The sequence below is a fragment of the Mesoplodon bidens genome (assembly GCF_964165515.1).
Source record: "Mesoplodon bidens genome assembly, contig: HAP1_SCAFFOLD_129, whole genome shotgun sequence".
Lineage (NCBI taxonomy): Eukaryota > Metazoa > Chordata > Mammalia > Artiodactyla > Ziphiidae > Mesoplodon > Mesoplodon bidens.
This window is the reverse complement of record NW_027671294.1, coordinates 756,764-1,045,121: the sequence shown is the minus strand read 5'-3', so window position 1 is coordinate 1,045,121 and position 288,358 is coordinate 756,764. Positions and strand designations below refer to the sequence as shown.

Below are 288,358 nucleotides of genomic sequence, written 5' to 3'. Positions count from 1 at the left end.
GGCGTTCCACAGCTTTGAAACAGCCTCAGGAACGCGGTTCTTGGCAGGGTTTCGTTCCCTGCGTGTCTGCCACGTTGAGAAAAACTAAGCTGCCCTGAAAGAAACCAGCGGGGCTCCAATTCGGTTTGGGGACTCCTGCTCGACGTCTCTCTAAGTGATGCGGAAACGGGACTTTAGGTCTAGCCCGAAATAATGTAGAGAGTAACCCCGAGCATTGCTAGACATTTGGAACATCCAAGTCACCTAGGCCTGCTGAGGGCATTAGGAGGTTTATGCCGTTCACCACATGCAGCACACACTGCATCCAAAAGTTTCATCGCAGAAGGCCGAATTGTGTTCCAAGGGTCTCCCTTGGATTGTCAGAGAAGATAGGTGTATGTGCTGGGTGATCCAGTTGGTAATTGAGAAGCCTGGAAAAAGGCAGTCTTTTCCCCATTTGAAAGGTCGACAGTGGCGGCCTCAAGTCTGACGGAAAGACACTGCCGTTACCCGTCTTCTATTCACCTCTAGGAATGCCTCAGTGAAGAAAGTGAGTTTTCTCCTACGAATCCAGGTGGTCTCCAGTGCCTTGCTAGGAGCTCATCCCACGCTTGCCCTAGCTAAAGTGCAAAGTAAACGTGACCCCTAGCCTCAAGGTAAGCACGAGTGTTTCCTCTCAGCCAAGTTTTGTGTGCAGCCACCTCCATGAACCCTGACTCCATAGAGTGCTTTAACTCCTCTGCGGCTTTGCGTAGGCCTAAGAGAGTCGCCTGTGAGTTCCCTTCTGAGGGAGAGCATGTGCGCTGTGAGTTCCCTTTTTGTTTTCCAAGCCACACAACACAGGACAGACTGCTGGGCTCAACTCTTTCTACGCAGAGGGAAGGGCAATGAACTGCTTCTCGCTTGCAGAGCTTGATGTCTACAGCTGTAAGGCAGCCCCGGGACAACGTTTTGGCCAGTATGATATTCAGCGTGGCTATCCCTGTGTGGAGGCCCTCCGAACGGCACTGAAAGAATCCCTGAGCCTAAAGTGCATCCTGGCAACGCTTAACCTGTCATCTCACTATTGTGACGCAAGGTACACTGCAGGTGCAGCCTGACAGAAAGTACAGAAAACCCGCTACAACTGTGAGGCATTTGGACGATCCAAGGTCCCCTATGCCTGACTAAGTCATTAAGCGGGTGCTGCTCTTCGTGGCACGAAAAACACCCCCCGTCCAACGAAGTGTGTTCATAGAAAGGCCCAGTGTTGTTGAAAGTCTCCGGGTGTCAGTCAGAGAGTGCTGGTAAATGCGCCGTGGGGTCAAGTTGGCACTGGGAGAATGTGGGAGAAGCCCGACATTCCCCCTTTGGAAAGCCACTGCGTTGCAGCTTCCAAGCCGCCTGAAAACCACACCACCAGGATACTATTCACTCCACCGATGCCTCTGAGGAGCAGTGAGTTTTTCCAAAAGAAACCAGGTGCTTGCGATTCCTTCCGGGGAGCTCCCCCCCAGGAGCATACTGTAGCTAAGGTGCCCACTAACTGTGACCTCTAGTCTCGAGGTAAGGTGCACATTTTCCCATTCCCAGAGATAGGGGCGCCCCGGTTTTCAGGAGGTCTTAGTCAATGGACGGCTTTAGCTTTAGTATGCCTCACAGCGCTCAAGACTCTCACGTGGGCACTTCTTTCCAAGGAAGTACACTGTGTACCCAAAGCCTTCTGAGCGCCATCAAGGGATACACAGCTCTGGGCACATCCCTCCCTATGCAGTTGGAAGGGCCGGGAACTAAGGTGTCCTCTATGGCTGGCGTTCCACAGCTTTGAAACAGCCTCAGGAACGCAGTTCTTGGCAGGGTTTCATTCCCTGCGTGTCTGCCACGTTGAGAAAAACTAAGCTGCCCTGAAAGAAACCACCGGGGCTCCAATTCGGTTTGGGGACTCCTGCTCGACGTCTCTCTAAGTGATGCGGAAACGGGACTTTAGGTCTAGCCCGAAATAATGTAGAGAGTAACCCCGAGCATTGCTAGACATTTGGAACATCCAAGTCACCTAGGCCTGCTGAGGGCATTAGGAGGTTTATGCCGTTCACCACATGCAGCACACACTGCATCCAAAAGTTTCATCGCAGAAGGCCGAATTGTGTTCCAAGGGTCTCCCTTGGATTGTCAGAGAAGATAGGTGTATGTGCTGGGTGATCCAGTTGGTAATTGAGAAGCCTGGAAAAAGGCAGTCTTTTCCCCATTTGAAAGGTCGACAGTGGCGGCCTCAAGTCTGACGGAAAGACACTGCCGTTACCCGTCTTCTATTCACCTCTAGGAATGCCTCAGTGAAGAAAGTGAGTTTTCTCCTACGAATCCAGGTGGTCTCCAGTGCCTTGCTAGGAGCTCATCCCACGCTTGCCATAGCTAAAGTGCAAAGTAAACGTGACCCCTAGCCTCAAGGTAAGCACGAGTGTTTCCTCTCAGCCAAGTTTTGTGTGCAGCCACCTCCATGAACCCTGACTCCATAGAGTGCTTTAACTCCTCTGCGGCTTTGCGTAGGCCTAAGAGAGTCGCCTGTGAGTTCCCTTCTGAGGGAGAGCATGTGCGCTGTGAGTTCCCTTTTTGTTTTCCAAGCCACACAACACAGGACAGACTGCTGGGCTCAACTCTTTCTACGCAGAGGGAAGGGCAATGAACTGCTTCTCGCTTGCAGAGCTTGATGTCTACAGCTGTAAGGCAGCCCCGGGAAAACGTTTTGGCCAGTATGATATTCAGCTAGGCTATCCCTGTGTGGAGGCCCTCCGAACGGCACTGAAAGAATCCCTGAGCCTAAAGTGCATCCTGGCATCGCTTAACCTGTCATCTCACTATTGTGACGCAAGGTACACTGCAGGTGCAGCCTGACAGAAAGTACAGAAAACCCGCTACAACTGTGAGGCATTTGGACGATCCAAGGTCCCCTATGCCTGACTAAGTCATTAAGCGGGTGCTGCTCTTCGTGACACGAAAAACACCCACCGTCCAACGAAGTGTGTTCATAGAAAGGCCCAGTGTTGTTGAAAGTCTCCGGGTGTCAGTCAGAGAGTGCTGGTAAATGCGCCATGGGGTCAAGTTGGCACTGGGAGAATGTGGGAGAAGCCCGACTTTCCCCCTTTGGAAAGCCACTGCGTTGCAGCTTCCAAGCCGCCTGAAAACCACACCACCAGGATACTATTCACTCCACCGATGCCTCTGAGGAGCAGTGAGTTTTTCCAAAAGAAACCAGGTGCTTGCGATTCCTTCCGGGGAGCTCCCCCCCAGGAGCATACTGTAGCTAAGGTGCCCACTAACTGTGACCTCTAGTCTCGAGGTAAGGTGCACATTTTCCCATTCCCAGAGATAGGGGCGCCCCGGTTTTCAGGAGGTCTTAGTCAATGGACGGCTTTAGCTTTAGTATGCCTCACAGTGCTCAAGACTCTCACGTGGGCACTTCTTTCCAAGGAAGTACACTGTGTACCCAAAGCCTTCTGAGCACCATCAAGGGATACACAGCTCTGGGCACATCCCTCCCTATGCAGTTGGAAGGGCCGGGAACTAAGGTGTCCTCTATGGCTGGCGTTCCACAGCTTTGAAACAGCCTCAGGAACGCGGTTCTTGGCAGGGTTTCGTTCCCCGCGTGTCTGCCACGTTGAGAAAAACTAAGCTGCCCTGAAGGAAACCAGCGGGGCTCCAATTCGGTTTGGGGACTCCTGCTCGACGTCTCTCTAAGTGATGCGGAAACGGGACTTTAGGTCTAGCCCGAAATAATGTAGAGAGTAACCACGAGCATTGCTAGACATTTGGAACATCCAAAGTCACCTAGGCCTGCTGAGGGCATTAGGAGGTTTATGGCGTTCACCACATGCAGCAAACACTGCATCCAAAAGTTTCATCGCAGAAGGCCGAATTGTGTTCCAAGGGTCTCCTTTGGATTGACAGAGAAGATAGGTGTATGTGCTGGGTGATCCAGTTGGTAATTGAGAAGCCTGGAAAAAGGCAGTGTTTTCCCCATTTGAAAGGTCGACAGTGGCGGCCTCAAGGCTGACGGAAAGACACTGCCGTTACCTGTCTTCTAGTCACCTCTAAGAATGCCTCAGTGAAGAAAGTGAGTTTTCTCCTACGAATCCAGGTGGTCTCCAGTGCCTTGCTAGGAGCTCATCCCACACTTGCCCTAGCTAAAGTGCAAAGTAAACGTGACCCCTAGCCTCAAGGTAAGCACGAGTGTTTCCTCTCAGCCAAGTTTTGTGTGCAGCCACCTCCATGAACCCTGACTCCATAGAGTGCTTTAACTCCTCTGCGGCTTTGCGTAGGACTAAGAGAGTCGCCTGTGAGTTCCCTTCTGAGGGAGAGCATGTGCGCTATGAGTTCCCTTTTTGTTTTCCAAGCCACAAAACACAGGACAGACTGCTGGGGTCAACTCTTTCTACGCAGAGGGAAGGGCAATGAACTGCTTCTCGCTTGCAGAGCTTGATGTCTACAGCTGTAAGGCAGCCCCGGGACAGCGTTTTGGCCAGTATGATATTCAGCGTGGCTATCCCTGTGTGGAGGCCCTCCGAACGGCACTGAAAGAATCCCTGAGACTAAAGTGCATCCTGGCAACGCTTAACCTGTCATCTCACTATTGTGACGCAAGGTACACTGCAGGTGCAGCCTGACAGAAAGTACAGAAAACCCGCTACAACTGTGAGGCATTTGGACGATCCAAGGTCCCCTATGCCTGACTAAGTCATTAAGCGGGTGCTGCTCTTCGTGGCACGAAAAACACCCCCCGTCCAACGAAGTGTGTTCATAGAAAGGCCCAGTGTTGTTGAAAATCTCCGGGTGTCAGTCAGAGAGTGCTGGTAAATGCGCCGTGGGGTCAAGTTGGCACTGGGAGAATGTGGGAGAAGCCCGACTTTCCCCCTTTGGAAAGCCACTGCGTTGCAGTTTCCAAGCCGCCTGAAAACCACACCACCAGGATACTATACACTCCACCGATGCCTCTGAGGAGCAGTGAGTTTTTCCAAAAGAAACCAGGTGGGCTTCCCTGGTGGCGCAGTGGTTGAGAGTCCGCCTGCCGATGCAGGGGACACGGGTTCGTGCCCCAGTCCGGGAAGATCCCACATGCCGCGGAGCGGCTGGGCCCGTGAGCCATGGCTGCTGAGCCTGCGCGTCCGGAGCCTGTGCTTCGCAACGGGAGAGACCACAACAATGAGAGGCCCACATACCGCAAAAAAAAAAAAAAAAAAAAAAAAAAAAAAAAAAAAAAAAAAAAAAGAAACCAGGTGCTTGCGATTCCTTCCGGGGAGCTCCCCCCCAGGAGCATACTGTAGCTAAGGTGCCCACTAACTGTGACCTCTAGTCTCAAGGTAAGGTGCACATTTTCCCATTCCATAGATAGGGGCGCCCCGGTTTTCAGGAGGTCTTAGTCAATGGACGGCTTTAGCTTTAGTATGCCTCACAGCGCTCAAGACTCTCACGTGGGCACTTCTTTCCAAGGAAGTACACTGTGTACCCAAAGCCTTCTGAGCGCCATCAAGGGTTACACAGCTCTGGGCACATCCCTCCCTATGCAGTTGGAAGGGCCGGGAACTAAGGTGTCCTCTATGGCTGGCGTTCCACAGCTTTGAAACAGCCTCAGGAACGCGGTTCTTGGCAGGGTTTCGTTCCCTGCGTGTCTGCCACGTTGAGAAAAACTAAGCTGCCCTGAAAGAAACCAGCGGGGCTCCAATTCGGTTTGGGGACTCCTGCCCGACCTCTCTCTAAGTGATGCGGAAACGGGACTTTAGGTCTAGCCCGAAATAATGTAGAGAGTAACCCCGAGCATTGCTAGACATTTGGAACATCCAAAGTCACCTAGGCCTGCTGAGGGCATTAGGTTTATGCCGTTCACCACATGCAGCACACACTGCATCCAAAAGTTTCATCACAGAAGGCCGAATTGTGTTCCAAGGGTCTCCCTTGGATTGTCAGAGAAGATAGGTGTATGTGCTGGGTGATCCAGTTGGTAATTGAGAAGCCTGGAAAAAGGCAGTCTTTTCCCCATTTGAAAGGTCGACAGTGGCGGCCTCAAGGCTGATGGAAAGACACTGCCGTTACCCGTCTTCTAGTCACCTCTAGGAATGCCTCAGTGAAGAAATTGAGTTTTCTCCTACGAATCCAGGTGGTCTCCAGTGCCTTGCTAGGAGCTCATCCCACGCTTGCCCTAGCTAAATTGCAAAGTAAACGTGACCCCTAGCCTCAAGGTAAGCACGAGTGTTTCCTCTCAGCCAAGTTTTGTGTGCAGCCCCCTCCATGAACCCTGACTCCATAGAGTGCTTTAACTCCTCTGCGGCTTTGCGTAGGCCTAAGAGAGTCGCCTGTGAGATCCCTTCTGAGGGAGAGCATGTGCGCTGTGAGTTCCCTTTTTGTTTTCCAAGCCACACAACACAGGACAGACTGCTGGGGTCAACTCTTTCTACGCAGAGGGAAGGGCAATGAACTGCTTCTCGCTTGCAGAGCTTGATGTCTACAGCTGTAAGGCAGCCCCGGGACAACGTTTTGGCCAGTATGATATTCAGCGTGGCTCTCCCTGTGTGGAGGCCCTCCGAACGGCACTGAAAGAATCCCTGAGCCTAAAGTGCATCCTGGCAACGCTTAACCTGTCATCTCACTATTGTGACGCAAGGTACACTGCAGGTGCAGCCTGACAGAAAGTACAGAAAACCCGCTACAACTGTGAGGCATTTGGACGATCCAAGGTCCCCTATGCCTGACTAAGTCATTAAGCGGGTGCTGCTCTTCGTGGCACGAAAAACACCCCCCGTCCAACGAAGTGTGTTCATAGAAAGGCCCAGTGTTGTTGAAAGTCTCCGGGTGTCAGTCAGAGAGTGCTGGTAAATGCGCCGTGGGTTCAAGTTGGCACTGGGAGAATGTGGGAAAAGCTCGACTTTCCCCCTTTGGAAAGCCACTGCGTTGCAGCTTCCAAGCCGCCTGAAAACCACACCACCAGGATACTATTCACTCCACCGATGCCTCTGAGGAGCAGTGAGATTTTCCAAAAGAAACCAGGTGCTTGCGATTCCTTCCGGGGAGCTCCCCCCCAGGAGCATACTGTAGCTAAGGTGCCCACTAACTGTGACCTCTAGTCTCGAGGTAAGGAGCACATTTTCCCATTCCCAGAGATAGGGGCGCCCCGGTTTTCAGGAGGTCTTTGTCAATAGACGGCTTTAGCTTTAGTATGCCTCACAGCGCTCAAGACTCTTACGTGGGCACTTCTTTCCAAGGAAGTACACTGTGTACCCAAAGCCTTCTGAGCGCCATCAAGGGATACACAGCTCTGGGCACATCCCTCCCTATGCAGTTGGAAGGGCCGGGAACTAAGGTGTCCTCTATGGCTGGCGTTCCACAGCTTTGAAACCGCCGCAGGAACGCGGTTTTTGGCAGGGTTTCGTTCCCTGCGTGTCTGCCACGTTGAGAAAAACTAAGCTGCCCTGAAAGAAACCAGCGGGGCTCCAATTCGGTTTGGGTCTCCTGCTCGACGTCTCTCTAAGTGATGCGGAAACGGGACTTTAGGTCTAGCCCGAAATAATGTAGAGAGTAACCCCGAGCATTGCTAGACATTTGGAACATCCAAAGTCACCTAGGCCTACTGAGGGCATTAGGAGGTTTATGCCGTTCACCACATGCAGCACACACTGCATCCAAAAGTTTCATCGCAGAAGGCCGAATTGTGTTCCAAGGGTCTCCCTTGGATTGTCAGAGAAGATAGGTGTATGTGCTGGGTGATCCAGTTGGTAATTGAGAAGCCTGGAAAAAGGCAGTCTTTTCCCCATTTGAAAGGTCGACAGTGGCGGCCTCTAGGCTGACGGAAAGACACTGCCGTTACCCGTCTTCTAGTCACCTCTAGGAATGCCTCAGTGAAGAAAGTGAGTTTTCTCCTACGAATCCAGGTGGTCTCCAGTGCCTTGCTAGGAGCTCATCCCACGCTTGCCCTAGCTAAAGTGCAAAGTAAACGTGACCCCTAGCCTCAAGGTAAGCACGAGTGTTTCCTCTCAGCCAAGTTTTGTGTGCAGCCACCTCCATGAACCCTGACTCCATAGAGTGCTTTAACTCCTCTGCGGCTTTGCGTAGGCCTAAGAGAGTCGCCTGTGAGTTCCCTTCTGAGGGAGAGCATGTGCGCTGTGAGTTCCCTTTTTGTTTTCCAAGCCACACAACACAGGACAGATTGCTGGGGTCCACTCTTTCTACGCAGAGGGAAGGGCAATGAACTGCTTCTCGCTTGCAGACCTTGATGTCTACAGCTGTAAGGCAGCCCCGGGACAACGTTTTGGCCAGTATGATATTCAGCGTGGCTATCCCTGTGTGGAGGCCCTCCGAACGGCACTGAAAGAATCCCTGAGCCTAAAGTGCATCCTGGCAACGCTTAACCTGTCATCTCACTATTGTGACGCAAGGTACACTGCAGGTGCAGCCTGACAGAAAGTACAGAAAACCCGCTACAACTGTGAGGCATTTGGACGATCCAAGGTCCCCTATGCCTGACTAAGTCATTAAGCGGGTGCTGCTCTTCGTGGCACGAAAAACACCCCCCGTCCAACGAAGTGTGTTCATAGAAAGGCCCAGTGTTGTTGAAAGTCTCCGGGTGTCAGTCAGAGAGTGCTGGTAAATGCGCCGTGGGGTCAAGTTGGCACTGGGAGAATGTGGGTGAAGCCCGACTTTCCCCCTTTGGAAAGCCACTGCGTTGCAGCTTCCAAGCCGCCTGAAAACCACACCACCAGGATACTATTCACTCCACAGATGCCTCTGAGGAGCAGTGAGTTTTTCCAAAAGAAACCAGGTGCTTGCGATTCCTTCCGGGGAGCTCCCCCCCAGGAGCATACTGTAGCTAAGGTGCCCACTAACTGTGACCTCTAGTCTCAAGGTAAGGTGCACATTTTCCCATTCCCAGAGATAGGGGCACCCCGGTTTTCAGGAGGTCTTAGTCAATGGACGGCTTTAGCTTTAGTATGCCTCACAGCGCTCAAGACTCACACGTGGGCACTTCTTTCCAAGGAAGTACACTGTGTACCCAAAGCCTTCTGAGCGCCATCAAGGGATACACAGCTCTGGGCACATCCCTCCCTATGCAGTTGGAAGGGCCGGGAACTAAGGTGTCCTCTATGGCTGGCGTTCCACAGCTTTGAAACAGCCTCAGGAACGCGGTTCTTCGCAGGGTTTCGTTCCCTGCGTGTCTGCCACGTTGAGAAAAACTAAGCTGCCCTGAAAGAAACCACCGGGGCTCCAATTCGGTTTGGGGACTCCTGCTCGATGTCTCTCTAAGTGATGCGGAAACGGGACTTTAGGTCTAGCCCGAAATAATGTAGAGAGTAACCCCGAGCATTGCTAGACATTTGAACATCCAAAGTCACCTAGGCCTGCTGAGGGCATTAGGAGGTTTATGCCGTTCACCACATGCAGCACACACTGCATCCAAAAGTTTCATCGCAGAAGGCCGAATTGTGTTCCAAGGGTCTCCCTTGGATTGTCAGAGAAGATAGGTGTATGTGCTGTGTAATCCAGTTGGTAATTGAGAAGCCTGGAAAAAGTCAGTCTTTTCCCCATTTGAAAGGTCGACAGTGGCGGCCTCAAGTCTGACGGAAAGACACTGCCGTTACCCGTCTTCTAGTCACCTCTAGGAATGCCTCAGTGAAGAAAGTGAGTTTTCTCCTACGAATCCAGGTGGTCTCCAGTGCCTTGCTAGGAGCTCATCCCACGCTTGCCCTGGCTAAAGTGCAAAGTAAACGTGACCCCTAGCCTCAAGGAAAGCACGAGTGTTTCCTCTCAGCCAAGTTTTGTGTGCAGCCACCTCCATGAACCCTGACTCCATAGAGTGCTTTAACTCCTCTGCGGCTTTGCGTAGGCCTAAGAGAGTCGCCTGTGAGTTCCCATCTGAGGGAGAGCATGTGCGCTGTGAGTTCCCTTTTTGTTTTCCAAGCCACACAACACAGGACAGACTGCTGGGGTCAACTCTTTCTACACAGAGGGAAGGGCAATGAACTGCTTCTCGCTTGCAGAGCTTGATGTCTACAGCTGTAAGGCAACCCCGGGACAACGTTTCGGCCAGTATGACATTCAGCGTGGCTCTCCCTGTGTGGAGGCCCTCCGAACGGCACTGAAAGAATCCCTGAGCCTAAAGTGCATCCTGGCAACGCTTAACCTGTCATCTCACTATTGTGACGCAAGGTACACTGCAGGTGCAGCCTGACAGAAAGTACAGAAAACCCGCTACAACTGTGAGGCATTTGGACGATCCAAGGTCCCCTATGCCTGACTAAGTCATTAAGCGGGTGCTGCTCTTCGTGGCACGAAAAACACCCCCCGTCCAACGAAGTGTGTTCATAGAAAGGCCCAGTGTTGTTGAAAGTCTCCGGGTGTCAGTCAGAGAGTGCTGGTAAATGCGCCGTGGGGTCAAGTTGGCACTGGGAGAATGTGGGAGAAGCCCGACTTTCCCCCTTTGGAAAGCCACTGCGTTGCAGCTTCCAAGCCGCCTGAAAACCACACCACCAGGATACTATTCACTCCACAGCTGCCTCTGAGGAGCAGTGAGTTTTTCCAAAAGAAACCAGGTGCTTGCGATTCCTTCCGTGGAGCTCCCCACCAGGAGCATACTGTAGCTAAGGTGCCCACTAACTGTGACCTCTAGTCTCGAGGTAAGGTGCACATTTTCCCATTCCCAGAGATAGGGGCGCCCCGGTTTTCAGGAGGTCTTAGTCAATGGACGGCTACAGCTTTAGTATGCCTCACAGCGCTCAAGACTCTCACGTGGGCACTTCTTTCCAAGGAAGTACACTGTGTACCCAAAGCCTTCTGAGCGCCATCAAGGGATGCACAGCTCTGGGCACATCCCTCCCTATGCAGTTGGAAGGGCCGGGAACTAAGGTGTCCTCTATGGCTGGCGTTCCACAGCTTTGAAACAGCCTCAGGAACGCGGTTCTTGGCAGGGTTTCGTTCCCTGCGTGTCTGCCACGTTGAGAAAAACTAAGCTGCCCTGAAAGAAACCACCGGGGCTCCAATTCGGTTTGGGGACACCTGCTCGACGTCTCTCTAAGTGATGCGGAAACGGGACTATAGGTCTAGCCCGAAATAATGTAGAGAGTAACCCCGAGCATTGCTAGACATTTGAACATCCAAAGTCACCTAGGCCTGCTGAGGGCATAAGGAGGTTTATGCCGTTCACCACATGCAGCACACACTGCATCCAAAAGTTTCATCGCAGAAGGCCGAATTGTGTTCCAAGGGTCTCCCTTGGATTGTCAGAGAAGATAGGTGTATGTGCTGGGTGATCCAGTTGGTAATTGAGAAGCCTGGAAAAAGGCATTCTTTTCCCCATTTGAAAGGTCGACAGTGGCGGCCTCAAGGCTGACGGAAAGACACTGCCATTACCCGTCTTCTAGTCACCTCTAGGAATGCCTCAGTGAAGAAAGTGAGTTTTCTCCTACGAATCCAGGTGGTCTCCAGTGCCTTGCTAGGAGCTCATCCCACGCTTGCCCTAGCTAAAGTGCAAAGTAAACGTGACCCCTAGCCTCAAGGTAAGCACGAGTGTTTCCTCTCAGCCAAGTTTTGTGTGCAGCCACCTCCATGAACCCTGACTCCATAGAGTGCTTTAACTCCTCTGCAGCTTTGCGTAGGCCTAAGAGAGTCGCCTGTGAGTTCACTTCTGAGGGAGAGCACGTGCGCTGTGAGTTCCCTTTTTGTTTTCCAAGCCACACAACACAGGACAGACTGCTGGGGTCAACTCTTTCTACGCAGAGGGAAGGGCAATGAACTGCTTCTCGCTTGCAGAGCTTGATGTCTACAGCTGTAAGGCAGCCCCGGGACAACGTTTCGGCCAGTATGACATTCAGCGTGGCTCTCCCTGTGTGGAGGCCCTCCGAACGGCACTGAAAGAATCCCTGAGCCTAAAGAGCATCCTGGCAACGCTTAACCTGTCATCTCACTATTGTGACGCAAGGTACACTGCAGGTGCAGCCTGACAGAAAGTACAGAAAACCCGCTACAACTGTGAGGCATTTGGACGATCCAAGGTCCCCTATGCCTGACTAAGTCATTAAGCGGGTGCTGCTCTTCGTGGCACGAAAAACACCCCCCGTCCAACGAAGTGTGTTCATAGAAAGGCCCAGTGTTGTTGAAAGTCTCCGGGTGTCAGTCAGAGAGTGCTGGTAAATGTGCCGTTGGGTCAAGTTGGCACTGGGAGAATGTGGGAGAAGCCCGACTTTCCCCCTTTGGAAAGCCACTGCGTTGCAGCTTCCAAGACGCCTGAAAACCACACCACCAGGATACTATTCACTCCACCGATGCCTCTGAGGAGCAGTGAGATTTTCCAAAAGACACCAGATGCTTGCGATTCCTTCCGGGGAGCTCCCCCCCAGGAGCATACAGTAGCTAAGGTGCCCACTAACTGTGACCTCTAGTCTCGAGGTAAGGAGCACATTTTCCCATTCCCAGAGATAGGGGCGCCCCGGTTTTCAGGAGGTCTTTGTCAATGGACGGCTTTAGCTTTAGTATGCCTCACAGCGCTCAAGACTCTCACGTGGGCACTTCTTTCCAAGGAAGTACACTGTGTACCCAAAGCCTTCTGAGCGCCATCAAGGGATACACAGCTCTGGGCACATCCCTCCCTATGCAGTTGGAAGGGCCGGGAACTAAGGTGTCCTCTATGGCTGGCGTTCCACAGCTTTGAAACGGCCTCAGGAACGCGGTTCTTGGCAGGGTTTCGTTCCCTGCGTGTCTGCCACGTTGAGAAAAACTAAGCTGCCCTGAAAGAAACCAGCGGGGCTCCAATTCGGTTTGGGGACTCCTGCTCGACGTCTCTCTAAGTGATGCGGAAACGGGACTTTAGGTCTAGCCCGAAATAATGTAGAGAGTAACCCCGAGCATTGCTAGACATTTGGAACATCCAAAGTCACCTAGGCCTGCTGAGGGCATTAGGAGGTTTATGCCGTTCACCACATGCAGCACACACTGCATCCAAAAGTTTCATCGCAGAAGGCCGAATTGTGTTCCAAGGGTCTCCCTTGGATTGTCAGAGAAGATAGGTGTATGTGCTGGGTGATCCAGTTGGTAATTGAGAAGCCTGGAAAAAGGCAGTCTTTTCCCCATTTGAAAGGTCGACAGTGGCGGCCTCAAGGCTGACGGAAAGACACTGCCGTTACCCGTCTTCTAGTCACCTCTAGGAATGCCTCAGTGAAGAAAGTGAGTTTTCTCCTACGAATCCAGGTGGTCTCCAGTGCCTTGCTAGGAGCTCATCCCACGCTTGCCCTAGCTAAAGTGCAAAGTAAACGTGACCCCTAGCCTCAAGGAAAGCACGAGTGTTTCCTCTCAGCCAAGTTTAGTGTGCAGCCACCTCCATGAACCCTGACTCCATAGAGTGATTTAACTCCTCTGCGGCTTTGCGTAGGCCTAAGAGAGTCGCCTGTGAGTTCCCTTCTGAGGGAGAGCATGTGCGCTGTGAGTTCCCTTTTTGTTTTCCAAGCCACACAACACAGGACAGACTGCTGGGCTCAACTCTTTCTACGCAGAGGGAAGGGCAATGAACTGCTTCTCGCTTGCAGAGCTTGATGTCTACAGCTGTAAGGCAGCCCCGGGACAACGTTTCGGCCGTATGATATTCAGCGTGGCTATTCCTGTGTGGAGGCCCTCCGAACGGCACTGAAAGAATCCCTGAGCCTAAAGTGCATCCTGGCAACGCTTAACCTGTCATCTCACTATTGTGACGCAAGGTACACTGCAGGTGCAGCCTGACAGAAAGTACAGAAAACCCGCTACAACTGTGAGGAATTTGGACGATCCAAGGTCCCCTATGCCTGACTAAGTCATTAAGCGGGTGCTGCTTTTCGTGGCACGAAAAACACACCCCGTCCAACGAAGTGTGTTCATAGAAAGGCCCAGTGTTGTTGAAAGTCTCCGGGTGTCAGTCAGAGAGTGCTGGTAAATGCACCGTGGGGTCAAGTTGGCACTGGGAGAATGTGGGAGAAGCCCGACTTTCCCCCTTTGGAAAGCCACTGCGTTGCAGCTTCCAAGCCGCCTGAAAACCACACCACCAGGATACTATTCACTCCACAGATGCCTCTGAGGAGCAGTGAGTTTTTCCAAAAGAAACCAGGTGCTTGCGATACCTTCCGGGGAGCTCCCCCCCAGGAGCATACTGTAGCTAAGGTGCCCACTAACTGTGACCTCTAGTCTCGAGGTAAGGTGCACATTTTCCCATTCCCAGAGATAGGGGCGCCCCGGTTTTCAGGAGGTCTTAGTCAATGGACGGCTTTAGCTTTAGTATGCCTCACAGCGCTCAAGACTCTCACGTGGGCACTTCTTTCCAAGGAAGTACACTGTGTACCCAAAGCCTTCTGAGCACCATCAAGGGATACACAGCTCTGGGCACATCCCTCCCTATGCAGTTGGAAGGGCCGGGAACTAAGGTGTCCTCTATGGCTGGCGTTCCACAGCTTTGAAACAGCCTCAGGAACGCGGTTCTTGGCAGGGTTTCATTCCCTGCGTGTCTGCCACGTTGAGAAAAACTAAGCTGCCCTGAAAGAAACCACCGGGGCTCCAATTCGGTTTGGGTCTCCTGCTCGACGTCTCTCTAAGTGATGCGGAAACGGGACTTTATGTCTAGCCCGAAATAATGTAGAGAGTAACCCTGAGCATTGCTAGACATTTGGAACATCCAAAGTCACCTAGGCCTGCTGAGGGCATTAGGAGCTTTATGCCGTTCACCACATGCAGCACACACTGCATCCAAAAGTTTCATCGCAGAACGCCGAATTGTGTTCCAAGGGTCTCCCTTGGATTGTCAGAGAAGATAGGTGTATGTGCTGGGTGATCCAGTTGGTAATTGAGAAGCCTGGAAAAAGGCAGTCTTTTCCCCATTTGAAAGGTCGACAGTGGCGGCCTCAAGGCTGACGGAAAGACACTGCTGTTACCCGTCTTCTAGTCACCTCTAGGAATGCCTCAGTGAAGAAAGTGAGTTTTCTCCTACGAATCCAGGTGGTCTCCAGTGCCTTGCTAGGAGCTCATCCCACGCTTGCCCTAGCTAAAGTGCAAAGTAAACGTGAACCCTAACCTCAAGGTAAGCACGAGTGTTTCCTCTCAGCCAAGTTTTGTGTGCAGCCACCTCCATGAACCCTGACTCCATAGAGTGCTTTAACTCCTCTGCGGCTTTGCGTAGGCCTAAGAGAGTCGCCTGTGAGTTCCCTTCTGAGGGAGAGCATGTGCGCTGTGAGTTCCCTTTTTGTTTTCCAAGCCACACAACACAGGACAGACTGCTGGGGTCAAATCTTTCTACGCAGAGGGAAGGGCAATGAACTGCTTCTCGCTTGCAGAGCTTGATGTCTACAGCTGTAAGGCAGCCCCGGGACAACGTTTCGGCCAGTATGATATTCAGCGTGGCTATCCCTGTGTGGAGGCCCTCCGAACGGCACTGAAAGAATCCCTGAGCCTAAAGTGCATCCTGGCAACGCTTAACCTGTCATCTCACTATGGTGACGCAAGGTACACTGCAGGTGCAGCCTGACAGAAAGTACAGAAAACCCGCTACAACTGTGAGGCATTTGGACGATCCAAGGTCCCCTATGCCTGACTAAGTCATTAAGCGGGTGCTGCTCTTCGTGGCACGAAAAACACCCCCCGTCCAAAGAAGTGTGTTCATAGAAAGGCCCAGTGTTTTTGAAAGTCTCCGGGTGTCAGTCAGAGAGTGCTGGTAAATGCGCCGTGGGGTCAAGTTGGCACTGGGAGAATGTGGGAGAAGCCCGACTTTCCCCCTTTGGAAAGCCACTGCGTTGCAGCTTCCAAGCCGCCTGAAAACCACACCACCAGGATACTATTCACTCCACCGATGCCTCTGAGGAGCAGTGAGTTTTTCCAAAAGAAACCAGGTGCTTGCGATTCCTTCCGGGGAGCTCCCCCCCAGGAGCATACTGTAGCTAAGGTGCCCACTAACTGTGACCTCTAGTCTCGAGGTAAGGTGCACATTTTCCCATTCCCAGAGATAGGGGCGCCCCGGTTTTCAGGAGGTCTTAGTCAATGGACGGCTTTAGCTTTAGTATGCCTCACAGTGCTCAAGACTCTCACGTGGGCACTTCTTTCCAAGGAAGTACACTGTGTACCCAAAGCCTTCTGAGCGCCATCAAGGGATACACAGCTCTGGGCACATCCCTCCCTATGCAGTTGGAAGGGCCGGGAACTAAGGTGTCCTCTATGGCTGGCGTTCCACAGCTTTGAAACAGCCTCAGGAACGCGGTTCTTGGCAGGGTTTCGTTCCCTGCGTGTCTGCCACGTTGAGAAAAACTAAGCTGCCCTGAAGGAAACCAGCGGGGCTCCAATTCGGTTTGGGGACTCCTGCTCGACGTCTCTCTAAGTGATGCGGAAACGGGACTTTAGGTCTAGCCCGAAATAATGTAGAGAGTAACCCCGAGCATTGCTAGACATTTGGAACATCCAAAGTCACCTAGGCCTACTGAGGGCATTAGGAGGTTTATGCCGTTCACCACATGCAGCACACACTGCATCCAAAAGTTTCATCGCAGAAGGCCGAATTGTGTTCCAAGGGTCTCCCTTGGAATGTCAGAGAAGATAGGTGTATGTGCTGGGTGATCCAGTTGGTAATTGAGAAGCCTGGAAAAAGGCAGTCTTTTCCCCATTTGAAAGGTCGACAGTGGCGGCCTCAAGGCTGACGGAAAGACACTGCCGTTACCCGTCTTCTAGTCACCTCTAGGAATGCCTCAGTGAAGAAAGTGAGTTTTCTCCTACGAATCCAGGTGGTCTCCAGTGCCTTGCTAGGAGCTCATCCCACGCTTGCCCTAGCTAAAGTGCAAAGTAAACGTGACCCCTAGCCTCAAGGTAAGCACGAGTGTTTCCTCTCAGCCAAGTTTTGTGTGCAGCCACCTCCATGAACCCGGACTCCATAGAGTGCTTTAACTCCTCTGCGGCTTTGCGTAGGCCTAAGAGAGTCGCCTGTGAGTTCCCTTCTGAGGGAGAGCATGTGCGCTGTGAGTTCCCTTTTTGTTTTCCAAGCCACACAACACAGGACAGATTGCTGGGGTCAACTCTTTCTACGCAGAGGTAAGGGCAATGAACTGCTTCTCGCTTGCAGAGCTTGATGTCTACAGCTGTAAGGCAGCCCCGGGACAACGTTTTGGCCAGTATGATATTCAGCGTGGCTCTCCCTGTGTGAAGGCCCTCCGAACGGCACTGAAAGAATCCCTGAGCCTAAAGTGCATCCTGGCAACGCTTAACCTGTCATCTCACTATTGTGACGCAAGGTACACTGCAGGTGCAGCCTGACAGAAAGTACAGAAAACCCGCTACAACTGTGAGGCATTTGGACGATCCAAGGTCCCCTATGCCTGACTAAGTCATTAAGCGGGTGCTGCTCTTCGTGGCACGAAAAACACCCCCCGTCCAACGAAGTGTGTTCATAGAAAGGCCCAGTGTTGTTGAAAGTCTCCGGGTGTCAGTCAGAGAGTGCTGGTAAATGCGCCGTGGGGTCAAGTTGGCACTGGGAGAATGTGGGAGAAGCCCGACATTCCCCCTTTGGAAAGCCACTGCGTTGCAGCTTCCAAGCCGCCTGAAAACCACACCACCAGGATACTATTCACTCCACCGATGCCTCTGAGGAGCAGTGAGTTTTTCCAAAAGAAACCAGGTGCTTGCGATTCCTTCCGGGGAGCTCCCCCCCAGGAGCATACTGTAGCTAAGGTGCCCACTAACTGTGACCTCTAGTCTCGAGGTAAGGTGCACATTTTCCCATTCCCAGAGATAGGGGCGCCCCGGTTTTCAGGAGGTCTTAGTCAATGGACGGCTTTAGCTTTAGTATGCCTCACAGCGCTCAAGACTCTCACGTGGGCACTTCTTTCCAAGGAAGTACACTGTGTACCCAAAGCCTTCTGAGCGCCATCAAGGGATACACAGCTCTGGGCACATCCCTCCCTATGCAGTTGGAAGGGCCGGGAACTAAGGTGTCCTCTATGGCTGGCGTTCCACAGCTTTGAAACAGCCTCAGGAACGCGGTTCTTGGCAGGGTTTCGTTCCCTGCGTGTCTGCCACGTTGAGAAAAACTAAGCTGCCCTGAAAGAAACCAGCGGGGCTCTAATTCGGTTTGGGGACTCCTGCTCGACGTCTCTCTAAGTGATGCGGAAACGGGACTTTAGGTCTAGCCCGAAATAATGTAGAGAGTAACCCCGAGCATTGCTAGACATTTGGAACATCCATGTCACCTAGGCCTGCTGAGGGCATTAGGAGGTTTATGCCGTTCACCACATGCAGCACACACTGCATCCAAAAGTTTCATCACAGAAGGCCGAATTGTGTTCCAAGGGTCTCCCTTGGATTGTCAGAGAAGATAGGTGTATGTGCTGGGTGATCCAGTTGGTAATTGAGAAGCCTGGAAAAAGGCAGTCTTTTCCCCATTTGAAAGGTCGACAGTGGCGGCCTCAAGTCTGATGGAAAGACACTGCCGTTACCCGTCTTCTATTCACCTCTAGGAATGCCTCAGTGAAGAAAGTGAGTTTTCTCCTACGAATCCAGGTGGTCTCCAGTGCCTTGCTAGGAGCTCATCCCACGCTTGCCCTAGCTAAAGTGCAAAGTAAACGTGACCCCTAGCCTCAAGGTAAGCACGAGTGTTTCCTCTCAGCCAAGTTTTGTGTGCAGCCACCTCCATGAACCCTGACTCCATAGAGTGCTTTAACTCCTCTGCGGCTTTGCGTAGGCCTAAGAGAGTCGCCTGTGAGTTCCCTTCTGAGGGAGAGCATGTGCGCTGTGAGTTCCCTTTTTGTTTTCCAAGCCACACAACACAGGACAGACTGCTGGGCTCAACTCTTTCTACGCAGAGGGAAGGGCAATGAACTGCTTCTCGCTTGCAGAGCTTGATGTCTACAGCTGTAAGGCAGCCCCGGGACAACGTTTTGGCCAGTATGATATTCAGCTAGGCTATCCCTGTGTGGAGGCCCTCCGAACGGCACTGAAAGAATCCCTGAGCCTAAAGTGCATCCTGGCAACGCTTAACCTGTCATCTCACTATTGTGACGCAAGGTACACTGCAGGTGCAGCCTGACAGAAAGTACAGAAAACCTGCTACAACTGTGAGGCATTTGGACGATCCAAGGTCCCCTATGCCTGACTAAGTCATTAAGCGGGTGCTGCTCTTCGTGGCACGAAAAACACCCCCCGTCCAACGAAGTGTGTTCATAGAAAGGCCCAGTGTTGTTGAAAGTCTCCGGGTGTCAGTCAGAGAGTGCTGGTAAATGCGCCGTGGGGTCAAGTTGGCACTGGGAGAATGTGGGAGAAGCCCGACATTCCCCCTTTGGAAAGCCACTGCGTTGCAGCTTCCAAGCCGCCTGAAAACCACACCACCAGGATACTATTCACTCCACCGATGCCTCTGAGGAGCAGTGAGTTTTTCCAAAAGAAACCAGGTGCTTGCGATTCCTTCCGGGGAGCTCCCCCCCAGGAGCATACTGTAGCTAAGGTGCCCACTAACTGTGACCTCTAGTCTCGAGGTAAGGTGCACATTTTCCCATTCCCAGAGATAGGGGCGCCCCGGTTTTCAGGAGGTCTTAGTCAATGGACGGCTTTAGCTTTAGTATGCCTCACAGCGCTCAAGACTCTCACGTGGGCACTTCTTTCCAAGGAAGTACACTGTGTACCCAAAGCCTTCTGAGCGCCATCAAGGGATACACAGCTCTGGGCACATCCCTCCCTATGCAGTTGGAAGGGCCGGGAACTAAGGTGTCCTCTATGGCTGGCGTTCCACAGCTTTGAAACCGCCTCAGGAACGCGGTTCTTGGCAGGGTTTCGTTCCCTGCGTGTCTGCCACGTTGAGAAAAACTAAGCTGCCCTGAAAGAAACCACCGGGGCTCCAATTCGGTTTGGGGACTCCTGTTCGACGTCTCGCTAAGTGATGCGGAAACGGGACTTTAGTTCTAGCCCGAAATAATGTAGAGAGTAACCCCGAGCATTGCTAGACATTTGGAACATCCAAAGTCACCTAGGCCTGCTGAGGGCATTAGGAGATTTATGCCGTTCACCACATGCAGCACACACTGCATCCAAAAGTTTCATCGCAGAAGGCCGAATTGTGTTCCAAGGGTCTCCCTTGGATTGTCAGAGAAGATAGGTGTATGTGCTGGGTGATCCAGTTGTTAATTGAGAAGCCTGGAAAAAGGCAGTCTTTTCCCCATTTGAAAGGTCGACAGTGGCGGCCTCAAGGCTGACGGAAAGACACTGCCGTTACCCGTCTTCTAGTCACCTCTAGGAATGCCTCAGTGAAGAAAGTGAGTTTTCTCCTACGAATCCACGTGGTCTCCAGTGCCTTGCTAGGAGCTCATCCCACGCTTGCCCTAGCTAAAGTGCAAAGTAAACGTGACCCCTAGCCTCAAGGTAAGCACGAGTGTTTCCTCTCAGCCAAGTTTTGTGTGCAGCCACCTCCATGAACCCTGACTCCATAGAGTGCTTTAACTCCTCTGCGGCTTTGCGTAGGCCTAAGAGAGTCGCCTGGGAGTTCCCTTCTGAGGGAGAGCATGTGCGCTGTGAGTCCCCTTTTCGTTTTCCAAGCCACACAACACAGGACAGACAGCTGGCGTCAACTCTTCCTACGCAGAGCGAAGGGCAATGAACTGCTTCTCACTTGCAGAGCTTGATGTCTACAGCTATAAGGCAGCCCCTGGACAACGTTTTGGCCACTGTGACATTCAGCGTGGCTCTCCCTGTGTGGAGGCCCTCCGAACGGCACTGAAAGAATCCCTGAGCCTAAAGTGCATCCTGGCAACGCTTAACCTGTCATCTTACTATTGTGACACAAGGTACACTGCAGGTGCAGCCTGACAGAAGGTACAGAAAACCCGCTACAACTGTGAGGCATTTGGACGATGCAAGGTCCCCTATGCCTGACTAAGTCATTAAGCGGGTGCTGCTCTTCGTGGTACGCAAAACACCCCACGTCCAACGAAGTGGGTTCATAGAAAGGCCCAGTGTTGTTGAAAGTATCCGGGTGTCAGTCAGAGAGTGCTGGTAAATGCGACATGGGGCCAAGTTGGCACTGGGAGAACGTGGGAGAAGCCCGACTATCCCCCTTTGGAAAGCCACTCCGTTGCAGCTTCCAAGCAGCCTGAAAACCACACCACCAGGATACTATTCACTCCGCAGATGCCTCTGATGGGCAGTGAGTTTTTCCAAAAGAAACCAGGTGCTTGCGATTCCTTCCAGGGAGCTCAACCCCAGGATCACACTGTAGCTAATGTGCCCACTAACTGTGACCTCTAGTCTCGAGGTGAGGTGCACATTTTCCCATTCCCAGAGATAGGGGCGTCCCGGTTTTCAGGAGGTCTTAGTCAATGGACGGCTTTACCTTTAGTATGCCTCACAGCGCTCAAGACTCTCACGTGGGCACTTCTTTCCAAGGAAGTACACTGTGTACCCAAAGCCTTCTGAGCGCATTCAAGGGATACACAGCTCTGAGCACATCCCTCCCTATGCAGTTGGAAGGGCCGGGAACTAAGGTGTCCACTATGGCTGGCGTTCCACAGCTTTGAAACAGCCTCAGGAACGCGGTTCTTGGCAGGGTTTCGTTCCCTGCGTGTCTGCCACGTTGAGAAAATCTAAGCTGCCCTGAAAGAAACCAGCGGGGCTCCAATTCGGTTTGGGGACTCCTGCTCGACGTCTCTCTAAGTGATGCGGAAACGGGACTTTAGGTCATGCCCGAAATAATGTAGAGAGTAACCCCGAGCATTGCTAGACATTTGGAACATCCAAAGTCACCTAGGCCTGCTGAGGGCATTAGGAGGTTTATGCCGTTCACCACATGCAGCACACACTGCATCCAAAAGTTTCATCGCAGAAGGCCGAATTGTGTTCCAAGGGTCTCCCTTGGATTTTCAGAGAAGATAGGTGTATGTGCTGGGTGATCCAGTTGGTAATTGAGAAGCCTGGAAAAAGGCAGTCTTTTCCCCATTTGAAAGGTCGACAGTGGCGGCCTCAAGGCTGACGGAAAGACACTGCCGTTACCCGTCTTCTAGTCACCTCAAGGAATGCCTCAGTGAAGAAAGTGAGTTTTCTCCTATGAATCCAGGTTGTCTCCATTGCCTTGCTAAGAGCTCATCCCACGCTTGCCCTAGCTAAAGTGCAAAGTAAACGTGACCCCTAGCCTCAAGGTAAGCACGAGTGTTTCCTCTCAGCCAAGTTTTTTTTTTTTTTTTTTTTTTGGTACGCGGGCCTCTAACTGTTGTGGCGTCTCCCCTTGCGGAGCACAGGCTCCGGATGCGCAGGCTCAGCGGCCATGGCTCACGGGCCCAGCCGCTCCGCGGCATATGGGATCCTCCCGGACCGGGGCACGAACCCGTATCCCCTGCATCGGCAGGCGGACTCTCAACCACTGCGCCACCAGGGAGGCCCTCAGCCAAGTTTTGTGAGCAGCCACCTCCATGAACCCTGACTCCACAGAGTGCTTTAACTCCTCTGCGGCTTTGCGTAGGCCTAAGAGAGTCGCCTGTGAGTTCCCTTCTGAGGGAGAGCACATGCACTGAGAGTCCCCTTTTTGTTTTCCAAGCCACACAACACAGGACAGACTGCTGGGCTCAACTCTTTCTACGCAGAGGGAAGGGCAATGAACTGCTTCTCTCTTGCAGAGCTTGATGTCTACAGCTGTAAGGCAGCCCCGGGACAACGTTTTGGCCTGTATGACATTCAGCGTGGCTATCCCTGTGTGGAGGCCCTCCGAACGGCACTGAAAGAATCCCTGAGCCAAAAGTGCATCCTGGCAACGCTTAACCTGTCATCTCACTATTGTGACGCAAGGTACACTTCAGGTGCAGCCTGACAGAAAGTACAGAAAACCCGCTACAACTGTGAGGCATTTGGACGATCCAAGGTCCCCGATGCCAGACTAAGTCATTAAGCGGGTGCTGCTCTTCGTGGTACGCAAAACACACCTCGTCCAACGAAGTGGGATCATAGAAAGGCCCAGTGTTGTTGAAAGTCTCCGGGTGTCCTTCAGAGAGTGCTGGTAAATGCGCCATTGGGCCAAGGTGGCACTGGGAGTACGTGGGAGAAGCCCGACTTTCCCCCTTTGGAAAGCCACTCCGTTGCAGCTTCCAAGCCGCCTGAAAACCACACCACCAGGATACTATTCACTCCACAGATGCCTCTGAGGAGCAGTGAGTTTTTCCAAAAGAAACCAGGTGCTTGCGATTCCTTCCCGGGAGCTCACCCCCAGGAGCACAGTGTAGTGAAGGTGCCCACTAACTGTGACCTGCAGTCTCGAGGTAAGTTGCACATTTTCCCATTCCCAGAGAAACGGGTGCCCCGGTTTTCAGGAGGTCTTAGTCAATGGACAGCTTTAGCTTTAGTATGCCTCACAGCGCTCAAGACTCTCACGTGGGCACTTCTTTCCAAGGAAGTACACTGTGTACCCAAAGCCTTCTGAGCGCCATCAAGGGATACACAGCTCTGGGCACATCCCTCCCTATGCAGTTGGAAGGGCCGGGAACTAAGGTGTCCTCTATGGCTGGCGTTCCACAGCTTTGAAACAGCCTCAGAAACGCGGTTCTTGGCAGGGTTTCGTTCCCTGCGTGTCTGCCACGTTGAGAAAAACTAAGCTGCCCTGAAAGAAACCACTGGGGCTCCAATTCGGTTTGGGGACTCCTGCTCGACGTCTCTCTAAGTGATGCGGAAACGGGACTTTAGGTCTAGCCCGAAATAATGTAGAGAGTAACCCCGAGCATTGCTAGACATTTGGAACATCCAAAGTCACCTAGGCCTACTGAGGGCATTAGGAGGTTTATGCCGTTCACCACATGCAGCACACACTGCATCCAAAAGTTTCATCGCAGAAGGCCGAATTGTGTTCCAAGGGTCTCCCCTGGAATGTTAGAGATGATGGATACATGTGCTGGGTTATCCAGTTTTTAATCGAGAAGCCTGGTAAAAGGCAGTGTTTTCCCCATTTTAAAAGTAGATAGTGAGACTTCCGGGTAAGATGGTGGAAGAGTAAGAGGTGGAGATCACCTTCCTCCCCACGGATACATCAGAAATACAGCTACACGTGGAACAACTCCTACAGAACACCTACTGAACGCTGGCCGAAGACCCCAGACATCCCAAAAGGCAAGAAACTCCCCACATACCTGGGTTGGGCAAAGCGGAGAGATCCCCACACAGAGGATCGGTGCTGAGCAGCGCTCGCTGCCCCGAGAGGTTGTCTGCTCGCCCACCGGGGCGCGCAGTGCTGGAAGCTGAGGCTCGGGCTTCGCTCAGAGCGCGGGGAGAGGACTGGGGCTGGCGGCGAGAACTCAGCCTGAAGGGGGCTAATGTGCCACAGCTAGCCGGGAGGGAGTCTGGGAGAACTCTGGAGCTGCTGAAGAAGCAAGAGACTTTTTCTTCCCTCTTGGTTTCCTGGTGCGTGAGCAGTGGGGATTCAGAGCGCTGCTTGAAGGGGCTCCACAGACGGGCGCGAGTCGCGACTGAAAGCGCGGAGCCCAGTGACGGGCGTGGGACCCTGGGGCTGCTGCTGCCGCTGCCAAGAAGCCTGTGTGCGAGCGCAGGTCACTGCCTACACTGTCTTTCCGGGAGCCTGTGCAGCCCGCCACTGCCGGGGTAACGGGATCCAGGGGCGGCTTCACTGGGAGAACGCACGGCGCGCCTCGGTCTGGTGCAACGCCACGCCGACCTCTGCCGCTGCAGGCTCGCCCCGAACTCCGTGCCCCTCCCTCCCGCCCGGCCTGAGTGAGCCAGTGTCCCCGAAGAGGCTGCTCCTTTAACCCTGTCCTGTCTGAGCAAAGAACAGATGCCCTCCAGCGACCTACACGCAGAGGCGTGGCCAAATCCAAACCTGAGACCCAGGAGCTGTGAGAACAAAGAAGAGAAAGGGAAACCTCTCCCAGCAGCCTCAGAAGCAGCGGATTAAAACTCCACAATCAACTTGATGTACCCTGCATCTGTGGAATACATGAATAGACAACACATCATCCCAAATTGAGGAGCCTGGAGTCAGTGCTGTGCCTCTGAGGTGGGAGAGCCAACTTCAGGAAACTGGTCCACAAGAGACCTCCCAGCTCCACATAATATCAAACGGCAAAAATCATCCAGAGATCTCCATCTCAACACCAGCACCCAGCTTCACTCATCGACCAGTAAGCTAAAGTGCTGGACACCCTAAGGCAAGCAACTAGAAAGACAGGAACACAACGCCACTCATTAGCAGAGAGGTGGCCTAAAATCATAAAAAGTCCGCAGACACCCCAAAACACTCCACCAGACCTGGACCTGCCCACCAGAAAGACAAGATCCAGCCTCATCCACCAGAACACAGGCACTAGTCCCCTCCACTAAGAAGCCTACACAACCCACTAAACCAACCTTAGCCACTGGGGACAGACATCAAAAACAACGGGAACTACGAACCTGCAGCCTGCAAAAAGGAGACCACAAACACAGTAACATAAGCAAAATGAGAAGAGAGAAAAACACACAGCAGGAGAAGGAGCAAGATAAAAACCCACCAGCTCTAACAAATGAAGATGTAATAGGCAGTCTACCTGAAAAAGAATTCAGAATAATGATAGTAAAGATGATCCAAGATTCTATTTCCCAGATCCAAAATCTTGGAAATAGAATAGACAAAATGCAAGAAACAGTGAACAAGTACCTAGAAGAACTAAAGATGAATCAAGCATCGATTAAAAACACAATACATGAAATGAAAAATACTCTAGATGGGATCAATAGCAGAATAACTAAGGCAGAAGAACGGATAAGTGAGGTGGAAGATAAAATAGTGGAAATACCTGCTGCAGAGCAAAATAAAGAAAAAAGAATGAAAAGAACAGAGGACAGTCTCAGAGACCTCTGGGACAACATTAAACGCACCAACATTCGAATTATAGGGGTTCCAGAAGAAGAAGAGTAAAAGAAAGGGACTGAGAAAATATTGGAAGAGATTATAGTTGAAAACTTCCCTAATATGTGAAAGGAAATAGTTAATCAGGTCCAGGAGGCACAGAGAGTCCTATACAGAATAAATCCAAGGAGAAATACGCCAAGACACATATTAATCAAACTGTCAAAAATTAAACACAAAGAAATCATATTAAAAGCAGCAAGGCAAAAACAACAAGAAACACACAAGGGAATCCCCATCAGGTTAACAGCTGATCTCTCAGCAGAAACTCTACAAGCCAGAAGGGAGTGGCAGGACATAATTAAAGTGATGAAGGAGAAAAACCTGCAACCAAAATTACTCTACCCAGCGAGGATCTCATTCAGATTTGATGGAGAAATTAAAACGTTTACAGACAAGCAAAAGCTGAGAGAGTTCAGCACCACCAAACCAGCTTTACAACAAATGCTAAAGGAACTTCTCTAGGCAAGAAACACAACAGAAGGAAAAGACCTACAATAATGAACCCAAAACAAATAAGAAAATGGGAACAGGAACATACATATCGATAATTACCTTAAATGTAAATGGACTAAATGCTCCCACCAAAAGACACAGATTGGCTGAATGTATACAAAAACAAGACCCATATATATGCTGTCTACAAGAGACCCACTTCAGACCTAGAGACACATACAGACTGAAAGTTAGGGGATGGAAAAAGATATTCCATGCAAATGGAAACCAAAAGAAAGCTGGAGTAGCAATTCTCATATCAGACAAAATAGACTTTAAAATAAAGACTACTAGAAGAGACAAAGAAGGACACTACATAATCATCAAGGGATCGATCCAAGAAGAAGATATAACAATTGTAAATATTTATGCACCCAACATAGGAGCGCCTCAATACATAAGGCAAATACTAACAGCCATAAAAGGAGAAATCGACAGTAACACACTCATAGTAGGGGACTTTAACACCCCACTTTCACCACTGGACAGATCATCCAAAATGAAAATAAATAAGGAAACAAAAGCTTTAAATGATACATTAAACAAGATGGAATTAATTGCTATTTATAGGACATTCCATCCAAAAACAACGGAATACTCATTTTTCTCAAGTGCTCATTGAACATTCTCCAGGATAGATCATATCTTGGGTCACAAATCAAGCCTTGGTAAATTTAAGGAAATTAAAATTGTATCAAGTATCTTTTCCGAACACAATGCTATGAGACTAGATATCAATTACAGGAAAAGAGCTGTAAAAAATACAAACACATGGAGGCTAAACAATACACTACTTAATAACGAAGTGATCACTGAAGAAATCAAAGAGGAAATTAAAAAATACCTAGAAAGAAATGACCATGGAGACACGACGACCCAAAACCTATGGGATGCAGCAAAAGCAGTTCTAAGGGGGAAGTTTAGGGCAATACAATCCCACCTTAAGAAACAGGAAACATCTCGCATAAACAACCTAACCTTGCACCTAAAGCAATTAGAGAAAGAAGAACAAAAACATCCCAAAGTTAGCAGAAGGAAAGAAATCATAAAAATCAGATCAGAAATAAATGAAAAAGAAATGAAGGAAACGATAGCAAAGATCAATAAAACTAAAAGCTGGTTCCTTGAGAAGATAAACAAAATTGATAAACCATTAGCCAGACTCATCAAGAAAAAAAGGGAGAAGACTCAAATCAATAGAATTAGAAATGAAAAAGGAGAAGTAACAACTGACACTGCAGAAATACAAAAGATCATGAGATATTACTATAAGCAACTCTATGCCAATAAAATGGACAACCTGGAAGAAATGGACAAATTCTTAGAAATGCACAACCTGCCAAGACCGAATCAGGAAGAAATAGAAAATATGAACAGACCACTCACAAGCACTGAAATTGAAACTGTGATAAAAAATCTTCCAACAAACAAAAGCCCAGGACCAGATGGCTTCACAGGCGAATTCTATCAGGCATTTAGAGAAGAGCTAACACCTATCCTTCTCAAAGTCTTCCAACATATAGCAGAGGGAGGAGCACTCCCAAACTCATTCTACGAGGCCACCATCACCTTGGTACCAAAACCAGACAAGTATGTCACAAAGAAAGAAAACTACAGGCCAATATCACTGATGAACATAGATGCAAAAATCCTCAACAAAATACTAGCAAACAGAATCCAACAGCACATTCAAAGGATCATACACCGTGATCAAGTGGGGTTTATTCCAGGAATGCAAGGATTACTCAATATATGCAAATCAATCAACGTCATACACCATATTAACAAATTGAAGGAGAAAAACCATATGATCATCTCAATAGATGCAGAGAAAGCTTTCGACAAAATTCAACACCCATTTATGATAAAATCCCTGCAGAAAGTAGGCATACAGGGAACTTTCCTCAACATAATAAAGGCCATATATGACAAACCCACAGCCAGCATCGTCCTCAATGGTGAAAAACTGAAACCATTTCCACCAAGATCAGGAACAAGACAAGGTTGCCCACTCTCACCACTCTTATTCAACCTAGTTTTGGAAGTTTTGGCTACAGCAATCAGAGAAGAAAAGGAAATAAAAGGAATCCAAATTGGAAAAGAAGAAGTAAAGCTGTCACTGTTTGCAGATGACATGATACTATACATAGAGAATCCTAAAGATGCTACCAGAAAACTACTAGAGTTAATCAATGAATTTGGTAAAGTTGCAGGATACAAAATTAATGCACAGAAATCTCTGGCATTCCTATATACTAATGATGAAAAATCTGAAAGTGAAATCAAGGAAACACTCCCATTTACCATTGCAACAAAAAGAATAAAATATCTAGGAATTAGCCTACCTAAGGAGACAAAAGACCTGTATGCAGAAAATTATAAGACACTGATGAAAGAAATTAAAGATGATACAAATAGATGGAGAGATGTACCATGTCCTTGGATTGGAAGAATCAACATTGTGACAATGACTCTACTACCCAAAGCAATCTACAGATTCAATGCAATCCCTATCAAACTACCACTGGCATTTTTCACAGAACTAGAACAAAAAAATTCACAATTTGTATGGAAACACAAAAGACCCCGAATAGCCAAAGCAATTTTGAGAATGAAAAATGGACCTGGAGGAATCAGGCTCCCTGACTTCAGACTATACTACAAAGCTACAGTAATCAAGACAGTATGGTACTGGCACAAATACAGAAAGATAGATCAATGGAACAGGATAGAAAGCCCAGAGTTAAACCCACGGACATATGGTCACCTTATCTTTGATAAAGGAGGCAGGAATGTACAGTGGAGAAAAGACAGTCTCTTCAATAAGTGGTTGTGGGAAAACTGGATAGGGACATGTAAAAGTATGAGATTCGATCACTCCCTAACACCATACACAAAAATAAGCTCAAAATGGATTAAAGACCTAAATGTAAGGCCAGACACTATCAAACTCTTAGGGGAAAACATAGGCAGAACACTCTATGACATAAATCACAGCAAGATCATTTTTGACCCACCTAGAGAAATGGAAATAAAGACAAAAATAAACAAATGGGACCTAATGAAACTTCAAAGCTTTTGCACAGCAAAGGAAACCATAAACAAGACCAAAAGACAACCCTCAGAATGGGAGAAAATATTTGCAAATGAAGCAACTGACAAAGGATTAATCTCCAAAATTTATAAGCAGCTCCTGCAGCTCAATAGCAAAAAACAAACAACCCAATCCAAAAATGGGCAGAAGACCTAAATAGACATTTCTCCGCAGAAGATATACAGACTGCCAACAAACACATGAAAGGATGCTCAACATCTTTACTCATTAGAGAAATGCAAATCAAAACTACAATGAGATATCATCTCACACCAGTCAGAATGGCCATCATCAAAAAATCTAGAAACAATAAATGCTGGAGAGGGTGTGGAAAAAAGGGAACACTCTTGCACTGCTGGTGGGAAAGTGAATTGGTACAGCCGCTATGGAGAACGGTATGGAGGTTCCTTAAAAAACTACAAAAAGAACTACCATATGACCCAGCAATCCCACTACTGGGCATATACCCTGAGAAAACCATAATTCAAAAAGAGACATGTACCAAAATGTTCATAGCAGCCCTATTTACAATAGCCCGGAGCTGGAAACAAACTAAATGTCCATCATCGGATGAATGGATAAAGAAGATGTGGCACATATATACAATGGAATATTACTCAGCCATAAAATGAAATGAAATTGAGCTATTTGTAATGAGGTGGATAGACCTAGAGTCTGTCATACAAAGTGAAGTAAGTCAGAAAGAGAAAGACAAATACTGTATGCTAACACATATATATGGAATTTAAGAAAACAAAATGTCATGAAGAACATAGGGGTAAGACAGGAATAAAGACACAGACCTACTAGAGAATGGACTTGAGGATATGGGGAGGGGGAAGGGTAAGCTGTGACAAAGTGAAAGAGCGGCATGGACATATATACACTACCAAACGTAAGGTAGATAGCTGGTGGGAAGCAGCCGCATAGCACAGGGAGATCAGCTCGGTGCTTTGCGACCGCCTGGAGGGGTGGGATAGGGAGGGTGGGAGGGAGATGCAAAAGGGAGGGAATATGGAAACATATGTATATGTATAACTGATTAAACTTGTTATTAAAAAAAAAAGTAGATAGTGGCGGCCTCAAGACTGACTGAAAGACATTGCTGTTGCCAGTCTTCCAGTCACCTCTAGGAATGCCTCAGTGAAGAAAGTGAGTTTTCTCCTATGAATCCAGGTGGTCTCCAGTGCCTTGCTAGGAGCTCATCCCATGATTGCCCTAACCAAAGTGTGAAGTAAACGTGACCCCTAACCACAAGGTAAGCACGAGGGTTTCCTCTCAGCAAAGGTTTGTGTGCAGCCATCTCCACGAACCCTGACTTCATAGAGTGCTTTAAATCCTCTACGGCCTGCCATTGGCCTAATATAGTCAAGTATGCATTCCCTCCTGAGGGTGAGATTGTGTGCTGGGAGTCCACTTTTTGTATTCCGATGAACAAAACACAGAACAGAGGGTTGGGGTCAGCTCTTTCTACACAGAGGGAAGGGCAATGAACTGTTTCTCGCTTGCAGAGCTTGATTTCTACAGCTGTAAGGCATCGCCAGGACAACGTTTTTGCCAGTATTACATTCAACATGGCTCTCCCTCTGTGGAGGCCCTCAGAACGGCACTGAAAGAATCCCTGAGCCTAAAGCACATCCTGGCAACTCTTACCTGTCATCTCTCTATTGTGACACAAGGTCCACCCTAGGTCCACCCGATCAGAAAATACAGAATACCCGGCAACATTGTTTGGCATTTGGACGATCGAAATCACCTAGGCATGATAAGTCATTAAGCGGGTAATTCTATTCATGGCGTATAAAACACCCCGCGTCCAACGATGTGTGATCATTCATTAGCCCAGTGTGGCTGAAAGTCTCCAGTAGTCAGTCAGACATTGCTGGTAAATGTGCTGAGGGGTCAAGTTGGAAAATGGAGAATGTGGAAGAAGCCTTTGGAAAGCAACTATGTTGCTGCTTACAAGCCTCCTGAAAACCACACCACCAGGATGGTGTTCACTCCACAGATGCCTCTGAGGAGCAGTGACGTTTTCCAAAAGAAAGCAGGTGCTTGGGATTCCTTCCTGGGAGCTCACCATTTTTGGCCAACCAAGCAAGCGGGAAATGAGAATCAGCACTACAAGGTATTCTCACTTCCCTCCGATCAAAAGGGAATTCTGAGAGTATTATACAAACCAGAAAGGCAAGACAGGCTGTGGGGAACAGGGAGCTTTGTTATGCTAAATTGAGGAATGTATATGGCCAAGAGCCACTCTGAAAAAGGGCTTGGTGTTTCATAAAACATTTACAAAACAGAGCTACAAAGCCTAGGGCACTTCCACTCATGGGCGTATATATTGGGCAAATTAAAAATCAAGAGGACACAGCCACCCCAAAGTTTACGACTGCTCTGTTTACAAGAACCTTGACTTCGGTACACCTTTAATATCACAGGAAAGAGAAAAATGGATAGAGAAGTTGTGGTACTTATGTACGATGGAATATCCCTGAGCCATGCAAGTAATGTCTTAAGGACAGTAGCAGCATAATGAATGCATTTAGGTACGATGATTCTAAGTGAAATAAGTCACACAGAAAAAGAAACTTATCCTAAGATATCACTTATAAAGGGAAACTAAACAGGGCTACACATGAACTGAATTAGAAAACAAAACAGAGTCTCACATTTAGAAAACACTCTTATGCCTGCTTAAGGGGAAAGGTGAGGTGGGTTGATGAATAAAACGAGAGTTTGATATTAGCACAGGTATTGTACCATAAAATAAATATGTAATACACAAGACCTCCTCCTTGCTCAGTGAACTGGACTCAACACCCCGTATTCACTGCAGACGAATGTATCTGACTAGTAAGAATCTTAAAACATATGTATTGATATGTCTCCATAAGGGAATCAAGTGAGTCTGGAGTGGCATAAACACGGCAGTGTAAATCAGCTCAACCCCATTATAAAAATAAATTTCAAACGCAATACACAGAAACCGCGAAATTCTTACAAATTTCGTTCAGGTGTTCTGATACAACCTTGATTGACTGCATCTACACCCACAGCTGGATGCGATATAAGGCTGGACACTTGGGGCTGAGAGGATTGGTGAGGTTGGGTGAGCAAATGCAGACCTCTGAAAGCAATAATGTATGACACCCATTCCATGGGTCCTAACTCTCCAGGTTTAAGGGAATGTTACTACAGCAAAAACATGCAAGGGAAACCCAGAGGATGGGACACCATGTGATCGGGAAAGTTTTCTAAAACGCACCTCATTTTTCCTGTCCTGGTGCTCAGGTTCGCCATTCCAGCCACTTTACTATCAATCTCCCCACTCGCAGAGTCAGCGCATATAAACTCCTGGTTCCCACAGTTTGCAATTTGTGCAGAGAATGAATGGGAAGGGGGGAACCAATGAGAGACCAGCTGTAGGCACTTGGATGTGCACATGTCACCCTAAATTCCCATCCGGAAGAAGTATTAATCAAAGGCTCAGCCTGCCGCCCTGGAACCAGAATAGGGCCTGCAGTAATCCTGGGGTTTTTCGGACAGCTCACAAAAAAGCGAGTTTGAAAATGGAGCTGAGCGGTACAGCAATTCACAAACCTGCAGTGATTTACGGTACAACTATCACAGAAAAATCTGTTGAGGGAAGGCAACGAGGAGGACTTGAATGCGAGGTAGAATTGCAGGAAACAGATTTCAAGAGGTAGAATGGATTCACCTTTAAAGCACATGAAAAGCGGCAGAACTTCGACAAGGATGCACTTGGCCAAAAAGGGCATAAGCATTCCTTCCTGAATATATTCAGGAAAAAACGCATATGCCCTTTTTGGCCAACCAAGCAAGCAGGCAATGAAAATCTGCATTATAAATTACTCTCACTTCCCACCGGTAAGAAGGGAATTCCGAGAGAATTCTAAAAACCAGAAAGGCAAGACAGGCTGTGGGGAACAGGGAGCTTTGTTTTGCTAAAGGGAAGGATGTATATTGCCAAGATCCTCTCTGGAGAGTGCATGGTGTTTCCTAAAATATCTAAAAAACAGAGCTAGAGAGCCTAGGGCACTTCCACTCATGGGCGTATATCTTGGGCAAATTGAAAATCAAGAGGACACAGCCACCCCAAAGTTTACGACTGCTCTGCTTACAAGAATCTTGATTTCGGTACATATTTATTATCCCAGGAAAGAGAAAAATTTATAGAGAATTTGTGGTACTTATGTACGATGGAATATCCCTGAGCCATGAAATCAATGTCATAAGGCCAGTAACAGCATAATGAATGGACATAGGTACGATGATTCTAAGTGAAATAAGTCACACGGAAAAAAAATTATCCTAAAAGATATCACTTATAGAGGGAATCTAAACAAGGCTACACATGAACTGAATTAGAAAACAGAACAAAGTCTCACATTTAGAAAACACTCTTATGCCTGCTTAAGGGGAAAGGTGAGGTGGGGTGATGAAGAAAACCAGAGTTGTTTATTAGCACATGTACTCTACCATAAACCAAATATGTAATAGACAAGACCTATTCCTTGCTCAGTGAACTGGACTCAACACCCCCTATTCACCGCAGATGAATATATCTGACTAGTAAGAATATTAAAACATATGTATTGATATGTCTCCATAAGGGAATCAAGTGTGTCTAGAGTGGCATAAACACGGCAGTGTAAATCAGCTCAACCCCATTATAAAAATAAATTTCAAACACAATACACAGAAACAGCGAAATTCTTACAAACTTCGTTCAGGGGCTCTGATGCAACCTGGATTGACCCCATCTACAACCACAGCTGGATGAGACATAAGGCTGGACACTTGGGGCTGAGACGATTGGTGAGGTTGGGTGAGCAAATACAGACCTCTGAAAGCAATAATGTATGCCACCCATTCCATGGGTCCTAACTCTCCAGGTTTAAGGGAATGTTACTACAGCAAAAAAATGCATGGGAAACCCAGAGAATGGGACACCATGTGATCGGGAAAGGTTTCTAAAACACACCTCATTTTTCCTGTCCTAGTGCTCGGGTTCGCCATTCCAGCCACTTTACTATCAATCTCCCAACTTACAGAGTCAGTGCCTATAACCTCCTGTTTCCCACAGTTTGCAATTTGTGCAGAGGATGAATGGGAAGAGGGGGAACCAATGAGAGACTAGCTGTAGGCACTTCGACGGGCACATGTCACCCTAATTTCCCATCAGGAAGAAGAATTAATCAAAGGCTCAGCCTGCTGCCCCGGAACCACAATAGGTTCTGAAGCAATCCTGCGGTTTTGTGGCCAGATCACAAAAAAGCGAGTCTGAAAATGGAGCTCAGTGTCACAGCAATTCAAAAACCTGCAGAGATTTACAGGACCACTATCATAAAAAATATGTTGGGGGAAGACAATGAGGAGGACTTGAAAGCGAGGCAGAATTGCAGGAAACAGATTTCAAGAGGTAGATTGGAATCACGTTTAAAGCACATGAAAAGCAGAAGAATTTCGACAAGGATGCACTTGGCCAAAAACAGCGTATGCGTTTTTTCCTGAATATATTCAGTAAGAAACGCATACGCCCTTTTTGGCCAACCAAGCAAGTGGGAAATGAAAATCTGCACTACAAAGTATTCTCACTTCCCACGGTCAAAAGGGAATTCCGAGAGAATTCTAAAAACCAGAAAGGCAAGACAGGCTGTGGGGATCAAGGAGCTGTCTTGTGCTAAAGGGAGGGATGTATATTGCAAAGAGCCACTCTGGAGAAGTGCATGGTGTTTCCTAAAACATCTAAAAAACAGAGCTACAGAGCCTAGGGCACTTCCACTCATGAGCGTGTATCTTGGGCAAACTGAATATCAAGAGGACACAGCCACCCCAAAATTTACGACTGCTCTGCTTACAAGAACCTTGACTTCTATACAACTTTATTATCCCAGGAAAGAGAAAAATGGATAGAGATGTTGTGGTACATACATACGATGGAATATCCCTGAGCCATGAAATAAATGTCATAAGGCCAGTAGCAGCATAATGAATGGATTTAGGTACGATGGTTCTAAGTGAAATATGTCACACAGAAAAAGAAACTTATCCTAAGATATCACTTATAAAGGGAAACTAAACAGGGCTACACATGAACTGAATTAGAAAACAGAACAGAGTCTCACTTTTAGAAAACACTCTTATGCCTGCTAAGGGGAAAGTGAGGTGGGGAGATGAATAAAACCAGAGTTTGATATTAGCACGTGTACCGTACCACAGACGAAATATTTAATAGACAAGACCTACACCTTGCTCAGTGAACTGGACTCAACCACCCCTATTCACAGCAGACGAATATATCTGACTAGTAAGAATCTTAAAACCTATGTATTGAAATGTGTCGGTAAGGGAATCAAGTGTGTCTAGAGTGGCATAAACATGGCAGTGTAAATCAGCTCAACCCCATTATAAAAATAAATTTCAAACGCAATACACAGAAACCACGAAATTCTTACAAATTTCGTTCAGGGGTCCTGAAGCAACATGGATTGACCGCATATACACCCACTGCTGGATGAGACATAAGGCTGGACACTTGGGGCTGAGAGAACTGGTGAGGTTGGGTGAGCCAATGCAGACCTCTGAAAGCAATAATGTATGACACCCATTCCATGGGTCCTAACTCTCCACGTTTAAGGGAATGTTACTACAGCAAAAACATGCATGGGAAACCCAGAGGATGGGACACCATGTGATCGGGAAAGGTTTCTAAAACGCACCTCATTTTTCCTGTCCTGGTGCTCGGGTTCGCCATTCCAGCCACTTTACTATCAATCTCCCCACTCGCAGAGTCAGCGCATATAAACTCCTGTTTCCCACAGTCTGCAATTTGTGCAGAGGATGAATGGGAAGAGGGGGAACCAATGAGAGACTAGCTGTAGGCACTTGGATGTGCACATGTCACCCTAAATTCCCGTCAGGAAGAAGTATTAATCAAAGACTCAGCCTGCCACCCTGGAAACAGAATAGGCCCTGGAGTAATCCTGCGTTTTTTCGGACAGCTCACAAAACACGAGTTTGAAAAATGGAGCTCAGTGGCACAGAAATTCACAAAGCTGCAGAGTTTTACGGGACAACTATCGTAGAAAAATCTGTTGAGGGAAGACAACGAGGAGGACTTTAAAGCGAGGTAGAATTGCAAGAAACAGATTTCAAGAGGTAGTTTGGATTCACCTTTAAAGCACATGAAAAGTGGCAGAACTTCGACAAGGATGCACTTGGCCAAAAACGGCGTATGCATTCCTTCCTGAATATATTCAGAAAAACACGCATACACCCTTTTTGGCCAACCAAGCAAGTGGGCAGTGAAAATCTGTATTATAAATTATTCACACTTCCCACCGGTCAGAAGGGAATTCCGAGAGAATTCTAAAAACCAGAAAGGCAAGGCAGGCTGTGGGGAACAGGGAGCTTTGTTATGCAAAATCGAGGGATGTATATTGCCATGAGCCACTCTGAAAAAGGGCATGGTGTTTCATAAAACATCTCAAAAACAGAGCTACAGAGCCTAGGTCACTTCCACTCATGGGCGTATTTCTTGGGCAAATTGAAAATCAAGAGGACACAGCCACTCCAAAGTTTTCGACTGCTCTGCTTACAAGAACCTTGACTTCGGTACACATTTATTATCACAGGAAAGGGAAAAATTGATAGAGAAGTTGTGGTACTTACGTACGGTGGAATATCCCTGAGCCGTGAAATCAATGTCATAAGGCCAGTAACAGCATAATGAATGGATTTAGGTACGATGGTTCTAAGTGAAATATGTCACACAGAAAAAGAAACTTATCCTAAGATATCACTTACAAAGGGAATCTAAACAGGGCTACACATGAACTGAATTAGAAAACAGAACAGAGTCTCACATTTAGAAAACACTCTTATGCCTTATTAAGGGGAAAGGTGAGGTGAGGTGATTAATAAAACCAGAGTTTGATATTAGCACAGTTACCGTACCACAGATGAAATATGTAATAGACAAGACCTAATTCTTGCTCAGTGAACTGGACTCAACACCCCCTATTCACCATAGATGAATATATCTGACTAGTAAGAATATTAAAACATATGTATTGATATGTCTCCGTAAGTGAATCAAGTGTGTCTAGAGTGGCATAAACACGGCAGTGTAAATCAGCTCAACCCCATTAAAAAAATATATTTCGAACACAATACACAGAAACAGCGAAATTCTTACAAACTTCATTCAGGGGCTCTGATGCAACCTGGATTGACGCCATCTACACCCACAGCTGGATGAGACATAAGGCTGGACACGTGGGGCTGAGAGGATTGGTGAGGTTGCCTGAGCAAATGCAGACCTCTGAAAGCAATAATGTATGCCACCCATTCCATGGGTCCTAACTCTCCAGGTTTAAGGGAATGTTACTACAACAAAAACATGCATGGGAAACCCAGAGGATGCTACACCGTGTGATTGGGAAAGGTTTCTAAAACGCACCTCATTTTTCCTGTCCTGGTGCTCGGGTTCACCATTCCAGCCACTTTACTATCAATCTCCCCACTTGCAGGGTCAGCACCTATAACCTCCTTTTTCCCACAGTTTGCAATTTGTGTAGAGAATGAATGGGAAGAGGGGGAACCAATGAGAGACTAGCTCTAGGCACTTGGACTGGCACATATCTCCCGAATTTCCCAACTGGAAGAAGTATTAATCAAAGGCTCAGCCTGCCACCCCAGTTCTAGAATAGGGCCTGGAACAATCCTGCGGTTTTGTGGCCAGCTCACAAAAATCGAGTTTGAAAATGGAGCTCAGCGGCACAGCATTTCACACACCTGCAGAGTTTTACCGGATAACTATCTTTGAAAAATCTGTTAAGGGAAGGCAACAAGGAGGACTTGAAAGCAAGGCAGAATTGCAGGAAACAGATTTCAGGAAGTAGATTGGAATCGCCTTTAAAGCACATGAAAAGTGGCAGAACTTCGACAAGGATGCAAAAAGGGCAAAAGGGCATATGCTTTTCTTCCTGAAGCATACGGCCTTTTTGGCCAACCAAGCAAGTGGGCAATGAAAATCCACACTACAAAGTATTCTCACTTCCCACTGGTCAAAAAGGAATTCCGAGAGAATTCTAAAAACCAGAAAGGCAAGACAGGCTGTGGGGAACAGGGAGCTTTCTTATGTTAAAGGGAGGCATGTATATTGCCAAGAGCCATTCTGGAGAAGTCCATGGTGTTTCCTAAAATGCCGCAGTCCAGCTCCAGTCGTCCAGGGCTATCCGAGGGATGGTTTGCGTCAGTGAAGGAAATAATTCTATTACACTTCTTAAAGTTTCAGCATTGCATGTTTCTCTTTCTCAAGTCTTTATTCTTCATTCTTCTATTGTTTACAATCACAGGTTTATATATTGTAGTTGATTACATTACCAGGTACATGGCCAAACAATCTTAGCACAATCAAACCTCAAAATATTCTATAAAGATTTAAAAAAATATATCCCCCGGTTTCTAGATGTCCTATTAAAATATTTCCCCAAATTCCCATTAATCACAGGTTATTTCTTAGTAACCAAGCCAAGCAGTTATATGATTATTTTAATTGTAAAAGTTGGAGCTACTTGTTCTTATTTCTCTTCTTGCATGGACAACCTTTTACAATGGTTCCACTTAAATATTTACAGTATACCCTCAAGCACTTTATCGTTGTTTCCTTCAACTGAGACAGTGTTTTCTCCCTATCAGAGCAACCAATTCTGCTCTAGTCATTTGCTTTTCTATAATTAATCTTCCTTTATAATAGAACCATAAATTTCCTATGTCATCAGGAACTTCGGCCCATTGCTATAACTCCAAACTAGAGGGTGTTTTTCATAAAAACATCCCCTTAGTTCCAGGCTCTTAATTCTTTACCCATTTCCCCGGGGCTTAATGGATACTTCCCATTCTATGGTAGTTTCAGGAGGGGGAGTCCTAGAGGAATTTTTCTTTCACGAGGAGTAACATCCCCCCCAAATTGCCCCTGTATGTAAATTTATTATCATAAAACATAACAACGGAGCTGTAGTCCACCTTCATGGCACGGCACTGCCTTGCAGTTTCGCCTTCCTTTGCTCATGACTTTGTCATGGTGCAATGGCTCCAGGATGGCTTCCGACATCTCCCTCTTTTTTATTTTTTAAAAGTGCAGTATGTAGCTCCACAGAAAGTTGTTTGATGCTTTTAATAATTATTCTGACAATGAGTGGAAGTAATAATATCAAAATTAGTACAACCACTGCAATGATTCCTCCATTAATGAGCATTGAGAATAAGGTTTTATGTGACACAAGTGACTTAATACTTTCAAAAAAATTCTGAGCAGTCTGTGCCAGATATAAGTCTAAGTTTGTATTTCCTATGTCATGAATCTCTGTTGTAATTTAGTAAGGTCTAAACTAACATCTGTTTGGTTCCAAACACCCATAATATGAGTCTGAATTTGTTCCCAAGAATATAGTGATTCATTCACTTATAGAGGAGTAACACAAATCCATCTATATTTTTTATGACACCTCAAAGCTAATCTTACTTTGAGCGCTGTTAATTCCTGCCCTATGTGTAAAATTGCTTCTTCTAAGGCATCCACCTTTGCTTCTAACTTTCTGTCTATAACTTCCTGAGTAGCCAGGGCTAAAGATACATTTTTTGAAAGCTCATTTACATGTTGAGCTGTGTGTACTTGTTGAGCTAAGGAACTTATTGAAAGAGAAAATGATGCTATTACAGCTATAAATGTAGATATTCCTAGAATTAAAGCAACAACAAATCTCTTTGAACATAATAAAACTTCAGTTTCATGCAAAACTTGTAAGCCATAATCATCATACCAGGCAGAGGAGAATTTTACAGGCAACGTAATGTATGGTGGTCATTTAAGAATCATTAAAACTCGTACATTCATAGAGGGATTTATACAACTTGTCAAAATACAATCATAGCAATGTGTCCAAAAAGTAGAATCAGAAGTATTATGATAAATATTTAGATCCACATATTTTGGGGCTACCAAGAATACATAAGGTGCTGACACACAAGCCTGCATAGAATAAATGCCCATATTTTTAGGTCTATGAAGAATAACTGGCGATGGTGCAGCAATAGCTTTCCAAAGCTGGGTCTGTTCATAATACATATTATCTTGAGCCATAGTTAGGATAGGAGGCACCCATCCTCCAGTGTGCCATCTATTAACACACATAGAAGCAGAAATGAATGAATTATTCCAATCATAACGTGCATGATGTTGTAAATAAGATCTATAATCCTTAGATGGATCCAGATTACTCCAATCATGCACATTTTTTGTGGTATCCTGTATGGGAATATCAATTCTTGAAGAATATATACAATAATTCCATGTAGGAAATCCTGTATTGGTATCTACAGCATCCCAGTTACTATCCAATTGGTCTTCCGGAGATGGTAATATAGATGATTGTACTCCTCTATGAATACCATAAGGAGGATTACAAGGAGGAAATTTTAAAGGATGAGAGGAAGGTTGATTATAAGTTGGATCTTCTCCGGGTGCTAGATAAATCAAAGACCAAAGAAGTCTCTTATTAGATTGACTCGAAGGAGAAGCAGTAAGCTGTCCTTTAAGAAAAACTGGTATACATCCATCTTTACGAGAGGCTACAGAATTATTAATTGATGGAAATACAAAACATATAAGATGGAACCCTGATTTTCCATGAAAAGTAAAATTATTATTTGTTTTAAATTTATTATATGGATAGGAGCTTATGGCTCCTCCCATTAACCTGGGCATAGTAGTAGATACTGGTATATCCTCATTATCCCAGGCTACAGTTTATAAAATTGGTGGATCAGGGAGATAAGTCCAATAAGATTTACCCAAAGCACTTCCCCTAGTTACCTGGCAGGCCAATATAGCAAACATAGCAACAAAAAGATTTCCAGGTGTTAAGGTAGCTCCCTGGTCTGTTACCACTTTCTTGGCATCGTCAGCAATTCGTTTAATCTGACCCCAAGTTGGTGGATTCGAAGTTCTCGTAGAGATGGCTTGTCTCTTGTGAGGTCTTGGGCGTGGACGCGGCAGACAAAGAATTGGTTTCTCTCCAATGGTGAGGTTTTGTATCTGCTGCAGCAGCAGTTCTTTAGCTGATGGTGATTCATCAGCTGACGTCTCTGGCTGTGGTGGCTTCTGCCTGACTGGAAAGTGGTAAGGCAGGGGCGGAGGGCCCGACATGTCTGATGAGATGGTCAGGCACCCACAACGGCGAGTCAGCATCCTTTGGAAATACACAAGCATACCCTCTGCTGCTGGTTAGTAAAATATCAGGTCCTTTCCATTGACCAGTGAGTAGATCCTTCCATTTCACCCTAGGTTTAGGTTTATTAATATCGGGATTCCAATTCCTCATCATGGCAGTATTACCTTGTGATTCAGTATTCAAATTATTTAATACAAATAGTGCGTGTTGAAGAATGCGATATGGAGAACTGTACTTGAATTCCCCTTGCTGTATTTTTGTAATTTGAACTTTTAAAGTATGATGGGCTCTTTCCACTATTGCTTGACCCTGAGTATTATAGGGGATTCCCGTAGAATGGGAAATATTAAAATTTTCACAAAAGTCTTTACAAGCCTTTGAAACATAGGCAGGAGCATTACCAGTTTTAGAGCCTTTGGAATGCCTAGAAAGGCAAAACAGAAAAATAAGTGTTGCATAACATCCTTAAAAGCTTCTCTGGTTCTTGCTGAGGCAAGAATTACATGAGAATAGGTATCCACTGAAACATGTACATAAGATAGCTTTCCAAAAGTTGGCACATGAGTTACATCCATTTGCCATAACACATTAGGTAATAATCCTCTAGGGTTGACCCCCATGGGCAAACTGGATGAATAACTTGGACAATGTGGACAATTTTTAACTATAGATCTGGCTATCTCCCGAGGCAGTTGAAATTGATATCGCAGAGCTGTGGAATTTTGATGATGCAAATTATGTGAAGCTAGTGCCTCCTCAATATGAGGGAAAGCTACAGTTCATGTCAAAAGGTCAGCTTGGCGATTACCTTCACATATGCTTCCAGGCAAGTTAGAATGTGACCTTACATGACCGACATAATAAGGTAAAGAACGTGCCCAAACTTGTTTTTGTAAACAATTTAAAAGATCAAAAATTGTAGTTTTATGCTCTGGCAAAACTGCAGTTTCCATATGAGGAAATAGCTTAACCACATACTGTGAGTCTGAATATAAATGGAAAGTCTGGTTCTGCAGCTCAGCGAAAGCATGTATTACTGCAATTAATTCTGCTTTTTGAGCAGAAGTTTCCTGAGTTTGAATTACCTTTGGAACATTATTAATAAGTAAAGCAGCTTTTCCATTAGATGATCCATCTGTAAAAACTAAAGCTGCATCTTCTATTGGCTGATTAACATAGCATTTAGGAAATATAACTGGATGTGTAGCAAAAAATTGTAATAGTGGATGTTTTGGCAAATGAAACAAAATTTGTCCAGTATAAGAACTAAGAGCTATTTGCCAGTCTTCATCATTCTTTAATAAAATTTGTAGTTGATCTTTATTATAAGGGATAATTATATTAGTTACATCCTTTCCAAACAATTCCTTACTTCTTTTTCGTCCTTTAGCTATTAAAGTTGCTGTTAACATAGGATAGGAACTAACTATTTTCTTTGAAGTAGCTGGTAAATGGATCCATTCCAAAGGTCTTTCCTGCCAAAGTATACCCGTAGGTGTGACTGGAGTGTGCAAGATTAGCAAACACCATTCTTTTGTGTAATCTATTCTTTGTAAGAAGCAGTTGTTTAAAGCAGATTCAATAGACTGTAAAGCATTTTCTGCTTCAGGAGTCATATTTCTAGATGACTGAAATTCCTTGTAAAATGTTAAATAAAGGCTTCAATTCTGCTGTAGTTATTTTTTATTTATTTATTTTTTTGAGGGAAGAGAATAGAAATTTTTTCTATTTGAAAAAATATGATGACACGTTAGACAATGTTTGACTAAACTTAATAGCTTTCCTTAAGTTAAATGCCGGGTTAACTTCCACTGTTTACATTCCCAGAGACTAGGGAATAAACAAAGCAAAAAGATTTTTGGTACCACAATTTTGTGTTAATTTCATAAAGATTTCTAACAGATTTTTTAAAAATAAATTTTAAAACAAAAGTCTTGTCTTTAGCTTATTCTCCCTGCATGCTTGCACTTTAGTAAGTTGATAAATGATATTTAAACTCAATAGTTATGATTAATTCTGTCCCACAATTTTTAAAAGCACCGGGGATTGTGTGCGTGTGCATGCACACACCTTTACAACCAGTAAAATAAAGTTATTGATAAAAAAAAATATTATCATTTAGACTGTTGAATAAAATCACATATGATAGAGAGGCCAGCTGTTGGTAGGTTTAAAAGTAACCCTAGGTGATGAATTCATGCAGCAGTGTTGCGGGTCTCTCTTTAGATGAAGCACTTAGAAGTATAACCAAGCATGGCTCTAATTTCATATCTGAGACCTGTTTTATTTAGAGTACTTTGGCTCTATGTGTTTTTTTTATTAGTTTCTGCTTTATAACAAAGTGAATAAGTCATACATATACATCTGTTCCCACATCCCTTCCCTCTTGCGTCTCCCTCCCTCCCACCCTCCCTATCCCAACCCTCCAGGCAGTCACAAAGAACCGAGTTGATCTCCCTGTGCTATGCGGCCACTTCCCACTATCTATCTACCTTACGTTTGGTACTGTATATATGTCCATGCCTCTCTTTCACTTTGTCATAGCTTACCCTTCCCCCTCCCCATATCCTCAAGTCCATTCTCAAGTAGGTCTGTGTCTTTATTCCTGCTTTACCCCTAGGTTCTTCATGACATTTTTTTCTTAAATTCCATATATATGTGTTAGCATACGGTATTTGTCTTTCTCTTTCTGACTTACTTCACTCTGTATGACAGACTCTAGGTCCATCCACCTCAATACAACTAACTCAATTTTGTTTCTTTTTATGGCTGAGTAATATTCCATTGTATATATGTGCCACATCTTCTTTATCCATTCATCCGATGATGGACACTTAGGTTGTTTCCAGCTCTGGGCTATTGTGAATAGAGCTGCAATGAACATTTTGGTACATGTCTCTTTTTGAATTATGGTTTTTTCAGGGTATATGCCCAGTAGTGGGATTGCTGGGTCATGTGGTAGTTTTATTTGTAGTTTTTTAAGGAACCTCCATACTGTTCCCCATAGTGGCTGTACCAATTCACATTCCCACCAGCAGTGCAAGAGTGTTCCCTTTTCTCCACACCCTCTCCAGCATTTATTGTTTCTAGATTTCTTGATGATGGCCATTCTGACTGGTGTGAGATGATATCTCATTGTAGTTTTGATTTGCATTTCTCTAATGATTAATGATGTTGAGCATTCTTTCATGTGTTTGTTGGCAGTCTGTATATCTTCTGTGGAGAAATGTCTATTTAGGTCTTCTGCCCATTTTTGGATTGGGTTGTTTGTTTTTTTGCTATTGAGCTGCAGGAGCTGCTTATAAATTTTGGAGATTAATCCTTTGTCAGTTGCTTCATTTGCAAATATTTTCTCCCATTCTGAGGGTTGTCTTTTGGTCTTGTTTATGGTTTCCTTTGCTGTGCAAAAGCTTTGAAGTTTCATTAGGTGCCATTTGTTTATCTTTGTTTTTATTTGCATTTCTCTAAGAGGTGGGTCCAAAAGGATTTTGCTGTGCTTTATGTCATAGAGTGTTCAGCCTATGTTTTCCTCTAAGAGTTTGATAGTGTCTGGCCTTACATTTAGGTCTTTAATCGATTTTGGGCTTATTTTTGTGCATGGTGTTAGGGAATGATCTAATCTCATACTTTTACATGTCCCTGTCCAGTTTTCCCAGCACCACTTATTGAACAGACTGTCCTTTCTCCACTGTACATTCCTGCCTCCTTTATCAAAGATAAGTTGACCATATGTGCGTGGGGTTATCTCTGGGCTTTCTATCCTGTTCCATGGATCTATCTTTCTGTTTTTGTGCCAGTACCACACTGTCTTGATTACTGTAGCTATGTAGTATAGTCTGAAGACAGGGAGCCTGATTCCTCCAGCTCCGTTTTTCGTTCTCAAGATTCCTTTGGCTATTCGGGGTCTTTTGTGTTTCCAAACAAATTTTGAAATTTTTTGTCCTAGTTCTGTGAAAAATGCCAGTGGTAGTTTGATAGGGATTGCATTGAATCTGTAGATTGCTTTGGGGAATAGAGTCATTTTCACAATATTGTTTCTTCCAATCCAGGAGCATGGTATATCTCTCCATCTATTTGTATCATCTTTAATTTCTTTCATCAGTGTCTTATAATTTTCTGCATACAGGTCTTTTGTCTCCTTAGGTAGGCTTATTCCTAGATATTTTATTCTTTTTGTTGCAATGGTAAATGGGAGTGTTTCCTTGATTTCACGTTCAGAGTTTTCATCATTAGTATATAGGAATGCCAGAGATTTCTGTGCATTAATTTTGTATCCTGCTACTTTACCAAATTCATTGATTAGCTCTAGTAGTTTTCTGGTAGCATCTTTAGGATTCTCTATGTATAGTATCATGTCATCTGCAAACAGTGACAGCTTTACTTCTTCTTTTCTGATTTGGATTCCATTTATTTCCTTTTCTTCTCTGATTGCTGTGTCTAAAATTTCCAAAACTATGTTGAATAAGAGTGGTTAGAGTGGGCAACCTTGTCTTGTTCCTGATCTTAGTGGAAATGGTTTCAGTTTTTCACCCTTGAGGACGATGCTGGCTGTGGGTTTGTTATATATTGCCTTTAATATATTGAGGAAATTTCCCTCTATGCCTACTTTCTGCAGGGTTTTTATCATCAAAGGGTGTTGAATTTTGTTGAAAGCTTTCTCTGCATCTATTGAGATGATCATATGGTTTTTCTCCTTCAATTTGTTAATATGGTATATCATGTTGATTGATTTGCGTATATTGAAGAATACTTGCATTCCTGGAATAAACCCCACTTGATCATGGTGTATGATCCTTTGAATGTGCTGTTGGATTCTGTTTGCTAGTATTTTGTGGAGGATTTTTGCATCTATGTTCATCAGTGATATTGGCCTGTAGTTTTCTTTCTTTGTGACATCCTTGTCTGGTTTTGGTACCAAGGTGATGGTGGCCTCGTAGAATGAGTTTGGGAGTGCTCCTCCCTCTGCTATACGTTGGAAGAGTTTGAGAAGGATAGGTGTTAGCTCTTCTCTAAATGCTTGATAGAATTCGCCTGTGAAGCCATCTGGTCCTGGGCTTTTGTTTGTTGGAAGATTTTTTATCACAGTTTCAATTTCAGTGCTTGTGACTGGTCTGTTCATATTTTCTATTTCTTCCTGATTTAGTCTTGGCAGGTTGTGCATTTCTAAGAATTTGTCCATCTCTTCCAGGTTGTCCATTTTATTGGCATAGAATTGCTTATAGTAATCTCTCATGATCTTTTGTATTTCTTCAGTGTCAGTTGTTACTTCTTCTTTTTCATTTCTATTTCTATTGATTTGAGTCTTCTCCCTTTTTTTATTGATGAGTCTGGCTAATGGTTTATCAATTTTGTTTATCTTCTCAAAGAACCAGCTTTTAGTTTTATTGATCTTTGCTATCGTTTCCTTCATTTCTTTTTCATTTATTTCTGATCTGATCTTTATGATTTCTTTCCTTCTGCTAATTTTGGGGGTTTTTTGTTCTTCTTTCTCTAATTGCTTTAGGTGCAGGGTTAGGTTGTTTACTCGAGATGTTTCCTGTTTCTTAAGGTGGGATTGTATTGCTATAAACTTCCCCCTTAGAACTGCTTTTGCTGCGTCCCATAGGTTTTGGGTCGTCGTGTCTCCATTGTCATTGGTTTCTAGGTATTTTTTTTATATTCTCTTTGATTTCTTCAGTGATCACTTCGTTACTAAGTAGTGTATTGTTTAGCCTCCATGTGTTTGTATTTTTTGCAGCTCTTTTCCTGTAATTGATGTTTAGTCTCATAGCATTGTGGTCGGAAAAGATACTTGATACAATTTCAGTTTTTTTAAATTAACCAAGGCTTGATTTGTGAACCAAGATATGATCTATCGTGGAGAATGTTCCATGAGCACTTGAGAAAAATGTGTATTCTGTTGTTTTTGGACGGAATGTCCTATAAATATCAATTAAGTCCATCTTGTTTAATGTATCATTTAAAGCTTGTGTTTCCTTATTTATTTTCATTTTGGATAATCTGTCCATTGGTGAAAGTGGATTGTCAAAGTCCCCTACTATGAGTGTGTTACTGTCGATTTCCCCTTTTATGGCTGTTAGTATTTGCCTTATGTATTGAAGTGCTCCTATGTTGGGTGCAGAAATATTTACAATTGTTATATCTTCTTCTTGGATTGATCCCTTTATCATTATGTAGTGTCCTTCTTTGTCTCTTCTAATAGTCTTTATTTTAAAGTCTATTTTGTCTGATATAAGAATTGCTACTCTAGTTTTCTTTTGATTTCCATTTGCATGGAATATCTTTTTCCATCCCCTTACTTTCAATCTGTATGTGTCTCTAGGTCTGAAGTGGGTCTCTTGTAGACAGCATATATATGGGTGTTGTTTAGGTATCCATTCAGCCAATCTGTGTCTTTTGGTGGGAGCATTGAGTCCACTTACATTTAAGGTAATTATCGATATGTATGTTCCTATTCCCATTTTCTTAATTGTTTTGGGTTCGTTATTGTAAGTCTTTTCCTTCTGTTGTGTTTCTTGCCTAGAGAAGTTCCTTTAGCATTTGTTGTAAAGCTGGTTTGGTGGAGCTGAACTCTCTCAGCTTTTGCTTGTCTGTAAACATTTTAATTTCTCCATCAAATCTGAATGAGATCCTTGCTGGTTAGAGTAATCTTGGTTGCAGGTTTTTCTCCTTCATCACTTTAATTATGTCCTGCCACTCCCTTCTGGCTTGTAGAGTTTCTGCTGAGAGATCAGCTGTTATCCTGATGGGGATTCCCTTGTGTGTTATTTGTTGTTTTTCCCTTGCTGCTTTTAATATGATTTCTTTGTGTTTAATTTTTGACAGTTTGATTAATATGTGTCTTGGCGTATTTCTCCTTGGATTTATTCTGTATGGGACTCCCTGTGCCTCCTGGACTTGATTAACTATTTCCTTTCTTATATTAGGGAAGTCTTCAACTATAATCTCTTCCAATATTTTCTCAGTCCCTTTCTTTTTCTCTTCTTCTTCTGGAACCCCTATAATTCGAATGTTGGTGCGTTTAATGTTGTCCCAGAGGTCTCTGAGACTGTCCTCTGTTCTTTTCATTCTTTTTTCTTTATTTTGCTCTGCAGCAGTTATTTCCACTATTTTATCTTCCACCTCACTTATCCATTCTTCTGCCTCAGTTATTCTGCTATTGATCCCATCTAGAGTATTTTTCATTTCATTTATTGTGTTTTTAATCGATGCTTGATTCATCTTTAGTTCTGCTAGGTCCTTGTTAACTGTTTCTTGCATTTTGTCTATTCTATTTCCAAGATTTTGGATCTTCGAAATAGAATCTTGGATCATCTTTACTATCATTATTCTGAATTCTTTTTCAGGTAGACTGCCTATTTCCTCTTCATTTGTTAGGTCTGGTGGGTTTTTATCTTGTTCCTTCTCCTGCTGTGTGTTTTTCTGTCTTCTCATTTTGCTTATGTTACTGTGTTTGTGGTCTCCTTTTTGCAGGCTGCAGGTTCATAGTTCCCATTGTTTTTGGTGTTTGTCCCCAGTGGCTAAGGTTGGTTTAGTGGGTTGTGTAGGCTTCCTGGTGGAGGGGACTAGTGCCTGTGTTCTGGTGGATGAGGCTGGATCTTGTCTTTCTGGTGGACAGGTCCACGTCTGGTGGTGTATTTTGGGGTGTCTGTAGACTTTTTATGATTTTAGGCCACCTCTCTGCTAATGGGTGGCGTTGTGTTCCTGTCTTGCTAGTTGCTTGGCCTAGGGTGTCCAGCACTCTAGCTTGCTGGTCGTTGAGTGAAGCTGGGTGCTGGTGTTGAGATGGAGATCTCTGGAAGATTTTCGCCATTTCATATTATGTGGAGCTGGGAGGTCTCTTGTGGACCAGTGTCCTGAAGTTGGCTCTCCCACCTCAGAGGCACAGCACTGACTCCTGGCTCCTTAATTTGGGATGATTCGTGTCTATTCGTGTATTCCACAGATGCAGGGTACATCAAGTTGGTTTTGGAGCTTTAATCCACTGCTTCTGAAGCTGCTGGGAGAGATTTCCCTTTCTCTTCTTTGTTCTCACAGCTCCCGGGGCTCAGCTTTGGATTTGGCCCCACCTCTCCATGTAGGTCACCGGAGGGCGTCTGTTCTTCACTCAGACAGGACAGGGTTAAAGGAGCAGCCACTTTGGGGACTCTGGCTCACTCACGCTGGGGGGAGGGAGGGGCACGGAGTGTGGGTGGAGCCTGCAGCAGCAGAGGCCAGCGTGATGTTGCACCAGCCTGAGGTGCACAGTGCGTTCTCCCAGGGAAGCCGTCCCTGTATCCTGGGACCCCCGCAGTGACGGGCTGCACAGGTTCCCTGGAAGGGGGGCGTGGACAGTGACCTGTGCTCACACACAGGCCTCGTGGCAGCAGCAGCAGCCCCAGCATCCCACGCCCGTCTCTGTGGTCCGTGCTTTCAGCCGTGGCTCGCAGCAGTCTCTGGAGCTCCTCCAAGCAGCACTCTTAATCCCCTCTCCTCGTGCACCAGGAAACCAAGAGGGAAGAAAAAGTCTCTTGCCTCTTCGGCAGGTCCAAACTTTTTCCCGGACTCCCTCCTGGCTAGCCGTGGCACATTAGCCCCTTCAGGCTGTGTTCATGCCGCCAACCCCAGTCCTCCCCCTGTGCTCCAACTGAAGCCCGAGCCTCAGCTCCGGTGCCGCCCACCCCGGCAGGCGAGCAGACAAGCCTCTCAGGCTGGTGAGTTCCAGTTGGCACTGATCCTCTGTGCAGGAATCTCTCCGCTTTGCCCTACCCAGGTACGTGTGGAGTTTCTTGCCTTTTGGGAGGTCTGAGGTCTTCTGCCAGCGTACAGTAGGTGTTCTGTAGGAGTTGTTCCATGTGTAGCTGTATTTCTGGTGTATCTGTGGGGAGGAAGGTGATCTCCGTGTCTTACTCTTCTGCCATCTTCCCCGGAAGTCCCTGCTGTAGTTATTTTTAAATAAGGTCTAATCCAATTAATATCTCCCAATAGTTTTTGATAGTCTTTTAATGTTCGTAAATTATCATTCTGAAGTTTTAATGGTTGATGTGTCACAGTTTGTGTATGTATTATTCTCCCTAAATAATTCATAGGTGGTTCAGTTTGAATCTTTTCTGGAGCTATTTGGAGTCCATTTTTTTGTAATGCCTCTGTTAAATGCTGTAAGACTTCTTGTAAATATCCTCTATCTGAATGGGCCAACAATATATCATCCATATAGTGTATCATATATACTTCCAGATTATTAATTCTTATTTCTGTTATAGCCTTATCCACAAATTTTTGACCTAAGGTTTGGACTATTTTTCATTCCCTGAGGTAATACCTTCCATTGATATCTTTGATAAGGTTGTTTAAAGTTAGTAGAGGGTACACTAAAAGAAAATCTTTTTCTATCTTGAGGGTCCAAAGGAATAGTAAAAAAGCAATCTTGTATATCTATAATAATTATATTATAATTTATTGGAACAGCAATAGGAGAGGGCAATCAAGGCTGTAAAGCTCCCATATATTCCATAGTATTATTAATTGCCCTTAGATCTTGTAAGAGTCTCCATTTTCCTGATTTTTTCTTTATTACAAAAATTGGTGTATTCCATGGCCTGTTAGAACTTTCAATATGTCCTGCTTCTAATTGCTGTTGTACCAATTGTCTTGCTGCTCACAGTTTTCCCATAGTTAATGGCCATTGTTCTACCCATACAGGAAGATCTGATTTCCAAGAAATGGGGTCAGCAGCTTGAGCAATGGCCATATTTATAAATTTGGATAACCCAAACCTTGCCTAAATTTATGTTGTGTAGTTAGTATGGGCAACATATCACCTTGTTGTTCCTTACCTATTCCCTTATTGGGATCATATCTCATATTTAACATTTGAGAAGTAACCTTTTCATCTGGGCTATATAATAGCATTCCCGTTTTTGCTAATATATCTCTTCCCCAAAGGGTAAATGGCAAAGAAGGTATTATATAAGGACAAAATGTACCTGATTGACCTTCCTCATTGGTCCAATGCAATATTTGCAAACTTTTTTGCTACAGATAGAGCTTTTCCCCAAACCTGTAAGCTCATTATGCATACTTTTAGTTGGCCAGGCTGGAGGCCAATCCTTACCAGCCACACAGGACACATCTGCTCCAGTATCCAATAATCCTATAATCTTTTTTCCATTAACCCTTAGTGCTTTTGTAGGTCTAGACTGGGTAATTTCCTGTACCCAAAAAGCCATATCACTAGATCCAAAACCTCCTTCATTTCTAGGTTCATCAATTACAGATTGTCTCGTTTGATAATATGGGAGCAAAAGCAATTGAGCTATTCTTTGACCTTTAAATATTTGTTGCGTTTTTGTAGGGGGAGCCACCATAATTTGTAGTTCTCCTGTATAGTCAGAATCTATAACGCCTGGCAAAACTGTTAATCCTGCAAGAGATGATGAACTTCTTCCCAATATGAGACCCAATACACCTTCTGGCAATGGCCCTCTGATTCCAGTAGGAATTTTTATTGGATGAGCATCAGGAGTTAATATTGTTGAGGTGGTGGAACACAAGTCCAATCCTGCACTGCCTGGGGTTGCTCTGAAGAGTTCTGAGATGGAACGAAAGGAAGGAAGAGGTTCAGATGTTGAGATGTATTTATTTGTGTTGCCCCTATCACTTTTGGGGCCTGGGGCAGGCCCCCCTGGAATTTTCCCGAATTCCCTGTCAGAATTAGGTGGTAAAAGTTGTCCATTCTTATGAAATTTAGATCTACATTCTTTTGCCCAATGATAACCCTTCTGACACTGTGGACATAAAGTCTTTGGAAGATTGACTTTTGAATTTATAGGTGAAGGAACGGATAGTGGAGGCATGTTAGGTGTTTCTTGTTGGTTATCTGCATTCTTATAAGGACATGCTCTACTAAAATGACCTGGCTTACCACAGGCATAACAATAATTTCTGGGAGTACCCCCAGCCATAATGACAGGAGCTCCTTTTTTCTTTATTATATTTTGTACATATTGTGGATACATTTCCCCTTTTAATGCAGCTGCTATAGCAACACCCTGTATAAAGGCAGGTCCTACGTATGCACATTGTTTAATAAAATCAGTTATATTTCCACTTTTCCTAATAAGTCTCAATAATGCTTGACAGGTACTGTTTGCATTTTCAAATGCCAATTGCTTAAAAAACATATCAGCTGCCTCTTGATTGGTAATTACTCTCTGTACTGCCTGTGTTAATCTTGACACAAAGTCTTCATATGCTTCATCAGCCCTTTGCTTAATTTCCCCCAAGGTAGTTGCTTTCCCAGCCACCAAAGGAAGAGATTTCCAGGCATTAACAGCACAACTAGTGACCTGCATCAAGACTTCCTTATCTAGGTACATTTGACTTTGTGCAGTATCATAATCTCCCTCACCTATTAACATATCCAACAAGATATCAGCTTTCCTTTGTCTTTAATTAATTGCAGTTTGTTTTTTAGCTAAGTCTTCATATTCTGTTTTCCACAACAGATATTGCCCACCCGAGAGACAGACTCGAGCCACTTGGACCCAATCATATGGTGTCATCCATCTGTTAGCAAGAGCATCTAGCAAAGTGAGTGTATAGGGAGCTAGTGGTCCATCATCAGCACATGCAGCCTTTAATTCTTTGAGAATCTTATTAGGCAGAGGTTCCCATGTCACCCCATCATCAAAGGCTCCTTCAAAACCTACAGGGAAACAAGCAGCAAATTCTGGATCATCAGAGACCTGCATTCTTCTGGAATGCATTTTTGGCTTAACATTAAATGTATTTTTAATCATTTTGTTAGTTGGAGGAGGTGGAGGTGGTCTCAAAGGCATCTCTGGTTTATAATCTGTAATGCAGGAAAACTAATTTTTGTCAAAGGTGTTTTTCTCTCAGAATTAATAACAGGAAAATCTCAAGGATTTGGCTCTCTATGATAAGCAGCAGCAGCCTCCTCCAGGTCTTTTTGATCCTGAGGGGACAACTCATCATCATCATCATCTATTTCACATTTTTCAAATGTAGCTGCCAATACTTTCTTAGGAGGTGATTTTGGAGGTATTAAGGGAGTACTTTCATCTGGAGTTCCCATATAAGGTATTGTCTGTCTTTCTTGTACTGTATCTCTAATGAGATTCCATAGAGCAAAAGTATCTACAGGAACTTTTTCAGGACCATGAAGTGAATAATATGTTTTAAATTGATCCCCTACCTTAGCCCATGTATCCAAATTAACTGTACCTTCCTCTGGGAACCATGGACATTGTTCTTGAATAAAGTTTAAAAAGTTATCTAATTGACTAGTAGTTACCTTAATAACTATCCCAGGTATCATATGTTTAATAATATCAATAAATAATTTTCTCTCTTTAGATTCCTTATGACCCATAGTTAACTTACATTTAATATTACTTATTAGATTATCCACCCTTCACTTACCTTGCCTATACTCTGCAAGGGGGTCTGCAGCACCCTAGGTGGAAGCCTAGCTATCCCAAACTCACTCTATTTACACTTAGCCTTCAGGTCCCTGTTCGGGTGCCACTTGCCGGAGTCCAGCTCCAGCGAGTCCAGGGATACCCAAGGGATGGATAGCGTCAGTGAAGGAAATAAATCTATTACACTTCTTAAAGTATCAGCATTGCATGTTTCTCTTTCTCAAGTCTTTATTCTTCATTCTTCTTCTATTGTTTACAATCACAGGTTTATATATTGTAGTTGATTACATTACCAGGTACGTGGCCAAACAATCTTAGCACAATCAAACCTCAAAATATTCTATAAAGATTTTTTTTAAAAAATCCCCTAATTTCTAGATGTCCTATTAAAATATTTCCCCAAATTCCCATTAATCACAGGTTATTTCTTAGTAACCAAGCCAAGCAGTTATATGATTATTTTAATTGTAAAATTTGGAGCTACTTGTTCTTATTTCTCTTCTTGCATGGACAACCTTTTACAATGGTTCCGTGTAAATATTTACAATATACCCTGCATGCCCTTTCTCGTTGTTTCCTTCAAATGAGACAGTGTTTTCTCCCTATCAGAGCAACCAATTCTGCTCTAGTCATTTGCTTTTCTATAATTAATCTTCCTTTATAATAGAACCATAAATTTCCTATGTCATCAGGAACTCCGGCCCATGGCAATAACTCCATACTAGAGGGTGTTTTTCATAAAAATATCCCCATAGTTCCAGGATCTTAATTCTTTACCCATTTCCTCAGGGCTTTAGTGGGTACTTCCCATTCTATGATAGTTTCAGGAGGGGGAGTCCTAGAGGAATTTTTCTTTCACGTGGAGTAAAATACACCCAAAATTGCCCCTGTATGTAAATTTATTATCATAAAACATAACAACGGAACTGTAGTCCACCTTCCTTGTACGGCGCTGCCTTGCAGTTTACCCTTCTGTTGCTCATGACTTTGTCATGGTACAGTGGCTCTAGGATGGCTTCTGACACTAAAACATCTAAAAAACAGAGCTACAGAGGCTAAGGCACTTCCACTCATGGGCGTATATCTTGGGCAAATTGAAAATCAAAAAGACACAGCCACCCCAAAGTTTACGACTGCTCTGTTTACAAGAACCTTGACTTCGGTACACCTTTAATATCCCAGGAAAGAGAGAAATGGATAGAGAAGTTGTGGTACTTATGTACAATGGAATATCCCTGAGCCATGAAATCAATATCATAAGGCCAGTAGCAGCATAATGAATGGATTTAGGTACGATGATTCTAAGTGAAATAAGTCACACAGAAAAAGAAACTTATCCTAAGATATCACTTATAAAGGGAATCTAAATAGGGCTACACATGAACTGAATTAGAAAACAGAACAGAGTCTCACATTTAGAAAACACTCTTATGCCTGCTTAGGGGGAAAAGTGAGGTGAGGTGATGAATAAAACCAGAGTTTGATATTAGCACATGTACCGTACCACAGATGAAATATGTAATAGACAAGTCTTACTCCTTGCTCAGTGAACTGGACTCAACACCCCCTATTCACCGCAGAAGAATATATCTCACTAGTAAGAGTCTTAAAACCTATGTATTGATATGTCCCCATAAGGGAATCAAGTGTGTCTAGAGTGGCATAAACACGGCAGTGTAAATCAACTCAACCCCATTATAAAAATAAATTTCAAACACAATACACAGAAACAGCGAAATTCTTACAAACTTCGCACAGGGGCTCTGATGCAACCTGGATTGACTCCATCTAAACCCAGAGCAGGATGAGAAAAAAGGCTGGACACTTGGGGCTGAGAGGATTGGTGAGGCTGGGTGAGCAAATGCAGTACTCTGAAAGCAATAATGTATGCCACCCATTCCATGGGTCCTAAGTCTGCAAGATTAAGGAAATGTTACTACAGCAAAAACAGCCATGGGAAACCCAGAGGATAGGACAGAGTGTGATCGGGAAAGGTTTCTAAAACGCACCTCATTTTTCCAGTACTGGTGCTCGGGTATGCCATTCCAGCCGCTTTACTATAAATCTCCTCACTTTCAGAGTCAGCGCCTATAACATCCTGTTTCCCACAGTTTGCAATTTGTGCAGAGGATGAATGGGAAGAGGGGGAACCAATGAGAGACTAGCTGTAGGAATTTGGACGGGCACATTTCACCCTAATTTCCCGTCAGGAAGAATTAATCAAAGGCTCAGCCTGCTGCTCCGTAAACAGAATAGGGCCTGGAGCAATCCTGTGGTTTTCCGGCCACTTCACAAAAAAAGCAAGTTTGAAAATGGAGCTCAGTGGCACAGCAATTCACAAACATGCAGAGTTTTACAGGACAACTATCATAGAAAAATCCAAAAACAGATGGAGGGAAGGCAACGAGGAGGACTTGAAAGCGAGGCAGAATTGCAGGAAACAGATTTCAAGAGATAGATTGGAATCACCTTTAAAACACATGAAAAGCGGCAGTACTTCGACAAGGATGCACTTGGCCAAAAAGGGCGTATGCGTTTTTTCCTGAATATATTCAGGAAGAAATGCATACGCCCTTTTTGGTGAACCAAGCAAGCGGGCAATGAAAATCCTCACTACAATGTATTCTCACTACCCACCGGTCAAAAGGGAATTCCGAGAGAATTCTAAAAACGAGAAAGGTAAGACAGGTTGTGGGGAACAGGGAGCTTTCTTATGCTAAAGGGAGGGATGTATATTGCCAAGAGCCACTCTGGAGAAGTGCATGGTGTTTCCTAAAACATCTAGAAAACAGAGCTACAGAGCCTGGGGCACTTCCACTCATGGGCGTATAACTTGGGCAAATTGAAAATCAACAGGACACAGCCGCCCCAAAGATTACGACTGCTCTGCTTACAATAACCTTGATTTCGGTACACCTTTAATATCCCAGGAAAGAGAAAAATGGATAAAGAAGTTGTGATACTTACGTACGATGGAATATCCCTGAGCCATTAAATGAATGTCATAAGGCCAGTAGCAGCATAATGAATAGATTTAGGTATGATGATTCTAAGTGAAATAAGTCACACAGAAAAAGAAACTTATCCTAAGATATCACTTATAAAGGGAATCTAAACAAGGCTACACATGAACTGAATTAGAAAACAGAACAGAGTCTCACATTTAGAAAACACACTTATGCCTTCTTAAGGGGAAAGGTGAGGTGAGGTGATGAATAAAACCAGAGTTTGATATTAGCACAGGTACTGTACCATAAACTAAATATGTAATAGATGAGACCTACTCCTTGCTCAGTAAACTGGACTCAACACCCCCTATTCACAGCAGACGAATATACCTGACTATTAAGAATCTTAAAACCTATGTATTCATATGTCTCCATAAGGGAATCAAGTGTGTCTAGAGTGGCATAAACACGGCAGTGTAAATCAGCTCAACCCCATTATAAAAATAAATTTCAAAAACAATACACAGAAACAGCAAAATTATTTCAAACATCGTTCAGGGGCTCTGATGCAACCTGGATTGACCCCATCTACAACCACAGCTGGAAGAGACATAAGGCTCGACACTTGGGGCTGAGAGGATTGGTGAGGTTGGGTGAGCAAATGCAGTCCTCTGAAAGCAGTAATGTATGCCACCCATTCCATGGTTCCTAACTCTCCAGGTTTAAGGGAATGTTACTACAGCAAAAACATGCAAGGGAAACCCAGAGGATGGGACACCATGTGATTGAGAAAGGGTTCTAAAACGCACCTCATTTTTCCTGTCCTGGTTCTCGGGTTCACCATTCCAGCCACTTTACTATCAATCTGCCCACTTGCAGAGTCAGCGCCTATAATGTCCTGTTTCCACAGTTTGCAATTTGTGCAGAGGATGAATGGGAAGAGGGGGAACCAATGAGAGACTAGCTGTAGGCACTTGGACGGGCACATGTCACCCTAATTTTCCATCAGGAAGAAGTATTAATCAAATGCTCAGCCTGCCACCCTGGACCCAGAATAGGTCCTGAAGCAGTCGTGTGGTTTTGTGGTGAGCTCAAAAAAAAGCGAGTTTGAAAATGGAGCTCAGCGGCACAACAATTCACAAACATGCAGAGTTTTACAGGACAACTATGATAGAAAAATCTGTTGAGGGAAGGCAACGAGGAGGACTTGAAAGCGAGGCAGAATTGCAGGAAACAGATTTCAAGAGGTAGATTGGAATCACCTTTAAAACACATGAAAAGCGGCAGTACTTCGACAAGGATGCACTTGGCCAAAAAGGGCGTATGCGTTTTTTCCTGAATATATTCAGGAAGAAATGCATACGCCCTTTTTGGTGAACCAAGCAAGCGGGCAATGAAAATCCTCACTACAATGTATTCTCACTATCCACCGGTCAAAAGGGAATTCCGAGAGAATTCTAAAAACCAGAAAGGTAAGACAGGCTGTGGGGAACAGGGAGCTTTCTTATGCTAAAGGAAAGGATGTATATTGCCAAGAGCCACTCTGGAGAAGTGCATGGTGTTTCCTAAAACATCTAAAAAACAGAGCTACAGAGTCTAGGGCACTTCCACTCATGGGCGTATATTTTTCGAAAATTGAAAATCAACAGGACACAGCCACCCCAAAGTTTTCGACTGCTTTGCTTGCAAGAACCTTGACTTCGGTACATCTTTATTATCCGAGGAAAGAGAAAAATGGATAGAGAAGTTGTGTTACTTGTGTACGATGGAATATCCCTGAGCCATTAAATCAATGTCATAAGGCCAGTAGCGGTATAATGAATGGATTTAGGTACGATGATTCTAAGTGAAATAAGTCACACAGAAAAAGAAACTTATCCTAAGATATCACTTAAAAAGGGAAGCTAAACTGGGCTACACATGAACTGAATTAGAAAACAGAACAGAGTCTCACCTTTAGAAAACACTCTTATGCCTCCTTAAGGGGAAAGGTGAGGTGGGGTGATGAATAAAACCAAAGTTTGATATTAGCACAGGTACCGTATCACAGACAATATATGTAATATACAAGCCGTACGCCTTGCTCAGTGAACTGGACTCAACACCCCCTATTCACCACAGATGAATATATCTGACTAGTAAGAATCTTAAAACTTATGTATTGATATGTCTCCATAAGGGAATCAGATGTGTGTAGAGTTGCATAAACACGTCTGTGTAAGTCAGCTCCACCTCATCATAAAAATAAATTTCAAACACAATAAACAGAAACAGTGAAATTCTTACAAAATTCATTCAGGGGCTCTGATGCAACCTGGATTGATCCCATCTACACCCACAGCTGGATGAGACATAAGGCTGGACACTTGGGGCTGAGAGGATTGGTGAGGTTGGCTGAGCAAATGCAGACCTCTGAAAGCAATAATGTATGCCACCCATTGCATGGGTCCTAACTCTATAGGTTTAAGGGAATGTTACTATAGCAAAAACATGCATGGGAAACCCAGAGGATGGGACACCCTGTGATCGGGAAAGGTTTCTAAAACGCACCTCACTTTTCCTCTCTTAGTGCTCGGGTTCACCATTCCAGCCGCTTTACTCTCAATCTCCCCAATTGCAGAGTCAGCACCTATAACCTCCTGTTTCCCACAGTTTGCAATTTGTGCAGAGGATGAATGGGAAGAGGGGGAACCAATGAGAGATTAGCTGTAGGCACTTCGACAGGCACATGTAACCCTAATTTCCCGTCAGGAAGAAGAATTAATCAAAGGCTCAGCCTGCCATCCCTGAACAAGAATAGGGCCTGAAGCAATCCTGCAGTTTTGCGCCCAGCTCACAAAAAAGCGAGTTTGAAAATGGAGCTCAGTGGCACAGCAATTCACAAACCTGTAGAGTTTTACAGGACAACTATCATCGAAAAATCGGTTGAGGGAAAGCAACGAAGGGGACTTGAATGGAGGTAGAATTGCAGGAAACAGATTTCATGATTTAGATTGGAATCGCCTTTACAGCACATAAAAATTGGCAGAACCTCGACAAGGATGCACTTGGCCAAAAAGGGCATATGCGTTTTTTCCTGAATATATTCAGGAAGTAACGCATATGCCCCTTTTGGCCAACCAAGCAAGGGGGCAATGAAAATCCCCACTACAATGTATTCTTACTTCCCACTGGTCGAAAGGGAATTCCGAGAGAATTCTAAAAACCAGAAAGGCAAGACAGGCTGTGGGGAACAGGGAGCTTTCTTATGCTAAAAGCAGGGATGTATATTGCCAAGAGCCACTCTGGAGAAGTGCATGGTGTTTCCTAGGACGTCTAAAAAACAGAGCTACAGAGCCTAGGGCACTTCCACTCATGGGCGTATATCTTGGGCAAATTGAAAATCAACAGGACACAGCCACCCCAAAGTTTACGACTGCTCTGTTTACAAGAACCTTGACTTCGGTACACCTTTAATATCCCAGGAAAGACAAAAATGGATAGAGAAGTTGTGGTAATTATGTAAAATGGAATATCCCTGAGCCATGAAATCAATGTCATAAGGCCAGTAGCATCATAATGAATGGATTTATGTACAATGATTCTAAGTGAATTAAGTCACACAGAAAAAGAAACTTATCCTAAGATATCACTTATAAAGGGAATCTAAACTGGGCTACACATGAACTGAATTAGAAAACAGAACAGAGTCTCACATTTAGAAAACACTCTTATGCCTGCTTAGGGGGAAAGGTGTGGTGGGGTGATGAATAAAACCAGAGTTTGATATTAGCACATGTTCCATACCACCGACAAAATATGTAGTAGACAAGACCTACTCCTTACTCCCTGTACTGGACTCAACACCCCCTATTCACCGCAGATGAATATATCTGACTATTAAGAAGCTTAAAACTTATGTATTGATATGTCTCTTTAAGGGAATCAAGTGTGTCTAGTGTTGCATAAACACGTCAGTGTAAATCAGCTCCACCTCATTATAAAAATAAATTTCAAACACAAAACACAGAAACAGTGAAATTCTTACAAACTTCGTTCAGGGGCTCTGATGCAACCTGGATTGACCCCATCTACACCCACAGCTGGATGAGACATAAAGCTGGACACTTGGGGCTGAGAGTATTTGTGAGGTTGGGTGAGCAAATGCAGACACTGTAAAGCAATAATGCTTGCCACCCACTCCATGGTTCCCAACTCTCCAGGTTTAAGGGAATGTTACTACAGCGAAAACATGCATGGGAATTACAGAGGATGGGGCACCGTGTGATCGGGAAATGCTTCTAAAATGCACCTCATTTTTCCTGTCCTGGTGCTCGGGTTCACCATTCCAGCCACTTTACTATCAATCTCCCCACTTGCAGAGTCAACGCCTTTAACCTCCTGTTTTGCACAGTTTGCAATTTGTGCAGAGGATGAAAGTGATTGGGGGGGAATCAATGAAGACTAGCTGTAGGCACTTGGACGGGCACAAGTCACCCTGATTTCCCATCAGGAAGAAAAATTAATCAAAGGCTCAGCCTGCAGTCCCAGAAGCAGAATAGGACCTGAAGCATTTCTGCGTTTTCGTGGCCAGCTCACAAAAAAGCGAGTTGTAAAGTGGAGCTCAGGAGCACAGCAGTTCACAAACATGCAGAGCATTACAGGACAACTATCATAGAAAAATCTGTTGAGGGAAGGCAACGAGGAGGACTTGAAAGCGAGGCAGAATTACAGGAAACAGATTTCAAGAGGTAGATGGGAATCGCCTTTAAAGCACATGAAAGGCGGCAGAACTTCGACAATGATGCACTTGGCCAAAAAGGGTGTATGCGTTCCTGAAAAAACGCATACACCCTTTTTGGCCAACCAAGCTATCGGCCAATAAAAATCCGCACTACAAGGAAGTCTCATTTCCCATCGGTCAAAAGGGAATTCTAAAAAGGTCTAAAAACCAGAAAGGCAAGACAGGCCTTGGGGAACAGGGAGCTTAGTTTTGCTAATGGGAGGGATGTAAATTGCCAATAGCCACTCTGGAGAAGTCCATGGTGTTTCCTAAAACATCTAAAAAAGAGAGCTACAGAGCCTAGGGCATTTCTACTCATGGGCGTATATCTTGGGAAAATTGAAAATCAACAAGACACAGCCACCCCAAAGCTTACGACTGTTCTGTTTAGAAGAACCTTGACTTTGGTACACCTTTAATATCCCAGGAAAGAGAGAAATGGATAGAGAAGTTCTGGTACTTACGTATGATGGAATATCCCTGCACATTGAAATCAATGTTATAAGGCCAGTAGCAGCATAATGAATGGATTTAGGTACGATGATTCTAAGTGAAATAAGTCACACTGAAAAAGAAACTTATCTTAAGATATCACTTATAAAGTGAATGTAAACATGGCTACACATGAACTGAATTAGAAAACTGAATAGAGTTTCACATTTAGAAAACACTCTTATGCCTGCTTAAGGGGAAAGGTGAGGTGGGGTGATGAATAAAACCAGAGTTTGATATTAGCACAGGTACCGTACAACAGATGAAATATGTAGTAGACAAGACCTCCTCCTTGCTCTGTGAACTGGACTCAACACCCCCTTCCACAGCAGACGAATATATCTGACTAGTAAGAATCTTAAAACCTATGTATTGATATGTCTCCGTAAGGGAATCAAGTGTGTCTAGAGTGGCATAAACATGACAGTGTAAATCAGCTCAACCCCATTTTAAAATAAATTGCAAAAACAATACAAATAAACAGCAAAATTCTTACAAACTTCATTCAGGGTCTCTGATGCAACCTGGATTGACCAACTGAAGTTGTTCTCTTCTAGACACCACATATATGGATCTTTTTTTTTGCATCCATTCAGCAAGCCTGTGTCTTTTTTTTTTTTTTTTTTTTTTATTATTTTTTAATTTATTTATTTATTTATTTTTGCTGTGTTGGTTCTTTGTTTCTGCGCGAGGGCTTTCTCCAGTTGTGGCAAGTGAGGGCCACTCTTCATCGCGGTGCGCAGGCCTCTCACTATCGCGGCCTCTCCCGTTGTGGAGTACAGGCTCCAGACGCGCAGGCTCAGTAGTTGTGGCTCACGGGCCCAGTCGCTCCGCGGCATGCGGGATCTTCCCAGAACAGGGCTCGAACCCGTGTCCCCTGCATTAGCAGGCAGACTCCAAACCACTGCGCCACCAGGGAAGCCCAAGCCTGTGTCTTTTAGTTGGAGCATTTAATCCATTTTCATTTAAGGTAGTTATTGATATGTATGTTCCTATTACCATTTTCTTAATTGTCTTGGGTTTATTTTTGTAGGTCTTTTCCTTCGCTTGTATTTCCTGCCTAGAGAACTTCCTTTAGCATTTGTTCTAAAGCTGGTTTGGTGGCGCTGAATTCTCTTTGCTTTTGCTTGTCTGTAAAAGTTTTAATTTCTCCATTGAATCTGAATGAGATCCTTGCTGGGTCGAGCAATCTTAGTCGTAGGTTTTTCTCTTTCTTCACTTTAAATATGTCCTGGCACTCCCTTCTGGCTTGCAGAGTTTTCTGCTGTAAGATCAGCTGTTAACCCTATGGGATTCTCTTGTATGTTATTTGTTGTTTTTCCCTTGCTGCTTTTAATATTTTTTCTTTATATTTAATTTTTGATAGTTTGATTAATATGTGTCTAGGTGTGTTTATCTTTGGATTTATCCTCTATGGGACTCTCTGTGGTTACTGGAGTTGATTGACTATTTCCTTTCCCATGTTAGGGAAGTTTTCAACTATAATCTCTTCCATATTTCTCAGTCCAGTCACTTTCTTTTTCTCTTCTTCTTCTGGGACACCTACAATTCGATTTTTGGTGCATTTATTGTTGTCCCAGAGGTCTCCGAAACTATCCTCAATTCTTTTCATTCTGTTTTCTTTATTCTGCTCTGAGATAGTTATTTCCACTATTTTATCTTCCAGGTCACTTATCCATTCCTCTGCCTTAGTTATTCTGCTATTGATTCCTTCTAGATAATTTTTTATTTCATTTCCTGTGTTGTTCATGATTGTTTGTTTGCTCTTTAGTTCTTCTAGGTCCTTGTTAAACATTTCTTGTATTTTCTCCATTTCTCCATTATTTCCAAAATTTTGGAACATCTTTACTATCATTACTCTGAATTTTTTTCAGGTAGAATGCTTATTCCCTCTTCATTTGTTTGGTCTGGTTGGTTTTTACCTTGCTCCTTCATCTGCTGTGTATTTCTCTGTCTTCTCTTTTGCTTAACTTACTGTGTTTGGGCTCTCCTTTTTGCAGGCTGCAGGTTCGTAGTTCCCGTTGTTTCTGGTTTCTGCCTCCAGGGGCTAAGGTTGGTTCAGTGGGTTTGGTAGGCTTCCTGGTGGAGGGGACTGGTGCCTATGTCTGGTGGATGAGGCTGGATCTTGTCTTTCTGGTGGGCAGGACTGCATCCAGTGGTGTGTTTTGGGGTGTCTGACCTTATGATTTTAGACCGTCTCTCTGCTAATGTGTGGGGTTGTGTTCCTGTCTTGCTTTTTGTTTGGCATAGGGGGTCCCACAATTTAGCTTGCTGGTCATTGAATGGAGCTGGGTCTTAGCGTTGAGATGGAGATCTCTGGGAGAGCTTTTGCCATTTGATATTATGTGGAGCCTGGAGGTCTCTGGTGGACCAAGGTCCTCAACTGAGCTCTCCCACCTCAGAGGCACAGGCCTGAACCTGGCTGGAGCACCAAGACCCTGTCAACCACATGGCTCAGAAGAAAAGGGAGAAAGAAAGAAAGAAAGAAAGAAAGAAAGAAAGAAAGAAAGAAAGAAAGAAAGAAAGAAAGAAAGAAAAAATAAATAAAATAAAGTTATTATTAAAAGTAAAAAAATTAAAAAGTAATTTAAAAAGAAAGAAAGAAGAGAGCAACCGAAGCAAAAAACAAATCCATCAATGATAACAAGCGCTAAAAACTATACTAAAAAAAAAAAAGTACAGACAGAACTGTCGGGCAAATGGTAAAAGCAAAGCTGTACAGCAAAATCACACAAAGTCCACTGCCTCAATTTTGGGCTGATTCATTTTCTATTCATGTATTCCAGAGATGCATGGTACATCAAGTTGATTGTGGAGATTTAATCCGCTGCTCCTTAAGCTTCTGGGTGAAATTTCCCTTTCTCTTTGTTAACATAGTTCCTGGGGTTCAGCTTTGGATTTGGCCCAGCCTCTGCGTGTAGGTCACCTGAGGGTGTCTTTTTTTTTGCTCAGACAGGACGGGGTTAAAGTAGCAGCTGATTAGAGGATCTGGCTCCCTCAGGTCGGTGGGAGGGAGGGGTATGGAATGTGGGGCGAGCCTGCAGCTGCAGAGGCAAGCATGACGTTTCACCAGCCTGAGGCTCCATGTGTTCTCCGAGGGAAGTTGTCCCTTGATCACGGGACCCTGACAGTGGTGGGTTGCACAGGCTCCTGGCAGGGGAGGTGTGGATAGTGACCTGTGCTTGTACAGAGGGTTTACGGTGGCCGCAGTAGCAGCCTTAGCATCTCATGCCCATCTCTGGTGTCTGAGCTGATAGCCACAGCTCGTGCCCATCTCTGAAGCTGGTTTAGGAAGTGCTCTGAATCCCCTCTCCTCGCACACCCTGAAACAATGGTCTCTTGCCAATTAGGCAGTTCCAGACTTTTTCCTGGACTCCCTCCAGGCTAGCTGTGGTGCTTAGCCCCTTTAGGCTGTGTTCAAGCTTCCAACCCCAGACCTCTCCCTGGGGTCTGGACTCCGAACCCTGAGCCTCAGCTCCAAGCCCCCACCCACCCCGGCAGTTGAGGAGAGAAGCCTCTCATGCTGGTGAGTGCTGGTCGGCAGGTCACCTGTGTGCGGGAATCTCTCTGCTTTGCCCTCTGCACTCCTATTGCTGGGTTCTCCTCTGTGGCTCCAAAACCACCCCCCATCTCCACCAGTGACGGGGCTTCTAGTGTGTGGAAACCTTTCCTCCTTCACAGCTGCCTCCCACTGGTGCAGGTCCCATCCCTATTCTTTTGTCTCTGGTTTTTCTTTTTTCTTTTGCCCTACCCAGGTACGTGGGGGAATTTCTTGCCTTTTGGGAAGTCTGAGGTCTTCTGCAGTGTTCAGTATGTGTTCTGTAGGAGCTGTTCCACATGTAGATATATTTCTGATGCATTTGTGGGGAGGAAAGTGATCTCCACGTCTTACTCCTCCGTCATCTTACCAACATATCTCTCGCTGTTGGTACTTTGATAGGGATTGCAATGAATCTGTAGATTGCTTTGGGTAGTATAGTCATTTTCACAATGTTGATCCTTCCAATTCAAGACGGGAATTCCATATGTTTTTATCAACTTTGATTTCTTTCATCAGTGTCTTATAGTTTTCTGCATACAGGTTTTTTTCCTCCTTAAGTAGGTTTATTCCTAGGTCCTTTATACTTTTTGTTTCAATGGTGAATGGGAGTGTTACCGTAATTTCTCTTTCTGAGTTTTCATTGTTATTATAGGAATGCAAGAGATTTCTGTGCATTAATTTTGTATCCTGCTACTTTACCAAATTCATTGATTAGCTCTAGTAGTTTTCTGCTAGCACCTTTAGGATTTTCTATGTATAATATCATGTCATCTGCAAACAGTGACAGTGTTACTTCTTCTTTTCCAGTTTGGATTCCTTTTATTTCTTTTTCTTCTCTGTTTGCCATGGCTTAAACTTCCAAAACTATGTTGAATAATAGTAGTGAATTGGGCACCCTTGTCTTGTTCCTGGTCTTAGAAAAAATGCTATCAGTTTTTCACCATTGAGAAATCATTCTCATTTGTCTGTGGGTTTGTCATATATGGCTTTTATTATGTTGAGGTAGATTCCCTATATGCCCACTTTCTGGAGAGTTTTTATCATAAATCAGTGTTGAATTTTGTCAAAAGCTTTCTCTGCATCTATTGAGATTATCACATGGTTTTTATCCTTCAATTTGTTAATATAGTGTATCACATTGATTGATTTGTGTATATTGAAGATTCCTTGCATTCCTGTGATAAACCCTCTTGATCATGGTGTATGACCCTTTTAATGTTCTGTTCGATTCTGTTTGCTAGTATTTTGTTGAGGATTTTTGCATGTATATTCATCAGTGATATTGGCCTGTAATTTTCTTTTTTTGTGACATCTTTGTCTGGTGTTGGTATCAGGGTGATGGTGTCCTTGTAGAATGATTTCGCGAGCGTTCCTCCCTCTGCTACATTTTGGAAGAGTTTGCGAAGGACAGGCACTAGCTCTTCTCTAAATGTTTGATAGAATTCTCCTGTGAAACCATGTGGCCCTGGGCTTTTGTTTCTTGGAAGATTTTTTTTCAGATAAAATAGACTTTATTTATTTATTTTATTAGTTTCTGCTTTATAACAAAGTGAATCAGTCATACATATACATCTGTTCCCACATCCTTTCCCTCTTGCATCTCCCTCCCTCCCACCCTCCCTATCCCACGCTTCCAGGCGGTCACAAAGCACTGAGCTGATCTCCCTGTGCTATGCGCCTGCTTCCCACTATCTATCTACCTTACGTTTGGTACTGTATATATGTCCATGCCTCTCTTTCGCTTTGTCACAGCTTACCCTTCTCTCTCACCATATCCTCAAGTCCATTCTCAAGTAGGTCTGTGTCTTTATTCCTGTTAACCACAGTTTCAATTTCAGTGTTTGTGATTGGTCTGTTCATATTTTCTGTTTCTTCCTGGTTTAGTCTTGGAAGGTTGTACTTTTCTAAGAATTTGTCCATGTGTTCCAGGTTGTCCATTTTATTGGCATGTAGTTGCTTGTAGTAGTCTCAAATGATCCTTCATATTTCTGCAGTGTCTTTTCCTTTTTCGCTTCTAATTCTGTTGATATGAGTCTTCTCCCTTTTTTTCTTGATGAGTCTGGCTAATGGTTTATCAATTTTGTTTATCTTCTCAAAGAACCAGCTTTTAGTTTTATTGATTTTTGCTATTGTTTCCTTCATTTCTTTTTCATTTATTTCTGATCTGATTTTTATGATTTCTTTCCTTCTGCGAACATTGGTTTTTTTTTCCTTATTCTTTCTCTAATTGCTTTAGGTGTAAGGTTAGGTTGTTTATTTGAGATGTTTCTTGTTTCTTAAGGTAGGATGGTATTGCTATAGACTTCCCTCTTTGAACTGCTTTTGCTGCATCCCATAGGTTTTGGGTCATCATGTTTTCATTGTCATTTGTTTCTAGGTATTTTTTGCTTTCCTCTTTGATTTCTTCAGTGATCTATTGGTTGTTTAGTAGCATACTGTTTAGCCTCCATGTGTTTGTAATTTTTGCCTTTTTATTTTCCCTGTAATTGATATCTAGTCTCATAGCATTGTGGTCAGAAAAGATGCTTGATGTCATTTCAATTTTCTTAAATTTACTGAGGCTTGATTTGACCCAAGATGTGATCTGTCCTGGAGAATGTTCCATGTGCACTTGAGAAGAAATTGTATTTTGTTGTTTTTCAATGGAATGTCCTATAAATATCAATTAAGTCCATCTGGTCTATTGTGTCATTTAAAGTTTGTGTTTCCTTATTTATTTTCCATTGGTATAAGTGGTGTGTTAAATTCCTCTACTATTATTGAAAAGCTTTTGTCTGAGTCCTTGGTCTTGATGATATTGCCCATGTATTTGGAAGTACTTCAAAACCAGCTCCCCTTTGCATAGTTTCTGCTTAGGAAAAGTCAGGTGGGTGGGGTCCTCCCAGCCTTGACTGCAGTGCTGTGCTCCTGGTTCTCTGGCTCAGGCACTAGCCACCCCTCTGTCACACTCTCTACTGAGTTTTACTAACGAAAGCAGTCTGAGGTCTGGGTTTCCATTTCTTTAGTAAAAACTTCCCACGATTGATGATGATTCCCACAAGATGTCTTTGACAGCATCTGGATAGAGTTGGGGGGAGGGGTACTTTTTCTTTTCTTTTTTTCCCAGGATAAAATGGACAAGTTCCATGCTGGGCACAGGATCTGGTTCAAAGTTTGTACCATATGTCCACAGTTTTTCTTTTCTTTCACTGTGTAGGGGCCATCTCAGTTTCCATTTCTGTTTTCTCCTCTGTCTCTGAAAAATAGTGATTAGTAAGATCCATTTGTCATCCATTTTCCTTGGTAATTGGCTGTGTGTGTGTGTGTCTGCTTTTACCCATCCTCCTATTCCCTCTCCAGCCAGGCAGGAGGCTGGGACGGTACCAGATGGCATTCTGGGCGCCTCTGATCTGCAGGCAATGTGTTCTATCCCTTTTAAAGGTCCTCCTGCTTTATCCGCCTGTTATTTAAATAACTCCTTTTCGCTCCACTTTCTGTTTCTGCTGCTACAACTCCACATCCCATGGCCAATTCTAGAGGGGATCTAGGGTTAAATTCTCGGGTTACCTACTTCTTTTTTTTCTGGAAACTGTCTTATTTATAGATGTTTCATCTTGTATATAGAAAGTCTCAATGAATCCACTAAAAAACTATCAGAACTAATAAACAGGTTCTGCAATACGACCATGGTAAAAGATCAATATTCAAAAATCAATTGTATTTCGGTAAACTAGCAAGGAATGGGAAATATCGCTGAGCCCAGTGCTCCAGGTTCTGCTGGGTGGCTGGTGTAATTGCCAGATGTTGGGGTCAGACAGAGTTGAGGCGATGTTCCAGCTCTGCTGCTTTCTAATATTACTTCAAGTGGGTTAATTTACCTTGAATAGTCCCTTCATCTATAAAATGGGAATTGGTATGGGAAATAAGTTAGCTTATGTTACTTCTCATAGCATGTCACCAAGAAATGCTGTTATTTCCAAATTCAAAACATATCCATGTTCTTCTTGAGAAGATCCCTCTAGTTGAACCCTGAAGAACAGTTTGAAGGGACCTAGAGTGAATATGGATGCATCAGTTTTGGGGCTATAGCAGTTGTTAGGTGACTGCTGACATTTAGGTGATTTCTATTCATTTAGATTTTCTTTAATTTTTTAAAAACAGAGTTTTCTAGCTTTCAGTGTAAAAGGCTTGAGTTTCTTTTATTAAATTTATTTTGAGGAATTTTATTCTCTTCTTGCCATTGTAAGTGAGATTGCCATTTTAAATCTCATTTATGAGCTATTCATTGCTAGTTTACAGGAATACAAATGATTTTTGAATATTGATTGCAGAACTTATTATTTCTGATAGCTGTTTAGTGGATTCATTTACTTCTTATATACAAGACCCAACTGTCTATAAATTAGTTTTACTCCCTCTTTTCCAATCTGCATGCCTTTCCTTCCTCCCTTCTTTCTTTCCTTCCTTCCTTCCTTCCTTCTTTCCTTCCTTCCTTCCTTTTTTCCCTCCTTCCTAAATGCCATGGTTAGAACCTCCAGTACAATGTTGAACAGAGGTGGTGAAAATGGACATCCTTATTTTGTTCCTGTTCATAGAAGGAAAGCTTTCAATCATCTTTCTCCATTAAGTATCATGTTAACTATTGGTTTTAAGTAGATCCCTTTATTAGGTGGAGGAAGTTTTCTTCTATCCCTAGTTTGTTGTGTATATTTATCATGAAAGCGTAACGGATTTTATCAAATGTTTTTTCTGTGTCTATTAAAATGATAATATGGTTTTTATTCTTTATTTTATTATTATGGTGGGTTACTACATTGGTTGTTTTTCAGATATTCAACCAACCCTGCATTCCTGGGAGAAATCCCACTTGACTATTGTCTATAACATTTTTTATTCATTGCTGTATTTGGTTTACTCCACAAAGCTCTCTGCTGCTTTCTACTCTGGTCTGTCTCTGGTTTCTACTCTTGCTTCCTTAGAGTCCTTTTCTCTTTTGAAAAGTAGAGCAGTCAGAGAAATCTTCTTAAAACATGTTAGATTATTGCTCAAAATCCTGTAGTGAATCCCTCACTTGGAGTGAAAGGAAGGCCTTTAGAGTGCTTACCAGGCTCTACATGAATAGTTCCCTGTTACTGCTCACCCCAGCTCCTGCTCCTCTCCTCTCATCTGTTTTGGCTCCAGCAGCCCTGGCCAACTTGCTCTTCCTTGAACAGGTCAGGCCTATTGTCATTTTACAGGGTCTGGACATGCTTCCCTCTGATATTCATATAGCAACTTTCTTCCCTCCTTCATGCCTTTGCTCAGAATTTCCCTTCTCCATGAAGCCTACTGTAGCCAAACTTGCAAGCCAGCCCTGTGCATCTTATCTCTTTACCTTGTTCTTACTTTTCTTTTTTTCCCCTCATAGCACTGACCACATTTTAGAATGCTCATTTAATGTATTCCTCAAAAATACTGATTACCTATTAACTATTTCTTTCACCCTAACCCTTTTGAGTGCAAGAACCTTTGGTTTATCAGTTTATCCCAGCACATAGTAAGTGCTCAATAAATATTTGTTGAATGAATAGACAGTGTATATAAAGCTCCTAGGGCCTGATATTTGGAAAATGTTGAACAAATATTCGATGGTGTTCTGTTTTCAAATACTATTAAATGGTGGGGGTAGAATAAGGCAAAGCAAAATGTTTTCTCTTTTCTGGAGTTTGCAGGCTGAAAGAGGAGACAGACATTCATAAAATAATCATGAAATGAGTGAAGAATTACAAACTAAATTGAGCAGTTAAAAAGGGTGGGTTGCAAAGGATGAACACACCAATTAGAGGGCCTGGACCTAGGCTAGGGGTCACAGAAGTCTTTCCTAAGGAAGTGACACCTGAGTTAGGATGTGAAGGAGGAGGGGAAGGTCTAGAGCATTTTAGGCTGTGTCATTAGCAAGGACAAAGGGCAAGTTATGGGAACATGTTCCAAAGCTTGGAAAAAGGCCAGAGGGGCAGAACCACAGAGAGTAAGAGGGTTGTATGAAACTAGGCTGGAGCAGGTGACAGGAGCCAGCCTTTGTAGGGTCTCCTAGACCATGTTTTAGGAGTTGGATTTTTATCCAAGAGTGAAAGGTGGCATGGGAGTGGCAATGTGAGGTTTCCTTAATCAGATGTTCTTGGGAAGATCACTCTAGTTGCAGCTGAAAGAACAGTTTGAAGGGGTCCTAGAGTTGATATGAACAGATTCATTCTGGAGTTTCACAGTAGTTAGGTGAGAGATATTTGGGTGATTTAAATTTATTCCATTAACTTATGCTCAACTATATTTTCTTTTTCCTTTTAATGTTTGAATTTTATTTTATTTTTTTATATAGCAGGTTCTTATTAGTCATCAATTTTATACACATCAGTGTATACATGTCAATCCCAATCTCCCAATTCATCCCAACCCCACCCCCACCCCCACCCCCCTGCCGCTTTCCCCACTTAGTGTCCATACGTTTGTTCTCTACATCTGTGTCTCAATTTCTGCCCTGCAAACCGGTTCATCTGTACCATTTTTCTAGGTTCCACATATATGCGTTATATACGATATTTGTTTTTCTGACTTACTTCACTGTGTATGACAGCCTCTAGATCCATCCACGTCTCAATAATGACCCAATTTTGTTCCTTTTTATGGCTGAGCATTATTCCATTGTATATATGTACCACATCTTCTTTATCCATTCGTCTGTTGATGGGCATTTAGGTTGCTTCCATGACCTGGCTATTTTAAATAGTGCTGCAATGAACATTGGAGTGCATGTGTATTTTTGAATTATGGTTTTCTCTGGGTATATGCCCAGTAGTGGGATTGCTGGATCATATGGTAATTCTATTTTTACTTTTTTAAGGAACCTCCATACTGTTCTCCATAGTGGCTGCATCAATTTAAATTCCCACCAACAGTGCAAGAGGGTTCCCTTTTCTCCATACCCTCTCCAGCATTTGTTGTTTGTAGATTTCCTGATGATGCCCATTCTAACTGTTGTGAGGTGATACCTCATTGTAGTTTTGATTTGCATTTCTCTAATAATTAGTGATGTTGAGCAGCTTTTCATGTGCTTCTTGCCTATCTGTATGTCTTCTTTGGAGAAATGTCTATTTAGGTCTTCTGTCCATTTTTGGATTGGGTTGTTTGTTTTTTTAATATTGAGCTGCATGAGCTGTTTATATATTTTGGAGATTAATCCTTTGTCTATTGATTCCTTTGCAAATATTTTCTCCCATTCTGAGGGTTGTCTTTTCATCTTGCTTATGTTTTCCTTTGCTGTGCAAAAGCTTTTAAGTTTCATTAGGTCCCATTTGTTTATTTTTGTTTTTATTTCCATTACTCTAGGAGGTGGATCAGAAAAGATCTTGCTGTGATTTATGTCAAAGAGTGTTCTTCCTGTGTTTTCCTCTGAGAGCTTTATAGTGTCTGGTCTTACATTTAGGTCCCTAATCCATTTTGAATTTATTTTTGTGTATGGTGTTAGGGAGTGTTCTAATTTCATTCTTTTACATGTAGCTGTCCAGTTTTCCCAGCACCACTTATTGAAGAGACTATCTTTTCTCCATTGTATATCCTTGCCTCCTTTGTCATAGATTAGTTGACCATAGGTGCGTGGGTTTACCTCTGGGCTTTCTATCTTGTTCCATTGATCTATGTTTCTGTTTTTGTGCCAGTACCATATTGTCTTGATTACTGTAGCTTTGTAGTACAGTCTGAAGTCAGGGAGTCTGATTCCTCCAGCTGCGTTTTTTTCCCTCAAGACTGCTTTGGTTATTCGGGGTCTTTTGTGTCTCCATACAAATTTTAAGATCTTTTGTTCTAGTTCTCTAAAAATTGCCATTGGTAATTTGATAGGGATTGCATTGAATCTGTAGATTGCTTTCAGTAGTATAGTCATTTTCACAATATTGATTCTTCCAATCCAAGAACATGGTATATCTCTCCATCTGTTGGTATCATCTTTAATTTCTTTCATCATTGTCTAATAGTTTTCTGCATACAGGTCATTTGTCTCCTAGTAGGTTTATTCCTAGGTCTTTTATTCTTTTTGTTGCAATGGTAAATGGGAGTGTTGTCTTAATTTCTCTTTCAGATTTTTCATCATTAGTGTATAGGAATGCAAGAGATTTCTGTGCATTAATTTGTATCATGCAACTTTACCAAATTCATTGATTAGCTCTAGTAGTTTTCTGGTGGCATCTTTAGGATTCTCTATGTATAGTTTCAGGTCATCTGCAAACAGTGACAGTTTTACTTCTTCTTTTCCAGTTTGTATTCTTTTTATTTGTTTTTCTTCTATGATTGTTGTGGCTAGGACTTCCAAAACTACTTTGAATAATAGTGGTGAGAGTGGACATTCTTGTCTTGTTCCTGATCTTACAAGAAATGCTTTCAGTTTTTCACCATTGAGAATGATGTTTGCTGTGGGTTTGTCGTATATGGCCTTTATCATGTTAAGGTAGGTTCCCTCCATGCCCACTTTCTGGAGAGTTTTTATCATAAATCGGTGTTGAATTTTGTCAAAAGCTTTTTCTGCATCTATTGAGATGATCAGATGGTTTTTATTCTTCAGTTTGTTAATCTGGTATGTCATATTGATTGATTTGCATATATTGAAGAATCCTTGCATCTCTGGGATAAATCCCACTTGATTATGGTGTGTGATCCTTTTAATGTGTTATTGGATTCTGTTTGCTAGTATTTTGTTGAGGATTTTTGCACGTATATTCATCAGTGATATTGGTCTGTAATTTTCTTTTTTTGTAGTATCTTTGTCTGGTTTTGGTATCAGGGTGATGGTGGCCTCATATAATGAGTTTGGGAGCATTCCTCCCTCTGCAATTTTGTGGCAGAGTTTGGGAAGGATGGGTGTTAGCTCTTCTCTAAATATTTGATAGAATTCACCTGTGAAGCCATCTGGTCCTGGACTTTTATTTGTTGGAAGATTTTTCATCACTGCTTCAATTTCATTACTTGTGATTGGTCTGTTCATGTTTTCTGTTTCTTCCTGGTTCAGTCTTGAAAGGTTTTACCTTTCTAAGAATTTGTCCATTTCTTCCAGGTTGTCCATTTTATTGGCATATTGTTTCTTATAGTAGTCTCTTAGGATGCTTTGTATTTCTGCAGTGTCTCTTGTAACTTCTCCTTTTGCATTTCTAATTTTGTTGAATTGAGTCTTCTCCCTCTTTTTCTTGATAAGTCTGGCTAATTGTTTATCAATTTTTTTATCTTCTCAAAGAACCAGCTTTTAGTTTTATTGATCTTTGCTATTGTTTTCTCTGTTTCTATTTCATTTATTTCTACTCTGATCTTTATGATTTCTTTCCTTCTGATAACTTTGGGTTTTGTTTGTTCTTCTTTCTCTAGTTCCTTTTGTTGTAAGGTTAGATTGCTTATTTGAGATTTTTCTTGTTTCTTGAGGTAGGCTTGTATAGTTATAAACTTCCCTCTTAGAACTGCTTTTGTTGCATCCCATAGGTTTTGGATCATCGTGTTTTCATTGTCATTTGTGTCTACATATTGTTTGTTTTCCTCTGATTTCCTCAGTGATCTCTTGCTTTTTAGTAACGTATTGTTTAACCTCCATGTGTTTGTGTTTTTTACACTTTTCCCGCAGTAATTCATTTCTAATCTCACAACGTTGTGGTCAGAAAAGATGCTGGATATGATTTCAATTTTCTTAAGTTTACTGAGGCTTGATTCATGACCCAAGATGTGATCTATCCTGGAAAATGTTCCGTGTGCACTTGAGGAGAAAGTGTAGTCTGCTGTTTTTGGATGGAATGTCCTATAAATATGAATTAAATCTATCTGGCTATTGTGTCATTTAAAGCTTTTGTTTCCTTATTAATTTTCTGTTTGGATGATGTGTGCATTGGTGTAAGTGATGTCTTAAAGTCCCCCACTATTATTGTGTTACTGTCAATTTCCTCTTTTATAGCTGTTAGCAGTTTCCTATGTATTGAGGTGTTCCTATGTTGGGTGCATATATGTTTATAATTGTTATATCTTCTTCTTGGATTGATCCCTTGATCATTACATAGTGTCCTTCCTTGTCTCTTGTAACATTCTTTATTTTAAAGTCTCTTTTACCTGATATGAGTATTGCTTTCTTTTGATTTCCATTTTCATGGACTATCTTTTCCATCCCCTCACTTTCAGTCTATATGTGTCCCTAGGTCTGAAGTGGGTCTCTTCTAGACACCACATATATGGGTCTTGTTTTTGTATCCATTCAGCAAGCCTGTGTTTTTTGGTTGGAGCATGTAATCCATTCACGTTTCAGGTAATTATCGATATGTATGTTCCTATGACCATTTTCTTAATTGTTTTGGGGTTGTTTTTGTAGGTCCTTTCTTCTCTTGTGTTTCCCACTTTGAAATGTTCCTTTAGCATTTGTTGTAGAGCTGGTTTGGTGGTGCTGACTTCTCTTAGCTTTTGCTTGTCTGTAACGCTTTTGATTTCTTCATCGAATCTGAATGTGACCCTTGCTGGGTAGAGTAATCTTGGTTGTAGTGTCTTCCCTTTCATCACTTTAAGTATATCATGCCACTCCCTTCTGGCTTGTGGAGTTTCTGCTGAGAAATCAGCTGTTAATCTTATGGGAGTTCTTTGTATGTTATTTGTTGTTTTTCCCTTGCTGCTTTCAATAATTTGTCTTTGTCTTTAATTTTGCCAATTTGATTACTATGTGTCTCAGCGTGTTTCTCCTTGGGTTTATCCTGTATGGGACTGTCTGTGCTGCCTGGACTTGGGTGGCTCTTTCCTTTCCAATGTTAGGGAAGTTTTCAACTCTAATCTCTTCAAATACTTTCTTGCGTCCTTTTTCTCTCTCTTCTCCTTCTGGGACCCCCTATAATGTGAATGTTGTTACGTTAACAGCCAGAGGTCTCTTAGGCTGTCTTCATTTCTTTTCATTCTTTTTTCTTTATTCTGTTTCACAGCATTGAATTCCACCATTCTGTCTTCCAGGTCACTTATCCGTTCTTCCACCTCAATTATTCTGCTATTGATTCCTTCTACTGTAGTTTTCATTTCATTTATTGTATTGTTCATCTCTGTTTGTTTGTTCTTTAATTCGTCCAGATCTTTGTTAAACATTTCTTGTATCTTCTCAGTCTTTGCGTCCATTCTTTTTCCAAGGTCCTGGATCATCTTCACTATCGTGATTCTGAATTCTTTTTCTGGAAGGTTGCGTATCTCCACTTCATTTAGTTGTTTTTCTGGGGCTTTATCTTGTTCCTTCATCTGATACGTAGCCCTCTGCCTTTTCTTCTTGTCTGTCTTTCAGTGAATGTGGTTTTTGTTCCACAGACTGCCGGATTGTAGTTCTTCTTGCTTCTCTCCCATCTTTGGCTAATGTGACACTTACCATGTATTTTCTGCTGTATCATGTCACTGTTTGGATTCATGTTTATTTATTATGTTATCATACTATTAGCTACCTTCTAGAGGGTTGAGATCTGGGAGTCCCCTTGAATCTTCCTCGCAACATCAATGAGTAACTGAGCCAGATTGATACTGTCCTCTAAACCAGTTATTCTCAAAGGTTAATATGCATATGAATTATCTGCTAGAATAAATGTACTGATTCAGCAGGCCAGAGATGGGGCTTGAGAGTCTGCATTTCTATTTGGCTCTCAGGAAATATGAAGGTGCAGGTGGGAGACCCATGCTTTGAGTAGCAAGACTCTAAACTTCTCTTTAACCCCTCTCTCTTCCTTCTTCCTCTTTGTCACTCTTTTGGCTGGGGACCCTGTTACCTCAGATCCTCCTAACTGACCTGCCTGAAGCCTGTTCTTCCCCACCACCAGTGTATCCCTTATAAAACTATTATCTACCAGAGCCCTACCTCCACGGTGAACTCGCCCAAACAAAGGTGCCATGCAAATCGTAAATGCAGAGTTGCCCTAAGACCTGACCTGTGACCTAAGGACCTGGCTAGGTATTTTGCTTGGGACATCCCCATTCTTCCTTTTCCTGCTTCTGTGGTTTCCTTCTTCTCTGCTAACCTCCTCTGATGAACTCAATATGGCTACTCTGCTTTTCCCCAAAGTACTGATATTCATTTTCTCCCAACCCAAGCCAGGAGCTCTGCACTGTGGCTCACAGATTTTCCACACTGGCTTGGGCTTCCAGCAACACCTTCAACGTGCCCTTTCTTAAATCCACTGTTGCCCTGCTGTTAGGGAACCGTTGGCCAAAACTGCCCGCCTTAGCCAGGCATGATGGTAACCACTTGCATGAATTGTTTCCCAGCAAGAGACAACTTTGTCTCCTTGGACATTTATTTCCAAGTGTTAGACAAGAAGGGGTCCCCTTCTCGGGGCCTTGGAAGAGGTCCTCCTTCCTGCAACAGCACTATGTCGTGTTACAAAAGAGCGTAGCTGAGGAAGCTGAAAGTTGATTAGAGGAAATCATGGTTGGGAAGGAGAAATGATGTAGTCTATCGGTGAAAACTAGCCTTGCCTTCTTTACGACTGCCCTGCAGTTGTTTGGTCTCACAGAGCTGGGGGTCATCCCAGACATGGGTTTGCATCAGTGAGTTTCAGGCCACTGCTTTGCAGGATTCCCTCGTGGGTTATGGGAAGCAGTAAGGTTTCAAGTGCCTACTTTCTGTTTTAGTTTATTTTTATTCATTCCTTTGTTATTATTATTATTATTTTTACTGTCAGCTCTATTGCTCAATAGTAAATAATGTATTGCAAAGAGAATTGTCCGTTATCAACTGGGCAGAGACCAGGGCAAAGAAAGTACCGAGAGAGATTCTGGAGAACAATGGATGTGGAGGAAGCAAAGATGGGAAGTGAGATTCCTGGGTTTGGGGCCCCAGTTCTGCTCACATGTCTATATAATCTTGGAAGGGTGATCTAGCCTCTTTGGCCTGTTCCCCCAGTTCTCAGAAGGGTGCTGGGGACATATCACTGTTTAACAGGCCTTAAGCACAAGTTAGTAGGGCTGTGCGGAATACTTCTCTTCTTTAATGAAAAAAAGGACACATTCTCCCTCCCACAGTGTTCTCAGTGCCATGAAGTTTTCCTCTGCCCTGTAAGTGGGTCTTTGTGTGACCTTCCCAGGCTCAGGGAGTAGACTGAAGGGTCACTAAGACCTGAGCCAAATGCATTTTCATTCTGTATGCTTCCCCTCACTGCAAAGACTGTCAAATTCCTTCATGGAAGAAAACAGTGAATTTGGAAGGAAAATGCAATGTAACCATTTTTTACCCTAAGGAACCAGCTTTGCTTTCCAATGTGTGAATGTTTTCTAGTGTGTTCCCAGGGCCGTGAGTGTTTCAAGAAGTTTGCAGTGCACTGCTGTACTCACTCAACCTCCAAGTCTCACCCCCTCCCAACCCATTCTCCAGAGTCCCCAGGGTTTCCACGTATAAATCAAGGGACTGCAAGAGCTCTGGCTGGAAGGAGCACAGCGTGAGGAAGTTGGTGGAAGGTGGGAGGCAAGAGTGGGAGGGGAAGAGACTTTCAGCAGAGAAAGGGACTCTTGAGACCCATTTGTAAGACAGACACTTCACTCAGCGTGATTTCTACATTTGTGCCCCTTTAATGGTCAGCAGTAGAATCAATGGAGTGCCTGCTACCTGGTTAATATTGGGGCAGTTAGGTGGCAGCAATGAGCCGTCCAGCTATGGGATCCATGGGCTGACAAAAAGACCATTGAACATTGACTTTTCCACTTTTCTTTCTCTTTCCCCAGGGCAGCCACTGAAGTTCTGGCAGCATTGCTGAAATCCAGTAAGTGCCTCTTTTGAAACGTGGTTATTTCTTTCCCCTCTGAGTTCAGTGAAAGATGCTCTTCTGTCTCCATGGCTCATTTTCAACCTGGACAGCAGTAGAACCATTCCTGGATCTTTGGGGTGAGATGGAGGATATTACAGCAGTTCTAACTCGGGGCTGCAAAGAGAGAGTTAATCTCTCTCTCTGTGGAGGTGCCATTCATAATGCTGCCAAGACAACTGACTCTAACTGGAGTATGTTGTCTACTGCAGACCCGAGGAACTCTCCAGCTCCTTCTAATTGGACCAGCAGCTTTTAAGGACTGTTGGAATAAACTGCAGGTTCCAGTGGGATTGTCCTATGGAAGAAAGGTTTATGACAGTGGGTGGGAAGCATGATTCTTGCCTTTGATTCACAACTCAGCTAGTGACTATATTCTTGGGCAGATGGGGTGTTGGAATCACTTGGAGAGTGTAGATGCTGATAACAAATTTATATTAAAAAAATGGCTCTTTCCTTAGTTACTTGAGTGATTGCAAAAGAATAGCTCTGGGAGTCTGAATAATTTGAGAATTGTTTTTGTTTGTTTGCCTTGTAGCTCTGGTCTAATTACATTGGGAGTCAATTTCATGTGTGCAATATAGTAGAAGGCACCATGCACTTGGGAGTGAAGAAGTTTCAGCTTAATGTTTTTATTTTTTTCCCCTCCTTACCTCTTCATCTATTTTAATTTGGCATCTTGGAAACCAGCTGCTTCAATTGTGATATTTGTTCCTTTATAGGGAGCCCGAGGCATGTGGGTAATAGGTGAACTTTAATAAAACTTACAAATAAATAAATGAAAATCAAAACACCTTCTCCCCCAACCACATATCTCTGTCAACTCTAAGTGCAGAGAAAGAGTCACATCACATAGTGCTTCCCTTTGTAGACTGAAAAAATAATTGAAGCTTGAATTCATTTGGTTTGTTGGAACTTGGTACAGTACACAAGTCTATCCACAGCTGCCTGACCTGCAGGGAGAGTGAAGGTGGTTAGAGCAGGTTGGGGAATGAAGAGTGAGGGGTTAGGAAGCCCTCGAGATAGGAGCGGGGGAGAAAGTGTTACCTGCGGGTTATGGGGAGAGAACGGTTCATTCTCCATACTGAACTTGACTCAGGTTTGGCATCTGGGTTTTCATTATTTACCTGCTCACTCTGTCTGCTCACCTGATTATAACACCAGGTGTTCGAGGAAGCAAGGTGGGGAAGTTCTTGGATTGCAGGAGGTAAAGATGCTGAGAACGGCTGGGTAAGCCAGCAGGCGAGTGCTGTGCCTTAGGAAAGTAGCTTTCTCCTGGATCCTCCCTGCCCAGCTTTGGCAGTAGAGGCCTGATGTTTCATGGGGACAGAGCCCTGCTAGTGTTATCAAATGCAGGGGGTGGGGGTCCCGCTGCTTGCTGCTTACAAAATCAATTACATACTCGCAAATGTTGGTAGAAAGGAAAGATGCCTTTAATCAGAATGCTGGCAATCTGGGGAGATGGTTGACTCAGCCTCCCCCCAAAACCACTTCTGAAGATTCGTCCATGATACTTTTAAAGGGAAGGAGGGAAGTAATCTCAGTTAGTCATTGAGATAGGGGGTCAGAATCATCACCATCCCTCACTGTGTGCAGGCTTGTAGACTTCTGGTGATCTTCCTCTAAGATGTTACCTTGTTCATGCAGTTCGGTCACACCGTCCGTTCAGATCTGGTCATCTGTTAATTACTTATTCTTCATTTCTACTTCTTTGATCTGTGGAAAGAACCAATGAGTTAGGCAAGGTATTGTGTGATTAAAAAATTTGAAAGGTGTACTTGGGCCGGAGATTGTAGAGAATTGGGGTGCCTGATTTAAAATTAGTTAAATGGTGCAAACGAACTTATTTACAAAAGTGATATAGAGTCACAGATGTAGAAGACAAACTTATGGTTACCAGGAGCGAAAGGGTTGGGGAGGGATAAATTGGGAGATTGGGACTGACATATACAAACTACTATATATAAAATAGATAACTAATAAGGACATACTGTATAGCACAGGGAACTCAGTAATCTGTAATGACCTATATGGGAAAAGAATCTAAAAAAGTGTGGATATATGTGTATGTATAACTGATTCACTTTGCTGTACACCTGAAACTAACAACATTGTAAATCAACTGTATTCCAATAAAAATACAAAAAAAAAAAGTTAGTTACAATCTAGCTTTGCTAAAGTGAGGAGAAAGTGGCTTCCTGCTGAGAGCAGTTTCCTGCAAAGAGCTGTTTACACTAGCTGAGAAAGGCTGACTTATTTTTCTACCCATACACACACACCCCTGAAGCTCAGAGTTGAGTGTCCTGATACACCATGTGTAAAAATCTGAATGTAGTCACATGACAGTTATTAACTATTTCTGTGTAAAACATGATGCATGGGCCCAGGAGAAACCAATAGCCAGTGCAAATACCGTCTGATTCAGGCTTAGAGCCTTAAGTGGGTTTCCAACGTGCTAGTTGTGCTTAGCAAATGGAGTAGTACACTGCACTAGGGGCTCAGTTTTAGAGTTTCTAACTTCTACTCTCCCTCCAGAGCTCAGCTCAGACCTCATTCCCTCTGAAAACACTTTCCCTGGCTACCAAGACCAGGCTGGATGCCCCTCCTCTATGCTCCCATAGGCTTTCCCAACACAACATTGATTATGCTGCATTGAATTTGCTGTTGCCCATCTCTCCCAGCAGATTGCAAACTTTTGAGGGCAAGGGTCATCTTTGCTGATTGTTGTATTACTTGCATCAGCACAATAAGAAACCTAAAATAAATATTTGTGTACTAAATGTTTAAGTGAATGAATGAGTTATAATATCTACATGTATAAAAAAAGGCAATACCGCCCCCTACTACCCTGTACTACTGAATCCAACGACCCATACATAGAACCAATGATATTAGTTCAAATCTCTGTTTAACTATACAAATGGACTGTCAGGGAAATGATAGCCTGCCATCCTCCACATATAAACCAAGTTTTATTGTCGCATTGTCTGCTGAGCTGTCCACATAGACTTTTGTCTGAGTCTCAGGTTCATCCTAACACGACAGAGCTGGATGAGAACTTCTCTTAAGGTCTTTCTACCACTAAATACTCAGCCTTCATGTCTATCAAGGTTTCTCAACCTTAACACCCTTGCATTTTGAACTGGATAATTCTTAGTTGTTGAGGCCTGTCCTGTGCATTTTGGAATGTTTAGCAGCATCCCTGGCCTTTTCTCACCAGGTGACATTGCCAGTTATAATGACTAAGATTTGTCTCTAGACACTAATAATTGTGCCCTGGGATGTGAAAATTGCCTCCTTCTGAGAATCACTGTTGCATATTTGATCACACATTAGCTGAAGCTCATTCAGGGTTTCAGATGATCCCTCCCAAATACTTTTATTGGTATTTCATAGAAATGCTCTTCTTGCATAATTGATCTTAAATTCCCGAGTACTGGTGTCATTCCTGTGGGTTCACATGAAGTAAGAATACGATGGCAGAAAGTCTTTATGAACATGCAGAAGTTACTTGGGAGGGAGGAGGTTCTAGAGATCTAGAGGATCTTAGAACAAGGACAGCAGAAATTTCCATTGCAGGGCTTCCCTGGTGGCGCAGTGGTTGAGAGTCCGCCTGCCAATGCCGGGGACACGGGTTCGTGCCTCGGTCCGGGAAGATCCCACATGCCGCGGGGCGGCTTGGCCTGCGAGCCACGGCCGCTAAGCCTGCATGTCCAGAGCCTGTGCTCCTCAACAGGAGAGGCCTGCGAACCGCAAAAAAAAAAAAAGAGAAAAAAAAAGAAAGTTCCTTTGCAAGTGCCAACTCCCATGTGTGGGTAGGATTCTGAGATCATATTTGAGCTCAGCAGGCAAGAGGGCTGTTTTTTCTTTTTTAAGTTTATTTTTTATTGAAGTATAGTTGATGTACAGTATTATACAAGTCACAGGTATACAATATAGTGATTCACAATTTTTAAAGGTTATACTCCATTTATAGTTATTATGAAATATTGGCTATATTCCCTGTGTTGTACAATATATCTTTGTAGATTATTTTATACCTAAAAGTTTGTACCTCTTAATCTCATACACCTATACTGCCCCTCCCCACTTCCCTCTCCCTACTGGTAACCACTAATTTGTTCTCTATATCTGTGAGTCTGCTTCTTTGTTTTTATATTCACTAGTTTGTTATACATATTTTTTAGATTCCACATATAAGTGATAGGATACAGTATTTGTCTTTCTCTGTCTGACTTATTCATTTAGCATGATGCCCTCCAAGTCCATACAAGTTGCTGCGAATGGCAAATTTTCATTCTTTTTTATGGCTGCATAGTATTCCATTGTATATGTGTATACCACATCTTCTTTATCCATTCATCTGTTGATGGACACTTAGGTTGCTTCTATATCTTGGCAATCATAAATAATGCTGCTATGAACATTGGGATGCATGTATCTTTTTGAATTAGTGTTTTGTTTTCTTTTTGGATATACACCAGGAGTGGAATGGCTAGGTCATATGGTAGTTGTATTTTTAGCTTTTTGAGAAACCTCCATAGTGTTTTCCACAGTGGCTGCACCAGTTCCCACAAACAATGTAGGAAGGTTCAAGAGTGCTGTGTTTAAATAGCAAAGTCTTCCATGGATTTGGGGAGGAGCAGTTGCCATCTTTGTTCTACCAGCCTAACCAAAGTATTGTGTGGCATGTAAGGTCTGGGTATGGATGGTACCACTGCACTTAGGCTGGGGTTGCTGTGGGGGGGATGAGTGTCATGGAATTCTCTAGTTGCTTCAAATGCCTTCATGCATAAGTAAGACTTTACATTGAATGTCTGTCAATTTACATCCCAGATGAGTTTGTGTCCACTGAACCTAAATGCAGGAAGTCAGTTTCTGTCTAAAATTCAAACCCTCACCATCTGGCACTGATATCTGGGAATATTTATGTGAACCTTTATCTCCTGAAAGCAAACTCATTTTAGCTGGTGATGATTTTGGCCTTGATACTTATCAGTATAAAAGTGGGCCATTTTAGTATATCTCTATAATTGCGTTACAAAAGGAGAACATTCCCCAGTTAAAATAGAGCCAGAAGGACATATCTACTACCCTGGGGGCAGTAAACATGGGTGGGCTTGTGAATCTTAGGTCAACAAGACCCTATGACGTAGTGGGTGGTGGGAGGCAACCCTCACCAGTAACGGGGAGAGCAGGGCTGAGGGATCTGGGAGCCTTGGAGCTGCCCACCATAACAGAAAGAAAGGGAAAGAGCACCAGGTTGCATAAGAACAATTTTGTTATTTTGTCTCAGCCCTTTCTTCCATCAAGTAGCTATTGCATGAGAAGCCAATGTAGGAAAGGTAGATGGCGGACAGAGAGAAACGAACCAAAAGACAGCTCTCATCTCTTTCCTTTTCCGAGGAACAACATGCAAAATAAAGCCTTGGAAGTCCTAGGCCTCTTTTCCAATTATTTCCGAAATTTAGGATACTAAAAATTAAAGTCATTGCTCATTCAAGGGTCCTTTTTGTATGTATGTGGGCTAGAACGGTCTAATCCAGATTCCATACTTTTATTGTATCAGTTCCCCTGTCTCTACCTACGCATGTGCAAACACTAAATTTTCCTGTATTGAAAGCTTTGTCCTTTTATGCTTTACCCTGCACAAAAACATTTAGCTTTTTATTACCAAAACTTAATAAGGCTTTGAGTAATAAATAATGCTTCCATTGCAGGCAGTTTTTTCTCTAATTAACAAAAATAAGACATGGTCCTTTGCCCCTGTCCCTTTTTTTAAAAAAAAAATTATTTCTTTATTGAAGTATAGTTGATTTACAATATGTTAATTTCTGGTGTACAACAAAGTGACTCAGTTATACACATATATACATTCTTTTATTTATTCCTTTCCATTATCGTTTATCCCAGGATATTGAATATAGTTCCCTGTGTAATGCAGTAGGACCTTATTGTTTATCTATCATATATGTAATAATCTGCATCTACTAACCCCAAACTCCCAGTCCATCCCTCCCCCAATGCCCCCTCCTCCTTGGTAACAATGTCTGTTCTCTATATCTGTGAGTCTGTTTTTGTTTCATATTTCATTTTATTTTATTTTTAAACCAAGTTTATGTCTAGTTTATATATATACTTTTAAAATTTTTATTGGACTGTCGTTGATTTACAATGTTGTGTTAGTTTCTGCTGTACAGCAAAGTGAATCAGTTACACGTACACATATATCCATTCTCTTTTAGATTCTTTTCCCATAGAGGTCATTACAGAGTATCGAGTTGAGTTCCCTGTGCTGTACAGCATTTGTGTCATATTTTAGGTTCCACATATAAGTGATCTCATATGGTATCTGTCTTTCTCTTTCTGACTCATTTCACTTAGTATGATAATCTCTAAGTCCACCCATGTGACCATCTCCCTTTTTCTATCTGCATCCACTCTGCCTTTCTTTCTTTTGTCTGTGTCTCTACCTGGACTTCTGTGTCTCTTTTTCCTTTTTTTTCCCGTCATCTTCTTCTCCTTTCTCATTGGCCTCCCCACCTCTCCCTTTTTCTTTCTGCTCCCTAACACCCTTTTGTGAGCATTAGGTATAAATGCAGTTTGGAGAAGTGGTGGCCTGGCAGTGGTGCTTGGAATGAGCGTGCACTGTGGGATTCTGCCTGATGTGTACTGGCTCCAGGGATGAATCTTCACGTAACGCCTTGGTAGTAACCTTGCTGCCCAGCTTTAAAGGTCACATTCTCGCAACAAGGAAAGACCTGAAGCACTTTCTGGTTCAGGCCCTACATCTTAGTAAGAGGATGATGGGTCTAGTTCAGACCACTCTCCAACTTCAGCATTAGCATTCAGAGGAGTCTGGGAGTTTGCATAAGTTGGGGCAATGGGGATGGTGCAGGGAATGGGAAAGTGAGTTAGTAAAGGGAGGGAGACAGAGAAGAATGAAGGGAGGGAGAGATGCAAGGGAGCTCGTGGGAAGTTTGGCAGGGAGAGGAGATTCTCTGGTGTCTTCCTCGGTGAGCTCCGCCTGGCTGGCTCACGGGGTCAGTGCAGCCTGTTGCTGGCGGGGGTATAGGAAGGAGGGGACTTCTGGCGCCTAGAGTCCTGATCATGGCCAGACACCTCAAGCTCTCAACGGTCCTCTACTATGGCCTGGCAATCAGCAGTGTAGGGACTGGAGGACTTGGTGGCCAGATAGTTGCTCTACAGCAAAATGTCAGAGAAGGGGCCATGTTTGAAAAGCCCCAACTGAGGCTTTTGTAGGAATTCTAGGAGCTCTGAGGAGTTCTCAGAATGGCATCAGTGTTTTAGGATGGTTGGCAGTGTGATTCCTTTGAACTTCTGACATACACCAGTAGCCGTAGGGTGGCACAGACTTCACAGGGCTCACATGTACAATCTGTGTTCCCACGGGACCTGGAATCTGTCCTCCTGGCTTCCCAGGCTGCCTGGACAAGCCTGGTGCCCCAGGGTTCTGCCCACGGAGTGTTTCCCCTTCAGTTTCCAGAGGAGGGCCATGGAGTCAGACCATCAGAGCTGGAAAAGACCTTCGAGGTTGTTTAGTGCAGTGGTGTTCAAACATTTTTTTCTTTGAGTAGAGAACTCAGAGCCCTGTCTGTCCGTTTCCCAATGATTCTCCCCTAAGGTGGCCTCTGAGACACGTTCACAAAACTATAGGGCTCCCTGAGAACCCAGAAAACTACTAATCTTTCTAACAATTGAAATATATTTGACACTTAACATTGTGTACATGTAGCACATTCTCGTCATAGATGTACATTCTAGACTTGCTACATCTATGTTGCTATATCGCTATTAGAGCAGTAATTTGCACCTCTGTCACATCACATAATTATCATTTCTTTGTAGTGGTTGGAATAATTAAGATCTAGTCTCTTAGTGAGTTTGATGACTACAATACGAATTGTTGTCTAGATCCCAGAAAACGGTTGGTCTTATCCACCCCTCTCCGCATTTTCACACAGGGAAACTGAGGACCAGAGAGAGGGAGTGACCCACCCAGATCTCTGAGACTTAGAAGGTTTCTTGTCCAGCTAACACTGGTTCTTTCTTTTGTCTCAGCACAAATGTCTCTGTCAAGGGTATTGACAACCCCCCATCTCTGCCCAGGGTTAGGTTTCCAATTAAACCTTTTCACTATATTTATACTAACTCTAAATATACTAACTATAACTAAGAACTAACTATACTGTAATCAGTGAGTCCTATATTTCTGCATATGTGTTTGTGTGTATGCATTTTTGTGTACGTATGCACGTATTTTCCCTGCAGGGTCTACCTCCATGGGCACTGGGATCCCTATCATAGCCCGCACTCCTCACACTGTGCTGTACCCAGAGAACCTCTAACACACTAATGTTAACTAAAGAAGGATTCCAGTTTCGTGACTTAAGCCTCATACATTTGTTTCCAATATGCCTTAATGAAGAGGCCAGCCCAATTCCTGTCCCCAGAAAGAATCAAACTGTGGTGTGATTATAGACCCAACGTCCTTTCTGCCATCATAACTTCTGGAGAAGCAAGTCCTATATTTCTGTGATGATCCAGAAATCTGCTTCAAGTACTATTGCTAGATTTTTGCATTTGTCACACTGGATGGACTGCTGTGATCGACTCTGTATGAATGAAGACTAGCAAACTACATCCGTCACACGGTGGGATTGAAATGACATCGCACACGTGTACCATTTATCGACTGCTTAGCGTGTCAACCACTGTATATACCACTGCATGTACATGCCTAGTAAGGGGGTATCTTCATCACCATTTCACAGGTGTAGGAACTGAGGCCTGGAGAGGTTGGGCTACAGAGCTTACCTGCTGTAGACACTGGGACCTGAGCTCTGTGCACACCAAGGAGAGATGAACAAGGGTAGGTTTATTTAGCCCAAAGAAGATAAGATCAAAATCTGAAAGGAAGCTAAATAAATACATCCTAAGTATTAGAGGGATATGTGTGTGTGTGTGTGTGTGTGTGTGTGTGTGTGTGTGTGTGTGTGTGTGTGGTGGGAGCATCTATCATTTAGTTTAGGAAAGAGCATCACACGGTCCATCCCATACAAGCATCTGAAGGGGACCCAGTGAGAGGTGCCAACACACCAACATGGCTGTGCAAAGGGCCAGAGCTTCTGCTGTGAGGCTGAGCATCAGGCGAGGCTGATGAATGACGGGGTGAGTGAGAGAAGAAGGGAACAGGGCCGGGAAGGATTACAGCTGCTAGTTCCCTTTCCCTGCTGGCTTTATCAGGCCCCCGAGTTGGGGGTGGGTGCTGATCGTCCCTGGCCACAGACCGCAGCTCATGTACTTCCTTTACCTGCCATGTGGTGGTGCTGTTCTTCTAGTTATCTTGGCCGCGCCAGTCCAATATTTATTTTCGGTGAGTAATTTATTTATCAGGAGGTTATTTTAATCTAATTTGGGCCATATTTGGTATTCCACACTATCTGTGCTTCCCAGCGTTGGCAGCTTGCATGTCTTGAAGGAAATTAGCTGAAGATGGTCCCGGAGGCATTCGCTCAGTCATTATTTAAGGGAGCTGGGAGGAGGCAGGGTGAGCGGAGCCCAAGCCCGGTGTTGGAAAAGTTGCTGGAGTTTGTTGCACTCCCAGTGAGGTTAGCGGGGTTGAGAGGGACTTACCGAGGGTAGGGAGCATCTCGCATCTCGCGCAGCTTTTTTGAGGGCTGCCTCTGGTAGAGAGCAGAGAATCTTGCAGTTACTTTTCCCCATCTCCCCTGATCCCTTGTGATAACCTGTTACCTTCTTCACCTTTGCTGCCAAGGCCAAAGGCACGACTTAAGGAAGATGCCCATCTGCCTTCCCATGGTTCACAAGCATCCCACATCCCATTTGATAATATGTTTCATGAACTGTTCTCTGCGATCCCTCAAGGAAGAGGGCAGGAAGGTGGGGAGTGATAAGAGAATTATTGTTTATGAGAGTACCTTCAGGGAATAATCATCATAAGTATTAATTACAGAGCCCTGGCACTTGCCAGGCACGTTATATTCCCATTTTACATACAAGGAAGTTGTAGTTAGGAGAGGTTAATCATTTTTTCCCCAAGATCCCATGAATGGTAAGTGGAGAGCTGAAATTCAAACTCCGTTGTGACTGTCTTCAAAGCAGAAAATCTTCCTGTTTCAAGGATGAGTCTCACCGTCCACATGGAGTCAGGAAACCTGGACTTGGCTGATGGGCATGGGACCTGAAATTATTTCTTTGTCATTGTACTTGACTTCAGTTTGGTTTTCCAAAAATGGGAGGGCTGTACAAGTTGAGTGGTTTGAGGGTGCTTTAGTAGAAGAAACTTTTTTTTTTTTTTAAGAAATCTTCTGAGGAGATGACACATCTAAAGCAGATAAAACGGGAGCAGAAGTGGGAGATCCCAGTGAATCACAGCCTGGCCTTTCCCTTTTCACCTCTTCTTTCCCTGGCTCGTGATTGATGCTGAGAAACTTCCATGGAAGTTCCTCAGGGCTCGAAAGAATCAAGTTTGAAAACCTCTGAAATAAATATTCTCATGGGACACTTTCAGAGCTCAGTAAATTGTCAGAGATTATAATTTAAAGATGGGCTGATTCATCCTTTAGGAGGTTTGGAACACATGCTCGTTTTTACTGTGTGGTGGTCCTAAGGAAGAGGTAGTCAAGTTTGACTCAGAGAGAGAGGCGAAATTGTTATCTTCATCCTTGAGCCTTAGTCAAGTAACTTTTGAGTCTCTTGGGATTAAAACACCTAATTAAACAATTAAACTGGACCTAATTAAATGAGAAGGGTCAGTTTTCGGTGGAAATGACAATGGTTGTTAGTATAGGCAAGATGGTGAACTACCTTCCCGAGATGGCCAGGATGTTCCCAGACACCCACACGGGGTCTAACAGAACTGTGGATGGTGGTGGTGTGTTTTCCTTGCCTGACATAAACTGTTTTCTGCAAAAAACATTGTTGTAATAAGGTTGCAGCCAATCCTGGTTCTCACAACTAAGCAGGCTGCTGTGTTTCAACCAGGCTATCCTGTTTTCTGGTTCTAAAGACCTGGTTCTATCTCTAGGGCTTTCCCTCTGACCTGATTATCTATCTGCCTGTAAGTTTGGGCCATGATGTTGCTTTGACAACAGTGTGAATGTGTTAAAGGAAGCTCAGGCTCCTGTTTGAATGTCGTATGTGTTTGCTAAAGGCTCAAACTTCTTACTCTCTAGAAGGTTGATCCACACACACTTACGTACTTTGTTTTCATTCTGGGGAATCAGGGGTTAACATCCAGGATTGCTGAGCTCTAAATGTTCTGGATTTCAGAATTTGTGTCACCCTGGCATAATGAGTGACTGGCTATGGATTGACAAAGATAAGGTATCACAAAGATTGAAAGAGATAGACAAAAAGATAAACATCTCAGAGCTCTGAAAGTGCACAGTAGCTTCCTCATCCCATTCAGGATTGACTGTACAATTATTTCTTTATGTCAGGATGTAAGTCAGATGCTTCCAACAGACTTCTAATAATAGCAGTTTGCAGAGCACTTTTTCATATATTATCTCATTTAATGCTCACCGTAGTCCCGCAAGACAGGTAAATATTTAACTCTTCTAGAGCAGCAGTTCTCAGCGTGAGTGATTTTGTCCCAAGGGAACATTTAACAAGGTCTGGAGACATTTTTCATTGCTACATTGGCAGGGGGTGTGGGCACTCCTGGCATCATGTGGGTAGAGGGCAGGATGCTGCGAAATATCTTACAATGCACAGGGCAGCTGCCCCCGACCCTACGACCTAATATTCAGCCTCAGATGTCCATAGTTCTAGGCTGGGAAACTGTTCTGTACAAAACATTGAGGTTCAGAGAGGTTGGCTGACTTGCCCAAGATTGCATGATGTGTACTTGGCACAGTGGGACTGAAATCCATTCTTTCATTTCACTACCAGAGGGTTTCAAATCTTTTATTTTTATTTTAAAGAAATAAATTATAGGCATTAAACATGAAATGAAAACCTTGGCAGAGCCATTGCATGTAAACAGCTGATGGTGGAGCTGTTCTGGTGGCAGCAGGGGTCAGAGACCCCGCTCAGCCTCTTCCTCAGCCCCTCCCCCAAATCCCAGGGACACCCAGGCTGCCTGGCAACTGCTACACGCATACAAGGAGACCCAGAGAACATTAGGCCCCTGTTGGCATCCACAGATCTTCTGGATTTCCCTGAGCTGTTCCATTTTTCTGAGTAGAGGATGACAGCATCTGAGTGTGTGTTTTAGTGAGAAGTGTTGGGCAGTGGAGGGGAGGCATGGGGGTCAAGTAGGAGGCTGCTGCGGGCGCATTCCAGGCGGTAGGGAAGGGGCACTCGGAGGACCACGGGGGATAGGAGTGGAGTTCAAACAAGGAAGCGCAAGGCTCACTCTTGCTTCAGGACTTTTCAGTGCTGTGCTGCCGTATGACATCAGGCCAAAGGACAGCAGGTCAGGAGTACAGAGGCTGAGCTGTTTACCTTGCTCTGTGCATGCTCAAGGCCTGGAAGCATAATGCAGTGTGAACCAATTTGCACGTGATGTTTGCACGTGCAGATTTGTTTTCCTGTAGTCCACACTGCTTGTCTGTACTCTGGCCAGAAGCAGGCAACGCCACTGACGGACAGGTGTCTCCCTCGTCCATTGACAGAGAAAGGCAGGCGGGGAAGTGCTCTGTCTTTCTTCTTCCAGGTCTAAATCCTGGCTTTCTTCTTTAAGTGTTGCCTTCTGATGAGTAAACAGTGGAAATGGCAAAATGAAACTAGGAGGAAGGTTCTCTACAATAACCCAGAAGGGACTGGGGCTCGTCTTAGGGCTTAGCAGGTGCTTCTTTCCCTATGAAGAATCTAGACTCAAAAGAAAATTCTGGATGGATAGGAAAACTCCTGGGAAATTTTAGGTCCAGGCAAAGATGATCATTCCTAAGGGCTTTCTTGCAGAGATGTCAAAAACAAATAACAAAAAGGAGAGTGAGAAAATCTGACCAACATATCTGCCCGCCCCACCTGATTTTGCACAACCTGCTGTGATGAATGTCAAAGCAGTGGGGGTCCCGCATTCTGATCTCTGCCCTACTGCTCTCCCCTCACTTTCTTCACCTGGCTTTAGCTTCCAGACTTTTTGTTATTTGCACTCACCAAATTTGGGCTTTTCTACTTGCTCCGCTCTCCAGATTTCTAGAATTTTCTGTCCCCGGATCTCTGCAACCTGATTCTTTCCTACATTCCGGTTTCAGTGCTAATGCCCCCTCCTCAAAGAGTTGCCCCAGCCACCCAGTCTAAAGTAGCAGCCCCACCAGTCCCTCTAGAATCATTCTTTGATTTTCACTGTAGCACTCGTAATTGTCTGAAGTTACCTAATTTGTGTGTGTGTGTGTGTGTGCATCTATTTGGATCTGAGAGTCTCCCCAGCTCCCCCATGGGAATGCAAGCCCCTAAGAGTAGAGACTTTGTGCATCTCATTTCCTGCTCTAATATCCCCAGTGCCTACAATACTGCCTGGCACATACTAGCACATAGTAGTTGTTAAGTGTGTTTGTTGAAAGAGTGAATGGTGGTTCCTGGAGTTTAGGGGGTATGAGTATGGTTTTAGCTGATAATTCACCACATACCTAGACACAGCAAGATCTGGCTTTCAGGGCAAACTGTCTCTGCTTATTCCCATACGCTGAGCAAACCTCTCAAGCGATCATTTCTTGCTGGGAACAAGCTCCTTTTAGAGAATTTTCCAACTAAATATTGAAAAATTAATCCTACTTCCTCAAATCTAGGATGTCATTGACTATAAGATGCTCCAATTTTTATGTGCCATGAAGAGCGAAAAAATGCTGCCAGTTGTCATTGAAACATCATCATTGGTAGGAAGCATCTTAATTTTGGAAATGCTAAAATGTGAAAAAATATATGCCTTAGAATTGATAAAGTACAAGGTGAGATTGATTCATCATATGGGATACAGGGAAGTGGCAGGCCGTTCTGGTCTGGAGTATGTCCCTATTTGTTAGTGGTCCCTTCCCCTGTAGCACTGCAGCCTAATACCTTGGACATTGTACTCTCCAAGGACCAGAGGAAGAGCTGGGTGTGTGGAGGAAGAGGCAGATATGGCTTCTGAGGCTTTCTCAAGAGTGGAGAAACTTCTATGGCTTGGGAATGTATCTGTGGAAAGGTATTAGAAGCAGTTGGTGATTCAAAAAAACCCAACCAGCAGTAGGCAAGTCTAGATTGAAAACAATGCTATGAAGGATGGTTTCTCAGCCTTCTTAGCCACTCTTTCTGAAGCTTAGGAAAAGCATCTTTCATTTTCAAAAGGCAGTCAATGGGAAAACAAGATTTGCTTGAAACCCAAATTTCCTTTAGAGCCAAGTTTACTGAAAAGTATCTATTTTACAAAGAGAAAAAAATAACTGCAAGCTAATTCCCTATCATTATTCTTATTTGAGCTAATGATAATGGAGTGTAATTTCCATTACTGCTGACATTAAGATTAGTTATGTTTCGGTACATACAGCGCGGCTTCTCCCTTGTGAGGAGCGTCGAAGCAGCTGCCGGGGAGGCTGAGAGCGACTCCGCCTCGGCAGCCCTGCAGCCACATACTGGGCCTGACTTCCCGGCTGGCCTCAGGGGTCCCTGCCGGGCGTCAGGAGGGGTCCTGAACATCTCCTCCAGGGAGCCGAGGCACCATCGGCTGTTAATTTGGCTCTTTATTTATTTATTTTTAAATTAATTTATTAATTTATTTATTTTTGGCTGCGTTGGGTCTTCGTTTCTGTGCGAGGGCTTTCTCTAGCTGCGGCAAGTGGGGGCCACTCTTCATCGCGGTGCGCGGGCCTCTCACTATCGCGGCCTCTCTTGTTGCGGAGCACAGGCTCCAGACGCGCAGGCTCAGTAGTTGTGGCTCACAGGCTCCAGACGCGCAGGCTCAGTAGCTGTGGCGCACGGGCTTAGTTGCTCTGCGGCATGTGGGATCTTCCCAGACCAGGGCTTGAACCCGTGTCCCCTGAACTGGCAGGCGGATTCTCAACCACTGCGCCACCAGGGAAGCCCTTGACTCTTTAAACCTTCTTGAGTCTCCTATTAAAAATCAACTTTCGCCACAATTTAGGGGCCTGGGAGGGAGCAGAGAAGACGGAGGAGGGCGACGGAGGGCGACTGGCCAGAGGGACGCTGCCAGGTTCCATTTGGCTGAAAGCCACGCCCCTCAAGCACCTCAGCTGTTCCGCTCCTCAAGAAGCTGGTTCTCCTGGTAACCCTTAAAGGTCTTTATCTGAATGCAAAACAGTGTAATCTGTACAAACCGGCACTGGGGATAATGATGTGGGATGTCAGCTTTGGAGGCAGATGGGGGATTCCATTTGAATTCTCCACATGCCATTTATAAGCTCTCAGGACTTGAATAAGTTATTTAACTTCTCTCAGCCTCTGTGTCTTCATTTGTAAGAGGAGGCAAATAATGCTTATCTTCGAGCATTTCCATGAGATAAATGAGATGATCATGTAAAATGATTAGCCCAATGCTGAGCACATAGGAAACATTCAGTAAATAAATACTCAGTAATTGTAACTGGTGTTACAGTGGCAAAACAGGCAGCTTATTGTTCATGTAATATGATTTAGAAGTCTTGGTAAAAGCCTGCTTTGTCCAGAAACATCTTCTAAATGGACTCCCTGAAAAGAGCACTGTTGCAGAGGCCAGTGGATTGTTTGCTGTAGTTAAGGTCACCATTATCTTGGGTTGTAGTAATGTCTCCAAAGGGGGATTTCTAGGGTGGGATATTATACAGTGCGAGTGCTGTGGCTCCAGGTGGGTATTTGCATGTGGAGTCCTGATGAAGATCAGGCAGTGTTTGTGATATAATTGCTCAGTTGGGGGATCCAGTGAGGAGAGGGTTTGGAGGCAAGCCTTGGGGAGGGGTGTTTGATAAGCCCAGCTGAGTGGTCTTCTCTTTTGAGAAGGGGGCCACAGTCTTGAAAAGGGCTAGCTGAATTGTCAGTAGTTCATATGAATGAATTCTCATGAAGTTCCTGAAACAGAAGGAAATAAATCTGTTTAATAAAACTACTTAATCTTCCTGGGCAAGAATTTCTTCGGATAGTAATGGCCTACTATGCTATGTGGCTGAAGATGATTTCTGTTCTTAAGAATGATGAGAGCCTCGAATTCTTGTATTTATTCTTACTCGTGTATGTGCTTATCAAAAGCAAGTGTGAGTTATTAAACACTTAACCATTATCAATCAAGAGGATCTTACAGCACTACCCAGTCTTCTAAAAAAGCTTTAGTGTAATGGGACCCAACTCGGGTAAAGTTGGTCAGAGAGGGGAACTGAAAAGTTCTACATTATGGACATTGTCTGTAAGGGCTCCTGGGATAATGTGGGGGAATGGTCCTCGGTATGTATGTTTGGGGTGTCTAAGGACAGATAGGCAGCTGTGTAAGATGTGTGGGCATTTGGGGTGAGAAGTTGATTCCATTACATGGGGTTTGAAGGACTGTGGTTCTAAATTTTACTTATTTTGAAACTTCTCCTTGGGCTATTCTCACTAGTGAAGTGAATTTGAAGTTTGAATGTCATCCTTATGGGGAAGGGATTATCATTTATTGAGCACATACTTGATGCCAGCTGCTACACTATGCAGTCATTCCTTATAATGGACTTGTAAGGGTGATGCTTTAGTTATCTCTCTTTTATCTTGCTTTAATATTTGCAGATGATGGAAATGTAGTCCAGGATGGCTTAGTAACTTAAACAAGGTTACACAGCTGATAAATGATAGAGCCAAAATGCAGATCAACAACTATGTGATCCTAGTGCTCCTATTCTTGTGTGAGGCTGTCCGAAGGAATCTGTTCATGTCCTGAGCATTTGGCAGTTTGTTGTCCAAAATTACAGAGGAGGAGTTGGAACAGTAAATAGATGATGCTTATCATGTTGATGATGGCAATTATAATAAGCGACAGGTATTGAGTGCTTATTACGTTCCAGGCATCAAGCTTAATTTTCTCAACAGTTCCACAAGGAAGGGACTGTTATCAGTTTTGTTTGTTTGTTTGTTTTTTAGATAAAGACTTAGTGACAAGAGCTGTGAAGTAACATGCTCAAGGTCACACAGCTAGAAAGCAGTGGAGGTCACAGCCATGTGCAAGGACTCCAGAAAGAAAGCTGACAGCCGAAGTCTCTGCCCAGCAAGGCAGTGAAGGGTACACGATGATAGTAAAGATGAGTTTGGAGGTCTGCACTAATTTGTATGTCTCATTCCTAGAGCTGTGGTTGTGAAAGCATCCAGCTCATTCCTCTGCTACAGGTACCCACTTTTCCTCCACTTAAACTATCTCTTTACTCTAAAAGGCGTGATGAAATTCTCAGATATGGGAAACAAAGAGCAGTCATGGAAATTTCCTCTGGCTTTGCCCAATAAAAGTGGCAGAGCGTTGGGTTGCTTGCAGGTATTATAATCTGGGTCACCAAGCACTTCTCCACCAACCTGTCATGGGGCTGGAAATTCCCCATGAGAAATCCAGTCTTTGAGTCTTGAAGGTGTCTGGGCTTTCCTGTTAAAAGACAAACATCTTTATAGAGATGATCATGCTCCCAAATACCTTCAGGGGCAAGGTAGGTAATTCACTTTCGAAAGGGATGGGGTAAGGTGAATTGGTTGCTATGACAACCCGGGGACTTCTTGCCCTGCCCACAGGCATTTACAACATGGCATGGCCTATAGACTACGGACTTCCTGTCAAAGGGTAACCTGTCTTTTTTCTACTTGATTGTCAAAGTTCATTGCAGAGGATGAGGAGAATAAAAACTACAGAAAAGTCTAAGTCTACTCTAAAAAAACCGAAAGCAAATAGAATCATCAATCTTTTCCTCCCTCATAAGTACTATTGATATCTTGGTATATTCCCTTCCTTTTTTTATTCTTTCTTCCTGAATGTAAAAATCTGCTGCATCAGTGGGGTCTGCACTAAAGAAAACATTGGAACCTCTGTGAAGAAATACGTGGGGTAAAAATAAGGAGAGCGCGAGGTCACATTTTAGACTGAGAATTAACTACAAATAAGACTTCAGGAGGATAAAATCTGGAAAGGTAGGTAGAAAGAGTAGAACTTAAGAGGATAAATTGGAGGTGAGGACAAGGATGCAGATTTGCCACCAGAAAACTGGCCAGATAAGAACTTCAGCAGGAGGCTGCCAGGGAGGGGCTGATGGAGACAAGGGGGCATGGAGAGTGCCTTTGGATGGGGAAGGGGGTGGAGGTGAGCTGTTAAATTAAAGGTCCTCAGAAGTCCTCTCTGTCCATTCCACCCCATCCTCCAACCAGTTTAACATAAACCAATCTGTTTCGGAAATTAAAAAAAAAAATTAAGGAACAGGAACTCTTTTTCCAAGGAAATCTTAGGAAGAAGCCATTTCCATAAACAGACTAAAGTACAGCTGGTCTGGGGATCTTCTCTGGCCTCCAAACCCTGAGCCCACCCAAAGGAATGTATGAAACCTCACATCTTCTCCTTCCTATTTGGCCTCCCTGGGAGAAGCACTGTCCTCCCCTCAGATCTTCTCAAACTTCTGCAAGTTGCAGATCCCAGTGACCCTCATTTCATTCTTCAGCTCCCCTCTACATTTGTTCAGCTTGATGGATCTCTTGTCGGGTTTCAGGTGCATATTGACTTTTTGCAAAACTCCCAAGCCGTTCCCGGAGAAAGATTGACTGATTTAGGGTAGGGGTTGGGGGGGGAGGTGTAGCTATTTTCGATGTTAGTAAACATGACAGGTTGTTGAAGATTAACAGGAAATCGTGAATAAAATCATTGGGATCTGATAAGGGATATTTCTCTCAGACAATTAAAGACTTTTTTTCTCGTTATCTCCCTCCCCCCTCCCCCAGAAGTGGGAGATGAACGTCATGAGGATAACACATTATTAGTCTCATACCCTTAACATAGATAAAAGACAAAAGTTCTTAACCTCCCACTGCCCACGCGGCCTCCATTCGTTATCTCCCTCCCCCTCCCCCAGAAGTGGGAGATGAACGTCATGAGGATAACACATTATTAGTCTCATACCCTTAACATAGATAAAAGACAAAAGTTCTTAACCTCCCACTGCCCACGCGGCCTCCATGCACTTTTTTTGCCATTCTGTTCTGTCTTCTTTTCAGCAGGTGATAGTTTCCTTTAATACTTCCTACCTAATCCTCAATTTTCTTTTAAACATCAGATATTGGATAGGCTGGAACCTCATTTAAGCGGTAAAGAAGTCCAGTGCTTTGTGGCTGGGACCAGCCGAGGAGAGAAATATTTTTGATACAAAAGAATAATTCATTAAAGGAGGTAATGAAGGTGATTTAAACCTTCCACAAACACATCATGGAGTGAATAAAGCTCATGGCTCTCAATTTAGGGTCATGGCTGAATGAAATGTTGTAAAAAGTGAAAAAATAAAATAAAACCAACTGCACAAATGGGTCAGAAATCTCAGTGGGGCTCAGTCAAGCCTGACAATTTAGAATTTGACAAACAAGTAGAAGAAAAGGAGAATTCCATTAATATTATGAGAAAACCCTTCTGGAATAAAGCACTGAATTTTCATGTTATCGTTTCACTCATGTGCACTTATATGGTCTTAGGAAAAAATCTGACTTGGAGCTGAAATTTTGCTTATCCAGTTACAGTTCAGGGAATCTCTCTCTCACATGCTCATCCAGAAACATAGATTGTCTCATAAACCAGCATGAACAGTATGGATAATGGAGAAATGCAGTCGTAAGAGGGCAGAGCTGCAAGATGTGGGCGTTTGTTCCTGAGAGTCAGCCCGTTAGAGTTCTTCGGGGTATCTAGTCCACAGGGGTAGAGAGGACCAGGATCCAGAGAGTATCTATCTCCCCATCTACTGGGTAGGCCTGAACTGGTCTGTCCGCCAACCCTGTAGGTGGAGGAGCTTAACATGAAAAGTGGTGTACGTAGACTGTTGAGAGAGGTATCTTGGACCATTCTTCCCCCTTTCTTTCTTCATAATGGAAAAAGGAAGAAATGATTCACCCATCAGAGGGGTCTCATGGGAGGTCTCACGCAGGGTCATTCAACTAACAAAGGGTAGTCATGGTGTGAAAGAGGGGAAGAGAACTCTAAGAGCATGCTATTACAGCTCCCTGTCAGATGTAAGGAAGCCCTGTCCTCACATCCCTGCTGGGTGGACTTCCAACCTCTTTCTGGATATTTTTGGTGCCATGCTGCTCATTACCACATAGAGACCAGCTCCCTATTGGGTAGCCTTGAGCCTGAGGAGTTCCTTTCGTGGACGGAGCCAACCCCTTGCTGATCTGGCTTCTGTTCTCTTTACGGAAAACACACAACGCATCTCTTACATATGGCAGCCTTCCTGACATTATGTCTGTCACTCAGGGTCCTCTCCTTTTCAACCTAAGCCTTATAGTTTGCTCAACCCAAATGACAATACCCAAGTCTACTGAGGCTTAGGAAAGAGGAATGGAAATCCTGTGGATTCCCCCCACCTCCCTTCTGCTCTCTCCCCACACACTATTATTCTTTTTCTGAACTATTTGAGAATGTTATAGACTTTCACAATGGTGAATTTCATAAAAACAAGAATATTCACTTATGTAAACATATAATAGTTTATCAAAATCTGACAATAAACATTTATACAATACTATGGGTTAATCTAAACACTATTCATATTTTACCAATTGCATCACTAATGCCTTATGTAGCAAAAGAAAAAAATTGTTTTCTGGTCCAGGATCTAAATTATAATTATATATCATACTGACATGCCATGTCTTTTTAGTCTCTGTTAGCTCAATTCCTGTTTTTTTTTTTTTGTTTTTTTTTTTGCTGTTCATGACCTTGACATTTTTGAAAATTATAGATTGGATATTTTGCATCATGTCCCTCATTTTGGGTTTGCTGATTTTCCTCATAGTAACATTTAGGTTATGCATTTTGGGGCAGGAAAATCATAGAAGCGATGCTGAAGGGATGCTAAAGTGATGCTAAAGTGGTGCTTAAGTGATGCTAAAGTGATGGTGTGTCTTTCTCAGGGCATCTTATCTGCTGATGTTGACTTTGGTCACTTGATGAAGGTGATATCTGCCAGTTTTCTCCAATAGAAAGTTATTTTCATTCCCTTTATGATGAATTAGTATCTTGTGGGAGGTATACTGGGACATCCTCAGGCAGGTATGGCCAGCCTGTGATTGACATTGTCTTTTCCCATTGGTTTCAGAGTCTAACAGCCGCAGGGCAGTGAACAGAGGCTATGTCACCATCTTGTTCAGGCTGCATCAGGACTGGCACAGCCATGACACGACCAATTCCTACGTGCTGATCTGCAGGGCGCTTCTGCTTTGCCTCAGGCATATTGCCAACCTCCAGTCTGGCAGGGAGGCCTTCCTGGCAGCTCAGGGCATGGAGATCTTTTTCAGCACCACACAGGTAATCAGCATGGGGATTATCTTTGCAGTTGGATGACATCTGGATGATTCCTGAGGGCCGTCATTTAGGACTCACCTTCACTAAAGTTGGGAAACCTCAATACGTTTCTTGCTTCCTGCTCTGGGCAGATGTTTTGGACTCAAATCCTCATTCCTTCACTCACTCATGTACTGATTGACTCATTTATTCAATACGTATTAGTTGGGTACACACTGGGTAGTGCAGTGATTAAGAGTGTTGATTTTCAAGCTAGAGAACCTGGCTTCAGATCCCAGCCCTAGCACCTATAGCTGTGCAACTTTAGAGAAGTCACCCACCTTCTCTGGGACTCAACTTTCTTCTTCTTAAAAAAAATAGAAATGATAAAATCTAGGTTTTTGCGTGGCCTGAATAAGTTAACATAGACATGTCTCTGTTAGCAGGGTTCTTGCCATGACTTAACTGCTTTATGAGTGTGAGTGGTTATTGGAATAATGATTAGTTTTGGGGACCTAGTGGTGAATATGATAGACGAGACCCCTGATCTTTTGGGGCAAGCATTCCACCAGAGAGTTGGTCACTAAGGAAGCAAAGAATTCAATCTGGAAGATAATTTCATATTGCTCTGTGAAATCAACAGAGGAAGGGCACAGGTCTACAGTGACTTTTACATATGCAGGGAGACTTGACCTTCTCTTAGTCTTCTCTGAGCAGGTGACACCTAAGCTGAGACCTGAATTATGGAAGGAGTCTGTCATGCCAACTTTACGAGGAAGAGCATCCCAGGCACAAGGAGTAGCACCTATAAGGGCTGTCACTTACCTGCACCCCAGTGGAATAAGTGTCTAGGGTTTCCTGGATTTCAACCAAATAATAAATTCCTTAATTTCACTTGATTAGGGCTAATTTAAACACCATCATGCGAGGCTACCTATACGTTCTCCATGGATGATGTGAGTATCTCCCAAATACCCATCATCTGCTCACCAAACCTCTCCTGGGGCCGAGGCAGCCGTGTTTCACACACATCATGTTCCTTGCTGTCTTCGTATTAGTCAGTCTCTGCACTACTTTCATTGGTCTCGTTGCTTCTCTCTGGACACTCTCCAATTTCTCTGTACCTGAGTACATCTGAGGTAATGAAGCGGTCAACGAGAGTGCCGTTTTCCAACCACGGCATCTGTAGACTCACCATTTCTTTTAAAAAGCTTTTTCCCCTCCTCTAAACAATAACATAATACTGCACTGCAAACCAATATCTACTTTTCTGTCTGCTGTCGCCTCTGGGCTTCTCTCCATCATTACAGCTTTCAGAGCTTCTCGGTCATGAAATAGCTACATTTTCCATTCTATTCCTCTGGATGAGGAAGTGCTTGGAATTTTTTCAAGCTTCACCACCCTTTGTAAGCCTGTGTCCCCCAAATCTTGAATCTCTCCCAGCCTTTGTGAAACTCCCCCCGTATTGCTGATGCCTAGAATCTCCCAACTCTGGCTCGTGTGCTTTAGCCAGCTCCTCTGCTCCCTGCCCTCTGCATTATTGACTGTTTTACTGATCTGCGTTAAAAATAAAAAAAAACAATTAAAAGAGTAATACAGGGAAAAGATGGTGAGACCAGAGGTACAGGTCTATGACAAGAAGAGAGTGGAGAAAATACCAAGTGAAGCACAGGCATGAAAGGGGCTGTGAGCCCAGAAGCAGGCTTTTAGAAGCAGTTCCTCAGCAGGACAATAAAGACCTCAACTGCTCAATTAAGCAAATTTACAATGAGCTCCCAGCCTCCAATTACTGTTGGGAATGGAAGCAGGATGTGAGCAGAGGCAGAATCTGCACTTGGTGGCCAGGTTTCTCCTGCCTGAAAAGCTTCCCAGCACCTGGGCTGAGTGCTCTGAGCACAGATGCCCTTGCAGCTGTGCTGCAGTTAGAGCTGCCCATCCATTCTCTCCCCTCTCCTGCCAGAGAAGATGTGTAAGTCACAGGATGGCCAAATGGGGAACCTTGGATCTAGTGATGTCATTTCTGTAGCTACTGCAAATTATGCTGCTTCTACTGCTGCTGCTGCTGCTGCTGCTGCTGCTGCTGCAACTGATGGAGATGACAATGAAAATGAAGGAGAAGAGGAGGAAGAAGAAGAAAATAAAGGAGGAGGAGGAAGAGGACGAGGGAATGAGATTTGTCTTCAATGCTTACTATGGCTGAGGGCTGGCATAGCAGTTTATGCAGACTTTCTGATTTCAACATTTCAAAGGATTTGAAACTGATGGTCTTACTCAACAGTCCATATTTCTGTCCACTGGACCAGAGGTTCTCTAAGTTAACTGTGATCAAAGCCATCTACATGGCTGCAAGGGCCCCATCCTCAGAGTTTCTGATTCAGTAGGTCTGGGATGACCCTGAGAAGTTGTGTTTCTAACAAATTCCTAAGTGATGCTGATACTGCTGGTCTGGGTCACACTTTGAAAACCACTGTCCTTTACTGTTTTTATTGGTGCTTGTGGTGTAATTGCAAGCCTACTGGGCATGAGAGTGACTGAGAAAGAACTGTTTTTGAGTCCTTCCCACAGACTTCGCCCATCATATTGTTCTTTGCCTTCCTGCTGAGGCCACTGCTTGCCATGATTCTCTCTCAGTAACCCCACCTCTTTGTTTCCTGGGTCCCACAGACTTGCACAGATCCTCTGAGCATCCTTTAAACGTTCAGAGGATCAGATTGTCTATAATGCATAATAATCCCACACCAAGTAAAACATTACACTGTAACCATCATCAGCAATAGTACCAATGGCAATCATAGACAGACCTGGCTTCCAAAATGCTGGCAGTTTTGACTGAGTTGCCTGGCTTGGACTTGGCTCACTACCTCCTAAGCTTGAAGCTTAGAACATTATCTCTGATCAGTCATCTACCTTACCATTCTTCATCCTCCGTGCTCAGTTCTCTCTTTTCCCAATACTCATACTTTTCAGTAAGCACTTAAAACTATTTGACCAGTCCCAGCGATAAAATAGCCTCAAGGAATTTATTTTCCTTGGAGAGTGTTTCCTGCTGTTGGTTCAGGATACCTGATTGGTATTATTTGAGTACATGGAAGGGGAAATAACATTCTTTTTTTGGGGGAGGAGGGGGCTAAGTAACGTATTTATTTTCCTCTTTTAATAATAACATTTATTTATTTATTTTTAACATCTTTATTGGAGTATAATTGCTTTACGATGGTGTTAGTTTCTGCTTTATAACAAAGTGAATACATATACATCTATGCCCATATCTCTTCCCTCTTGCATCTCCTTCCCTATCCCACTCCTCTAGGTGGTCACAAAACACCGAGCTGATCTCCCTGTGCTATTTGTCTTCTTCCCACTAGCTATCGGTTTTACATTCGGTAGTGTATGTATATACATGACACTCTCTTACTTTGTCCCAGCTTACCCTTCCCCCTCCCCATATCCTCAAGTCCATTCTCTAGTAGGTCTGCGTCTTTATTCCCGTCCTGCCCCTAGGTTCTTCGTGACTGGTTTTTTTTTTTTTTTTAGATTCCATATATATGTGTTAGCATACGGTATTTGTTTTTCTCTTTCTCACTTACTTCACTCTGTATGACAGATTCTAGGGGCATCCACCTCACTACAAATAACTCAATTTCATTTCTTTTTATGGCTGATTAATATTCCATTGTATATATGAGCCACATCTTCTTTAGCCATTCATCGGTTGGTGGACACTTAGGTTGCTTCCATGTCCTGGCTATTGTAAATAAAGCTGCAGTGAACATTGTGATACATGATTCTCTTTGAATTATGGTTTTATCAGGGTATATGCCCAGGAGTGGGATTGCTGGGTCGTATGGTAGTTCTATTTTTAGTTTTTTGTGGTTTTTTTCTGGGTTTTTTTGCGGTACGCAGACCCGTCACCACTGCGGCCTCTCCCGCCGCGGAGCACAGGCTCCGGACACGCAGGCTCAGCGGCCACGGCCCATGGGCCCAGCCGCTCCGCGGCATGCGGAATCCTCCCGGACCAGGGCAGGAACCTGTGTCCCCTGCATCGGCAGGCGGACTCTCAGCCACTGCGCCACCAGGGAAGCCCTGTTTGTAGATATTTTGATGATGGCCGTTCTGACAGGAGTGAGGTGATATCTCATTGTAGTTTTGATTTGCATTTCTCTAATGATTAATGATGTTGAGCATTCTTTCATGTGTTTGTTGGCAATCTGTATATCTTCTTTGGAGAAACGTCTACTTAGGTCTCCTGCCCATTTTTGGATGGGTTGTTTGTTTTTTTGATATTGAGCTTCATGAGCTGCTTGTCAATTTTGGAGATTGATCATTTGTCAGTTGCTTCATTTGCAAATATTTTCTCCCATTCTGAGAGCTGTCTTTTCATCTTGCTTATGGTTTCCTTTGGTGTGCAAAAGCTTTTAAGTTTCATTAGGTCCCATTTGTTTATTTTTGCTTTTATTTCCATTTCTCTAGGAGCTGGGTCAAAAAGGATCTTGCTGTGATTTATGTCATAGAGTGTTCTGCCTATGTTTTCCTCTAAGAGTTTTACAGTGTCTGGCCTTACATTGAGGTCTTTAATCCATTTTGAGTTTATTTTTGTGTATGGTGTTAGGGGGTGTTCTAATTTCATTCTTTCACACATAGATGTCCTGTTTTCCTAGCATTACTTACTGCAGAGGCTGTGTTTTCTCCATTGTATATTCTGGCCTCCTTTATCAAAAATAAGGTGACCGTATGTGCATGGGTTTATCTCTGAGCTTTCATCCTGTTCCATTGATTTATATTTCTGTTTTTCTGCCAGTACCATACTATCTTGATACCTGTAGCTTTGTAGTATAGTGTGAAGTCACGGAGCCAGGTTCTTCCAGATCCGTTTTTCTTTCCCAAGATTACTTTGGCTATTTGGGTTTTTTTGTGTTTCCATACAAATTGTGAAATTTTTTGTTCTAGTTCTGCGAAAACTGCCAGTGGTAGTTTGATAGGGATTGCACTGAATCTGTAGATTGCTTTGGATAGTATAGTCATTTTCACAATGTTGATTCTTCCAGTCCAAGAATACGGTATATCTCTCCATCTGTTTGTATCATCTTTAATTTCTTTCATCAGTGTCTTATAGCTTTCTGCATACAGGTCTTTTGTCTCCTTAGGTAGGTTTATTCCTAGGTGTTTTATTCTTTTTGTTGCAGTGGTAAATGGGAGTGTTGTCTTAATTTCTCTTTCAGATTTTTCATCATTAGTGTATAGGAATGCAAGAGATTTCTGTGCATTAATGTTGTTGCTACTTTACCACATTCATTGATTAGCTCTAGTAGTTTTCTGGTAGCATCTTTAGGACTCTCTATGTAGAGTATCATGTCATCTGCAAACAGTGACAGCTTTACTTCTTCGTTTCCGATTTAGATTCCTTTTCTTTGCTTTTCTTCTCCCATTGCTGTGGCTAACACTTCCAAAACTATGCTGAGTAAGAGTGGTGAGAGTGGGCAACCTTGTCTTCTTTCTGATCTTAGAGGAAATGGTTTCAGTTTTTCACCATTGAGGACGATGTTGGCTGTGGGTTTGTCATATATGGCCTTTATTATCTTGAGGTAAGTTTCCTCTCTGCCTACTTTCTGCAGGGTTTTTATCATAAATGGATGTTGAATTTTGTCAAAAGCTTTTTCTGCATGTGTAGAGATGATCATGTGGTTTTTATTCTTCAATTTATTAATATGGTGTATCATATTGATTTATTTGTGTATATTGAAGAATCCTTGCATCAGTGGGATAAACCCCACTTGATCATGGTGTATGATCCTTTTAATGTGCTGTTTGGTTCTGTTTGCTAGTATTTTGTTGAGGATTTTTGCATCTGTGTTCATCAGTGATATTGGCCTGTAGTTTTATTTCTTTGTGACATCTTTGTCTGGTTTTGGTATCAGGGTGATGCTGGCCTTGTAGAATGAGTTTGGGAGTGTTCCTCCCTCTGCTATATTTTGGAAGAGCTTGAGAAGCATAGGTGTTAACTCTTCTCTAAATGTTTGATAGAATTTGCCTGTGAAGCCATCTGGTCCTGGGCTTTTGTTTGGGGAAGATGTTTAATCAGAGTTTCAATTTCAGTGCTTGTCATTGGTCTGTTTATATTTTCTATTTCTTCCTGGTTCAGTCTTGGAAGATTGTGCATTTCTAAGAATTTGTCCATTTCTTCCAGGTTGTCCATTTTATCGGCATATAGTTGCTTGTAGTAATCTCTCATGATCCTTTGTATTTCTGCAGTGTCAGTTGTTACTTCTCCTTTTTCATTTCTAATTTTATTGATTTGAGTCTTCTACCTTTTTTTCTTGATGAGTCTGGCTAATGGTTTATCAATTTTGTTTACCTTCTCAAAGAACCAGCTTTTAGTTTTATTGACCTTTGCTATTGTTTCCTTCATTTCTTTTTCTGATCTGATCTTTTTGATTTCTTTCCTTCTGCTAACTCTGGGGTTTTTTTGTTCTTCTTTCTCTAATTGCTTTAGGTGTTAGGTTAGGTGGTTTATTTGAGATGTTTCTTGTTTCTTAAGGTAGGATTGTATTGCTCTAAACTTCCCTCTTAGAACTGCTTTTGCTTCATCCCATAGGTTTTGGGTTGTTGTGTTTTCATTGTCCTTTGTTTCTAGGTTTTTTTTTGATTTCCTCTTTGATTGTTTCAGTGATCTCTTGGTTATTAAGTAGTGTATTGTTTAGCCTGCATGTGTTTGTACTTTGTACAGATTTTTTCCTGTAATTGATATCTACTCTCATACTGTTGTGGTCAGAAAAGGTACTTGATATGATTTTAGTTTTCTTAAATTTACCAAGGCTTGATTTGTGACCCAAGATATGATCTATCCTGGAGAACGTTCCATGAGCACTTGAGAAGAAAGTATATTCTGTTGTTTTTGGATGGAATGTCCTATAAATATCAATTAAGTCAGTCTTGTTTTATGTATCATTTAAGGCCTGTGTTTCCTTATTTATTTTCATTTTGGATGATCTGTCCATTGGTGATAGTGGGGTGCTAACGTCCCCTACTGTGATTGTGTTACTGTCCATTTCCCCTTTTATGGCTGTTAGTATTTGCCTTATGTATTGAGGTGCTCCTATGTTGGGTGCAGAAATAATTACAATTTTTATGTCTTCTGTTTGGATTGATCTCTTGATCATTATGTAGTGTCCTTCTTTGTCTCTTGTAATAGTCTTTGTTTTAAAGTCTATTTAGTCTTACATGAGATGTGCTACTCCAGCTTTCTTTTGATTTTCTTTTACATGGAATATCTTTTACCATCCCCTCACTTTCCGTCTGTATGTGACCCTAGGTCTGAAGTGAGTCTCTTGTAGACAGCATATATATGGGTCTTGTTTTTGTATCCATTCAGCCATTCTATGTCTTTTGGTTGAGCATTTAATCCGTTTACATTTTAGGTTGTTATCTATATGTATGTTCCTATTACCATTTTCTTGGGGTTGTTTTTGTAGGTCTTTTCCTTTTGTGTTTCTTGCCTCGAGAAGTTCCTTTAGCTTTTGCTGTAATGCTGGTTTTGTGCTGCTGAATTCTCTTAGCTTTTGCTTGTCTCTAAAGGTTTTAATTTCTCCTTTGAATCTGAATGACATCCTTGCCAGGTAGTGTAATCACGTTGTAGGTTTTTCCCTTTCATCGCTTTAATTATGTTGTGCCACTCCCTTCTGTCTTGCAGAGTTTCTGATGAAAGATGAGCTGTTAACCTTATGAGGATTCCCTTGTATGTTATTTGTTGTTTTTCCCTTGCTGCTTTTAATATTTTTTCCTTGTATTTAATTTTTGAAGATTTGATTAATATGTGTCTTGGCATGTTTCTCCTTGGATTTAACCTGTATGGGACTCTCTGTGCTTCCTGGACTTGATTAATTATTTCCTTTCCCATATTAGGGAAGTTTTCAACTATAATCTGTTCAAATATTTTCTCAGTCTAGTCCCTTTATTTTCTCTTCTTCTTCTGGGACCCGTATAATTGGAATGTTGGTGCCTTTAATGTTGTCCCAGAGGTCTCTGAGACTGTCATCAATTCTTTTCATTCTTTTTTCTTTATTCTTCTCTGCAGTAGTTATTTCCACTATTTTATCTTCCAGGTCACTTATCCATTCTTCTGCCTCAGTTATTCTGCTGTGGATCCCTTCTAGAGAATTTTTAGTTTCATTTATTGTGTTGTTCATGATTGTTTGTTTGCTTTTTAGTTCTTCTAGGTCCTTGTTAAACTTTTCTTGTATTTTCTGCATTCTATTTCCAAGATTTGGGATCATCTTTACTATCATTATTCTGAATTCTTTTTCAGGTAGACTGCCTATTTCCTCTTCATGTGTTTCGTCTGGTGGGTTTTTGCCTTGTTCCTTCATCTGCTGTGTGTTTCTCTGTCTTCTCATTTTGCTTAACTTACTGTGTTTGGGGTCTCCTTTTTGCAGGCTGCAGGTTCGTAGTTTCTGTTGTTTTTGGTGTCTGTCCCCAGTGTCTAACGTTGGTTCAGTGGGTTGTGTAGGCTTCCTGGTGGAGGGGACTAGTGCCTGTGTTCTGGTGGATGAGGCTGTATCTTGCTTTTCTGGTGGGCAGGTCTGCGTCCGGTGGTGTGTTTTGGTATGTCTGTGACCTTATTATGATTTTAGGCCACCTCTCTGCTAATGTGTGGGGTTGTGGTCCTGTCTTGCTTGTTGTTTGGCATAGGGTGTACAGCACTGTTGCTTGCTGGTCATTGAGTGGAGCTGGGTCTTGGTGTTGAGATGGAGATCTCTTGGAGATCTTCACCGTTTGATATCATGTGGAGCTGGGAGGTCTTTGGTGGACCAATATCCTGAACTTGGCTCTCCCACCTCAGAGGCACAGGCCTGATGCCCGGCCGGAACACCAAGACCCTGTCATCCACACGGCTCAGAATAAAAGGGAGAAAAAGAGAAAGAAAGAAAGAAAAAATAAAAGAAAGTAAAAGAAAGTTATTAAAATAAAAAATAAGAAATATTAAAAATAAGAAAAAAAACTTAAATAAAAAAGAAAGAAAGAAGAGAGCAACCAAACCAAAAAACAAATCCACCAATGATAACAAGCACTAAAAACTATACCAAAACACACACACTCACACACACACACACACACACACCCCAAAAAATGGACAGACAGAACCCTAGGACAAATGGTAAAAACAAAGCTATACTGACAAATTCACACACAGAAGCATACACATACACACTCAGAAAAATAGAAAAAGTAAAAAAAAAAAAATATATATATATATATATATATATATATATATATATATATATATATATATATATATATATATATATAATCATTGCTCCCAAAGGCCACTGCTTCACTTTGGGATGATTTGTTGTCTATTCAGGTATTCCAGAGATGCAGGGTACATCAAGTTGATTGTGGATATTTAATCTGCTGATGCTGAGGCTGCTGGGAGAGATTTCCCTTTCTCTTCTTTGTTCGCAGAGCTCCCAGGCTTCAGCTTTGGATTTGTCCCCACCTCTGTGTGTAGGTCGCCTGAGGGCGTCTTTTCTTCGCTCGGACAGGACAGGGTTAAAGGAGCAGCTGATTCGGGGGCTCTGGCTCACTCCGGCCATGGGGGGAGGGAAGGGTACGGAGTGTGTGGCGAGCCTGCGGCGGCAGAGGCTGGCATGACGTTGTACCAGCCTGAGGCGCGCCGTGCGTTCTCCCGGGGAAGTTGTCCCTGGATCACGGGACACTGGCAGTGGCGGGCTGCACAGGCTCCCCGGAGGGGAGGTGTGGAGAGTGACCTGTGCTCGCACACAGGCTTCTTGGTGGCGGCAACAGCAGCCTTAGCATCTCAAGTCTGTCTCTGGTGTCTGTGCTGTTAGCCGTGGCTCGCACCCATCTGTGGAGCTCCTTTAAGCAGCGCTCTTAATCCCCTCTCCTCGCGCACCAGGAAACCAAGAGGCAAGAAAAAGTCTCTTGTGTCTTTGGCAGCTCCAGACCTTTTCCCGGATTCCCTCTCGGCTAGCTGTGGCACACTAGCCCCCTTCAGGCTGTTCATGCAGCGAACCCCAGTCCTCTCCCTGGGATCTGACCTCCGAAGCCGGAGCTTCAGCTCCCAGCCCCCGCCCACCCCAGCAGAGGAGCAGACAAGCCTCTCAGGCTGGTGAGTGCTGGTTGGCACTGATCCTCTGTGCGGGAATCTCTCTGCTTTGCCCTCCGCACCCCTATTGCTGCACTCTCCTCCGCGGCTCCGAAGCTTCTCCCCTCCGCCACCCGCAGTCTCCGCCCGCGAAGGGGCTTCCTAGTGTGTGGAAACCTTTCCTCCTTCACAGATCCCTCCCACTGGTGCAGGTCCCGTCCCTATTCTTCTGTTTTCTTTATTCTTTTGCCCTACCCAGGTACGTGGGGAGTTTCCGGCCTTTTGGGAGGTCTGAGTTCTTCTGCCAGCATTCAGTAGGTGTTCTGTATGAGTTGTTCCACGTGTAGATGTATTTTTGATGTATTTGTGGGGAGGAAGGCGATCTCCGCGTCTTACTCTTCCACCATCTTGAAGCTCCTCCTCGGAAATAGCATTGTTGATTTTATTAAGAAATTTCTGTTTTGAAAGTTGGCTTACATTTTTTTTACTTTGGAGTCATTTGGGTAGCGTGAATCCATGGCTTAAATTTTATGAAATGTTTTTCCTCCATGTTCTTTCCTGTGGAGCAGCCCATAATGTGGGCCTGGAGGTACCATTCATGGCATAATTGTAGACAGTCACTGCCCTGTGGCATGTTCTAAGCATCCTCCATATCTCCTACTATGACTTCTTGGCCTTAGAGCTTAATGGAAACGCCTTAGGAATACCAAACTGGAGGCTTACATTAGTCAACTTTCTGTATCAAGTCAGTAGACAAAACATTTACTAAGGGACTGCAGAAAATGGCCATATTTTTGCCAAAGACATACTGACTACTCCCAACTCTCTGTCTCTCAATTTAGTAAACTTGTTCTTACATTTTTCACAGTGTCTGAAAAGAAGGGTCTTGTCATGTTCCATCAGTATCAAAATGTTACATCTGCAAACCCAATTTTTCTTTGCTTTGTGTAGATACCAAGAGAGATCACCACTGTGGGCTTTGAGAAGAAGCATGTTATTTGATTTAGGTACTTGGGATTCTCTTAGTCTTTCTTCTGATTTCATATTTTACCTTTCTCCTTGATATTTTTCTCTTCAGATCATAGCTAAAAGAGAAAAGTAAGACTTCTATCAATTCAGCTACTCATTCTCTAATTTAGGCAATAATTCACAACAACACATGGATGGTTGAAGGAAGATGCCATTACCTCCTCTTCCCTCAGCTATTCTGGACCATGTTTTACCTTAGGTGCAGCATCCCTTGAAAGTCTCTGAAGTCTATTTTCAGACTACATTCATTCCAGTAATATATTAGCTGTAAAAGAGAAATAAAAATGCAGATTACACACTGGACCAAAGCAGATCCTGTGTTAGACAAAATTCTACATTAGAATGTTCAGATTAGAAGTTCTACATTAAGGCTATTACTGTCCATTTAGGCTGCGTGTAATCCATTACTTAAAATAACATTATAGCAAAGGGACTCCACACAAGATGTCAGTGTCTGATATGATCTTCTCTTTGTTCAGAACTGCCTGGATGACAAAAGTCTGGAGGCTCTCATCTCCCTTGTGCTTCAGATCCTGAGGCAATGCTACCCTAAGAGTCCACTTCCCTTGGTCACAGCCAGCAGTGCTTATTCCTTCCCAGTCCCTGGGAGCACCACCTCTGAACCTCCACGTGTTCTAACTGAAGGTAAAGTATGTGGGTAGTTCTTCTGTACTTATTTTGCTCATAGTTATGAGCCTTATGATGAACTTTTGCATTTGGATACTATTTCAGAGGAATGTGGATGAAAGTAGAATCAATTTTTTTAACAGAGCAACTGTGATTATCTAATAAGTAATTAGAGACATGTATGAGAAAGCTAGTTTTTCATAATACCAAGCTTATTAATTTTGTCCTTAATTATTAAGTGTTGGCACTTTGCCTGGTAGCTATGGAATGCCTGTAGAGTCATCTCAGCTGATTTTAAAAAATCTATTTGCAATCCCATGATGGAGTCCCTCCACCATACAGACTGGTTCTGGAATTAATTTGCCCTCAGGATGAAATTGAAATCAAACTTTTGCTGTTTTGCCACCCCATGCAAGTCATTTTAGAATACTTGAAAGTATGATTATCCAATCTCCCAGAAGGTTTTGTTGTCAGAAGATACTAGTGCTTTTCAACCTTGTCCTCCTTCCTGGGAACAGATTTTCCATAGGCATCATCTTGTCACAATGACACTGGGTGCTTTCTGTGGACTTTTGTTTTAAATCAGTTCCTTCGTATTAAAATTAGGGAATCAATCAAAGTGCTGTCTACATTACAACAGCTTTGGCATCTACGTGCACTAAACTCTGGCAATGTTAGTTGCATAAATACTTCTACATAGAAGTTGTGTAAATACTTCTACATTGGGTGAAGGAAGCCAGAATGGTATTCGTGTGTCATTTTATTCTGCACTCATTTTGCATTCAGTGTGGGACAGCAGTTTAGACATCATGATATAGTGCTCTCACGTACCTATGTGCGCATGATTTACACATCTGATAAGTGTAAGCATGTGTTGGGATCCTGTACACTTAATAATGGCCCCTTACTTGTGGGAAGTACTAAGCATTGGGTGGCGAGAATCTCAATCCAAGGCAAAGGGGAAGCCTCATCCATTTCACCTCTGTTTTTTTTTTTTTCCCCCACTCAGAAGATTTTGAAGATAATGGAGACAAGAGGACAAAGACTGAGATTCTGAAGATGTGAAAGAGGAAGTAGATACACTAGCCCTTGCTTCTAATGATCTCTACATTCATAATTCTACAAAGGAAAATGTCCCTTTCTATGTTCAGCTAAGCCCAGGGTAAAATTTTTTTCAGAATTTTTAATTAATTAATTAATTAATTTATGGTTGCTTTGGGTCTTTGTTGCTGCCCGTGGGCTTTCTCTAATTGCAGTGAGCGGGGGCTACTCTTCATTGTAGTGCATGGACTTCTCATTGTGGTGGCTTCTCTTGTTGCAGAGCACGGGCTCTAGGCACGTGAGCTTCAGTAACTGTGGCATGCAGGCTCAGTAGTTGTGGCTCGCGGGTTCTAGAGTGCAGGCTCAGTAGTTGTGGTGCCTGGGCTTAGTTGCTCCATGGCATGTGAGATCTTCCCGGGCCATGTCCCCTGGATTGGCAGGCAGGTTCTTAACCACTGTGCCGCCAGGGAAGTCCCGCCCAGGGTAAATTTTAAGGATGGACTTTTGCGTTTCCACTTTATGTCCTGGCAGATACTGATGCTCACTAAATGAAGGCTACTGTTACTGATTTCCAAGTTGTCATTTTTGTCTTGGTAGGCCCAATACAATCCCATCGTCAAGTCAGAGGCTATCTATTATCAAGGCACTAATATTCCATCACGATAAGCCTGAGGTAGACATTTAGGGTTGGTGTATTTAATGAATGTGAAGGATACTCAGGCAAAGAGACCATGGAAAGACTTCCTAGGAAACTTTTTCTAGTAGATCTCCACTGTCTTTGTAAGTCACTCTTCTTATCTACCCAGTCTATACACAGGACCACTGCGTTGTACAATTCCATTTACCTTGGAGTATGTGAACTGTGCTCCTTTGGGTTGTATGGCACGTATCCTGGCCAGCAAGGAAGTAGTGCCTTTTAGTCTCTATCAATAATAACCTATGCTATAGAATGGAGATCAGCCAACTCTCTATGAAAGGTCAGATAATCATTACTCTACGCTTTGTGGACCATACAGTTTCTGTCACAACAACTCAAGTTTTCTGGTGTAGCACAAAAGCAACCATAGACAATGTGTAAACAATAGGGCATGACTGTGTTCCACAAAAGCAGACAGTGGGGCATAGTTTACTGACAGCATTTCTAGAAAAAGGTTTCTAAACCTTGGCATTTTGGCTGGATAATTCTTTGTCATGGGGGGTTGTCCTGTGCATTATACGATGTTTAGCAGCACTCCTGACCTCAATCCACAAGATGCTGGTGACATCCACCCCTTTGCCCCCGAGTCATGAATCAAAACTGTCTCTGGGACTTGCCAAATACCCCTGCGGGGCAAAAATCACCCTGTGGTTAAGAACCACTGCTCTAGAATAATGATAATTTATCTACGAGTTATAATTCTGTCTCCATCTCTGTTGGTGGACATCGACTTGGACAAGTCCCTTCAAGTTATAGTTCCTTAGTTTTGACATCTGCAAAGTAAGACTGAGAAGTAAATGCTACCTTTTATGACATTCCTGGAGATGAAATCTGGATTAAAAAATCTACCTATCTATCTATCTACTTGTCTATTTATCTATCTACTATCCATCCATCCATTCTCCTCTCCCCCTCCCTCTCTTCCTTTCTTTTTACATACCATTCCATCTACACGTCTGCCTTGGGAGAAAGAGACTTTTTGCGTTCTCTGTCATAATAATCACTCACCTTGCTAATGGTAGTAGCAGACATAGAGGGACTACCTCTTAGCCAGGTTTCTAGGTTAAGGCTGCTGTTGCTATTCTGGTGTGCTCAGGGTTTTGTTGATAAATAGAATCATTTCTGAAGTCATCAGTAGCAAATTGGCTCTTTGCTGTGACTTGCAGATGCAGGCCTATGGAGAACTTGCTGAATTATTTGAATAATACTGTGCTGCTGCAGTCATTCATCAATGCCACTTTCCCACCCCTCTTGCTGGCTCTTTGATAACTGAATGTTTGATGTGTAGCATCAGTCACCTCTTGTATCTGATGTGGAGGGACAAGCTGCAGGCTGGTGCTCGACTTCACACAGCATGGGGTCGGGGGAGAGCTTTCAGGCCGTCTCCTTACCCCCACTCTGCAGATGATGGTGGGTTGGGGTGGAGAGGAATCTAAACAAATAAATCAATCCAGCTGGGAAGGAAGCATAAGACAAATAAGTGAGGGCCTGGAAATAATTCGTCAAGAGCCTTCAAGCTGAGGAGAAGGTGAGAAGTAAGTGTGAGAGCATGCCTTATAGAGAAACAGAGGAACATCAGAGTAAGGGCTTGATTCTGGGGTATAGCAGGAGACAGGGAACCGGGTTTTCCCTTGGAGAACCCAACAGCATTTGCTGCATGTTATGTGGGCAAGAAGCCAAGAGTATTTATTTCTGGTCAGAGAATGGACGCAGGCCTTTAACTTGTGGCCTTTTCCTTTGAAAATCTTAGTTAACAATTGGGAGAATCCTCTTAGAAAGAATGATTAAAAGGAACTTATATCTGTAAAGAGTCTTGAGAGTGTATAGTTGGGTGCTGTTCTTTGATTGAAAACTGTGAATGTCATCATAAGGAAAGAGAAAATTACAACGAATATAGACTAGAAGTTGTCCATGTTTGTTCTTTTTTTTCTTAATGAACACAAACATTAGATTTGGACAGACTGAAGAAGAAGAGGACAGAAAGGGTGAATTCAAGCTCTTCCTTGCTTTCTTCCCTCCTTTCCTCCTCTTAAACTTTTTATTTCTTTCAGGTATTTTCTTGGATATGATCCATATGTGAGGCAGCATGCTAAGTTCCTAGGGAAGTTAATATGATACAAGAGCAAATAAGACATAGTTTTTATCTTCAAAGAATTCAGTCTAGTAAACTTGGGGATTGTCTCTACCAGAGTTTGAATCAGCACCTTAAAAGGGTGTTGAACTCAAATCTAAGGCTGGGGAAAGTCAATATTAGAAGGGTCGAACCTGAGGAGGGAGGGAGTTATCTGGGTTAGATGGGTACCAAAATCCTAAATGATGAAGCTTCTCTGGGTTGCTGTGAGGACAGAGAAGCTGGTCCACTCCTAAATAAATATAAGCGTATTTATAAAGGGTGTTTATAAAATACAGAAGTAGTTGACAACCTGCTTGAGTGCCTGGAGATTCAGATGCCAAGATTCAAGCTTTGAGGACCAGAGATGGTCTCTGTTACAAGTACTCCACTTTGCTGTTATACTGAGAAAGCCATCGCAGGCAGTATATAAATGAACGGACATGACTGTGATCCGATAAAACTTTATTTACAAAAACAAGCCGTGGGCTATAGTTTGCTAACACCTGCTCTAAGGCTGAGTAGGTCACCTAGATAGGCTGAAGCTCATGGGTTACCTGACGCTCCTCATTCCAGGCGTACCAACCTTACTTGTTGGTGGGGAGATGCTTCTCAATGCCTGGCAGGTTGCATTTCTATTGGTGCCACCTTGGGGCATGGCTGAGGCTGTAGCAGAGATGGTGAAAGGAAGGGAGATCTGACAGATGAAGCTGGAAAGGGTAAGTGTTGGGATCTCCAGTACCAGGCTAAGGAGTTTGGGCCTGGTATGCGCTGTATCTGAAAAATTCCTTATATCAACCTCATGGGATCTGTATTTCTTTTAATTTAAAGCTTGGAGGAAAATTGCAGAAGATGGATGGAATATTGCACTCTATCCCCTGAATCAGGAATATAACATTTTTTAAAATGATTTTTTTAAAAATTTATGTTAACCCTCTTATTTATTTATTTTTTTAGCTGCGTTGGGTCTTCGTTGCTGTGTGCAGGCTTTCTCTAGTTGCGGTGAGCGGGGGCTACTCTTCATTGCAGTGCACGAGCTTCTCATTGTGGTGGCTTCTCTTGTTGAGGAGCACAGGTTCTAGGTGCGCGGGCTTCAGTAGCTGTGGCTCACGGGCTCTAGAGCACAGGCTCAGTAGTTGTGGCGCACAGACTTAGTTGTTCCGGTGCATGTGGTATATTCCCGGACCAGGGCTCGAACCCATGTCCCCTGCACTGGCAGGTGGATTCTTAACCACTGTGCCACCAGGGAAGCCCAGGAATATAACATTTATTTTCCACATTTATTTGATTTCAGGAAGAATAAGCCAGGCTTTCAGGACTATCAGGTTTTTCCTTAACTAACAAAATAGATTCCTAAAATATAGGGTGGATTCCCCCTTCATTTTATTAGGGAAACTTGATCTGGGAGAGGCACAGAAAGATGAAGAGATGGAACTATGTCCTTTCTCTGTAACATTCTATAACCTTTGAAAAATACAGAAGTGTTTGGAGGACAGTCACCATCACTGTTAAACTATTATGAAATGATGATCTAGAAGAAGAAATAAAAGGTCAGGTATTATTCATCCCAGCGAAGAAAAGGCTGGAGGTGATTCGGTAAACTTTTAAATGTACAAAGGGATAAAGGTATAGTAGGAGGTTACGACCTCCTCCCCAGAGCCTGGAAGGCTCAGCACCATACCTGCGTATGGAATCTTTTTTTTTTTTTTTTTGAGTCTTCTCCCTTCTTTTCTTGATGAGTCTGGCTAATGGTTTATCAATTTTGTTTATCTTCTCAAAGAACCAGCTTTTAGTTTTATTGATCTTTGCTATCGTTTCCTTCATTTCTTTTTCATTTATTTCTGATCTGATTTTTATGATTTCTTTCCTTCTGCTAACTTTGGGATGTTTTTGTTCTTCTTTCTCTAATTGCTTTAGGTGCAAGGTTAGGTTGTTTATTCGAGATGTTTCCTGTTTCTTAAGGTGGGATTGTATTGCTATAAACTTCCCTCTTAGAACTGCTTTTGCTGCATCCCATAGGTTTTGGGTCGTCGTGTCTCCATTGTCATTTGTTTCTAGGTATTTTTTAATTTCCTCTTTGATTTCTTCAGTTATCACTTCGTTATTAAGTAGTGTATTGTTTAGCCTCCATGTGTTTGTATTTTTTACAGCTCTTTTCCTGTTATTGATATCTAGTCTCATAGCATTGTGGTCGGAAAAGATACTTGATACAATTTCAATTTTCTTAAATTTACCAAGGCTTGATTTGTGACCCAAGATATTATCTATCCTGGAGAATGTTCCATGAGCACTTGAGAAAAATGTGTATTCTGTTGTTTTTGGATGGAATGTCCTATAAATATCAATTAAGTCCATCTTGTTTAATGTATCATTTAAAGGTGTGTTTCCTTATTTATTTTCATTTTGGAAGATCTGTCCATTGGTGAAAGTGGGGTGTTAAAGTCCCCTACTATGATTGTGTTACTGTCGATTTCTCCTTTTATGGCTGTTAGTATTTGCCTTATGTATTGAGGTGCTCCTATGTTGGGTGCATAAATATTTACAATTGTTATATCTTCTTCTTGGATCGATCCCTTGATCATTATGTAGTGTCCTTCTTTGTCTCTTCTAGTAGTCCTTATTTTAAAGTCTATTTTGTCTGATATGAGAATTGCTACTCCAGCTTTCTTTTGGTTTCCATTTGCATGGAATATCTTTTTCCATCCCCTTACTTTCAGTCTGTATGTGTCTCTAGGTCTGAAGTGGGTCTCTTGTAGACAGCATATATATGGGTCTTGTTTTTGTAATCATTCAGCCAATCTGTGTCTTTTGGTGGGAGCATTTAGTCCACTTACATTTAAGGTAATTATCGATATGTATGTTCCTATTCCCATTTTCTTAATTGTTTTGGGTTCGTTATTGTAAGTCTTTTCCTTCTGTTGTGTTTCTTGCCTAGAGAAGTTCCTTTAGCATTTGTTGTAAAGCTGGTTTGGTGGAGCTGAACTCTCTCAGCTTTTGCTTGTCTGTAAACGTTTTAATTTCTCCATCAAATCTGAATGAGATCCTTGCTGGGTAGAGTAATCTTGGTTGCAGGTTTTTCTCCTTCATCACTTTAATTATGTCCTGCCACTCCCTTCTGGCTTGTAGAGTTTCTGCTGAGAGATCAGCTGTTATCCTGATGGGGATTCCCTTGTGTGTTATTTGTTGTTTTTGCCTTGCTGCTTTTAATATGATTTCTTTGTGTTTAATTTTTGACAGTTTGATTAATATGTGTCTTGGCGTATTTCTCCTTGGATTTATTCTGTATGGGACTCTCTGTGCTTCCTGGACTTGATTAACTATTTCCTTTCCCATATTAGGGAAGTTTTCAACTATAATCTCTTCCAATATTTTCTCAGTCCCTTTCTTTTTCTCTTCTTCTTCTGGAACCCCTATAATTCGAAAGTTGGTGCATTTAATGTTGTCCCAGAGGTCTCTGAGACTGTCCTCTGTTCTTTTCATTCTTTTTTCTTTATTTTGCTCTGCAGCAGTTATTTCCACTATTTTATCTTCCACCTCACTTATCCGTTCTTCTGCCTCAGTTATTCTGCTATTGATCCCATCTAGAGTATTTTTTATTTCATGTATTGTGTTTTTAATCGATGCTTGATTCATCTTTAGTTCTTCTAGGTCCTTGTTAACTGTTTCTTGCATTTTGTCTATTCTATTTCCAAGATTTTGGATCTGGGAAATAGAATCTTGGATCATCTTTACCATCATTATTCTGAATTCTTTTTCAGGTAGACTGCCTATTACCTCTTCATTTGTTAGGTCTGGTGGGTTTTTATCTTGTTCCTTCTCCTGCTGTTTGTTTTTCTGTCTTCTCATTTTGCTTATGTTACTGTGTTTGGGGTCTCCTTTTTGCAGGCTGCAGGTTCATAGTTCCCGTTGTTTTTGGTGTCTGTCCCCAGTGTCTAAGGTTGGTTTAGTGGGTTGTGTAGGCTTCCTGGTGGAAGGTACTAGTGCCTGTGTTCTGGTGAATGAGGCTGGATCTTGTCTTTCTGGTGGGCAGGTCCACGTCTGGTGGTGTGTTCTGGGGTGTCTGCGGACTTTTTATGATTTTAGGCCACCTCTCTGCTAATGGGTGGCGTTGTGTTCCTGTCTTGCTAGTTGTTTGGCATAGGGTGTCCAGCACTGTAGCTTGCTGGTCATTGAGTGAAGCTGGGTGCTGGTGTTGAGATGGAGATCTCTGGAAGATTTTCGCCGTTTGATATTATGTGGAGCTGGGAGGTCTCTTGTGGACCAGTGTCCTGAAGTTGGCTCTCCCACCTCAGAGGCACAGCACTGACTCCGGGCTCCTCAATTTGGGATGATTTGTTGTCTATTCATGTATTCCACAGATGCAGGGTACATCAAGTTGATTGTGGAGCTTTAATCCGCTGCTTCTGAGGCTGCTGGGAGAGGTTTCCCTTTCTCTTCTTTGTTCTCACAGCTCCTGGGTCTCAGCTTTGGATTTGGCCCCGCCTCTGCGTGTAGGTCGCCGGAGGGCGTCTGTTCTTCACTCAGACAGGACAGGGTTAAAGGAGCAGCCTCTTCAGGGACTCTGGCTCACTCAGGCCGGGCGGGAGGGAGGGGCACGGAGTGAGGGGCGAGCCTGCAGCGGCAGAGTTCGGCGTGACGTTGCACCAGCCCGAGGCGCGCCGTGCGTTCTCCCAGGGAAGCCGCCCCTGGATTCCGGGACCCCGGCAGTGGCGGGCTGCACAGGCTCCCTGAAGGGCGGTGTGGACAGTGACCTGCGCTCGCACACAGGCTTCTTGGCGGCGTCAGCAGCAGCCCCAGCGTCCCACGCCCGTCACTAGGCTCCGCGGTTTCAGTCGTGACTCGCGCCCGTCTGTGGAGCCCTTTAAAGCAGCGCTCTTAATCCCCTCTCCTCGCGCACCGGGAAACCAAGAGGGAAGAAAAAGTCTCTTGCCTCTTCGGCAACTCCAGAGTTTTCCCGGACTCCCTGCCGGCTAGCTGTGGCACATTAGCCCCCTTCAGGCTGAGTTCTCGCCGCCAGCCCCAGTCCTTTCCCTGCGCTCTGACCGAAGCCCGAGCCTCAGCTTCCAGCGCCGCCCGCCCTGGTGGGCGAGCAGACAAGCCTCTCGGGCTGGTGAGTGCCGCTCGGCACCGATCCTCTGTGCGGGAATCTCTCCGCTTTGCCCTACCCAGGTATGTGGGGAGTTTCTTGCCTTTTGGGAGGTCTGGGGTCTTCTGCCAGCATTCAGTAGGTGTTCTGTAGGAGTTGTTCCACGTGTAGCTGCATTTCTGGTGTATCCGTGCGTATGGAATCTTGACTCCTACAGACTTCCTCTTATTCTTTATGCTTCAGCCACTTTCTATTTAAAAAATTTTTTTAAAATTTATTTTATTGAACTATAATTGATTTATAATGTGTTAATTTCTGCTATACAGCAGTGATTCACTTATATGTATGAATTCTTGTATATGAGTGTATACATTCAGCCACCTTCTTTCTGTAAGCAAATTTAAGTTGCTTTTATTTTATTTTTCTGTTAGTAATTTCTTCCCCCAAGTCTTTGCCTTTTTGGTCGTTATTGTTAAAATGTATCCTCCGGGCTTCCCTGGTGGCTCAGTGGTTGAGAGTCCGCCTGCCGATGCAGGGGACACGGGTTCGTGCCCTGGTCCAGGAAGATCCTACATGCCGCGGGGCAACTGGGCCCGTGAACCATGGCTGCTGAGCCTGCGCGTCCGGAGCCTGTGCTCTGCAATGGGAGAGGCCACAACAGTGAGAGGCCCGTGTACCGCAAAAAAAAAAAAGAGAAAAAAAAAAAGTGACCTCCTTAGCTTCTTTGTACCCCAGCCTCACTCACCATCACTTCACCACCTCTCATTCTTCCCATGACATTTATCACTGTTCGAAGTTACCTTGCTCATTTGTTTGCTTTCTTACTGTCTTCCTTTTCTCACTAGAAGGCAAGTTCTATGGAATCATGGACCTTGGTCTGTTCAATTATCAAAGAGTCTTTAGTACCTAGGAGAGTGCCCACTCATAGTAGGGGCTCATTAAACGTTTGTGAAAAGAGTGACCTAAATAGGTAGATAGATGAACAGGTACAACAGTTACAGTTATGGCAAAGACAGTGGTGATGAGATAAAAACAATTCTTTGGTATTGTGCTTCATTGTTTACATAGTTCATCTCATTTTACATAAATTATTTATGATGAAGGCTGATAAATACTAACATGAACACTGAGAAAAATTATCATCTTTCTTAGTATTTAAAAAATACAACCTTACATATTAAATTATCCTTGACTAGGCTAGCACTATAACTTGGAGGCAAGGAAACCGTGTCCCAGGATTCTGAAAAGTCCCATCTGTAGCTTGTCTCGATATTTCTCAGGATGGCTCTCCTGATTGTAACATATTTTTTGAATGTGCCATTGTAGGATGATGCCTTGGAAACAGATATGAACAAACTGAGCTCCAAACCTGGTCTTGATGGACCTGAAGAGGAGCTGATGCAATATGAGGTGATGTGTCTTGAGCTCTCCTGCAGTTTTGAGGTAGAATGTATGCCGTGGTTCTACTCCTCGGTGATGCTAATGGGTTCTTTGCAGACCCTGGGCATCCAAACTGGCCTCCAGATGGAAAGCATTGCTCATCTTTAGCATTCTGCTTCTGGGATCTTTCTGAGAGGGAAGTAAAAGGCTAAACAAAAATATGAGAAGGTGGCAGAGATAGGATGCATGCAAGGTCCTATCAATACAATCTGACACCCACCACCTCGGAAGGAAGTAGGATGAAGGTTCACATTGCTGCCTGTTGTCTGGTGGGCAAGGTGCCTTACTCTCATGTCCTGGGAAAGCAAGTGAAAATTCATGGTGACTTAATCATTCTCTTGTGAGAGTGGGATGGTTGTATGAGATGGCTTTCTGAAGGTGAGCAGCCTGATTCTAGGGTTTCGTTGTTAGCAGAAACAAATCAAGCACCTTATACCTAGTCATGTTAATCCATTGGCTGGTTGCTGCTGCTTCTTCTGCTGTTGCTCCCACCAAAATTTAGACCTGCTTTTGGACCTCCATTATTTTCTTATGATTCTTAATGAACCAAAAATTTGGCCATATCTAAGGGTACACGCTAAGTCACTTATAGAAGGGAGCTGACATATTGTATTTCACTCTAGAAAGCAGAAAGACATCGGTGTGTAAAAGTTTCAGGGAAGGAAATTTTAATTCCGAGTAAAAAAGAATTTTTCTTAAACAATCAGAATGATCCTCAAATAAAAGGAACCACCTTGGGATACAGGGAAGTTTCTGTAAATGAGTCATTCATCCAGGCTGTAAATGTTTGGGGGTGTTGTAGGAGGCTTTCATGTACTGCATAGACTCATACTAGACCCACCAAATGCCCCTTCCAAGTGTGAGTTTCTAGGATTCTGCCATTTCTTTGACTCTTGAAGCTTAGTCTTTCCTTGACTGACTTTGGAAAAAGTTTTCCAGTGCAGAGGATTTATGCTTAGCTCTGTGCCCAGAGAGTGAGGACAGGGATCAGAATGTATTCTCTACTTGGACAGAAACACTGACGTATTCTTTTCCACTTTTAACCTGAAGGAACTGGAGTCCAAACCTGGAGGTGGTTTGAACTTGGATGAGACTCAGTATGCCAGTCACCACCACATTCTGACTGCTGCCTCCCCAAAAGGGCTTTGCTTGAATAAGGACCAAATCTCCTGGGGACAAGAAAGAGAAGTCCCTGTCCGGACCTCCCTTCTGAGCAGAGTGAAGATGGGGAGGTCCAACATAACATCTAACCTCCAAAAAAGGACCTGGAATGAACCCATACCGAAATGCACAATCCAATGGTCTTGGGATAGGTTCTTCCGGAAGTGAAATCTCAGACGTTCAGGCGTCCTTCAAAGAGGATGCTTGGGACATAGATGCGATTTCCTGCCCAAGGATAAGTGCCTCCTTTTCCAATTCCACTAGACCTAGAGAAACTACTGAATTAATAGATAAGCTCCTGCAGACACATCGGACGCATATCGACTTCCATGACCCCTATCTTTGTATGGCCAAAGCTAGAAGAACCAGATCTGTGTCTGACTTCACAATGATGGCATTTTTTGATTTCTGAGGGCATTGTCCACCTCTCTCTGCCCAGTCCATGTTGGAACGTAAATGTGGAGTCCAAAGGTGATGGTGCTACTAACTTGGGAGCTATATATATTTTTTCTTCTTTAGTATTTTTGTAGGTGGAATGGTTTGTACAGATAATTCTGTTATCTTCAGGAAAGTGAGCATTAGTCAGCAGCATGTTAAAAGTCTTAAGGAGGTCTTCCCCGGTGGCACAGTGGTTGAGAGTCTGCCTGCCGATGCAGGGGACACGAGTTCATGCCCAGGTCCGGGAAGATCCCACATGCTGCGGAGTGGCTGGGCCCGTGAGCCATGGCCGCTGGGTCTGCACGTTCGGAGCCTGTGCTCTGCAACGGGAGAGGCCACAACAGTGAGAGGCCCGTGTACCGCCCCCACGAAAAAAAAAAAAAAAAAACCTTAAGGAAATTTTCGCCAAATATACAAGCTTGCCTCCCTACTAGGACATTTCAGAGCCAAGGGTAGGGTGGTGGTAGACATGTGTTTCCACAAAAAGAATTTCTTAGATGATTCTAATGCTACCCCTTACCCCGTATCCATTGCAAATCCTACAAAATGGAAAGATTATCCAGTTTCTCCAAATACTGGGATCATTCCTTAAGGGAAGGTTCTCAGGAAAAAACAAGTATGGATTATTTGGGATCACGTTTCTCATTTACTGCAAATTGGAATCTGATCTCTTGTTAATGAGAGGAGGTGGTGGACCTCCATCCCACAGTCCCAACCTTATAGAACCTGACTTGGCTTGGGGAATAGTTTTGCTGCATCACTGAGGATTGTAAGGAAAAAAAAAATGCATCCTGCAGGGAAGAAATGTTGTGTGATGGATTATTCCCAGGATGCATGAAACGGAGCTTTGCCTTTGGATAGGCATAGCGAGATTAAAAAGAAAATTACTGAACTCAAGGAGAAAACGATTTTCCCAGAAAATAGACTAAGTATGCATACACTAAGTCTATGGAGCAAAGTGTGCATAGCAGTAAGTTTTCTTAACTGTTAGCAAGTTCATCAGCAAATTGATGGTGGATCCCAAGAACTGCTTCCACTTGGTCTCCTGACTGACATCTCTGACCTCACCCCTCTGACCTTATCTCCGTGCTCAAGTTCCTGAAAGACACACCACAGGGGCTGGCCCAGCAACAGCTCCCCACTGGACAGGACATCTTTCCCCTGAGTCTAGGCCTCATTTTGACCTTCCCTCCCCCTTCTCCTACCCCTCCCCACCCCAGAGACCTGAATCAGAAATTCAAGGAGGGAATCTGAAATATCCCTTAGGTATCCGTCCTCCCTCTTACTTAAGTCTCCCAGATATTGGTGTTTCTCAGAGAGAAGATTGACCATAGTCTTCTGGAGCAAACAGAACCAAGGACTATAAATGACACAAGAATTCAAAGGCTTATTGGAGCCTCCCAGACCATCAGCAATCCTAATGTCTCCTTCAAAAGTGTCTTAGTGCAGAGGGCCCTCTTATTCACACAACCAGAGGCTTCAAAGTCCCTCAGCCCAAATGCTCTTGACAAAACTCCTTTGAGTAGAGAATCCTCCTAAAACGAAAATCTGGCATCACTGCTTCCTACATTCCTACTGCTCAGTGTAGTTTTATTTTTTGATAAAGAAGAAAAGGAAGGAGGGGTGGTGCTTTTTGTACTCCTTCAGCTCACGGTTGGATCATGATTACATTTTTCTTTCATAATTCTCTGATGAGTCCCAAGGCCCTTCCCACATGACCATAGGATGAATGGGGTAAGGAGTGAGGGCCAACCCTTAAAATGTTTTCTATTTTCCTTTCCAGGATCAAAATATTTGAGGATGTCCAGAGGCTCATCCAGCCAAGCGATATTATAAATAAAGTTGTCTTCAGTCTAGATGAGCCTTGGTAGGTGGTCTTGAACATCAGTGGAATGAGGGGGGGTGGGAGTATAGAATATCCTTTTAATGGCACGAGCATAAGAATATTTTAAGTTAATAATCCATTCCTTCTCCTAAAATCAACACAGTGAAAATTCGGGTTAAAGATCTGTAAGAGAAAGCTTATCTCTAAGGAATGTTAAACTGTGCCCAAGAATAGCAATAAGTCCTATGTTCAAAGGTTCTCTATTTCATTACAGGCCTTTGCAAGACACCACTTCTGACTGCTTACGGTTCTTCTCCAAGTTTGAGTCTGGAAATCTTCGCAAAGCCATCCAAGTGTGTGAGTAAGTAAGGAAAGCTGCAGGGGCCATACTCAGTATGGCTCAGCCCTGTTTTGTATCCCCCTCCCAGGAGACATTTTCGAAGTTTTCCCTTTTTGGGACGTGGTGAGTGGTAAGTCATTTTTTTTGGTACGTGAAATATTTCAAGGAAGTCCAACATATAACAAATACAAGTGGAGCTGTTTGGTATGGAGAAGGGAAAGGCAGGCATGTTAAGATTCCTCCTCAGCCTCCTTCTCTTTCTTGTTTGCTATCTCAGCTTCTTCTTCCTACAGCTCCCGCTTTTATTATTTATTCTCTTCATTTATCAAGTTCCAAGGATCCAGGAGGGAAGACCTGATTAGGAATCTCCTAGTGGGAAAATGAGCAGTCCAGGATGTGCCTAAGCTCCTGGCCTTACTCAGGTCTTTCTCTTTATATCTGCCTTTGGCCAGAGTGTAGAATCCTAAACTCGTCAGTTGTGGTCTGGGTGACAGAGTCAAATGACAGAAAACAAACCTACTTACAGGCAAGGATTTTTTATGATCACTTTTTAGCGAGAGCATTGTGGGCATAGCAGACAATTGGAGGGTCATAGACTTCCTGGAATTGTTCTCATGGGTGTCCCTATGGTGCCAACTATAGCTTCATTCATTGTATGGTTAGTTCAGTGGTTAGTGTGTTGCTTATAGTGACGGTGGGAGGGGTGGGACACCATCTGCTTTGCTACGGCTTCAACAAAGCTCTCCCCTTCCACAAATCTCACTATACAGTGCCATTTAATCAGAGGGCCAGAGTAGGAGAGTATGAACGAATCAGGGCAAAACCATTGCCCTTTCTAGAAGAGCAACTCAAAGAGCATGCCAAGGGGATGGGATAAGAATATTTTTGAAAATGAAATATCCTGATGATAATGTTTAAGTCAAAGCTTTATTGCTAATTCTGTTGCTCAAGCTTGAAAAAGTAATTTTTTGGAGACATAGTGATTGTGTGGGGACACATAAGGACTTTCTGGGGTGCTGGAACTGTTCTACATATTGATCCAGGGAGTTGTCACACAGGTGTATCCAGATGAATTTGCTTAAACTTGTTGAGCTGTACATTTAAGATCTGTGTACTTTACTTCATGTAAACTAAATCAGTTAAAAAGGGAAAAAACAGACAAATCTTTCATTGCTAGTCTAATTCATGTTTGTTGCCTTGCTGGGGATTTACATATATTATACTACTCAATCTTTACAAACAGTACTGCAAGTTTAGGCACCATTTCTTTTTTTTTAAATTAATTAATTTATTTACGGCTGTGTTGGATCTTTGTTGCTGCGTGCGGGCTTTCTCTAGTTGCGGCCAGTGGGGGACTACACTTCATTTCAGTGTGCGGGCTTCTCATTGCGGTGGCTTCTCTTTGTTGTGGAGCATGGGCTCTAGGCGCACGGGCTTCAGTAGTTGTGGCACGCAGGCACAGTAGTTGTGGCTCACAGGCTCTAGAGCACAGGCTCAGTAGTTGTGGTGCATGGTCTTTGTTGTTCTGTGGCATGTGGGATCTTCCCCGACCAGGGCTCGAACCCATGTCCCCTTCATTGGCAGGCGGATTTTTAACCACTGTGCCACCAGGGAAGTCCCTAGACACTATTTCTATTTTTCATTTGAGGAGACTGATGCTCAGAAGTCATGTCTAACATCAAATAGTAATGGCATATCCAACCAGATGTGACCACGTTTTCTCTGGGATATAGCACACTTGCATTTTTCCAGATGGACAGAAACTTCATTACCATTTAATAAAAAGATAGGCTATAGTTGTATAACTGACCCTTCTAATACCAGGACACTGCTCCCCCCTCCTTAAATTTCCAAAGCCTCTGTCCAACATTGTGAGATAAGGATGATAACTATTACTTACCAGCCAACCAAGATCCTGGATCTTACATCCATCATCCAGAACCTGAGATGTATAGATTCCTCAGTGTTGGAAGTTCTCTTAAAGGCTTTTAACACTCTGATCTTGCTTCTGACTTTGCAGGTTGGAGTACGACTTACTGATCAATGCTGATGTGAATAGCACGTAGCACCAGCAGTGGTTCTACTTCAAGGTGAGCGGTATGAGGGATGCGGTCCCTTATCGCGTCAACATTATCAACTGTGAGAAGGCCAACAGCCAGTTCAATTATGGTATGAGCTCTTGGGAAATAGAGACTTTCTCAATAACACCAAAAACGATGTCACTTTTGAGTGCTTGAATTATTATCAGAAGCCCTGCTTGGGTTGCAGAGGGTTTGTAGTTGGGCTGACATGTTTTGGTTGCCAGGTATGGCAAGACGGCCGCCAACCTATGGTAAATTGCTACTATGGGAGGGGAAGCTTGAAACTCTCCCTGTGCTATGAAATGTTAATACCTCACATAACTTTCCGCCGCTTCCTGCCTCCCTTGCCCCACCTTGAACTTTTTGAGGCCAGTGAGCCCTCTCATTTATTCCTTCTCTCCACCTCCTAAAACCCATAGAAGCAAATGTGCTGATCTGTTGATATTTGTCACAGACAGGCAAACGGCACAATTCCATTGGACAACACCGAGTTACACTCTCAGAAAACTCTGGAGAAAGTTTAAATTCTCCTGAATACCTGTGGCACTTTTAGAGGGGGCGTTGAAGGGACAATGACTGACTAGTAGCCCATATTTATTTTGAATGTTTCTAGAAATGGGAAATTCTGCGTGTTATTGCTGGCTCACATACTAATGTATTAGTGGCTCTGAGTAAGGAAAAAATATTCCCCGTAGCTCCAGGTCCAGGCATACGACATTACCTCTATTTTGTACTGATTAAATAGACTCTTGCTGGTATAGAAAGAGAAAAGGTGAGCCTTGGCTCTTGTATTCACTTGATGCAGCGGCTGTAACAAATTGTCACACATTTTGTGGCTTCAAAGAAGACAAATATATTTTCTTACAGTTCTGGAGTCCACAAGTCCCAAATCAGTTTCACTGGTCTTAAGTCAAGGCGTTGGAAAGGCCATGCTTCCTCTGGACATTCTAGGGGATTATTTGTTTCCTTTCCTTTTCCAGCTTTTAGAGGTATGTTCCTCACATTCCTTGGCTCATGGCCCTTTCCTCCATCTTCAAAGTCAGCTGCATAACATCTTCAAATCTCTCTGCTTCAGCCACATTGCTTTTCCTCTGTAGTCAAACCTCCCTCTACCTCCCTCTTGGAAAGACATGTGTGATTGAATTTAGGGCCCACCAGGATAATCTCCCCATCTCAAGATACTTAATTTAACCATATCTACAAAGTCCCTTTTGTCATATAAGGTTAATATACAGCTTCCATGGATTAAGACCTGGGTATCTTTGAGGGCCATTATTCAACCTACCACAGCTCTCCTTTTCTATTCCCCCCACCCCCCACCTAATGGATTAATCCTGCCTTTATTTTGTGTAGGGATGCAGCCAACTCTGTATTCTGTGAAGGAGGCTCTTCTTGGTAGGCTTGCCTGGGTACGGACAGGCTATGAAATCTGTTATTACAAGTAAGTTAGAGTGTTGTTAGCTTCCTTTGCTCTTCTGTTCTCTCTCAGTTTCCTGCTTCTCCATGTTAATCTTACAAACCTGAGCAATCTGTGCTTGTCTGCTGTACTTGTCACTCTTCCAGTGGCAAATGCTCTGTCCTTCAGAAGCCTAAGCGTGTGAAATGGCACCCACAGTAGACCTCAAGAAATATCTTTTGGTTTTCTGAAAAGTCATCTATTCTTATTTAAACACCTTAAAACCTTTAGACCTTACTGTTGGATATTATTATATAGACTCAACCTATGATTAGTGCATCAAGCTTCAGTTCTTTTCCTGTTTCCATTGGTCCCAGTGAACAAAAAGTGTGAGATATTCTAACTTAATTCTTATCCATCCCATGCTTCAGTTTTCCAAAGCAGATAAACATGAATATGTGAGAAATATACTTAAGTAACTGTTGCTCCACAGAAAGATACATTTTGGAAAAAATAGAAGAGAAAGGTATTTTCAGAATTCATCTTCAACTCTTGATCAGTAGCCACTTCCATCAATGTATCCTGTAAAGGTGTGATGAAATTTGAATTATCCATATATTTTGATAAAATACATGCATGCATTCCAGACCCATGAATTGCTTATTTGTGCATTTTCCTTTGCTAGATAATAAAATACAAATTCATAAGACAAAAAAAGGATAGGGAATGTGGACAGGTAGAAACTATGTAGCTAATTATTATCTTGTTGCTGGTTTCTTATAAAAAACTGATACGCTAGTGCTTATTTTCTTGGATAAAGTAATTTATATCTCTTTCTGAGATGACAGGAGGCCCCTAAAAATATTATCAGGCATTCTTGAGTTCAGGATAGTTGCAAATATCACAAAGAAAGAGTAAAAATGCTTATGCCTCTTGGCTTTTGAGACTATAAGCACAGGAGCATTGACAGATAAGAAGGTCAAGAATCTTGTTGCTCTATCAGACACAAGGGCAATCATCACCATAGAAGTAAGGATAGTCTATAAAGCACAGAGATGGGCTAACAGTTTGTAATGAAAGAGTCAGCAGTCTTTAGTCTTGGATGTATTAGAATATGGACCTGGGTAGTATTTTCATTATATTCTTCAGAACAATAGCAAAGCCATACAATGTTGTTGGTTTTCCATAGCAATGACTTTCTGACCCACCTATCTGCAGACTCTCAGGATCCTCTTATGGTCCAAAGAGATTGAGACTAAAATCATCTCATGGTGACAGGGGCCACAGCTGTAGGGGAAAATAATGGAAGCATAAATTTGGACTTTGGTGTGTCAAGAATAATTTTTAGTGTCCTCGAGAAATAGTAATTCTAAATAAACATGAAAGACCCGGCTTGCAGTGGGCTTGGATCTGGAGGTTAGTAAGAGATTGGACAAACATAACATTCAGCATCCTTTGTGGGGGGGCAGCAGTCCCTGGAGGCTGCTTCCTTGGAGGTGGGGGATAAGGCGTGGGCTTAAAGGGATTTAGAATCTGCCAAGAGGAAAAGGAAGAAATCAAACATCCCAAAGCAGAGCCTTGGCCTAAAGAATGACAATGTTAATGTTAATAGCTTTTAGATTCATGAACAAGACAATTGTTATGTGATTAAAGAGTAACAGAGGGGTAACATGAAAACCATGAATGTGTAATGTAATTCGTTTTTCATCTTCTAGCCATGAATACAACAGAGATGAATGGATAAGATTGCTACATTATAACATAGTTTGTTTTACACCAATTCACCGCATTGTGTTAACATATTTCCAATAATGGGATCTAACAACAGGATAGATATGTTATGTGTATCTCTATTCAACTGCAAATCAGAGTGCCTTTCCCTACCGTAGAATGCCTTAGATTATACAATGTATTTATTTCTCTCTTTTACCCATCACAGTCTTTGAGTTGATCTGCTTTTGAAGATTTTTTGGCTTCATCCCTGACTTTATGCTCTCTAATGTATTAATTTGGGAGAACTTTACCTCCTATTTCTTTGTCTCCAATATGTCATCAGGAACTCAGAAGTCTTATTTCTATTACATTCTTATATTTAGTACCATGTTCTAAAGGGGGTGCCAGGGTGCTTATTGTGGAGAGAACCATGAGCCATGGTACCTGAGTATATCTATGGGAGGGTGAAAGAAAAGAGTACTCAGAAAGAATGGGATATCCATTTCCTTCAAAAAGTGATAGCAACAGTGATCAGTTAAGGAGGTGGGCCAACTGCTTTGTGGGTCGGAGCATCATCACTTAGAAAGTGATCTCCAAACTATCTTGATAAGATATACTAATCCATGTACTTTTAATATAGAATTGTTCATAATTTAAAAAAATCAATTATACATGCCTTACTATACTAATATATTATGCATACTAGAAAACATGCAGAAAGTTTAGAATTTTAAGGCATGGGGAAAAGATGAGAAAAATAATTTTCAATTTAAATCTTTAAATTTTAAATGTCAAATTGTTATATATTTTTTTACTATTGGTAACTCAGGGCATCCTATACCCTTAAGGTTTACCATGAAAAATATAGTTGTAAATTGCCTTTTGGCTAATTTTGAAAAATGGTGGTTAACTTCTCCAATCTAATTAGATAATTTTTACACAAATAAGAATTCTTGAGAAAGAGCTAATATTAAGGTAGGAAGTAGGCCATGTCAGTTCTTTCATTTTCTCGGTCATTTGTGTTTAAAATGTAATATTATTATCAATCTCTGAATTCCAAGCAGAATTTAGAAAATACTAATTATCTATATTGCAGGGTTTAGTTTAATTTAGATAATATAATCTGTAAATCCACCAGAGAAGTCTTCTGCAAGTTTAAATACCTTGCCAGAAGCTGAAATCTAAAGAATGAGAGAGATGGTGAGCTGCTCTCATCCCTCCCTCAGGAAGCCTCCTGTACAGCAGTCGATACTAAACTACCTGACCTATGAAAACCATAGATATAAAATGCAATGTATTTTTCATATTCCAGCCCTGGAAAACAACAGAGAAGAATGGATAAGACTGCTGTAGTGTAATCTAGCTTGTTTTATAATTATTCATCATAGTAGCTTGACTTGGACAGCATAGGGGCAGCGTTGTCCATCCCCATATTGAACCTTAGACAACTTTCTTTCTTCCTTATTAGATCATAATAAATTTAAAGAGAAATTCTAATATCTTCTCCCTGTGTTCAGTAGATCTGATCTTCTTGCCCCTCCCCTGGGGTACCTGCTCCCCCCCAACCCACTCCCTTGCCCACCCACCTGGCAGATCCCTAAGCTAGAAAATCAAAAGGGATCCTCCAGAGGGAAGAACAGAAATGGGCAGGCTTATTTTTCCACGCCTCTTGTAAAAGTAAGCAAGGACTGTTTTAGTTCCTGCTTTATTTACTTCCCTGCGGTCTGCTCCTCCCTCTAATGTACACAGCCTCACACCTTTTTGAATTTTCTCCCAGCTCTGGTCTAAAGTAATTTTGGTGCTGAAGGGCAGAGGGAGGGAAGCTGCATGCTCAGAGTGGCCATGTAATACACAACAGCTGATCTCTTCTGACATTTATCTCTGCTCGTGAGAGGAGATGGAACAGCTCACTCATGAAGATGAATGTCATACAAGAGCTCTGCCATCATGCATCCTTCCCAGGGATCTCAGGAGAGAGATTTGGTGCTATACAGAATATTAGAAACTCTGTAGACACAGGGTAGCCTGGTGACTTGACTGCCCTGCCTTATTAGATCCTGTTAAGTGAAATGATGCTCCCATGTTAAACAGAGCCATCGTCATTATAAGTTTATCTAATTCACTCTCTATCTTGGCATTTGCTTCTTTCATGCACACACAGAAAAAAAAAAGATAAAAGATAAAATTAAAAAAAATGACTTCCCAGCATATTTTAACGTACAAATGGAAGGAGACTGAGTTCATAACCATGCATTTGTGTACTTTGCTCCTTGCTTCATTGAAAGCTTTATGATTTTAAAAGTGCAGACCCTTCCAAGGATAAATTGTTCAGAGAATGGAAAAGCAAAGGGGAGCCTTTTAGCTGTGGAATGGCTCATCTACCCATATCATCTTTGACCCAACATGCATCTAGGATCTGGCATATTTGAGAGCACACTTGATTTTCACCAGGCTTCTTCTCCGCCTAGAAGAGCAGATCAAGGAGAGAAAGTTTCTGGAGTGAAACTTCTACCACTCATTAATGATGTGACCTTGGGGCAAATTATTCCAGCCTCTCTCAACTTCAGATTCCTCATCAGTAAAAGGGGATAATAATGGTATCTACTTGATAAATCTGTGCTGAGGATGAAGTGAAATGAGATAAAGCACATGGAAATCTTACAACAGTGTCTGGTGCATAGTGGATGTCCAGTGAGTGTTAGCAATTATTAGTAATTAGTAGAAGCTTCTTAGTGGCATCAAATACCAGTGACATAAAGAATCATAGTGGTATGAATAATTTTCTCACTAGCTATCATCTGGATTATTTTACATTCCTTCTGTTATTTTAGACTTCAGGTTTATAGGTATCTCTGATTTATGAAAACCGAAACTTCCAATTCTTGCTTGCTGAAGTAAACCAAAAGACCTCTTGTCCTTTTCTCCATTCTTATGAGACAGGTGATAAAATGAAAAATAATCTTGTTTTGGGGGTAAGCCCACACCTAGGGTTGAATCCTGTTTATTGTGCTTGTTGCGTGGAGTTCCTCAAGACACTTAACATCTCAATTTTCCCAGTCTGTAGAGTGTGCATAATAATACCTTGAAAGGATATAATTAGGATTAGAGAGAAGATATGCCAAGTATTCTAATGATTACTTCTAGAGTCTTAGGTCCATTTATTCTACAGGCCTTAGTTGAACAGCTGCTAAGTCCAGGTACTGTGCCAAGCGTGAAGATATACAGACAAATAAGCATAATCCCTGCCATAAAGCATGGGCAGTGAGGGAGAGGCACAATGTGATAAGAATTATGTAAAAGGGTGGATATTGGGGAAGACTTCCTGAAAGAGGAAACACTTGTGTTGAGTCTTGAAGGAGGAAGAGGAGTTGGCTAAATGAGGAAGAAGGAAAGCATTTCCATACAAAGGAAGAACATGGGAACCATTTGAAATATAAAGGATGAATGTTACTGCCTTGCAAACATCCCTCAGTATGTTCATATCATAATTGGGAAAACAAAAAGAACTTGATAGGATCTCACTTTATCATGGACAGATCTAATTGTAGCAAGCCAAGTGTTTCACTTTGGAGATTTATGGAACACTTCACTTTGAAGAAGGTGATCTTGGGAAAGTTTAAAGGTTTCTGAAGAGGAAAACTTTGCTAGAGGTGGAGTCATCTCCAGGACTCTCCCACTACAATGTAGCCACCAGGAGACTCCAGTGGGGAAGCCTGACGTTTGCTTTAGTTTCACCTACAGCGTAGACCCTGGATTAGGGTAGCAAGTGAATCTCCTTTAGCTGAAACTCATCCTAAATGAGGTGATTTTCATTTTTCTTAAATTCCAGCCATCAGCAACCATCCTGAAGAGGGCTGGATTATTAGTGGGGAGCTTTTAGTCTTGCCCACGACAATCTTGCCCATGAAGCTACAGCAAGGGTATGTGTACAACAGGCGTGTGTGTGTGTGTGTTTTGGGAGGGTGAGGAGGTAGATTTTATAGCCCAAACTACCAACTTTCCTTAAATCACTAGAACCTTGGTCCACAGAAGCTCAAAAGCTAAAAATTATTCTATTTTATTTCTCTCTCTATTTCACTGTAGCTGTTCCCTGCCTGGAGTCCAGTTTTGGTTTGAATGGTGGAAAGAGCCTAGGGATGGGAATTTCACATACTTTTTTTTTTCTTTTTTCAGAGAGAGCAGCAACTAGGGTGCATTTATTTCCTCCTGGGCCTGGCAGGCTGGGAGCAGAATACAGACAGAGGCACTGGGGCATGTGGCCTGTTATGGCCTGGAGTTTAGCTGCCTGGGTGGTAACTGAATGGGTGTGCCAGGGTGTGTAGGGACTGGAGTGATCCTCCCAGAACTGAGAGAAGGGCCCTTGGGGTATGCAAGCAACACCAACGTTGGGCTTGGCACAGATGCAAGAGAAGGGTTATGGAGTAGATGTGAGATGGGTGTGCTGGGGCAGGGTGTGTTGAAGCATGTTGGGCCCTGGCTGTTGACTGAGAATCTGGGTGCCAAGGGCTAGGAGAACAGAAAGGCCTGTGGGTCCGCAGGAGCCATGAAGATGTGATTGCAAACAGGATCAAACCTGGGGGAGACCGAAGAGTCCAAGGTGACTCCTGCAGCGAGGCGATGAGGGGGCAGGTCTGGGACTCCCATTCAGGAATACATGGTCAGCTGTAGCCACTCCTGGGTGTTCAACTGGATTTGTCCAGTGCCATCTTTGTCAAGAGATTTGAAGGCACGGAACATGGCATCCGGTCTGACCAGGCAGCTGATGAAGTTGTCAAAATCCATGTTCCCTCCCTCATCTGAGTAGTGTCGGATGATCATGTTGTAGAGATGCTCATTCAGGCGGAATCCTGCTGCCTCAAAGGCCCCTGGGAGTTCACGGCTGCCAATGGTCCCTGAACGGTCAATGTCAAATTGTTTGTATATGGCCTGCCACTTTTTTTTTTTTTGTGTGGTACGCGGGCCTCTCACTGCTGTGGCCTCTCCCGCTGCAGAGCACAGGCTCCGGACGCGCAGGCTCAGCGGCCATGGCTCATGGGCCCAGCCGCTCTGCCGCATGTGGGATCCTACCGGACTGGGGCATGAATCCGTGTCCCCTGCATCGGCAGGCGGACTCTCAACCACTGCACCCTCAGGGAAGCCCGGCCTGCCACTTTTTGATGTTGTTCCACAAGTACGTGAGTTCCTCGAAGCCCAGCTTGCCGGTCGTGTCACCACCATGCTGTGACATGTGTCAATGCCAATACCATCAGTCTTCAGATCAGGATGTCGGGTCACGACTTTGTTGAGAATGTTCATGAGTTCTGTGGCACTGACCTCCATGTCCTCTCCAGCCAGCTGGGCAAAGACCTCCGGAACTGCCATGCCTTCTCACTCATTGGCCTCGATGTTGGGGTAATGGGTGTGAGGGGGCGGGGGCTCTGGGTTGTACTGCGCAGCCGCCTCGCTAATGGCGCTAATGACCCCGCCCAGTATGCGCACGCAGTTCCGCACCCGCCCAGTATGCGCACGCAGTTCCACGCAGTTCCGCAGCCACGGCTTCCTTCTCTTCTGCCGCCGCCGCCGCCTCGGGCCCACTGACCAGGCCTCCGAGCACATTCCCTAAGGCCCCCGCCCAGGCCCCCGCCTCCCCCGCCACCTCTTCCACCTTTCCAGACCGAGTTAACCAGGATCATGGCTGTGACTCAAGATTCTGCCTCGCTCGCGCGTCGGCCGGTCAGCTAGTCTCCATATTCTTATTTGTACTCTCTCTCTTGTTCTCTGTGGTGGCTGGTGGGGTAGCATAGAATTTGCTTAGGATGAATGTGCCTGTGATGTGACTTCAGTGTACTTAGTACAGTGGGAAGCCTAGAACTAAGCAAGGCTCATGTCAGATGAGACCACCCCCACTGGCCTCGGGAGTATCTTATGAATCTTGAGGAGAGATGCAGGCTCTGTCTCCACTGCATGTAGGTGAAAAACTTGGGGATGGCAAGGCACTAGATGTAAGTTTCCACCTGCTTTTACCTTCATGAATATATATGTATGGTGTGTGTGTTTTCACACTCATGCATGTGAAGCTCAATTCCACATTCTGGTTGGTTGTCAAAATGTTGACCATTTGACCAAAATGTAGACTGGCTCGTTTCACTTAGAAGAGAGGTGTAATTGACTAGGTTCAGCTAGGTGTAAACTGAATGTGTGCTTGCAGTGGAGCCTTGAAATCAGAATGAATAAAGGTAGAGCATATGTGGTTTGCATGCTTTCTGAGTTACCATCTGCTGCTTTACATACTTGCTAATAATCAGAGCCTTAGCTCCGGAGAAACTATAGTACTTTGGGGAAATCTGGAGAAAATAGACTGAATTAGGTAGCAAGATCCAGATGGCACCATGGGTAAAGATGCCTTTTTGGGGACTTCCCTGGTGATCCAGTGGTTAAGACTCTGCTTCCACTGAAGCGGGTGCAGGTTCAGTCCCTGGTCAGGGAACTAATACCCTGCATGCAGAGCAATGCGGTCAAGGAAAAACCAAAAAAAAAGTTGCCTTTTTGAAGTTTCTAGTCCTATAGTCGCAAAGGATATGGGTCCTATTAATAGGATGCTGAAAAGCTGGTTCATCGTTGGGGATCTCCTTCTTTGCCTAGGATGACCAAGGATCCAGGGTGCCATATTGGCAGAAGCTGATGTAAGAGAAATGTATAGCCTGATAGGTCATAGTCCATGGAACTACCAATTTCTCTTACTCCCATTCTTAGTTTTATGAATATTGAAAAAACCCACAAAACCAGGCAGTAGATTTTCTATTTTGTCCTTTCTTGCTCACTTGATCTTTTTGCTTTGGTGGCAGGTGTCATGAAGGTAGCAAAAAAGGCAGAAAAGAATAATCCCTATTTTTTATATTTGCAAGAACGCACAGAATAATTATCTGCTTTTTCTTCCCTCTCCCCACCCTTTCCCCCAATGAAACCCCAAAGCACAATGGACAAGAAAGCCAACGTTGTAAATGTTCAAAGGTGGAATTACATCTTTTGGTGTCCTGGTGTATTTTGCATTATAATGCAGCCTTGATGATAACATTTCTCAGGAAAGCCTGCACAGCTGTCTCAGTATTAAGAGGCAAGGAGGGAGTGTAACTGGCAGCGTATGGGGAAAATATTGCTTGGAATGTACTTCTGGGTGCAAATTACTTTGATACTGTTCTCTGAAGTATCAACATTGGTGCTTCATCTTTGACAAAGGAAAATGTGGATTGTCAGGCCGTAAGAAGCTGAACCACATTTGGGGTGACAAATGTATTCCTTTGGGAAGAAAGTCTTGTGTAGTGGAAAGAACAAAGGCCTTGCAGGCAGATCTGGGTTTGAGTCCTGTATTGGCCACTTATTAGCCTTTTGACCTTTGACAAATGGATTTTTCTAAGCTTTTGTTCTTTCATCCACACAATGGGTTGTTACAGTGATAACAAGATGACATACATTGTGTTGAGTTGGAACTCTGTATAGGGTAGTGATTACTAAGAAACCGTCTGGCAGGCAGAAAGGAAAGGAGGAGCTGGACTCTGTGTTATCTGGAGAGAGGCAGGGGTTGAGGAACCCAGATTTGGGTAATAAAATATATGTCTCTAATAAAATCCCAGGAAGAACAGAATTATTCACATTTTCCTCTGTTTTCTAGTTCAGTGACTCTATAGCCTTCATTTTCAGACACAGCAAGGAAAGGCCTATGGCATAGATGCCACAATTAGGAGACAGATGGATTAGCCTAGATGTTGGTGATTTGGGCTCATGACCTGGCAGTAAGCTCACTTCTCTATTTCTCCGTTTTCTAAATTTTGCTCACCAGGTGTTTCAAGTGAAGGACGTTTTGCTAGTATATAACACCAAAGGTTTATGGCATCTCGAACCCTAAATGACGGTTTTCCCCACCTTTCCCTCATTCTTGTCTCTTCTCCTTTCTCTTGTAGAAATCATTATCGCCAGAGCGCAGCCATCACAGGGGCAGAGTCTGGGAAGTGCTATTACACCCTCACCTTTGCCGTCACCTTCCCGCATGCCGAGGATGTCTGCTACCTGGCCTACCACTATCCCTACACCTACACCGCCCTCATGGTAACTTCCTCTCTACAGCCTTATGGAGGCCCGACTGAAGGGGCTCTTGGAGGTTTTCCTGGCAACATTCAGGAGACCCTGTCATCCTGGTGGGGACTTCAGCCTTCCAAGGGATCCAGGGTTTGTTGTCACTAACTTGGTGGCTTTCTATTTGTCCCTTTTCCTTCCTTGGACAGAGTTCGAGGCTGAGGTCACGACTAGTGACATTCTGGAGGCCCCAGTGGCATATAGTGCTCTTCATCTGTAGGTTGAGTGTGGGAGGTGGAGGGCAGGGGGACATTTCTTAGGGGCTCTATCTTTAAAAAGCCGTCAAATTAAACAAGGATAAATGAGATTGGAATGAGATCATTCCATTGAAATGGGGTAAAACCATGCAGGTCAGCTGAGATGCAGATTTAAAGGACATAGACACATTGAGAGGAGTGAAGCAGAGGCTGAGGAGGTGAAGCTTGGAAAAACTCCCTGAGTTCACCTGAAAGCTGCGGAGGTGAAGCTTGGAAAAACTCCCTGAGTTCACCTGACAGCTGCTTCCCCATTTCCAGTGGTTCCCACGGCCACGGGCTGGAGGCTGTTAGCAGGATCCAGGGCAGACAAGAAGGGTGGAACAATAAAGTATTGAATCACTGCAAATGAGGGTCACAATCTTTTTATGAGAGGAGGGTAGTGTCAACCTGTCCAAACTTGAAGTCAGCATTCCGATGTCCTATCAGACCCTGCACAGGGCTCATTTGACCAACCTGAGCAAACTGCTTAAACCATGCAGTTTCCTGTCATTTGAGAAAGTTGGCAAACCATCCCTTTCCCCTAGCTATTTCATGGATATCCTGAGGATTAATGAGCTAAAGTATCTCTTATAAAATACTTTCACCCTCTTCATTAATGCAAAATGTTATTAGCATATTCATAATAATATGTGTATAAGCAAACAGATATATCACTTAGCCTGAAGGATGAGCATTTTCATTGCAAGTCTGTGATGGGAGTTGGAAAAGACGATAACCAAGGACATCTTTCCCCTCAGAAGGAATGTTCAAGTATAAATACAATTTTTTCTGCATTGAGAAGGCGTACCTTCAACCACTTGGCTAACTGCTTCATAAAAGGACATCTGCCCTTCTCTCCATAGGTTGGTTTGCCTAAAGAGAGATTCTTTTTTTTTTCCTTTTTTTTTTTTTTTTTTACTATTTCCCAGACTGGAAAAGATATACGACTTGTATTATTTGCATACAGCACTTAGAGATCTCAAGAACTTAATCCAAGAAATGTGCATCACAACCTTTGCTGTAACAAGGCATGTTGTTGTAAAACATGCTCATTGCCTTTAGGGACTTACAACAGGCAAGATTCATGATCCCCTTCAACAGCTGTTCTTATTGTCTCGCCTGTGAAACCCTGCACGTGAAAAGTCTTGGGGAAGAGGATTCCTTTTTGAATGCGTGTTTGCCTTTTCCGTCCGGGGGAATGATCCATGGTTCCAAGACACTATTCTTTACCCTTGTTAGAATATCTTTGACCTCCTGGAGATTCTCAGTGGCAATTAGTCTAAAAGTTTAGAATACAAAGGGGCTTGGGGAATTGTCTAATTCACCTTTATCATTTATAGATGGAAAAACTGAAGCCTAGAAATCTCACATTTAGCTAGTGGCCAAGCAGGGAACAGAGTACTGGCCTTTGACATCTATTCCTGTCTGAATAGAAAGTCTGAAACTCCTTCAGCCGGCCTTGACTGCATCTGGCTTCTTACTTTGAATTTCAGACTTTGAATCAGCTTGTAGGCACTTAGCAAGGACCCATCAAAGCATCTTGGAATAAAAATGGGATCATGTTTGGGGAACAACACTCTTCTCACCTGAACCACATCCATAGCACCCAGAGTTATAGACAAAAATCTTGGGTTGATGACTTGAACTCAACCATTCGAGGTTATATAATCACACAACCTGATGATTATATGCACCTATAAAAGTGGGCTGCCATTGCCATAACTACTGTATGTCATAGCTTTTGTCTTTGGGACCACTCAGTACTCTTGTCAGACTAAAGCACAAGGTCTAAAGTTTACAATCAACAAATAGTTTAGGAGCCACTGAGGTCAAGTTGGGGATAATTTCATATTGAGGGGGGACAAAAATTCAAGAAAAGAAGACCCCACCATCACTTGATCTCAGTGAGAGGAAGAGAGAGGTCTTGTTCATTGATGCTTATTGGCTTGTTACTTTGCCTACTGACTGAACCTCTTCCCACTAGGAAGAGGAGAGTTAATGAGAAAGAGAGACAGGAAAAGGGTAGCTTTTCATTTCTTCTAAATGAGTAGAACAGAATAAGAAAGACGATTTGTTCCTTGAAGTAAAAAATGTATATACTCAATTTTAGGTTTTACATTTCCAGTAATGCGTGGGCTTTGTGTTCTCCAGGTTTAAGACGATAATTGACTCTGTGACTTCTCTTAAAAAACTCTTCCTCCCATCATGAACAAAATAAGTACATTCTGTAATGCACAGTGGTCATTTTTATTTTTGGACATGTCCTAAGGAGAAACAGTTTTCTTCCAACAGATCAGTGATAAATGTGAATGATACCCCAAGGGCAGAATTAACTGGATGTTACTTGGGGGTTATGCTGAGGGGTGGAAAATATATTTCTGTGTGGAATTCACAATTGTGTAAATTTTTATAGCAGAGGACACGTATTTTGGAGGTTTTTCAACATGAATATAATTTTGCAACCTTAAAAGTTTTATTATTCTCTTGTAATAAGGGAATTAGTATTTGGATCTTTCAAATTGCTATCTTCCAGATGCTTGCCAGGAACTCTGTTGGATAATTATCCAAATTATAGTATTAAAATAAAGCTGAAAGAAAGAAATACAATATTATTGTAATTATGAAGCAAGCAAAAGGAGTTCTGTTTAATCATCCATCTCAAGGTATCAGTAATTGCAGTGATTGTTAAAGTGTTGTTAGCAATCCTTGTTAAAGTATTTGGATTATGTTCTGGATTGCCCCTAGGTAGCCAGGAGTATTGGTTGAAAATGGCGCCCCAAGAGAGTTTCTGATGGACATTTTAGCGAGTAAGAAAATGGGACCTCACTGAGAACTTATAACTACATGAGTTGGCAAGAGATAAGAAAAGTGATCAGAAGTAGGATCCATGTGTTGGGAGAGCTTAAGGCTTTTGGAGGGTAGAGTAGGGTTTTCACCAGATGCATATACCCACTGTGGTAGATGCTACCAGCATGATCTTTAGAGATAAAATGGAGTGTACTGTGGGGAGAGTAAGGGAGGGGAGGGGGAGAGAGGGAGAGAAAAAGAAAGAATTGAGAATTAGAATGCCATATTCACAATCTCTTCTAAAGGGCTCACGTTTAAAATGTGTCCAGTAGGAAATATCGACTTACATGTGGTAGATCAAAGATGCAATGAGCAAGTCATAAATCAGTGTTGTCACTTAATCAATAGACAGACACCTATCTTTGTATGGGCAAAAGGAAAGGACAGGCACCAGTAAAGGGTCCTGATGTTGAGGAGTTGAACACAAAGAGCCATTCTGGAGGAGCTGAGGTGGGTGTGGATGGATGGTGAAGTCACTGACCACAGGAACCCCTGAATTCCAGGGTTTTGAGCACAATGTAAGAACAAGTTTTGGAGTCAGACAGGCCTGGATTTGGGTCTAAGCTCTGTATTGTCTTGCAGTGTAGTCATGGACAAGCTATTTAACTTCTTTCAGCCTCAGTTTTCACATCTGTAAAATTGGAACCATTGAAGTGGTTATTCTACGGGTTATCAAGATTACATGACTTGATACATAGCAAGTGTTAGCCAAGTGCCTACAACTAGTAAACAATATTAGGTGGTGACCCTTAGAATGTTTATTCTTTTTTTAATGAATTTATTTTTATTAATTAATTTATTCTTTTGGCTGCATTGGGTCTTTGTTGCTGCACACGGGCTTTCTCTAGTTGCGGCGAGTGGGGGTTACTCTTCATTGTGGTGCATGGGCTTCTCACTGCGGTAGCTCCTCTTGTTGCAGAGCACGGGCTCTAGGTGTGCGGGCTTCAGTAGTTGTGTCTCGCAGGCTGTAGAGAGCAGGCTCAGTAGTTGTAGTGCACAGGCTTAGTTGCTCTGCGACATGTGGGATCTTCCTGGACCAGGGATTAAACCCATGTCCCCTGCACTGGCAGGTGGATTATTCACCACTGCACAACCAGCGAAGTCCCTATTATTCTCTCTTTTATGATGATGCGTGATTATTTTCTCTGTTGGACGGATTGGAAGATACCCATTCACAATACATAATAAAATTAAAATTATGTAAAAAAAATCCCAATAAAGGACCCCAAAAAATAAATACAAAATCTACTGATGGTTTTCTTAGGGTGGTTGATTATAATTATTTTTTCTTTGCTCTCTTTTCCAAATCATCAGCAATAGAACTTGGTTTATTTTTAGTGGGAAAAGGGTATTAAAGTCACTAATCAGCAAATCTGTGAATACACATCTAGAGACTAATCACTTCTCTCAGTCTCAAAGTCAATCTATGTAACTTAGGGAGAATGGTATTGGCAGACTGGGGCAGTTTGAGAAAGCTCATTAGAACCTGCTTACAGGATGTTCTCTTGTTTTTTATTTAACTTAAAGGTGTCTTTTGTTCTCTTGTGATGAGAAGCCTTCGATTCTCTGATGAGTGTGTTTAAGTGACAACGGAGAACTAGGCAGTACGCAAATAAAATAGGCCATCTCCTTAGGGGTGAGCTTTCTTCGGAATTAGTGGGGACAGGGAGTGTAGCAGTTTAGGGGATAACAATGAGAAACAAAATGATTTTTGAGTGTATAGTGCTTCTTACTTTATCAGTAGCCACCAGCAGGGTAACCTGCTGAGGTCAAGTGAAGCCTTTTATGGAAGCTTTAAGGGAGTAGCTGATAAAGCAGAGGGGGCAGAAGACTCTTGCCAAGAGGCACCCGTGAGGCTGCGGGCTGAGTTATCAGCCAGATGTCTTTCATGGGTAGGTAGGATTTTCTTTTAAGACAGCCTCTCTGGGGGTTTCCATAATTGCCTTGAGCTCATTCCCATTTTTATAAAGAAACCCACCCCTGTGGCTTCGCAGGGCTGTTATTACGGTTGGTTGTTGGCACACACATTCAGAAGTCCTGCTTCTCTCATCAGTGATCCCAACAATATCCAATTAGACACGGCCTTGCTGGACCTGAGATGGGGGCATTCACCTAAAAATCATCTTCAGGAGAACAATACAAAGCCATTTTCGCAAAAGGCAAACCAACGGAAGTTTATAATTGGTTTACTTCTGGAAGTTGTCTGTGTGGCTGGAGCTAGAATAATGCACTAAGCACAGAGGTGTCATGTATTCGGTGGCAGGTGGAATGGTCAAAGGGACAGAGATTTCATTGAGGGGCACAGGGAGATGGCTGCATGAGCAATTACAGAAAATGGGCTTAAGCTAAAAGATATTAGGCATTTGTTGAATTGTAATATTTATAGTAATCATGAAAAGTGTCATAATAAGAAATTAATAAAGAACTCATAGGAGAAGAAAACTTTCAAACTTTGCTTCCTCCAGCATTGCCCGCTAACGTGACAGTGTTTTAAAGCAGTGGTCCCCAACCTTTTTGGCGCCAGGGACCAGTTTCGTGGAAAGCAATTTTTCAATGGGCTGGGGGCGTGGGGATGGTTTCGGGATGATTCAAGCGCATTACATTTATTGTGCACTTTATTTCTATTATTATTACATTGTAATATATAATGAAATAATTATACAGCTCACCACAATGCTGACAGGAGGCGGAGCTCAGGCTGTAATGCAAGCAATGGGGAGCTGTTTTAATACAGATGAAGCTTCGCTGGCTCGCCCTGACGCTCACCTCCTGCTGTGTGGCCCGGTTCCTACCAGGCCACAGACCGGTACCAGATGAATGGGTAAATAGACCGTGGTACATCCAGATGATGGAATGTTACTCAGCAATTTAAAAAAAAAGAGCTATCAAGCCATGAAAAGATACGAAGGAACCTTAAATGCATAGTAAAAATACTGTGTGATACCATAATGATGGATAAATGTCCCTACACATTTGTCCAAACTACAGAATGTACAACACCAGAGTGAACTTTAATGTAAACTATCGACTTTGGGTGATAATGATGTGTCAATGTAGGTTCACCCTACCCTAGAGAAATTCTTACACAAGTGCACTAAAGAGACATGTTTAAGCACTGTTTGTAACAGGAGAAAAAGTAACAAAACAACACTGTCCCTCAGCAGGGAGCAAACTGTGGTTTAATTATATAATGGAACTCATAAACAGTTGGGGTTGGGGACCCCTGTTTTAAAGGACAATGTACGTGGGCAAAAGATGGTTTTTCTTTTTTTTTTTTTTTTACTTTTTTCTTTTGTATCTAATTGTGTTGGATGACTTCTACAGACAAAACTGCTTCCAAGCCTCCTCCCCTTATCTGATTTATAGAATCTAGATTTTATTTTTTTTCAAGATTTGGCAAGAAGAGCTACGGCCTGTTTGTAACTTCTGTGACATCACAGAATGATGGCCAGTACTTTTCTGGAGAAGCGTCTCTATCTCTCCCCCATCTCCCCCACATCTTGTAGCCATAATAAAATGTGAAACAAATAGCTTTGATGGCAAGAACAAAAGAAACAAAACAAAGCAAAACCCCTCAATTCAGCAGACAGTGTTTCCCAAAGCGTATTCTGCAACACTCCACGATCCTGAGATCTTTAGAGAAAGAGGGTTGAAGAGTCACATAAATTCTTGAAACACTGTTTGCTCGTTTTTCTTCTAAGAGTTCAAAATGTGTATTGGCATGTTAAAGAATCTGAACAATTCTGCAGCCATGAAAATGTTTTCATTTTCTTTAATTCACCATATTCCAGGTGCCTTGGCTATGAATCTCCACCCCTCTGTACCTCAGCACTTAATAACATCCTGAAGATTACATTTTGGGAAATGCTTCAGGAAAGGGTATTGATTTCCTAGTTTGGGGGCCTGGAATCTTGATAGTAATTGTGAGGCAGAGTCTACTCAGTTCAGATTTCAATAATTAATATTGGCAGCAACTTTCACCCAGAAATGTATGGAAGTGATTAAAATAATTTGTTTACGATCACAGAGTATCATCTAAATCCAGGGTGATCTTGACTCTTTATTGAGGGTGCTGGAATTTCCTTTTACCGGCGTGGCTGAGATGGGCCGACATTCTGATGGGATCATTTTCATTCTTGTCCTGTGCCTTCTCTCCTGGGATGCCAGATGGACACTTCTTCTATTAGCGCTTTCATTACACTGATTTAATATTTATTTTCTTTTTAATATATGAATTTCTTTCATGAGCTTCTTTTAGGAGGATGTTTTTCTATTCCTTAATGGTTTTATTTTTCCTGTTTTTAAAACCATTTTAAGTCTAATTTCATTCAATTATTGTCAGAAAATGTGGCTTGTATAATATCTGCTTTTTCAAAAAATTTTAGTGAATATTTTTTATAGTCTTGCATATGATTAATTTTTGTTATAGTTCCCTGAACGTTTGAGAAAAAATAAAGGATGCTCTCTGTAAAGACAGCTTGACATATATCTATAAAAAACAATATTGTTCAAATACTCTATATCATTTTTTTTGCAATTGGTTTATTCAAGACTGAGGTACTGTTTTAAAGCCTCCCACTCTTAGTACAATTATTTCCCTTTCTGCCATTTTTGTGCTGTACATTTCAATTCTGTGTTATTTGATTCTTAAGATTTATGAGCTTTTTATGTTCATTGTGAATTGTGCCCTTTATCAAAATAAGATTTTAAAATCCCATTTAATGCACTTGGTCTTGACTATGACTTTGTCATAGATCACTCTTGCCAGGCCTGCTTTAATTTATGTTTGCTTAACCATTTAGTTTCAATATTTCTCTTTTAAAATATTTTAGTGGAGGCAAACAGAACAAGAAGATAATTCAGGAGTGTTTTTCATACACATCATGGGTCTTTCTTTAATTCTCTTTGAAAGTTCCTTTTATATACAATAGGCAGTGGGATTTTAAAAAAACTAATCTGAAAGTTTTTGTCATTTAATAAGGCTGTTTAACCTATTTATACTCAAGACAATTTTTGGTGTTACTTCTGTCATTTTGGTTTTGTGCTATTTTCCATGCTTCACTGCTTTTCTTTTTTTCTCTCCCCCTTCCCCCATCCCTCCCTTCTTTCCTTCCTTCCTTCCTTCCTTCTTTCCTTCTTTCTTTCCTTCCTTCCCTTTCTCTCTCTCTTTCTTTCTCTTTTATGCAACATGGAGTGACCATATTTTCTTTGATTTTTTTTTCTACAGTGTTTATAATTCTACTAGTGTTTCCCTTTTAGTTCTTAAAAAAAATTTGAACTACATTTCCTCATCAAAAGTAACAGCTAATATTGAGTGTTTCCTGTATGACAGGCACTTCTCATACACAATAAACTGCTAAATTATAGCAATCACTGAATGACATAGGTAATGCCATTTTATATACATTTTAAAGATGAGAAAACTGAGTTACAGAGAGGTTAAGTACAGAATTTCCACGACTCTTCTAGAATCCACAACCAAACTTTGAACCCAGGCAGTCTGATTGCAGAGCCTGCCCACTTAGTCATCTTGCTATTCTGCCTTTCCATTTTCAAGAATTAAATAATATTATGTTCATGTAAGTTGAAAAGTTAGTATTTTGTTTTACTTTATTCCTTACTTACACATTTCTTTTCACTTTCATTTTAGAACCAGATGATGAGATTAACATTTGATAATATGTGTTTTCTCCCTCAAAAATTATTTTTTATATTTGTATTATGTAGTAGCTGTGTTTTCCAATAGTCATTTAGACAAAACTTGTTTAACTGAACTGTCCCTTGATACCATTCTTTAGTTGGATTTGGGGCAGCTGAAATTTGTCTTCAAGTTATTATTGTCAATAAAGATAAGATGATATGTTTTCTGAGCTCTTGCCTAACTGAGCATGTATGAGCAGAAATTCATGAGCAAAACCTTGGCTGGTTATAGGTTTACTTGATTATAATCCTGTGTACTTTCAAACTCTAAGCAGGGCCTTTGTGTTTGTGTGTGTACCATTAGTTAGCCTCCTTGTCTCCTCAGGGGTGTGAGACTACCACCTGATCTCCAGTGCTGTTGCATCACAGCAATGTGTGGCATTCATTAGCACTTGACTGAAGTACAAAGGTTTGGTCCAATAAATGGGCTTTTGCTGAATCTCATCTTGAACCTGGGGTAGCCATGATCCTTCTAATTCCTTTCCTTAGTATTGTGTCAAATGCTGGCTCCAAGAAATACCACCAGAACAACCTGTTTCTAACATAGACCTAAGTGTATTGTGTACCTTGGTGTTTTAGATAGAATAGTGCCCACCGCCCACCCCAAGATGTTCATATTCTAATCCCTGGAACCTGTGAGGATGTTACTTTATGTGGCACAAAGGACTTTGCAGATGTGATTAAGTTAAGCCTCTTGAGATGGGGAGATTATGTTGAACTATTAGACTGGGTCCAATGTAATCACAAGGGTCCTTAGCCATGAACGAGTGAGACAAAAGAGTCAGAGTCAGAGAAGGAGATTTGACCACGGAAGCCAGGGTAGGAATGATGTGATTGCTGGCTTTGAATGTGGAGGCAGACACCATGGGATAAGGAAAGTAGCTGACCTCCAGAAGCTGGAAAAGGCAAGGAAATGAATTACCTTATAGAGCCTCCAGAAGGAGCGCAGTCCTGCCAAGACCTTGGATTTTTGCACAGTAAAACCCATTTTGGACTTTTGACCTCTGGAACTGTAATACGATAAACTCGTGTTGTCTTCATCCACCTAATTTGTGGTATTTGTTACAGAAGTGATAGGAAACTAATCTATTTGATAAGGGAGAATGTGATAGAGTCTTGATAGTGTCTCAAAGGGGGAAGGGCAAAGCTGGAGTATTTATTAAGACTTTAAAGTTCTGTTAAGGTCAGGTATTTTAATGTAGGGGCTTGATTAGCATTGGGTAAAGATCATGATATAATGGTTAAAGATTGGTGGACACTGTAAGGCAAGAATCTTGAGGAGAGGGGTTCAGAGGGTCTTGGATCAATTCATTGATACTTTCTATTGAAGAGTTGATGAGATGTTCCTGAAAAATAATAAATTTATGAAAAATAGATTTATTTGTAATTTCTATTTTCCTGGGCAAGAGTTTCCTAGGACATTAAACTTATGTTGATGCAGACAGGGAATAATAAATTCATATTAATCTAGGAAACAGGCTGTGTGGAGGCAGATGATTTGGGGTCTCAGTTGTAAGGAGGATATGATTCAGGGTCAAATTTTCAGGTATCCCTGAAGCTGTAGGAAAGGCCACAGAATCATCTGGTAATCTTTTCTTTCCTTGGAACTTTTTCGTTTTCCTTGTAAGTCAAATATTTCAATAGCATACAAGTAGATTTTAGTCTATTCCTACCCAGATGCTAAGATTTTTACTTAACTTAGGAAATTCTTTCTCTTATTTCCCAGTGTATTGGTTTTCTATTGCTGCGGTAAGAAATTATCACAAATTTGGTAGCTTAAACAATTAAAAAAATTAACTTACAGCTCTTTTGGTGAGAAGTTCAACATGGATAAAAATCACTGGGCAAAAATCAAGGTATTGGGGCTGTGTTCCTTCTGGAGGATGGTGGAGGAGAATCTATTTCCTTGCCTTTTCCAGCTTTTAGAAGACAGCGCATTCCTCAACTTTTTACCCCTTTACCCCCCAGCATGGCAGGCTGAGTCCTTTGCATGTAGTTCTGGTCCTTTGTGGCTGGGGAATGTTCTCTGCTTTTAAGTACTTTTGATTAGATTGGCCCCAACTGGTTAATGCAGGATAATCCCCCCACGTCAGATAGACCTCAGTCTTAAACATATCTGTGAAGTCCCTTTTGCCATTGTAAGGTAACATATTGACAGGGTCTGAAGATTAGGGCATGGACATCTTTGGGGGAGCCATTTATTCTGCCTAGCACCTCTGTAGTACATCTTTTTCACATGTAAACACTTCCTCTACCTTTTGAAGGCATTACTCCATTTTTCATAAAATATATTATGAATCTTTTATAAATATTTTCATAGGAGCCATGTTTGTTCCATTTGTCTAGCAGACATGTTATTTGTTAACTAACAAGGTGGGCAGTTTTTCCTCGGCCCTCTTAATACTTATTTGAATATGTTAATACCTATTTGATCTTTAGCTGGAAGGACTATTGTGTGCACTGGCGTTCTTGTGTTAGAGAAGGACCGCTTCCCTTTCACTGGTTACTGAAGTCACTGAGTCCCTGTTGTTAGGGTATGCAGTGTGGTTGGGAGGCAATCTCTTAACACCTTTATGACTAATTCCACTGTTTGGGTTATGGAAAGTATCTTCAGAGGTCTTAAAGATTGTTGACCAAGAACCCTATTTTCAGTGGTTACCCCATTTTGGTATCTTTCTGCATTTTAAATGAGTGTTTAAATGGGAAGGTAGAGTAGGGAAAATCAGTTGCTGCCAGTTAGTGGTTCTCTTTGCTTAGCATTCTCCCTGGATCAATTGCTTTCTATTTTCCTTCAATATGCTCCCAGCTCTCCTTCTATTGCTTGATTCTAAAGTAATCTGCACTGCTGAAGCTCTGTCTCATGTTCCCGAGTGTCGTGCATGTACTCTGTCTTCATAGTAACAGCATTCTTTACATGCAACTGTCATGGGAAGAATGTTGTCTGCCCCTGTTCTTTTGCTTTCAGTGCAACTTGAAAACAGATATTCTACTGTGCAGACATAGGCAGGCATGCTGCTTCCTGTTCAGCCTCACTGAACTTCTTCCGGGGAGTAGGAAGAGCACCCTTTTAAATCACTTAATGCCCACGGTCAGGCAGATTAGGTTAACAAAAATACTTCTGGGTCTTCCCTGGTGGCGCAGTGGTTGAGAGTCCACCTGCTGATGCAGGGGACACGGGTTCATACCCCGGTCTGAGAAGATCCCACATGCCGCAGAGCGGCTGGGCCCATCAGTCATGGCCGCTGAGCCTGCGCGTCCGGAGCCTGTGCTCCGCAGCGGGAGAGGCCACAACAGTAAGAGGCCCACGTACGGCAAAAACAAACAAACAAACAAACTTCTAAACTATAAGGAGTTAAATGAATATAAGCTTTGTTGCTGTTTTCACCTATTGTTATTATCAAAAATCTTAATATGCACTTCTGTTTCATCTGTGCTCCAGACTCACCTTGACGTTCTGGAAAAAAGCGTGAACCCCAAGCAGGTCTACTTCCGTCAGGAGGTTCTCTGCCAGACACTAGGAGGGAATTCATGTCTATTGGTGACCGTCACTGCCATGCCCGAATCTAACAGCACTGACCACCTGGAGCAGCTCCGTGAGTAAACGGCAGACCCTCTTCTTTGAAGATTTGGTGGTGAGGGTGGGGGTCCTCAGAGTCTTGGAAGCACTCTGTCCCTTGAAGATCAGAAGCTCCATAAAGCGTTGGGGACTGGTCTACCTTTATAGAAACCCAACTCTTCTTGATATGACAAAAGGGTAAATATTCATGTTGCTCTGTTATCAAAGGGAGAAAACAAGAAATTGCAAATTGTCAGAAAGATGAAATGACTTGTTGGAATTGAGAGCAGTTTACAAGTGACAGTCACTTCTGCTAAAACAGAACCAGGACTGGAAAATGAATCACATTTTGCAACTTCTAATCCATGGACTTTTCTCACCACGCTCACTCCCGTTATACTACGCTCACGGTCAGTCAAGGTTAGGAAAGGAAGGAAGTTGAGGGTTGGAGGACTGGCTGAAGAATTCCCTTGATGACCTGGATTACAGTTTGGATCAGAAGAGCTGACAGTGTGGAGGAGGCTCTAGCCAAGAACTGTAAAACCAAACCAAAACACACAGGCATACACACACACACAGACACACTCTCACAGACACACAAATGCCCATTTAATATTAGAGTCCTGAGCACAAATGTGATTTGCTTGTAACCAACCAGCTTTTTCTTTTTTTAAAACATCTTTATTGGAGTAAAATTGCTTTACAATGTTGTGTTAGTTTCTGCTGTATAACAAAGTGAATCAGCTATATGTGTACATATATCCCCATATCCCCTCCCTCTTGCGTCTCCCTCCCACACTCCCTATCCAACCCCTCTAGGTGGTCATAAAGCACCGAGCGGCTCTCCCTGTGCTATGCAGCTGCTTCCCACTAGCTATCTGTTTTACATTTCATAGTGTATATATGACAGTGCTACTCTCTCACTTCGTCCCAGCTTACCCTTCTCCCTCCCCGTGTCCTCAAGTCCATTCTCTACGTCTGTGTCTTTATTCCTGTCCTGCCCCTAGGTTCATCAGAACCAGGTGGGGTTTTTTTGTTTTTTTTATTGCAGATATGTGTGTTAGCATATGGTACTTGTTCTTCTCTTTCTGGCTTACTTCACTCTGTATGACAGACTCTCAGTCCATCCACCTCACTACAGATAGTTCAATTTTGTTTCTTTTTCTGGATGGGTAATATTCCATTGTATATATGTACCACATCTTCTTTATCCGTTCATATGTTGATGGACACTTAGGTTGCTTCCATATCCTGGATATTGTAAATAGTGCTGCAATGAACATTGTGGAACATGTCTCTTTTTGAATTATGGTATTCTCAGAGTATATGCCCAGTAGTGGGATTGCTGGATCATATGGTAGTTCTATTTTTAGTTTTTTAAGGAACCTCCATACTGTTCTCCATAGTGGCTATATCAATTTACATTCCTACCAACAGTGCAAGAGGGTTCCCTTTTCTCCACACCCTCTCCAGCATTTATTGTTTGTAGATTTTTTGATGATGACCATTCTGACCGGTGTGAGGTGATACCTCACTGTAGTTTTGATTAGCATTTCTCTAATGATTAGTGATGTTGAGCATCCTTTCATGTGTTTGTTGGCAATCTGTATATCTTCTTTGGAGAAATGTCTATTTAGGTCTTCTGCCCACTTTTGGATTGGCTTGTTTGCTTTTTGATATTGAGCTGCATGAGCTGCTTCTATATTTTGGAGATTAATCCTTTGTCAGTTGCTTCGTTTGCAAATATTATCTCCCATTCTGAAGGTTGTCTTTTCATCTTGTTTATTGTTTCCTTTGCTGTGCAAAAACTTTTAAGTTTCATTAGGTCCCATTTGTTTATTTTTGTCTTGATTTCAATTTCTCTAGGAGGTGGGTCAGAAAGGATCTTGCTGTGATTTATGTCACACAGTGTTCTACCTATGTAATCCTCTAAGAGTTTGATAGTGTCTGGCCTTACATTTAGGTCTTTAATCCATTTTGACTTTATTTTTGTATCCGTGTCAGGGAGTGTTCTAATTTCATTCTTTTACATGTACCTGTACCGTTTTCCCAACACCAGTTATTGAAGAGGCTGTCTTTTGTCCATTGTATATTCTTGCCTCCTTTATCAAAGATAAGGTGACCATATGTGTGTAGGTTTATCTCTGGGCTTTCTATCCTGTTCCATTGATCTATCTTTCTGTTTTTGTGCCAGTACCATACTGTCTTGATACCTGTAGCTTTGTAGTATAGTCTGAAGTCAGGGAACCTGATTCCACCAGCTCTGTTTTTCTTTCCCAAGGTCGCTTTAGCTATTCGGAATCTTTTGTGTTTCCATACAAATTGTGAATTTTTTTGTTCTAGTTCTGTGAAAAATGCCATTGCTAATTTGATAGGGATTGCATTGAATCTGTAGATTGCTTTGTGTAGTAGAGTCATTTTCACAATGTTGATTCTTCCAATCCAAGAACATGGTATATCTCTCCATCTGTTTGTATCATCTTTAATTTCTTTCATCAGTGTCTTGTAGTTTTCTGCATACAGGTCTTTTGTCTCCTTAGGTAGGTTTATTCCTAGGTATTTTATTCTTTTTGTTGCAATGGTAAATGGGAGTGTTTCCTTAATTTCTCTTTCAGATTTTTCATCATTAGTGTATAGGGATGCGAGAGATTTCTGTACATTTATTTTGTATCCTGCTACTTTACCAAATTCATTGATTAGCTCTAGTACTTTTCTGGTAACATCTTTAGGATTCTCTATGTATAGTACCATGTCATCTGCAAACAGTGACAGTTTAACTTCTTTCACGATTTGGATTCCTTTCTTTTCTTTTTCTTCTCTGATTGCTGTGGCTATAACTTCCAAAACTAGTTGAATAATAGAGGTGAGAATGGGCAACCTTGTTCCTGATTTTATAGTAAATGGTTTCAGTTTTTCACTGTGGGTTTGTCATATATGGCCTGTATTATGTTGAGGTAGGTTCCCTCTATGCCTACTTTCTGGAGAGTTTTTATCATAAATAGGTGTTGATTTTTGTCAAAAGCTTTTTCTGCATCTATTGAGATGATTACGTGGTTGTTATCCTGTAGTGTATTAATATGGTGTATCACATTGATTGATTTGCATATTGAAGAATCCTTGCATTTTGGGGATAAACCCCACTTGATCATGGTGTATGGTCCTTTGAATGTGCTGTTGGATTCTATCTGCTTGTGTTTTGTTGAGGATATTTACATCTATATTCATTAATGATATTGGCCTGTAGTTTTCTTTTTTGTGACATCTTTGTCCTGTTTTGGTGTCAGGGTGATGGTGGCCTCATAGATGAGTTGGGGGTGTTCCTCCCTCTGCTATATTTTGGAAGAGTTTGAGAAGGATAGGTGTTAACTCTTCTCTCAGTGTTTGATAGAATTTGCCTGTGAAGCCTCTGGACCTGTTCTTTCGTTTGTTGGAAAATTTTAAATCCCAGTTTCCATTTCACTGCTTGTGATTGATCTATTTATATTTTCTGTTTCTTCCTGGTTCAGTCCGAAGGTTGTGCTTTTCTAAGAATTTGTCCATTTCTTCCAGGTTGTCCATTTTATTGGCATATAGTTGCTTGTAGTAATCTCTCATGATCCTTTGTATTTCTGCAGTGTCAGTTGTTACTTCTCCTTTTTCATTTCTAATTCTGTTGATTTGAGTCTTCTCCCTTCTTTTCTTGATGAGTCTGGCTAATGGTTTATCAATTTTGTTTATATTCTCAAAGAACCAGCTTTTGGATTTATGGAACTTTGCTGTTGTTTCCTTCATTTCTTTCTCATTTATTTCTGATCTGATCTTTATGATTTCTTCCCTTCTGCTAACTTTGGGGTTGTTTTGTTCTTTCTCTAATTGCTTTATGTGTAAGGTTAGATTGTTTATTTCAGATGTTTCTTGTTTCCTGAGGTAGAATTGTATTGCTATAAACTTCCCTCTTAGAACTGCTTTTGCTGCATCCCATAGGTTTTGGGTTGTCATGTTTTCATTGTCACTTGTTTCTTGGTATTTTTTGATTTCCCCTTTGATTTCTTCCATAATCTCTTGGTTAATAAGTAGCATATTGTTTAGCCTCCATGTGTCTGTATTTTTTACAGATGTTTTCCTGGAATTGATATCTAGTCTTATAGCATTGTGTTTGGAAAAGATACTTGCGATGATTTCAGTGTTCTTAAATTTACCATGGCTTGGTTTGTGACCCAAGATATGATCTATCCTGGAGAATGTTCCATGAGCACTTGAGAAGAATGTGTATTCTGTTGTTTTTGGATGGAATGTCCTATCAATATCCATTAAGTCCATCGTGTTTAATGTATCATTTACAGCTTGTTTTTTCTTATTTATTTTCATTTTGGATGATCTGTCCATTGGTAAAAGTGGGGTGTTAAAGTCCCCTACTGTGATTGTGTTACTGTCAATGTTCCCTTTTATGGCTGTTAGCATTTGCTTTACGTGCTGAGGTGCTCCTATGTTGGGTGCATACATATTTACAATTGTTATATCTTCTTCGTAGGTTGATCCCTTGATCATTATGTAGTGTCCTTCTTTGTCTCTTGTAATAGTCTTTATTTTAAAGTCTATTTAGTCTGATATGGAACTTGCTACTCCAGGTTTCTTTTGATTTCCATTGTCATGGAATATCTTTTTCCATCCCCTCACTTTCAGTCTGTATGTGTCCCTAGGTCTGAAGTGGGTCTCTTGTAGGCAGCATATATATGGGTCTTGTTTTTGTATTCACTCAACCAGTCTGTCTTTGGATTGGAGCATTTAATCCTTTTACATTTAAGGTACTTATCAACATGTATGTTACTATTATGATTTTCTTAATTGTTTTGGGTTTGTTATTGTAGGTCTTTTCCTTCTCTTGTGTTTCCTGCCTAGAGAAGTTCCTTTAGTACTTGTTGTAAACCTGGTTTGGTGGTGCTGAATTCTCCTAACTTTTGCTTGTCTTGTAAAGGTTTTAATTTCTCTGTTGAGTCTGAATGACATCCTTGCTGGGTAGGGTAATCTTGGTTGTAGATTTTTCCCTTTCATCACTTTAAATATGTCCTGCCACTCCCTTCTGGCTTGCAGAGCTACTGCTGAAAGATCAGCTGTTAACCTTGTGGGGGTTCCCTTGTATGTTATTTGTTGCTGTTCCCTTGCTGCTTTTAATATTTTTTCTTTGTATTTAATTTTTGATAGCTTGATTAATATGTGTCTTGACATGTTTCTTCTTGGATTTATCCTGTATGGGACTCTCTGTGCTTCTTGGACTTGATTGACTATTTCCTTTCCCATGTTAGGGAAGTTTTCAACTATGATCTCTTCAAATATTTTCTCAGACTCTTTTTGTGTTCTTTTTCTGGGACCCCTATAATTTGAATGTTGTTTTTTGTTTGTTTGTTTGCTTTTTTCTGTGGTACGCAGGCCTCTCACTGTTGTGGCCTCCCCCGTTGCGGAGCACAGGCTCTGGATGCACAGGCTCAGTGGCCATTGCCCATGGGCCCAGCCGCCCTGCGGCATGTGGGATCTTCCCAGACCGGGGCACGAACCCGTGTCCCCTGCATCGGCAGGCGGACTCCCAACCACTGTGCCACCAGGGAAGCCCAGTTGGTGTGTTTAATGTTGTCCCAGAGGTCTCTGAGACTGTCCTCAATTCTTCTCATTCTTTTTTCTTTATTCTGCTCTGCAGTGGTTATTTCCACTATTTTCTCTTCTACGTCACTTACCAGTCCTTCTGCCTCAGTTATTCTGCTCTTAATTGCTTCTAGAGAATTTTTTATTTCATTTATTGTGTTGTTCATCATTGTTTATTTGCTCTTTAGTTCTAGGTCCTTGTTAAACATTTCTTGTATTTTCCGCATTCTATTTCCAAGATTTTGTATCCTCTTTACTATCATTACTCTGAATTCTTTTTCAGGTAGGCTGCCTATTTCGTCTTCATTTGTTTGTTCTGGTGGGTTTTTACCTTGGTCCTTCATCTGCTGCATTTTTCCTTGTCTTGTCATTTTGTTTAATTTACTGTGTTTGGGGTCTCCTTTTTACAGGTTGCAGGGTCTTAGTTTCCATTGTTTTCTGTGTCTGACCCCAGTGGGTGAGGTTGGTTCAGTGGCTTGTGTAGGCTTCCTGGTGGAGGGGACTGATGCCTGTGTTCTGATGGGTGGGGCTGGATCTTGTTTTTCTGGTGGGCAGGGCCACATCTTGTGATGTGTTTTGGGGTGTCTGTGAACTTAGTATGATTTTAGGCTGCATCTTTGCTAATGGCTGGGCTTGTGTTCCTGTCTTGCTAGTTGAGTGTCATGGGGTGTCCAGCACTGTAATTTTCTGGCCTTTGGGTGGAGCTGGGTCTTAGCGTTGAGATGGAGATCTCTGGGAGAGCTTTCACAGATTGATATTACATGGGGCTGGGATGTCTCTGGTAGTCCAATGTACTGTACTCCGCTCTCCCACCTTAGAGGCTCAGGGCTGACATCAAACCGGAGCACCAAGACCCTGTCAGACACACGGCTCAGAAGGAAAGGGAGAAAAAAAGAAAAAAAAAATTATTAAAAAAATAATAATAAAAATTAAAAAAAGGAGAGAGCAACCAAACCAATAAACAAATCCACCAGTGATAACAAGCGCTAAAATCTATAGTAAGATAAACATAAAAATCAGGAACAAATCAGTCATAGACAGCAGACCCCAAGTCTGCAGTTGCTCCCAAAGTCTACCGCCTCAATTTTGGGATGATTTGTTGTCCATTCAGGTCTTCCACAGGTGCAGGCTATATCAAGTTGATTGTGGGGACTTAATCTGCTGCTTCTAAGGCTGCACAGAGAAATTTCCCTTTTTCTTCTTTGTTCACACAGCTCCTGGGGTTCAGCTTTGGTTTGCCCCAACCTCTGCATGTAGGTCACCCTCAGGCATCTATTCCCACCCATACAGGATGGGATTAAAACAGCGGCTGACTATGGGGCTCTGGCTCACTTATGCCAGGGTGAAGGAGGGGTATGGTATTTATAATTGTTATGTGGGGCGAGCCTGCGGCAACAAAGGCCAGCATGACGTGGCAACAGCCTGAGGCGCAGTGTGTGTTCTGCTGGGGAAGTTGTCCCTTGATCATGGGACCTTGGCAGTGGCGGGCTGCACAGGCTCCTGGGGTGGGGGTGGGGGTGTGTGGATAGTGACCTGTGCTTGCACACAGGATTCTTGGTGGCTGCAGCAGCAGTGTTAGCATTTCATGCCCGTCTCTGGGGTCCAAGCTGATAGCCACGGCTTGCGCCCACCTCTGGATCTCATTTAGGTGGTGCTCTGCCTTCTGTGGGCAGACAGGGAAGGAATCCCCTGTCCTTGTGCACCCCGAAACAATGGTCTCTTGCCTCTTAGGCAGTTCCAGGCTTTTTCCCAGACTCCCTCCCAGCTAGCTGTGGCGCACTAGCCCCCTTCAGGCTGTGTTCACCCAGCCAACCCCAGTCCTGTCCCTGGGATCTGACCTCCGAAGACAGCCTCAGCTCTCAGCCCCCACCCACCCCAGCAGGTGAGCAGACAAGCCTCTCGGACTGGTGAGTACTGGTCAGCCCCGATCCTCTGTGCAGGAATCTCTCCGCTTTGCTCTCTGCACCCCTGTTGCTGCACTCTCCTCCATGGCTCCAAAGCTTCCCCCCACCGCCACCCCCTGTCTCCGCCAGTGAAGGGGCTTCCTACTGTGTGGAAACTTTTCCTCCTTCTAGCTCTCTCCCAGAGGTGCAGGTCCCATCCCTATTCTTTTGTCTCTGTTTTTTCTTTTTTCCTACCGAGGTACGTGGGGATTTTCTTGCCTTTTGTGACATCTGAGGTCTTCTGCCAGCGTTCAGTAGGTGTTCTGTAGGAGTTGTTCCACATGTAGATGTATTTCTGATGTATTTGTGGGGAGGGTGGTGATCTCCGCATCTTACTCCTCCATGTTGAAGGTCCCCCTGCTAGCCAGCTTTTAAAGTTGGCTCCTGATGTAGTTTTCGACCAAGCAGAATAAGGAATACTTTTCACTAAGGAAAAGTTTGGGAGATGAAAGAAAAGACTGGGGAATAAAAATCTAGGGGCTTCCCTGGTGGCGCAGTGGTTGAGAGTCTGCCTGCCAGTGCGGGGGACACGGGTTCGAGCCCTGGTGTGGGAGGATCCCACATGCTGCGGAGCAATTAAGCCCGTGCACCACAGCTACTGAGCCTGCGCGTCTGGAGCCTGTGCTCCGCAACGGGAGAGGCCGCCGCAGTGAGAGGCCCGCGCACCGCAATGAGGAGTGGTCCCCGCTTGCCGCAACTGGAGAAAGCCCTCGCACAGAAATGAAGCCCCAGCACAGCCAAAAATAAATAAATTAAAAAAAAAAATCTAGCTAATTTTTCCAGATGCAGCCTTACCTGATGAAGTGCTAACTGCATTAGGTGAGTCTTTGGTGGCTAGGAAATGTAATTTCTCACAGTTCATCAGCATATGACAATGAATGCTTAACTATCCGGCTAATCAACAACCGATTATCCCATCTGAATTAATAAGGCCTTAAAATGCTTTAATGGGGCCTCCCTGGTGGCGCAGTGGTTGAGAGTCCGCCTGCCGATGCAGGGGATACGGGTTCGTGCCCCGGTCCGGGAGGATCCCATATGCCGCGGAGCGGCTGGGCCCGTGAGCCATGGCCGCTGAGCCTGCGCATCCGGAGCCTGTGCTCCGCAACGGGAGAGGCCACAACAGTGAGAGGCCCGCATACCGCAAAAAAAAAAAAAAAAGCTTTAATGAATGATATGGGATTTTCTAAAAATTCTCTTATGTGTTTTATGCTTTTGAGAGCAATTTCTGTAATCGTTGCCAAGTCCTTCCCTTGCAAATGAGAAGTTCTTGGAAGTTAGAGACAGTAATCCTTCCAGGGCAACCTTCATAGAACAGTAATTTATTTAAGAAAGTAGATCTATGTATGTCTTCATTGTGCAGGCTCAGTTTCTGAATAGGAGCTGAGTGGTACCCAGTGTGTAATTATGACATGGAGCTGCCTCTGCTTTTGCATTTTTATTTATGCCGACAATGGTGCTTTTGTTGATATTACAACCACAGAGATCATTCTTACTATAAGGAGAGGACTTGAAACAGAGTAAAAGCCCCTAAATAATTCGGCACTCCAAAATAGTTCACTTAAAAAAAAGAGAAAAAATATCTCTTAGCACACCTTCATATGAATCAAAGGAGGCTGTTTTCTGCTTATGGTCTAAGATTGGTAATAATAAATATATACTCTTGATTCTGGTGTGGTGATTCTGGGTGGTGGTGGTGAGGGGGCTGGAAGCAGGACCTTGGTTCTTGTCATCTTTGAAGAAATAATTCAGTAAGGAGACCAAGATTGTGAAACAGATAAAGCACTTATTAGAAGCAAACCACGCGGGCAAACTCGAGGAGTGAGTTGCTCCCAATAATGGTGGCTTAGATCGCTTATATGGGGGCAGTCTTATGGGTTTGTCTCTGGCCAACCATCTTGCTTGTGCCCATATTTGGCCTGACTCGGGGTCCTTCCTGGTGGCATACACATCTCTCAGCCAAGATGGATTCCAGCATGAAGGTTTCTGGGGGGGTTGACAGGAGATGTTGTGGACTGGTGTTTCTTTCTCCCTTTGACCCCTTCGCTAGACTGAGGACCTTCTCTGTGTATGTGCAAGCTGGGAAATCCCCTTGACCACAATAATGAAAAAAATGTGGTCGATTTGTCTTTCACCCAATCAAGACCTGATGCTCCTGCTAGTATCTTATCTCGAAGTGTCAACAGGGGACCGGTTGCAGCTGCTCAGCCTGGGGCCCACCTATCTTCTACCTCCTTCTCATGCATCATTACAGTGTTCTGTCTTAAACGTGTGCCAACATGTCAGCATTTGTTCATCTTAAGATGGGCAGGCATGGAGAGGACCCAGAAAGTGGTGAAATGAATGCTGTTCATTTTCTTTTTGGCATAAATGACTTGCAAGTGACAATCGTTGAGCTGAATCCTGAGGAGAAAAGACTAATGAGGGATGTCATTATAGGTGTTTCAACTGTACAGTTGCACAGGTCCGATGCTTAGAAGGGCCTTGAACTTTGTTTAATGTTCTTCTGTCACCAACTTGAAAATCTTAAAAGTTTTGAAGGAGGCTTTGCATTTTCATTTTGCATTGGGCCCTCACATTGAGTAGCCGGTCCTGGGACTAATCTAAGGTCATTTAGCTAAAAAGTGAAAAGGCTAGTGCCCTTCCCATGCTACTATCCTTTACTGCTAAGTATAGAAGAAGAGTTCCAACCTATTTTGCACATACTCTGAAAGTCTTATGTGTTATCGGTTATGTAGCTGATTGGTATCTTTCCTAATGGGGCTGAATTCAGGACTCTCCGTTTTTACAAATGAGGTAAGTGGGGCTCAGGGAGGTTAAATACCACAGTCAGTGGTGGTGCCTGATTTCTGATTTTCTTTTTCTGATTCCTGGGTCCATACACACAAGAAATGTGCTAACGCAATCATCAGAACAAGTATTCAGCATCACTATTCAGGCTCCTCTGTGATCCAGAACTTCCTCTCCTCCCTGTTCTGTGTCCTCACACTATTGCAAGCTAGTTTAGTTGTTAAAGCAACTCACGCTAAATTGACCACAAATGAATGTATTACCCTCTTCTTGCTCACAGTGAATTTTATTTTCCTCTCCTAACCCAAAGGAAGCATTTTCATGGTGGATGTTTCAGACACTGTGGCAGGAAGGAAAGAGGGAGGGAAGGTTCAGAACCTCCAGACCTCTCAGATCCCAGCACAGAGCTGAGATTGCATGTCTTGGCCCTCAGTGCTGGGAACATAGTCCCAGACGGGCTGCAGAATCAAAAATTTGTTTAGCAGGTTTCAATACATACCTGAACCCAGGCCATTGCTGTGTTTCTTTTAAATAAATAAATAGATAGATAGATAGATAGATAGATAAATATAAAAAAACACACAACATGAACATCACCTACCCTCCAAAATGCAATTATACATGCCTATAAATCAGAAATGAAACTACTTAAGTTTCTTCGAACCACAAAATATGATGCATTGTTTTAGGACAAGAAAATAACAAATGAGCCAGCAGCTCAAGACTCTCCTGCCTCCAAGCTTCCCTGCAGGTGAACTTCAATTGTCTTACCCACTTCCTCCCTCCTAGGGACAAGGCCAGCTTCAGTTTGCAGTTGTATTTAGCCGTGATTTGGCTAGTTTCCGACTCAGTGGCTGCCACTCACCCCTCATAAGGAGGTTTTGTTCACTGAAGGACTTTCTTTCCACTGTGCAGGATTATCACTTCAGTTTTATTTTAGAACCCCAGGAGATAAGAGCATGGCTACGGGGCCCTGGGAGAAAGGCCCTGCTGGAGACTGATTCCCTAGTGGTCTGGCCTAAAGTCTGACCAGGGGATTGTTCAGAACAGATTATTGATTACTTTTAGTCCTTCCTAGGGTCTGGGTTCCAGAGAGTCTCCTGGAAGGATTCATTTGGTTTGATTGATTTTTCAAAAGCATTTTTAAAAAAAGACATTTTCCTGGAAACATTTAGCCTTACCTTCTTGATGAATATGTTTCCGGTTCAGTAGTACCCAGATTTGCCTGGCGTATGCTTTATTGTTCTCCCGAGAATTGAGGGTGGGTACCTTCTCACAATGGTCCCAAGAGAGAAGGCACACTTTACACTTGGAGATCTGAGCCCTCAGCGCCAAAATGCTGGCAGGTCACCAAGAGCAGAGTCACTTTCTGCCCTTTTCAGTGGGACAGTGAAAAGGGCATTTCTCTGAGAGATCGTCATTGATGGCATAATGGAAGAAACATGATAAAAGGGAGCTGTTACCAAAGGATAAACGGCTCATCCTAGCCTCAGAGACTCTCAGTGGATGAGGCGTTGAGGAATTAGAAAGTCCAGGCCCTTCTTAACCAGTAGGATTCCAGAGGTCAAAGGAACCCTGGACTTTTGAAGTTTGCAGAGCAGAGAGTAAGTGAGGAGTGAATAGAATCCAGGAAGATGGGATACAGGCTCCAACAGGTTGGAATAGAAGGCAACGGATGAGCAGGTCTGGGGGTAGGTTTGGTAGGCAAGATCCATCCAGGATGTGGATTCTAGTGCTACTACTAGACTACTCTCCATTGGTTAATGGTGTTCTGGCATAATTGCACTTAGCCTAGTTAAATCCTTTCACACGTTGTATGTCAAGAGGTACTTTGATTAGCAGAGCCTTTGAATATGCAACTTGCAAGTAAAGAGTTGAGAAGTCCTATTTTCTTTAGTTTGTGTACTCTTCAGGAATGGTGTATGTTTGTGTGTGTGTGTATGCACGTGTGTGCTTTTTGGATTTGAAGTGAGAAAAGATACTGAATTTACGCAGAACTAGAGAACAATTCAGAAAGAAAAAAAAGCCTTGGAGTGGGGAGCATTGTTTCCTTAAACCCTAGTGGAGGTGGATGAAAACCCTAGAAGGGAGAGTAGTTCTACCTTTACCAAGGCTCAGCCATTCTCCAACTCAGGCCTGCTTCCTGCTTTTGGCACAAGTGCTGCCTTTGCTGTCATGGGCCTCCATGTACTTGTCATTATCTCCAGTTTGCACGTGGCCAAGGTAAGCTTCACTAAGGGTAAATAACCAGCCTGAGGCCCCATGGTAAGTGATTACTCGAGGAGGAGACCCCAGGTCTCCACCCCACAGTTCCAGAATGTCCCCCTCCTTAGGGTCTGCTCTCACTGGGAAATTCCCCAGAAATGCACACAGTGCAAACACACAGCTTATTAAAGACCATCATCATTTTGTTAAATTTTCTATTTTCTCCACATTTCCCCCATCACCTCACATTTTCTGTTTTTTTTTTTTTAATCTTTTAAAAATTTTGGTTTGTTTTTTTGGCCACGCTCTGCGGCATGCAGGATTCTAGTTCCCCGAACAGGGATCAAACCTGCGCCCCCTGCAGTGGAAGCATGGAGTCTTAACCCGTGGACCACCAGCGAGGTCCTTCACAATTTCAGTAACCATTTCAGTCCAGGGAAAGTTGAGTTCCTTTTTAGTCTGGGGAACTACATCTCTGTGATGGATGCTTCATTTTTTACTCAGGAGCATTTTTTGCTCATTCTTTTCCCCTTCGGATATCTATCCATCCAGACCCTGTAGCAGTATTGTCTTGACCATCCTCAAGAACGACCTGAGAGGGGAGCTAATTTGTGGGAATTTTCTGACGGCAAATGTCATTCTCTTGTTAGAAACTCTCATTCTCCAGATGAAGAGTGGCTGACCGACTCACTGACGGGTGAGAAGCCAAGAAACAACAAAGGTGGATGGAAGGGGGCTGGGTCTGCTGCTTTTGCCCTCAGAGACACCTCCACCCTGCATTTATTGTAACCTGAAGGAGCAGAGTGTAACCTTCCTGTGTCTCAGGAGGTGAGGTGATCTCATGGCACTGCCTCAGCCTCCTGTGGCTCACATGCTGTTCTTTCCAGGGGGCCTGAGGTGGAGGAAGCAAGAGGCTGTGTTTGCAGTTGTGAAAGAATACCTTTCTCTTGTTCTTTTTCTTAAAAATATTCTTAGGAAAGCAGTGTTCTATTCAGCTTGACATTATGCTAAAAGCTTTTCCTTGGAAGACAATAGCTGTTCTCAGAAAAAAAGATTTACACGGAGTCCCGAGGGTGTAATGAGCTACCCCAAGGCACCTGCCTCGGGTTGGGAGTTGTCACTTGTAAGTGGTTTTAAATTAAAACGGAATGGAAAAATACACAGTTACAGAATTCCCCTTTTGGCTTCTTTGCGAATCATTTTCCATCCTCTCTGGCCTTTGTCTGTTTCTTAGACACCTGATCAGGTATGAAGAACAGAGCTTTCCCATGGCGAGAGGGTGAAGGGACAGTAGTGATCCAAGGAAAACAGAAAGCCAAAGTGGAAACCGCTCACTCCTGGGAATTCCTGTTTCTTTTATGCCCCCACCCCCAGAGGCACGTGGAGCCAAGTATTATTAAGGGATCATTGAATTCTAGAGCTTAAACATCCGTGAAGACTATGGAGTCCAGATTCCTCAATTGCTAGTGAGGGATTGAAGGTCAGGAGCATGAACTGACCTGTCTCGGTCACCTTGCTGATTGATGGCAGATGGGGTTCTAGACCTCAGACCTCTCGTCTCCTGGTTAAATCATGTGCTTTTCTTTTTTTTGTAAAGCACTGCTTCTGAGAAATGTTAGAATTAAAAAAAAAAGAACTACAACAGTATGAAAAGACCTCTCTATGGAAATTTTTAATAAAAGGATTTAGAATTAGAAAAACTGAATTGTACCCTTTTCTTGTTTTGAGATTTCCATCTCTTCAGGCAACCAGGGCTAGGAACCATGGTAGATATTAGGAATACAGAGATGAATAGTATGTGATCTTAGTCATTGAGACACCCATGATTGACATTGCGTGTGTGTGTGTATTTGTGTGTGACAGTCATGTTAACAGGTCATTATGGTACAGCAAGTTATACCAGAACAAAGTTCAGTGGAAGCACAGAAAAGAGAGCATTTGTCTTCATGGTAGAATCAAAGGGGAACTGGTAACCACGAGGGGAAGCTGTGTAAATCCCATGTGCACAATGATGCTATATTGACAGCTTTGCTTTCAGAGAAACCTCAGTGGAGAATCCCAAAACCATTTAAAGAACGATTTGAATCTTTCTTCAGAAAACATGAAAGGGGGAGTATGTAAAACCCATTCAAACCATCGTAAATTCACCTTTCCTCCTCCTCTATCTTACTGTTATCCATCTGCACACACAAATAGTGGTTCACAGTAATCCCACCTTTTTTCAGTACAACCCCTCAGAGCTATGACATTTAGACCAGTTGTGTACCTCCTTTTTACTTCCCATTTTGGCCCAGTCACTCCAAGAAAAGGAAGGTTAAGAATTCTTTCTCCTTCCAAGGCTGGTTGGAGGGGATGGGAAAAACTGTAAAACCTTACAGTTGAATAGTTTTGCTTATACCCAATCACGTAGTTTACTCTTACAAAGTTTTTACATAATATATCATTTTGTCCTTATAGTTCCCTTGTGAGTTGAGGAACAGTGTAATTATGACGCCCATTTTATAATGATGAAACTGAGATTCAGTGCCAATGCCATATGATTTTCTTGTTGAAGTCAGACTGCTACGTGCAGAGAAATGGAGGAGTGTCTTTTCCAGTAGGAAAATAGCTTTTGCAGAGACAGGGAGACCTGGAAATGATGCTGTGAACATCTCAGGGTGCCAGGACTACAGGATGGTAGATTGATTATAGGGTCAGACCATAAGGTGGGAAAGGTAATTTGGGCTGAGTGGTAAAGAACCTTATTTTTCATGTTACTTTCTCCTGAAGGCAGTGATGAGCTAACAGGATGTTATTAAAAGCAGAGAAGTGACAAGGTCAGATTTGTTTTGGAGGAAGATTTTATGGCAGTAATGTGGGGGAAGTCTGGAGTGAGAACATGGTGACATGTTGCCCAGCACAGAGGAGTTCTTAAGTGCTTAGCCCCTAGATTCAGACTCACTGGGGTTCTAATCTTGACTCTGCCATTCAGCAGCTTCATGACCTTGGAAAAGATGCTTCAATACTCCACACCTAGGTTTCCCCATTTATAAATTGCAGATAACAATAGTACCTTCTTCATGGGGCATTCTGAAGCTTGTAGAGGACTTAGAACAGTGCCTGGCACATAGCTGATTCACTTAGATCAGTGCCTGGCACATAGCTGATTCACTTTGTTTCACTTTGTTTGATTCACTTTATTATACAGCAGAAACTAACACAACACTGTAAAGCAATTATACTCCAATACTCCAATAAAGGTGTTAAAAAAAAGAAAAAAAATGGTAACAACATCGTCCTCTATCTGGACGATGAGGTTCCCAAGGAAGATAAGTCTATGGAAATGGGAGGGAAGGGTCTAAATATAGGTGACATGTCTAAGTTACAAGTGAGAGGTCTTGGCGATTGATTGGGCATACGGATAAAGGGGAAGGAGTTGAAGTATTTCTCCTTTGGGTGATGGGTGCACGGTTTCATGCCAACAGAAGAATATATGAGAGAGTAAGACTGTGGGGGACAGATACTGAGTTCAGTTTCGGGAATGTTCATTTCCAGAGGCCTGCAAATTATATAAGAACTCAAGCTAAACATAATTATAAAGCCAATATCCTATAAAATATAATCTATTTCAGAGGGAAATAAAGTTTGCACTACCTGAATAATTTTCTCAACTAACAAGGACACAAAAATTGACTATAAGTGGTTACTGTAGCAGAAACATGTAATATATGTCATCAGAATCAATGCCAAACATTCTGTCCTATAAATATGTTCATGAGATATAACAATTTATATCTTTTTAAGGGAATTAACTGTTTACAGAGTGTTTACATGTGATTAACTGTTCCACACAACAACTCTGAGGTAAAGAAAAAAAAAGAATTGCGTTTATGGTCTCCAATATTCGATGATAAAATTGAAGCCCTAAAAATTCCTATGGTTAGTAAGAGTAAAGCTCAGATTTATCCCCAAACTCTCTGAATCTTAAGCCTCATAATCCTAACCCCCAAATTCTGTGACCTCTTTCAGCTGTGTAGTAATGAGAGAAAATCCTTTATCTTTGAGATGCAATTCCCTATATGTAAAAATATTTCTTTATACTACAAGTAATACGTTCTAGGCTTCTCCAATGTGTGAGTACACATGTGGTCATGTTAGTATTAAAAACCCTTGTAATTTTAGTAAAATCTAAATCTTACTGCCTCTGCAAGACCCTGCATGCCCCTCTGTTTTGTATCTTACCCCTTTAGCACTTTGTACCCTCAACCACACTAATCTTCTTTCTATTCCTTGAACATAGCAACTTTATTATATCCCCTGGGCCTCTGCATTTGCTGTTCCCTCAAGTGGAATACTTGTTTTCCATAACTTGGCATGGTTGATTTCTTCTTGTCGTGTATTATCCTAGCTCAGATTGAGGAAGCCTTCCCGGGTCACCATATGTAATGTTCCCTCACTCAGAACCTCATTATCACATACCTTGTTCTGTTTTCTTCATAGCCCCTATTACTGGGCTCCATGAGGGCACAGACTATATGCTGTATTTTTTCACTCTTGTATCTCTGGGAACGAACAGTTCCTGCGCAAAACTGGTGCACACTCAATATTTATTGAGCAAATAAATGAAAACTTTGCATCTATTCTTGCTTCTACTCACAATTCAGGGCCTTTAAACCTCTCTTGAAAAGTTACTTCTTTCCTAGGTATCTCTTGGGGTACCCACGGGTAGCCTCAATTGTACTCATAAAGTAGCCATTGGCTACAGTCACCCTTATGGGCCAGTCCATTCTTCCCTGACGCTTAGGCTTCTTTTGGTGGTTGTCTGCTGTCCTTGCAGCTATTAAAAGGACTCTTGCTACTGCCATTGCTGGGTTTTCAGAGAGTTGCTGGATTTCATGTAAAGATGGGGGGGCGGTGGATTAGCATTCTCCAGAACTCTGTACCACACCTCAGTGTTGCTTGGCACCAAAGCTCCCTAAGTTTCCGATGAAAGAAGCTCCTTCTTCACAGCCTGGGCAGGGACCAGATGACAACCCATGTCTCCGTTATTCAGATGTTTTTCTCTCTCAGAGTCCCTGCAACTAAGACATGAAAACCTAACCCAAACTCCTCACTTGTCCTCTAGCCTCAGATGCAAAGGCTTCTCTACCTACCAACACATGCTGTCAAGTGTGGGTCACCACCAACCTGCCAGTTCCAAAAATAGTCAAACTCAGATTACCAGGCTGCGCTAACCAGATTGTACTCTGATTCATATATTTCATGGAAGCCTCACAACATGAACATGAATTTGTTATTAAAATTACCTATCATTTTAATATAACAGGACAATACATTTTCTTGTTTATGGATACTTAACGTGTATAGAAAAAGGATAAAACCGTGCTGAAAAAAGATAACACCAGATTCAAAATAGTGATTCTGTCTGAAGATGGAGGAGCAGAAAGGGAAATGGGTTTTAAATCTTTTGGGGAGTTTGTATTTCTTAAAGAAAAAGAGTTCTAGGGAAAATATAACCAAAAGTTAACAACGTTTAAATCTGGATGGGTAGGTACCTGAATCTGTCCTACTATTTTTTGAGTGTCTCCAACTATATTCGTAATTCATGAGTCTTCCTACCCATGAACATGATATACCTCTCCATTTATTTAGGCCTTATTTAATTTTTCCCTTTAGTGTTACGCAGTGTTTAGTGTAAACTTCTTATAGGTAATCTTTAGATGTATCCCATGTATTTCACTTTTTATTTATTTATTTATTTGGTTGTGTGGGGTCTTAGTTGCAACACGTGGCCTCCTTAGTTGCAGCAGGCAGGCTCCTTAGTTGCAGCTCATGGGCTCCTTAGTTGTAGGTCACCGGCTCCTTAGTTATGGCACGCAAACTCTTAGTTGCAGCATGCATGTGGGATCTAGTTCCCAGACCAGGGATAGAACCCAGGCCCCCTGCATTGGGAGCAAGGGGTCTTTTTTTCTTTTGAATTTTTGAATTTTATTTTATTTATTTTTTATACAGCAGGTTCTTATTAGTTATCCATTTTATACATATTAGTGTATACATGTCAGTCCCAATCTCCCAATTCATCACACCACCACCACCACCCCACCACTTTCCCCCCTTGGTGTCCATGCGTTTGTGCTCTACATGTGTATCTCTATTTCTGCCCTGCAAACTGGTTCGTCTGTACCATTTTTCTAGGTTCCACATATATGCATTAATATACGATGTTTGTTTTTCTCTTTCTGACTTACTTCACTCTTATGACAGTCTCTAGATTCATCCACCTGTCTACAAATGATCCAGTTTCGTTCCTTTTTATGGCTGAGTAATATTCCATTGTATATATGTACCACATCTTCTTTATCCATTCGTCTGTCGATGGGCATTTAGATTGCGTCCATGACCTGGCTATTTGTAAATAGTGCTGCAATGAGCATTGGTGGGAGCACGGGGTCTTAACCATTGTGCCACCAGGGAAGTCCCCCATGTATTTCACTTTCTGATGCTATGGTAAATGATAATTTTAAATTTCATTTTTTTATTGCTAGTATATGAAAATACAATTGATTTTTGTGTTATCAACTTTGAGTTCCATGACTTTGTTGTAAGTTTTACTTCTAGTAGCTTTTCTCGTGTTTCTTTCTTTTTCTTTCTTAATTTTAGCAAATAACTTATGCAAGTTCTCTGTGAATAAAGACAGGGATTTTTGCTTGTTTGTTTTACATTTTGTATCTTTTTCTTTTTTTGTCTTATAATACTACCCAGGAACTCTTAATATAATATTGAATAGAAGTGGTAAGAGGAGATATTATTTACCCTGTTTTTGATTTCCCTGGAGAGTCTCTCGTGCTGCCATTGGTAAATGGATGTCTCTTCTGATGGTTTAACATCAGAAAAATGACCAGACAGTGAATTTCACTTGGGGTGGAGCTAGAAGAGCTTAGCTAGATAGAAGGCTTGGTAGGCCTGAGAGTAAAAGGCCCAGAATACTTAACCCCACCCCACTTCCAGACAAGTTCCCGCTCTGGGCCTTCCTGTCAACAAAAGTAGAGTTGCTCCCTATCGCCTCTTTTATGGAAATAGCTTCAGCCAAGATTTCTCCACTTGGAACTTTCCCTAACCATTCCCTGAAGGATGGGTCTGTCCTAGTGGTAATTCAGATGACTAAATTGAAAACTCTTCTGCAACATGAACCTTATAGAACAATCTAGTGGATTTACTTGGAAAATTATCTCTTTCTTCAAGAGATGTAGCCTAAGGAGTCTTACAGGATCACAGAGAAAAGGAACTTGGGGAAAGATGTGGTATTTCCTTTCATTTTATAGTTCTGAGGAAACTGAGGCCTATAGAGAAGGAACTCGCATAGGGTAACATTAACTAATTAGGAGAGCCAGGACCTAAATCACGTTTAGTGTGATGGTTGTTCTTCTAGTACTCCTTTTAGTGTTGATAAGATATTTGACATACTGTAACGTAGGTTGTGTCAGGGCACTTGGCTTTTGGATAAAATAGACATAAGATCTCAAACAGACGTTTGAGTAGGTGGCATGAGCCAGGCATTATGCTAGGGAGACCTAATTAAGGATTCGGCAGTAGATGAAGGGACCCTGCCCTAGAGGAGCACTCAGTGGAGGAGAAAACCATAAGATTATCCAACGCATTGTGACTGGTGGTGTTAGGGAAGAGACCTGTGAACCGAGTAGGCATTGAGGAAGGAATGGGGAAAAGCCTCTGGGGTCTGGGGTTCTGGCAGTCTCCATTCTAGTATCCTCGTAATCCATACGTAGGAACCAGGAGAGCATCCTGGCCCATGATTCGTGGGTTACCATAGGCAGGACCTATGGTGCTTCCTGAATCCGGGTGTGAAGCGTTGCCTGATGGGTGGTATCTGTTGATTTTCTCAGGCAGTCCTTTCCTGGAGAGATGCTCGACCTCTGACCTCCTGGCATAGTTCTGCTTTATGACTTCATAGCAGCAGTACAAGCTGATGATGACCCTTGTGAGGCAGAGAGTGGGGGGGGGTGTTTACATAAGTGGCCCTTGTGGGTCAAGGAGTGAGAAATAAGAGTTGAAATAAGTTCGTGTCCTTGGAGGATTATGGGCTGTGCTCCATCTTTCTGGAAATGTCCGTTCATCTTCAGGAAGTCTCCTACTTCCTCTCGAGTCAGGGCTTCCAGAGGTACTTTATTAGGGTGGTTCTGATGACCTTTCTTCTGCGGCTCTTGACTCAGTCGGGGTGTTGCAAAAAGTTCAGGGTAGTTAGGTTTCCAAGTCAAAGGACATAAATAGGTAGATTTTCAGATTCACATTCCACCTTTGACACAGCCATACAGATTTCACAGCCCCTGTTAAGGGGCTGTATTTATGTATTATTTGTGGGTGTTATTAAACGTATATGTAAATGTCTATATATGTTAATACATATCATTTATGTATTATTTGTGACTTAGACTCACATATTGACAGCAGACGCTTTCACTTTAGTTTTGTAGCCTCTCAGCTTCCTACCCGAGAAGATTCAGATTTCTAGTTTTTATTAATCAGAAATCACATCTGCTCTTGTTTCTCCTCCTCCAAATGACATCGCATGCCTGCTTCCTAGAAGAGGGCTGCAGTCTGTAATTTCGGCTAGTCACATTCTGACCTGTGAGCGACTTCACCTGGCAGTCTGTCGGTTGCTGTGGCAGTGGAAAAATCAGTCTGGGGGATCTGTTTGCTGTGTATTAATGTCACCCGGGGTTTTGCTCTCTTTTCAGGTTGTAGTGCTTTTGTCCACAAAGGCTGTAGAGAAAGTCTGGCCTCCTGTGCAAAGGTCAAAATGAAGGTAAGACACTTCTGGCTAAACCAATAAGATCTTCAGAGATGGGAGATTTGGGGTTGTAGTTTTTGTTTATTTTCATCATTTGGTACCTACTTTGAGACTAAAATAACCAAAAATGATTTTTCTCTTCTTAACGCTCTCGGGAATTTGTGGCTTTTGGAAGGTAAAATGGTTTCAGAGCTTCTCCACGTTAAATGCACATTTCTCTGTGATTTTAATCTGTGTCGCCGTTGAAGTGGTTTTTTTCTTAACTGTGTCTGCAGACCTCCTCTGCCTTTCACATGCCTGGCTTCCTTCTTCAGGACCATGAGGGCAGCAGGTGGAAATCAGGGGCTCTGACACGCTGATGGGCTGGGGAGTGTCAGGGTTAAACGGGCCTGTCTGGCAGCACTTTTCTCCACAGGCTCGTGTGGATCACATGACAGGAGCAGGAAGTGTATGATGGTACGTGTTCTGAGTATGCAGCTGTGTGGTAACAGGCACTGCATATCAGAGCCCTTAAAGAAAGAGTACGAGGCTGGGGGCAGATGGGCGTTTAGGTGGCCTGTGTGGTTTTCAGTGTTGTAGTCACTCATAAATGTCTTTGTTCCTTGTCAGAAGAGTGCTCTCCAGCTCCATCTACACAGATGCTCAGCATGCTGTGTGCTTCCAGTAACCAAACGCATTTATCTAGTGCAGTGGCCTCAAACTGGAGTGTGCATTAGAATCACCTGGGGGGCTTGTTATAAGGTGACAGTGGGCCCCACTCCCAGAGCTTCCAATTTGGCGGGTGGGGAGGGGGCAGGAACTTGCCTTTCTAATAAGTTCCCAGATGATGTTAATGCTGCTAGTCCGAGGACCACACTTTGAGAAGCACTGAACTCTAGTGTAAAGATGACAGACCTCTGTACCCCAGATCTTATTCAGTCCATGGACATAAATTTTGTTTGGCTCATGGAGTAATTTTTTTTTATTTGAGTTAGTGTATTTATTGAAAAATCGTATTTCACACCAGTTTGGATTTCTGATTTCTCCTGAAGAAATGGAAGATCTCACAGCCCTGGTATTTCCCCTTACCCAGCATTCCCAATTCCCACCTTGCTCTTTTTCTTTTTTTCCATAGTACTACTTATCACCTTCTTAGGGTCTACTTAACAACTGTATTTATTGTATTACATTTACTTTTAATGATCTGTACCTTCCCCCCACTAGAATGTAAGCACTCAACTTGCCAAGTGATCCATCAATAGCTCCTAAGCACGTAGAACAGTATCTGGCCTGTAGTTCCTTAAATGTTGGAGAGGTGGGTGGTGGGTGATAATCCACTGGGGCTGAGTGACTGCTGCCTCCTCTAGACAAGATATACAAGCCCCAGCCTGCCACTCCCCCCCTCCTCCAACTCGCCTCTGTCCTTTGTTACCTGCCCGACCCCACAGGCATTTGAGTTTGTGATCTCTGGTAAGACTGCTGTTACTGTGAATGTGCTATAGAGAAGGAGAATGATAGGGATACAGCCTATCCCATAGAAAAGAATGTAACCTGAAAGGGGGAGTTCCATTTTAAATGGACCCTTTTTCACTAATGATTTATCTCAGACTAATTGCTTCAGTCTGTAATTTCTCACACAGTGTCTCTGTTCCATGCTACAACAAAAGTCTTAAAATTAGCACTTTACCTAAGAATTATTTAACACCTTATAAATGCGAGTCACTGGAGAAAGAGAAACAAAAAAGGCACAGATGCTGCTCTTAAGGAATCGGCATTCTGGTGGGGAAGATGGACAAGCAGACGATGACCATAAATAAGGAAAAAACTAGGCGGGGGCACATGCAGTATTCTAAGGGGTGCCAGTCACTGCCTCGGGTGAGGAGAAGAAAGAAGCTAACAGATGGCTCTACCAAGGAGGGATTATCTTGAAATAGAAGAATGCCATGCCTGTGAAGGTGAAGAGAGCATTCCAGGCAGAAGAGACGGCATTTGCAGGATCACAGTGCTTGGCGGGTTCAGAGGGGAGCCAGAGTGGGTGGCTTAGGACTAGGGTGCTGAGGACCCTTGGCAGGAATAGAGCAGGGAAGTAGGAGCAGCTGGCTTCCTGCTCTAAGCCTCTTGAAACTTGACAGAAGATAAATTGTAAATGCAGGGTTCCCTCAGGCTTTCTTTTCCTTTCAGCAGCCCAAAGGGAGCCTTCAAGCACATGACACATCTTCGCTGCCCACGGTAATTATGAGAAACAAGTGTAAGTAGCTCGGCCCACGTCTCATGATTCCTTTTCACCTCTCTGGTTCAGGACTTACCCATACTTCTGTAGTATTTACTTGTTATTCTTAAGCAAGATTTGAATACCTATTTTGAATACTTAGAGAAGGCTGCAGTTTCATTGACCAAAAGCTTACCATTCTACCATCAAACTCTCTGGAAGGTTCTAGAATAGTGTGTGTCTTCGCTTAAAAGGCAGCACCTTAGCCCTGTGTGTCTTGAAATTTCTCTTGCGTGAGTCGACAGTGAAACTCGCTTTTAGCAGCGTTACAGTTGCATCAGATGAGATCTTGCTTATAAACTTCTTGACAAACTGTGGAGTTATGAAAATCTTTTTTTTCCCCAAGGACTTCAGTGGTACACAAATTGGGTAAATCACACCTCTCCCATTCACATCAACCTGTCTTCTCCAGTCTGTGCAAAGCTTCACTTTGGTTTTACTTAATATTTTCCCCATTTCATTCTTCATTCCCTATCTCATTCCTTTCCCCTCATCAGCACGCACTGCAGTATACTTCATGTAAACCTCTCTAATCTGCCGTATCTTTAGACATATGTGTACCTCTGGAAATATCTCTTATGATTTTGTGCGTTAAATGTAAATTAGATGATAGGACTTGCTTATCCATTCTGCTGGGATTTTTTCCACTCAATATGGTTTTGAGATATATGTGTGTTACTATATGTAAGCTATTGTCTCAGATCGCTGCATGGTGTTCTTTCATAAATATATACCACATTATAATTATCAGTTCCCCCAAAGATGGTTGTCTGAGTTGTTTCCAACCCCTGTCATAAAGATGCAGTAATGAATATCACCTAAATTTGCTCTATGGGAGCCCATGTGAAACTTACCCTCAGGCCGTGTTTTTCAAAGGGTAGATCCTGGATCAATTAGAAGTGCCAATTCTTGGGCCCTCCCCAAACCTACTACGTCAGAGATTCCAGAGGCGGAGCCCAGTGATCTGTGTTTGAGTAGATGCTCCAGGTGACGGTGATGCACACACTCGAGCTTGAGGACCACTGCTCTGAGCCCGACTGCTCTGAGTGCTTCCAGATGGCCCCGGAATGGCTGTAGAGACTGTGCCACCAGGAGGGTGTGGAGTCCCTTTAGACAGAAGTCCAATTATTGCCCATCTTTGCATGTGGATTCCTAGAAGAAAAGTTGTGCCAGACAGTCACCCACTTTAACCAATGATCCAACCCATTCCAACACCTTTTACAAGTCTAATCTTCCTTAAACTTTTGTTCTGTGACATTATCCCTTATTTCAGAAACCTTTTTTCTTCCTTTCAAATCAGATAAAATAGCATTTTTCCAAAAAATACCTATTAGGTCTGACCCCCGCATGTATTCTTATTCCTGTTTTACCCGTTTTATTCCTGAGGTAACGTAGTGGTAAGAGTACAGATTGTGGATTCAAGTTGGATGGGTCTGAGTCCCAGCATCCCACTTAACAGCCGCATAACCTCGGACGTTTACTAAATCCCCTGTACCTCATTTTCCTCCTCTGTGAAAGGATGGTAATAGTATCAGCAGGTGGTCATCGGGTTTAAGTGAGATCACACCAGTGAAGTACTTGGTGAGAGGCCTCCTTCAGTGTTTGCTTTCACCACTACCATCACCATCACAATTAAGGATGCTGAGGCTCAGAGAGTAGTTAGCAACTTCCCTGAGTGGAGTGGATTGGTTTCAACAAAGGAAAGTTGTTGTTTTCACCCCCCTATGCTGCCTTTTAGATGCAGGTTGTTCTTTATAATGTTCAGGGCTCTGCATGACATGACTTCGTTCTGCTTCTCCAGCCGTTTCACTGATCCCTTATATACGCCCCTCTACTTACTTCCTCTTCTGCTTGTTTTCTCCCTTTCACATTAATAGAGTGTTTCTGCCTTCCTTCATGTAATTCTCCTCATCAGAATGTCCTCTTTTTCTGTTGACTTACCCACATCCTACTGTTCTTCAAGAACGGGTGTTTCTTCCTTCATCAGATTTTATCTGCTCAGCAGCTTCCCTTCTGAGACACTGAGGATGTGCTCCAGGCTCTTGAACACTTGAGCATGTTCTCTTCCCTGCCAGTTGCCCTTCTTCCCTGTTGGTGTGGAACCCACATCTCCTAGTTTCCTGTGTGCTTCCTGCAGGAAGGGTCTGGTCGTGTTACAGGGTAGCATGTTTCTGGTGTTTATTATATCACCTTCTTCTAAACAGAATTTGAATTGGAAATTAATGGTTTTATTAATTTTATTAAGTCAGAAACATCCTGTAATACTGTGAAGCCATAACAGCTGCCCCAGTCTTATTTCCTTCAGCTCCTGATGCTCCTGGGGATGCACAGGTAATACAGCAGTTTAGTTAGCTACCAAGGAAAAATAATTTGCTACCCAGATGGCAGTGTGACTACTTTAGCATGAAATTAGAGCTCCAGTTTCCTCTTTGGTCAAGTTCAAGAGAAGTATGCAGTATGAGGACAAATTAGCTATGTGACCTCAAACACATGTTGCATTTTCCTCATCTGTAAATTAAAGGAATTGGTCAAAACCTATGTTCTCAGACATTGTACAGAAGAATCGCTTGGGGAGCTAGTAAATGTGTAGGCTCCCAGGTCCCACCCGCACAGAACAAGGAGGGCTGGGAATTTGCATATCTCACCAGCCCCTGACACGTTTCTTGGTAGGTCCTCCCAAAGAACACCAGCCTCAGTTATCTCTGAGGCTCCTTTTATCCTTAAAATTCTCTCGGTCTCCTTTTCTCTTACTTTGAATTAGTTTAAATTTTTAAATATATGATTCTTTATCCTCACTGCCATCACACCCCACAGGTGAACCGCTTTTTTTAGTTTTATATTTATCTTCCTTAAGTTTCTTTATCATAATGAAGCAAATACCAATTTGGATTATTAATTATGTTTTTAAAACATAAAAGGTGGTCTGTTGCACACTTTATTCTGCACCTTGATTTTTTTTTTTTTTTTTTTTGCGGTACACGGGCCTTTCCCTGTTGTGGCCTCTCCCGTTGCGGAGCACAGGCTCTGGATGCGCAGGCTCAGCGGCCATGACTCACGGGCCCAGCCGCTTCGCGGCATGTAGGATCTTCCCTGACCGGGGCTCGAACCCACGTCCCCTGCATCGGCAGGCAGACTCTCAACCACTGCGCCACCAGGGAAGCCCTGCACCTTGATTTTTTTCCCCCTTAATATGTTATCTGCAGATCTGTGTCAGTTCATGGAGAGTGTCCTCATTTTTTTTTAAAGCTTCATAGTATTCACATGTAGGCTGTACCATGATTGATTAACTGATCTTCTTTTGATACTCAGTTTGCTTTTACCAAACTTTGCATTGAATAACTTTGGACATATGTCATTTCAAATATAAACAAGTAAATCTTGTAGAATAAACATATCCTAAATGGAATTACTGGATCAAAGATAGGCATTTACAGTTTCAACAGCTATTGCCAAGTTGTCTTCCATAGAGTTTTTGTACCTATTTACACTCCCAGGGTAAATCTCTTTTAAAGCAGTTTGCTTCTATTTGGCATTCATCAGGTGAGTCAGTGCTAGTGGGCATGTGTCGGTGATACTTCATTTGGTGTCCTTTTGTTCTTTATAGTCTCCCAGCCCAAGGAGCACCCTCAGTCCGCAGTCCTCCTGGCCCATGAAACCACTGCCGCCCCCATGTTTGCTAACAGACGGTCCCAGCAGAGTGTGTCACTCTCCAAAAGTGTCTCCATTCAGAACATTGCTGGGTGAGTGGGGATGTAAAGCTAACACAGTTGACATCTAGGTGACAGAGCATAATAATTTATACCATTTGACAAAAAGATTGTTTTAGAAAGAAATGTATAATGTAATGGGTTAGTGCTACAGCTGAGTGGGGTGAGGATTACACTTTGATGCACCATCATGATCGCCATTTTGTAGCAAGGATCCCCTTTAAACACCATTTTTAGGCCAGTTGTCCTCTGCTTTTATACATGATCAGCCCTGCTTTTCAAGAACCTGCCTTCTAAAAGGATGATTTTCAGATCAAAATAAGAAGTGGGACTAGGAAAAAAGATTTAATTCTGAATGTTTGGTTTCTATCACTTGTATTTTCATATGTCACACTTTTTTGTTGGTCAGATGAACCTGGGGGGAGGGGGTAACTGTGTTCTGTTTCGCTTTTTTTTGTTGTTTTTTTTTTAAACTTGCCTCTTGACTCTTAAGTCATGGGAGTGAATAATGGGCCGGGTACTACAGTAGGTTCCCCATCCCTCATCTGCACTGAGTTCCTTTTATGGTCCCTCCAGAAGTTGCTGTGGCCCCAGATTGTTCAGGCCTCGGCTGTCTGTGATTAGCACGGGGCCAATTATGATGTTGCTGGCTGTTTGGGGTAAGATGCCTGCCTTCCCATCCAGTAAAGAAGTCATCTCAAATGTAGGACTCAAAACATCTCTTGCAGCTCTCTTAACCTAGGCTGGAGGAAAATTCCCAACTGAAGGATGCAAATCTGCTTTTGTCTGTGTTTCCTAACCTCTGTGCTGGCTAATGTTTCCTCCTCATTAAAAACAAAGTTTCAGGGATTTTTATGTCGTTTTGTCTTTCTATTGTAATTAACCAAAGGCTTTCTTTTCCAAGTTCTCATGTTATCCAAATGAGTTTATATTATGACTTTTAAAAGTTGGCCTTTAAATAAAATTTAGTTTTAAATAACTCTGGCTTACTTTTGTGTTGTACCACAAACATCGACTGGGTGCCTAATGTGCTAGCTGGTGAGTTGGGCTCAAGAAAAGTTGGAAGAATATGGTTTAATATAAGGGCTTGGTCTATAGTTATTTAGGGAACACAGGGAAAAAGTGTAGTGGTTAGACATGAGTTTCAAACAGAAAAATTTCTTATATAATGTGCATGCAGTTTGAAGGAAGAGCATTCTCCTTGCTACCTATCATTAAAAAAAACTCCAAGGCTCAAAAAGTTCATGCTTGCAGTGATGTTAAATGCCTCCAACCTTCCTTAATAGTTTGTGTTGCATATTGCTGGGTACCTGACCTAAGTAATTTGTCTTCCATCATTGTAGTACTTGCAGCCAGCTGTCACTTTCTAGTTTTTCAGATCTTCACTTAAGACCGGAAACTGTGGCTTCTCAGAATGTATCTGACGGTATGTGTTTCCTTTTGCCCCCAGAGTTGGCAATGATGAGAACATATCAAACACCTGGAAATTCCTGTCTCATTCAACAGACTCACGAAATAAAATCAGCAAGGTCAATGAGTCAACAGAGTCCCTTACTGATGAGGGTAAGCAGAAATCACGGCATGTATTGTGTGTGTCTGCAGAGACTTTGTGCCATCTCCTAGAATGCAAGCACTAACGCATCTCCTGCCTCTTTCTTACTCCTGTGAAACTTCTCTGAACTGTCTGTAAAGCATCACATGCTTTATAATGAGTTGGTAAACCCACTTACCCTGTTGTTAGATGGTTGTCCACTGAAGGATGTCATTGATTTTAATGTGGTCAGATTCTGGTACAAACGCTTCTCCTTCCCCTAGACTTTCGTACACGTTCAGTTCTAGCTCTCTTGGCACAGCTGTAAGCCTACTCTCTTAAACAAGTCAAGTCACCAGGACCCTGATCATGTCTTAATCACCTTTGATTTATGTGACGGTTATCACCCTTAACCAAAGTCTTGAATATAGAGTATGTCACTCTGGAACAGAAAATGATCTTTTCTAATAGAATATATATTCTATGAACATCCCTGTATTAGTGTAGAGTGTTTATGTCTCATGAAATTATCACCATGAGGAACGTCCAGCAGAGGTTTTTTTTAGAGGTCACAGATGCAGGATTCTGATATTGATTTTTTTTGTATTTTGAGGAGTAGGTACAGACATGAATGAAGGGCAGCTAATGGGAGACTTTGAGATTGAGTCCAAACAGCTGGAAGCAGAGTGCTGGAGTCAGATAGTGGACAGCCAGTTTCTGAAACAGCAAAAGAAAGATGTGGTCATACGGCAAGAAGTGATTTATGGTGAGACTCTTCATGTGCTCTGCTAATATTTGATGTGCATTGTCTGGCATTGTTTATTAGGGGATTTATTGGGCTATGTCAAGTCAATTTTCAAGTATGTAGCATCTCAAAGATTTTCTTTGGAAAACTTTGAGGTATAGAGACATCTTATTTCTATCCTTTACTCTCTCTGTAAAATTATATTCTTTAATTTTATTGGACATTTTATTTAATATGAGTGCTTATTTTGTGATAGTCCTAAAAAGAGATCTCTTGTGACAGTACAGTTTAATTCCTCAGCTACAGTAGAAACTAGACTAAACACAAGTCATTTCTGGGAAATAGGAACGTAGTAAATTATGAAGGGTCTTGAATCCCAATGAAGACCACATTGGAAACCACCACTTAAGAGTGATGGAATCCAGTACACCTGTCAGAAAATAGTGTGAGGTCCCGTGAAAAATCGAGGAATAGGATGAAAACACCTTAGGGAAAAGACAGCTGTTGACTCAGTTTTAAAGTTTAAATTGGGCCGTAAATAGCCTTAAGACAAAATTGGGCTGTTAGTAGCAGCAGACACACTTTGCAGGAGAATCCTCCAGGAGAGCATTCCTGACCACTGAGCCTTGTCCCTCCCCCAGAGCTGATGCAGACGGAGTTCCACCACCTCCGCACACTCAAGATCATGAGCGACGTGTACAGCTGTGGCATGAGGGCCGACCTGCTCTTCAAGCAGCAGATGGTGAAGCTCTTCCCCTGTTTGGATGAGCTGATCAGTATCCACAGCCAGTTCTTTCAGAGGATCCTGGAGCGGAAGAAGGACTCTCTGGTGGATAAAAGTGAAAAGAACTTTCTCATCAAGAGGATTGGGGATGTGCTTGTGCACCAGGTGAGCAGCGGGTGGGCGCCTGGTGCCTCTCACACGCACTGGGGGCCCCGTAGCCGTGCGTTCACATCCTGGCTGGACTGCTCACGATCTCTGTGAGCTTAGGCAAGTGACTGCAGCTCTCCGACCCTCAGTTTCTTCTTCTGTAATTGAGGACAGTAGATTTTCTCTTTTAATGCTATTTTAAAATTTCAGAGGTAATGTATATATAAAGTACCCAGCATACATGGTAGATACGCAGTAAAAGCCAGTTTTTCTTCCTCAGAGTCTGTACCAACATCAGAGATACTATAGTTTAAGAGATCAAAAAATAGTTTTTGGAAGTCTCAACTTCAACTTGTGCCTCAAATCAAAAGGCTCATTTATCTAAAAACCACCTGAGACTACAAACTTGACTAAGAAACTGTAAAATAATTCATAAAATATATCTTGCTAATATTTTCATCAAGGTATGGTATGGTTTCAATCCTACGTCAAAAGCAATTTAACTAAAAATTGTTTTGATACTTTCAGATGTATATGTCATGGGCAGTTTCTAAATGTTTCTTTTTTAAAACATTCTTATTGAAAGATGAATAACGCTAGTATAACCTTTATAGGCAGAGGGCATCGCATCACATCTGACTAGCTCTTTCTCACCGGCAAGTCTCTGCCTCCTTGTGGAAGCAGAGGCTTACTTGCTGGAACATTTGCCTGAGAATTGGAAATATTGTCCTTTCGTTGTATTCTTGAGTCTGTACCCCTTGCACTATTAATTCATTGGTGCCTTCATTCATTCATTTTTCATGTATTCACTGGGGATTTACTCAATACCATGTGGAACCACAAAGGTAAGTATAGTGTAGACCTCTGCTTCATGGAACTCATGTTCTAGGAGTGAAGGATAGGCATGTCGTGAAGTAAATGCAGATGCAGTGTAGTGAATGCGTTCACACTGGTGGTCAGGGCCTCAAAGTGGGCACGGTCAGCTCTGCAAGTGAGGACCCTTCCTCCCCAAACATCCCCCTCCTGTCCTTTTCCATGTTTCTCCCTCTGCCCCTCCTCTCCACCCTCAGACCTGCACTGGTACTTCCTCTGACCTGTAGATCCTTGTATTTGTGCATGTTCTCTAGTAAGATGTTAGCCCCATGGTGTCCATTTGTTGGTTCTGAGCGCCAGTGCCAGAGTCACCCTTTTAGGGCACTTGCTTTGTGATGGGAGCCGATCACTTAAAAATCTCTCTGCCTCAGCTCCTCTGTTGGTAAAGGGGGAAAGGAAAGGCTACACTGAACGTTTTTTCAAGTTTTGGGGTAAGGATCAAGTTGTGTTGCCTCCAGAGATTGTTAGTCCAGCGGGAATTGATGCTTAGCACGTGTCTTGTGGACCACATACAGAAACTCAGCGGTTACCCCACAGTGAACGTAGCTTCAGATGAGTGGTTGAGATTGCACACGCTTGGGAATGAGGTAAGGGCCATGCAGAATTGTTAGGCCTGCTGGCCTGAGGTAAGTAGGATAAACAGATCCCTAGGTAATGACGTTTCTGATGTCTTGCTGACTTATCAGGATGACTTCTTTGAGAGTGCTACCTCATGAAAGACTTCTAGTGAGTCTCTCTGTTTTATTACTGTGTTATGACAAATGGGAGTTAAAACACATCTTGCATTTCTTATGTGCACAGTACATAGATATCTCTGTATTTATTATTTTTTAAATATATATAACAGCTTTATTGAAATGTAATTCATATGCCATGTGATCCACCCATTTAAAGTGCACAGTTCAGTGGTTTTCAGTATATCCGTGACTCTTGTGCAGCCGTCGCCACAGTCCGTTGTAGAGCATTTTTATCATCGTCACCCCCACCAACTTCCCCAGCCCTAGGCAACCACTGATCTACTTTCTCTGTGGGGTTGCCTATTCTGCACATTTTATATAAATGGAATAAAGCAATATGTTGTCCTTTGTGATTGGCGTTTTTCATTCATACGTTATCCATTTATCCTCTGATGAACACTTGGGTTATTTCCACTCTGGGGCTGTTGTGAATAATGCTGCTGTGAACATTCATATACAGGTTTTTGTGTGGACATATGTTTTTTTTTTTTTTTTTTTCTTTTTGCGGTATGCGGGCCTCTCACTGTTGTGGCCTCTCCCGCTGCGGAGCACAGGCTCCGGACGCGCAGGCCCAGCGGCCATGGCTCACGGGCCCAGCCGCTCCGCGGCATATGGGATCCTCCCAGACCGGGGCACGAACCCGTATCCCCTGCATCGGCAGGCGGACTCTCAACCACTGCGCCACCAGGGAGGCCCTGGACATATGTTTTTATGTCCAGGAGTGGAATTGCTGGGTCATATGGTAACTCTATATTTACCTTTTTGAGGAACTGCTAAACTGTTTTCCAAAGCTCCTGTACCATTTTAATCTTTCAGTCTTTGGAGGGAGCTCTCTTGGGTTTCACAAGTAGACTGGAAACTTTGGACAAAATGGTAATAGGAGTTTAGCACCCTGAGTTATGGCATAACCTCTGTTCTCTTTCCTCTGCAGTTTTCAGGAGAGAATGCAGAACGCTTAAAGAAGACATATGGCAAGTTTTGTGGGCAGCACAACCAGTCTGTAAACTACTTCAAAGACCTCTATGCCAAGGATAAGCATTTTCAGGCCTTTGTGAAGGTATCGATGTGAAACGGTGGGGATTTCCCTGTTGTCCAGAGCCTTGTGTCACTGTCAGTTTTGGCTCGAGCCTTCTCCCTTGGGTAGATCCTGACACTTGGTTTACTTCCTTGCAGAAGAAGATGAGCAGTTCAGTCGTACGGAGGCTTGGAATCCCAGAGTGTATATTGCTTGTAACCCAACGGATCACCCAATACCCGGTTTTGTTCCAAAGAATATTGCAGTGTACCAAAGGTGCGTCTCTCTCTGGACTCAGTCTTGTTTGCCAGTGGACTGTTCCGGTCTGTCCAACAGCACTGGAGACCCCGTAGAAGAACTCTTTTACGTCGAGAAGGTCTAAAAGAGAGCTTGTGTTTTATCTGAAAGACAGTTTTCTTGAGTGGAAACATAAAGTGTTATATCAGCAGACTTAGGGTGAATGAGAGCAAGAAGGGACGGAACCACTTAGTGATCCCAGTGAGAGTTCAGTGACCTAGGCAACTTGTCACTTGTCCCTAGACTGGGAGGTGATTCCACCTACAAGTTGTAGAATCACCAGTTTCTCGTTTAATCACTACTTAGTAGTTTCTCTCTCAGCTAATCCTGCTCCTGGGCAGTTACATTAAGGATTAGGTAAAATAAAGACGTAAATAAAAAACTGGTTGCTCCTCTCCCTCCCTAAAAATGTTGGGTTCCTACCACTTTAGAAAGTGGCACATAATTGCATGTCATCTGTATCTTTGAAACATCTAACTTGATTTAAACTCTGACAGAGTGAGGGGTAGGCACGTGCCCTTCGACGTGTTGGCTTCACTCTGCCAGCGTGCCCACAGAGGGAGGACAGTGATGTGGAGCAAGAAGGCAGGGTCCTGGGGCTCCCCTGGTGGCGCAGTGGTTGGGAGTCCGCCTGCCAATGCAGGGGACGCGGGTTTGTGCCCCGGTCCGGGAAGATCCCACATGCCGTGGAGTGGCTGGGCCCATGAGCCATGGCCACTGAGCCTGCATGTCCGGAGCCTGTGCTCCGCAACGGGAGAGGCCACAACAGTGAGAGGCCCGCGTACCGCAAAAAAAAAAAAAAAAAAAAGAAGGCAGGGTGCCCCTCCTTCTGCCCAGTAGAGACAGTTATTCTTTCCTTCTCAGACAGTGAAGTGGAACAGGAAGATCTAGCTCAGTCCCTGGGCCTGGTGAAGGGTGTGATTGGAGCTGTGGACAGCAAAGTGGCGAGTTATGAAAAGAAGGTCCGTCTCAATGAAATTTATACAAAGACAGATAGCAAGTCGATCATGAGAATGAAGAGTGGTCAGGTGTTTGCCAAGGAGGATCTGAAGCGGAAGAAGCTCGTGCGGGATGGGAGCGTGTTTCTGAAGAGCACAACAGGGAGGTTGAAAGGTGAGGCTCACTCTCGTCAGAGTCTTAAGCGTGTGCCAGAGGGCAGCGGGCAGAATCCAGATGTCACCAGGTTGTTCCCAGGGACCCATGTCCAGACGTCACACAGGAGCAGCAGGCATTTAATTGATCTTAATCTTGTATCAGAAAAGACTGGTTTGAGATGGCTTACAAAACCATATAGAATACAGTAAGAGAACGAGGAAATGATGCAGTCAGGGGAAATGAAAAAAAAATTTTTTTTTTAAAGAACAAAGCAAAGGGTAAGATTCATACAAAAAAGCAAGGTGTTAAGGAAGACGTATTTTCCCTATGAAAGAGGGGCAACACATTTGGGGTCAGGGTCTCTGGCAAAACAATTGCTAGGAGGGAAATACCATCAGTTGCACAATTCATAGATTCTCTGAGATTAAATATACATCACTCGTTCCTAAGAGATAGCAGAGGAATTTTCAGCTCCTGAGACCTTAGAGAAACGAAAGTTTAACTCACAGCAACTAGATTTATTATTAAACTTTGTTTTTCATCTTTTATCTTTCTCTAAGCAAAAGAGGTCATAAAAGATACTCACTTTCTGTTTGATTTTAGTTTTTACCTTTTAAATGATCAGCCCCATCAAGTGAAAGAAGTTAGGAGGTTTGTTCATTCATCTGTACATCTGGTTTGTTTGTTTGTTTGTTTTTAATAATTGTTTTCATCGAACCTGTATCCTCTGGGCCTATATGGTAACTCTAACCTCAGCAGTAGCCTTGAGTATACCCAGCCCACCTCCCTGGCCTCGGTGAGCTGAGCACACAAAGCAGCCGAGTGCCATCAGCCCCGCTGACATAAAACTCAGGTGAGTGAAAATGTGTGCTTCTCTCATCGCCGAGGTATAAGTAATGCTATAGGTAGCTGCTCTGGGAGAATTCCCAGGACTCCTTAGCTAGGGTCTCACCATGCTCAGACCACATAGTAAAGAAATCCCAGGCATTCAGCTGCTCTCAAAGGTGAATGTCGCAGGACACCCTGCATGAGAAGTTGGGCTGAGAATGAAGAGACTTGTAAAGAGGTTCTTGCTCTGCAGTATGATGGTTGCCAGAATAGAGAGGCGTGAACTGAGGACAAGAGGAGGGAGCCAGGCAGAAGGGAGGAGGAAGCGTGGAAGCATGGAGCTGAAGGGTCTGGCCCGTCGGGAAGGGTGGGCAGTCGGGGTCTCTGGCAGCAGAGTGAGGCAGGAAATACGGCTGAAGAATCGGCCGGGGGCCAGGTTGGGGTGGGTGCGTGCTCCAGACTAGGGGGCTGACAGGGATGCTGGTGATGGGAGTGAGCGAAGAATGGGCTCAGAATGGAGGGTTTGAGCAGGAAAGGGGTGAGTGAGTTAGAGTGTGTGTAGTTCAGCTGCTAGGGGCAGGGTAGAGGACAGCAGGGGTGCGGAGGTACCAGTGACGGAGACGAGGGCGGTTGTTGTCGCAGGGATCCGGGAAGGGCTCCTCCGGGCAGGGTCATCTCAGAGAGAAGAAATACCCCTTCCTGCCACCAGCCAGCTGTGCCTCTCACTGCTCCATGATGAACTTGAACTGTGCGATCCCTGCAACTCCTTCCTTCCAGCCCTGATGCTCTGTGATGTCCTGAGACCACAGTTGAGGGCTCTGGCCTCACCGCCACTGTGAGGCCGTGTCGGAGGTAGCCTGATGGTAGAGAAGTACCTGCCCTCTCTTGTAAGGATGGATTTCCTAGAGTTGCTGCCAGTGCTGTATTTTCTTTACACAGCAGTTTATTTATTCATTCCCGAAATAAAAACTAATAGATTCCAGCTGTTGGAATAATGTTGTGGTCAAAGCAATGGCAGAACGATAGGTTTTGTGGCCTAAAATGTCTCCAGTGGAGATAAGAGTTTGGTGTTTAGTCATTTTCACCCCCAAGTGAAAATGACTTGTGCCAAGAACAGCCAGTCCTGTGTCGGGTAACCCTTGAAAGGGGTAGGATTGTTTTTCTCTGATCTACTGACGCCGTGATCACGTAAACTTCAGGATTCAATAAAGTTGAAACTTATGTTTTAGAGCTCTTTTTTTTTTTTTTTGGCAGACACCTGAACTATTTAAAAGTAAAGTTTAAGAAAAAAAAAACCTGTCAAAACTAATGGTAGTGCATGGAAAATTACTGTGGTCTAGGCTGAAAAACTAGACCACCCTAGGCATCAGACATCCTTGCTTCTGTTTTTCCTCATAGCTTTGCAATGAATTACACAGAGAGGGCACCCCAGTTTTGGCAGTAGTGGTAGAAAAGGCCAAGAGGGTCCTGCCCACCCAGGAGGTGGCTGCATAAGTCAGCCCGTTGTTTTCCCAGAGATTTGTAGGCTCCCCTTTCCAGAGTGAAGGTGGTACAGAGGGACCTGTTAGGTGTCAGTAGATGGCTCACCTCCAGGGAGGTCCCACTTTGTCCTTAAGGGGATAATGGGAAATGTCACTTCATACTCCTAGAGGATTAGACCAAGAGTTTGTGGCATTCTTTTGATTCCTGGATCCAACTAGAGATGTTAATTTGGCTTTTGTTTTGTCTGAATTGAGAAGAAGAGAAGGCTGTTTCCACGGTGCAGAGGGGTTGAGGTTGACTGTGCTGTGTTGGAGCTGGGAGCGGAGCCACTGTACTCCGTGTACCTGTGACGGCAGCGGGTGTTGTCTAGCCATCCGTGTCCTCTAGGATGTGTGGATGAAGCCTGCCTTTCATTAGACTGAGATATTCTTGTACATCACCTTCTGGCAGCCTTCCTGTCTGCTGTCCCGCGCTTTTTTCCCATTACTGTGATCAGAAGTTGAGAAATACTATGACCTGAGTATTATGACCTGTAGAATATGTTGCTATTTTGCATCTGTTAAAGTCCTGCTTTCCAGCTTTACTCTTAAAGTATTTATTCTTAAAAATCTTGCCTTGTGGGATATATCTTTCCAGCACTGAGTGCTTAAGCCTTCCCAAGACAAGGCTTTGGTGACAAGTCCCATCTTAAAATGCCTCTAAAAATCTAATGACCATATCTGGACCCTGCAGAAATGTCAAGCCCTTGCCTTGGGGGAGTGTAATAATGTGCTGTGCGGGTGTGTTGCTGAGTTTTCCTCTAATGAAGTGCCCTGAAGGTGCTTCACCGTTCAGTGGCCATTGTTCTCTTTTCCCTTCCCCCCTCTACAGAGGTTCAAGCGGTCCTGCTTACTGACGTTTTAGTTTTCCTTCGAGAAAAATACCAGAAATACGTCTTTGCGTCATTGGTAAGCTGAATTGTTTGTCTCTGCTGTTTGTAATTAATAGTATTCAAACGCGTGATGGTAGGTGGTGAGTGTTAACACTGTATTACTGCTCTCCCACCTTCTTAAAATTGGCTCAGGACAGATGCCTCCGAGTCATTTCTTATATACCCTTGCAGTTTTCTGCCCACCTCCCTCCCCACCAATTATTTTTCTGTTCCCTCATAATCCTTTTGAGAGCCTTTAGCATTTGATCTAAAAAGAAATCTGTCACTGGAGTATGTCTCACACATTACGTATTACAAATCTTGCCAATTTATAACATTGCCAACCAGATTCTGTGACGAACCGGAAAGGACTCATCGTGCAGAAAACAGGACTCGAACCTTGATAACCTTAGATTTTCGTTTCCTTTTTGGAAATCTTTTTCTGTTGCATAAAATGTGAGTGAGCCGTATGCTTTTAAAAGGCATCTAGTCTTACCTTAGACGGAGGTTGTTTTAAGAGCTAGAATGTTGTATCCATGTCTTAACGTCTGCGCTCTCCCCCATTTTCCAGGACCAGAAGTCAACGGTGATCTCCCTAAAGAAGCTGATTGTGAGAGGTAGCACACGAGGAGAAAGGTTTGTTCCTAATCAGTATGGGGATGAAAGATCCAGAGATGGTGGAAGTCCACGCCAGCTCCAAAGAGGAGCGGAACAGCTGGATTCAGATCATCCAGGACACGATCAGCACCCTGTGAGTCACACACCCTGGCCCACCCCTGCCTCCTGGTACTTCTGTGGTTTCATAATGGTTGGGCTGCCATCAGACTAATCGACATCTTCAGAATGTGTTGTTTTGTTGTGGTTGTATTGGGAACAGAGATGAAGATGAAGGAATTCCTAGTGAAACTGAGGAAGAAAAGAAGATGTTGGACACCAAAGCTCGGGAGTTAAAAGGTAAAGCTGGTGGAAGCGGTCTGAGGCCCTGTCTGGGGGCGTCTGCAGTCCCATGGAGTCCCCGCTGCTCCTCCATCCCAGAGCCGTCCCGGCAGGCATGTCAACCGAGGAGGGGAATAGCTCCTAACAAAAGAGAGACCAAATCTGAGCTGGCACAGGTCCTGGTGAACAATGGCTGTAGGAATGTGTCTGATACTAGATGGAGGGGATGTTGGGTCTCTCGTCTCGGTATCAGTGTCCTTGGACCCTGGTGACAGTCTTTGTACTTTGTCACAGAAGAATCTGCCAGAATTCATGGTCACATCTAAGATTAAAACAAGGAGAGAAAGGTACTTGCGGGAAAGAATTTTCCAGTTGATCCATTTGTCAGTTACCACCGCCACTGTGCCCTGCGTTCCAAATCCGTCATGAGGTGGTTTGGGGAGAAGTGTGCCTATGGGTTACGTTTGACCACTCTCTGTCAAGGCCCTACTGTTTCATGTAGTCTTGTTGGCATCCCTGCAAGCCCTGTATTGCAGTCCCCACTGTGTAGGTGAGAAAGCTGAGGCCCATGAAGGCCAAGCAAGCCAGGGTCACACACACACAGTTCATGGCAGAGCCAGGGCTGTGCTCCCTGTCTGCTCAACTGCAGGGCGCAGTGCTCATGCCCCTTTGCCGGTGCTTGCTGAGTGTTCTGAAGTAAATACGTGTTGTGCTTTGGGTAGAAGTAAGGCCCAGAGTCAAGTAAATATAGGCGCCCAAGGAGTTTACTTATTACTTCATTCTGTTTCAGTGGGGAGAAAAACAAAAAAAGAGATGGACAGATTTAGACTGGAGCCAGTATCACATTTTTTAATCTCTGCCTGTGATTAGGATGGCAGAGATAAGAACTGCCTTCTTTTCACATGTATGAAGCACCTGGCCAGGCATAACGCTAGGTGCTAGGGGTGCAACAAGCCCTAAAGCACTGTCCCTGCCATCGGGAAACCCACACTCTGGCAAGGGAGATCTATATAAATGACAGGCCATCTAGACCACAGACACATGTAAAGTGTGTAGGACCCATGAATCCTGCCTGTGGTGAGTCTCAGAGAAGATGACACATGAGCTACATCTGAAAAAAATTACCTCACCAGATGAAGAATAGTTAGGTGAAAAGTGAAAAAGGACTTGACGTGTCTGCCAAGGAATGAAGGTTTGGTATGTCTGGAGAGTCAGGGCTGAGTGATGGGAGATTAAGCCAGGAAGCCACCACATCTTGAAAGGCAACAAAGGGAATGATACAATTTCTTTAGCAAAATTTAAACTTAAATTTTTTTAATTGGTATTGACACGAGTTGGGAGAATTGCTTGGGGGGCTGGGGGAGCCCACTGGGAGTGGAAAAGCCAGTTGGGGGACTCTTGGGGTAAGTTTGGTGACAAATGGGCTGGAGGGGGGATGGACGTAAGAAATAAGGAACCACTGTGGTGGGTGGTGGGACAGAGGGAGGAGACAAAACCGCTCCCAGGTTTCCAGCTGGGTAACTGGGGGATGACAATGTTGTTGCCTGAGGAAGAGGCCACAGGCTACCAGGAGGAGGCAAGAGGGGTGGCAAGAAGGGAGAACAGAAGTTTCTGACCTGCGGAGAACAAGGCGTCTAGGTGGAGAGAGCCGCCTGACAGTGGGACTCAGCGGTCTGGTGCTCAAAGAGTGGGTAGGATTTGGGGTGCCTTTTGTGAGTTATCAGCACATAAGAGGTAACTGAAGCCATGGGAGTGACTGAGGTCCCCGAGAGGAAAGCATGTAAAGTATAGAAAGGAGTTTAGGATGGAGCCCAGGGCTGGGGGGTGGGGGGAGCCCAGATACTCATTCATGGCAGGTGGCAGGTCTGGTCTGTAAAGTGCTGGAGTAAGAGTGGTAGGAAGAGAGAACCAGCAGTGTCCTCAAAAGCGGATGGGGAGGGAAACAGTTTTATTTTATTTTATTATTCATTCATTCATTCGTTCATTTTGGGCTGCCTTGGGTCTTCGCTGCTGTACGCAGACTCTCTCTAGTTGTGGCTAGTGGGGGCTTCTCATTGCAGTGGCTTCTCTTGTTGCAGAGTACGGGCTCTAGGCGCGCACAGGCTTCAGTAGTTGTGGCTCACAGGCTGTAGAGCGCAGGCTCAGCAGTTGTGGCACACGGGCTTAGTTGCTCCACGGCATGTGGGATCTTCCCGGACCAGGGCTCGAACCCGTGTCCCCTGCATTGGCAGGCGGATTCTTAACCACTGCACCACCAGGGAAGTCCGGGAAACAGTTTTAAATGGGGGAAGTCATCCATGCTGGAAAAGATGAAATGAAAGACTTCACTGGATTCAGCAGTGAAGGGTAACCTTGGAAAGAGCAGATGCAGAGTGATGGGCAGAAGCCAGAGAAGTGTGTGGGTTGAGAAATAAACAGGAGGCAGGAGAATGGAACAGAAAGTTCGTTATGTCAGAAATTCTGGTATTTGCCTAGAAAGACCCAGAATAGTTTTCCAGGTAGACATTACAGATCAGAAGCTTGATACTGCCTTCATGATGAAAAAGAAAGTGGGGCAAGCTATGTTCCTTGTGGTTCCGTGCATTACCACAAGGTGGTGCTCATGTCTTAGTCATCTCATCATAGTGAACAGTCAAGTCACCAGATCTCTTCTCTGTGCACCTGCAGAACAACTTCAGCAAAAGGACCAGCAGATCCTACTCTTACTGGAAGAGAAGGAGATGATTTTCCGGGACACGACTGAGTGCAGCACTCCCTTGCCAGAGGATTGCTCCCCAACTCAAAGCTCTAGGATCCTCTTCCGATCCAACACAGAAGAGGCTCTCAAAGGAGGGCCTTTAATGAAAAGTGCCATAAATGAGGGTAATTTACATTCAGCATCGCCCCCCTCTTTGTCTCCTCCCACAGTGGTTTACACACTAATATTATCTACCAGTTTGTACTCTTTTATTGTAAAATAAATCACAAATACAGAACACAACCCAATACGTATTTCACGTTAGTAAATTAGCATCAGGTGGACATCCTTGTAACTACTACCCAGGTCAAGAAATAAAATGTGGCCAGACCCCTAAAAGCCCTTCCACATGTCCTGTCCCCATCAGAGCTCTCTCCCTCCCTCCCGAAAGTATATTGTGACTTTTATAGTAATCGCTTCGGTTTCTTTATGGCCAAGTGCCTGTTCATAGACCCTGTGGTTCAGTTGTATTCATGGTTTTTGATATGCCTTTTAGGATTCTTTATTTACAGTCCTCCACCCACCCCACCATCCCTTTCTTTTCCACACAAATTATCCTTGAGCTTTGACCTGTGGGTTTCTCTTTTTGGGTTTTATTCACACAGGGGTTCTGTTCTTCTGCCCTCCATTTCCTTTAGATTCTCTGCTGGACTTGGAGGCTCAGTTGCTCAGACATAATCCCTTTGGCAAGCTGTGTTACCGTAGTGTTGTGCTCTTTCATCTGGGGACACAAAATGTCTAGTTGTATTCTTTATTTTGTAACATATAGGGAAAACAAGATAAAAGGATAAATGCTTGATTTTTTTTCCCCCGTTATTTACCAGTTTTCAAAGTAGTCGATTTATGGTCATTCTCTGAAAGTGACCAGTACTTTTAATATATTATTATAGACTCATGAATTAAATATGTCTGATGCGCTTCAAGTCGTTACAGTTCTTATCCTTATTAAAAGTTAAAGAGGTCCTCTCTTTGCCAAGGAGCACCTCTATGTGGGGCCTCTGAGTCCTTTTGGCGTGACCCCAGCAGTCTTTGAGAGCTGCTTTGCTGTTTGGTATGTTAAGATGTTCCAGGCTCATCTTGTTTTCTGCCCATACCTGGAATTAGCCATCTTTCTGAGAAGCTCTGGTTTCTTTCAGTGGGAAATGGTGTTTCAAGACCACTGTCTAGGCGCTAGGGGTGGTTATTGCTGCTGGGGTTTTCATCGTTACTAGGTTGGGCCTTTTCAGTGGGCCGCTTTGGGGGAAATATACTTGTGTGTGTGCGTGAGGGGATGGGGTAATGAATTCACACTGATACATATTTAATTCAAATTGTGGACTACAGGGCTTAATCTCTTCTATATTACATCTGTATCTCTTTTCTTCCACATTGTGAATCCTCATTCTCAAGGATACATCGTAGAAATAAAATAGCCTGTATTTCCCCTAACATCCACATCAGAATAACAGTACTAATACTACTGTCACTAAATAGGACTCTCTTACGCTATCCCCATTCCCTCCCCCCTTTTTTATTTACCAGTTGTACTCTGTCTATACTGTCAGCTTACAACCACTGTATACGGCACTCTCCCCTTTTTAGACCCAACCTGTAGTCTTCATTCTGCAAGAACCACCACCAGTTTTTATCAGTGTCTCTCCAGTCATTTTGGATGTCTAAAGCTTATTCTTCAGTAGATGTCTCAGGAAAGGTTCATGAGGATAATATACCGAGTCCTTGCATACTGGTAATAATTTGTGCCCTTTATACTTGAAAATCTGTTCTGCTGGATATAAAATCCTTGGTTCATGTTCTCTTCCTCTGAGTATCTTAATTCTCGAATGTTATTTATTTTTTTCTGACGTAAAGCATTGCTGGCAGAGTCTGGCCGTAATTTGATTTTCCCCATGTAAGTCGCGTGCTCTTTGCCTAGACGCCCAAAGGATTTTTCTCCCCTAAATCCGAGTAGTTTTACCAGAATATGCCTTGGTGTTGGTTATTCTGGAATGATGTTCTTGGGTTCACAGTGTTCCATTTTGACATATAGTTTCAGATTTTTCAGATTTCAGAGATGTATTCTTATAGTTTTTCATATTTTTCCTACACCCTTGCTTTGATTTTCTTCTTCAAGAACTCCCACTATCCATATGTTGGATCATCTTTGCCTGTCTTCAATACTTCTTGCTTTCCCATAGTACTTTTTATAGCTTCATCTTTTTAATGTTTAAATATCCTTTCACCATCTATTAAGTCCTTTTCTTTTGGGTTTATTTGCTCTCATATTCTAGTTGTTTTCATTTCTTAAAGGGATACCTTTTTTCCTTTCATTTCCACTTGAGTTTTGCCACCTCCTTTCTGTGTTTTCTGATTCTGACTTAGGTTCTTTCATGTCTTGTGTCATTTTATTTTATTAGCTCACTTATTTTATGGACATGTCCTTCTGATATGCTTTTATTATATGTAGGGAAGTTATGCCCCTTGTTCTTTCTCTCTCTCTGCCTTTTCTTAACTTTGTGTGGGATTTGACTTTGATGTTTTTCTGTTGCTCATTTTTGCATGAAATACATTTCCTACATTTTTAGGCTCAGATAGCTTTTTTGCTTCATCGGACTCTTCTATTGTTTTCATGTAGTGTTTTTAGAAAATAACAATGGCTTGTCTTAGGAGATTCCCTGCCTGTTTCCTCCCTTATTCCATCTGGACCTTCTTTTTCCTTTATCTCTGTTGCTTCTCTGCCACTCAATTTTTATTCCACTTTCAGCACTTTCTCCTTTCTGTGGGACACTGCTGCTCTAGAAGAGAACCCTAGCTGGTTGGATTTGAGAATTCAGATGCTTAGACTGCTCTAGCCCCTTGACCTCCCTATGGGAGGGGCAAAAAGCCTGCCAGTTTGAACTGCAGTTCTCAAATTGGCTCATCTTACTTCCTAGGGAATTCCTTTTGGCTGCTTTGGATCTGACTCCAGGGGCCATGCTCCTTCCAATAAATTACTCTGCCTTCCCTGTACCCTTTTAAATCTCCTGGGTCTCATGTGAATAAGGCTGAAGAGCTAATCTCTGCATTTCCATTAGAATCCAACTAACGCATGTATCCTGAGCTGAGAGCTTTCTCTGAGCAAAGGAAGTCACGTAGTCACTTTGGAATTTTCTGTTCATCTTCCCTGTACATATAGTGTATTACCATGAGATTTTCTTTTTCCCATTAAAAGAGGAGATGTCAGTTTTGCATGTTTCCTTTCTTCCAGTGAAGATCCTTCAGGGTTTGGTTAGTGGAAGCCTGGGAGGCACACTTGGGCAGGCTGTCAGCAGCCCTGTTGAACAAGAAGGCATGGTAGGCCCCGTTTCCTTGCCCCAGAGAGCAGAGACCTTTAGAGGATTTGAGAGCCATCAGATGAATGCTTCAAAAGGTCAGTGGTTTTGAACTCATGTGTTCTTGTGGGAAATCCTTAACTATCACAACTAAAAATGATCTGTACTCTGGTAGCTCCATCTCCTCTGTCCCAATCAGTCAGTAAATGTTTTAGTGAGATCCTAGTAAGTATCTAGCTGCTAAAACACTCAGGAACCGCTATGAATGTCATGTTCATTTTCAGTAATAAAAGAGGTTTTCCTGAGATCTCAGCTAAGCTATAGCCAAAGGGGGGTAATAACACTTGTTTTTCCTTTCTGCTTCTAGTTCTTCTGCATCAGTAAAATTATTAATAATCAGTCACTTAGCTGCCATTGGCATTAATAGGATTCAGAAATATTCTGTCCCTAAGCTATGTATATAGTATTTCCTTGGCTAATCTGTTTTACAACTGCAAAAAAAAAAAAACCCAAAAAAACCTTGTTTGTTTAGGAGGTGAGAAGGAAGAGGGAGATGATGGCCAAGATCTTAGGAGAACAGAATCGGATAGTGGTCTGAAAAAGGTATTTCTTTCTAAAATACACTCCCTAAGTCCTCCCTGACACTTCCTCTAAATTCATAGTCTTTGAAATTAGCCTACTTTGGTTTTGTTTTGGACGCCCAATTTGCCGTTTTGATTTCCTGTTTTATCTTAAGAGGAAAGCACATCTCTAAGCAAACAGTACAATTCAGAGCCCCACGTTCTTGGCCGTAGGGCCTGTCTCCAGACACCACGTCTACGTGCACAGCTCTGCCGCGGCCGTGGCTGGACCAGTTTCATTGAGAGGCTTGTTTAAATGCACACACCCACCTGAACTCTTTGCAAGGCTTCAGTAACAATTCAGCCTCAAATCTTCACTGCCCTGCAGTGAGAAGCTACTGTAGAAAAGAACAAAAACGGGGAAGTTGCAGCATAACTCAGACACACGCTGAATATCATTCTTGCCTCAGAGTCTTCGTTGTTTTTGGGTTTTTTTGCGGCACGTGGGCCTCTCACTGTCGTGGCCTCTCTCGCTGCGGAGCACAGGCTCCGGACGCGCAGGCTCCGTGGCCATGGCGCACGGGCCCAGCCGCCCCGCGGCATGTGGGATCCTCCCAGACCGGGGCACGAACCCGCGTCCCCTGCATCGGCAGGCGGACTCCCAACCACTGCGCCACCAGGGAAGCCCCGTTGTTTTTAAATGCACTTTTTTTGTTTGTTTTATAGGGTGGTAATGCTAAGCTGGTATTTATGCTTAAAAGAAACAGGTAAGAACATTATGAGCTATTTAAAAGAATATGATTTTGTTATAATTGCTAGGTTAGGAATACTCATTTCTGTTTTGCCATGATGAACAAGCTGGGCTCCTGGCTGATCTGTGCAGTTGCGTTTCCTTTCCCTGGCCCCAGGGCCTCGTCTTGCCCTTTTGCCAGAGTACTGCCTCTGCTTCTCTGTCCTTGAGAAGCCCCTTGCTTTCTCTAAACGTGGGCCATGAAGCTCCCATGGTGATTTCTTTCCATCTACGCACACTGAGTAGAATTTGTAGCCACCTTTGCTGTAACACAAGCCTGGCACCAAAAGCCACAGTCTGGAACGTGGCAAATTAACTTGTGGGTAAAGTTTTGCATAATAATTTCTTATCCTGCAACTCAGCTTGAGTTTTCTTCTTCGAGCACTGCTTTTCGCTCTGTGTCACTCTAGAAGTAGCCTTGTCACCTCCTAGCGAGAGATCAGGTCCCCATGCAAGTCCTTCACCTGCCTTCCGCTGAGCTCCGCTGACCCTGCAGGATAACCCACGCCTTTCACTGTTTCCCCATCTCCTTGGGTCCCTCTTAGGAAATCCTCCTCAAGGTTACTACTGTCTCCAAACCTAGTTGACTCCAAGCGTGTGACTGTGTCAGCAGGCTGGAATTGGACACAGGACAGTGGGGTGCTAGGGTGTACCTCTCAGGGTGTTCTCTGTGTTTCTTCCTGCTTTTAATAGAATACCTTAAATCCCTGAGGAGCTTTCTTTTGAAATTTCAGGTTAAGGAAATCTTTCCTTTTTTCCCTAAAACACAGAAGGGTGTTTGTTGTCTTCTGTTTGTTGGCATGTTAGTCTACACGCCGACATCGTAACCCCCTTCAGCGTGTCCATCCTTGAATGAAGTAAACCTGCTCCCACACAGGCTGCTGTGCTCTGGTGCTGCTTAAAAAGTAGCCCTTAGTTGATTTTTTCACCTGGCAACTTTCCCCTCATATTTAGTGAGAAGAGTCAGATAAGAGACAGTACAAGACCAGTGGTTTTCAGGCATTCCAGCATGGATGATACACTACAGATGCTCAGCCAGAGTCAGCTGGTCTGCTGTGACTTCTCCCTCTCGCTGTTAATTAAGAATAAAGTGAAATGAGGGGCAAATCGTATTCTCAGAAGAGCTAAGCCTGATAATTAAGTTTTTGTGTTTTAAATATTATAAAAGGAATACATGTTTGTGGTAGAAGATTTGGAAAACATCCAATAATGTAAAAAAGAAAAAAAATAAGTAAACATAGTACCACTGAGAAATAGCTACTATTAAATGTTTGGTGTTCATATTTCCAGCCTTTTCTTATACAGGACATGTATTTTATGTGTGAGTGTGAATTGCATAAACATAGTTTTATACAATTTGTTTCACTACTCCCTGGAGCTTCATATCCTGCTTTTTTTCTCTTAACACACCAGAAGTGTTTCCCCAGGGCATATTTGTACAAAACATGCTAATTAGGCTTCCCTGGTGGCGCAGTGGTTGAGAATCCGCCTGCCGATGCAGGGGACACACGGGTTCGTGCACCGGTCTGGGAAGATGCCACATGCCGCGGAGCAGCTAGGCCCGTGAGCCATGGCCGCTGAGCCTGCGCGTCCGGAGCCTGTGCTCCGCAACGGGAGAGGCCACAACAGTGAGAGGCCCGCATACCGCAAACAAACAAACAACAAAAAAACCCATGCTAATTAACAGCTGCATATTATTATGTTATGTGCCATAATTTATTTAATCTTTCCAGTGGTTCTTTCTCTACTGTTTTGCTTTTTAAATGATGCAGCCAAGAGCATCCTCATACTTTTTTTTGCACGGCTCTGATTATTTCCTCAGCATGTCATCCGCTCTCTAGAAAGGTTATACAGCGTTCTTCCCTGTCAGTACAAGAGTATCCATTCTCATACTTTCACCAACACTGGGAATTATTTTTTAATTGACATTTTGTTGATAAGTTCAAGCGGTTATTTATTTTTGCATTCTTCTGATTTCAAATAAGGTTGAATCATTTTTAATATGTTACATAATTGGCCATTTGTATTTCTTCTTTTGTAAATTGCTGGTTTAGGTTCTGTGCCTGTTTTTCTACTAGAATATTCATTATTATATTGATCTACAAGAGCCTTTTTTAAATTAAAGGGGTTTTTTTTGCCTTGTTCTGTTCACTGTTTCCTTTGCCTTTTTATTATACATTTTTACATAGTAAAAGTTGAAATTGTGTGTGTGTGTGTGTGTGTGTGGTTTCTTCCATTGTTTCTGTCTCTGAAAAGCCTTCCCTGTTTCAAGATCAGAAAACATTCTCACATTTTCTTACAGCTCTTTTACAGTTCTTTTCTACACTTAACATTTCAATCCATTTGAATGTTTTTTTCTGTGGATCCCAACTTAATTTTTTCCAAAGATTTAGCCAGTTTTTTCAGAACAATTCACTGAATATTCTTTCCTTCTCCATTGACTAGAAATGCTCTTTGTATCATATACTAATGCTGCGGTTTGCTTCTGGGCTTTCTGTTTTGTTACATGGGTGTGTGTGCCATTTTTGTGCCTGTCATTTTAAATAATTGGAGCTTTGTAATACCTTTCACTGTGTGCTGACTTCCCTCCTACATACACAGTTACTTCGTCTGAGAGAGGTGTTGCTGACCCCCAGACACACTGGGAAGCTGAAGCTCGGGATTCATGACCTGCCTGCCGCCACAGGGCGTGCTATCAAATCACACTGCACCAGGTCTGAGTCCTTCTCATTAGGATTGCTCTCTCCCTTCTGTGTGGGAGGTTGAAGAGAAATCCCTATTTCCAGGCCTGTTTATAAACAGCAAGCCTAGTGTTTCTGTAAAGTTTAAGGAGCTGTAGACACGGAGGACATCACTGATGACCTCGTGCACTACGTCACCTGGAGGCCCGGCTGGCGGATGTCATTGCCCACCAGCCCGGCATCTGTTTGCATCCCAGAAGACTTGTGTTTGGGGAGGAAAGAACAGAATTTACCAGTGAAAAGAGCAGTTTTTCTGAATTTCTTTTTCTGCCTTGGTTTCCTTTTTTCCAGATGGCCCTGCATCTGAAGTACCCGCAGAGGGGGAGGAGATCTTCTGCTGACCCCGTTCCTCTCCGAGGCAGCCGCTCCTGCCCCGCCACAGTTGCAGCCCCAACCCCTACTGTCCTGTGCCTTTATTTGGAGAGTGGGTGTTAGTGTGTAGGGTTTATAACTAGGCCCCGCCTTAAATAAAAGGTAGCGCCGTAACCTTAGGGGCCAGAACTCCATCCCGAAGGTACCGTTCACAGAAGTACTTTATATTTCATCCATTGGTCACAAAGTTCTTTTTCCATAACCGGTTCTTTCTCCCCAAGGATTTGGTATCGGCCTTGGAGCTGCAGTTGTTGATACAGCGTTGATGGGGGGGGGAGGGGGGCAGTTGTGCCCAGAGGACAGCTAAGCCCAGGGACTGGGGTGGGAGCGTGTTGAGAGAAACGGTCCTGGTGAGTGGGCTTCAGCAGCCATGAAGAGGGTGGCTTGGAGGGGACCCCCGACACTGCCAAGGGGTGTGGACACACTTGGAATGTGGAAGCCCAGAAAGAACCCTTCCAATTCCACGGTGGCAGCGGTTGAGGGATGTGTGCCTTGCCTTCCTGCAGTCGGACAGTGTGGCACACACACCTGTGGTCCTGGGGTCACGGCCCCACCTGGTGCTGTTGCTCCGATTGACCCTTGGAGACAAGGAAAGGGGCAAAGAGATTGTTTTGGTTCGGTTCTTCATTTTCTTTTTCTTTCCATGTAGCGTAACATTCCTAGTTAACCGGAGCTTTGGGATCTACTGCCTGCTGGCCAGGTTTTAAAGTGAAAAGTCTTTTAGTGCTGCCGTAAGAGGGAAAAAAACAAAGGCTTCTTTCCATGTATCAATCGGATTTAATTTGTCAAAAGCTCGACAGGCCTTGAGCGAGTTCTCCATCTTGCTAAGGTTTAAAGACAGGCAGACCCAGCTGGCTAAAGTCTCTCCTGCCGCAGACGGTGACAGCCTGCTCCACACACCCAGGCTGAACCCAGTCTCTGCTCACTCCAGTGTTCACCCTGCTTGAATGCCTCTGCTTTTTGTGACCACCTGCCAGGATGGGCAGCTCCAGAGCACTGACAGGGGCCTGCCCGGTCCGCTGGCCCACGGTCGCGGTTTAGCCTGAGGTTTCTGGTGTGTCACCCCGCCGGGCGCGCAGGGGACACCAGGACATGTAGGAGGGTGATTACCATGCGCCTTATACCTCTGCTCTCGTCTGTTGTTCTCAAATGCTAAATGAATGTTTCTGTGCTGAATCCTATTAGATAAGAAGGGGTTAAAACCCAGATGCTGTATATTAATTTGTAATTATGTATAAAGTGAAGCAGTTTTAAACTGTAAAGATTTTTTCAGCGTGTTTTCTGGAATTCTGCCACAACGTACTGGCTTTGTATTTTATTTATCTTCCTTTCTGGTTAGCGGCTTCCGACCCTTGTAAAGTCCCCCTCCACCCTTTCAAAAAAAAATAATAAATGTCCTTTGAGTCTCGATGGTGACTGTGTTGTATTCCTGTCCCTGTGGGCTTCCTGAAGTGAAGGCTTCCAGGATACTCTGGGTTCCTGGTGAAGGGGCACCCCCTACCCAGCTCTAAGGGACCCTTCTCCCCAGTGAAACCTTATTTCTGTACCTGCAGGAACAGGACTCAGGAGGACAGCCCCGGAGCACAAAGCAGCTCCCGGGGAACTCAAGTCCCCTGGAGCTAGACCCTAACCCGGGGGCACCAAGAGTCAGAACCATTTCCAGTCAAATCAGCGCGGTAAGAAACGTCCCTGCTATAGATTCTACTACGTAAAAAAGATGAATGTCAGTTTGCCTTTCTTTGCCAACTTTTTTCACCTCATCCCACCCGCAAACAAGGGAGCTGCCAAAAACTAATTCAGAAAGAAGAATCCCATTTGCATGTAGCTCCACAGGGATTTACTGGGTCTGATCCTCTGAGAAAGTGCTGGAATGCACACGGTAGGAGCTGTTGCCGCTGCTGCCTGCGGGCACCTGTGCCGCCCTTCCTGAGTCGCTGGCTGCCTCCCCGGAGTCCAGGCCTGCTGTCATCCTATGAGAGGCCCCTCGGTCCAGCCGGCCGCATGGTGTAATGCGAAGAACGTGGGCAGAGCTGCCTCAGTTCCCAGCTCTGCGCTCCCAAGCTCCCTGTCCCTCCCCAAGAGACAACCAAAGAGAGGAAAGTCCTGCCGGGTTGCCAAGCGCTTTGCCTTGCTTAGTGAACTTGGAAGTGCCCAGATTTCTAAGGAGTCTTGCAGCCCTGGCAATAGATGCCTCCCCAGAAGCCAGCAAACACTGGTCCCTGCTCTCTGCCGCCTGCCCTTGGCTGTCACGGCAGCTGCAGCGTCCCGACACCCCCAGCGGGGCTGGGAGAGTGGTTCCCACGGCCTCCCTCCTCCGCCGCTCTGCTCCCATCGTGCTTGGGTCTGAGCCAGGGACAGGCTCCATGTGGGAGGCAGAGGCCAGAGGAGGGAGGAGGTGCCACCCTTTGTTCCAGAAGAAGTGCAGAGGCACAAAGCGCGCAGGGCTCCACAAGGACCGGCCATCCGTCCAGTGGGGCGTGGGGTGTCTGCCTGTTCCTGAGGGAGAAGGTGCCCCAGATAAAAGGGGCCGCTCCTGTCTGAGGACCTCCCACCGGAAGGAAAACCAGGTTGTAGCAGCCACGTGCCCAGGAAGGGAGTCCTACTAACCAATGCAGCAGGACAGAAACCTGAGTCAACAAATGCCGGGAAGAGGTTGGTGTAAGGGCCAACTGGCCCGAGGCAGGGGAACACAATCAGATTCACAGGTTGCATCAGACCGAAACTCTCCGGACCACCCAGTTCCAGGAACTGACCTGGAGACATTCCGGACCACCCAGTTCCAGGAACTGACCTGGGGACTTTCCACCCGGCCCAGCCTTCCCGCCGTTCGAGACCCGAAGAGACCATCAAATAAGGAATAATACCCTGCACCCTCCCAGATTCACATCCCTTTCCCTTCTTCCCCTATAAAATCTTGCCCAACCCTCGCCCGGGTGCGACTTCTCTGGCCCCTTTCTCTCAGACCAGTGAACCTTGCCCGGCAGCGCCCCCTAATAAAGCTCACTTGAAGGTTTCCTCTGTTTCGCAGTGCCGTCTGTTAAGATCCGACCTTACAGTGATCACTCATACAGCTGTAAATAGTCCCACTGAAGTTTGGGCTGCGCTTCCCTCCAGGCGCCTTGGTGAGACTTACTCCCTGGGAAACGGTATCTGGACCCTGCGCGGCCGGGCACAGGGGCTGGTGACCACGCTGTCGTTCTGTAGGATGCGGGCCTTGCAGCGCAGCGCCTCGTCCACGATGAGCCGCGTGCGCTCATCGGCCACGAGCAGGTCCTCGCCAGACACGGCCTCCTTCAGGCAGTCGGACGGCAGCAGGGCCAGCTGCACGCCGCGCAGCAACTCGGGCAGGTGGGCCTTGCATCGCTCCAGGTTGTGCCTGACCCACTGCAGGATGGCCTCGAAGACCACGCGCTCGTCCTCCGCCTCCAGCTCGTCACTTGAGATGAGGTCCAGCAGGGTGTCCTTGGACAGGCTGTTGAAGTCCTCACTCTGCCGCACAGCCTCAAAGTGCACCAGGCACATGCGCCATGAGAACTCGTAGAGCCGGCGGCACTGGTGGGCGTCCGACAGCAGCAGCATGCCCAGGCAGTTGGACGGGAACAGGTTCTTCTCCAGGAACTCGGCGGCCGCGTCGTGCACGTCGTGGAACTGCAGCATGTCGCCCGCCTCGAGCAGCGACTCTGCATTCTCCTCATTGATGACGATGCGGGACGAGTAGGCGAAGTCCAGCAGCAGCTCCAGCACCTCGGGGTGCAGGTTGTCCTGGAAGTTGACCGTGTCGTCGCGGCTCTCCCACATGCCGTGGCTGAACATGGCCTCGAAGTAGCAGCCAGAGGCGGCCAGCACGGCGCGGTGGCAGGGGAAGGCGCAGTCGCCAGCCCAGAGCGTGACGTCTGTGAACATGTGGTGCTTGCGCAGCGTGTTGAGGTGCGCCAGCACGCAGTCGGGGTGCGAGGCCTTGTGGAACAGCATGATGTTCATGGAGCCCGTGCTGCTCCGTGACTTGTGGGTCTCATGGACGCTGACCGACATGCTGAGCCAACCTGCCGGGGGGGGCACAACGCCACAGGTGAGCGGGGCCAGGGCCTGGCGCCCCCGCAGCACCCCGCTCAGCCCCCAAGCATGGCCGGCCCGCCCCCTCCACCCCTGCTCTCTGCTCGGCTCTTCCAAACCCGGCCCAAGCCCCACCCCTCAATCTGCCAGCCAAGGACGAGTCAGATGGTAGAGGCTGGGGTTCAGACCAACCGCTCTTGCACCAGCTCTGGATACGAGCCTCCTTGGGTGACCTCGAGCTGCAGCTGCCTCCCGTGGTTGCTAGAACGTGCAATAGTGTCCACAGCCTGGTTAAGAAGACAGCAGGGCAGCGCTAAGGAGCGTGTGCTCTGGACGCATTCCACCGTCCGGGGCTGCTACTGTGTGGCCCCATTCTGCAGCCGGGGAAGCCAAGGCTCAGAGACGCAAAGTGGCTGCCTCACGCGCCGCAGCCAGAATTCCCTCGTGGGCTGTCTGGTTCCAGCCCAATCTCTACCCCCCATTGGCCCAAGGAGACAGGGATTCCTGCAGGGAGACTTTTGAAAGCCGTTCCCAAAGAGCCACAGACCCCACGCAGAGCCTTACGCCCCCCTCTGCTCCCAGCGCGCCCTGTCCTGAGCTGGGCTCCAAGCAGCCCTGGCCACGCCCCTCACACCCCTTGCCCTTGGAAAGTTCCCCAAGAACTGCTGTAACAGCCCAAGCGCTCAGCATAGACACATTCTGCAAATCCAGGGCTCTCCAGAGGCCTCCGGACCCAGCTGCGATAAGCAAGGTGTGGAGATGACGCCAGCTGGCCTGTGGCTCACCCTCTGGACACCTGCTCGATTCCGAGGTCCCAAGGGGAAGCCAAGACAAAGTCCTGGGTGACAGCGGGACGCTAAAGCAAGCCAGATTTGCCTCAACCAAAGCAGCAGGAAAACCTGTAGCCATCGGAGCCTCCCTGGTCCCGACAGGCGACTCCAGGCTCCCGGGCCACAGTGAACGCTCCACCTGCCCCCTCGTTTGGCGTCCTCTGCCGGGCCCGGGACCTGGGGCTCAGAGTGTGGGTCCCCAGAGCAGACAGACACAGGCTCGTCGCCCGCTGGAACGTGGGGATTCCAGAGCACTTGGATTAAAGTCTGGCCGATGGCTTGACCCAAGACCCCACTGTGGTACTATGGGAATGAGGCTCAGCCAGACGGCAGGCAAAGATCCTAGGCCTCAAGAGAAAGTGGCCAAAAAGCAAACTGCATTCAGCGTCCTGACCCCAAAAGCCTGGGCTTCCTCCTTCCCACTGGTAAGGAGACCAGAAAAACCCCTTCTTTTTCATTTATATTTTCAGAAGTGTAAACTCCCCCCACTCCCCGCTCCAAGTCAATTTTGTACTTAAGTAATAATCTGGTAAAGGAAGGCTGCGATCTCATGCTTCACTGGATTGTAAATTATTGTCCAAGTGCACTGCTCTCTCCCTTGCTCACTCCTCTCCTGGCAAAGAGAGAGGGAAGCCACCGAGTGACGTGATCAGAGCTGCCTAGGCAAGGCCCCTGCTCCCGGGCTGGGGCAGGGAAGACACAGGGGCTGGGCCTGGCCTTGCTGTTCTGACCCCCAAGCTCCAGGCGGACTGTGGGCCGATGACCCGTCAGGGTCCCTGCAGTGCAAACCTGCCACCGCGGAGCACTGAGCTCCAGGTTAGAGGTTCATCTGATGGGTGTGTGTGTCCGTGTGCAGCCCACAGGGGTGGGAGAGTGCTGGACCCGACGTCCAGGCTGTACACGGTGGTCCCCACTCTACCACCTGCCCTAGGGCACCTCTCCCCTCCTCTGCAACTTAGTTTTCTTTATTGTAAGACAAAGTCCCTGCTCTACTCAGGCCTCTGAGAGTCCCGCACTTGGTTGGCACTTATTTACAGAGCTTGACCCCCGAGCCTGGCCCTGTGGCCAGGCACTGCAGAGATGAGAGACTGCGCTGACCTGGCCGCAGAGGCTTCCTGGGAAGCCCCCCTGCCCCCCCAGGTCTGAATTGCCTAACCTGAATTCCAGCCTTGCAGCACGGCTCCCCAAATCTCACGTGACTGCTAAATCCTCATTCCGGCTTCTGCCTCCTTGATCACCGGGCACTTTCCCAAATGTGGCCATCCACCTGGTGACTGTTCATCTGGCTCCCGTGTGTCTGGGCTGTTGGAGGGATGTGGCCTTTGATCTGTGTGCCACTTGGGGGACTGGCTCCGGGGACTCCAATCCAGGGCCCTGATGCTGAGGCTTGACCTCGGTTCCTGCTGTTCCACAGGCCCCGCCTGCTCTGGGCCCCTGAGCACCTCACTGCCCTCGCCCTGTGCCCCACCCCAGCTAGAAAACCAGGCCGCTTCTGAGCTCCACGTGAATGTAGCCTTGAATGCTGGGGATTGGACACCCATGCGTGGTGCCCAGCTCCTCCTGGACTCACTTTACAGACAGCCCCGGGTTGGAATGCCAGCTCTCTGCCGTGCAAACAGGACGTCACTAGTAGCTGCTCCTGGGGGGCGGTGGGCTCAGAGGCTGCCCACAGGGCCTGGCCCTGGGGCTAGCCAGAGAATGGACGGCCCTGCTTTCCTCCCACAGTCACATGTGGACACACACTCTCAGCCCGTCAGGCGAAGGCCCTCTTGGGTTTTCTGGCCCCGTGTGGCACGCTTCCCTCCCTCCCGGGCCCAGGTCCATGCTGAGGCAGCTGGCACTGAGGCTGTGGGAATGGGCTGGGCCCCCCTCCACTCTGGGGGGCTGTTAACAGGGCCGCCCTGGGAGGGATCCAGGTGGAGACTCCCTTTGGAGAGCGTTAAGGGCAGGACGAAGCAGGACTCAAAGGCTGAGAAGGTGCCAAAAAGCAGGGCAAACCCCAACAGAGCAGCCACGTTTGCCCTGAGAATGAGGTCAAGTGGTGACCTCTCCAAGGGCAACGCTGAGTGGGCAGCCCGGGGCCCCTGGGCTGACTGTCTCGCTCAGCACCAGGATGCCTGCCCGCTGACGCCAACTCCCACCCCAGCCGAGAGCCCGCGCCGCACGGACACACCCAAGCGGGTTCCCACCCCCAGACGGCTGCCGGCCCAGGCTCCTCTGAGCAGAGCCGAGAGCAGCAGCACCTGCCAGGAGGGCCGCCTCCCCTGTCTGTCCTGCCTCCTCCCAGGAGGCGCCCGGACCTGAGCCAGTCTTCCAGGGCCAACCCCGAAGCACCAGGATTCTGGGGGCGGGGGGGGGGTGGAGAGTCTCACTGGCCCCAGGTTACAGACACGGAGGCTGAGGCCCACACACAGGGAGGGGGCTGCAGAGACTGCGAATCGAGTCTCCACCCAGGCCCACGGGTGCCCAGGGCTGCCTTCAGCTCCAGGCCAGCGGGGTGGGAGGACAGGCCTGAAAGCCGGGGGCCCTGGATGCTGTGTGCCCCACCTCAGGAGACTCACCTCCACCAGAAAATATCTGGAAGCCGAAGCGTTACCTCAGCCCTAACATGTCCAGCATTTCCCCCAAACCTGCTCCTCCCCCGATCTGGGAAATGCCACCAACACGCTCCTTGGTGCTCACATCCCATCATCCCAACAACCAGGCCACCACATGTCCTGTGGCCGCGCCTCCTACACGAGCCCTGGGCCTGACCCTCCCCCCCACCCGTCTCTCCCCTGGACTAACAGAAACGCCCCTCGCCAGCCTCTGCTTCTGCTCGTGCCCTCCAGGGTCTGAATTCATCCAGAGACCAGAGTTACCTTTTAAACAGCATCACCTGGATCACACCACACCCAGCTCAAAACTCTCCAGGGCCGTCCCCGCACCCTCAGTAAAATCCCAGGTCCCTACTGTGGCCTCCAGGTCTCCACTGGCTACCCCTGTGTCCTCACATCCTGCCACATCCCAAAGAGCTGCCCCTCAGGCTGCGCCGCACTTGTCACTGGCCTCAGGACCTTTGCACGTGCTGTTCTTCTGCCTGGAACGAGCCCCTGCCCACCCCATTTTTCCTGAGTGGCTCACTCTCGCGCCTCCTGAGAGCGGCCACCTTGTTGAGGTCACCCCTTCCCACACCTCCCCTACTTCTGCCTTCGCAGCACCCGTCACAACTTAGCATCGTGCGCTTATCTGCCTCCTGCATCTCTGGCCCCTGAAGGCGGGGACCGTGTGTGGTGCTGATGGGACCCGGCACAAAGTGACTCCTTGACTGGACTAAATGACGAAGCTGAGACGCATATGGTGCATAAAGCTCACCTCACTAACATCCACTGCGGTGCTCGCCCAGCTGCCCTCCAGGCCCAGAGAAGATGCAGGCTGAGACGGCTGTGGATGCTGCCGAGGTAGGTGTGAGGATGGGCGGGCATGGTGGACACGCAAGCCAGCACGGCCCCCCTCCTGCTTGCCCCAACATCCAGCTGTTCTCAGGAACCACCCTCCTCCACTCCAGGCTGTTTAGACACGGGATCCAAGGCGGGGCAACGGGCTGGCCAAAGTGGTGCATCCCTGGGCTCCAGCATCCTCCCAGCCACTGTGACGGGCCCACACCCAGGATGGGCCCAGGAGACTCTGACGGGCCCCACACCCAGGATGCACCCAGGAGACTCTAGTCTACGATGTTTACTCAGCTGCAGGGGGTGAGGCCGGCTCTGTTCCTGGGGCTGCTGACAGATTGAACCGAGGCTGGGAGCCCAAGTGCTGCCCGAGGTGGGAGCTGCACAGAGGAGGAGAGTGGGGCCCTCAAGCCTGCTAACCTGAGCCAGTCCACCCCCTTCCTTTCTGTCACTTGCCACCAGCAGTCCCAACTAGTAAAAGGATCACTGGGACGTCGGTTCCTGAGTCAGGGGTCAGGACTGCTGGCCTTAGTAAGAGGTCTTAGCTATGCAAGTCCTGCCACCCTTTTCACCTCCAGGGGAGGCCACCCTAGACACCAAGAATGGGTTTCATGAGGTGATTTCCAGTGTTCAGTACCAGTTACACACCCAGCCCTATGCAGGGGCTGGGGATCCAAAGAGAGTATAAGACAAAAGGTTCCCAGTGGCAGGAAGGGTGAGCACCAGAAGTGTGTGTGCAGAGTCAGGTCTATCCAGACTCTTGGAAGCCTGCCTCCATGGCCCCCTGCCTTTGGGGGCCCCCAAAAATCAGACACTCTCAAGCTGTACGTATCTCAGGACTATTTGGATGACCTAAGCATCATCCCGGGTTTTGATGGATTTAAGGCACATAAATTAACTGCATGACACTGCCATGCTCCTGGCGAGCACTTTATCATCCTGCTAAGAGGTACTGATCCACCTCCGACAACAGCTCCGCTTCCCCGACTGCAGTCCTTACCTACAGGAAAGAGGTTAAAACGCACCAGATAGGAGGGATGGGATCAAGATGGCGGAGGAACAGGCTGGGGAGCTCACCTGCTCCCACAAAAACATTAAAAATACAACTACAAGTGGAACGATGCGCACAGAACACCTACTGAACACCGGCAGAAGGCCTCAGACTTCTGAAAGGGCAAGAAAACCTCCATGTAACTGGCTAGGGCAAAAGGAAAAAGGAAAAGAAAGAAATCGGGATGGGGCTTGCGCCCCAGGGAGGGAGCTGTGAAGGAGGAAAGATTTCCGCACCTTGGGAAGTCTCCTCACTGGCAGGGACATGAGCCTGGATGGAGGGGGAGCTTCAGAGCCTCGGAGGAGAGTGCAGCAACTGGTCTGTGGAAGGCAAAATGGAGAGTAACCTGCAGAGGAGGTCGGCACTGCCACCCTGCGCTCCCCAGCCTGAGACTCTCATCTTTCAGTGAGGGTGGGGGCTGGGTGAAGCTAAAGCTCAGGCTTCAGAGGTCAGATCCAGGGAGAGGACCGGGGATGGCTGCATGGAGACTGCCTAAAGAGGCTGGAGTGTGGCCACTGAGGGGGTACTTGGAAGAAGCCTGGGCCTGCCAGAGAGGCAAGGTGCCATTATGGGGAGGGGGCATGAGGAGAGGAGTTGGACCACCAAAAGAGCTTCTTTCCCTGTGAGCACTCCCAGGCAACAGGACACCGCCTACCAGAGTTCCAGGCGTGGGCGTGAGTCGCTGCTATGAGACACGCAAGCGGGTGCCAAGCGCTGGCCCCAGTCTCCCAGGAATACACGGACAGCAGCTACTACTATGAGACCTGCGAAAAGGCACCAAGCACTGTCCCCGCCATCCCGGGAGTGCACAAGGGCCACTGCACCTGCACACCCCATATCAAGGGGATAACAGCCAGCACACGCTGAAGAAAGAGACAGCAAGCATCCAAACTAAAGAAAGCCCCTCTCTTCTGGAAAACATGGTGGAGTAGAAGGACTTGAGCCTACCTCCTCCTCTCATGAAAACACCAGAATCACAACTAACTGCTGAAGAGCCTTCAACAAAGAAAAACAGGGACCTACTGAAAAAAAAATATTTTAGATTCAAAGACAAAGAAGGAGCCACAACAAGATGGTAGGACGGAGGCTTTCATGGCATAATCAAATCGCATACCCACCAGGTGGGCGACCCACAAATTGGAAAATCATTATATCATAGAGGCTCTCCTACAGGAGTGACAGTCCTGAGCCCCATGTCAGGTTCCCCAGCCTGAGGGTCTGATATCAGGAGGAGGAACCCCCAGAGCATTTGGCTTTGAAGGCCAGTGGGGCTTGAGTGCAGGAACTCCACAGGACTGGGGCAAACAGGGACTCCACTCTTAGAGGGCGCACACAAGATTTCACGTACACTGGGACCCAGCCCAAAGCAGTAACTCCATAGAAGCCAAGGCTGGACCTACTTATGAGTCTTGGAGGGTGTCCTGGGGAGGCAGAGGTAGGCTGTGGCTGACTGAGGAGGGAGCAAGGACACTGGTGGCAGAGGCCCCAGAGAATATTGATCAGCATTACCTCTCCTGAAGGTCACTATTTTGGCATCAAGACCTGGCCCTACCAAACAGCCTGCAGGCTCCAGTGCTGGAATGCCTCAGGCCAAACGAACAGCAGGATAGGAACAGCCCCACCCATCAGCAGACAGGCTGCCTAAAGGTGTACAGAGCTCACAGCCACCTCTAACCACACCACTTGACATGGCCCTGCTGACTACAGGGACAAGACCCAGCTGAACCCACCACTGGGCAGGCACCAGTCCCTCCCACCAGGAAGCCTGCACAAACACCGGGACCAACTTCACCCACCAAGGGGCAGACACCAGAAGTAAGAGGAGCTATGATCCTGCAGCCAGCAGAAAGGAAACCACAAACACAGAAAGTTAGACAAAATGAGATGGTAGATAAATATGTTCCAGACGAAGGAAAAGGACAAAAACCCACAAGAACAACTAAATGAAGTGGAGATAGGCAACCTACCTGAAAGAGAAGTTAGAGTAATGATAGTAAGGATGATCCAAGATCTTGGAAAAAGAATGGAGGCAAGGCTTGAGACGATACAAGAGATGATTAACAGAAAGCTAGAAGATTTAAAGAACAAACAAACAGAGATGAACAATACAATAACTGGAATGAAAAATACACTAGAGGAATCAATAGCAGAATAACTGAGGCAGAAGAATGAATGACTGAAAAGACAGAGTGGTGGAAATCACAGCTGTGGAGCAGAATAAAGAAAAAAAATGAAAAGAAATAAGGTCAGTCTCAGAGACCTCTGGAACACTATTAAACACACAAACAGTTGCATTACAGGAGCCCCAGAAGGAAAAGAGAGGAAGGACGTGAGAAAATACTTGAAGAGATAATAGCTGAGAACTTCCCTAACATGAGAAAGGAAACACTCAAATCCAGGAAGCACAGAGTCCCATACAAAATAAACCCAGTGAGGAACATGGTGAGACACATATTAATCAAATCGACAAAAATGAAAGACAAAGAAAGAATATTAAAAGCCACAAGGGAAAAGAAGTAACACACAAGGGAATCCCCAGAAGGTTTTCAGCTGATTTTTCCGTAGCAATTCTGCAAGCCTGAAGGGAATGGCACTATATATTTAAACTGATGAAAGGGAAGAATCTACAACCAAGAATACTCTATCCAGCAAGGCTCTCATTCATATTTGATGGAGAAATCAAAAGCTCTGCAGATAACCAAAAGCTAAGAGAGTACAGCACCACCAAACCAGCTTTAAAACGAATCCTAAAGAAACTTCTCTAAGTGGAAAAGAAATGGCCACAACTACAATAGAATCAAGAAAATCATGAATGGGAAAGCTCACCAGTAAAGGCAAACATAAAGTAAACATCTACACACAAGTATAATATCAAAGCCAGCAATCGTGAGAAGGATACAGATGCAGGATACTGGAAATGCATTGGAAATTAAGAGACCAGCAATTTCAAACAAACTGGCATACATATAGATTGCTATAACAAAACCTCATGGGAACCACAAACCAAAAATCTACAATAGAAACACACACAAAAAAGAAAAAGCAGGGCCTCCCTGGTGGCGCAGTGGTTGAGAGTCCGCCTGCCGATGCAGGGGATACGGGTTCGTGCCCCGGTCTGGGAGGATCCCATATGCCGCGGAGCGGCTGGGCCCGTGAGCCATGGCCGCTGGGCCTGCGCATCCGGAGCCTGTGCTCCGCAACGGGAGAGGCCACAAGAGTGAGAGGCCCGCATACCGCAAAAAGAAAAAAAAAAAAAAAAAAGAAAAAGCAATCCAAATACAACACTAAAGATAGACATCAAATCATAAGAGAACAAAAGAGGAAGGGAAGAAAAAAGACCTTCAAAAACAAACCCCAAACAATGAACAAAATGGCAATAAGAACATACATATTGATAATTACCTTAACTGTAAATGGATTAAATGCTCCAACCAAAAGACACAGACTGGCTGAATGGACACAAAAACAATACCCATATTTATGCTGTCTACAAGAGACACACTTCAGATCTAGGAACACATACAAACAAAGTGAGGGGATGGAAAAAGGTATTCCATGCAAGTGGAAATCAAAAGACAGCTGGAGTAGCAATACTCATATCAGACAAAATAGACTTTAAAATAAAGACTGTTACAAGAGACAAGGAAGGTCACTACATAATGATCAAGGGATCAATCCAAGAAGAAGATATAACAATTGTAAATATATATGCATACAACATAGGAGCACCTCAATATATAAGGCAAATACTAACAGCCAGAAAAGGAGAAATTGACAGTAACACAATAATAGTGGGAGACTTTAACACCCCACTTTCATCATTGGACAGATCGTCCAGACAGAAAATCAATAAGGAAACACAGGCCTTAAATGACACATTAGACCACATGGACTTAACTGATACTTATAGAACATTGCATCCAAAAGCAACAGAATACAGTTTCTTCTCAAGTGCACACGGTACATTCTCCAGGAGAGATCACATCTTGGGTCACAAATCAAGCCTTGGTAAATTTAAGAAAATCGAAATCATATCAAGCATCTTTTCTGACCACAACGCTATGAGATTAGCAGTCAATTACAGGAAAAAAAAACCCTGTAAAAAACACAAACACGTGGAGGCTAAACAATATGTTACTAATCGACTAATCAAATCCAGGAAGCACAGAGTCCTTCCTGGATCACTGAAGAAATCAAAGAGGAAATCAAAAAATACCTAGAGACAAACGAAAATGAAAGCATGATGATCCAAAACGTATGGGATGCAGCCAACAGTTCTAAGAGGGAAGTTTATAGCAATACAACGTTACCTCAGGAAACAAAAAAAAATCTCAAATAAACAACCTAAACTTACACCCAAAGCAACTAGAGAAAGATGAAACAAAACCCAAAGTTGGAAAAAAAGCAATGATAAAGATCAGAGCAAAAATACACTTGATCTTAGCCAAAAGCCCAAGAAGCAAAAGAGACCAGAAATAAATGAAATAGAGAAGAAAACAATAGAAAAGATCAATGAAACAAAAAGCTGGTTCCTTCAAAGATAAACAAAACCGATAAACCTTTAGCCAGACTCTTTGAGAAAAAAAGGGAGAGGGCTCAAATCAATAAAATCAGAAATGAAAAAGGAGAACTTACAATGGACACCACAGAAATACAAAATATAGGAGACTACAACAAACAACCACATGCTACTAAAATGGACAACCTAAAAGAAATGGACAAATTCTTAGAAAGGTACAATCTTCCAAGACTGAACCAGGAAGAAGCAGAAAGTATGAACAGACAAGTAATGAAATTGAAACAGTGATTTTAAACTACCAACAAACAAAAGTCCAGGACCAGATGGCTTCACAGGTGAATTCTAGCAAACATTTAGAGAAGAGCTACCACCCATCCTTCCCAAACTCTTCCAAAAAATTGCAGAGGAAGGAACACTCCCAAACTCATTCTACAAGGCCACCCATCACCCTGATATCAAAACCAGACAGAGATACTACAAAAAGAGAAAATACAGACCAGTATCACTGATGAATATAGATGCAAAAATCCTCAACAAAATACTAGCAAACAGAATCCAACAACACATTAAAAGGATCACAGGAGAGAGGGGGAAGATGGCGGAAGAGTAAGACGCAGAGATCACCTTCCTCCCCACAGATACATCAGAAATGCATCTACACGTGGAAGAGCTCCTACAGAACACCTACTGAATGCTGGCAGAAGACCTCAGACCTCCCAAAAGGCAAGAAACTCCCCCCACGTACCTGGGTAGGGCAAAAGAAAAAACAATAAACAGAGACAAAAAATAGGGACGGGAGCTGGACCAGTGGGAGGGAGCTGTGAAGGAGGAAATGTTTCCACACACTAGGAAGCCCCTTCGTGGGCGGAGACTGCGGCGGGCGGAGGGCGGGAGAAGCTTCGGAGGCACAGAGGAGAGCACAGCAACAGGGGTGCGGAGGGCAAAGCGGAGAGATTCCCGCACAGAGGATCGGTGCCAACCGGCACTCACCAGCACAAGAGGCTTGTGTGCTCACCCACCGGGGCGGGCGGGCGGGGGCTGGGAGCTGAGGCTTGGGCTTCAGTTGCAGGGAGAGGACTGGCTCTATGAACACAGCCTGAAGGGGTTAGTGCACCACGGCTAGCCGGGAGGGAGTTCAGGAAAAGGTCTGGAGCTGCCAAAGAGACAAGAGACTTTTTCTTGCCTCTTGGTTTCCTGGTGCGCAAGGAGAGGGGATTAAGAGCGCTGCATAAAGGAGCTCCAGAGATGGGTGCAAGCGGCGGCTAACACTGCAGACCCCAGAGACGGGCATGAGACGCTAAGCCTGCTGCTGCAGCCACCAATAAGCCTGTGTGCAAGCACAGGTCACTATCCACACCTCCCCTCCCAGGAGCCTGTGCAGCCGGCCACTGCCAGGGTCCCGTGATCCAGGGACAACTTCCCCGGGAGAACACACGGCGCGCCTCAGGCTGGTGCAACGTCATGCTGGCCTCTGCCGCCACAGGCTCGCCCCACACTCCATGCCCCTCTCTCCCCCCGGCCTGAGTGAGCAAGAGCCCCGGAATAAGCGGCTCCTTTAACGCCGTCCTGCCTGAGCGAAGAACACACGCGCTCCGGAGACCTACACTAAGATGCGGGGCCAAATCCAAAGCTGAGCCCCAGGAGCGATGCAAACGAAGAAGAGAAAAAGAAATTTCTCCCAGCAACCTCAGGAGCATCGGATTAAATCTCCACAATTAACTTGATGTACCCTGCATCTGTGGAATACCTGAATAGACAATGAATCATCCCAAATTGAGGAGGTGGACTTTGAGAGCAAGATTTATTAGTTTTTTCCCCTTTTCCTCTTTTTGTGAGTGTGTATGTGTATGCTTCTGTGTGAGATTTTGTCTGTATAGCTTTGGTTTCACCATTTGTCCTAGGGTTCTGTCCGTTGTTTTTTTTTTTTTTTTAACTTAAAAAAAATTATTTTTCTTAATAATTATTTTTATTTTTATAACATTATTCCATTTTATCTTACTTTATTTTATTTTATCCCTTTTCATTCATTCTTTCTTTCTATTTTTTCTCCCTTTTATTCTGAGCCGTGTGGATGAAAGGCTTTTGGTGCTGCAGCCAGGAGAGAGTGCTGTGCCTCTGAGGTGGGACACCCAACTTCAGGACACTGGTCCACAAGAGACCTCCCAGCTCCACGTAATATCAAATGGCGAAAATCTCCCAGGGATCTCCATCTCAACATCAACACCCAGCTTCACTCAACGACCAGCAAGCTACAGTGCTGGACACCCTATGCCAAACAACTAGCAAGACAGGAACATAAGCCCACCCATTAGCAGAGTGGCTGCCTTAAATCATAATAAGGCCACAGACACCCCAAAACACACCACCAGACGTGGACCTGCCCACCACAAAGACAAAATCCAGCCTCATGCACCAGAACACAGGCACTAGTCCCCTCCACCAGGAAGCATACACAACCCACTGAACCAACTTTAACCACAGGGGACAGACACCAAAAACAACAGGAACTATGAACCTGCAGCCTGCAATAAGGAGACCCCAAACACAGGAAGATAAGCAAAATGAGAAGACAGAAAAACACACAGCAGATGAAGGAGCAAGATAAAATCTCACCAGACCTAACAAATGAAGAGGAAATAGGCAGTCTACCTGAAAAAGAATTCAGAATAATGACAGTGAAGATGATCCAAAATCTTACAAATAGAATAGAGAAAATGCAAGAAAGATTTAACAAGGACCTAGAAGAACTAAAGAGGAAACAAGCAACAATGAACAACACAATAAATGAAATTAAAAATACTCTAGGGCTTCCCTGGTGGCGCAGTGGTTGAGAGTCCGCCTGCCGATGCAGGGGACATGGGTTCGTGCCCCAGTCCGGGAGGATCCCGCATGCCGCGGAGCGGCTGGCCCCGTGAGCTGTGGCCGCTGGGCCTGCGCGTCCGGACCCTGTGCTCTGCAACGGGAGAGGCCACAGCAGTGAGAGGCCCGCGTACCGCAAAAAAAAAAACTCTAGAAGGGATCAATAGCAGAATAACTGAGGCAGAAGAACGGATAAGTGACCTGTAAGATAAAATAGTGGAAATAACCACTGCAGAGCAGAATAAAGAGAAAAGAATGAAAACAACTGAGGACAGTCTCAGAGATCTCTGGGACAACATTAAACGCACCAACATTCGAATTATAGGGGTCCCAGAAGAAGAAGAGAAAAAGAAAGGGACTGAGAAAATATTTGAAGAGATTATAGCTGAAAACTTCCCTAATATGGGAAAGGAAATAGTTAATCAAGTCCAGGAAACACAGAGAGTCCCATACAGGATAAATCCAAGGAGAAACCGGCCAAGACATATTAATCAAACTGTCAAAAATTAAATACAAAGAGCAAATATGAAAGCAGCAAGGGAAAAACAACAAATAACACACAAGGGAATCCCCATAAGGTTAACAGCTGATCTTTCAGCAGAAACTCTGCAAGCCAGAAGGGACTGGCAGGACATATTTAAAGTGATGAAGGAGCAAAACCTAAAACCAAAATTACTTTACCCAGCAAGGATCACATTCAGATTCGATGGAGAAATTAAAACCTTTACAGGGCTTCCCTGGTGGCGCGGTGGTTGAGAGTCCGCCTGCCGATGCAGGGGACATGGGTTCGTGCCCCGGTCCGGGAAGATCCTACATGCCGCGGAGCAGCTGGGCCTGTGAGCCCTGGCCGCTGAGCCTGTGTGTCTGGAGCCTGTGCTCCGCAATGGGAAAGGCCACAGCAGTGAGAGGCCCGCATATGGCTAAAAAAAAAACAAACAAAACCTTTACAGACAAACAAAAGCTGAGAGATATTCAGCACCACCAAACCAGCTTTACAACAAATGCTAAAGGAACTGTTCCAGGCAGGATACACAAGAGAAGGAAAAGACCTACAATAACAAACCCAAAACAATTAAGAAAATGTGGAACAGGAACATACATATCGATAATTACCTTAAAAGTAAATGGATTGGGCTTCCCTGGTGGCGCAGTGGTTGAGAGTCCGCCTGCCGATGCAGGGGACACGGGTTCGTGCCCCGATCCCGGAAGATCCCACGTGCCGCGGAGCGGCTGGGCCCGCGAGCCATGGCCGCGGAGCCTGTGTGTCCGGAGCCTGTGCTCCGCAACGGGAGAGGCAACAGCAGTGAGAGGCCCGCGTAGAGCAAAAAAAAAAAAAAAAAAAAAAAAAGTAAATGGATTAAATGCTCCCACCAAAAGACATAGACTGGCTGAATGGATACAAAAACAAGACCCATATATATGCTGTCTATAAGAGACCCACTTCAGACCTAGGGACACATACAGACTGAAAGTGAGGGGATGGAAAAAGATATTCCACGCAAATGGAAACCAAAAGAAAGCTGGAGTAGCAATTCTCATACCAGACTAAACAGACTTTAAAATAAAGACTATTAGAAGAGACAAAGAAGGACACTACATAATAATCAAGGGATCGATCCAAGAAGAAAATATAACAATTGTAAATATTTATGCACCCAACATAGGAGCACCTCAATACATAAGGCAAATACTAACAGCCATAAAATGGGAAATCGACAGTAACACATTACAGTAGGGGACTTTAACACCCCACTTTCACCAATGGACAGATCACCCAAAATGAAAATAAATAAGGAAACACAAGCTTTAAATGATACATTAAACAAAATGGACTTAACTGATATTTATAGGACATTCCATCCAAAAACAACAGAATACACATTTTTCTCAAGTGTTCATGGAACATTCTCCAGGATAGATCATATCTTGGGTCACAAATCAAGCCTTGGTAAATTTAAGAAAATTGAAATTGTATCAAGTATCTTTTCTGAACACAATGCTATGAGACTAGATATCAATTACAGGAAAAGAGCTGTAAAAAATACAAACACATGGAGGCTAAACAATACACTACTTAATAACGAAGTGATCACTGAAGAAATCAAAGAGGAAATCAAAAACTACCTAGAAACAAATGACAATGAAAACATGATGACCCAAAACCTATAGGATGCAGCAAAAGCAGTTCTAAGAGGGAAGTTTATAGCAATACAATCCTACCTTAAGAAACAGGAAATATCTCGAATAAACAACCTAACCTTGCACCTAAAGCAATTAGAGAAAGAAGAACAAAAAAATCCCCAAATTAGCAGAGGTAAAGAAATCATAAAGATCAGATCAGAAATAAATGAAAAAGAAATGAAGGAAACGAGAGCAAAGATCAATAAAACTAAAAGCTAGTTCTCTGAGAAGATGAACAAAATTGATAAACCATTAGCCAGACTTATCAAGAAAAAAAGGGAGAAGACTCAAATCAATAAAATTAGAAATGAAAAAGGAGAAGTAACAACTGACACTAAAGAAATACAAAAGATCATGAGAGATTACTACAAGCAACTATATGCCAATAAAATGGACAACCTGGAAGAAATGGACAAATTCTTAGAAATGCACAACCTGCCAAGACGGAATCAGGAAGAAATAGAAAATATGAACAGACCAATCAAAAGCACTGAAATTGAAACTCTGATTAAAAAGCTTCCAAAAAACAAAAGCCCAGGACCAGATGGCTTCACAGGTGAATTCTATCAAACACTTAGAGAAGAGCTAACACCTATCCTTCTCAAACTCTTCCAAAATATAGCAGAGGGAGGAACGCTCCCAAACTCATTCTATGAGGCCACTATCACCCTGATACCAAAACCACAAACAGATGTCACAAAGAAAGAAAACTACAGGCCAGTATCACTGATGAACATAGATGCAAAAATCCTCAACAAAATACTAGCAAACAGAATCCAACAGCACATTAAAAGGATCATACACTATGACCAAGTGGGGTTTATTCCAGTAATGCAAAGATTCTTCAATATACGCAAATCAATCAACGCGATACACCAATATTAACAAACTGAAGGAGAAAAACCATATGATCATCTCAATAGATGCAGAGAAAGCTTTTGTCAAAATTCAACACCCATTTATGATAAAAAACCCTGCAGAAAGTAGGCATAGAGGGAACTTTCCTCAACATAATAAAGGCCATATATGACAAACCCACAGCCAACATCGTCCTCAATGGTGAAAAACTGAAACCATTTCCACTAAGATCAGGAACAAGACAAGGTTGCCCACTCTCACCACTCTCATTCAGCATAGTTTTGGAAGTTTTAGCCACAGCAATCAGAGAAGAAAAGCAAAGAAAAGGAATCCAAATCAGAAAAGAAGAAGTAAAGCTGGCACTGTTTGCAGATGACATGATACTCTACATAGAGAGTCCTAAAGATGCTACCAGAAAACTACTAGAGCTAATCAGTGAATGTGGTAAAGTAGAAGGATACAAAATTAATGCACAGAAATCTCTGGCATTCCTACACACTAATGATGAAAAAATTCAAAGTGAAATTAAGAAAACACTCCCAGTTACCACTGCAACAAAAAGAATAAAATATCTAGGAATAAACCTACCTAAGGAGACAAAAGACCTGTATGCAGAAAATTATAAGACACTGATGAAAGAAATTAAAGATGATACAAATAGATGGAGAGATATACCATGTTCTTGGACTGGAAGAATCAACATTGTGAAAATGACTCTACTACCCAAAGCAATCTACAGATTCAATGCAATACCTATCACACTACCACTGGCATTTTTCACAGAACTAGAACAAAAAATTTCACAATTTGTATGGAAACACAAAAGACTCCGAATAGCCAAAGCAATCTTGAGAACGAAAAACGGAGCTGGAGGAATCAGGCTCCCTGACTTCACACTATACTACAAAGCTACAGTAATCAAGACAGTATGGTACTGGCACAAAAACCGAAATATAGATCAATGGAACAGGATAGAAAGCCCAGAGATAAGCCCGTGCACATATGGTCACCTTATCTTTGATAAAGGAGGCAGTAGTGTACAGTGGAGAAAGGACAGCCTCTTCAACAAGTGGTGCTGGGAAAACGGGACAGCTACATGTGAAAGTATGAGATTAGAACACTCCCTAACACAAGACACAAAAATAAGCTCAAAATGGATGAAAGACCTAAATGTAAGGTCAGACACTATCAAACTCTTAGAGGAAAACATAGGCAGAACACTCTATGACATAAAGCACAGCAAGATCCTTTTTGACCCACCTCCTAGAGAAATGGAAATAAAAACAAAAATAAACAAATGGGACCTAATGAAACTTCAAAGCTTTTGCACAGCAAAGGAAACCATAAACAAGACCAAAAGACAGCCCTCAGGATGGGAGAAAATATTTGCAAATGAAGCACCTGACAAAGTATTAATCCTCAAAATTTATAAGCAGCTCATGCAGCTCAATAACAAAACAACAAACAACCCAATCCAAAAATGGGCAGAAGACCTAAATAGACATTTCTCCGAAGAAGATATACAGATTTTCAACAAACACATGAAAGAATGCTCAACATCTTTACTCATTAGAGAAATGCAAATCAAAACTACAATGAGATATCATCTCACACCGGTCAGAATGGCCATCATCAAAAAATCTAGAAACAATAAATGCTGGAAAGGGTGTGGAGAAAAGGGAACACTCTTGCACTGATGGTGGGAATGTGAATTGGTACAGCCACTATGGAGAACAGTATGGAGGTTCCTTAAAAAACTACAAATAGAACTACCATATGACCCAGCAATCCCACTACTGGGCATATACCCTGAGAAAACCATAATTCAAAAAGACTCATGTACCAAAATGTTCATTGCAGCTCTATTTACAATAGCCAGGAGATGGAAGCAACCTAAGTGTCCATCATCAGATGAATGGATAAAGAAGATGTGGCACATATATACAATGGAATATTACTCAGCCATAAAAAGAAACAAAATTGAGTTATTTGTAGTGAGGTGGATGGACCTAGAGTCTGTCATACAGAGTGAAGTAAGTCAGAAAGAGAAAGACAAATACTGTATGCTAACACATATTTATGGAATCTAAGGGAAAAAATGTCATGAAGAACATAGGCGTAAGACGGGCATAAAGACACAGACCTACTAGAGAATGGACTTGAGGATATGGGGAGAGGGAAGGGTAAGCTGTGACAAAGTGAGAGAGTGGCATGGATATATATATACTACCAGACGTAAAAGAGATAGCTAGTGGGAAGCAGCCGCATAGCACAGGGAGATCAGCTTGGTGCTTTGTGACCACCTAGGGGGGTGGGATAGGGAGGGTGGGAGGGAGGGAGGGAGACACAAGAGGGAAGAGATATGGAAACATATGTATATGTATAACTGATTCACTTTGTTATAAAGCAGAAACTAACACACCAGTGTAAAGCAATTATACTCCAATAAAGATGTAAAAAAATAAAATAATTTTAAAAATTAAAAAAAAGGATCATACACCATGATCAAATGGGATTTATCCCTGCGATGCAAGGATTCTTCGATATCCACAAATTAATCAGTATGATATAACACATTAACAAAGTGAAGAATAAAAACCATGTGATCATCTCAATAGATGCAGAAAAAGCTTCTGACAAAATTCAACACCCATTCATGATAAAAAGTCTCCAGAAAGTGGGTATAGAGGGAACTTACCTCAACATAATAAAGGACATATATGGCAAACCCACAGCTAACATCGTTCTCAATGGTGAAGAGCTGAAAGCATTCCCTCTAAGATCAGGAACTAGACAAGGATGTCCACTCTCGCCACTTTTATTCAATGTAGTTTTGGAAGTCCTAACCACAGCAATCAGAGAAGAAAAAGAAAAGGAATCCAAATTGGAAAAGAAGAAGTAAAACTGTCAGTCTTTGCAGATGACATAAACTATACATAGAAAATCCTAAAGATGCTATCAGAAAACTACTAGAGTTCATCAATGAATTCGGTAAAGTTGCAGGATAGAAAATTAATACAGGACTTCCCTGGTGGTGCAGTGGTTGAGAATCCACCTGCCAATGCAGGGAACACAAGTCCGATCCCTGGTCCGGGAAAATCCCACATGCCGTGGAGCAACTAAGCCCGTGGGCCACAACTACTGAGCCTGCACTCTAGAGCCTGAGAGCCACAACTACTGAGCCCTCGTGCCACAATTACTGAAGCCCACACGCCTAGAGCCCATGCTCCACCACAAGAGAAGCCATCGCAATGAGAAGCACGTGCACTGCAATGAAGAGTAGCCCCCAATCGTCGCAACTAGAGATAGCCCATGTGCAGCAACAAAGACCCGATAATAAATAAATTAAATAAATAAATTTATTTTAAAAAAAGAAAGAATATTAATATACAGAAATCTGTTGCATTTCTATACGCTAACGACAAAAGATCCAGAAAGAGAAATTTAGGAAACAATCCCATTTACCACCACATCAGAAAGAATAAAACACCTAGGAATAAACCTAACTAGGGAGACAAGAGACCTGCCTGTACTCTGAAAACAATAAGACACTAATGAAAGAAATCGAAGATGACACAAACACATGGAGAGATACACCATGTTCTTGCATTGGAAGAATCAATATTGTCAAAATGACTATACTACCCAAGGCAATCTACAGATTCAATGCAATCCCTATCAAATTACCAATGGCATTTTTCACAGAACTAGAACAAAAATTTTTTTAAATTTGTATGGAGATACAAAAGACCCCCAACAGCCAAAGCAATCCTGAGAAAGAAAAATGGAGCTGGAGGAATCAGGCTCCCTGACTTCAGACTATACTACAAAGTTACAGTCATCAAAACAGTATGGTACTGGTACAAAAACCGAAATATAGCTCAATGGAACGGGATAGAAAGCCCAGAAATAAACCCATGCACCTACGGTCAACTAATCTATGACCAAGGAGGCAAGAATATACAATGGAGAGAAGACAGCCTCTTCAGTAAGTGATGCTGGGAACACTGGACAGCTACATGTAAAAGAATGAAATTAGAACATTCTCTAATACCATACACAAAAATAAACTCAAAATGGACCAAAGACCTAAATGTAGGCTGGACACTATAAAACTCTTAGAGGAAAACATAGGCAGAACACTCTTTGACATAACTCACAGCAATACCTTTTTGGATCCACCTCCTAATGAAAATAAAAACAAAAATAAACAAATGGGATCTAATTAAACATAAAAGCTTCTGCACGGCAAAGGAAACCATAAACAAAATGAAAAGACAACCCACAGCATGGGAGAAAATACTTGCAAACGATGCAACCGACAGGGATTAATCTCCAAAATATACAAACAGCATATGCTGCTCTGTATCCAAAAAACACACAACCCAATAAAAAAGATGGGCAGAAGATCTAAATGGACGTTTCTCCAAAGAAGACATATGGATGGCCAAAAAGCACATGGAAAGATACCCAACATCGCTCATTATTAGAGAAATGAAAATCAAAACTGCAATGATGTATTACCTCACACCAGTCAGGGTGGCCATCCTCAAAAAGTCTACAAACAATAAATGCTGGAGAGGGTGTGGAGAAAAGGGAACCCTCCTACATGTTAGTGGGAATGTAAATTGATACAGCCACTATGGAGAACAGTATGGAGGTTCCTTAAAAAACTAAAAATAGAACTACCAAATGATCCTGCAATCCCACTACTGGGCATATATAAGGAGGAAACCATAATTCGAAAAGATACATGCACCCCAACGTTCACTGCAGCACTATTTACAACAGCCAAGATACAGAAGCAAACTAACTGTCCATCGACAGAGGAATAGATCAACAAGATGTGGTACATACCTACAATGGAATATTACTCAGCCATAAAAAAGAAGGAAATAATGCCATTTGCAACAACATGGATGGACCTACTGATTATCATACTAAGTGAAGTCAGACAAAGACAAATATATGATATCACTTATATCACTTTGATATCACTTATCAAAAAATGATACAAATGAACTTATTTACAAAACAGAAACAGACTTACAGATATCGAAAACAAACTCATGGTTATCAAAAGGGAAACGTGGAGGGGGGGAATGGTAAATTAGGAGCTTGGGATGAACATATACACACCACTACATATAAGACAGATAATCAATGAGGACCTACTGTACAGCACAGGGAAGTCTACTCAATATTCTGTGATAACCTATATGAGAAAAGAATCTGAAAAAGAATGAATATATGTGTACGTCTAATTGAATCACTTTCCTGTACACCTGAAACTAACACAACATTGTAAATCAACTATACTCCAATATAATATATATATAGTTATTTTTTTTCGGTATGCGGGCCTCTCACTGTTATGGCCTCTCCCGTTGCGGAGTACAGGCTCCGGACGCGCAGGCTCAGCGGCCATGGCTCACGGGCCCAGCCGCTCCGCGGCATGTGGGATCTTCCCGGACCGGGACACGAACCCGTGTCCCCTGCATCGGCAGGCGGACTCTCAACCACTGCGCCACCAGGGAAGCCCGATATATATAGTTTTAAAATTGCAAAAAGGGACTTCCCTGGTGGCGCAGTGGTTAAGAATCTGCCTGCCAATGAAGGGGACACGGGTTCGAGCCCCGGTCCGGGAAGATCCCACACGCTGCGGAGCAACCAAGCCCATGTGCCACAAGTACTGAAGCCCACACTCCTAGAGCCTGTGTTCCACAAGAGAAGCCACTGCAATGAGAAGCCCGCGCACTGCAACGAAGACTCAACACAGCCAAAAATAATTTATTTAAAAACATAATAATAAAATAAAATTGCAAAAAAAAAGCACCAAATAGCAAGGTGCCCAGCTCACCTTTCATCCTCCTTGGAAAGTTAGCCAAATACATAAGTAAACAAACTAGCCAAGACGCAAGATCTTCAGAAGAAAACTTGCCAAGCTCTCTGAAGATTCCAGTGACTAAGATCTAAAGACCTCCACTCTCAGAGAAAAAGGCACCAGAATCAATCAAAACTGCATTTTGAGGGTCACTCTCTGGGAGGTCCAGCTCTGTCCTGCAGCGCTAATGCCCTCCTCGCCTTCCACCCCCAGCCAGGAGTTAGCAATTTTCTAAATGAGGGTGTCAACTCCATCACTCTTCGCTGGTGGCCAGAGGGAGCCAGAAAATCCCAGGGCCCAGCTGAGGGGTTGCAGGTAATGTGGTTCTGACTCGCTCATCCACCAGAAGCTTCCCAAACAATTCCCACGTGCCAGGCAGGGAGACAGTGATGCACAGAGACAGAGTTCCTGCCCCCATGGGGCTGCACTCTGTGGTTGGCGGTATAGAAGGGGGCAGACAGACCAGCGATAAGGAACCAAACCAGTGAACAGGACACTTTCACTTCCTGGGAGTTCTATGAAGAAAATAAAATGGCAATGGGCCACAGAGGGACAAGACGACGGTGGGCTCATTTAGGCCACTGTGAAGAGGAGACACGTGGGATGAAACTTCAAGTGATGAGCGGAGCCCGGATGTGAAGGCGGGGAAAGGAGGGTTCAGGCAGAGAAGCAGCAGGTGCAAAGGCTGGGTGCAAACCATCGGCCCTTCAGGGAAGAGAAAGGCCAGGGACAGGCAGGGCCGCTATCACACAGGGCCAGTGGCATGTGAACCCTGGGGCCAGTCGTGTAAGCGAAGAATTCGCCTTGGACATTCCAGCTGCAGCAGGAGAACCCCAGCCCACAGAGGGGAGGGGCAGCAAGTATTTTGAAGCTGTATCTCCCAGGGGGTTCTGCCCCAGCTCCACTGACATACCTGTGACAAAGCAGACCCGGGGAAACTCACAGCTCCTCAAAGCCAGTGCACAGGAACAGGGACCCTGAAGACAGCTCAGCCCTTACTGGTGACCCTGAGAAAGTTAATTCACCTCTCTGGGCTATTTTTCTCAATCATAAAGTGATGACAAAAACAGCTGCTACTTTATACGTTTGTTTGAGACTTAAATGAGACCGTCGATGACAAGCATTTGGGACGGCCTGGCCCTCTCCTGCTTACTCGGTCAGCTGTTTTATTATTGTTGCTGTTGTCACCACCACCGTCACTGAATAAAGAACACAGCAGACATTACCCCAACCTCCACTTTGAAAAAAAAAGGGGATTTTCACTGTCTACTCTATTCATTTTTAAGTTGTTTGATTTTTTTTAATGAGTATGTAATATTTTTATAGTCAGGAAAAACACTAAAGGTTTTCTTCAAGCCTGCTGGATCTGGGTTACTCCAGAACTGTGATAATGAAGGATTCCAACACTATCAGGTATCAGGGCTATGCAGGGCGGCGTGCTACAACAAGGTTCCCAGGAGCGGGGTTCCGAGAGGACGCCCCGTGATACTGCAGCTCAAATCCCCACCCTGTCCATGTCTGGGGGACACACACACCTAGGGGAGCCCACGGGGTGCAGGGGCAGCCATCCATCCAATTTTCAAGTGGAAAACAAACTAAGCACCGTATGAAGCAGACAAGTGAAAGTAAAATCAGTATGACTGCTATAACTGAATCAGAGCCACAGATCATTCTAGATACAAGGGAATTATCAGACAATGGGTCCTTTCCCTAGATGTTTTCTACCTTCCAATGGCCCTTTCTTTTAAAAAGAAAACAAAAAACAACTTTATATATATTTATTCAGAAGTCGTATTACCTGAATTTTTATTGAAAATCCAACAGGTTAAAACTGTTTATATTTTTTGCTGTGTATTTATTTATTTTGATCTTGTTTTTCAGCTTTTGATTTTGAAAGACTTCAAATCCGCAGTGAGTCACGGGAATTGTGTAACGCACGCCTCCTGCTCTCCCGTGGTTAGCCTGCTGGATGCTACTCCGCCCTACCCCAGCCCCCAGCCTTACCCAATCCTTGCCTCGCTGCAAGCCCGGGGCCCTCTGGCAGGCGAATGCACTGGCCATGCGGGTGGTGGTTCTAGAATGGAGTGAGGTTCAGGAAGGGGTGACGGTGTCTGCTTCATACCCTGCTTGGTACTAAATGGGGTTCTCTTCAGGCAGTGCCAGAATGTCCCACGAAGGGTGGAGCCTGCCCCTGAGCTCGCCCCCTCTGGACAGAAGCCCAAGCCTTCCACACCCTCTGACAAGGCACAGTGTGAGACAGCCCGGTTCCCACCTGCTGTCCTGAGGCCGTGAGCAACAGTGCAACTGTACCCTCTCAAAAGGGTCACACACACTCACACACACAGTCCCAGGTGGGCACTGAATCCTACACATGGCCCAACTTCCTGCACCCAGAGCCAGGAAGGGGAACGTGGTCCCAGCAGACCCAGAGGGGCAGGCAAATGCCTCAGCGCCTTCTCCACGTGCTCCAGCCTTTTTACTCGATGCACACGAATGTTAGTTAGGCACACTTGAGGAAGGGCAGCCACTTTAGCTCCTGTGATTGACAGCCAGGTCTCAGGCTGCCAGCAGCCTCTGGTCAACGGGGAGCCAGAGCTGTTATTCTGAGTTGATAGATGCTATGGGGATGGATGCCAGCTCTGCCGGAGTGGGCGGGCCACTTCTGGAGGAAGGGTCTGGGTGGTGCGCTGCCCTGGCCTTTCCCAGGCAACAGGCTCTGCCTTCCCAGAAAAGGCAGAGGACAGGGGTAAGGGCTCAAGGTCTGTGAAACTCTGCTGTAGGAAGAAGCAACACCTGCTGCAAAGAATCAACAGGGAATTCTGGCCGGGAAGGGAGCCGCGTGGAGCACATGACTACCATGTATCCAAACTGTGCTGGGCATCTTACATGGAAGATTTCATCCTCACAACCAAGCCTGACAAGGTTATGACTCTGTTTTAATCAAGATGGGCTAGGTTGTGCTGCAGCAACAAACACCCCCGAATCTCGGTGGCTTTGGGGACAGAGACATTTCGCGCTTACGCTACATGTACTGGGGGTTAGTTGGTGGTTGGGGTGGGGAGGGGAGGAGAGAGTACTCTTCTCATCACTGTCACTCCCAGGGACCCAGATGACAGAGTAGTCGCCATGTCACCAGTCACCATGCCAACAGAAAACAGAGAACGCTCTGGAAAGCGGCACTGCCAGTTCGGTGCTTGGCCTTAGAAAGACGCACATCACTTCTGTCCCCATCTCATTAGCTAAAACGAGTCACGTGGCTTCGTTCACCAGGACAGCACCAGAGGTGTGATCCTGCCATATGCCCTATTAGTTTTGTAATTTACAGACAAGAAAACAGCAGCTCAGAGATGAATGGTAATGACAACAGTACTACTACCAATATAAGTCATAGTGACTGAGCACTTACTATGTACTAGGCAATGGTCTGAGTGCTTTGTTTAGGCTGGGACACCGGGCAGGGAGATGTGGGAATGACTCCCTGTAATGACTGCCCAGCCATACGCCCAGCCCAGCAGACGCAGCCACAGATGGTTGGCGCCCCCTTTTCTGCCCAGGACCCCCTCTTCTGAGTGGGAGCTCCACGAACCAAGTGAGATAGGCCAACAGGCACACCCAGGAGCTCAGTCATTTTTACTGAGAAGACAACACAAAAGTGAAGGCAAGACACAAAAGACGACAATCCCCAGGAATCACAGCCCCGACACAGACGTTCTCATGGGGGGTCAAGGGGGTCAGGAGGTGGTGGGCAGGAACACTGTCCTAAGGAGGCAAAAACTGGTTCTTGGAAGACAGAAAAAAATCTTCCTTATTGTAGGTACGAAGCACAGACATACATACAGAACACAGACTTATAGCGTATCTGGTATTAAAATTTATGGCGGGGAGGGGGGTTGAGCGCAATTAGGAATAAAAGGTCCAAAAAGGTTTGTGGGGGGAAGTGATAAGGTTGAGAGGCACTGCAAACACAATGGCCATTTTCACTTTCACTTATTATTTTCAGCTTTTATCCCATAACATTTTACATTGTTGCAACTATAGAACACAATTTCAGATTGTTTTTACCATTCACAGAGTTTGCATGCTCCTATCCTTCATTCACCACTGAACACAGATTGATCAGGGGTCTCCTGCAGGCAGACACTGGGATGAACCGGTTGGTTTATCCCAGTGTCGCTGGGGTTGTCAGCTGTAATTTTTAATGTCTGTGAAGTATATAAGCACCATGACTTACTAATTCATTCATCCATAGTTTTGCATTTGTATCCAACGAACAAATAACGTCTTTGCTGTGGTGTATTATGAATCACTGTATTCTCTTGAGATAAAAATCTTTGGAGAAGAATTACAGATGTGTGATGTCATACTGTCATAGAAGCTCTGGTTACCATGCTTAATGAAACCACCGCTGCAACAAAGAGGCTTCTTTCAGCTAAGGGAGGAGTGGCTCAGATGCCTCCAAATTCGGCAGGGAAGGGCCGAGAGAAGCTGCCACCTGGCTTCCACTGCCGCATCCTGCTGCCCCTCAACTCAGTGGGGCCGCCTGGACTGTCTCTGGCCCCCGAGGCTGGGGGTCTGCAAGCCCAGCTATTGCTGCAGACGGGAGCGGGGCCAATGAAATGGACATCCCTGGTCTAACCACAGACGGGACAAAGAACTTGGTGCTCAGGTTCGCCCATCTGTTGAAATCACTTGTTTCCTTTCATTTATCCAGAGCAAGACAGAGAGGAACAAGCAGGGGCAGAGAACAGCCCCCGTACAAAGCAAACATCGCCTCCTGGTCCTGGGTTCCTCCCTCTTCAGCAGGACTGGCCGGGCCCTTGGCAAACAGAGGGAGGCTGGGGGCCTGGAGGGAGGCTGTCTCTCTTCCTGTCTGGTACCCTGAAAGAGTCACAGAGGCCCACAGATGGAGTCATTAAAAGCACTGTGGCCTAGATATCACTTGCAGTGAGCCACCTGGAGTGACAGCCTGGGAGGAAAATGCACACGCACAACAGGACAGAAGGAAAAAAAAAAAAAAAAGTCAAGCACCGGCTACTTCTTCGTGGATTTCTTTCTCCCTGTGCTCTAGAAGCTTCGTTCTACTCCAGGCTGCCAGGGCTGCTGTCAAACCAGAATGGGTATGTGCCTCAATTGCTAAAGCCCAAGACACAGCTCTGTTTCTCCCCTCCCATGGGGAGGGAGGAGGGCAGAGGAGAGCTGGAGAGCACTTTGCTAAGATCTTTCAAAATGACAAAATCCCTCTGCCCCAGCCTCTCCATGCCCAGGAATCCTGCTCTCCATCACACTTGCATGTTCCCTCTTGGCTGCAAGCAAAAGGCTGGAAACAGCCTCAATGTTCACAGGCAAGAGGCCCAGTTAAAGAAATAGTAGTTCATTCATACAATGGAGTACTACAGAACTATATATATCAAAAAATAAGCAACTGGCTTTCTCTGCTAAAACAAGAAGGGCTATGAATAGGATGCCATCTCTTACATCTGTTAAAAACCGACTACCTAGTCATACACATAGACACATAATACACACACACACACCTGCTGGGGTTACAGACTGTCTCTAGTAGGCTGGGTGAGAAATGGGTTGATAGCTACCGCTGGGGAGGAGGGCGGGGAGGCTGTCCCCACCACACACACCCCTGAACCTGCCGGACACTGTGCCGGATGCAGGGTCACTTTTTTTGGGGGGGTCGTGCCACGCAGCATGTGGGATCTTAGTTCCCCGGCCAGGGGTCGAACCTGTGTCCCGTGCAGTGCTGAGTCCTAACCACTGGACCGCCAGGGAAGTCCCAGGGTCACTTTTTCTCGCACCTGGCTGTGAGCGAGCTTTTGCACCAGGCCCTGTACATGCCTTCTTTCATTTCATCCTTACGGCACCTCTTTGAGGCGTCACGGTCCCTATTGTACAGGTGGGCAAACTGAGGCTCAGAGAAGGTAAGAAACGCGCACACATCCTCAGTATTCAAAGCTGTTTTGCTCCAAATTCCCTGCTCGAAAGGCATAACATGGGCTGTTTAGAAAGAACCGCCTTCCTGGCTGTAAACGCCATGGGTGCCTGAACAGGAGATGCTGTTTTTAATGAAAAACTCTTGATTTCCCAAGTGCCTCGCTGCCACTTAGCAAACCTGAGTCTGCCTTCCTGGGCCTCAGGAAAGGAGGAAGGGTGTGGAAGTGTGCCTCCCCACCTGCCAGGCCCCGTGCCGCCCTGAAGAGCTCGCACTACATCCAACAGCATGTAACTTGAGGACACAGACCAGGCCTGCATTACAAGCTCTCTCTCAGGCACCTGCCTTCCTCCCTGCCTGGGGAACAGGGACGTCAGTCTGGCACCTCCCTGCTTGCTGGCACTGCCACCTCTATACTGCGAGGCTTGTGCTGGGTATTCAAATGCTCAGTGCCTCGGTTTCCACATTTGTAAAATGGACGTGAAAATCATCACACCAACCTCGCAGGATTGCCAAGGGACTAAAAGCGGAAAACAGATGAACAGAGCTGGGTTCAGGGCCCACACCCAGGCCCCAGCTTGCAAGGGCTTGGCCTAGCACACCTGTTCTCAAATGGTTTGGTCTCAGGACCTTTTTACAATGCGAAAACGATTGAGGGCCCCAAAGGGCTTCTGTTACGTGGTTTAACCTATTGAGAGTTATCACAGACAAAATTAAAACTGAGACAAAATTGAAATGTATACTAGGTACCTGAAGAACAATAATAAACTCATTATATGTTAGCACAAATAACAGTTGGTTTTCATAAATCTAGTTTCCAAAAAAAATGTATTTTATTGAGAACAGTGGCCAGACTCTTTAACTGCTTCTGCATTCAATTTGTTGTAAAATGTCGTGGTGTTTTTAAATTGAAGTATAGTTGATTTACAATATTGTGTTAGTTTCAGGTGTACAGCAAACTGATTGTTATATATATATTTTTAGATGACTTTCCATCATAGGTTATTACAAGATCCTGAATATAGTTCCCAGTGCTATACAGTAAATCCTTATTGCTTACCTATTTTATATATAGTAGTGTGTAAGTGTTAATCCCATACTCCTAAACATTGTAAAATGTTTGCATTGTGAAGACTAGAAGAAAATCCAGCCTCATACAGACAGGGAGTTGGAAAAGGGAACAGATTTTAAGAGCCTTTACAGATCATTTTGGATATTCCTCTTTGACAAAACACTAAGACTTGTCAAGCACTAGTTTCTTAAAGATTAGCTGCAGTGTGGGACCTGAGCCCGTGCGGTGCTTGTGTACTCCATGACCTTCCCATCTCCTGGGTCTGTCTTGCACTCTGGCTCACTTACATGAGCATGATTTAGTAACTTCATGCAATGATCATCTGGAAAACACATTGGGTCACGGGGTTATGCACTTGGAGGGAATGGGTGAAAAAGGCAAATAATATCTGGGTGTTACTATGAAAACAGTTTTGACCCCGTGGACCCCGAAAAAGTCCCAGGGACCGTCCGGGACCACACTGTGAGAACAGTGGGTTAGCAAAACTTCCTCATCCTCCACACATTAACCATGTTTTTTGTAAAAGGACTTGAAAAAGAAACTGCCATGGAAAGTGAAGGGCAGTGAGAGTGGAACCACCTGCCCGGAGGGTCTCGGCCCCTCCCCAGCTTGCATGGACGTGTGGGCACAGGAGCTGGCGCCCTCTGTTGCCCGCTGGCCGGCCTCCCCTCGAAGAACCCAGCCTGCTCTGCGCCTCCCTCCATCACCGGATGCTTTCTTCTCGCCACAGGACCCCTCATTTTCCCCCAAATAATAGACCTCAGTGGTCTGCAGAGGGCAGCGCCTGAGACGGCAAACTACAGGGGCCACGCATGGGCTGCTGCCCTTGGGCTTCACAGTTGATGATTCTTGGTCTCTTGAAATTACATATGTAACGTGTATTTATAGCCAAATACATGGGTGCCCAGAAACTGCAACTCATTCATACATACATTTTTAGCATATCGTTCGGCCACCAAGTTCCATTAAATCCTCCTTCCCGGGTCCCTTGTGTAGCTAGTCCTGCGTCCGAAACAAGGTGAGGACTTCACAGCTGCGGAATGGGCTATGAACAGGCCCTGTCCCCAGTCTCCCCCACTCCAGGCAATCCGGTCTTCACTTTTGACCTCCGTTCTCTCCTGCTCAAAAGCTTCAAGGAGGCTTAGACATCCAAGCCTTGTACAATCTGGTCCCCAGCCACTCGCTGGGGACACCACCATTCACTGGGGCACATGCTGGACTTTCTAGCTCTCCCATCCCCACTCCCTCTCTCCATAAGCCCTCTCTTTTCACGCTCACACCCTCCCCTGGACTTGACATCTGTCTGACGTGTACAGGGCCTCGTACATAGTAGATACTGAGAAAATTAACCTGACAAGGAAGTTCTGAGCACCTACCATGTGCTGGGCACTGTGCTATGCACCAGGAACACGGCAGAGAGTAAAGAGAACATTTTTGTCTTGTCTCCTACAATTAACATTCTAATACCTGTTGGCCCTTTGCTGTGGTGCTGTGAGGGTTCTTCTCTAGTCCAGCATTATTTATTCCTTCAGGGCATTGGGTACTCTGCCTTTATTTTTATTTTCAACTCATCGAGGACACTAGTCTGTGTCATCTTTGCTGCCTGGAATACATTAGATCGATAATACTGCTGAATGGGAAGCAGATTAACCACAAATACCCACTGGAACAAGAATCAAAAAGATCCACGTGAGAGGTCCTCACTGTCTGCTGTGTTAACCTGCAATATGATTGCTATGTTTCATATTTAAGTATTTTAAATTCTGGATGGGAAAGAGCAACCCTCATCCCTGTCCTACACGGTGTTCTGCAAATCACAGTAATCAAACTGGAGATGCTGGCCTCGAGCACCCTGAAGGGGTGGTTAGGCGCTAAGGTCCTGGTCTCAAATCCCAGCACTGCTGTTTCGACCTGTATGACTGGCCTAAGGTACTTATATTCTCTGAGCCGCAGTTTTACTCATCGGGAAAATGGGGCGGGTGGAATAAGTGTCAATGTGCTATCCTGAGAATTAAATGAGAAGGTCCATGTAAAGAGCCCAGTATGGTGGGACACACAAAATTCACTCTATTCATGAGACCTGCTGTTATAGCCCCTGTTGGCACAAGCCCCTGGCAGGAAAATTCAAGGATGGCACCCTGATCTCCACCCCTGGTCTTACTCCTGTGACCATGTTACCTACATAGCAAAGGGATTTGCAGATATAATTAATGATGTTACTAACTAATCAGGTGGCCTTAAAGTAGGGAGATGCTCTGAGTGGGCCTGACTTAATCACATGAGCTCTTTAAAGCAGAGCTTTCTTCAGCTGATTGCAGAACTTGATGTCAGAGATCTGAAGCAGGAAAGGATCTGACGCTCCACTGCTGCTTAGAGATGGGGTGGGGTAGGGGGTATCTGGCATGGAATGCAGCAGCCTGTAGGAGCCAAGATCAGCACCTAGCTGACAGCCAGGGAGGAGAGAGGGACCTCAGTCCTACAACCACCAAGAACTTGATTCTCCCAACAACCTGAACGAGTCTGGAAGCAGATTCTCCCCCAGAGCCTCAGGATAAGAGCCCAGTCCAGCTGGTACTTGACCTTGGACTTGTGAAAGCCTAACCAGAGAACCCGGTTGAGCCAGCCCAGGTTTCTGACCTACAGAACTGTGAGCTAATAAATAGGTACTGTTTAAGCCACTAAGTTAGTGGTGAGCCGTTAGGCCACAACAGAAGCTAACGTAAGCCCTGCTTGGCCTCTGGCCCTAGGGCATATAAATTAAGAACATACCAGGTGCTTGTCCAAAGGGTTCAGAGATGGCACTTTCTGCATCCTTAATGCTGCATGGGTGATGCTCTAGGGCGGGGTCTGTCTGATCCATCTCTATCTCTAGCACTTAGCAGTGTGGCTATCACACCGTAGGGTCTCAATAATTTCATTTAACAAAATTTCAACTTCCTGAGCAGTCCGGAACAGAATGGCTTACAGCTCCCCAGATTGGCTTCATAATCTCATGACCAGCCAATCATAACGTGTCCAGGTGCGCTAACTTGGACAAATCCCGGCAAAGTCCTCTTTTCTGCCTTGAGGAAAACTATATAGACACTGCAAACAGTTCACAGGAAGCCATCCAGCACCCAGGGTAGGGATGTGTCCACGTGCAAATGAGTCTCGCTTTACACACCCACCGACACCACCATCGTCCCTGCCTTGGCCTGTGGCAGCCTCCCAGGGATCAGCTGGCCAGCCAAACCCTGACATTTTGCTTGTAATTGTACTTTCCTGTACAAAGTCCTAGTTGGAGCAGTAAAAATAGCAGCTGCAACTTCCTGCAACATGGACAGACCAGTCAATCCTGGTGCCTGAAACAAAACCTGGCGACTCGACCTCACTCTGACTCCACAGACCCCTGCAAGCTGGGCTGGGGGTGGCAGTGGGGTGGGGCCCAGAAAGGGCAGCCCACTCTGCCCCTGCCCTCACGGACTGCCCTCGAGCCAGCTCCTGAGTGAGATGCTCCCCTCACTCCCTTCATGAAAAACCCAACCCTCAGAACCATGGGATGCCTAGCAAATGCAAAGATGTGCCGCATCCAAGGTCTCAGCCTTCTCTCCTCCTGCCCACCGGCTGCAGAGGTTCAAAGGCAGGATGCCTCCCGACCAAAGCCCTCTGTCCACCTGCTTGTTCGTCCGCTGCTATCACCACCCGCCCCCATGTCTGTCCACCTTCCTGTCTGTGGCCTAGTCCCCCCCAGCTCCCCACATCTGTCCCAACCAGGTCGGGCTGGTGGGGATAACAGAAGCCTCCACCAGGGCTTAGGTACCAGGCGGCAGCAGGGCAATCGCAGCCAAGCCTGGATACTGCTCCCCAAGGTGTGGACCCGCTGTGTTAGAGCCCACTTGGGGAAGTACAGGAGAGCCTAGCTATATACACCCCAGGCACCTGAATCCCAGCAGTGATGAATTCCTCCAGGGGCCCAGCCAGCTCCCTGGCTCCTGCATCATGGGGCCTGAGGCCGCCCAGGGACCACATGGGCCTGGTTTTCCTTGGCCCTGATCCCACCTTTCCTTTATCAATCCCCACAGCTTCCCCTCCTTCTGTCTCCAAATCAAGTACAAGGGCCCTTCTGTCAATCTTTGGCTTATTTTAAAGCCTCCTGTTACAAGAAAACACACAAGGACCCCCAAAGTAACAAACATGGAAATACACAAAGTTCTAGGAGCCCCAGCCTTTGGTCTCTACCAACAGGTAAATGGGGGATCAAGTCTGTGGTGACCAATGCCCCTTTCTGAGCCTGTCCCTAGACCAGCTAGAGGACCAGCTAGAGAACTTTCTCTGCCCTCCTGGCTCATTTCTTGGACTCGGCTGGGTGAGGCCCTCCCCATCTCAGGGATGCAAGGCAGACGTCCCACCTAAAGCCAGCCCAGTCCCTCCCCTGGACACACTGGCTTTTTAGAAACACTCACATCCATTCAAATGTTCCAGGCTCCAGACATCTGCCTTTCACTAGTAAAACCCATGATGTCTGCAGAGCTTTTCAGCATAAAATGAACTTTCAGGAATGTTTTCCCATGCCCAAAACGCAGCAGCCTGGCAGGGGGCAGGGCGGGGATTAAAAGGACCTCATTTCACAGATGAGTACACAGGGCAAAGGCTTCGCTGAAGCCGCGGTCAGACCAGCGAGAGGCAGCGCTCGCTAAACCTTGATCCTCTGGAAAAAACAACGATGGATTACAATAAAAAGAGAAAGCCTGAATAAACTGGATCACTTTTTTTTTTTAAGGAATAATGAGATCCTTTTCCCCCATCACATTAGCTAAAAGGGAAAATGTGGGTAATAAGAAGCGTGGTGAGGATGTGGGGAAGTGGGCTCCCAGACACCATCAATGGGAGCGAAAACTGGCTTATTAGTCTTCGCAGACGGCACTTGGTTTTCACAATGAAAATTTAAAGACCAGAAAGACGTATGATCAAGGATGTGAATGACTTCATGGATTGTATTGGGGGGAAGAAAGATCAGACACAACCAAAACATCTCCTGTTAGGAGACTGTGAGCTGAAAGATGGTGGTCTGGCCGCACCGTGGAATACTACACTGCTGTGAAAAGAGAAAGAGATCCACCACACAGTAAATGATAGACACTGTGGAGTACTGAGTGTGATCCAAATTACATAAGCACAAAATCTCTATATGAAAAGGGGCATGAGAACAGTACGCCCCAAACTGCTGGCAGATACCAAGGATGGGGCCACTTTCATACCATGCTCCATTTCTTCTTATATTGTTTGTTTATAAAGGGGAACCTGCTGATGTATGATTGAAATTAAAGACAATAAAACAACTTAAAAGGAACATGTTTTCCTTAGGCTCCCTATGCATCAGAAGATTCCAGAATGGAATGGCTGCAACCTCTCTCTGGGTCTCGTCTCAACCCCCTCCCCAGTCCACAATGTTCCCAGCCTGTGCACTTGCTGGGCACCCCCTTCCTCGGATCTTCCCACAGCTGCCTCTCGCCGTCTTGGAGGTCTCGGCTCAAATGTCACCAGCCCAGAGCCCCCTCGTCTAAGCAGATGCCCCACCTTGATCCTTTTCCTCACACCTCCCCGTCTGCTTTCTGCAGCCCAACCGCAGCTCTATTTATTTTATCCAGCTGTGGTCTGCCTCCCCCAGTTGAATGGGGGCCCCAGGAGGGTGGGGACCTTGCCTTGTTCTCTGCTGTATCGCAGATCCTGGCAGAAAAACAGATGGCAGAAAACATTCGTTGGTCACATTAGGAATCGAGACACAAACGACAGTCCATTTCCTCACGTGTCCAATGGCTCTGGCCACGCCACTCACAGCCTAGCGCTGACCCATAACCACCTGACTACTTGTCTGTCTCCCAGGCCAGAGGCCGAGCTTGCAAGTACAGACCCTCTTTGAACCTGACTTTCCCTTCCCAGTTTCTGGTCCAGGGTGAGCCATTCAGAAGGTGCTGAATAAATGTCTGTTGCCTGAATGGAGCTGTATATCGCACTCCCTCGGATTTCCAAAGCCGCAAACAATACAGGTGCTCACGGGTTAAGGGACTTGCTGCCCAGGGTCTCGCAAGCCCAGCTGGGATGCAGCAGAACTTGAACTCTGGATGCAGGATGCAATCGCCATGGCTTTCTAGAAAAAGAGCTCCTCCATCTCTTGGCCCTCACTCCTGCCCAGACAGATCTGACCTGGCCAACCGCAAATCCCGCAGGCAGCTCATCCTGGGGTTTGAATGAGCCAAGCCTTTCTTATCTTAATTAGGAAATTAATTCCTTTCAGCCTAGATTGATCTGTGGTCAGCCTCTCCCTGGGTGCCCAACAGGAGCAGGCAGAAAGTAAGCAAGTCTGAGTTTCAGTTTCCATCCTATCCCTGCATCCTACTCTGACGGACGGACGGACGGGCGGGCGGGCGGGCGGGCGGGCGGCTGACAGTCCAAGGTGACTTCCTGGCAGACAGAGGTGGGTGGGGAGCGACAAAGGGGTCCTCCCTTTGGCAGCCACTGACACAGTTCTCCCAGGGCCCTGCTCAGCCCCCGCCTACCGCCTGCTCGCAGGAGGAGCCATCAGACTGGTCCTGCAGGCGCCTCCTTGGCAAAGTGCCGCGTGCAGGAGGCAGGGAGCCTGGCGTCCTCCTCTGTCCCCCTGGGCTCCCTCAAGATCCCTCTTGCCCCCTAGGAAGTCTTTGTCCATCTCTCCTTTCAGAGGTGGCCCTAGGCTCTATGCCCAGGGGACACTCCGCAGGCGAGGTCTCAGCCCATCTATTCCAGGCTGGTAGTGGGGGTGTCAATTTCAGTGCTCCCACACCTGCTGCCCTTCACACCTGGGCCCCAAACTCCAAGGCAGTGGACAGAGGCAGGGGACCGAGGGAGGAGAGAGCCCTGTCCCTCTGGAGTTACTGGGAAAGTCTGACTCACTTTCCACTCACCAAGAAAGGAAAGGAAATGGGGCTCCTGCCTACTACACCACTTTCATTCTACAGGTGGAAAAATGAGGGCCCAGAGACAGAAGGCGACCTGCCCAAAGGCCCACGGCACCCATCAGAGGCGGAGCTGGAGCTAGGACGCCAGATTCCTGCCTTCTAATTCAGCCCCTCTGCACTCTACCGGCCACCACTCCCTCTTCCTGCCCAAGAGAGCTATGCAAGTAACTCAAGCCTTATAAAACTACTTAATACCAGAGGACACAAGACCTTTTGAGATTTTACAGCAAGACATTTAGTAGAAGCACTGTACCGAAGAACATCCACCCGTTTTACAGAAGAGCAAATCGAGGCCCATAGAGGTAAGGGGACCTACAGGAAGTCGTACAGCCAGGTAGGGGCAGAGCAGGACTCCCAGACCCCCACTTAAGTGCTCTTTCTGCTGACACGGTCCAGGTGTGACGGTTCCATCTGTGGGATAGCTGGTGAAGAGGTGCAGCTGGCCTTGGGCCTCAGTCACGCTGAGACAAGGTGGGGCCCAGACAGCCTCATCTAAACTCTGTCCCAGAGGTGCAGGAGACCATCGTTGGGGGAGGGAATGGCTTGAGAGATTTTTATGTATTTGCAGAAAATACAGTGAAAGTTCCCAACTAAGCTGGATTTCTGAGACCACAGAGCTGGCACTTTTAAAAACACGTTAGTGAGCCACACACGCCTACCATTTTTCATCCAAAAGGCCACTGACAGGGCTGGGAAGGAAAGCTTTAGCAGTAAGAAAGAACAGCGTCTAGTGGCACCAGAGGGAGGGGGCAGGGTGCGTGCAGGTGGCTGGGACCCCAGGAGAGGGCTGCCCACAGACACATAAGCAACATCTGAACCCGAGTCCAGTTCAAAGAGCCCATGCTCTTCCCCCCAACCCCCAACCTGGTGCTGAAGAGACTTAATAACAGGGAACCCTCCCATCCCTGAGCCCTCCATCCCACAATCCCCCCTCCATGCTCCTAACAGCTAAGGGAACTGCAGTAAGTCTGGCAAGGTGAGTGCCTGAAGGTGACAGGTATCAGCTTTAGCTACATATTACACTGGGGTGGGAGCAGTGCTGCTCAGGGGCCAGATGGTCTAGGAAAGGGAGTGGAACCTAGAGGGGAGGCTGGGCTGACTTCCATCACCTGGGGACAGACCCAGATTCCTAAGGGAAAAGGCCTGCTGGGATGCTGTGAGGAAAAGCTGTGGATGCATACACTCTCCCCACCCCTGCCCCTAGCTGACTAAGTGTTTTCTGGCTGGGAAAACGCTTCAACAGCCCTGGTTGCCTAAGGCAATTCAATTATGAAATTTACCACATCAGATGAAAAGGAGCATCTCAATCAGCCAATTCATTTGTGTCTGGCCACTCTGTGTCCTTGTGCCAGCTCTGCTAGCCCCCTCCGTTTTCAGGCCACACTCACACTGAGGGCTGGCACCCTGGGACTAAAGGCTCAGGCGATGGGCTGGTCTTTGGGGCTGGTGGGGTGGGGTCTCCCATGATCCCCTGAGCAGATCGGCTGTATCCAGAAGCCACCCATCTTCCTGGGGGACACCTGGGCCAGACCACCACAGTCTCAGGTGAACCTTTCCATCACCTCCCACCTGCATGCTCTCTGCCCTCAACCTGCACCTGCCTGGAGGCTGGCAATGAAGTGGCCTCTGGGAGAAGTGTGAGTGGGTGGGGGGAGGTGGTAGCCCACCACATGCCTTTCTCATCTTTACTTAATCAAGGCATCATCTCTCCAGGAAGCCTTCACCACCCGCGCACCTCCTGTGTCCCCTCAGCTCCCCTTGCTGCCTTTGTCACTGGGGTACTGTGCACATCTCGATGTGTCAGGGCCTCTAACCCACATGCATGCCAGCACACCTGGTCCAGGAGCTCCCCGAAGGCAGGGTCCCAATCAAGCCCCTTCAAACCATGAATCAATTAATCGATTAACGAATGAATGAACAAACCACCACTCCCTTTGACGCCCCACCCCCCCACACCCCACATGGTGCATCACCGTAACAGATGGGAAGGACCAAGCCTGCTTTCGCTGCAGACCAGGAAGTCCAAGGCCCGGGTAATCGTCCTTTCTTCCTGCTCTCCTCTCCCACATTGAGCGCCCGCAGGTTTAAGATGCTATTAAGGGGCGTCAGGCTGCAGAAGCCGCCTCTGAGGTGCAGTGTGCCACTCGCCCGCAGCTCCTCTCTGCACCGCATACATAAATCCGGCTGCAGCCTGAGCCCCGGCAGGAAGGTCTCTAACATTTCTCTCTACCTTCCTCTGAGTAACCTGCATGGAGTCACTTCCTGACAAAGGGAATGGCTCAAAACGGAGATAGCTGCCGGGCACGGAAGACTGATTCCCTCATCCTCCAAAGGCACGGCTTGGGGACTCAAGGACCCCGTGTTACAAGGACACCAAACCTGCCCCCGGTGGGGTGGACCTTGGGTCCTACTCCTCCCCAGTCCCCAAATGCAAGCCTTCACCAACAGCCCCTTAGCAATCCTAACAGCACACCTGGGCTCAAAGAGCTTCGGTCTCCCACCTGTGAACGGGCAGACTGAGGCCCAGGGTCCCAAAGGGCCTGGACCAAGTCAGAGTCACCAGAGTCTGGCCTGTGATCAGACTGTGGGGTTCCTGCCTCCTCTCCCCCTGGCAACTTCCCTCCCTCAGTCATGCCCCAGAACCAGAGTGAAACCAAAAGGCCCAGACACCTGGCCTTCTCTGCCCTGACTAACCAGGGAGGGCCAAAGCTCAGGGAGCCTTCCCCCTGCCCAAAAGCAACCCAGCAGGACCAAGAGTGGCTGCGTTAAACCTGCGGGGAACCTGGGTCGGCCCCCACCCCACCCCCTTTGTTAAGATCTCTATAAAGAGTTCTCTGCTCAGAGGTAGTGGAAATGAACTTTGGGTTCTTTGAAGCACCAGCACAAAAATGTATGGTGCCCCTGGGGGCACAGAGTCCCAACCAGAAAGCTTCTCAAGCAACCACGACGGGGAAAAGGAGTGGGGGGCGTGCCCAAGTGCTGCGGGGTCCCGGAGCTAGGGCAAGATGGGGTCAACAGGACAGCCAGGGCCAGAGAAGGCTTGCTCTGAACCTGCTAGGGTGGGGGCCACACTGGGGGGCAGGTGGGCGAGGCTTAGGACGGGTGGCCATTCCTCTGCTGCTCCACAGCTCTCCAAACAGAGACGAGGGGCCCTGTCAGGGGGGACGTAAACGGCCGGGGCACAGGAGACTCTGGGCCGGGCTCGCGTGGACGACCTTTCCCTTGGTTAAACCCCTCGGCCCTCGCCCTGCACGAGGCAGGCAGCCATCTGGCCCTCGGCGTCAAGTGCGCGGGGACTTCGCCCGGCCCGCGGCGCAAAGCCAGGCTGCTCACATCCTCAAAGACAGACAGCCTCCTCTTTCCAGGATCAAGTCATTTTTAAAAAACACAGTCTGCGGACTCAATGAATCAAGCACTCCCAGGGGAAAGAGTTGCAGCTCCCGCGCGCAACATCCATTTGCAAAACAATTCATTCTCTCGCTCACAGCTTTCAGCAAATACCCTCGCCGGGTCCCCCGGCACTCGCGAGGAGGGAGGAGCGGGCTTGGGGAGGGGACGGCTCTCTACAGACCTCCACTCCCCACCATTGTCCCCGACTCCAGCCCTCCGAGACCCCGAAGTGGCCGAGGCGGTTCCAGAGACTCGAGCCCCGCTGTGCTGCTCGCGGGGCACGCGGTCCCGCGAGGCTCATTCTGCCGGGGGCTCCCACGGCGGGGCGCGCAGGACCCGGCGCTCCCGGTCCCGGCCCGGGGTGAGGGGTGGTGACAAGTGCCAAAGCCGGCGGCCGGGCGCGCGGCTACACCGGCCCGAGGACGGCGCCCCGAGCCCAGCCCGGGTACTCACCGCTCGTGGCGTCGCCACCCGCCGCGTTCAGAGGCCCCTAGCCGCCCGCGCGAGGCTCCGCAGCCCTCGCCGCCGCTGCTCCCCTCCCCCAGTTCGCAAAAGCCACTGAGCGCGCTGCTACTGAGGTACAGCCGGGGCGCCGCCAACACACTAGTTTCTCCGTTCATCCCGCCCCGCCTCCCGGCCCGAAGCCAATCGGAGGCGGCACCTCTGTGACGGATGGGCATCCGAACCCGTAGTTAAGCCAACAAGAGGAGAAAGGGGCGGGCGCTGGGCTTCCCCGGCACCGCGAGGCGGGGGGGCACGGAGAGAAAAAGGACTTCGACCAGATTCTTAAAGCGGCAGGCCCCTGCCCGCCCCCGCGGCCGAAGTTTGCGAACAAAACTGTGTTCCAGAGCTTTCTGAAGCAGGGAGCTCTGTAGATTGCAAGTGCGTCTTCTGTACCTGGTCTGCGGAGACACACCTTTAGTTTTGAAAGTGTTAAGGAAACCGTTTCTTTTTATTTTGAGCTCCTTTCAGTGTTTGGGATTTTCTTCAGCCACTGAACCCCATCTGTGCTTGGAATATGTAGTTTTCAGGGTACTTCAGCTCTCCTACCAGTGTCATTTCTCACTAAGTTCCTTTGTAAACCGACCTTCAAATATTCATTCATTCATTCATCCATTCATTCATTCACTCCACAAACATTTGCTGGATGCCTGAGCGATGGGCTAGGCTCAAGAGTGGGGAAAATTATCTATAATTTCTCCTTCTTGCTTTCTGGGTTTGCATCTCATTCCACCACTTCAGGTTGCTGTGTATCCAACTTCATCTGTAACATGGCAGGTAAAAAGTCCTCATCGGATTATCTGAGGGATTAAAGGAGACAAACTCCTATGACAAAGTAAGTGTGCAACAAATGTCCTTTCTTTCCTCCCTCCCGCTGATAATGGATAATTCAGGTAGGATACAAAAAGGATGCAAAAAGCCCTGGTAAAGTACAGAGAATGATAAGTGTTGTAAGAGCCAAGCATGGGGCGGGGAGAATTCCCAGGAAGCACAGTTCACACTGATGGGAGGTGCCAGGAAGTTTATTGGGGAGGTGATGCGACTGCACGAAAGATTTGGATGAGGTGTAGGATTTTGACCGGTGGAAACTGGGAAGGAGAGCCCATGGGTAGGAAGCTGTTTAGATGGGACAGAAGAGATTGCAGGCTTAAAAGTCTGTAAGATGACAGGGAAGACACTAGGCATTTTGGGCAGAAACAGCATGGTGTAGAGGAAAGGGTTTGAACCCCAGCTCTACCCTCAAGAGCTGTTTAGGACTGGAGGCAGAGTGCTCAGGTTCTCTGGGTGTTGGATTCTTACTGGAGAAAGGAAGATTCTAGAACCTATTTTGCAGGGTTATTGTAAAGATTAGATAAGAGCACGCATGTAATGGGCCTGGTACCTAATAAGTGCTCAATATAGATTTGTGTCTCCATTTGGCCTAGATCTGGAGATGGGTACGACACGAAGGTTCTGTTAGTCAAGAGCAGTCTTGGCCAGAGGTAAGAAGCTAGTCAAGTGTGCTGCTAAGGTGCCTTCCAAGGGGAAAAGGAGGCATCAAAATAATTGGTCCATTAAAGAAATGACACAGATCACGTTTGTAATTTTAGACTCCTGCCAATTTTCTGGAGCTTGAGTATTTATATAATTGTTAGTTGGATGAAGCTCCACATACCAAACTGATTCTTAGCAAGTTCATAACCATTGCTTATTATTCCATTGAGACTCTCTGTGAAAGTATAAGTGCCAACCATCTAAAATCTGGTCCACATTATCATTTTTTCCCCTCCTCAACTCCAAGCTTAAATTAGGTCCTGGAATAAATTAAAATTAAATGTAGGCAAGGGAACAAAATCAGACCGAGAACACTTGTTGAGTCATTGAATTTAGATATGATTTGAAAGGAATGGAGAGGACGGAGCTTGCGTTGCCATCTGTCTCAGTTCTTGCTGTAGACCCTGGAGCACAACCACCATCATAGCCCCTACCAGCCGATGCTGTAATGACCCATGTACCTGTTCGTCCTCCCCACCACACAGGGAGTCCTGGGAGGGCACAGACCATGACAAGCTGTGTAGGCAACTTGGTTCCTCCCACAAGTTGTGCACACAGTTTTGAAAAACTATGAATAAATCTCAGCTCAGTTAGAATCAGATTTTGCAACATTACGACGGAGAACCTAAAATAACTGTGAATTTTAAAAAGACAGAAGTTTGTTTCTTGCTCATGAAAAATAAATCTAAAGTTAAGTAATCTATGCCTAGTTGGCAACTCCACAGTTTTAAAGAGCATGGGCTCCTGTACTTCCATTCTACCATCCTTAATGCTTGGTCTCATTTTGCTGATGCCTCATGATTCCAGATGGCTGCTGGAGCTCCAACTATAACATCTATCTTTCATACAGAAGGAAGGAATAAGAGCAGAAGAGCAGATGTGTGCCTCCCAACCATGTTAGCTCCATTGAAGCAAGCTTCAAAAGTCTCACATGATACTTCCATTTATATCTTATGTAGACGTTTATGTGAGTACATTGCCTCTCCCAACAGAGTCAGGTTTCTGTTATCAAGAAAGAGGGAAGAAATTCCGGGTGTCAACGAACAGTCTTGGCCCACACCTTCTTTTCCCCTCCTGGCATTGCCATCTGTCCAGTATTTCAGTAGTTCAGAATCTAAGGTCTTAGAAATTCTGAGATGATGTTCAGAATTCAATACATATTTGTCAATAGATGATTGACTTCTTGGTTCTTCTACCTCTCTGGATGTTCCTTTCCAGTCTCCTCTGTTGATTTCTCCTCACTTCCCCGATTTCCAAATATTGGAGTGCCTGGGAAGTGAGTGCAGATAAACAAAACCTCTTCCCTCTGTACACTCAGATCTAGGTGATTTCATCCAGGCCCATGCCTTATGTTCAGATAAACATAAGACAGCTCCCAAATCTGTACTCCCACCAAACTTCTCCAGGAACTTCAGGCCCACAGGTGCACCTGCTTACTCGACACCTTGGCTTGGATGTCTAGGGACACCTCCTCACCTTAGCACGCCTCCATTGAGCTCCCGCTGCACTACTTTGCAAAAGACATCCTGCTCCTTCAGTGGGCTTCCCTATCTCAGGAAAGGACAACTCAGTCTTTTGCTCAAATAAAAACTCTTGGCACCATTCTGTTTTACCCTACCTCCAATCCGTGTCCAGTCCGAGCACTGCATACCACTTTATGTGCCACCACCAAGCTGGTCCAAACCAGCATCATCTCTCCTCCCCTGGGCCATCTCAGCAGCCTCCTGAAGCATTTCCCATCTCTGCTGCCTAGAGTGCAGTCTCAAAAGCAGCCAGAGGAGGCTTTTTATAATATAATCGGACTGTGTCCATTGTCCCTGCAAAATCCGCCAATGGCTCCCATCTCACTCAGAATGAAAGCCAAATTCTTCACATTGGCCAACAGGCTTGACCCCATCTGGCCTGGACCACGCCTCACACTTCATCTTCCACCGCCCTGCCCCTCACTCACTCTGCTCCAGGCCCACTGACCCCCTTTTATTCTTTATAAATTTATTTTCTTTATTTACTTTGGGCTGTGTTGGGTTTTGTTGCTGCATGCGGGCTTCCCTGGTGGCACAGTGGTTAAGAATCCGCCTGCCGATGCAGGAGACACAGGTTCGAGCCCTGGCCCAGGAAGATCCCACATACCACAGAGCAACTAAGCCCGTGTGCCACAGCTACTGAGCCTGCGCACCTAGAGCCCGTGCTCCGCAACAAGAGAAGCCCCCTTCAATCAAGCCAAGCCCACTCTCACTGCGGAGGCCTCTGCTGACTCTAGCCAGGAAGCTCTTCTCCGGATGTCCACGTGGCTGTCTCCTGGCTTCCTCAAGTTTCTGCTCAGATGGTACCTTCCCTAAGGCCTCGCTGACCACCTGCTTCAAAGTAACCACATTCCCCATGCTGGCAACTCCTAGCCCTCTCTATCTCCAAAGCACCTACTTCCACCTGAAGTTACATATGTATTATATACAGAGTGAGAGAGAGCTTGACAGAGAAGCAGCCTTGACATCTGGGAGCTGGCCCTGCACACACAGCTAGGCTTTGCTGTTTTCTCCCGTTGAATGGATACAATTTAGTAGGACGTCACCATCAGACAAGGTCCCTCTGTGACCACGATGTGTCAAGACAAAAACAAGATCACTCCATTATCACGTCTGAATGCAGCACAACATGAGCATTGCCCAAGCCACAAAATACCCAAATCTGTGTCTCCTGGGTAATAGGAGTGACTGCTGTTTCTTTATTAACTACAGCTTTGACCTCCATCTGCTCTCCCTCCTTTTAGATGAGATTTACTAAGATAACCTATCATAGACTCCTCACTGCTTTCTGGCAGCACCCAATCCAGGTCAAAGCCTCACTTTCTTAGGCCCTCTCCCACACGACCCAGCCAAAGCCCAAATCCTGTTCTAGGTTCTTCCTAAAACCCTTGTGCTGAGGTGCCCTTAGTTCCCCTATGGTGTGTGGGCTCCTTTGTTGCAACAAGTAATAAACCCAACTTGTTCATCTATAGGTATTCCTGGTTGACAGTACAAATACACAAATATTGGCAGTACAAACACACACACACACACACACACACTTTATTTGGTGTGGGAGGATGTGATTGGCTGCCTGCTCTCCCAGGATGTAAGTTCCACGAGAACAAGGGTTTGTATTCACTGCTCCATTTCCAGACGTGGAACAGTGCCTGGCTCATAGGAGGCTCTCCATACATATGTATTCAATGAATTCAGAATGAATTGCAGGTAGTTTTAGGGGCAGTATTAGCCACCATTAAGTAAGTAGTTTCTGATCTCAGTGTTGGATTAATTCAATCAAATCTTCCATTTTTGGTCAAGCTCCCCCAAAATGGCGGGTCAGGTGGGGCCCGCCAGGGCAAGGCTGTGGCAGGAGATGGCTTTGTCAGCTTTGGTTCCCAAGGGAGAGGCTGGGAGGCGACGACTGCCCCTCTGAGGGAGCAGCTGGGATCAAGGTCACTGGTGAGTCATCACTTCAGCTCTGGGTGCACAAAGGAGCAGGGCAGGGCTGGGGCGGGCAGGGACAGAAGCTGTGGGAGGCGGGACGGTGTCCTGCCCTCGCCTGGTGGCAGTGTGGGCACTGCCTGAGGAAGAAGCTTTCCGGATTTGCTGCTCCTTCTATCCCAAGATGCTGCAGCCACTTGCCGAGCTCCATTCGGCAGTACCCATGAAGCCCCTTCCCCAAAAGCACCCTCCCCGCACTGCCAGAAACGCCACCATTAGCTCTTTACTCGACACAGGGGGACACTCATGCTACCGTACCAAGCAGTGCATCCTGGCAGTGTGGGAAGGGCAAAGAGGGTCACGGCTTTGGTCGGGCATGTGCAGAGCCATCAGGGAGGACGTTCAGACGTCCAGGGCCCAGCAGTGATGGAGCTGGACCAAGAGGGGTGGGAATGAGCTGCAGGAAGGAAGCTAAGAGAACATCATAGAACAAGTGCCTCCTTTGAGAAATGTTGCCCGAGGCCTGCCCTACTCCCTTCCTTCCCACAAACCAGAGGCAAAACACACTATGGAACAATGGTTCATAAACAACTGTTGAAGATGCAAAACAGTGTGGAGAGTGTGCTACCTTTGGGGCCCAAATTGGAAGAAATCAGAAAGGACACTTGTCCATGAGTGGATGTAAATGAAGATGCCCTGGGAGGACATGGGGAAAATGAGCCCAGTGGTCCCCTGTGGGTGAGGAAGGAAGGTGGGATGAGGCGGGGCAGAGATGGAGACAGTGCTGGATAGTTAGAGAGTTTGATTTCTGAGCCGTGGGAATCTATCGCTTACCCCCCAAAAAGAAAAAAATCATTTAAAAACCAATCAGACCCCATGGGGTGAGCAGGAGTCCACATTTGTCTCTCACTGTCTCCGGACCAACTTCCACAATGCAAGTGGTATAGGAAAAGCTAGCACCCTTCATCACTAGGCTGTAGTCACCAGCCCAGCATCTGGAGCAGCTGAAGGAAGAGCTGCTTCACGCTGGAGCAGCTGCTGCAGGAGCTGCAGGCTGGGCTGCTGTCCCACATCAGCATGAGAGCCGGCAGATCGGTGACTTCACATCGGAGTTGCGACAGTCCCAGAGCCCTGCACCAAACTTCCTAGCGTTAAAAAAAAAAAAAAGGCAGCTGCTTTACTTCGGTTTTCCAAATCTTATGCAAAATGTCTGTGTGGCTCACCCAAACAAGAACTAAGCAAGGAAGAAAATTCTGGAAAATAGAGACCTAAGTAGACACAGTTCAAATCCACCACAAGGTTTTAGCATCTCCTCAGAAAGCTCTTCTCCACCATCTAATCCCTGGTTAAGCAACCTGTATCATCCTTATTCCTACATCATCTCCCCCAGTCCTCTGTTTCTTTCTTCCACTACATTTATTAAAACTTTTAATTATTGTTCTGCATGTTGATTGGCTTAATGGTTTATCATGTGTTTCCATACTTGTCTATCAGCTCCCTAAAAGCAAGGACTGTGGGTTATTTACTTCTGAATTCTCAGGATCTAATGATGATGATGATAAACATAATAAAGGCAGTTACTTATATAGCTCAAAAAAAAAAAAAAACAGACAGTCAGAGGGGACTTCCCTGGTGGTGCAGTGGTTAAGAATCCACCAGTCAATGCAGGGGACACGGGTTCCATCCCTGGTCCAGGAAGACCCCACATGCTGCAGAGCAACGAAGCCCGTGCAACGCAACTACTGAAGCCTGTGCGCACTAGGACCTGCATGCCGCAACTACTGAGCCCACGTGCTGCGACTACTGAAGCCCGTGCACCTAGAGCCCGTACTCTGCCACAGGAGAAGCCACCACAGTGAGAACCCCGTGCACCACAACAAAGAGTAGCCCCTACTTGCCACAGCTAGAGAAAGCTAGAGTGCAGCAACAAAGACCCAACACAGCCAAAAAACAAAAAGAAAAGCAGTCAGAAGCTTCACAATGAAATAAAGCCCTGTATTTCTATGCACAGATTAGGATGGGAGAAGAGGGAGGATAATAAAGATTTGTACTCTAGGTATATGGTCTGGAAGTTTAGAAAAATATACTCAGGTTTTCTTTGTATAATAAAAAATCATGTTTAACAGAAAGGGAGGAAGAAAAGAAGGGAGGGAGGGACAGAGGGAAGAGAAAAGGGCATTTGGAGACAGCACAGCCACCTGGGTTTGTATCCTGGCTCTGCCACTTACTGTGTGATCCTGAGTGGGATATTTTGCCTCATCTGAGCCTCAGTTTCTTTATCAGTAAAGTGGGGATACTGCTACTGCTACTGCTACTACTGGTACTGCTACTACGACTGCTACTACTACTGCTGCTGCTACTACTACTGCTGCTACCATTACTACTGGTACTGCTACTACTGGTGCTACTACTACTGCTGAGGCTACTACTGCTGCTGCTACTATTACTACTGCTACTGCTACTACTGGTGCTGCTATTACTACTGCTACTACTGCTGCTGCTGCTACTACTGGTACTACTACTGGTGCTACTACTGCTGCTGCTGCTACTGCTACTTTTACTACTGCTACTATTACTACTGCTGCTACTACTACTGCTGTTACTATTACTTCTGCTACTACTACTGCTGCTACTACTACTGCTGTTACTACTGCTACTATTACTACTGGTACTGCTACTACTACTGCTACTACTGCTACTGCTGCTACTACTACTGCTGCTACTACCACTGCTACTACTACTGCTGCTACTACTACTACTGCTACTACTGCTGCTACTACTAGTTCCTACTACATAGGGTTTTTGAAAAGGTGAAATTAAGAAAAAATATCTGTGAGGAGCACTTAACCCAGAGCCTTGGTCCTAATAAACCCTAAATTATTAGCAGCTGCAAGTACAACCAGGTGTTTGTCAAGTGCCAAGGAAAGTCCCTGGGTTACTTACCCTAAGTGTTCAATTAATTGTAATTATTATTGGGGAATTCCATAACTTTACAGGCGGTCTCTGGTGACTCCCCAGATAGAGGGGCAGGAGCCCTGTACCTCTTGCTTGCCACCCCTGAAAATCTGTCCCAATTAGGGGTCTGATCCCTTCGGGTTTTGGGGGCAGGGGCCTTCACCCCTCAGGCCCTCACCCGAGCATCCCTGAAAGCAGTGGGGGCCATGGCCAGGACAGCACTGGAGGATTCCTGAGTCTGGCCTCTGAACAGCTTCTCCAGGAAAATAGACAGTGTGCCCTGTGGGATTTTATTCCACGCTCAGGTGAGTCCATGCCTAGCCGAGTGGGAGTGGTCTCTATAAGTTGTTTAAAGGCTACAGGCTTTGTTCATTGATGTGCTGATTTAAAAAAATGTTGATTGAATGCCCAGCAGATTCTAGAACAGTGCTGGGGGCTGAGTAGATCTGGAGGGAGATGGGGCACAGAGGTGAATAAATCATAGTCCTTGGGGTGAGGAAAATTCAACACGGGTAGAGAAAGCTTCCCAAGGTATAAATAAAGAGCTGGCATGGAAAAACCGCAGAGACAGATTTCAGAAAAGAAGAGGAGCCCCAGGAGGAGTATGGTGTTTAGTGGGGAGGACAGGGAGAAGGGAGATGTGTGGTGTGGGGAGAGGAGAAAAGACCAGAAGGTAGGGAAGAGAGTGACTAACACTCGATTAGCTGTCCTGCCAACTGTTCGGCTACAGAGCCTACCCAGGCCCACAGAATAATGAAAACTCAAGACAGGAAAAACCAGGCATGGGAGTGGATAAACTGTTAATGTGTATTCACACAAAAGGTTACTGCACAGCAGTTCAAAGCAATGAGGTATCTTTATGTGTCAACATGTATACATCTGGAGAACATGATGTTGAGTGAGGAAAGCAATTTGCTAATGGATACATAGGGTACAATCACATTTATGTATATTATAAAATCTTCCAAAGCAATACTATAAAGTATATATAGTTGCACATAGTTGTTTATATTATGTAAATATAAAAATACCTTGTATGCATAGACACACACAATATGCTTTGAGATAACAAAATATTTTGAGAACTTCAATGCTATTGAAGATTTTCTGGGAAAATATAGGTTATTAAAACTACCTCGAAGAGGTGTAGGAACCATGAAGGGCTCAATGACAATAAAAGGAGTTTAAAAAGTCATTAAAAAGGATCAATCCACCAGAAAGATAGAATGACTTTAAATGCACATAGGCCAAACAACAGACCCTCAAAATAGGTGAAGTAAAAACTGATAGAGCTGAAAGGAGAAACAGACAAATGCACAGTTATAGTTGGGGACTTCAGCACTCCCCTCTCAGCAACTTATAGAACTACTAGAGTTCTAATCAGCCTCTAAAATCAGAGATATAGGAGACCTGAACAGGATAATCAATCATCAGGCTCTAATTCATATTTATAAAACATCCCACCCAACAACAAAATATAAATTATTTTTCAAGTGCCCATGAAACATTCACCAAGATAGATTATCTCTTAGGCCATAAAATAAACTTCAACAATTTTTTTAAAAAATGAAATCAATTAAAAAATAGATTAATAAAATGAAATCATACAATGTTCTCTGACCATAATGGAATCAAACGAGGAATCAATAACAGAAAGACAATTAGAAAATTTCTAAACATGTAGGAATTAAACAACTCAGTTCCAAAAAACAATGGGTCAAAAAAGAAGTCTCAAAGAAAATAAAATACACACACACACACACACACACACACACAATCGATTTCAATAAGACATCTTTTAAGACATCTTTTCAATGTTAAAAGCCACAGAAGTCCAATTCCCTGTAAAAGTGTTGTAAGCAGAGAACCCAAGGTCTTGCTAAGAAGCTTTTGGGCATAATGAAAAGAGGATTGATTTGATGGGCACCAGTTAGTAAATGCCCCGTATTTTCTCCCTCACAGGAGCAGAGCAGATCTTCAGGAAATGCACACGTGGCCGGACTGACAGCGTCTGCTACAACCCCTTCTTCCCACATAATTTCTTACTGACTTTCCTCCAAGGTTATCACGGTATCTTCGAATTGTTTCCAGATGCACACTTGACTTTGAGAGCGTTTCTACTTTTTGTTTGTTTGTTTTTTCTTTTTTACACCGGACATGGCTGAGAACTGTTTGTAAACTGAAGTTCTTCATGGCATCATTTGTATAAGAGTGAACCATAGACAATGAATAAAGTACACTTCTGACAATTACTTGTTATAGAACTGAATGAAAAGAAAAAGTACAACGTATCAAAATATGTCGGGGTGACGCAAAAGTGGTGCTGAGAGGGACATTGATAGCGCTGAATGCCTATATTAGAAATGAGGAAAAGTCTCAAGTTAAAAACCTGAGTTCCTACCTCAAGAGATTAGAAAAAGAAAAGCAAAATAAACCCAAAGCAAGAAGAAGGAAGGAAGGAATACAGACAAAAGCAGAAATCAATGAAATGGAAAACAATAGAGGAAATCAATGAAACAGAAATCTGGTTCTCGGGGAAAAAAATCAATAAAATTGATAAGCCTGTAGGAATACTGATGAAGCAGAAAGATGGAAGACATAAATGACCAATAATAAGAATGAAATAGGGGACATCACTACAGGTTCTGTCAATCTTTTAACATTCAACAGAGTAACAAACTTTTCCCCCCGTTTTTGTTAAAAAAATGAGGGATGAGTTTCCAAAACTCAGTGTGGAGTGTTACAGAAATAATTAAAGGAAATAAATGATCATCACAGAAGTTATAATTCTTGTCTGAGGCTCCAGAATAATAATAACTTTAAAAAAATCACTGATACCATGCTTACAGGGTACACACCTTGGTGTGCCTGTGAGCAGAAGTTTTAATTTTTAATACCAAGCAATTCCAAGATAAAAACAATTTTGAATTAGGACAGTGCCATATAATACAAGGTGCTTGTTGGCATATGTCATCTTTAAACTGCATTCCACAATCTATAATTCTTTTGTAACATACAATAGAGTAGCAAACTCTCTTTTTTAAAAAACAAGGGACACTATAGATCTTTTACTATGAGGATAATAAGGTTATACTATGAACAACTTTACAGTGATAAATTTGACAACTTAGAAGAAATGGATCATTTCCTCAAAAAAACCACAAACTACTCAACCAAGATGAAATAGACAATTTGACTAGTCTTGTAGCCACTAGAGTAGCCACTACAGTAACGGAATTAGAAATTTTAAAACTCCTGAAAAAGAAATCTCCAGTCTCAGATAGATTCACTGGAGAATTTGACCAAACATTTAAAGAAGAATTAATACCACTTCTACGTAATTTCTTCAGAAAACAGACAAGAAGGAAGCACTTCCCTATTTGTTTTATGAAGTTAGTATTACCCTGATACCAAAAACAGTACCCAAAATGAAAACTATAGACCAGTATCTCTCATAAACTCAGACACAAAACTCTTCAACAAAATACTAGCAAGCAGATTTAGCAAAATGTAAAAAGAATTATGCACCAGGACTAAATGGGATTCATTCCTGGTATGCAAGGCTGGTTCAATATTTAAAATCAATCAATGAAATCCACCATATCAATAAGCTAAAAAACAAAAATCATATGATTATAGCAATTGACATAAAAAGCATTTGACAAAATCCAATGCCCATCTTGTGATCAAAACTTTCAGTAAGTTCAGGATAGAGGGGAAATAATACGACTTGATAAACAGCATCTATGAAAATCCTACAGATAACTTGAAACTTAATTGTGAAAGACTGGCTGCTTTCCCTCTAAGATCAGAAACTAGGCACGGATGTCCACTTTCACCACTCTTACTCAGCATGGTACTGGAAGTGCTAGCCACTCCACAAATCTAAGAAAAAATAGATAAAAGTCATACAGATTAGGAAGGAAGAAATAAAACTACCTTTATTTGTAGATGTCATGATTGTCTGCATAGAAAATTCCACCCCCCCTCCTCCATTACAAACCCTCTGAGAACTAATAAGGATGTTCTCCGAGGATAAGAGATCATTCATAATAATCAATTTCTATAGAATAACAATGAACATGCAAAATGGAATGGAACACGATGCCATTCACAGTCACTCTAATGAAAATGAAATACTTAGATTATACACTTAACCAAACATGTACAGGATCTGAATGCTGACAATTGCAAAATGCTGATGAAAAACCTCAAAGAATTACATAAATGGGGAGACATACTGTGTTGTCATTGATTGGAAGACTCTACAGTAAAGATGCCAACTCTCCCCAAACTGACTGATAGGTTTAATACAACACTTATTCAATATCTCACAAGGTTTTTGGTAGACAAAGGCAAGCCTTTTCTAAAATTTATATGGAAAGCCAAAGAAAGTAGATAGCCAAAATAATTTTTTAAAAGAAGAACAAAGTGGGAAAAATCAGTTTACCTGATTTCAAGACATTATGTGGCTACAGTATTCAAGACTGTGTGTTAATGGCAGGGGGATATACTTAAGATCATAGGGAACCCAGAAATAGACCCACACAAATATGCCCAACTGTTTTTTGACAAACGTACAAAAGCCATTCAATGGAGGAAGGACGGACAGCCTTTTTAACAGATGGTGCTAAAACTGTTGGACATCCAAAAAGAACCTCTTTTGACCTAAATCTCACACTTTATACAGAAATTAACTCAAAACGGATCATAGACTTTAAATGTGAACATAAAGCTATCAACTTTTAGGGAAAAATAGGCAAAAATCTTTAGGATTTAGAACTAGACATAGAGTTCTTAGACTTGACACAAAAAGCATGATCCATAAAAGGAAAATTTGCTAAATTGGACTTAATTGAAATTACAACTTTTGTTCTGAGAAAGTTCATGTGAAGAGGAAATATTACATACTGGGAGAAAATACTTGCAAACCATATCCAACAAAGGACAAATTTCTAGAATGTATAAAGAACTCAAAACTCAACAGTGAAAACAACAAACAATCTAATTAGAAAATGGGTAAAACACATGAATAGACATTTCATTGAAAAGGGTATGAGATGACAAATAAGCATATGAAAACGTGTTCAACATCATCAGTCATTAGGGAAATGCAAATTAAAACGACAATGAACACCTGAAACTAATATATTATTTTATGTCAATTATATTTCAAAGGAAAATAAAAACCACATGACCTCTTATTACCTATCTATCATAATGACCAAAATAAAAAATAGTGACAACACCAAATGCTGGCAGGGAAACAAAGAAACTGGATCACTCCTGCATTTGCTGGAGGGAACATAAAATGGTACCATCACACTGGGTAACAGTTTGGCAGTTTCTTATAAAATTGAATACGCACTTACCATACAGCCCATCAATTGAGCATTTATCCCAGAGAAATGAGAACTTACATGCTTACAAAAACCTGTATGCAAGTGTTCATAGCAGCTTCATTTGTAATAGTCAAAAACTGGAAAAAACTCAGATATCCTTCAACAGATGGATGATTAAACAAACTGTGGAACATCCATACCATAGAATACTACCAGAAATGAAAAAGGAACCAGCTGTTGCTACACACAATGACTTGAATGAATAGCCAGGAAATTATGCTAAGTGAGAAAAGCCAATCCCGAAAGGTTACACACTGTATGGTTCCATTCATGTAACATTTTTTAAGTGGAAAAAAAAAAGAAATGGAGGACGTATTAGAGATTTCAAGGGATTAGAAAAGGGAAGAGGGAAGGGGTATCAGGAGTGTTGTGGGTGTGATTATAAAAGGGCAACGTGAGGGATCTTTGTGGTGTTGGGACTGCTGAGTAGCCTGATTGTGCTGCTGGATACACGAACACACACAGATGATAAAATTGTATAGAGCATGCACACATGCACACGAACAGACACACACATACACACACACACACATACACACACAGAGTACAAGTAAAACTCAGGAAACCTGAATAAGACCGTGGATTACATCAATGACAATATTTTGGTTCTGGTATTATACTATAATTTTGAAAATGTTACCGGGGTGAATTAGCCAAAGTGCACAGAGAACCTCTCTGGACTATCTCTTACAACTGCATATGAAAGTACAATCACCTCAACAGAAATTTCAATTTAAAGGGTTTCCAAAAAGTTACTGACCCTTTCACTCTTCTGCCTGTTAAAAAGATCTGATTTCATATGATTTTACAGAACAGATAATTTCCCATGCTATTTAAAGTGTCTCAGCAAATATGAACAGATTTGAAAACCACCCAATTCATTTCACTCAAATAATGTCAACTCTAAAACCACACATGGAACCCTAATGTATAAAAAAGATTTAAAAAACGAAGCATCTCTGGTTGAGGAAGTGAGGAGAGCTTGTACTCACCTACTTGCTTTACCCTCTTCCCTCCACCCTAATTCCTATGCCTCACCCTCAAATACATTTGGGGCCTCCGTGGAAACTAAGGGCCATACAACTCACTGTTTGAAAATCACTACTATTGTAATGCCCTAATTATTGAGAATCATAGCTGTGAAAATTCCAAACAAAACACTAACAAACTGAATTCAATTTAAAACAATTCTCTGCTATGACAAAGAAGTAGGGTTTATCTCAGGAGGGTGAAAATGGCATAAAAATAGAAAATATATTAATATGATATAGCATACCAGTAGATCCAGTTAGAATTCCACATGCTAAGTTAAGAGATACTAAAAAATTTTAGTAAACTTAATGCTTATTGCTGATTTTTAAAAATTTTTATTTATTTATTTATTTGTGTAATTGAGGTATAGTTGATTTACAATATTGTGTTAGTTTCAGGTGTACAGCAAAGTGATGCAGTATATATACTTTCAGTATATATATATTTATATATGTATATACACATATATTACATATACATATATACATGTATATATATGTATACTTGTTCAGATACTTCTATAGGATATTACCAGATATTGAACATAGTTCCCAGTGTTATACAATAAATCCTTATTTCTGATTTTTAAAAATTGCTAATAGAAGAAAATTTCCTTAACCTGACAGACGATCAGGTAAGGAACTGTTTCTGGCTCTTAATGACATGAACTTCGGCTTGGGAAGCATCATCTTTCGGAGTGTCTGGTAAGGACTTGTATGGATAGGGCTGCAGGTGGGGGGACCAATCACAGGGCGAGGATTCACAGTAGTGCTTGCCAGGGAAAGGTAGTTCACTGGAGCGGTACCTGACGTTGGCTTGAGCCATGAAGGTAGAAGAGATATTGAAAGTGACTGCAAGGTCAGAGGGTGAATTGAGGAGCAATTTCAGACTCGGAAATGGAGCAGAGGAGGAAGAGGAGGTTTGGTGCGTAGGGAAGAAAATTCCTGTTTTTGTCCATACTTCCACAACTCCACAGGTGATGTGAAGTGTGGAGAAATACTACTTCCTCAAAGAACACCCATTGCTTTAGACTCAAGGTCTTCTAATACCCCAGGGAAATTTTTTTAATCATGAGCAAAACTTGGATTAATCACATGTCCTCTAATAAATGCTAGAGTTTGAGAATATGGATTCTAAATTCCAAGTGGCTGCTGGAGAAATCTCAGATACAAAGTGCGGTCTTGCATCCCTGAAAAACAACTCTACTAAACAAGGCTGCACAATCAGAACAGTGAGAAAGTTAGGACAATAATTGCTAGTATCACAATTACCATTATCATCCTGTGTCTGTGAACTAACAATAAGGAGAGAATATACCACTTTTGCTGAAAAGCAAAAGTCAAAACATAGGGAGGAAAAGGGAGAGAAACACACTTTTTCTTCAATCATGGAGGAAATTGGGAGCTAAGTATGCCGGGAACAATTTAGGGGTAAAGGGAAGGGTTCCAGTAGCACGGATGACAATGGGCTAAGGGCACTGAGGAGACCCACTTGTCCCCAAATTTGCCCCTATTAATCTTGGTTCCCAAATCTTCCTAAATCAATTGTTAATACTTTGGGCAAGGGTGGCATAATAACATTTGTGAGCCTTAGAAAAATCAAGTTTCTATGGGGCACAAGAAATGACAGAGAAAATTTCCCTTACTTGGATTTTGTCTAGGCTCCAGTGGCAGATTTAGAGTGGGATTGGATTAGCGGAGGAAACAGGAGTAGGAGTTGGGGATGGAAGTGGCTCTGGGGAATCGTGACTCATTCTCAGATATTGGAAAAGGAGAGGATAAAAGAATGACAGAAGAGATCCTCAAAGAACCTAAAAAAATCTACTTTCAAAGTAGTTTATTTTCTGTGATCTCATTTAATCTTCAACTTGTGAAGTTCCCTGCAAGTCCACCTTGGAAATCCTGGAGGGCCATAGTATAAGACTTCAGAAGGCCACAGAGCACTCCTAATTTTAGAGACAACACTTCCCCGCAAAGCACATTAAAATCTATCCATGAGCCAAACAAAATGTAATTCATATAAAGCCCAGAAAGGGCTGAGGGGAGTTGAAGTTGACTAGCTGCCTAGGTTCCATCTTATAGACATTTAAACACATATTCATATTGATGTTTGAGTTGCCTTTTTCTATTGTAGAGCTCATGCATTTCCCCTGGTTTCTAACATGTCAGTAGGTCCTTTAAAGCTCATCAACCTTAGTTAAGGAAACCAAAGTGCCTTGTGGATAAAATGACCAGGAGCTCTAATGTGCCAGCACAGGCTCCTGAATTCCCAGAGAATGTCCTGGCAGAATGCGACAAAAATGTGGGACCGGGCTTCCCTGGTGGCGCAGTGGTTGAGAGTCCGCCTGCCGATGCAGGGGACACGGGTTCGTGCCCCTATCCCGGAAGATCCCACATGCCGCGGAGCGGCTGGGCCCGCGAGCCATGGCCGCGGAGCCTGTGTGTCCGGAGCCTGTGCTCCGCAACGGGAGAGGCCACAGCAGTGAGAGGCCCGCGTACAGCAAAAAAAAAAAAAAAAAAAAAATGTGGGACCAATGGTGGCAACACCAAACTTAGAAGACTTATCTTAGGCAAACAAACAGAACGGGGCTGTTGGCAAAATGAGTGGAGGGTGAGAGGCAAGGGATTTGGGGGTAAAGTGGGTGATGGTACTCAAATAGCTTGCAACCAACCCCAGGGAAACTTCCCCCAAATTCCTCAAAAAAATAGACGGTTTTCTTTTGCTGTGGGTGAGAAAAGCTCTTCTCCATTTTGACGGACACAGCTGTAGAGCAGATTCTCCCAACACCAGTCTGATTGGAAGGAAAGGAGGGTCAGAAGCTCCACCACTCCATTTGTAAAGTTTCTCACCTCTTCTTTCAGATTCTGGCCTCCAGGTGCACTTCCAGAGTCCAATCCCACCCAGGGAGCATCTTTGGCTTTTCCCAGGAGGCCTTCAGCATGGTAAAGCTACAGATTTAGCTACAGCTACTAACTTTGGGTTCTGTTTGTTCTTCTCTAGTTGCTTTAGGTGTAAGGTTAGATTGTTTATTTGAGATTTTTCTTGATTCTTGAGGTAGGCTTGTATTGCTATAAACCTCCCTCTTAGAACTGCTTTTGTGGCATCCCATAGGTTTTGGATTGTTGTGTTTTCATTGTCATTTGTCTCTAGGTATTTTTTGATTTCCTCTTTGATTTCTTCAGTGATCTCTTGGTTATTTAGTAACGTATTGTTTAGCCTCCATGTGTTTGTGTTTTTACGTTTTTTCCCCCTGTAATTGATTTCTAATCTCATAGCGTTGTGTTCAGAAAAGATGCTTGATATGATTTCAATTTTCTTAATTTACTGAGGCTTGATTTGTGACCCAAGATGTGATCTATCCTGGAGAATGTTCCATGTGCACTTGAGAAGAAAGTGTAATCTGCTGTTTTCAGATGGAATGTCCTATAAATATCAATTAAATCTCTCTGGTCTATTATGTCATTTAAAGCTTGTGTTTCCTTATTAATATTCTGTCTGGGTGACCTGTCCATTGGTGTAAGTGAGGTGTTAACCTCCCCCACTATTATTGTGTTACTGTCGATTCCTCTTTTATAGCTGTTAGCGTTTGTTTGCCTTATGTATTGAGGTGCTCCTATGTTGGATGCATACATATTTATAATTATTATATCTTCTTCTTGGGTTGATCCCTTGATCATTATGTAGTGTCCTTCCTTGTCTCTTGTAATATTGTTTATTTTAAACTCTAATTTATCTGATATGAGTACTGCTACTCCAGCTTTCCTTTGATTTCCATTTGCATGGAATATCTTTCTCCATCCCCTCACTTTCAGTCTGTATGTGTCCCTAGGTCTGAAGTGGGTCTCTTCTAGATGCCATATATATGGGTCTTGTTTTTGTATCCATTCAGTGAGCCTGTGTCTTTTGGTTGGAGCATTTAATCCATTCACATTTAAGGTAATTATCGATATGTATGTTCGTATTACCATTTTCTTAATTGTTATGGGTTTGTTTTTGTAGGTCCTTTTCTTCTCTTGTTTCCCACTTAGAGAAGTTCCTTTAGCATTTGTTGTAGAGCTGGTTTGGTGGTGCTGAATTCTCTTAGCTTTTGCTTCTCTTTAAAGCTTTTGATTTCTCCATCGAATCTGAAGGAGATCCTTGCTGGGTAGAGTAATCTTGATTGTAGGTTCTTCCCTTTCATCACTGTAAATATGTCATGCCCCTCTGTTCTGGCTTGTAGAGTTTCTGCTGAGAAATCAGCTGTTAACCTTATGGGAGTTCCCTTGTATATTATTTGTCATTTTTCCCTTGCTGCTTTCAGTAATTTTTCTTTGTGTTTAATTTTTGCCAATTTGATTACTATGTGTCTTGGTGTGTTTCTCTTTGGGTTTATCCTTTCTGAGACTCTCTGTGCTTCCCGGACTTGGGTGGCTATTTCCCTTCCCATGTTAGGGAAGTTTTCGACTATAATCTCTTCAAATATTTTTTCGAGTCCTTTCTCTCTCTCTTCTCCTTCTGGTACCCCTAGAATGCCAATGTTGTTGTCTTTAATGTTGTCCCAGATGTATCATAGGCTGTCCTCATTTCTTTTCATTCTTTTCTCTTTATTCTGCTCCACGGCAGTGAATTCCACCAATCGGTCTTCCAGGTCACTTATCTGGTCTTCGGCCTCAGTTATTCTGCTATTGATTCCTTCTAGTGTATTTTTCATTTCAGTTATTATATTGTTCACCTCTCTTTCTTCTTTAATTCTTCTAGATCTTTGTCAACCATTTCTTGCATCTTCTCGATCTTTGCCTCCATTCTTTTTCCAAGTTCCTGGATCATCTTCATTATCATGATTCTGAATTCTTCTTCTGGAAGGTTGCCTATCTCCATTTCATTTAGTTGTTTTTCTGGGGTTTTATCTTTTCCCTTCATCTGGTACATAGCCCTCTGCCTTTTCATCTTGTCTATCTTTCTGTGAATGTGGTTTTTCACAAGAAATGTTTAACAAAGATCTAGAAGAACTAAAGAACAAAAATACAGAGATGAACAACACAATAACTGAAATGAAATATACACTAGAAGGAATAAATAACAGAATAACTGAGGCAGAAGAACAAACAAGTGACCTGGAGAATAAAATAGTGGAAATAACTACCGTAGCGCAGAATAAAGAAAAAAGAATGAAAAGAATTGAAGACAATCTCAGAGACCTCTGGGACAACTATAAATGCACCAACATTTGAATTATAGGAGTCCCAGAAGAAGAGAAAAAGAAAGGGTCTGAGAAAATATTGGAAGAGATTATACTTGAAAACTTCTCTAACATGGGAAAGGAAATAGTCCCAAGTCCAGGAAGCACAGAGAGTCCTATAGAGGATAAACCCTAGGAAAAACACATCAAGACACTAACAAAAATTAAATTCAAAGAAAAAATATTAAAAACAGCAAGGGAAAAACAAAAACGAGCATAAAAAGGAATCCCCATAAGGTTATCAGCTGATTTTTCAGTGGAAACTCTTCAAGTGAGAAGGGAGTGGCAGGATATACTTAAAGTGATGAGAGAGAAAAACCTACAAGCAAGATTACTCTACCCAGCAAGGATTTCATTCAGATTCGATGGAGAGGTCAAAAGCTTTTCAGACAAGCAAAAGCTAAGAGAATTCAGCACCAGCAAACCAGCTTTACAACAAATGCTAAAGATACTTCTCCAAGCAGGAAACCCAGAGAAGGAAAAGACCCACATAAAACAAACCCAAAACAAGAAAATGGTAATAGGAACATACATATTGATAATAACCTTGAATGTAAATGGATTAAATGACCCAATCAAAAGACACAGACTGGCTGAATGGATACAAAAACAAGACCCATATATAAGCTGTCTACAAGAGACCCACTTCAGACCTAGGGACACATACAGACTGAAAGTGAGGGGATGGAAAAAGATAGTCCATGTAAGTGGAAATCAAAAAAATATGGAATAGCAATACACGTATCAGGTAAAATAGACTTTAAAATAAAGACTGCTACAAGAGATAAGGAGGGACACTACATAATGATCAAAGGATCAATCCAAGAGGAAGATGTAAGAATTATAAATGTTTATGCACCCAACATAGGAGCACCTCAATACGTAAGGTAAATGATCACAACCATGAAAGGAGAAAGACGCGGAGATCACCTTCCTCCCCACGGATACACCAGAAATACAGCTACACGTGGAACAACTCCTACAGAACACCTACTGAATGCTGGCAGAAGACCCCAGACCTCCCAAAAGGCAAGAAACTCCCCACATACCTGGGTAGGGCAAAGCGGAGAGATTCCCGCACAGAGGATCGGTGCCGAGCGGCACTCACCAGCCCGAGAGGCTTGTCTGCTCGCCCACCAGGGCGGGCGGCGCTGGAAGCTGAGGCTCGGGCTACGGTCAGAGCGCAGGGAGAGGACTGGGGCTGGCGGCGAGAACTCAGCCTGAAGGGGGCTAATGTGCCACAGCTAGCCGGCAGGGAGTCCAGGAAAACTCTGGAGCTGCCGAAGAGGCAAGAGACTTTTTCTTCCCTCTTGGTTTCCTGGTGCGCGAGGAGAGGGGATTAAGAGCGCTGCTTAAAGGGGCTCCACAGACGGGCGCGAGTCACGACTGAAAGCGCGGAGTCCAGTGACGAGCGTGGGACGCTGGGGCTGCTGCTGCCGCCGCCAAGAAGCCTGTGTGCGAGCGCAGGTCACTGTCCACACCGCCCTTCCGGGAGCCTGTGCAGCCCGCCACTGCCGGGGTCCCGGGATCCAGGGGCGGCTTCCCTGGGAGAACGCACGGTGCGCCTCAGGCTGGTGCAACGTCACGCCGACTTCTGCCGCTGCAGGCTCGCCCGCACTCCGTGCCCCTCCCTCCCGCCCGGCCTGAGTGAGCAAGAGTCCCCGAAGCGGCTGCTCCTTTAACCCTGTCCTGTCTGGGCGAAGAACAGACGCCCTCCGGCGACCTACACGCAGAGGCGGGGCCAAATCCAAAGCTGAGTCCCAGGAGCTGTGAGAACAAAGAAGAGAAAGGGAAAGCTCTCCCAGCAGCCTCAGAAGCAGCGGATTAAAGCTCCACAATCAACTTGATGTACCCTGCATCTGTGGAATACATGAATAGACAACAAATCATCCCAAATTGAGGAGCCTGGAGTCAGTGCTGTGCCTCTGAGGTGGGAGAGCCAACTTCAGGACACTGGTCCACAAGAGACCTCCCAGCTCCACATAATATCAAACGGCGAAAATCTTCCAGAGATCTCCATCTCAACACCAGCACCCAGCTTCACTCAACGACCAGCAAGCTACAGTGCTGGACACCCTATGCCAAACAACTAGCAAGACAGGAACACAACGCCACCCATTAGCAGAGAGGTGGCCTAAAATCATAAAAAGTCCGCAGACACCCCAAAACACACCACCAGACGTGGACCTGCCCACCAGAAAGACAAGATCCAGCCTCATCCACCAGAACACAGGCACTAGTCCCCTCCACCAGGAAGCCTACACAACCCACTAAACCAACCTTAGCACTGGGGACAGACACCAAAAACAACGGGAACTACGAACCTGCAGCCTGCAAAAAGGAGACCCCAAACACAGTAACATAAGCAAAATGAGAAGACAGAAAAACACACAGCAGGAGAAGGAGCAAGACAAAAACCCACCAGACCTAACAAATGAAGAGGAAATAGGCAGTCTACCTGAAAAAGAATTCAGAATAATGATGGTAAAGATGATCCAAGATTCTATTTCCCAGATCCAAAATCTTGGAAATAGAAAAGGCAAAATGCAAGAAACAGTTAACAAGGACCTAGAAGAACTAAAGATGAATCAAGCATCGATTAAAAACACAATAAATGAAATAAAAAATACTCTAGATGGGATCAATAGCAGAATAACTGAGGCAGAAGAACGGATAAGTGAGGTGGAAGATAAAATAGTGGAAATAACTGCTGCAGAGCAAAATAAAGAAAAAAGAATGAAAAGAACAGAGGACAGTCTCAGAGACCTCTGGGACAACACTAAATGCACCAACATTTGAATTATAGGGGTTCCAGAAGAAGAAGAGAAAAAGAAAGGGACTGAGAAAATATTGGAAGAGATTATAGTTGAAAACTTCCCTAATATGGGAAAGGAAATAGTTAATCAAGTCCAGGAGGCACAGAGAGTCCCATACAGAATAAATCCAAGGAGAAATACGCCAAGACACATATTAATCAAACTGTCAAAAATTAAACACAAAGAAATCATATTAAAAGCAGCAAGGCAAAAACAACAAATAACACACAAGGGAATCCCCATCAGGTTAACAGCTGATCTCTCAGCAGAAACTCTACAAGCCAGAAGGGAGTGGCAGGACATAATTAAAGTGATGAAAGAGAAAAACCTGCAACCAAGATTACTCTACCCAGCAAGGATCTCATTCAGATTTGATGGAGAAATTAAAACCTTTACAGACAAGCAAAAGCTGAGAGAGTTCAGCACCACCAAACCAGCTTTACAACAAATGCTAAAGGAACTTCTCTAGGCAAGAAACACAACGAAGGAAAAGACCTACAATAACGAACCCAAAACAATTAAGAAAATGGGAATAGGAACATACATATCGATAATTACCTTAAATGTAAATGGACTAAATGCTCCCACCAAAAGACACAGATTGGCTGAATGGATACAAAAACAAGACCCATATATATGCTGTCTACAAGAGACCCACTTCAGACCTAGAGACACATACAGACTGAAAGTAAGGGGATGGAAAAAGATATTCCATGCAAATGGAAACCAAAAGAAAGCTGGAGTAGCAATTCTAATATCAGACAAAATAGATTTTAAAATAAAGACTACTAGAAGAGACAAAGAAGGACACTACATAATGATCAAGGGATCGATCCAAGAAGAAGATATAACAATTGTAAATATTTATGCACCCAACATAGGAGCACCTCAATACATAAGGCAAATACTAACAGCCATAAAAGGAGAAATCGACAGTAACACAATCATAGTAGGGGACTTTAACACCCCACTTTCACCAATGGACAGATCACCCAAAATGAAAATAAATAAGTAAACACAAGCTTTAAATGATACATTAAACAAGATGGACTTAATTGATATTTATAGGATATTCCACCCCAAAACAACAGAATACACATTTTTCTGAAGTGCTCATGGAACATTCTCCAGGATAGATCATATCTTGGGTCACAAATCAAGCCTTGGTAAATTTAAGAAAATTGAAATTGTATCAAGTATCTTTTCTGACCACAATGCTATGAGACTAGATATCAATTACAGGAAAAGAGCTGTAAAAAATACAAACACATGGAGGCTAAACAATACACTACTTAATAACGAAGTGATAACTGAAGAAATCAAAGAGGAAATTAAAAAATACCTAGAAACAAATGACAATGGAGACATGACGACCCAAAACCTATGGGATGCAGCAAAAGCAGTTCTAAGAGGGAAGTTTATAGCAATACAATCCCACCTTAAGAAACAGGAAACATCTCGAATAAACAACCTAACCTTGCACCTAAAGCAATTAGAGGAAGAAGAACAAAAACATCCCAAAGTTAGCAGAAGGAAAGAAATCATAAAAATCAGATCAGAAATAAATGAAAAAGAAATGAAGGAAACAATAGCAAAGATCAATAAAACTAAAAGCTGCTTCTTTGAGAAGATAAGCAAAATTGATAAACCATTAGCCAGACTCATCAAGAAAAGAAGGGAGAAGACTCAAATCAATAGAATTAGAAATGAAAAAGGAGAAGTAACAACTGACACTGCAGAAATACAGAAGATCATGAGAGATTACTATAAGCAACTCTATGCCCATAAAATGGACAACCTGGAAGAGATGGACAAATTCTTAGAAATGCACAACCTGCCAAGACTGACTCAGGAAGAAATAGAAAATATGAATAGACCAATCACAAGCACTGAAATTGAAACTGTGATTAAAAATCTTCCATCAAACAAAAGCCCAGGACCAGATGGCTTCACAGGCGAATTCTATCAAACATTTAGAGAAGAGCTAACACCTATACTTCTCAAACTCTTCCAAACAATATCAGAGGAAGGAAGACTCCCAAACTCATTCTACGAGGCCACCATCACCTTGATACCAAAACCAGGCAAGGATGTCACAAAGAAAGAAAACTACAGGCCAATATCACTGATGAACATAGATGCAAAAATCCTCAACAAAATACTAGCAAACAGAATCCAACAGCACATTCAAAGGATCATACACCATGATCAAGTGGGGTTTATTCCAGAAATGCAAGGATTCTTCAATATACGCAAATCAATCAATGTGATACACCATATTAACAAGTTGAAGGAGAAAAACCATATGATCATCTCAATAGATGCAGAGAAAGCTTTCGACAAAATTCAACACCCATTTATGATAAAAACCCTGCAGAAAGTAGGCATAGAGGGAACTTTCCTCAACATAATAAAGGCCATATATGACAAACCCACAGCCAACATTGTCCTCAATGGTGAAAAACTGAAACCATTTCCACTAAGATCAGGAACAAGACAAGGTTGCCCACTCTCACCACTCTTATTCAACATAGTTTTGGAAGTTTTAGCCACAGCAATCAGAGAAGAAAAGGAAATAAAAGGAATCCAAATCAGAAAAGAAGAAGTAAAGCTGTCACTGTTTGCAGATGACATGATACTATACATAGAGAATCCTAAAGATGCTACCGAAAAACTACTAGAGCTAATCAATGAAGTTGGTAAAGTAGCAGGATACAAAATTAATGTACAGAAATCTCTGGCATTCCTGTACACTAATGATGAAAAATCTGAAAATGAAATCAAGAAAACACTCCCATTTACCATTGCAACAAAAAGAATAAAATATCTAGGAATAAACCTACCTAAGGAGACAAAAGACCTGTATGCAGAAAATTATAAGACACTGATGAAAGAAATTAAAGATGATACAAATAGATGGAGAGATATACCATGCTCCTGGATTGGAAAAATCAATATTGTGAAAATGACTCTACTACACAAAGCAATATACAGATTTAATGCAATCCCTATCAAACTACCACTGGCATTTTTCACAGAACTAGAACAAAAAATTTCAAAATTTGTTTGGAAAAACAAAAGACCCCGAATAGCCAAAGCAATCTTGAGAACGAAAAACGGAGCTGGAGGAATCAGGCTCCCTGACTTCAGACTATACTACAAAGCTACAGTAATCAAGAGAGTGTGGTACTGGCATAAAAACAGAAAGATAGATCAGTGGATCAGGATAGAAAGCCCAGAGATAAACCTACACACATATGGCCAACTTATCTTTGATAAAGGAGGCAGGAATGTACAGTGGAGAAAGGACAGCCTCTTCAATAAGTGGTGCTGGGAAAATTGGACAGGGACATGTAAAAGTTTGAGATTAGATCATTCCCTAACACCATACACAAAAATAAGCTCAAAATGGATTAAAGACTTAAATGTAAGGCCAGAAACTATCCAACTCTTAGAGGAAAACATAGGTAGAACACTCTATGACATAAATCACAGCAAGATCCTTTTGGACCCACCTCCTAGAGAAATGGAAATAAAAACAAAGATAAACAAATGGGACCTAATGAAACTTCAAAGCTTTTGCACAGCAAAGGAAACCATAAGCAAGACCAAAAGACAACCCTCAGAATGGGAGAAAATATTTGCAAATGAAGCAACTGACAAAGGATTAATCTCCAAACTTTATAAACAGCTCATGCAGCTCAATAGCAAAAAAACAAACAACCCAATCCAAAAATGGGCAGAAGACTTAAATAGGCATTTCTCCAAAGAAGATATACAGACTGCCAACAAACACATGAAAGAATGCTCAACATCATTAATCATTAGAGAAATGCAAATCAAAACTACAATGAGATATCATCTCACACCAGTCAGAATGGCCATCATCAAGAAATCTAGAAACAATAAATGCTGGAGAGGGTGTGGAGAAAAGGGAACACTCTTGCACTGCTGGTGGGAATGTGAATTGGTACAGCCACTATGGAGAACAGTATGGAGGTTCCTTAAAAAACTAAAAATAGAACTACCATATGACCCAGCAATCCCACTACTAGGCATATACCCTAAGAAAACCATAATTCCAAAAGAGACATGTACCAAAATGTTCATTGCAGCTCTATTCACAATAGCCCAGAGCTGGAAACAACCTAAGTGTCCATCATCGGATGAATGGATAAAGAAGATGTGGCACATATATACAATGGAATATTACTCAGCCATAAAAAGAAACGAAACTGAGCTATTTGTAATGAGATGGATAGACCTAGAGTCTGTCATACAGAGTGAAGTAAGTCAGAAAGAGAAAGACAAATACCGTATGCTAACACATATATATGGAATTAAAAAAAATGTCATGAAGAACCTAGGGGTAAAACAGGAATAAAGACACAGACCTACTTGAGAATGGACTTGTGGATATGGGGAGGGGGAAGGGTAAGCTGTGACAAAGCGAAAGAGAGGCATGGACATATATACACTACCAAACGTAAGGTAGATAGATAGTGGGAAGCAGCCACAGAGCACAGGGAGATCAGCTCGGTGCTTTGTGACCGCCTGGAGGGGTGGGATGGGGAGGGTGGGAGGGAGGGAGATGCATGAGGGAAGGGATGTGGGAACAGATGTATATGTATGACTGATTCACTTTGTTATAAAGCAGAAACTAATAAAAAATAATAATATTTACGAAAAAAAAAACTCATAGCAGTTTTTTTAAAACTAATTAATTAATTTATTTATTTTTGGCTGTGTTGGGTCTTCATTGTTGCGTGCGGGCTTTCTCTAGTTGCAGCGAGCAGGGGGCTGCCCTTCGTTGTGGTGTGTGGGCTTCTCATTGCAGTGGCTTCTCTTGTTCTGGAACATGGGCTATAGGCACCTGGCTTCAGTAGTTGTGTCACACAGGCTCAGTAGTTGTGGCTCACAGACTCTAGAGCGCAGGCTCAGTAGTTGTGGCACACGGGCTTAGTAGCTTTGCGGCATGTGGCATCTTCCCGGACCATGTCCCCTGCATTGGCAGGTGGGTTCTTAACCACTGCTCCACCAGGGAAGTCTCTCACAGCAGTTTATAGGCAGTTTCCTCATTTCTCTTTATGGTTGTAAAGCTCCCCATTGTTCTGATGTACCAGTGTTTCTTCAACCCATTCCTATGGATGATATGTAGGTCCAGTCTTTTGCTATTAACAATACAGTTGCAGTGAACATCCTTGTGCATGTGTCTTCTTCATATTGTTTGGATAGTTTCATGGAAGTGGACTTGCTGGTCAGAGAACAAATGCATGTGTCATTTTGCTTGGTGTTGCTAAATTCCCCTTCTTAAGGATTATACCCTTTTGCATTTCCTAGGTGAGGCTTCTCGAGGAAGATGATCAAGAGAGCTGTTGTCCATTATCCTGGGCCCTTAAATACCAGAACACAGAGTTTTTTCCCCCTGGAACATTCCATTTCTTTAAGGAGAAGTTGTCTGATTGTTTGTATGGAGGGAATATATATTGCTTCCAGGGGTCTGTGTTTCCACATAGGTGTGTGTGAGGCGGGGTGGTCAGGGGATAGTGGCAGTGAGTCCACTGGCTCTCTATGTAATTCTTCAATAATATTCTATTTCAGCCTAACATTTCACTTGCACCAAGCATTTCTGAATCCCGAGCCTCTCTAAGTGTCTGCAAGACAGGCTGAGGTCCTCTGAGTGTAATGCTGTCTAGGTTGCTCTTGGTTGGGACTTCTGCTCACCCACTAGTTACTCTGGTGTCTCAGTGGGCTCACCATCTTGCAGGACTTTGCTGAAATCTCTTGTCTCTTTGTGTGCCACCTCTTAATCTCTTTTCTATTGAGAGTTTGCATCTTCTAAATTAATTTAGTACCATCTCATTGACTTGAGGATGGAAAGGAGATGCGATTGTGGTATTATTTCACCACTGTGATCCAGAAGTGCACCAAAACTGTGTAGAGGGTGATGCTGAAACATTTGCAGGTTATGAGGGATAGGGTTAGGAAAAGAGAGGATTTTCTAATAAAGGCTTCTCTGGACCATACATTAAGCTGTACTTTATGGTTTCTGAGAAACACAAGTGACTTATTTTGAAATTGCTTTTGGTTGCCAGATGGGTGTATCATTGGCTGGGCCACCCGGGTTCTCAACACATAAAGGATTAATGAACAACTGAGTTAATTCTGAAAACAGAGCAGATGGTATGCTTAAAATTTGGGACCTGCTGAAATGTTTGATGCAGCCATCCTGTCACCTGACATACATAGGAGGCTTGAATTTTATTATAAAGCAATAAAACGACCCCCCAAACTAAAAAACGCAAGGCATCTGCAGAATTCTGTTACACTTCTGACAATTTGCTTGGGCCCCTGCTTATGCCATACATTTTCTCAGACGACTTGCTTCTTCTAAGACTAAGATATGAAATGAACATTTGTCATTATGGACAATGCATGCCTCATTTGCACAGTCAATGATCTAACTACTGTCTATCCAGGGTCATAGTTGTGTCAGCTTCTGTGCTAGGTCCTGGGAACAAGACAGTCCTTGTTGTCAGGGAATTTACAGTCTGGTGGGGGAGGAACGGGAGACAGGCCACAAAGAGATAATTATAAAATGTTGTGATATATGCTATTATGGTGGAATGTACAGAGGAATCCAGGATTTCATTAACACAGTTAACAATGTACATTTTTATACATGCTCACTTTGACAGTGCATCCATTAAAACTGGAGAAGTACTGAGAAAATTGGCTAGGTTCCTGAGCACAGATGACTTGGAAACTCATGAGGCACGTATATTTTTGGGAAGCAGCCTGTTGTGCTGGAAACTTGTCTCTACTTAGTCTCCAAAGGTCTGGGTTTGATCCCCATTTCTACCTTTAGTTTCTATTAAACAAGTCCCTTAACTGTCTCTGGGTGTCAGTTTCCCCATTTTTAAAAACAAGGAGGAAGGTTAAATGATGACTGAGGCCCTTCCACGTTGAACAGCCCGAGGGATGAATTCCAACTCTTCCCTGATGTGAACCCAAAAGCCTGGTGAGGACATCACTGATCGCATTGCAGAGCTGGGCTAGATGTATCCAAATGACCAACCAGGGTCTTCGTTAGGTGTCAGTGTTAGATACACAAAGTACCTTTTTGGAGGATAAACTTGACAAGTTTAATGGCAGTGGGGTTATGTTGCTCTTCATTTCTGAAGCCAGAGTTGCAAGGCTGTCTGGACCATACACGCAGAGGAGAGAAAGTGCACACTCCCCAATATTCATTGGCCAGGACAGGTTACCAACTCCAGCTTAGGCTGGGGAATCAGTTGGTTGTTAAAACATCCTGATCACTCTAAATTTGTGGATGGAAGCTCAAAGAATGGCTGGGAGCCTGGTACTGAATATGATTTAGTCACTTGAAAGATAAAATGTATATTTTGGTTTAAAAACCATTTTTGAAGATTGAGCATCTACCTTGCCCACATCCATGCTCAGGTTTATGGGAAACTTCAGAGGTGAACCCAGGTCTATCTCATTTCAAAGTATATGTTCTTAACCATGCCTTAGTAGTCTAGATGGGGCAGGAATTGGATGATGCTCTCAGTGGGGACTTATTTATTATTTTAAATTGTAGTAAAATACATGTGACATGAAATTTTCCATTTTAATCACTTTTAAATGTACAGTTCAGTAGTGTTTAGGGCATTCACACTGTTGTGCAAACTGTCTTCAAAACTCTTTTTATCTTGCAAAACTGAAACTCTATATCCATTAAACAGTAAATGTCCATTTCTCCCTTCCTCCCAGCCCCTGGCAACCACATTCTACATTCTGTCTCTGTGAATTTAACTACTCTGGTTACCTCCTGTAAGTGGCATCATACAGTATTTGTCTTTTTGTGACTGGCCCAGTTTCCACACTGCAACAGAGAAGAGAAAAATCTGCAGAGACAAAGGTTGTAGCAAGCACAGTTTTATTTGGCCACTTCTCGAGATCCCTTTTCCATGGGGCTGAATGCCATCAATTCCTCATTCCAGGCAGACAGCATGGGGTAAGGACCATCAAATTAGTTACTTTATAAGATGTGCCATTATTCCTTCCAGGAACACTGGGGTCCATCTTCTCTTTGACATTGCACATTGCCAAAGTTTTCCATTGGTCAGCCTAGATTTCTGGCTTTTTAAGATTCAGTGTTCTGTCTCCATTTTTACCCCATTGACAGATATGCATGAAAGGACAGATGAACATGGTCCAGAGAAGCCAGTATTTCTGGAATAATGATTTAAGGGTATCTGCAGTGGACACTTGATACTCTAGAAATTCTCCTTTATCCCTCTTTCCCATGGCTACTTTGGGAGCTGCCATCCTGGTGCAATGTCACTTTCCCTGTGGCCACAGTGGATTGGTCTAGATTTATCTCCCAAGTTAAGCTGGGCCAGTTTGAGTTCTTTCCCAGAGAATTTCATTGGAGAGGCAGAAAGGACTGATGCGCTCTCTCTCTCTCTCTCTCTTTTTTTTTCTTTCATGTGGACCATTTTTAAAGTCTTTATTAAACTTGTTACAGTATTGCTTCTGTTTTATGTTTTGGTTTTTTGGCCCTAAGGCATGTGGGATCTTAGCTTCCCGACCTACACCCCCGCCCACATTGGAAAGGAGATTGAACCCACACGCCCTGCGTTGGAAGGTGAAGTCTCAACCACTGGACCACCAGGGAAGCCCCTGACTCTCTTATTTGAGGCTTGTTTGACAAGTGTCCAATCTGCAAGCTATTGGCAGCTTGATGGATTAAGGGGTAGAGGGGTTGATCTGTAGTGGCCAGAGGGAAAAGAGAAGCCAACATATGCAAGAAGAGTAGAGGGTATATTTGTCTCCAAGGGCTGCTGTAACAAATTACTACAAACTGTGGAGCTTCAAACAATTGAAATTTATTTTTTCACAGTTGGAGGTTAGAAGTCCAAAATTGAGACATTGACAGGGCCATACTTCCTCCAAAGTTTCTAGAAGAGGATCCTTCCCTTCCTCTCTTCTAGCTTCTGTTGGCAATCCTTGGTGTGTCTTGGCTTGTAGACACATCACTCCAGTATTTCAATCTCTGTCTTCACATGGCATTCTCCACTGTGCATCTTCACAACGTCTTCTTTCTGTGTCTTTTCTCCATGTCTTCTTATAAGGACACCACTTATTGGATTAAGGCTCACCCTAACCCAGTGTGACCTCACCTTAATTTTAATTAATCACATCTCAAAGATCTTATTTCCAAATAAGATCACATTCTGAGGTTCCAGGTAGACATGAGATTTTGGGGACACTACTCAACCCAGTACAGAGTGGGTGGCCTGAGGGCATCTGGAACCTTGATTCCAATGTGTTCACAAGATCAAAACCACACTCCACACTTTGGGTGTTGTCAGACAGGCCAACAATCTGACAATAAATTCTCATTTGTGGTTAAACCTTGTTCAATTTGGGTGACTGTTACATGCAACCAAAAGAATTTTTAATATGCATAAAATAATACAGACCCCCATTGTTACAATTCTATTAGCTGCCGCTATAAATAAAGTAATAAGATCTTTTTCTATGGGCCCCAGTAGGGGTGGGCACCATATTAATCAACTTTAACAAGCACACATAGTGTATCACACAGATGCCTGCACGCCCAACCTCAACTCAACCAGCGTAATAGGAGGGTCATAGGTAGGACAAACCCAGGGTGACACCGGGCTCCCGTTCTGCTTCTCTGTGAGTCTCTTGGCTTTGCACCTCTCCATGTGTCTGAACAACTCCTGGGCTGGAGTCCCTATGTGGTCACAGGGCGGCAGAAGCAGGTCCAGGCATCATATTCAGGTACAAAGTTCTGAGGCAGGAAGTGGCCATCTCTCCCTTAGGTCTCTTTATAAGGCCAAGGAGAACTGTCCCAGGAGTCCCCAGCAGGGACAAGTTTCCCACCCCTGGCCTGCCCCTCCCCCAAGTGACTTCCCCCACCCCAGTCCAGAGGCCCTTGACCCAGCCCTGCAAATCCCAGGAAAACTGGGCTGAGGCTCCCCCTGTATGGACTGAGTCCAAAGGAGATTCTCTTCCTGCTGCCGGGACTCAACGGCTTCCCACAAATTGACATAACAAGGCCTGAGGTATCATTGTGGTGGCTCATTTAGAGCCTCATTTAGATGGAGACTGACCACAAAGAACAGACAGGTTTGGTGGACCTTTGCATGTAACAGCTGCTTACCACCTGATTTTATGGCGTTAAACCAAGTGGCCTGATTGGAATCGTCCTTTCAGGCCCTTTTGCCCAGCTGAAAAAGCAGTGAATGGGGCTTCCCTGGTGGCGCAGTGGTTAAGAATCTGCCTGCCAATGCAGGAGACACGGGTTCGAGCCCTGGTCCGGTAGGATCCCACATGCCGCAGAGCAACTAAGCCCGTGTGCCACAACTACTGAGCCTGTGCTCTAGAGCCTGTGAGCCACAACTACTGAGCCCATGCACCCTAGAGCCCATGCTCTGCAACAAGAGAAGCCACTGCAGTGAGAAGCCCATACACCAAAACAAAGAGTATCCCTCGCTCGCCGCAACTAGAGAAAGCCCGCGTGCAGCAATGAAGACCCAACGCAGCCAAAAATAAAGAAATAAATAAATGAATTATTTTTTTTAAAAAAGGCAGTGAATGGGATTTTTCTGCTGAGGGGCCTACATGGAGGGCATCTGAGAGGATCTGGCCAAGGAAAGCAGCTGTTGAGTCCTTCAGGAGGTTAGGGGGTTCATTGTCTGGGTCCTGGTCCATGGACTTACAGCCGGAAAGTGTGCCTCTTCTTTCATAGGTCTCCTAAAACTGTCTTTCACAAAGCCACTTTCAAAGTTATGCCACCATCAGGAAAGCTGACTGAGCTGTTTTTCATCCTTTATGTGACTGATATCAGAGGCACAGATCAGAACACTGGTGGGATGCTACATTCTGGCACTTCCTGCCAAACTTTGCCTATGACACATGGATGGGTGTTTAGGTGTGATCTAAAAAATCTGGTGGAAAGAGCCCTGCGGCCATACAGTATTTGGGGACCATAAGCTTGCCAGGTGCAGCTGATACTGCTCGCTGCCCACTCGACATGCATTTCTCGCCCACCCCCCTCCCCTCTGGATTCAGAACACGCATCTGTCTTCCTTCACTCAGCTTTGGGTTTCAAGGGGTGTTCATCTGAGCCCCAGCCCAAGGGGAAAATCCTGATAGGTCCAAGTCAATCATGGGTTTCCAAACCCTTTGTTGGTGATGTGTGTGGATATGGGCATATGGCATATTTTGGGCCAAAAAGACTTGAGAGAACATCTGCTGGGGACTCCTGGGCAGTTATAAAGATGTAAAGGAGAGATGACCCCTTCCTGACTCACACTCCATCCTAGAGATTTCCTGCGCCTCCGGAAAAGAGAAAGAGACTTTTCTATTGATCTCATGGAATCATCCTAACTGCCAATGATATGACCGTCCCGCCCTCAACCCCACCCCACCAGTTTACATTTAAGGAGCCTGAGGTTCAGACAGGATGAGAGGTATACCCAGTTCACACTGCCACTGAATGAGTTCAGAGCCCATGCGAGTCCTGAGGGAACAGGACATGAGAGAAAATCACATGATGGAAGAGGAAGGTCAAGGGAGACCTGGATGGCTACTTGGAAGGGCAGGCTGAGTGGTCCCCGAAGGAGAAGATAGGCTGGGGGCACAAGAGTTAGCAGGAGGCATTGCACTGGGAAGACAGAGGGGCAAGGAGGTAAATGGCGCCCTCCGATGTTCGTTTCTGGGAAAACATGGCACCACCAAGGCTGAGCTCTCTCCAGAGCAGCAGAGCTAGCTGGCTGGGATGGCAGACAGGCGGGGAAGGGTGCTCAGGAAGCAGGAAAGCACTAGGGGATGCTGGGGAGTGGACGGAGTCTGGGTTGCAGTTACCTGCGGATGGGGGATGCAGTACTGGGAGGGGGAGGGGAGTCATGGCCGGGAGGAAGCCAGGCATGGTCAGGAAGATAAAAGCATGCATCAGATTTAAGGAGTGAGACAAGGATGGACTGGGAAAAGGAACAGTGAATTGGAGGCCCAGTTGAGGAAGAGTTGGGCCAGGCAAGAGGTGAAGGCTGGTCACGGGGTGCATGGAGGCTGCTTGAAATACCCTCAGTACCCTGAACAGCTGGGCCTGAGGATGCTGCATGAATCAGTGAGGACCTGGGCAGCTCAGAGAGGAGGGTCCCCTTTGCATGTTTAATTTGAAGAGGTCTCATGATCTAGGGATCCAATTCTCCATTTTATAGCCAACTCTGGGGGTGTGAGGGTGGGCAATGGGGCAGGATCCCAGGGGCTCCCCCACGTGGAGATTCCACATATGTACAGACGTGAGCCCGTGCTGACCCCATCCCTTCCCCAACGTGGGAGCTCTAGGGAAAGCTGGTGGGGTCTGTGGGCCTAAGAAGGTAGGCTTCCCTTATGATTGAAGCGAAACAAAGAACCTCTGGGCCAGATGGAAACTCAGTTCCTTTTCTGGCATGGCCAAGGGATACCTTTAATTGCAAATTTCAAGACCAGCCCTTGATGGAAATTGCAACGAGGCCAAGGCCGTACGGGAACATTTCTTGATGGAAATGAGCATCTGTTCTCTATAAGAAATGCAAATGATGCTTGATTGTGCCTTCAGAGGGATGTGTTCCGCCCCCAGCACGCTGCCCACAGGCAGGGTAATCTGGCTACACTTCAAAGTCCTCAGCTCCTACCCATGAGACTGAGGCAGCACAAACCACACTGGACCAGGCAGCGCCCTCTGTTGATGGTCCATCCAAATACTCAGGGTACAGAAGGGGACCAGTGCCTGCTGGGTTCCTACTACGTTCCAGGTTCTGGGCAAGGCGTTATTGTTTCATTTAATGTGGGCAACCCCCCCTGTGGGATCTGCTGCTTTACAGACAAGGAATCCAAAACTCAGAAAATTTATGTAGTTTGCGTGATGTCATATACTATGTGCTGGGACAGAAGCACAGGAAGGACTGACGGTGTGCAAAGCCCCACAGTGTGCTCTAATATTTACTGAGTGCCTAGGTCATGTCTTTAGCAAACGTTCTCTTATTCTGTCTGTCTCTCTCCCTTCTCACTTTCCTGTGAATGGCTGAATAAAGGGGGTCTGCAGAGGCAAGCGGTATTCCTTCATAATGAACACCTCATTTCCTTCCCAAAACATTAGAGATGTCTTACACGAAGAGCACGTACAATAGGACAGGCAAAATGAAATAGAAAAGGGTTAAGACAAAGCAGCCATTCCCTGCAGGAAGATGAGGGATAAGAATTTCTGCATTATCATCACCATCATTAGATTTGATGGCACTGGAGTCAAGAATATTAACCTGTACTTAGCCTGTACTTCACAGGCTCCAAGGAGCTCATGGGACAGCTCAGCACAAGTCTGGGCTCCGGAGTGAGCTCATCTGTGAAATGGGATGATAGGTCCTATCTCAGGGGTTTGCTGCCAGAGTTAATGTGCTCATGTTTTTAGAAGAGCATCTGGCCCATGGTAAGTGCTTAATAAACACTAGCTGTTATTACTTTTCAAGATCTTACAGTTAGCCCTGCTCAGGGTTTGAAAACTCCCTGGAGGTCCTGGGGTGTGGTGTGGTTACTGCTCTTGCTTTTGCAACCAGAGACACCAGAGCTTTTATCTTTTACACACAGCAAGATAGGCTGCCTACAAGATATTTGAAAACTACCTTGGATTATAGGGGTCATATAACCTCTTTGAGCGCCCAGAAACAGTAGGGAATTTTTCTTACTTAGGCAGTGTTATGGGCTGAATTGTATCCCCCCCCAAATTCATATGTTGAAGCTTTAACCCCCAGCATCTCAGAATGTGACCGTATTTGAAGATGAGGTTTTTAAAGAGGTGATTAAGTTAAAATGAAGCTATTAGGGTGGACCCCAATCCAATAGGACTGGTATCCTGGAAGAGACACCAGGGACGACTGTGCACGGGGATGACTACATGAAGAAGCAACAAGAAGGAGGCCGTCTGCAAGCCAAGGAGGGAGAACTCAGAGGAAACCAAACTGCCAATGCCTTGATCTTGGACTTGTAGCCTCCAGAACTGTGAGAAATGAATGTCTGTTGCTTCAGCCACCCAGTCTGTGGTATTTTTTCTGTGACAGCCTTAGCACACTAAGACATAGTACATCTTCAATACCTAGAAGATGTCTGGCACGAAGTAGATGCTCAATTAATCCACGCCGAATTGGATGCAACCTCATTGTCCTTTTCTATGAAATGCAAAAGGACTCCAGTGTTCCAGGACTCGTGACCCCGATAAGAGAGACACCCTCCAGGAAAGTGTCTCATGCACATTCAGAGTCTCTGTGCAGATGCTCTGGAAAGTGGGCGCGAGACCCTCGATTGCTCCACTGTCCTGGGTTCTTCTCTACCCCCTACCCTCCCACCTTGGGCATGTTGCCTGGCTGAGGAGAGGAAACGAAGTCTTTCAGGAAAAGTAGACCCTGGTTGTGGCAAGGAAGCCAGAGGGAGTGGCAGGTGGGGCAGGAGGAGAGAGGAAGGGGCCAGTGTGCTCAGAGCGGGTAAATGGGAGCAGAACCTCCAGCTGGCTCTCAGGAGGACGGGCAGATGTCCCTGGCTGGTGCAAAATGCGATCACGCTAAAAGAAGGGACTTTGCAGCAGCGGCTCCCCACCTCCCCAGCTTCATCCCACTGGCCACAGTTTGCGGGAGAAGAAATCATGGCGTTGAGGTTACTGCTCGTGATGCTACTCAGGGGTTTTCCTGGAGCTTTGAAGACTCTGTTCTCAGAATGTCATTCCCCAGGGACTTCCCTGGTGGCACAGTGGTTGGGAATCCACCTGCCAATGCAGGGGACATGGGTTTGAGCCTTGGTCTTGGAAGATCCCACATGCCACGGAGCAACTAAGCCCGCGTGCCATAACTACTGATCCTGCGCTCTAGAGCCCGCGAGCCACAACTACTGAAGCCCACGCCTAGAGCCCGTGCTCCACAACAGGAGAAGCCACAACAATGAGAAGCGTGTGCACCGCAATGAAGAGTAGCCCCCACTCACCACATCTAGAGAAAGCCCGTGCACAGCAACGAAGACCCAATACAGCCAAAAATAAAGAAATAAATTAATTAATTAAAAAAGAAAAGAATGTCATTCCCCAGAGGAAGGTTGTGGGGATGTTGGAGGTCAGGGTGGATTGGATACATAGACCTCTCCTCCCCTTGTTTGCCCTGAGAAAGGGAATGCTTCTGTCTTACAGATGAAACAACCCAGGCTCAGAGACGTTAAGTGACTTGTCTAGGTCACACAGCTAGGAATTTCAACCAAGTCTGGATGAAACCAAAGTCTGGGCATTTTTTTCTGGACACAACACAGCATTGTCTGCTCTCAGACCCACAGGTTTGTATTCTGTTTATCAGGCTCTCCCTTCATGGGTAAAAACCACTTATAGTGTGAAGGCAAACCCACTTCCTCCATCCTCATGGTCTGCTCTGGGGCTCCCTGGACTGCCTCATCATGTGGGTTCTAGGCATTGAGCTCACCGGCCCCAGACAGCAGAGATTCGGAGAAATACAGAACTCATGGGCCACGGGGACTCATCTGTCCACCTGTCCGTGATTGTGAAATGGGGCCACATTTACGCTGATGCCCAAATGACAGAGGCCTCAGGCCGCTTATCTCCCCAAACAAGAGTGTTATCTGCTCTCTTCGCCCCACCCCATCCAAGTGCCACCGGTCATTTTGGGGAGACTCAAAGGGAACTTCATTGGGGCCCAGGCTGTCGGGGGCACCGCCAGTCAGTGTCCACCCCTTTTTCCTTTCCTATTCTGGTTTCCACTTGCCCAATCCTTGCAGCTTTCCTGCTGTGAATTATTAATCATGTTATGGTTATAAGCACGTTATTACTAATCATGAAAGCGGACCACCTGAAGAGTGAGGTTTGTGCCAATGTCTGTGCCATTGGGGCTCATCCACTGCCTGGAAGGTCCTCGTTCATTGGCAGAATCTCACAATGACTCTCACGGGGATACTTGGAGCTCCCACCTCAAAGGTCTTGTCCAGAGGGCTAGGTGGGCACAGGTGCTCTGCCATTCTCCCATTAACCTCCAACCTCCTGATGGCATCTAGCTACAATCACACTCCCTCCCATGGCTGATCAGTGGATACAAAGAAATCTTAGGGGACACATTGTTATGGTCTACACAGGTCTCCAGAATGATTTTTAATTGCACATTCCTATCAGTACCTCTAAGAATCATGTACCCCTCCAAGATGCAAATCTGTTTATTCATGTGTCACATACACATAGCACTGCATTTATATATAACATGCATTAAAACCTTGCACAAAGTACAAATGTACAAGGAGGATGTTTCTTCATAAATTAGAAACATTTATGTATTTCTGTGCTATGTCCATGAAAACCATATGTAAAAATAGAAATGTAAAGGGAAGATGTAGAATAAATATAAAAAGAAGTTCTTATCTTTTCTCCCCCCCACTCCCCATGCATCTGTTCCCCTCTGCACCCCAGGTGCATGCACCTCATTTTAGAGATTACACTCTGTCCACATCTGCACGCTTACCAGACGCCCATGTCACATGCACGATTCACTCGAGCTGCTGCTGCTCTCTGTTTTATGCATCAGATCAGAAGTCAGGCTCCAAGAGGCTGAGCCCTTTGGGACCCAGTGAGGAAGTTTGGAGCCTGAGGTTGACTCCTGCTCAAGCTGCTCTAACAAAATAGCTTAGACCAGGTGGCTTAAAGAACAGACATCTATTTCCCTCACTTCCGGAGGCTGCAAGTCCAAGATCAAGGTGCCAGCAGGGCTGGTTTCTGCTGAGGCTTTTCTCCTTGGCTTGTAGACAGCTGCCATCCCACTGTGTCCTCACATGGGCTTTTCTCTGTGGCTGTGCATCCCAGGTGTCTCTCCATCTTATAAGGACACCAGTCAGATTGGATTAGGGCCCCACCATTATGGCCTCATTTAACCTTATTACCTCTTTAAAGACCCCGTCTCCTAATACAGTCACATTCTAAGGTACTGGGGATCAGGGCTTTGATGTATGAATCTAGGGGCCAGTTCAGTCCACAACAACTCCTAAGCCTGTGTTCTCTGAATCACTAGGCTGCCCTGCTTGACTAGTCTGGGTGTGTGACCTGGGAGCACTCACCCAGAGGGTAAGCTTGCTCTGACCCCACCAGGGGACAGCTCCAGCAGCATCTCCATGCTCCCAGTGGGAGCTCCTTCATGCCCACTTCCAGGATGCTGCTCCACCAGTTCTTCTGCCTGGGATGCCCTTCCCTCTGTTCTCAACAGCCCCCTTCCACCCCACCTCCCCCATCTCCACCTATCAGTGTCCTACCTGTCCTTCCAGCAGACTCAAGTGCTTCTCCCCCATGAAGCCACCCATAGAGAAGCAGGCTGAGTCCTGCACCGGGATGCCCAGCTGAGAGGATGAGGAGAAGGATGGTGTTGAAAGCCAGCTTGCTCCTTGTTTGCCAAACCCTGGGGCTCTTACGCAGTCCATCCTCCTGCGTGGCTTGCTGCACGACAGGCCGATAAATTGAGAGAAGACTTGCTGGGGCAAGGAATGGTGACTTTATTTGGAAAGCCAACTGACTGAGAAGATGGCACACTAGTGTCCTAAAGAGCCATCTTCCCTAAGTTAGAATTCAGGCTTCTTTTATACTAAAAGGGGAGGAGGGGAAAAGTCCTGGTTCCAATGAGACTCCGGATGGGAAGGAGGGTTTGTGTTCATTTCCTCCCACCTACAGCCAAGCACAGGTGGGCCTGGTCAGGAGGTTTCCTGGGAGTCAGACAAAGGTATTTTAGCTTAACACGCATTACCTGGGAGGCAGTGGTTCCCAGAGATGGCCTATTATGTATAATTCAAGCTTGTAGGCAACACCCCTGTAATAGAGTACAAAGGTTCTTCCCTATCACAGACCCAGGGTGCTGGGCCTGTCAAGGTGGACTAATTCCAATGTGCACCAAGACTCCTATGGGCTAGGAGGGCCCTGAAACCTTGCAAGAAATGATTTTTCTCTCTTTTTTCATTTCCATAAAATTTTATGGCACCTCTTATACACAGCTGTATCATAGGTGTTTTGCACTTGAGTCATCTTCCTGTCTAGGTGAGTTCTGAGCATGCAGGGATTCTATTTGTCTTATCCGTGTCAGTACAGTAAGTCTTTTCCCTGTGTCTAGTCCAGGAAGACCCCTACATACGAACCTTCAAGCTGTGAACTTTCAAAGATGCGAACGTGCGTTCCATCAGCATCAGGCATGAGTGACATTGCAGCTTGCCCTCCGTCTCCTATTGCTGACGACCCTTCAGCTCTACCATCTCCCACCTCCTCCCCCTCCTACAGTCAGCAACTCTTCTCACCTGTTCACTTGATGCCAGCCCCTGGATGCCAGCTGTTGTACTGTACTACTGTACCTTTCAAGGTATTGTACTGTAAGATTCAATGCGTTTATTTTTTGTGTGTGTTTATTTTTTATGTATTATTTGTGTGAAAAGTATTAGAAACCTATTACAGTTCAAGAGCCAATCTTGTTAGTTGGGTACCTAGGCTAACTGTGTTGGATTTATGAACAAATTGGACTTACAAACACACTCTTGTAACGGAACTCGTTCGTATGTAGGGGACTTACTATACTCTGTCATTCATTCGCTCACCCACTCTATACATATTCTTGAAACTCAATTGTGTTAATTCAATTCAAGTTTGTTGAATGAACGGGTGAGTGAAATGTTTCCTCTGGAGCACGTGTTCTTCCCGTGTCCCGCCTCCCCAATCCTACCTGCTCTTCCAACCTGGTCTCCAGGATTAGACCCCTCCCATAGAGCTGGCCTTAGGTGTGGGCGGGCAGGCATCTTCTGAGGTGAATGAACGTGGCCATGCCCAGAGGCTCCTCCGGCCTCTTCGTGACCCTCAGGTGCAGGCTTTCCCCAAGCTGACCCGCCCTCCTCTAGGAGCACTCCGTCCCAATGCTCCACCCACCCTTCCCACCTCCTAGGGTAGGCAGTTTGGAGCAGGTGAGCTACATAAAGCCTATACAGTCCCTTGTTCCTTCAGAGGGTGGGCAGAAGCTTGTGGGAGTGGGAGCCACCCCTTAAAGAAAGGAAATAGGCAGAGACGTCTTGGGCTGGGATCCTGGCAAGGAACAGATGCACCTCAGCTATGACTGGGAGTTACTAGGAACTACCCCCAGCTGCTAGCCTTGGGGTGGGGGTCAGCGGTTGGGGGGAGAGAAAGGGGGGGAGAGGGGGGGAGGGGGAGAGAAGGAGAGAGGAGAATTGCACTCTGAGTTAAGAGAAGTGTGTTAAAGGTCCCACATCACTCCCACCCTCCTCCCCAAAACCAAACAACAAACAAACCAATAAGGAAATTGATTTTGTTCAAGCCATTGCAATAGGTAGAGTACCCCAGATCCAAAGAGAGTAGAAAAGTCCCTTAAACTTGTCTAGGAAGGAGCAGACAATTTATCCGTGGGGTAATTGTACAGTCGGTGTTGTGATCGGGGGGAGTGTCAGTCAACCAGACAGGAAATGTTCACTCCTGTGTCTAGCTAGTTTCAGGGGGACCAATAGTTTGGGCAATCACCTCTGAGACAAAGAACAGGAGGTTGGAGGGACTGTGTCTGGCCTCATCACAGGTAATTAGGGGGGTGTCTGTGAGTCTCATGAGGAGTCATGGGAGAGAGTGGACCGCAAGTCTTATCTAAGTCACATGGGGAAGGTGGTCCTTTGTGGTAAGCTGTTTCCCAGAATGCCAAAGGATAGGCGGACTTTGGAACACATGGGTTTGGGGGGTTTCTTCACCATCTTTGTTTGTTGGAAGAACAGGGCTCGGGTAAATTTCAAATTGTTAAATTCTCTCAGTGACCTTGCCTGATGGGTGTTATCAGACTAATTTTATAACAGGCTTGGTAAGATTGAATAAGACCCCCTAGATCTCTTCTCAGAAGTGCTGGGAAATCACTCCTCCTGGGAAGAAGTAGGGGTGGGAAAACTTAGGTCTCAGGACACCAGTGGTCTGAGGGACTCTTTTCTCTCTGCTTCTGAGGAGAGGGTGCTGGTTGGGGGGAAAGTTCTGTGTGGTGTTGGAGATGGGGAGGGGAGGGTGTTATTAGGAGCAGATGAAAGAGGGAATTTGTAGACATGATGGCTTAGGTTGACTTATCTGCACATTTGTTTGAATTCTCCATTGACTTCACACTCTGTAGCCTTTTCCTTCATTAGCAAATAATTTTACCAAGAGGTGGAGTGAAATTTCTGTGCAAGAAATCATTTCTTGCCAAAGGAGCTGTAAAAAATTAATAAACAGAAACCTCAATTAAAATAGAGTCAGGAGAGCAGAGGGGAGAGCTCTCAGGCTCTGCGAAGAGGAAAGAACTCACTCTTCTTGCCTGCAGGAGCACAGCCAATGAGAGACAGTCACAACTCAGTCAATGAAAAGCCACAGACTCTGTTGACAGCCCTCCCACTTCCCTTTCCCTCTATAAAAGAGTGCTCCTGGGCTTCCCTGATGGCGCAGTGGTTGAGAGTCCGCCTGCCGATGCAGGGGACACGGGTTCGTGCCCCGGTCCGGGAAGATCCCACGTGCTGCGGAGCGGCTGGGCCCGTGAGCCATGGCCGCTGAGCCTGCGCGTCTGGAGCCTGTGCTCCGCAACGGGAGAGGCCACAACAGTGAGAGCC

The 288,358-nt window shown here is 44.4% G+C and overlaps 2 protein-coding genes and 1 pseudogene across 3 annotated transcripts; 1 reads left to right on the top strand and 2 right to left on the bottom strand.

The window, feature by feature from the left end:
- Positions 1 to 78,377: 78,377 nt before the first annotated feature.
- LOC308611602 (uncharacterized protein) lies at positions 78,378 to 203,125 on the top strand (the record flags this gene model as incomplete). Its single annotated transcript, XM_081260322.1, is given in 34 exon segments — positions 78,378 to 78,391; positions 79,562 to 79,599; positions 100,899 to 101,107; positions 112,694 to 112,859; positions 113,851 to 113,886; positions 113,889 to 113,914; positions 123,102 to 123,218; positions 124,266 to 124,457; positions 124,459 to 124,785; positions 124,789 to 124,847; positions 126,598 to 126,681; positions 126,914 to 127,000; positions 129,000 to 129,042; positions 129,046 to 129,148; positions 130,414 to 130,501; positions 140,107 to 140,251; positions 152,501 to 152,654; positions 173,901 to 173,968; positions 176,114 to 176,180; positions 179,806 to 179,941; positions 181,359 to 181,471; positions 182,059 to 182,205; positions 182,826 to 183,073; positions 185,597 to 185,722; positions 185,839 to 185,956; positions 186,842 to 187,090; positions 190,253 to 190,329; positions 190,864 to 190,904; positions 190,906 to 191,043; positions 191,170 to 191,246; positions 193,896 to 194,090; positions 197,189 to 197,350; positions 197,785 to 197,855; positions 201,635 to 203,125. Coding segments are annotated over 34 exon segments (4,065 nt in total). The 3' UTR covers positions 201,779 to 203,125.
- Positions 136,699 to 137,841, bottom strand: LOC308611593 (calpain small subunit 1-like; annotated as a pseudogene). The gene is made up of 2 exons (XR_014017904.1): positions 137,313 to 137,841; positions 136,699 to 137,095 (listed from the first exon to the last, which is right to left on the bottom strand). The product of XR_014017904.1 is annotated as a calpain small subunit 1-like (transcript).
- A 1,719-nt stretch (positions 203,126 to 204,844) lies between the features above and the next one.
- LOC308611601 (kelch-like protein 25) lies at positions 204,845 to 206,834 on the bottom strand (the record flags this gene model as incomplete). The annotated part of the gene is made up of 2 exons (XM_081260321.1): positions 206,554 to 206,834; positions 204,845 to 205,758 (listed from the first exon to the last, which is right to left on the bottom strand). The coding sequence occupies exons 1-2, from the start codon at positions 206,675 to 206,677 to the stop codon at positions 204,845 to 204,847; spliced, it is 1,038 nt and encodes a 345-aa protein (XP_081116447.1). The 5' UTR covers positions 206,678 to 206,834.
- Between the last annotated feature and the right edge of the window lie 81,524 nt (positions 206,835 to 288,358).